The sequence below is a fragment of the Aythya marila genome (assembly GCF_965140915.1).
Source record: "Aythya marila genome assembly, chromosome: 2".
NCBI classification, from domain to species: Eukaryota; Metazoa; Chordata; class Aves; order Anseriformes; family Anatidae; genus Aythya; species Aythya marila.
This window is the reverse complement of record NC_139043.1, coordinates 122,674,901-122,963,258: the sequence shown is the minus strand read 5'-3', so window position 1 is coordinate 122,963,258 and position 288,358 is coordinate 122,674,901. Positions and strand designations below refer to the sequence as shown.

Genomic DNA, 288,358 nt, shown 5'->3' with positions numbered 1-288,358 from the left:
AAGCAAATTCTGAATGTTTTCCAGAAGAATGTTGGAAAATCATTTACGTCCTCAGAGCTCCTAAGTATGGTATACAAGGTAATTCTTGATTAAAAGATTATAGATTAAACTAAAGAAATTGAGGTTATGTTCATAAAATAGTGTGTGACAGCCTAAGTATTTGGGTGAATATCATGGTACCTTTTTAAAAAGAAGAAGAAAAAAGCTTTAAAAGATTTCTGCTTGTTCAAAATGCATGTGACTGCCTTGGATTGGGACTGAGATGATTGTCAAAAATTTCTTCTTTCACTATTTAGATGAGTTTTGTTTCATAGGACCAAACAAAAATACAGTTTTAGTGCTTGGTTTCAAGTGGAAATTACAAGATGACTGTTAATGTTTGATATGTCAAAGTGCGTTTGGACTCTCCTGACAGATTGGTTGGAACGTGTAGTTCCTGATTAATTGGCTTGCGCTTTCACAGAGATGGGTATTGCTCTCAGAAGTCAGGTAGCTTTTGTACGTCATTAGACAGGCATAAAAGTCCTTGTTTGCTACTTCGTTCCTCATGTAACCTCAGTAATTTGAACATATGGTAAGGGGATTGTCCCTTCTAGCAAACAGAGTTCAGAGAGATGCAGCATAAGCTTCAGAAGATGCCATAGTTGACAATGGCTGTGCTGTGTGAAGAGGTCTGTAACAGCTTCACAGCTCATTTTTTCATGGTTCTACAAATTCCTAGATTCCAAAGGAGTGACTACAAGTCACACTGAACATTTTGAAGTGCTGATGTACCATTAACTGTGGCTGTTTATTTAGTTCTTGCAGTTTTCCTGCCTGAAATACTGCAGTTTTTAAGTACGTAGCTGTTCACATGCTTCTGTAAATCAAAAACCATTTTTCCTGTCATTATCAGATAAGAGTGTTTTTTTCAGTACTACTAAAGCTTTAACGTAAAAAATGTCAGAGCTTTTTAAAGATATGCAATTTATTGAGACAGTTTTCTGAGGATTTCTTCTGACAGACTCGTGTTATTCGGTGAAGAACTTTTGTAATTTTCAAAAAGGAGATTTTACTTAGATTATGCTGAATAAAGGAATTTTGAGAAATATTGTTTGTTGTTACTTTCTTAGCACTGATTTTTTTTTAAGATACGCTTTGTCCTCCTGAAACTGTTTGCATACTGATTTACAAATACTAACTGTTAAAGGACATTTAAACTCATGCAAGTAGTATCACGAAATAGAAGTACTATAGGTATCTGGAGAAAGGCCTCTTTAAATTTGTCATTAAAACCTATGGAAAAATGCTCAGCTACACCAACAACCCAGTGCCAACTAAGTTCAGTAGAACACAGTTGAGTTGGCCAAAGTCTGGATAATAGAAGCGCATGATGCAAAACTTAAGAACAGTAAACAAAAATGTGTTATTAGGCTACTAGTTTAAATGGTGCAAAATTGGTTTACGTATTCTATGCTTTTGTCACTATACATGTAAAACTAACTGAATGTTCAACATAGTAATTCAGAAGAGGAAAATCTATGTTAATAAGCCACGATTTCCATATATTGAAAAAAATCATTGGGCAATATTGAAAGGTATTTAAACAAGTACAAAACTCATATTTGTATTCCCCTTAGGACATTCCTGAAAATTTACTGCTAGCAGCAGAAAAAAATCTCCTAGTCCACTTGAAGAAGTTGGAAAAAGAAGGAAAAGTGTGTAAGTTGTGGGTAGTGGGGTGTAAGGACAGTCATTTTCATTTCAATTTTCTGTGTCCAGGGTGGGGGGAGAGGGAAGGGTCAGAGTCTAATAATATAAATAATATATTTTTTTATCATTATATCTTCTGTTTATTTTAATGATAAATCAGGTAGTAGGCTCAGTATTGGTTCAAAAATAGAGATTTTTTAATACTAATAATAATAGTAGCATGATTTTTATTCCAAGAAAATAGATTAGAATCATGCAAGCAGTTATTTTTATCAAAGTTTGGAAAATAATGGTTTTAAGCATAGTTTGTACAGAATGCCATTGAAGCTTACCAACATGATACTGCACCAGCAGTAATTAAATGTGATCTCAGTTGTTGGTTATTGACATACACTATTGAGTCTAGACCTACACGTTTCTCCAACTTGGCTATACAAGATTGCTCCAGGGTATCAGATACTATGGATTAAACTTATCCCTTCCCTTTCACTGCTGGAGTAGTTCAAGCAGCAACATTTTCTGTTTAGATGAAATAGTGGGTAAATTAACTTTCTCTTTACAGGTAGACTTGCAGTCTTTGATACAAAAAACTTAAAAGACTTTAACTTAAACGTTAAGGAATTGATTTGTCTGAGGAAGCTAGTGACTTTCATCTCTTTAAGCCAGTTTTGCTCAGAACTTTTTCATGTTTACTGGGCAAAAATCACTCAGTTTTCCTCAGAAATCACCTTTGAAATTTGAAGAGAGAGCAGATAGGGAGCTTCAGTCAGATACCTGTTCACAAAGTAGCAACTGCTTGAAACAACTATGAAGTAATTGAGGAGATATATATATATAAGGATATATATGAAGTTCTAGAGGATATACTAATCAGAGGAATTATTGTGGTTCTTTTACTCGAGTTGGAGGTCCTTGATTTAGCTGCGTACTCCAGCTTTCCCAGAAGCACAAGAATTGCCTTTTAAAGTTTTTTGGTTTCGTTTCGTTTTTAATCTTCAATTTGTGCTCATAGAGAAGGAAGAAAGCAATCTCATCAGAACACTTGGGAGTTTCTTGTGATTATCTCAACGGTGTGGAAACAGTTGCTAACTTTTTCAATACAATCTTAGACCCAGTTCTGTAATACACACTTAACATCATGTGACCGCTGTTAGTTTTTCAGTTCAAATTAAGGACATCTGTTAAGGAAAATTGATTCTATTGGTTCTGAGCATGTAGCATAGAAATGCTTGCATACTCACTTTACATGCTCATTTGGCTTTGATACAATGTCCTTACAAGCTAGTCTGAGTTGCAGCATTTCAGGTTTTGTTCTCATTATGGAAGACTTGAGCTGCAGTCATAACACTGTTTGCTTAATTTTCACAAAATATTTTCCCAAAGAAACGTGTTGTCAGTGTTGGTAATAAATGTGACAGCCATATTCCACTGTTACTGGAGAGCTACTCCATGCAAATTATGGCCATATGCTGTCTGCTGCAGTCATTAATTCACCACTACATTCTAGGGATTGCAGTTTATGTGGGTACATAACTTTTAAAGCTACAATTAGGAGTGATAACTGCCTTTAATGATTTACTTTTCTCACTTCAAACAGAAAAATAATGCCTTATATACAGGAGCATGGCACAATATGTGCATTTAACTTTCTCCCATATTTGGATGATTGTCATTGTTTTGCATTTTTAAAAGACCGCTGCTGATGAAAAAGAAATAATTTAACTGTTGCTAATTTAGCAGCACCTTTTTTCTCTCAAGTTCATAAATTTCAAAAAATATAGCAAGTGCTACATCAAATTTATTAATAATCTAGAAATGTTAATATCCTGAACTTAAAACAACTGTAGGATTATTAAACCCTTTTTTATTACTCATGCTTTATATCACTAGAAGTTACATTGTGATACAGATAATGTTTATTAGCTTCCATTAAAATTCAGCACTGGCCTGAAGGAAAGTATTTTAATAGACAAGCTGGTAGAGTTTAATTTTTAAAAATGACATAAACAGAAATGTACACATGTACAAGTTAAGGTTTAGGTAGTCTAATGTTTATACATAGCATGTAAGTGTTAATTTGTGAATAATTTGGTCTTTTTTTTCCTTAACAGTACGTGATGCATCTCCCAACTTCAGATGGAGAAACAATTTATAACTTACACAAGATTGCTCAAAAACGTTCTCGATCTGCACAGTTGCTGCATGAAAAAACAGAAAGATGATTGCAGATGACATGTAAAATAAAAATTAATTCTTCTTTCATTTAAAAAAGTACTAACAATTTAAAAACAATGTTACAGTCAGTTAAATGATAATTTTCATATTCTACTTTATGGGACTTTAAAAATGTATAGTTACTGAGGTAAATAAATAGAATGACTGTGAAGAACTGAGTGTTACCTCTGGTATAAAATGCCAAGCTTTATCGTTGGTCACAGAAGACAAATAGCAAAGCCTAAAAACTTAATAAATCAAAGATATAAATCTGTAGTAAAAAGAATAGAAAAGATTTGAAACTAAAGTTGTTTGCATTTGCCTGTGCCTTTGAAAAGTGTCTTTTTAATAATTTACCTGTAAATTCTAAAAAACAACCAATTTTTGTTAACAGGTGGAAATGCTGGGGTTTTTTGTTTGTTTGATTGTTTTTTTTTAATTTATGTGCCTGTGAACATTTTTGCTGGTTACTCACTGAAATATGTTTTAACAAATGCTGAAAGTACTTCCAGACTTCTCTGTTTTCTCAGGCAAACATGATTTCTGTGAAATTAATTCAAGATTCATCATTAATTTTAACCAATTAATGTTAAAAAAAAAGATGCACAAAGTTAGGGCAGACTTAAATTCTATCTTCTAAATTTCTTCTATAAGAAAGGGATTAAAAAGCTGTGTAAATTGACATACCTATTGTGCACCATATGAGGTTAAGTTTTTCTATCACGTTATAACTAACAAGCTTCAAATTTTGCTATTAACTCCATTTAAACTACAAATATTTTAACTAAAGGTTGTATTTGATTGTAAAATACTGTATAGTGTGTTAAAATGCAGTGCTTGAAAATGAATTAAACTTACAGTTCAGTTTTCCATGTAGCTTAAACTTTCAGAATAATGTATAAATATTTGCATTACTTTGTGTATTTAAAATGTATGAGTTTCTTATGATTTATACACTCTTTTAATGCTGGTCCAACTTTAAAAAAAAAACGAGATATGAGATGTTTAAAGGTACCGAAGACAAATACATGTCCTTGAAAACCTTTCAAGTCCAGTCCCTTCATTTGTGCTTGGGTACTTTGAATAGGCATGGCTTAAGAGTTTTCATTATCTTATGAAGTTGATAGCATTTGCGCTGATATCTGAGCCAGATCCAATACAAAAATAAACCCAGGAACAGTGATCCAAAGCTGAAAACATATTCTGAAGTAATAACAAACCACTGAAGAGGGGAAGTGTTAGCTTTCTGCTCTATAAAATGATGCTTTTTGTAAACTTTCTCCATCTGATTTTCAACCGCATCGTGATTTTTGTTTGCGTTCTGTGCCGTGCCATTTTATAGTCTTTTTCAGGTATACTATTCCTAGTTTTTTCTTCCTTATACGTTTTCTGTTTACTTTTCCTACTTTTGTATTTTTCATATTTTATTTATATATACATATATATTATAAACATAAAAATACAAATATATAATTTTGTGTTACTTCTGTATGTTCTATCTTCCAGTACAAACACTTCGTTTTTTCTTCTGCCTCCCACAAACACTGTTTTTTCTCAGTTCTTTTTGGTTTATTTCTCTCTTCATAATTACTCAGAAGCTTTCATGTAGACTTCTTGCCATTAATAATAATTATTTTTCTGTACTTCATGAATGTTTGCTAACCCTTTTCATTGCAAGGAATGAAAAGGTAATTATCATTTCTTTTCTTTTTTAAAAAGCTAATTCACGTGCTCTGAATTATGACATTTTGCACAGAAATATAAGTGGAATGGTATGGTTTTCTGTCATGAGGGGAAGCTTGAGTACCTACAACCAGAGGTTAATAGCCAGAACCTGATATGAAGTGGTGATGTCTCATTACTTTCCCAAGCTAAAAAAGTCTAATGGCAGCCTAAATGTCGCCGAACCATTTTCCTCTGGTTCACTGTGTTTCGTTTTAAATACACGGAAACAACTTCACAACTGAGTTAAAGCATCTTTGGAGTTTGCAGACAGTGAAGAAAGAGATATGATGCAAATCAGAGAACTACATGTTCCATGCTGTGATGCAGCAAACACCTAAAATTCTCAGAAGATGACAGAAATTGCAGTTTAACCAGACTTGACTTGTCATTCATTATCATATATGGTGTCTGAAATTTTAAAAGCAGGGATTGCAGTTACTAAGATGTATATACATACAGTGAAGGATACTTGCAACTGCTATGACATGTTGTAAAAGTCTTAAGACTCCTTGTTGACTGAGATTTTAAGTCAGAAGGAATGTGTATTTAAAAATAGAACAGTAATGTAAGCTATATGCCATGTATGTATAAAAATGGGGATTAGCCTACTTACATCCCTTGCATTTGACTACATTCATCTGTCCAGAATGCACTAAAAGTTAAGAATAAAAATAAGAGAAGGGAAGAAATAATAAGAAATAAAAAGAGAAATAATTCTGTCTGATCAAGATGGAAGGGCAAATGTTGTTCAATGCATTAACTTTATAAACAGCTAGGGACAGACTATTGAAGGAGAACAAATTTGCTTTCCAGCTTTCCTGGCAGCTAGTTTTAAGATACATTCCTGAGAGACAGAATACAAAAAGGTAGGTTTATTAGTTTTAAGAGCTAGAAAAGAATTTCGTTAGAAGTTATACCCCTTTCAGGTTTTCTATTTCTTACTAATTTTATATTTATTGTAAAATGTCATTCTTGGTTATATTTTTAAGCATATTTGATGATGGAAAGGTTTCCAAATAGGAATGGCATTCTTCTGTTTGTATCTGTTACTTCTGGTACAGTAATGTGGTTACTACCAAATCCTCTACAGACTTGCAACCTGCAACAGATCTTGGATTGTCAGGAATTTCCTTCCTAAGTTGTGTGATCATTTTGAAGCCTAGTCTTTCAATATATGGAAATCTGGAAAGAAACGTGGCAAACATAGACAGGCAATCCACTGGCAAGAGGGAGACTAAGGACTGACAGGCAACAGTCTCAAGCATTTTAGATCATCACACTTTTCCTAAGGTGCCATCAGAAACATCATATGGCAGAAGAGGGAACTCCAATAGAAGGAAGGCATGGAAAATATTCAGATGAGGCAACAGGTTTATTTTCTGTTTCAGTAGAGTAATTTATATAAGGATAAACACAAAAATGGATTGAAACCAAGAAGATCTTCATGCCTGTGTGACAGGACTGCAGCCAGATGTTCACAGCATTTGCTGATTACAGCGTGAAAAAAGGATGTCCTACCACAGTCACTTAGTTAAATCTTGTTCCCTAGGTTCTGTGGACATAATTTATTTTCAAGTAGAGTAGAGAAATAGATTCAAGAAAAAAAATAATTTTAATGTTGATACCATCTCAATGTGCTTCACTTCTGCGGTACATTACATCCGTAACTGTACAGTGTGCAATCAAGATCTACTTTCATATCAGCCATTCTTGTTTATGTTCTTCTTGCTTTAGAATTATGAATACTGGTACGGCCAGGAAATGGAGGTATTCCTAAGGTATAAAAACATATTGGTACTGAAATACAAACGCTTGTTCAATTCAGACTTCTTTCTTTCATATATTTAAAAACAAAGTGTCAGAGGGGAGGGGAATGTATGTATTCTGTATTTTTAAATACTCTAGATCATCTCCAGTTAACCAGTATCCCCGTCTCCCTAATTTAATAAATTTATACAGAACCTCTGAGAATCTTCACAGCCAAGTTTTATTCGTTGCAATATACCTCTGGCTGTGAAAATTCTTGATTTAATGCTTGAGCCTGAGCATAAATCTGGCTTTTGTTGACAAGTGTCATTTAAACTCCTAAGCAACAGCGCTGTGTGCCAAGTTAAGAATCATTATTTCTTGCTGTTGCATGTTTTTTGGATTATTTTGGTTTTCCTTTTTCCTACATGAAATATACTGCAGCTGTATATTGTCAATCTAAACAGCTCTCAGAAAATAGATTGAGGGATGTTACAGTTCTCAACCTGAGCTTGGGGCTTAGCAGCAAAAGGTTATTCTATGATACGTTGTCTTACTGTTGTTTTCAGGGATTGCCTTTAACCCTTTTGTCCTCTTTCTGCCCATATTGATCATTTCATTCCCTATTCCCCCTTTATTACTTTGCCTTTTTCTTCCCTTTCCCCAATACTTTGTTTCCTTTATTTGCCTGCTGATTAAAGCAGTTTTGCTAAATACAGAAATTCTGATTGTGGCCCAAGAACTAATTCCAAAACCCCAACCCCCTTGCCACTGAAGTGTCACACTCACTCAGTAGTTGTTTTTTTGTTGTTGTTGTTGTTGTTGTTTCTGTTTTATTTGTTTTTTCTCTTACAGTTAATGGATGCCAAAGAAAGTTACTTCCAGGAGGCTCTGAGGCATTTTTGTCCTACTGTTTCTTCATGCCTATACACCGCCCAACATTTGGTCTAGTGTTCTGATAAAAGCAACACAGGAAGTAGACTGGAGAGATATGAGTCTGATAGCTGGTGTTACGAAGCACTTGAGCTATTCCTTTCTAGGACAACAAACTTATTTTTGTCTCAGGTTTTACTTCTAGGAATTGCAAGGGAACAGCGCTTCTAAAAGTGTTACTGGGGAAATTAATATTACTTTAAAAATAAACACTCTAGTATGTATTTATTTTTTAAGAAAAGACTCTAATAAGAGACTTTTTCTTGCTTGAATTTTGGCACATTGCTTTCAAATACAGTGACTACTGTAGCAAGCCTGGTAAATTTCTGTTTTTTAGTCTACAAAACATGGAACTGTGAAGTAAAATGGAAAACAAACCAACAGAGTATGACAAAACATGATAGACAATATGTTTCAGCTAACTATGTAATTCTTCTCAGTCACGTTGCTAGAAATGGACTATTCAAAACATTTAGAACATTATTTCAGAGTTGCAGTGTTGGAGTATTGTACTTCTAATGTAAACATAATAATACTGACAAGTGGGTGTGTATATTTATATATACACACACATTATTTATATGGGCATTTTTAATGAAGTTTCAGTCTAACTTTCAAGTGAAATAGAATCATGGAATAAAACAATCATTTAGGTTGCAAAAGACCCTTAAGATCATCAAGTCCAACCATCAACTTAACTCTACAAAGTCCACCAGTAAACCGTGTCCCTTAGTGTCACATTCACACATCTCTTAAATACCTCCAGGGGTGGCAACTCCACCACTTGCCTGGGAGCCCATTCCAATGCCTACCCAACCATCCCATGAAGAAATTCTTCCTAATACCCGATATTTCTAAGTAATTATAAAATTTATCACAGGGACAGTTCCCTCTTTTATAGTTAGTTTTTATTCATAAGTTCAGGCATATCAAAAAGTAGATGTGATGCCTGGTCCTACACTAGGCAGCCCGATCTCCAAGTCACTGGTCCACACTGAAAGAAACCAGTTCATAGACATAGACTGTCTGTGGTGCACGCTCTGCTTTCAGCTTTGATGAGGCAAAACCGTTCTGAATAGCTGCATCGTAACATCAGGATTCGTTAGCAGCTGGCAGCAAAACCCCTTCTGACAATGCTTAAATTCAGCCATAAGCTACACCTTTTCTAGAGGTTGATCTCCACGTATCCATTGTGAATATCTGTCAGCTGGAAGCTTTAACAAAACTAGTATGATTTTGTTATACTAGTTATAGGGAGGGTTATTGTGTTTTCTGTATCTGTGCTGACTCTTCTTAGATTTGCCTATATTGGGTCCAAAACAGCTTTCTGCTTTGGGAGTGGGTGGCTTATTTTTTTGTTTTATCCACATCTTACCTGTCTTACCTCCCTTTTAATGTCTTTCCCTCGTTCCCTATTTCCCGTTTAGCTTTCCTGCCCTTCTGCTCGGACAACTTTTCGGACCACGCTCGTTATCTCGGGCCGTAAGCTGACGGGACGCCGGGAGCCCGCCGCCTGCTCGCGGCACCCGCAGGCTGCGCCTCAGCTACAGCGGTGACAACCCCGGCGAGCCCAGCTTTCCCCCCGCTCCACCCGCAGCTCGGGGAGAGGCCTGACGATAAACACAGCTCGGCGAGAGCCAGGGAGGCGAGAAGCGACCGCAGCCGGGCTCGAAGCAGTACCGGAGCTCGGCCCCGCTCAGGCGGCCTCGCGCCGCCGCCATTTTGTGCGCGGGGCCGGGACCCCACCCCCCCCTCCACCGCCCTCGGGGGGCTCCGGGCACCGCCGGGGCCGCTCGGTGGAGGCTCCCCGCCGGCCGGCAGGGGCGCTGGCGGCGGCTGCTCCCTGCGGCCGGGCAGCGGCGGGGCCGCGGCGGGCGGGGCGGGGTGAAGCGGAGCGGCGGCGGCTGCCATTCCCCCGCCGCGCGGCCGCCTCCTCCTCCTCCTCCTCCTTCCCCCTTCCTCCCCCCCCCCCCCCCGCCTCTTCCTGGCCGCGGCGAGAGGAGCTGCGCTGGCAGCGGGGAGGCGGCGGAGCCCGGCTGCCGGCCCACCATGGCGATCCGCAAGAAGAGCAACAAGAACCCGCCGGTGCTGAGCCACGAGTTCGTCGTGCAGAACCACGCCGACATCGTGTCCTGCATGGCCATGATCTTCCTGCTGGGGCTCATGTTCGAGGTGAGCCGAGGCGAGGCGAGGAGGGGAGGCGCGGGGCAGCGCGGCTGCCGTCTGCCCGCCGAGCGCACGCCCTGCGGGAGCCGCCGGGACACCCCCCGGGGGGGCTGCCTCGCCCCCGGCCCCCGCCGTGTGCGGAGCGCGGAGCCCGGAGCTCGGCCGGGCGCCATCCCCGGGAACGCCCCCCTCCGCCCGCCTCGGCCGTGCCCCGGCTCCGCTCGGTCCCTCCGTGGCGGCGGCGGGGCGACGTGGCACTGGGCCGGGGGAGGGGTGCGCGGCCGCGCTCGGCCCGGGGAGGGAGGGTGGGGGGGGGGGGAAGCGGGAGAAGGGGGTGGAGGGAGCGGGGAGGGGAGGGGAGGGGGGGGTGGGGGGGGCGAGGCCCTGCCGCTGCGGCCCCATCGCGCTCTTTGTGTGCGCTGCCCCAACGGGCCCCGCCGGAACTACAGCTCCCGTGAGGCCTTGCGGCACCCCTCCCGCCAATCCCGCAGGAGCGGTGACGTGTACGTACGGGGCGCGCACACGTGGCTTACCGCCCCCCCACCGAGCCGCGGGGCCGCGCGCCGCCTGACGGGGCCGACCCAGCGCCGAGAGAGGCGGCTGGGGGGGGGGGGGAGCTGGGGCTGGCGGGACGGTGGCCCCGCCTCCACGAAACTTGGTTTAAAATAAATAAATAAATACATCAATAAATGAATAAACCCCCTCGAAATTAGCTTCTGATCCACACCGACTCTTTTTTTAGGCCTTTCTCTCGAGAGACCCCGCAAGGGGATTTGCCTGTGTGGTTGCCCAGATGTTGCCAGGGGTGGCCTGTCACAGGACCACGCGTCCGTTTCTGTTCACTTGATACACCAAAAGCCATTTGTTGAAGGGTTGTGGGTGTTTTTTTTTGCCATGGGGATGGTTTTCAGAGTAATTCTATTCGGCCTTTGATGCTGCTCGGCCCTAAAGTGGAGTTGAGTAAAAATAACAACATATGGAAAAGAAAAAACAAGGCACACCAAGAAAGCCATTATGTTTGGGTTTGCTATCAAAAGTCACCGCAGACAGCCCTTATTTGGTGGTTTGTGGGGTCTGAGGTTAAAGACGTGGACTAACCCAATACCATTCATGTATACTTTTGGGTTACTGTATTTACTGCGTTAATGGTAGCTCTGGAAGTGTTGAGTGGGTTGGATATGCTGAGGTTTTCACTTGAGGATGTTTTCTACCCCAGCATAGCAGAGCCATATGCCTTTGCCGGTACAGCTGTGGTGTGGCTTGAAAAGATTGCTTTAATTTCTGAAATGCTTTGATATAGGTCTTGGAAATCACCTGGTTTGGTTAGTGTTGGTATGGTAAGGTACTTCTAATGATTTGACTAACAGAATTAGGACTTGGAGTGGTTGACAGAGCCTTCAAAGGGCAGTTGAGAATTGACTAATGTTTTGGATTGTCCTCTGGAAGCTCCCTTGATGTATAGGAAGCCCTAGGCAGCTAACGAAGGCAAACTAGTTAGGTTCCCTGAAGTTACACGAAGTGAACGCTCCACAATGTATTAAAGGATTCCCAGAAAATCTACTGCTTGTTTACAAAGTGCTAGTTTAAAAGATGAAAAAAATATATTTTAAATGATGGTAATTGCTGGTAGTAATCTAATGATTATCTTCAGATACCAAGGCATCCTTCCAAGAATCTTAGAGATGTTTTTTATTAATCCTTGAGATGAAGCAGGGATGATGCTACATTTTTATACCAGTGGGAAACAGATCAGATCATGAACATTGTAAAGCATGGTAATATTTCCTGCTCTGTTGTGTTGATTCGTGCTCTTGGTTGGGATTCACCAAAGATGTCAAAAACACAAACATTAATTCACGATTACTGACAGATAAGAACTGCTGCTGTTGTTTTTTTTTTGTTTTGTTTTTGTTCTTTTTTTGTTTGTTTGTTTGTTTTTGTTTTTGTTTTTTTTGTGTGTGTGTGTGTGTTTTTATGATGCCATACCCCTGCCCAAGGAAGACTTCAGAACAAACATATTTCCCCTTCCTCTTCCATTCACTCTGATTTTTCTTGCTGTCCCTCATAAAGGGGTGGTATAACTACTGCTAAATTGTATTTGTTCTTTTTATTTTTCTTTGCCAAGGGATCTCCAGGGTCAAGTGCTAGTTGTAGTGAGTTGGCACGCAGCTAGCACAGTTCTCTTTCCTATATGCCTTTTCTTCATTGTTCACATTTTTCAAATAACTTACATGTTTAGGAATATGATACTAACCCTCAAAATTTGTCAAATTAAAAAGTAATTTTAAATGAAGTTTATTCTCATCCATTGCTGCACACATTGTGGTCTAGGAATTACAGGACATCGTACATGCTGTTAATGTAATAATATGCACTGGATAAAGAATAATATGCACTGGATAAAGAATTGCCATGTGTGCTATAACTTTAAGATAGAAAATACTATTTGTAAGCAGAAATTTTGAAATTATTTCTGTAAACAGATCTGTAGAGATCATGCAGTCTCTTCTATTGTTAGAAAGTCAAATGAAATGGCTTGATAATGTGAGCTGATCATTTTCTTAGGAGGGGACCCCTGGGGAAGGGTACCAAAACCAGTTTTCAGTTTAATATAACTTTAATATAACTTATTTTAATGAGATTTTTACAGCACTTCTGTTTTTTCTTTTTCAGATTACAGCAAAAGCAGCTGTCATTTTTGTTACACTTCAGTATAATGTTACCATTCCTGCCACAGGTATGTGTCTTGCAGGTGTTTATTCACGAGACAGTGTTCTTGTTAGTGTGCTGTATTTTCTAAATTGACAGTAAGATGAATTACTAACTTTGAATAGAGGTTAAGTAAAACTTTTAATGAATCATGTTAGGTAAGATGTATCTTTTCTGTTGGATTCATCCTTAATACTAAAACCCAGTCAGGCTAGTAGATAAGTTCATGTTAATTCTAATTCTGATTTTGCAGATTATAATATTTTTTTTGCTAGTCAATGGAAAGGTGATAGTTTAACAGAACTTTATATTTTGCTTTCAATGCATTTGGGTAAGCTTCCTAAGTGCACTTAAGTTCTCATTTTTATATTGCATTCTTCCAGAATCAGGTTTAGTTTGTGATTTGATGAAGAGAATTGTAAATAGATTCTAGTGACCTAGCTCATGATGGCAGTTTAATCTGAATTGTATTTGTTCAGTTGATGGCAAATGACTTCTGTCTGAAAGGTTTTACTTTAAGAAACAAACTTGGTAGCAATTAAACTGTATCATTGTCTAACAGTTAACTCTGTTTCTGTCTTTTAGAAGAACAATCTTCAGAAACAATCTCTCTGTATCATTATGGTATCAAAGACTTGGCTACAATTTTCTTTTACATGCTTGTAGCAATAATCATACATGCTATTATTCAGGAGTACGTATTGGATGTAAGTACAAAATATTAATTCCTTTCATCAAGATAATTGTCAGGTTTTTAATTAGACTTTATGACTAACTTAAAAGTAAATTTGTGCGTTAAAGCATTAAAGTGGTAAGACAATGCATTGAAACTTTTAGACATTCTAATGCAGTTAACACTTAAATGCTAAGTGCTAGAGCATGTAAATAACAATGGATTTTCATTGCAGAAAATTAACAGGAAAATGCACTTTTCAAAAACAAAGCATAGCAAGTTCAATGAGTCTGGGCAACTTAGTGCATTCTACCTTTTCTCCTGTGTTTGGGGCACAAGTATTCTCGTCTCTGTAAGTATGTTTCATTGTTTGAAATCTCATAACACAAACACAAGTTCACTTTCTTATAATGATAAATAACTTTTCAGCTCATGGTTTTAGCTGGTTTTAATATTAAAGCAGGGACAGGTTTCAGAATTCTGGGGTAGTGGTAGTATAAGTAAAAATTCGGAGAGCTTGACTTCTGCTTAGTCTCAGTTAATTGGATTTACTGTCAAATGAATAAAGGAAAGTATAACTTCTAAAAAAATAATGCTGTCTCATTATTGTAAAATAAATGTTTAAAAAAAGCATCATATATAGTATTTTGGCAGCCTATGGAGTGGGTATATGGACAGGTTGCTGTAGGCTTAAGTGAGCGTGTGCTTTCAGATGACATGCCCTTTGCCTAGCAGTTGCACATGTATGAGCTTATCCCCAGCTGTAGAGCATTTCTTCCCTCAGAAAAAAAAAAAAAAGAGGGGTAAGCCATCTTTTGTTCCCACATGCCTGGACACTTACTGAGAAGTATTTGATTTATTGTAGGCTCCTAAATTATTTTTCCCTGGTAGTAGTAGCCTGTTCTTTAGTGCAGAACTATCTAATGATAATAGAAATTTAAAATTTTTGGAAAAAAAAAATGTAACATAACATGTCTTAAATAAAGTTTACACCCCTTAGTTATGTTCATAGCTTGTCAGCAGTTTATAAGGGAAGACTTGCAGCTGTAATGATGCTGAAATGACCTCTGTCTCATAAGGACTCTTTTCGTCTTCAGTGGGAACTTGATTTGTTTTGTTGCCTTTTTTTTTTTCTTTTAAGGTAATACATTTTTGTGTGTTCTTTTTTTTTTTTTAATTGTTGTTTGTATTTTTTGGGGGTAATACATCAATCTTTTACTTATGTGTAGGTGTCTCAATAATTGTATGTGTACACATTAAGTAAATACGTGTATTTATGTGCAGTCGTTATTTCTGACTAGGAAGTAACAACACTGGGTAACTTCAAGAGTTTTCATTTTGTTTGTTTGTTTTAGGAGAACTATATATCAGATCCAACCTCTCTGTGGAGGGACTACCCACACACTCTGATTCCGTAAGGCTTCTTCCTTAAAGGATTGTTGGGGGGAGGAGAGGGGTGTTGGCATTTTAAACTCAGGGTATGTCATATACAATTTGTGTAGAGTAAATAATCTAAACTAGTAGTTTATAACTCACTGACGTTTTGTTTTTTTTTTGCATTGGTGGAGAAACTTTATTCTCCTTTAATTTATAGAATATAGAGTCATCTTTCTGTATGCTTTAAGGAATTTACGTTTTTGCAAGTAATTTAAGGAATTACATGTTTGTGAGTTTTATTTGTATCATTTTTATTATTTGGTATTTAGAAATGCTGCTGAGAATTGAGTTGGCTGGCAACAAATATTTTTCTTTGTTTTCTTTTTTCTATTTTTCTTTTTTTAGGGACTGATTAAATGTGTTCACAATGAAGTTTCTGAAACATTTTAAGTTCATTAATAAAAAGTAATATTCCTCAATTCTTGCTATATTGTGCAGGTTTCAAATGAAGTTTTTCTACATCTTACAGTTGGCATACTGGTTTCATGCTTTTCCAGAATTGTACTTCCAGAAAACCAAAAAAGTAAGTACAAAATGTAAATGGAAAGAATGCCAAACAAAGCAACTCTGGCAGTGGAATGATGCATTTCTTTTGGACTTCCAGAGCAATGTGCTACATTTCGTACCGTGTTCTTATCAGTGTATTTAAGTTTTTTCTTACTGGCATTTTGGGTGCCCAGATGTTTATGTGAGAATGCTGATGACTTCTCAACTAAATCCTGTATTTCTAAATGCAGTATAATCATATTATATCACACAGTGTATCTGTTGTGTAAATACAAATTACTGGTCTACTTCATCTACTATAAGAGTTTGAATTTTCCTTTGAGGAAAAAAAAATCAGAGGTTTTTGTTTTTTTTTTTCAATCTCTTTTCAAGATTCTTGTAATTAATTGTCTTGAAATACAGAATTGCTTCACGAATCACAATACAGGTGATGAAAATAAGCAGCGAATAATTTGGTAAATCCAAACAACATTAAACACCAGGATTTGTTATAAATACCACTGTCCTCAGCAGAATTTTTAGATAGTTTTGTATTGAGTTTTTTGATGGTGGATTTTTACAGCACCCTTGCCACCTGAGAGTTTTCTCTCTTGGGTTTCTCAGAATTCAACTGTTAACACTGAGTTTCCTGCAGGTTTTTGTAGCACATCTTTTACTTACCTTGACCAATTTAAGTAGTCTCTTTGCATGTTCTTTCCTCAGGCTCATTTTGTATGCACAGTTTCCTTTTTAAACTCTTCTCTTGTTGCTCTGTGACTAGACTGAGTCTCTGCTGTCAGAGTTCTGCTTTTTTTCAAGAAAATGAAACATACGTGTTATATAACTATAGGTCTTTGTTTAAGAGCCTAGAGCAGACTTGGGAAAATAGTAATGAGGTGCTTTTTTTTCATACTGTTCACAAGCAGTATAAACACTGATGTTTTACAGACACTTCAGCTAACGCTCCCCTGTTGTGCTAGTTACAACTGTACAATTTGAATTAATATCCAAATGTTGGTTGCTTTTCTGTTTTTGCTTTTAATGTAACTTTAAGAAAGCTGTCAAAAATGCTGTATATTCCACAGTAGTGTTTTGTTGGGTCACTGCTTAGAATTTTAGCCTATATCATTTAGTTTTAAGAGTAATGGTTGATTTATTTTAAGGGTAATGGTTCATTTATTTTATCAAGTTCATAGTTGATATTTCTTTCATCACACTGTAACCTCACCTATCTTGGCATCTCTGCCGTATTTTTTCTCTTGAAAGAATTGGCTTTTTTTACTTAGGTTAGTCATCTATTAACATAAAAAGCGTGAAAAAAGGGTTCTCAACTCAGCTGTCTGTATGGTAGTGGAGACCCACCTGCATTTTTCCAGTAGGCCATAAGTCTCTTGACAATTGTTTAAGCAGGCAGCATGGGCTATTTAAGTGTTGCCTTGGTTCTGAAAATAGAATGCAAAAGGCTTGTACTAGTAGTGCTTGGAGAACCTGAGTATTTGTACTGACTACTCTTGATTGGCCTGATACAACTTTTTTTTTTTTTTTTTTTTTTTTCCGGATAATTTAAAGGTTTTCATCTGTTTTCTCTGTACCTCTGTACGTGTGTTGTTAGGTGTTGTCACAAGTGAGCATTTCATTCTGAGCTTTTGTTGGTTTTGAGGTGGAGTATTGCAAACATAACACAGATCTTACAAGATTAATTTTGTATTTTTAATTTACATATGTACAAGACAAAACTGAAGCCCCTTACTTGAAGCTTAGGGAATCTTTCAGAAAAATAGGGATTTCTTGAGCACAAATGCATACAACTCTACATACCATTTCAAGAGAAACACTAGGTCACAATAATAGTCCACTGCAGTGATTCTTCTGTTCACAGATGGTACCTTTTGCTTTCCATACACTGCTTGTTTGTGTTTTCTTTCATGTTTCTTCCTCTTTATTACTTCGCTTCTATGAAGCACGTGATTGAATGAGGCTGGCTAAAATCTTGAATTTTTTAAAACAGATGTCAACACCTGTAAACTTCTTCATTTTGGTTCATTTTATTCCTGTAGTGATCTGACAGAATCTGAGCAAAAACACGTAGAACTGAAGAAAGTTTTCTGAAGATACAATAACACATACTAATCAAGTATTGTAATAACTAGTACAAATTCAGATAAGTAATATCAAAGAAAAAATTGCCATTCTAAAAAGCATCTTCTTCATGCATCTTCTCACATAATGTATGTGAGATAGTGCTTACTTACCAATAACACGTGGTAAGTCATGTGTGTAATTAGAAGATCCAGGCTGAGTAATTCAGTGTCAGAACAGGCCACATCAAGGTAGCTGGGAAGACAAAAATAATTTCCAAGACTAGGAAATATTCTGTAGTAACGTATAACATTGTAAAATAATGTATGACATCATGTATAATATATAATTACTTCTTTTCTTGTTAATAGGAGGATATCTTTCGCCAGATTGTATACATTGGACTTTATCTCTTTCATATTGCTGGAGCCTATCTCCTAAAGTAAGTCAGTTGTAGAGTTTTGCAGTCTTCAATCACTGTCTTAAACGTCTAACAAAATGTTTGAATGCTTGTTCTATTTGCTTTTATAGTCTGACCCATCTTGGACTTGTTCTTCTGGTATTGCATTACTTCGTTGAATTTCTTTTCCACATATCCCGTCTTTTCTACTTCAGTGATGAAAGATACCAGAAAGGGTAAGTGGTCATTTCCGTCTCACGAGCCTCATGCATTTAACTTAACCAGAAGCCAAAATTACAAGGAAATTCATTCAGTATTTCCTTAGAAGCCACAGTTCTCCAAACTCATTTTAGTATTCACGTCTTTAAAACACCGTTGTTCTTTATTTTCACTTATTCACCTATACAAGTAAATGTTAGTAGCTGTATAAACAGAAATCAAGTCTCACACTATTTAAAAAAAAAAAAAAAAAAACGTTTTCATGTACAGCTCTCATAGGGAAGGCAACAGCATAAGTTGCTAATGCAATCAGTTTTGTAGGAACATGCTTACATTCTAGTAGCAATGACAGACACTTTCTGTTGAGTTGAAAATAATTTTCAGAACATAGTTCTGGCTCATAGGAAAAAATCGCTAGGCTGGGATTTTCTTTTTGTCTTTGAGTACTGGAAATCAACATTAGTTTAGGGTAAGAACAAAATAATGAATTTAATCAAGTTCTCAGATGAATTCACATAGTTAAGAATAAATATTTGCATTGTTAGTCCTTGTGGTGGTGTGAACAGAGAATTCTAATAGTGTTTGTGATATTTTTCTTTGTAGATTTTCACTGTGGGCAGTTCTTTTTGTTTTGGGAAGGCTTCTCACCTTGATTCTTTCAGTCCTCACTTTTGGCTTTGGACTGGCAAGAGCAGAAGATCAACAGCTGAATTTCAGTACTGGAAACTTTAACATCCTGGCTGTTAGGTACAGTAAACTTGGAATGGTTCTTAAGCATGAGCTATAAACCTGTGTTAAATACACAATATAAACTGTGTGGTATTCATGCTAGTACTGAATGATTAAATGTTTTCTTGCACCTAATGGGATCAATAGTAGCTTCAGTAACAAACTTGTAAAGTAACAATAAAGTGAATAATTTACACTCTACAGGTGAGAAATCTATAAGTATAATCAATCATCTGTCCTTCTAATGAATTAAATACAAATAAAAATTACATTGCCAATGTAAGAACATTTACTTATGCGTAATCCAGAAAGAATCACTCTAATGCATTTGTGGAACCTGAGTAAAATAAGCTGTTTCTGACATCTAAAAAACTGTGTGAGGCACTATTCTACTTTTCTTTCCACTTTGAACAAGATGAACATATTGATAAACTTTTATATCTGGTGTTTTTTGTCTTTTTTTTTTTCCTTCCCCTAGAATCAGTGTGCTGGCCTCCATCTGCATGGCTCAAGCATTTATGATGTGGAAGTTCATTAATTTCCAGCTTCGGAGATGGAGAGAACATTCTTCTTCCCAGCCTCAGACAGTGAAAAAGAAGTTTGTAACGGCTAAAGGAAAGACCTCCAGAAAAGAAAGAGGTTGGTATTTTCAGGTTTCTTGTTGCTTTGACTTCTCAAAAAACAACTTTAAGTAACAGAGAGCCCTTTTTGATATAGTTGCTTAAACTTTTTATGTTTAGCTCTCAGGTGAGACGAGTCAGTTATAAAACAGTATTAGTGAAAATTCTTTTCTATTTAAGAAAATATGAACGTGAGTCATCTGTAATAAAAGGTTTGGTTTTCTCTTCTAATTAACTGAACGAAAGAATTACTATTTCTTCAGTTAATGCAGGATTGGATTTTATAAGATCTAATTTTATTACTTGTGCAAAATGTGTCATGCTTATGTTTTGTTCAGTTATAAAAAGGGAACAGACACATTTTTAGATGTTCTCATTAATCATATACTTCTAAATTTTTCTTGCAATGAGTTTCAAGTAAGTTTTTTAGTGCCACTAAACTCAGGTTTTAGGGGAAGGTGGTTTGATGATCCAGCAAATAAGCTTATGCTTGACCGTCTTTACTAAAAATAAAAATATTATGCCTTTTTTTTAAAAAAAAAAAAAAAAAAAAAAAGGAAGGTAATAACTGCTTACTACTTTAAACCTTTGTATTAATGGCTCTTGGTTTGACCTTTCGATTATGTCAAATTCCTCTTATGAAGAGGGCAAGAAAGACAAATAGTCTGCCTAGTTTCCTCAAAGGAAAATTATGTATTCTCTTTAAGTAAATAAATAAATGTTTCTGTTATGCTGTTAAATTTCTCTTTAGTTAAATGTTAGCTTGAATAGTTTCTGCGCTTTTTTGAAACTGAGTCACCACAAAAACTTTTTACCCATGATCGTTTGTTGCCAACCTGTTCCACTTTTTTGATACGTAGAACTTAGTGTATAAAAACAGTTATACTGAGATTTATGATCATAGGTAAATTTTCAACCTACATGTATAAGTTTTTCTTTATATTAAAATCACGTGCATAATAGCGTATTTCTGGAGGTTTTTTTGATCGTTTTTATTAGCACGACTTGGTGATTGTTGTTGTAGTTTTTTTCCTTTTACTGCCCAATGCTAACATAAAAGTACTTCAGGTGACAGTGATTTTTTTGTTTTTTTTTGTTTGGTCTTGGTTTGGTTGTGTAGATTTTGAAAATGTTTATATGATAGCAGTAGAAAAACATGGTTGGACTTTCCCTTTTTATTGAGTGAGCCTATTTTACTGTGTAGTTGTCACACTGAATCTGAGCTTAATGTTTGTTACGTCTTACTCTTTTTTTTTTGTGGAACTCATTTAAAAAGTTAAATAGAAATATCCATAAAATGTAAACGTAAATAGCATTTTAATCAGTGAGTTAAAAATACAGCTTTTAAACATCTTGAAAATGAAACTTTCATTCATGTAATTTGGCAAATTTGCTGTTTTTCACTCAACTTGAGTAGAGACTTGAAAGAGGTAAATGAATAGAAAAAAAAACATTTAATTTGATTTGTGGTTTAATTCTCAACATAATTGAGCTAAAACTTTCTTAAAGACTGAGGAATTTTTGCAGCTAATTTTAAATGCAAAGAAAAAAAAGAACTTTAAAATCTCAAAGGTGTTTCAGATTCTTCTAATCTGAAGATCCCTGTAACGTTATTTGTTCAGAACACTTGAATAGGATGCAGCAAACTGGTGTTTCTGAGAAGTAATATAGTCAATGAAGGTGTGTTTAAAGCAGTCTTTTTCTCTATCTGGCTGGCTAGATAGATTTTGGGATACAGGGCACAGAGTATCTTGCTTTTGGACTGTGCCAAAATCAAGAAGTGACAGCAGAAAAATTCTGATCATGTATGTGGGATACCCAGGGGAACCCCAAAATAAATATTTTTGTTCTTTATTTTTACTTTACTTTTTACTTATCTCTTTAAAGAAATGCAATATCAGTTGGCTGGCTTGGGTCTAGCTTATCATTTGTAAGCTTTGTAAATCAAGAATAACCCCAACTTTTTGATAGGAATCTGAAGACATAAACTTACAAGGGTGGTGTCATTTACAACCAAATAAAGTTAAGCAGACTTGAACTGTTCCTGTAGGACTAAGTAGACCTGTGACCAGTCTCTTTCTTATATACGTTTCTGATTTTTGTTTTATTTTTCATTACTTCTGTTTAGTTGCTTGTTTGCATAAATGGGAGTATTGGGTGTAGTGAGGGAAGAAGGAACGCCAGCAGTTCTTTTTGTGTTGTGATCTGCAACACACCTGGATATGGAAAATGTGAATTTAACCAGTCATTTGTATGGACAGGTACAGCAATTGCTTGAAATCAGAATGATGCTGAATGATCAGAGCCTGATGTAAGCAGCAGGCAGTAGAGCTGACTGTGCACTTCTGCTCTTCAGATCTGTTCTGTAAATTTGGTTACTGTCAGGCAACAGCTGTGCTTCCATGGGTCGTGGTGACATTAAATAAAGAGGATACTTTAATTCACAGTGGTATCATGTTGCTCTGTTTTACTCTGTTGTGTGTGTGATGTATCTGTAGATGTTGGGTCATTGTTTTAGTGCAAATGTTTGCTATGAAATACTCAACAACATGGTATCTGCACGTACTAAAACTGTTAAGACCTTTTAGGTCGAGAATTTGGATTGAAATATGAGAGCTACCGCTGGTAACAGGTTCTTCCATTGTGTTCTTACATGGGTGTCCAGTCTTGTGCTTGAAGTCTTTCCATACTTCTCTCAAGTCTAACTATTCAAATATTTTCTTCAGAACATAAATGATTTCTATGTTTTTTAAAGTATAGGATTAATTAAACTCTTATTTATACATATATACACATACACAGTTTTCCTACATATAAAAAAAGCTTGTAAAGGTAAGTTAAACAGTGCAGTTTTATCAAATATTAATAAAACAGGTGGGAAAATGGTTGAGACTTATACCTGGGAACTGTATATACTGTATGATCCCAAAACTACATAGGATCGTCTCATCTACAGGTTGAATATTTCTCTTTGTAAGAAAATACCTTCTAAAATACTACAGCTAATCTTGATTTTCAGTTTAGATGTAATATAATGCAAACATTTCAATATTTGTCATGTCAGGAAACTGGACCTTCAGTTTTCATAGTAAACTTTAAATTCTGAACTTCGTAAAAGCTTCATTGTACTATTGCATCATAAAAGTTGAGATGTAACAAATAAGACGCATCAGAAAAGAAGTTAACATTGTTTGTGTAGGGCCTACTAAAATGTAATAATAAAGTGTCTTATTCTACTTGAAAAATACATATTATATTTTTATTATTTTTTAGAAAATGGAATAAATGGAACAGTGACCTCAAATGGAGCAGACTCGCCTCGCAGCAGGAAGGATAAATCCTCGTAAAACTGGGTTTTATTAAGTTAATTGACTAATGTCCCCAAAGAATCTGCTTTTTACATGGATGGCCCTTCAGCACTAGAGATGTTATAGATTAAAGAAAATACAAATCATGTTTTTTGATTATTGCTATTGTTTTGTGAAACTTTTTTTAAAAGCCATTTTGACTAAGAAAAAAAGGTTTATCTTTATCTGTCTACAAACACTTTGGGGGGGGTGGGGGGGTCACAACACTTTTTAAATAACATTGACACTTTTTTAAACACTTACTGTGATGATAACTTCACTTAATGAGGATCACTGATGCAATGTATTATTTCTTTCCAGTTTTTGTAATATTGGTGATATATACTGTTTACCAACTTCACTTTTTCCAAGTTCTTCAAGAAGTATTGCAAAATCAAGTGAAAACTTAGTGTGCATTTGCAGATATTCTAGCTTTTTGGTTAATTACCTTGATTCAAATTCACAATTCAAATTGGAATTCTAAGACCACATCAGTAAACCTTTTTATTTTGTAGTTATTGGCTACACAATGTCTGCTCTAAGAACTGCCCCATATCATTAAAACAAAACTGAACTAATTGGAAATGTTGCAGAGTCTTATTGCTTGTTGGTTAGAAATATCCTTAAAGGAACAAAAAACCTTTCTGAGATACAGCTTTAGCACTTGAAAATTAGAAGGGAAAGTGCATGTCATTGAAAGTGTTCATTTGAGTAGCACTGTTAACTCCCGTCTGTGCTTTTAAAAGTGTACATATCTTGGAGAATTGGTGTGCGTTGGACCTTCTTTGAAAACTTGTCTTTCTGATTTTAGAGGGTGGAGGTTCTTACAGTGTGTCGTTGTGCTTGTTCTAGGAGGCATTTAATGCTCTGTGAAGAGGGAATTTGTTAGATAAATGGATCAAGTTTTGACAAACATTCCTTTATTCTAACTGCTTTGCTTTGTTTTACCTCTGTTAGGAAATAGTTTGATTTCTCCTATATATATTTTTATGAAAGAATATTTAAAAGCTACAACTTCTTAAAACTGGTTTATTGTGCCCTTTGCTACAGCTGGAAAAATCTTAATTTAAGATTTTTTCCGTTATCTGTCTTTCATAATGGTATTAAATGTGAAGCCTTGTCCAGTTGATTTTCCAGTTTAATATGCAGTTAATGTTTTTCCTCTGTATCCTTTTGTAATGGGAGTAATTCAACTTGGGAACGAGTTAAAGATTTTTATTCAGTCTTAAGAAGTTGCTAAATCAGGCTTTCAAGTTAACCCAAGTATTAGACTGCTTATTGATTGAGTAGGAGTAATTATAAGCAATCAACCTGATAAATAAAATAGTTTAATTAAAACTGTTACTATAGTTTAGTTTATACCCCAAAAAATAATAAATCTGCATTCTGTATCTTATACAGTTTGGTTGCTTACTATACAGAATAAACATTTCTAGTACAAAATCTTGACTACATGTAACTATCCATTCTTCAATCATATAGTGCTATTTAGAGTTATTACAGTATAATTTATTACATGTGTCAGCTAATTTAAGTCACAGTTCTTGAGTGCTTGCTTCACAGCTCCTGAAGTGGACTTGACAGAATTGGACTTGCTTAACTTGAGAGCTCTGGGGCAGCATGCCCTGAAATACACCCAGTCTGCTTCAGTAGAAGTAGTTATATCATGTATTGATCTGCAGAAATAAAACTCAAGTAGCACAACTGTGAGTCTATCCGATCTGACCATGAAACTGGAAAATTGGAATTCAGAAATGTTGGGGGAATGGCATACATTAAATACTGCACAAAATCATGTTTCATGTCTGATATTTCTAACAAAGACCTTCATAGATTCTGTGCCTTGCTCTCTCAAGTTGTACCTTAAGCCAAAAGGGGCAAATATTTAAAGTTCTTGTCTGGTACTTTGACTCTAAATCAGTTTGTTTGTGATAATCTGTTTGTCTTGGTGCTGTCAAAATCATAAGGGGTGGAGGAACAAATTGTGAAGAGAGCTTTTAAGGTACTTCTTGAGCTCTTTGAGACATTGGAGTCTGGTGGTTGTTTCCCTGAGGCAAACTGTTTCCTGTAAAGCTCATTCTTTGCCACAGGAGTCTTGAAATGTAAACTTAAGGTTCTCTTCCAAAAACTTCAGAAGAGTATATTCCTGCCTGTTAATATTGACATTGCTTTTTGTCTCCTGTTGGCCTTATGGATGTTCTTGGCCTTTGAACTTTACAAAAAGAACTTTTATTTCCGTGATGACTTAATCTTCATCCTTGCCTTATAGTAGCTGATGCTTTGTGCCAAGTAATAGAGAATTATTTCTGTTGTTCTTGGGTTTGAACAGAGTATTGAACACCAGTTTCTTTCATCTTTTGTGTCATACCTAAAAATCCCTATTTAGAGTTTGGGAGGAGGCATTCTTGACTTCCTGCAGAAGCAATAATTTTTAAATTTCTTCCTTAGGGTGGAAACCCTCATGAATTTAGAAGATTTTGAGACTTCTATTTCCAATTTGTTATTATCTGCTTTGGCATAAGATCATTCTTGTTTGCCTGGACAACTGCTTTTGAGTTGCTTAAAATTCTGCTTTTCAACTCTTACTGCATTTTGGCTCTTTGTAATCTGGGGTCCAGTAAGCTGGAAGATTAAGTTGTCTAATCATGTTTTCATGATTATGGAATCAGGAAGTTCAGAAGTGGAAATGACTGAAGAACTTATTGTAATATTCTTATGCCTAATAAAAAATTTTGCTTAGGCTGTAGTTATTTATCGTGGTGAATTACTAGATCCCACAGAAAGAAGGCTTTGTCCATGTTAGATGGATTTGAACTGAGTGATTCATAGAGACTGTTGTTAGGGTTTTTATTCTATTTTCTTAAGGCCCCTCTGCCTTGTCAGAATGCTTTCAAGACTTGCAGTAGATGATTTCAAGACTCTTTGGCTCTAAATGTATGTTCAGGTTATGTGCCAGGATTTGTTATCAAAGCCAGGACTTTACTTTTACTAAGTAATTATATACAACTTCCAAGTGCAAACGGAATGCAGAGCAGCTGAAATTAATTTTCAGGTTTTGCTCTTACCTGGACGTTTTCTCCTTGTGGCTAGTTTAAAAATAAATAAATAAATAGATTTCTCATGTAAATTATTCAGGAAGATGGCACTTTACAAATACTGCCTTTTGGGTGATCCCATGCTCAGACTTAGGAACAATCAAGTTTGTTGTGCAGAGAAAATGCATAGGCTATGTTGTTACAATATGCTGAAAGTAAATGATATATGTTGGGATAATGTATTTGGAAATTCGGTAGCTATTAAGCATTTGATATTTTTCCTAAATACTTAGTTTCTTTGAGAATTTTAGTTGTGTTAATAGAATTGCATTATCCAGAATTCTAGTAAGTAGCGTGTACAAAGTAATAAGATACAAGTAATAAGACTTCTGTAAAAAGGGTTAAAGTACATCTCCAGGCCTTTTGTTCCACGCAAGTATCCAAGTAACTGCACCTGAAGCAGTTTTGTCAAGGGCAAAATTTGATGTTGGAGGGAAGGGAGCCATTCTCATGGCTGCACTGAACTGAAAATAGTGTAGGTTGCTGCCAAAATACGGGATCCTGTCTCTTCCCTTTTTCTAGCACAAGCCCTTCTGGTTGCACAGTCGGCTTGATCAGGGAGCTGGTGCAGCTGAAACCTGACATTTTTGCTTGGTTGCTTCTCTGCTGGATTGGTTGCCTGATAGTAATCCTGGAGGTACACGAGTATTTATATATAAGGAAGAAGAAAAGATGCCAGGAATACGTGCATCAAGGCAACTACACCCCTTTCAACTGCGCTTTTGGTGGTTGAAAATGACAGTAGATTACACTATGTGTAAAAGATGGGAGACCTTATTGAAGGCCTTCCAGTTTTCAGTACTAGAAGGAAACTGGGCCATCTGGTAGCTCTGGCATGCCAAACTGTTAAAGTATTTATGGGCTCTTTTGCCAGGTATTGTGGTGAGAGGGAAATAATCAGTATTCTCTATTGAAATGCTTTTTATCTGTCTCAGCTTCTGTTTTTCCAAGCAGCGGAAGGTGGTACTGGTAATGTAGAAATAGGAATTCTGAAAACATAGTTTCTCTTGGATCAAGGACTAAGATTGCTTTCCTTAACAGCCCGGAAGCTGCAGCTTCTGTTTACGTGAACCCTTTATGTATTGAAGTAGGTCTTCCAGAGAGCTTCGCAAGAACTGCATTGTATTTCTATCTAGGTGTGTGGGAGGGAGGGTTATTCAGTTTCTCTGGGTTTATTTTTCTGTTCTCAAAAAGTTGGCTAGCCAATTTTTAGGTCATACTTCAGTTTTGTTCTGTTTGTGACTCAGCCCTTTGGACCTGCATTCTAGAAGGTGGGGATCAGCAGGATCAATAGGCAGTCTTGTCCATGTTGGTCATTGCTGGCCTAATGTTCTGTGTGGAAAATTTCGGTATTGAAGGGACTTGAACACCACCAAGTAGAGACAGTCATGATATTCGTATCATTTACAGGCATGCTGAGAGTTTGCATGCAGGGCACGCTGCATTCCGGTGGATGGTAGTTTAATGCCTGCAGGCTGTAGTACTTACTAGTCATCTTGTTAGGCAAGTGCTTAGATTATTCCTTGGGCTGGGTATAACAATGTCCAACAAAATTAAGGCTTTGGGGGAAAACTTAGGAGAGATCCTTTGGAAAGAATAGGACTCTTTGAAGGACTGACATCTGCTATCGTCTGTTCATTGTATATGACTTTCTCACACTGTTAGACGTGGATTATCTTTAGATCACTAGATTAGCTTGTGCTTGTTTGTTTTGGTTGTTGTTTTTTTTTTGTTTGTTTGTTTGTTTGATTTTTTCCTCTGTAGATTGTTGTGATGGATCTCTGGGAGGGGGTATACCCTCTTCTCATTGCTGTCCCCTTCTTTCACTGCTCCCTGAACTACTCAGTTTAGGATCTGATGAGCCTAGCTCTGTACACGTTAAGGAATTTGGTGTACTTTTCAGAACTAAAATAGAAGCAGTGCCTGAGTGTGTCTGGAGCAAACATGCAAGGAGAAAGCAGCACATCAAAGCAATATATAGGGTGTCATCGGAACCTGTTTAATGGGACCTGAAACTCTTTAAGATGAATACATTTTGATACAACTCATGTTTCAAGTGAGGTGTTTGAATATAGCTCACATTCAGCTAGCAAGTGCCTTTCTGTCAGTGAAACGGAACTGCTATTAGCATCTACAACTGTCGGTTCCCCTTCTGTGAATGATGGATGAGGAGTCCTGGGCTGCAGCTGCAGTAGGCTTCTGTCTGCCTCTTAGAGAAGTTCTTTTGATGTTGACAAGAAGAAAGTCAACAACTCCTTTTTCAGGTTTAAAAAGAAAAAAAAATGTGCTACCTAGTTTTGAATCTAAGGCATTTGCTCTTGATCTCTTGCTATGTGTCCTGTCACTTTTATTTTGGGTACCTGCAAATGCTTTATTTTTATCTGTCTCGAGACTGGCAAACTTGTGATGTGAGTGCCAGAAATGACAACTCCTTTCCTTCTTATGCTTGAAACTTTTTTTTTGCAGAATCAGAGCATCTAAGGTGTAGCTGTATAATTTGATAGCTCATCAGTATTCATTTTTTTCTCCTTATTTATTGTGGTTAATGTTTAAGGTCAGGCACGATCATGCAGCACAATGCAGTTGTCATTTCTTCATTCCCCACACAAGAATGTTATACAATTTGATATACTTGGGGGGCGGGGGTTGCTGAGTCCTGACTGTTCTGGGAGAAATTGGTATTCCTGGATGTTTTCATTAGTCTCAAAGCTTTCCGTATTTCATTCACTATTGTTGCATCTCATGGCACTTAGTATTTCTGAATCTCTGGATTGTAGTTTTGCTGTACACAACAAAGATATTGGGAAATTATGGTCAAGGATGTTGATCTTTGTCTGTGACTTCTTATGTCGATTATAAATGTTGAAGAATGTATCTTGCATTGTAATGGACAGCTTTAAAAAATCAGTCCGTGGTGTTGGGAATACTGTAACAGGGTAGGAATTTCAGCTCTCAAACTTCAGGCAAGAAGCCAAGCCAAAACTATCTTGTGTTCTCACGCAGGTGATTCCTCCTCTTTGTTTCTTAGATTCATCATTACCTTTGTTTTGTTTATTTAGATTGTAAGTTCTTTGTGGCAAGGGTTGTCTTTTGTGTGTGTGTGTGCGTGTGTACCCAGGCCAGTAAGGCCCGGAGCCCCAATCTGTGGAAGCTGTAATAAGCAATCACCTTGTTATCGTTTTCCTGGATATCATAATAAAAAGTATCTAATTAAAACTGTTCTCGAATAGTCTGTTACAGAAGTGGAGGCTTGCTAACAGTCAAGCAGTATCAATACCAGAGAGACTTATGGTCAAAGACAAATACAGTGTTCTTTGTGAGGATATTTACTTTAACCAATGAACCCAACCAGGAAATCATAGACTGAAGAGGAACGTCCCATAGCTCAGGCTGGAGCTTGCACAAAATTTATCAGGAATTCAAGGTTGAGTTTCTCACATTTGTCAACTTGAGAAAGTGCATTGGTCCTCCCTCATAGGGAGGTGCGGCTTGTTTGCTGTAATGCTTGTGCAGTGCTTTGTGTCCTCTGAGTAGCACTTCCAAGCTTGGGAGGGGAACCACAAACTTAGGGAGAGAACACCAAAAGCCCTTCTGGGAAGTTTCCGTTGTGGCCTGGGAGCTTACAAGTCAAATTCAGATGTTTCCACTCTTCTTCAGCTAAGCAGTTTCTAAAGACGGTAGGCTTCAGGTTCACTGATACAGAAGAATAAAATTTCATCCAATCCTATAAATAGCCTCTATGTTCACCCCAGTGGTGGTCTAAGCAAGGTGGTAGGGAACTGATTACCTTAACCAGAGGTAAAGTTGAACAGTTTGTAGAAAATGTGTGCTACAAATGTTACCTTTGAATGGGTTTGATCTTTACATGGTGGAGGGGTTGGCACCAGAGTCAAGGCTCTCTGTAGTCAATTCAAGATAAATCAGAGATTTTCTCCTAAAGAACTGTTTAGCTATTTTTAAATCCTGCATTTGTAACTTGTAAATCCTCTAATTAATTGAAAGAAAATGTTAATTGGAGATTAGTCATCCATGAAGACACATCTGGTTCTTGGGTTCATTACAATTGGGTCAATTACAATTGACACACTTGTAGCTTAAAAAGAAATTGTGTTAGAAAATCAATAGAAAAAGCATAATTTTAAGAACCACAGCTACTTCAGGGGTAGATGTAGCTGTCAGATCACTAATTCAACTGCACCTGGTGGTGAGGACTGGCAGATAACATACATAAATGGCAGCTGGGAAGACTAACAAGTCCTGCCTTTCCCCAGCTGCTCCTCAGTATCGTTGTCTTGCCCTACTGCCCCACTCAAAATAATCTAGCAAAGACTGCCAGGAAGTGGAGCAGATGCAGCCTTATGAGCCAAATCATGTAATGAGTTTGGGATGCTAGGAAAAACAGCCACTAGAGGCCACCACAATCTTTCTGGCAGCTGTGTTTAAACTTGGGTATCCAGCAGCCAGCAAAAAAAAAAAAAAAAAAAAAACTGAAGGCCCATGCTTTTGCTGCCTTTTCAGCAAAAATTACTTTTTTCTTCTTTTAAGTAGTACTCTGAGGTAACTAAGAAAACAGAGCGTTGAACTAAAGTAAACACAACTCCTTGTAGCTCTGGATCTTGCTGCTGATATAATAGTAGCAATAATAATAATAAAATTCTGCAGGTCTTAGAAGATGACCTAATATGGATGGAAGCTATTTCATGGCTTTTGTTTGAGAGAGCAAGGTATAGCGCTTCAGTATTAAAGCTTTATTTCATTCCAAAGCTGCAACATCTTCGATTAAAAACAGCATTGAGAATGAACTACAAACCTTAAGTTAGATCTGCTGGCTGTGTGTAGTTTTGCAGGCAAATACACGATGCTGTGGCAGACGCTGATTCCTTTGCTTAATGCTTGTGTAAAATAAATAACAGAAAACCTATTCTCCAGCAATTTTTGATGCTTCCAACACATTATTGTTAGAGGATTTTATTAAACTTTCTGTTTTTATCTGCTGATAGGAGACCTTTGTTTTGTGAGAGCATTGCTTATGGACATCTCCTTTTAGATGCTGCAGGAGCCATATGAGAACTCTGCCTGCAGCAGTTAAAGTAACTTCAGAGAAAGAAATGCATTAAAAATTGCAGCTTATAGCTTTTGTCTTTGGTCATACAGAAAGGTCTTGTTTCTTTAGCATATGCCCCCTTTCGTGTAGAAGAAAGGAGCTTGGGGTAATATTGGCAAACTGTACACAATATATTCATTTTTGTTAGCACCTTTGGGGTAATTTTACCCTAGTCTGCTTAAATATTAAAAAAAAAAAAAAAAAAAAAAAGTAATAAATAATAATGCACTGGCTTTAGCTGGGCTCTGGTAGGATTGCATTTGCTGCTGGAAACTGTTGCAGAGCAGGATAATTTAGCCCTGGAAGAATAATAAGAAATATGGCTCTCCTTCAGGAATGTCTTGGGATTTTGGTGGAGTCTGGGCAAAACTTTCCTGAACATCTGGATTTGGGTAGTCCTGGTAAGAGATGGCAAACTAGCTGAATCATGTTATTAGCTGCGAGCGTGCTTTGATTTGAAATTCATTAAATTGCCAGCGACAGGTTGAGTGTCTGACCAGCTTGATCCCCAGCTCGGTACTGCTATGCTGCCCTCCAAGACAGAAGTGCAAAAAGTGCATTTGTGTGGCTCTGCTTCAAGGTAAACGCATTGGAAAACGGGTCACAAGACATGCGGTACTTACACAGAGAAGGTAGGATGTCAAGCACTCTCCTTTTACTCTGGCTATTGCTTTTTAGATGAATGGCTGCATTCAGGCTCACAGGAATGAAGCAGGAGCCAGGAGCTGTGGTTGTGCTGGAAACAGTTGATTCCTTCGGGACTTGAACCCCTACCCCACTTCCTAACCCCCAAGCCATCCCCACTTCAAGAGCTGAAAGGATTTGAAATGGAAACATTTTAATTTATAGTGATAAACACAGCTCAGCAGCATGGGGGCTATTATGAGCCTCTAACTGAACAGAGTATGCCCCACCCTGGAGAGAATGATGTAAATCATCCTAATTCTTGGCACTGGTATTTAAATTTTGTTCATAGCATGCCATAAAAATTTAAAAAAAAAAAAAAAAATCAGACACTGTAAACTGTGCTGTCAAGACAACTCTCAGCTTTCTAGAGGAAAATTTTTAGAAGGCAAAGTATAGTTTTTAGATGTAACATGAACAGTGCCATATTCTTCATGACCCTAATTGCTCTTGCTTTCTTGCTCCCCCTCTTCCCCTTCTCTGCCCCGGAAGCCAGCGAAGTCATGAGAAGGAGCTGCTGCGAGGCTGAGAGAAACTACGGTTAACCCTGGAGGTTCCTCTTACAGGGGGGGCCAGCAGACTTCTTGTCTCCACAGCTTTAAAGTTCCTTTGCAGAGAGTCACAGTCCCAAACAAACCCAGAAGCCCTCATGCTCTGGGGTCTTGCCTTCATGGTTCTTTAGGGAAGGAGCGTAATACTGAGAGCACTGTCATCCTGTTTCATCCACCCAGTTTCTGGCAGTCATCAGCTCAGGGACTTCTGAAGCATCCGGTTGCATCAAGACTTCTATTATTTCTTGTTTTTATAGCCACCAATGGAAGAATTCTACATGCATTTGTATAATCCCTCTTGAACCCATTTAAACACTTGGCATCCACAACACTCAATAAGTTACACAATTTAACCATGCCTTGTTTGGAAAATGTATTTCCTTTGGCTTGGTTTTTAAACCTGATGATTTCCTTGTGTGAGTCTCAAGTACTGAATAACCGTTCCCTCTTCATCTCTCTCATACTACGCATGACTTCAGAGACCTCTCTGAAGCCCGAGGGTTCCCAATCTATCGAGTGAGTTGGTGGGGATTTTTTTTGTGTAGAGTCACAACTATTCTGTACATCTGATTATCTAGCTGTGTTACACTTATGTAGGTTTCCTAGATCACCTAAACGCTTCCCCCCTCCCCAGTCCCACCCCTGCTTTTATCTTGTTTTAATATGGGGGGGAAATAACTCCTAACAGTTCATCCACATGTAGATTAACTGCATTTTTATGATAAATATTTTACATTTCTTTGCTGGTTTTGGTACATGTGTTTGCATGTTAGTTGCACAGTTATATTCCTAGACCAATTAGACATTAAGAGTTTTATTTTAGGACACTGATCAGTGATACAATAGTGCATAACAAGGATAAACAGTAACTTGTCATAAACAGTAACTTGTCAACTTTGAAGGAAGACACTTACTCCTGAACACAGCCTGGTCTTCCTTCGCCATGTTCCCTCCCTGCTGGCATGTTGATTTTTTTTGTAGCTTAGTGCCCAGACAGGGGTTGTTCTCTGTTGCTGTTATTGCTGGTACTATTAAAACATGTTTCAAATGATTCAGGAAAATGCTTGTAAACACAGCCTTTGTATGCAAATATGTGATTGGATATTGCATTCCTGACTTATTGCTTATAAATAAGCAAATATCATCAGAGCTGAGTTTCATCCTGCTTTAGGCCAGAAGGAATCAAATCAAAGGTCTGTCATACCTCTTTTTTTTTATTTTAAGTTTGGCTCTCAGAATAGGCCTCTCAACCATGATGTTTTGTGTGTGTTCATCTGGAACCTGACACCAATTGTACAACCTACAAATATTTAAAAGAAAAACATGACCCTCTAAGACAAGAATCCAGAATATGGTGTGTATTCCTGAAAAACTTAGGAACAGATACTTGAGTTACGAACATAAGGAAAGAGTCTTAAGACGGTCACAATACCTTAGTTCTGTAGTATTTCAATAGCAAACAGTGGAAGTCAAAGGTCTGTGATCATGAGTTCTTGAGAAAAGACGGTGGAACAAATTTACCCTACTGGCAGGAATGCTGCTAGCTTGCCCTGGTTGCCAGGGTTGCTTGGGTTTCTTTCAGTATTCTTAAAGAGTCGTAAATAATCACAAGCCATAATTTTAGAATCTTCAAGATAGAGCTACTTTACTAATTGTTATGCCATTGTTGTGGTTTAACCCAGCAGGCAGCTGAGCACCACACAGCTGCCCGTTCACTGTCACCGTGTGGGATGGGGGAGAGAATTAGGAAGGTGAAAGTGCAAGAGCTCATGGGTTGAGATAAAGACAGTTCCCTAGGCAAAGCAAAAGCCATGCACACAAGCAAAGCCAAGGCAGGAATCCATTCGCTGCTTCTCATTGGCAGGCAGGTGTTCAGCCACTTCCAGGAGAGCAGGGCTCAGCACATGCAGTGGTTTCCTGGGGACACAAACACCATCATTCTGAATGTCCCCCCATTCCTTCTTATTTACCCTATTTTTTTTCTTTATTTTTTTTCTTTTCTTTTGCTGAGCACAATGTCACATGGTGTGGGACATCCCTTTGGTCACTGTGGTCAGCTCTCCTGGCTGTGTCCCCTCCCAGCTCCCTGTGCACCCCCAACCTCCTCGCTGGCAGGGCAGCTCAAGGAGCTGAAAAGTCCTTGGCTCTGTGTAAGCACTGCTCTGCAACAACTGAAACATCAGTGTGTTAACACCAACTCACTTGTCAAAAATCCCAAACACAGCGTCATACAAGCATCTGTCCCAGCCAAAGCCATGACAGCCATTTTGTTGCACCTTTTCCCATTTTATTAGTTGCTTATCTTTGTTCATGGTAATTTCATAAGAAGCAAAGTTGTTCTCTTGCAGCGTGGAGCTGTCTCCGGGAGCTCTCAGCAGTATAATTTGATCACCCCTACATCAACTTTCTAATGACTTCAGCTTCTGAGTGTGGCTTATAATTTCATATCAAAGAGTTGCTGCAAGGTTACTAAGTTAACTTGAAAACATTAATGAGTTAACTTCTGTTCCTGAATCTGTCTTTTTTGTGATCCTCTAGGTAGCTATTTTAAACACCTTACCCACTTCTCTTTAAACAGTGGATCACATTTAGCTCACATAGGTACTGGGATGCTGACTCAATCATTTATGTATGCCTTCCATCCAAGGATCTCAGTGACCTACAAATGTGTTTTATCTGCTGTGCCTTGCAGTTGCTGTTTTAAAGAAAAATGGTCATGTCTTGGGTTCTTCATGGCCAGGTGATTCAGCTTCATGGGTAAGGATATTTCCTCATAAAAGATTGTCTGTAACTTCAAAAGCAGATTTGTTTATTTTTCTACTGTAAACACACTGTATGATGATAACAAGCTGCTGTGCCATGGTGCTTTGGATTTTCCATGCTTCCAACTCAAAGTCCTTTGACCTGGATATCTAAAAATAGCTTAAGACAGCATTTATACTCTAGAATAGCTGAAGGCTCAGGCCTCCTAACTAAGCAAGATGTGACAGAAGATGATCCATGTATTAGAGACAGGGAGGGCTGTAGGAAAAATACTGTTCTTTTCTTACAGCAGAAGAACTGGAGTTGATGGTCCAAATGGTTCCGTGGTACCATGAGGAGCCGAACCTGAATTCCAGTTCAATGTGTGAAATTGTTGGACCTTTCCTCCTCCAACCACTGCCTGTGTATGTTGGAAGCAATGCAGTAGATGCATTGCTAAAATTTGTCTGTAGTTAGAAGATATGTTGATATTTATATTCATTAAAAAAAAAAAAAAAATAAGAAGAACTAAAAAGGAGAACTGAAGAAGGCCTGGGGTTTGAGAGGCCTTCTGATAACCAAGCCATTGAGACTGCGGAGTGCCAGCTTTTAGATGAGCTTGCAAGGGACTACAACAGAAAGAAGAACTTTGTTCTGGAGGTCACATGCCTACAAGGGAGCTGCTGACTTTTCAGCTCAGCCTCCGAGGTACAGTATAGCCATTTATACCACTCCAGAAAGTGTCCCCAGAGGAACGAATACTTTTACTTTTTTATTTTTCCCCCCACCCTGGCACACGGTCACTTTTCCATGCCTGCAGCTCTGAGCAATGTTTGTATCTGGGCCTGTAATTTGGTGTGGTTTGGGACTTCCAAGTTCTACAGAAACCCTACAGTTTTTTGGCAGCAGCACAGTTGCCAGGCGGCTAGCTCTTTTGATCTCAGTTCAGACTGCAAATGAAAATTTCATCTAACACCTGAATACCTGCGTTCCTCAGAACAATCAGACTCTTGATTTCCTCTTCCTCCCTCCCAAACATGAGCACAGTTGAGTAACTCCACAATGGATGACTATGCTTCCAGCAGTGTCTGGAGGACTATAAATAGGCTTAAATAAATGCACGCAAGGATCCAGCGTATTGTCTGAAGGATCTAAAATTAGATTCCTCCAATGTTTGTGCATCAGTCTTCCTTTGCTGCAATAAAATGAGTTTCTTTCCAAAGTATCTGAGCTTGAATTATAGTTTCTTAATAATGGGGGAGGGCAGGGAGACAATTTGAAAGGAACTCCTGAAGCGATTGTTCTAGTTTTCTTTTAAGAACATAATGGCTTGAACAAAATCAGCTACAGCCACTACTGAGGAAAAAAAAAAGCAGCTGCAAGTTCCTGGAAAGTATGGACACACATCCTTATAGTTAGTTTCCAAAATATCAACTTTATGCTCTATTTCTTGTTTCAAGGACATTCGCACCTCAAATACAACAAATGTTTTGAAAAAGGTTTACAGAAGGTGGGGTGGAAAAATCCCAGAATGCATGTTTGCTTTTTTTGTCTGTGATTAAATGACATTGTATGTCCTACGTTCAAGGTATTTTTTTTCTTGGTCTCTAACCATTCTTTGCAACAAATATAACAGTAGCTATGTATTCTAGATAAATTTGAATGTTTTCTGATATCAGCTGGAAATATCTGAGTTAGCTGTTAGTCCTGTGAATAACCATATTACTCATTCTATACAATGAAATAATACTCTCTTGTTCAAATAAATTACTGTTGAGTTAAAAGAGAATGTAAATATTAGTAATTCCATAGTCTTCTATTCCCATCTTCATACCATAATATTTTGGGGGGAATTTATTGTACAATAATATTTCATATAGAAATGCTAATATACTTGGTGCTTTATATAAATTTTTATTTGTTAGCAATGGAAGCACAGACAATAATTCATTTTTCTGTTGATGAAATTGCAACTTGAATGAAAAGCAGTACTGCTTATTTTATTCTTGTTTTTGTCCCCTCTGAGGAACCCATTTAATGCAAGTTTATTGTGCACATGTGCTTAAACAAGGGTCCACTGCATTGAAACAAAACAAAAGGCATCCTCTTGTTTGCTATCAAGCTAGAAACCAGGATGGGGGAGTGGGCTTCAAACCGTTATAGTGCATTGGCATGTCGCTCTTAAACAACACTAGTAACACATCCCATCTCTACGTGCACTTTGTAATGACTGTGTCATTCTGTTGTATGTTGGACTTATAATGGCCATTCAAGTGTGATAAAAAATAAGTTGTTGAGTCTATCGAGCAACCAAAGTCCTGAAATGGCCACAGAAAAAGTTTTGTATAGAATTGTGCACAATCTCAGAAAAGTGGTTTATGGGTGTGTGTTTAATGAGTTTTCTTGAAAAGGTCTCAAGTACCCCTAAATTAGAAATAGTTTTAACCACAAGAGGGAGTGATGTTTAGTGACATGGCTTTAACTAGAAGGGGTTAGCATTTATTTACAAGGTTATAGGTCTTCATTTTCAGTTCTTATCGTTATTCTATCTTCATTTTAATGTCTCTTGGCAAAGTGCCTGAAAAAGAGAATGTTAAGTAAAAAGCATGAAATGTAACATAGTTGATGATGAACCTCCAACTATGTCGACTTTCACCTGAAAACTGCAAAGTGTTCTTGAACAGGATGTATCCATTGTACTTTGGTTAATCTGTGCCTAACCTGAAGCCTGCATGACATACCACTTCTGACACAGTATTCCTGCAGCAGAGCTGGAAACTGTAGTCACATCTCCTCATTCTCCAGTGCTATGCTTTTCTTTCCAATTCTCTTCTGCTGTCTTGGAGGCAGCAATTGGAAATATAATTTTATTTCATAATTTACTCAGCAGCAAATGAGTTCAGAAAGGAAATGATTGTTTCTTGCTGCTCCAGGCTTCTGGTGCATTTTTTTCCTTTTTTTTTTTTTTTACCCCTAAAATATTCTAGGTAATCTACTACAAAGTTTAAGTCCTGTACACTGGCCACCTTACTAGGTGTTTCCGGAACTGGGATACAAACACTTGCAGAGGGGCTGAAAGGAGTAATGAAGGTGTCTGCTTACCTACACCAGCTACAAACCAATGAATCCCCATCCAGTTGTAGAAAAAAAAAATAGTTACAAAATAATGCAAAATAGGAGCCTTAGGTCAAAAACAGCTGGTTGCTGTGGAGAGCTGTTGGAGATGTAAGCCTTGGAAAAGAAAAGGCAAGAACAATGGGGAAAGGAGAGAAGAGGAGAATAGAATAGCTAAGGGTTGGAAAGGAGAAGTCTGATGTTCATTTCAAGGTCCCATGGTGAGAACCTGGCTGAGATGTCTCATGTCCCCATCAGACTCGCTGTTGCAGGGAGGAGAAGAGGTGAGCCCTGAGGGCTGGGAAGTGGCTTCAAGCTGGTCCCAAAATCCTCACTTCTTGGAAGTATGACCAAATGACAATGTGAACTTGCAGCCCAGAAAGTCAACTGTATCCTGGGCTGTCTCACAAGAAGCATGACCAGCAGGTTGAGGGAGGCAATTCTCCCCCTCTGCTCTACTCTTGTGAAACCCCATCTGGAGTGCTGCATTCACCTCTGGGGCCCCCAGCACAAGAGGGACATGGACCTATTAGGGCAAGTCCAGAGGAGGGCCACAAGGATGATCAAAATGCTGGGGCACCTCTCCTATAAAGACAGGCTGAGGGAGTTGGCTTTGTTCAGCCTGGAGAAGAGAAGGCTCTGGGAAGACCTTACAGCAGCCTTCTAGTACCTAAAGGGGGCCTACAGGAAAGCTAGGGAGGGACTCTGTGTCAGGTGTAGTGATAGGGCAAGGGGGAATGGCTTTAAACTAAAAAAGGTAGATTTAGATTAGGTGTTAGGAGGAAGTTTTTCACTCAGAAGGTCGTGAGGCACTGACACAGGTTACCCAGAGAAGCTGTGGATGTCCCATTCCTGGAGGTGTTCAAGGCCAGGTTGGATGGGGCTTTGGGCAACCTAGTCTAGTGGGAGGTGTGCCTGTCCATGGCAGGGGGGTTGGAAATGGGTGGTCTTTAAGGTCCCTTCCAACCCAAACCATTCTGTGATTACGACTTTATGACTGTAAATGACTGCTGTTGGTCTGGGTTAGGTGACCACTTGCTAGCTGCTTAATACAAAAATCTATGTGGTTTGGCAGCAGATAGGGATACGGTTTAACAGAAACCTCTTTGTTGTCACTGTGTACCCATCCCAGTTCCACCTAAATGGTTCAATGCTTGACTTATCAAGTGAAAAAGGTTTAAGTGAAGTTTAAAAGCGTGTTACAAATGACTGAGTATGTCATTCTTGTGCTTCATTTTTCTTTCTAGGCCATTTTGTATTTTGTTTTCATGCTATCAGATTTTTGGTTGGTTGGGTTTCATTTGTTTGTTTGTTTTGTTGGATTGTTTCTTCTGCCAAGATCTGGTCTGTAATACTTAAATATTGCTCACTTAATATCATCTTTGTCACTGTTCATGGGTTCTCTTCTCCACTAGAAATGAGAAACATGTTTGCAGTCCTATAGCTGCAGCAGCCGCTGCTGACATGGTGCTGCCTGGGGACACACAGTAGTGTCCTCTTCCTTTGGAGGCACTGGGTCTTTCTTGAGGGATAAAGAGAAGGGCCTGGGGCAGCTTGGCATAGGGCTTTTAGATTTGTGGGTTCTTATGTGTATGCCCAACAGCGTTCTACGCTCCTCCCAAGATTTCAAAGGTTGCACAGGCATATAAGGACAGAAGTTGGCCACAGGTTATTTCTTCATTATGGGGGAAGTGGTGTTTTGTGTTTGGTTGGTTGGTCGGTTGGTTTTTGGGGGAGTGTCTAAAGAAACCATGAGGGTATGTTTGTCTGAAAGTTGGGTTTTAAACTATAACAACATATCTCAATTTGTTTGTGAGCTTGTGGTGTTAAGGCTGCTACTTTCCTGCTATAAAAGATAAATACAATGACTGAATTTTATACTTTAGCCATGTTTGGAATATGAAATGATGAGGAAAAAATGCACCTTTGGCAACATTCTTGGGGTAAGTGAAGCTGTAGATGGTAGATTAGTCTAGAGGATACAGTGGAAGTTTAAGTATTTGCGTATGATAAAATTGGCGGCTGTAGAGAGTTTTATTACAGGGTTTGATCTCTGCTATAATAAGAGTATGAGCCTGGAAACATAAAATGGACCTTTCCCATGAACAAAGCTCTATGTGCATTTTTGACAGCCAACATGACCAAAAATTTGGAACCTACCAATGGGTGTATCCCGGAGAAGTCTCTTTTGTAATACAACCAGAAATGTGCTTTAAATCGGAAGAAGTGTGCAGTTTGGGTCTGTTTGTCTTTACATAGATATGGTAGAGAAACTTGGCATTAGTTTTTAAAAAAAAATCTTTGTACAAAAGCCATTTTTTTATTTCTATTACTAGTTGTTTTGCTGATTATTTATTTTCCCTGCATCATTTCTCATGGAAACGTGGTGGCTTAACAGACATGAGGTTAGTTCTGTTGCTGTTCTCTCTTTTTCAAACCATTTGTAAGAAACTAAATTGTACTGGCAAATTGTCCCATAGATTTTTCTGAAAACACAGATTCCCTCCATCATTGTTAGAGGCATCATATTGTGGCTTTCATTCTCATAACAAAGGCAGTGGTAAGGAGAAAAAAAAGAAGTGAAGCAGCTCTCCTAATTGACTATTATAGTACTGTTTGTTGAATGAATATGCTGGTTTCTACAAAGTTAGCGGCAGGCTAGACCTTAACATTTGTGTTTTTCTCTACAAAATACAAGCTTTGATTCACAAACACACAACTAGAAATTTCATAACAGTGTTATTTGGAGAATGTGGAAAGCTGTTTTAGAAGTGTTTAAGCATTTTAGCAACTATTATAGAAGTGAGGACTCTTTCTAGTATGCTAGTCAAGAAATAGAGCAAGAGGAAATCAATGCTGAGGTGTACAGGTGATGATAACTAGAAGTCTGAATTTGGTTAGGGAAACTAAACATTTCAGGTGCAGCATTTGAGCCCCCCTGGAAAAAGAAATAAAAAATATATTTAAAAAAATAAACAAACAAAACAGTAAGTGACAGGCAATATAGAGCTTCTGTTAGTACTCAGAGGAAATTCTGGTTTGCTTTGGAGATGCTGATTAGCATGATCAGAGCAGTGCCTTCATGGAGGAGGGGATCTTCCAAGCTAAGTTTTGCCAGTCCCGTGACTGTGTTTCTGTTGGGCCTAGACATCCTCTTTTCTTTTGTTTGTGTGAGATGACATAACAAATGCGTTAAAAACTTATTTCATAATATTGCTCATGCTACTAAAATGCTGCTGTGAAGTGCGCAACCTTATTCCTTTTTGTAGTGAAAGATTTTCAGCAGTGCGTGGTTACTTGCTGCTAATGAGACATCACACACATAAAGATAATAACAAACCAATGTTTGCTGAAAAGCTTAGAAAAACAAATTCTTTGTATTTACAATAGCTCTTCTAATTCCAGCAGAGCATGGGGATCTTTAGTCTCAGAAGGGTTATTCCACCACTGACTGAATCACAGCCACTTCTGCTTGAAAGAGCAGTATCAGTTTGACAACTCAGAGCTCTCTTACACAACAGCTTCGAGCAGGAAGCGGAGCCAATAGTCATCTTGGAGGAAGCTGAGCATAGTTACCCAAACTGGAATCTGGCCAGGGATTCAGGCTAGGCTATCTTTCTGAGATGTGTGTGCCAATAACTCCTTTTTTTTTTTTTTTTTTTTTTTTTTTTTCTTTTCCCTTCAACCAAAAGGCATCCTGTATCTCACTTTTTGGTCTCATTCTGTAAATTCTGTTTTTAAAAACACTTTACTTGAAACCATGTTTAAAATACCATTGATCTAAAAGTAGTGCTTGTAATAAATAAAAAAAAATGTGACTTTTTAATTGACTTTTTCTCAGCCAGTAGATACTTCTGGACACTTTAGACATGCTGTTCAAGAGTCAGTTGGATGTTTTGCCCACTCCATTATTTATCTGCTTTAGTACTTTGATGATCCTAACTGATCTCCAGTTGCCGTTCAAAAGCAAATGAAGTTGCCCTCATCTCTGTTCCTAGACTAGGAAAAGCTTTCAGAAATTGTACAAAAGTTTGATATTTTTTCCCGTTTTATTCTTGTTCCAGACTTCCACGTTCTCAAGTATATAATCTTACTCTTTGTGTTTACAACACAAAGCAACAAATAATTGCTGATAAACCTCCTATTGGCTTGGAGATTTAACCTCTTCCACACATGAAGAACCTGTAGTACCTCAAAATGCAACTTACCCAGGACATATCTGGGAATTCAAGAAAGACTTATGTTTTATCACTACAGTAAACTTCCTTCTTGTCCTTCTCTTTTCTTCTATCTTTATTTCTTTCCCTGTTTAGCCTCAGTTTGAGTCCCCATATGAAATCTTAGATTTGATGGGATTCTTTACCTAGGTTTCATTAGGAAATCAGTATAGCTATACTGCTTCAAGATAGTATTTTTCTTCTGGAGTTTTCCAGTTATCTAAAGTTTCCCAGGTCTTCTGAAGTTCAAAATGATGAAACGTTGCCTCTATACAGAATAAAAATTAAAAAAAAAAAAAAAAAAAAAAAAAACAACTCCTTAGCATCTCAAAGCACTTAGTGCAAAGTTGAAACATTTCCATAAATTCTTATACTTGTTCTATTTTTTTTTGAGACCCAGACCCAGCTTTTTAAACCTCCAACTTTTTGCTGCATCCTTCATTTCTGCGGAGACGCCCTACTTAGGTACCTTTCCACTTATACGAAAACAGCCCACGTTTCTGTGCATCAGCCTCTCTCAAGAGGAAATGTTAATAAATAGGGATACAATGGCAAAATATCACTCTCTCTCTTTAACTTTAGAGTCTTTTTAATTTGTGTTGATCACTTTACTTCACAGACTGTTAAGAATATTCAAAAAAGTAGACTAATATGACCTTTCAAACTGTATTAAAATGAATAAAAATGGTTCTGTTTTGTCACAATAAGGAAATTTCATGCTGATGAGTGTTTTAACTTTTGTTAGAGAGGCAGATGAGGGCTTTGTACCTCTTCAGAGTCCGGCCGTCAGCAAGCTGATGGAAAGGCACTTGTCCTCTGCACTGCATCTGACTTGAAGAATGACCTACGGATAAAAATTATTTAATTATACACTCTTATACCTGACAAAGCTGTAGTTGGTAACAGTGATGTCTATTGTTCCTAGCTGCAATCGGGCGTTCTCTGATGCTGAACAATGACATTTCATATCTTAAAGATGCTGGAAATGGGACTCACAGGCCACAGACTTCAGAAACTTGCAGAGAACTCCTGATTGTCTTCATTTTTGTCACAATTCTTGACCAGCTGCCTTTGAGATGCCTGTCTGTTATACTAAATGCCAAGACAGCTTCTTTATTGTTTCTTTTAGGGCTTCAACTTGGATTCACAGAAAAACACGCTCAAAATCAGTAATGATTTTTGAAATGTCTGAATCTTTGCAAAGCATTTGGAGCTCATTAGCAGAAAAGCACTAGAAGCAACTGTGAAAGTATTAGGAAACAGTATTGTGTAAAATACAAAGCATTTGGCTAGGGTAGAGACTCTAGCTGTGCCATTCACTTGGTATATGTTCTCAGTCACCTTTCTTTTTGTTACCTACTGTACAAAATAAGGACTTTTCACCCTTCAAGGTATAAGAAATTGTATTTTATTTCATATTTAACAGGGTCACCCAATGGACTTCAACAACCTTTGACCAACTTATACTTGACTGGAGTCTGGGGGAATCTGTGACCCCAAATGCCACCCACGGTGAGTGGATTGGGTTGCATTCATTATGCCAAAGATGGAAGTTCACACTGTTCACAGAGTCCAGTGTCAGATTTGTTGCATATGGGCGGATATGTTTAGCAGTGTAATTCACTTACATGTATCTAGCCCCTTCCCTACAAAAGCAACCTGTTGTTAATATAGGAAACCTCTACCCTCTATGCTTTTCATGTGCTTCTTTGGTCATGTACTATGAAATCATGTAATATTTGTTATGTCTGGCAGGCCTATTATGGATGACCAGTCTCTTTGAATTGGTGCCTGGGCTCTAGATTCCAATAAACCTTCTCCTTAAGATGGCACTGTAAGGAGCGTACATAGCCATGCTAGGGCTAATTTTCACAGCAGGACTTCTCCATGTCCCTTGCCTCAGTTATGCTGCTAACTGACAAGAACCATAGCTCTTCTACAGTCCTATGTCATGTTTTCATTCAGAAGTGTTGCTTGCTTTTTTGTTTTTATTCTGCTTTCATCCTACATTTTGTAGTGTTTCATTTTGCTTTTCATTTGTGATGGGTCTGTTTTTATATTTTTATATATTACACATTTTATACACAAACACACTCGGGGTATTGTATGGTTCTATATATGTACCCACTGCTTTCTGAATGCTTTTTGGTTACATCCAAGTCAGAGTTATGATGTAATTTTGGGGGTTGGTTTGTTTGCTTGGTTTCTTTATGAAGCTTTTGCATCATAAATGAATAATACTATTTAAAAGGCATTGCAGCTATGAATCAGGAAAGATTTTGTTCAAAATGATGCTGAGAATTTCTCTGAAATGTCTCACTGATAATTTTTTCTATAAAGACATCAGGTTTTGTTTCTTTTTGAAAGAAATGCTCATCAGAACAAAAGCACCATTTTCCCATTAATGATTGTTTACGTTGGATTTTATATACTGCAGGTTTACTATCTTTAGCCTAGTATAAATTTTCTTATAAACAACAAGTGTCTGTAAGTATGTTTAGGTATAAATTTAGGTAAAATATTTAAATACATATACTTTTTTCTTTTAACAAAATAGTTCTGTATTTCTTGAGATAAGGGGCTGCTTTTGCCAAGGGACTGTTTTTTTGCAACTTGTAAAAAAGTCATTACTCTATTGGCTTCAGTCAAGATGGCCAAGTGCAACATGCAGAACTGCTGTTCTGTGGAAATGTATTTATTTTTCCAAGAGGTGATTGTGGCTCCCAAAATAGCTGCAGTATGACCGTGTAGGAAATTTTAGATTCGCCAGTCTTGGCACTATCCTTTAAACAATTTGTTTCCTCCTGCACATTACCTCAATAGTATCTTTAAAAATAATGTATCTTATGCAGTCACAAGGGTGGCTGGAGCCATTCTTGTTTCATGGTTAACATCCAGTTTTCAGTGAAATAAGCTGTTTTGCACTCTGTGTTGTATGTAAGCTTTCACTTGCATTTGTTATCACTTCCCTGGATTAGTCAGTATATATTATAACAGAAAGTAAGAAATGAGGTGTTTATTTTCTCCAGTACTTGGGGGAAAGGAGGAACAACAGGAAATTAAAGCTTAATATGTATTTTTACTTCTGTTTTAGTACTAATATTATTCATATAGTGGGTAGTGCAAATTGGGCTTGGTTGATTTTATACTAATACTTTCAATGTATGTTTTTAGCCAGAAAGACAGTGACAGGTGTAGAGTATTGGTAGAAGTTTTGTCTGAAGATGAGGGGGAAATCTCAAAGCACTTGTTGGTAACTTGGAGAAAAAAAATATGTTACAGGCACATTGCATCACAAATGAAGCATCAGAAATGCAGAGAAGGCAGAAGGAAAGCTAATGCAAACAAGCTGAAGTGCAGAAGGGTGTACCTGAGGCGTGTCTGCAATTAGTGCTGCCCCTCCTCACAGCTCTGATTAAGGTTGTGTTCATGCGTGTGAATCCTGACTAATTCACACTTTTTATTAAAGACGTGTTGTATGGTGGTTGTTTTTTCTCCTTCCCATGGAATGCTCTCATTAAACATTTCCCTCTGTGGGTCTCGTGTGGGCTGTCTCCTGGTAAGATGCTCATCTTCGAAAAGTTATTGCATCCTTCACGCCTCCGGGGACTGAAGCCAAGGTGCCCTCTGAAGATGATGTATCCCTTGTCCTGTCAGGGGACAAAAAGGAAAGATGAAAAATAGAAAAAGATGAAAAATAGAAAGATGAAAAATAGAAAAGGACCAGTGGCTGTCCTCAGGAAGGGCGGTCAGTGGCCCCAGACCAGCTGAGAACAGACAGGACAGGCATTTGGGGAGGGGGCATTTCTCACTGGGGTCCCTTCGAGAGCCCTACTTACCAGGACTTTGCCAAGGGTGAACGTTTCAGGTTGGAGACCAGCGGGGCAGGAGGAGTTGTCTACACAGCTGTCTTCAGGTGCAGCCAGCTCAAGAGGTTTTGGTGCTTTTCTGTTTTATAAGGAATCTGTGAGCTGCTCCTACATGATCACCTGGGACAGGGCAAGGGAGATGCTGTTTGATGCCTTCTGCAAGGTCTTATTTCGGAAAAGCATTCTATCTCACGGTCTGCTTAACCCACCGTTCTCAGAAATAAAGTAATTGGCCTAATGTTACTCTCAGAAAATGACTTCTGGTCCCGAAGGATTACTTCCTTCATTTGGGAAGAAGATTTGTAATTGAGATACCACAAAATTTAAGTTGCTGCTTTATGGATGAGTTGGTGTGTACATTTGTTTGTGGATGGCCTTTGTAATGCCACATAAAGATAGACAGGCCTTCAAGTGTACATAAACCCAAATGCTTTCTACCTTTCTTTCTTTCTTTCCAGTTTTAATGCTGTGTTGTCTAATATAGTGAGTGAGTTATGGTAATTAGAAATAGAAAAACCCTTTAAAAGAATCCTGAAGGCCTGACTTATTTTTATATCAATAAAGCTTCTGTAATTTCTTGGCTGTCTTATAGCTTCAGAGAAAATTCAGAGTACCAGCAGAGTAAGTGTAGTGTGGGAGGGGTTCAGCTGAAGCATAAATTAACTGTATTTCATTTCCCCTTAATAAAGAATTTCAGTTTTTCCACAGCTAACTGTATAATCAATTTGCTCCCCTGCTGGCTTGCTAACTTGCTGTTGGCTTTGCTTCAATAATATCAAGCCTGTAATGAGGGAAATGGGAGGCTCTAATCACACTGAGGAGAAATAAGCTACTGTGATATAACGTGGAGTTTAGCTGTGCAGAATTTTGCTGCCTCTTTTATCACTGAAGAGCTCAAATATGTTTCCCCCCAATCTCGCCTTACTTTGCAGACTAAAAAGCAGTGTACTCCTCCAGACTCATTAATCATATTTCACTGATTGGATGACATTAAATACTTAAATCCTATTCAGTTTTCTGCAGCCTTGAGCTTGCTCATTCTTCTCGGTAAAGTTTTATCTTTAACTCTACTTCGTAGCCGGGGTACATTGCAGCCACGCTTTTCTGCATTAGTAAATGTGACATAATTTTGTTTCTTTCTGCCGTAAAATCCTTACTCAAAGTATACTTTAATTGTATCATTATTGTACCACATGTCTGGGAGAGATTATAGAGGGAAAAAAAATACAGTATAATAACTGCTGAGTTTGTTTTTCCTGCCTTCACCATGCCTAGAAATTATACCCTGTGTTATGGGTTTGTTCAGTTACTCACTTGCAATTCCACATTTTTTTCCAACACTTTGGATATACAAGACACAAGTTAAACATACAAGATAAACAAAGATTATCTTTAGTCACAGTATCGCCAGACAAAAGGCTCTTCTGAGCTCACAGTCCCCACCCCTACATTTCTATTTCTGCTCTTCATTCTAAATGCTCTATTTCCAGTTGCAGATAATATGCCTGGCAGAACTGTGCAAAAAAGAAAAGTCTTTGTGTCAAATTTAATGCATGAGATTTTGTGTTGTTGTTTGGCTTCAGCATTTGGGGGGGAATTACTTGCTTGGGATATTTTTTTAATTATTATTTATTTATATACTTATTTATGCTGTCAGTGCAGGGGGGAAATAGTTGGGGGGAGGAGATGGGGTTAAAGTTCAATTTTAGTTTTCTGCGTCATTTGGTCTCATTTTGAATTGTGGCCATGTGATCAGGCAGCATTCAGTGCAATGAGAGGCAGCGTGGGGGAGGCTGAGCCAGTGTCAGAAAAGCTTAGAAGAGAAGTAAAGATCATGAGTTAAAGTCAGATTTTATTTAGTTTTCTGCTTTCTTTTTCTGATTATGAATATAAAATTACAGTTCATAAACAAGCTCCTGTTGCTTCCCATGATGTTTTGGAATCTCCTGTGTTCAGAATCCTGATGGAAAAAAAAAAAAAAAAAAAGAACTTTTTTATTGCACACCAGCAAAATAAAGGTCAATGTTGCTTGCTGCAGAGATAACTGAGTATTTTCTATGTCATTGAACAGTGCATGATAAAGTCATCATTCCTAAATATGTGCCCGGGTTATGGTAAAAGTTTAAAGAACAAAGTGATGTAAGTGTACACAATTAGGAAAACAATCTTGCTTTGATTTATAAACACAGCAGAGCTTGCCACTGATTCTATTGCTGCAGTGTATATAACAGTGCAAAAAGTGGTCATTTTTTGAGAGAAGGATAGTAGAACTAGTAGAACCCACTTTTGTGTATGTGTGATTTTCAACAAGTGTCATACTTCGTGTACATACATGTAGGTATTTGAATATATGGGTGCATGCTCAGATATCAGGGTGCTGCAAGTAGGTGGAGTGCCTCCCTGCCTTCTTACTGCTTCAGAGTCAGAGGGCCATGCTGTTGCCCATGGTGCCAAAGCTCTGGTTATTCTACTGCTGTTTTGGGGCCATACTCATTAAATAAAGCTCAAAAATACAACACAAAAGGAATTCTGCTGGCTGCAGACTGGCAGAGAGGAGTCCTAGAGGTGTTGTTCAGCAGTGAGCAGCAGCTGAAGGTGCAGTTGTAGGAATGAGCCAAGTAAATGTGCTGATTTTGAATATCACTGACAACAGCCAGAGGAAGAAGTTACAAGGAGTGAATGATGCTGGATGTGTGATGCTGAATCTTCTCTGATACTGCTTTGTGTACAGTCTGGATAGAGCACACCCAGTCACAGCTTTACTTTGTTCTGCAGTTGGAGCCAAAGATTTACAGGGCATGCAAGGCTTTCAGTCTTGGATCAAAAGACAGAGTTGCATTGCCTTTTGATTAATTCTTATGATTCATGGTTTTCAAATCTGAGTGCATAAAATTAAGAATGAGAAGCATGCTGTTTTGTTTTCAGCACTTCAGAAAGAAAAAAGAATCAGTTACTCACGAAGTTTTATGTTTCTTATGTAAAAAGAAGTTCGGTTCATTTTACGTCATGACTATAAAGTTTCAGAGAATAATAGAAACAGCAATCACTTTTGTAAGGAAAAACTGCGTAAAGATCCTACTTTGACTTTCCCAGTTGTTGTTCTAATACGTATTACAAACCAGGCCAGAAATTATCAGTGATCAAGGAAGTTGCCAGTAGCATCCAATACTTTAAGCACTGGTTTAAAGAGAAGAGATGGAAAGCCTTGAAACAGAGATAGGGACAGTGCAATTTAAAGGAAGCTTTTGTGGGATGAGGAAGTACCAAGGTCTACTGGTAGCAATGCTCTATGTTAAATAGTGAAGTTTGTGTCTTTCTACTTCAGATAATTTAACCTGATTTGAGTATCAGCTTTTGGACTGACACATTTTTAAAATGTTGGTCAGAATTCTTGTGAAATATGCAGATAATGAGTTCCTTGGTCCTCATGATGAATACGGTTCATGAAATAATTTGAGAATTATTGAGAGCACATATTTCTGAAAGGAAGCTGCCTGTCTTCTTCTTTTCTGCCTGGACTCTGTTGTTGTGACTGATGAAGATATCATGTGGCAGGAGGCTTTTGCAAAATGAAGCCCTTCTCACTGGGACCAGCACAGAGAACCACAACTCATTTCTAATTTACTACTGTTATTCTACAAGAGGCTTTGAATCGCTTCTGGCCAGAATGAATTGACTCCATCAAGAAATGTCCCCATTGCCAAGCCCCTTCTCCATTTTCCAGCATCGTGTTTTATTTAATGTTTCCAAACATTCACTCTCATAACATTTTTGAAGGGGAAATTCAAAACTTGTTGACATGCTTTCCTTGCAACCTTTTTTTCTTTTTCTACCCTTCATTCCAGTTCATTCCAATCTATGCCAGTGTGCTGCTGTCTTCTGGGAGTGAGAACTGAACCAGATTTAGCTAGGGAAAGTAGCTTTAGCTGCTCTATTAGAAGACAAACTCCACAGCAGCAGCCTGAATTTCACATACTTCTATGTGATGCTACATCAAGGTGTGAAGTCTTCTCCAAATTGCTGCCTACTGTAACCCACAGGGCTGCCCTGGTATGCCTGCCTTCATCAACTTTTAGCCTCCCCTTAATGGACTTTGCCTGTGTTCTCCCTACAATAATTTTCAGAGATTGATATTGTATTTTCTTTCAGTGTTTTCATCCTCTTTCCTTCCTCCCCAACCCCCCCCCCCCCCCCCCCATTATCTCTGTTCCTTATAATATCAAAACCTCCTACTTTAGTATTACCTGATATGATTAACAACATGCTCTGCAGTTTTATTAATGAAGATACTAAAGGAGATTAAACCAATTCCATAAACCTCAAACAGCTTAGAGAGAACTAAATAAACTCAAATAATCACTGCTTACCTTTCTGATTTTACAAGATGGCTTTGAATGACTTTCAAGCCCTGCAAACCAGTTTGAAGTCATTCTTTCTTTAAGGAAGACTGAGAAGATACATTACTGACCTTCATGCAAATCTGCTATTGCAGAAAGACAACTTGTTTGGGCACTACAGATGCTCCTTCAATTTTTGAAGTATTTTAAATGAGATTGTATCATCAGTTTTGTTCAAGTATTTTCTTTTGTGTGTATTAGGCTTCTTGTTATATGTTATTCAGAAAACAAAAACATTTTCTTTTCTGATCTGATACCTTGCAATAAAAATCAAAGTACCTCAGCATTTCCTGTGTGAGGTTACTCATGACAAGTATCACAAAGGTACTTTAAGGGGCAAAAGATCTTCAGAATACACTTCAGTTATTCCTGACTTTTAGTTTAGAAAACAGGCATCCAGAGGACTACAGGGCCAGACCCAAAATAACTTACTTTTTTCTTTCTCTCTCTCTCTCTTTTTTTTTTTTTCCTTCTGGAAAATAGCCTTGAAATTATTTTTTGTTTGTTTGTTTGTTGTTTTGGTTTGATTTTTATATTATTTTATCACCATGCTTGAATTATTTTCTTATTGTGGCTTTCCTATACTACCAGGTACTTTTAAAGCTTCTCAAAGGATTACCTACACTTTTCTGGCTGAAAACTAAAGAGCTTTGTAATGGTGGCAATAAAAGTATAACATTTAGCACATTCTACTTTTATAGTGTTCTAGAGAAATTAAAACACCACTATGCCCTGTGCTATTAGTATGAATAGCACCATGTTATTGTAGTAATGTGGCAAGACAGAATTTCCTCAGTGTTACACAGAGATATGGTTAGATTGTTGGATTTAGATCTGTTGGGCATTTCTGGCTTTTAGTTTGGTACTTTCCTGAAACAGTTAATACTTTTGACACTGTTTGATTTGTCAGTAGTTATTCTGCCAATTGATGCACTGGGGAGGTTGTTTCTCATTTTCATAAATAAGTTGGATATTTTTCTTCAGAACTTTATCAGACAGGATGCTGCATTTTAGTTTTTATTTTGAGGATGTGTGACCTATCTGTTAATAGTCATTTTTGGACATCATGCCGTATACTGTGTTTGCTCAAAATTTTCACTGGAGTCAGCCAGAATTTGTGAGGTTATCTATTTCCTGAAGGTACTTTCAGGCCACAGTTTTATCAGATTGCCAGTTATTCTATGTGCCCCACTTCTTGTGGAAACATTGGAGGGGACCTGATTTTCAGAAGGCATTCAGGACAACAGAACATTAAAGTTTCAACTATCCTGAAATTACCAGCTGTTAAATCTTGGACATTACTAGACTTGTTTTCCTAGATCATACTCTGTATTTTGCATATAATCTATCATAAAAATAGAAAGCATTTTTTCTTGCTATATATTTGCTGTAGAAAGATCTAATTTAAGGAATTTCAACTGATTTATAATTCCTTTGTTTTACTGGACTTATAACAATTTCAACTGCATTAAAAATATGTAGACATCAATTTTAAAACCCTCCCTCAAATGATTTTCTTTTCTGTTTATTGTAATCTATTATTTTCCACGTTGTTTTTATGATTTCCTTGGTATTCCTGTGGAGAAACCGGAGTTGTTATGGTCCTACTATGTTTCCTCTTATATTCACTTGTTCATATCAACTTTTTTTTTTTCATAGGAAATTGAAATACTTTCACTAATCCCCTAAAGAGAATTTGCTACCCTTACTGCTTTCTACACAGTGTCTTTTATTTTATTTTATTTTATTTTATTTTATTTTATTTTATTTTATTTTATTTTATTTTATTTTATTTTATTTATTTTATTTTTAATTAGTGGGGGTAGAGGATGGTTTGCTTTTTGAAAAGTATTTAAAGTAGGTACAATTCTTTCTTTGACTTTCATCCTTGGAGAAATGGTTTCTTGATCAATTTCTACTGAAATGAAATATACATGTCACAAAATTTTTGCTTAGGAAAAACAAAGGTCTGTTTTGTGTCTCCAGATATATTGTAGTATTTTAGTAAAGTGCTTCGAGAACTTTCTTTGTTTCTTGATGGAACTGTAAGTAAACCCATGCTTAGATGTTTTTCATTTTGTGTTGTTGGTTGTGTTTTTTTTTTCCCCTTTTTTTTCTACATCATTTTGTCCATCTTGAAGGATATCTCATATTTCCATGTGAATTTTCTATATTCCTTCCCAGCTAACGTAAGAAAAATATGTTGTTTAGTTTAAAAGATTTCAAAGTCTGGACAAGCTAAGATAGGGAGACACAAATCTGTTTGCATGACAATATTATACTACAGGCTTGTATATTCTTTTCTTCATCAGAAATGGGATTATGGCATGAGTATACAGGATTTCTTATCCATATAATTTGATGGCAGGAAATATTAAAATAAACTATAAACTCAATTTGCAGCTTGTCTTAGGGAGGAAATTGGGATACGACTGAGTAAAATAAAGATTGCAGCCTAGCATCAAAAAATGTGGATTTGCAGAAATAGAATGATTACATAACGTTCTCTGTCATTTTCTTTCAGTAACATTGAATAAAATTACCTTACCATTTATCTTAGTAAATGTTAGGTTCCTGAATAAACCTTCATAGACACAATTTTTTGTACCTCTTAATAAACTGAAGAGACTTAACTAACTATATTCTTAGTGAAACATTTATGTCTTAATCCATGCAATCAAATTAATTAAGGAATTAAAGTTTAGAGAAAACAGCTATTACTTTGTGGAAAACTCACTCCTACAAACAGGATTAGTATTTTCTTAATTTTTTTATTTTTTTTTTAGAACATTGAAGGCCTAATTTTTAAAGGTGCTGAACCTCTTCTAATTAGCTTGTCAGTGAATTAATTGCCTATGGAAGCTATTCTGTGGAGCTATCAGGAAATTACAAATTGGGCTTTGCAGCTGCAGGTCCTGTCCCACTGCCTGGGGCCTGGCAGCCACAGACCTGCTTCCCTCAGGCTCGCTTTGGGCCTGTTCTCCTTTTGTACAAAAACTCAAAATGGGGCCTGTTGGTGCTGACTCCCAGCCTGCTCCTGCTGGGCGCGCTGCCTGTTATCTGAAGCTGTCTGGCTCCCGATAAGCTGTGATGCCTCATGGGAAATAGGTTTTTTGTTCTTTTGTTGCCATCAGCTGGGATTTTTTTATTCCCTTTTTCCTCACACCTGTTTGATGCCCAAGAAAATTTCCATGGAGGAATGTATTTTGCAAAAATATTCAGAGTTTTTGTTATCTGGGGGTTGTTCCTTCACTTTACTGTTGCTTCCAAGCATCAGTAGAGCAAAAGCTATTATTTTGGGGTTGTTTCTTTTTGGAGGCTGTGGGCTGACTCTGGTGCACTCTGCAGCACTGTGCAGTACAGGCTGGGGCTCAGCAGTACCAGAGACCCCCCAGGCCTCCTGTGCTCCCTTCCACAGTTGCCTTGGGAAGCCAACACTTCCTCCAACTCTTGCTCAAGATGGCAGAAAAAGAAACTTCTCTGTGGAAAAGGGAGGCTTTCCTTTTTTTTTTTTTTTTTTTTTTTTTTTTTTTTTTTTAACAATGAAAGAGGAAGCAAAGAACAAGAGAAGATCAGATGGAGGCAAGAAGAGCATCTGGGGCAAAGGGCTATGTGCAGAAGGCACGTGCTGCTAGAAACCACACAGATCTCCTGCTGCAAACCTAGGAGGTGTCAGCTTGTGCCTCTCCTGACCCCCTCACCCCAGTGGTAAATGAGATCTTGCTATTCTGGCTGAGCAGTCCAAAGCAGTCAATTTGCTCTCTGAAAGTCAAGTGTCTGCATTGCTTTTGTTCACCATTAAAATTGCACTGGGAATTATAGTTTACACCACTTGAATATTTGTTTTACATCATATTTTTCTTCACAAATTTAAGAAGTCCTTTTCCTCAGTACCTACAGCTGTGCTTGACTTACACCTGCATCAGGAACCCCCCAGTGTGTGGGTGTTTGGACGTGAGGGCAAGTCTTTTCTGGTGTACAAAATGTACCAAGAAATTTTCAAGTAGTACAGATTTAACAGTTTTTTTAATAAAGTTGAAAACTTAGTTTGTTTACAGAGTTTTAAGCCTTCACTTTGGAGCTGATATATTGCAAGCTGTTTGGTCTCCATTACTTTGCTTGGAGAAGCGTTTTCTCTAGTGTATTATTTATATTTAAAGCCAGCAAAAAGTAGCAGTATCAATAGGAACAGCTTGCAATGCAGAAAGAGGAATGATATCAGCTGGAAAAAGCACAGAGTATAGCCAGGGAAAGGTTGTCTGTGGCCTTGTTTTAACAGTTTATGACTCTTCTTGCTTTATATAATCAATGTTAGTGTTGCAGATCCATCCCTATGAATGAGGAAAGAAGAGGAGAACATAAGGCATCCATATAAAAAGGAGCTGACGTGATGTTTTGATGCAGATTTCTACCCACCTGTGTGTGAACCAGTTACACCAGAACTACAATGTTCTTTTTTTTTTTCTTTTTTTTTTCTTCTAAGTGGTAGCTGTGATTTGAGGTAGGGCGAGGTCCTTTTCTGCTTGCATTTAGAATAATGCTTGTATTTACAAAACACAATATAGAGCTGAATCTTCAGAATATTGTCTCTCCTGGCATCTTTTTTTTTTTTTTTTTTTTTTTTTTACTTTAAATCATGCAATATTTCAATGTAGATTCTATCCTTATTGCAATCTGCACAGCATCTTCTAATGTATTTTGTATTTGAATTATTTGAGCTATGTCAACAAGGTATGTCATTATGGTAGGTCTTGGGGGAACATACAAACTTTGGGATGTCATTGCTGCAGGTAAAGAGATATTTCCAGATATTTCCATGCCTTTACTATTCAGGAACTTCATTTATTTTTAGCAAGAACCCTTTTCAATTGCTCTGAAGTAGCAATTTAGTCATGATTTGGTTGTAGATTAAGGGATATCTAGTATGTACATTTCCGTGTTTAAGAAACAACCTGATTTTCAGTTTCACCTCTATTTGCATTTAATTTCCAGAATTTCTTACTCCATTCACCAAACTGGCATTTTGTATGTAAAGAGGAGAAATTATCTCTTGAAAGTATTCTTGTTTATTAGAATTTTATCTTCACAGAAGTATGCATAGCTTTATCTTTTCCTCATTTAGTTTCTATTGCTTTGACTTCAGCATGTTTAATTCCAATGAGTACAAATAATTACAGCTGGTGATTTTATAGATGACATTTTATGTCTACAATTTGTATATAGGCACATCTCTAGATATAATGCACTATATTGCAACTAATTAAAATTGGTTTTTAAAGCAATTCTGAGTTGTGGCGGTCAGATGAAATTCCAAGTGTTTAAATAGTCTCCTTCTAGAAAATAAACAGTGTTAATTGGGAATTATTCTTGCATTACTTCTTCATTCCACTGTTTGGGGTTTGCAGGCTTACTTGATTTTCTTGTTTGAGTCATGTGAATTAGGAAGGCTTACTTGAAGTAGGCAAGCCTACTACTCCTTGCTCATGCTGTCCGTGGTATCCTCAGTTATCATTGACTTTATTTTTTTCTATTAGAGTAGTGAGAAAGTACTTGGGGAAATAAGCTGAACACTGGAATATAGGAATGGCAAGTACAGGCTGTATCAAGGACTGTTTACATTTGTCTGTTCTCATGTAACAATCAAATTGCAATTTATTTCTAAATAGTTGCGTAGGCTACCTGGTGTTTGAACAGAAATACATGACTTCTCTAACCAACATATTTTTTTGTTCTACAAAAATTTGTGAGTATTTACAAACAAGGTATTAGTGAAGTGCTAAGAAACAGGCACTGAGGAATTTAATACAATTTAAAGTAAGGAATCAAATGGAACTTTCAAATAATATAATGAGCTACTCTTCCATAAAAAAAAAAAAAAAAAAAAAAAAAGGAATATAAATCACTTCATAGGATATATTTTACTCAGTTCTTATAGGTAGTTTATAACCTAAAATGCATTTTGTCATAAAACCACTTGCATGTAAGCCAGTATGGAAAACCGTATGCTCTGTATTTATCAACAAGTATATAAAAAACTAAATGTTATATTTGCAAATACGGATTTAATCAAATCTATACACAAATTATACACAATGCGTTCCCTGAGTAGTACTCATTCAATGTATCACAATACAAGGTTACTTCTTTAACACTGTTCTTAAAGAAAAATGGAAGATTTTATCAAAGCAGCAGGGGATATGATTTAAGGAATTTCTGAAAAAAGCTTTTTCAATTTCAAATACGTTTCCCTCAAAATTAGAAGTATTGTATAAATGCTGAAGTGTTGGATGGATTTGTTTCTTTCATTGATGGCTTTCATTTTAACAACAAAAGAAATATTAAAAGGATCTACAAAAATAAGCATGAAGAAAATGGTCTTTATATATATAGGTAGCAAGTTCAACTGAAGTCACGTTTGCAAGGCATGTTGTATTGTGCATGATTCTCTCTTGTAAAAACTAGCTAGAACCAGGCTCAACAGCTTTACACAAACACATTTCAATTTCTATCTCAAATAGCTTAAATAGACTCCTGATTAGCAAGGTACTTAGGCATGCAAGTAGACTCAGTGAGTATCCCCGGCAAAGCTAAATATATTTGCCAAATCACTTACCTAAGGGTGTCTCCTGAATTTTTTGAATTGTTGCATTGTTTACCCTGCTCTAGTTTCTCCCAAGAGTGACTCAACAACAGTTAAACAGCTGGTAGAGTATGACACCTCTCTATCATACCAAAACCTGTACTTGGCCAAGTTTTCATTGTTCCTTTTAGCTTTGGTTTCTAGGTGTAGGGATGGGGTTTGTTATTATTATTTTTATTATGTTTTTATTATTATTATTACTGTTGCTATAAATGATAATAATATTACTCTTTTTTTCTTCTTTTTTTTTTTTCAATCCACCCATTTCTTATCTTGTATTTAGCTTGTAATGTTTGGTCAGGTAAGAACTGTTTGCAATAAATTTGTACAGCCCTTTTGCAAAAAGGGATCTCATTCAACAGCTAAATCTCCCAATCCCTACAACAGCAGAAGTTTAGTTCCCAGTTTTAACTTATAGTTAATTGAACGTGGCCTGTTAAACTAAAATTAAATACCTGACCAAATGTGACCATCTCAGTTTCATAAATGTAAATAGAAGCTTTCTCCTGTGTTGGAGTTTGTTTGTTTTCTTACAAATCATACTGTTACATAAGGCTATCATAAGACAATACTGAGACTTGTTTGTAGTTAAAAGTAAAGCATGATTCTCTGATATCCATGATGTTGATCCGTAGAAATACTACTAAAGAGAAACGAACACATGTGTACTTGTCTTTGCAAAATTCAGGCAGATTCAGTATGTACAAACCATACCAGTGTTATATGCTTACTATGCTTTGATTTAGAGTTTGGATTTTGCTGAAAAGTACAGATGGTTGTACTCTAAAAGCCTCTGTCAGGTTTTCCTTTAAGATATTTTTTAAATAACTTGATGAGGACTTCATTTGGAGTGCCATTTATCAATATAATCTCCGTAATAATGTATTAAACTACGTTTTTAAATTTGGGGGTTAGGATGATAGGTCTGATCTCTGAACAAGGGTGAGCAATGCCGTGTTCTCAGGGACTGGGACAGAACAAAAGCAACTAGGGATGTTCAAAAAGACATACAGCCTGCATGGCAAATGGAGTATTTCTTCCAGTGCCAGTAAGGTCTCAGACCAAGTGGGATGTTCACTGTCAAGAAATGTGTCTTCTCTCCACCAACTGTAGAAAGTCTGTAGGACTGCAGCTTAAATGCCCAGGGACCCACAGAAATGAGAGCTGGAAGGAACTGGGATTCTCAGTCTAGAAAAAGACTGAGAAAGAAACACAGCCTCAGTTCTGCATACAGGTGAGAACCAGTAAGTAAAGAGACATGGAAAAAAAAAATCTCATCTCCATACCTATGGTAGATATGAGGAGAAGATAAAGGCTTAAAAGACATCAGGAGAAACCAAGTCAAAGCTTTAGAAAAACTAGTTGTGTGGAGCAGAGCAATGCAGTAGCTGGGAGGCTGCGATGCCTTCATCACAGGTCATCAAGAACAGGTTAGACCAACGACTTAGCAGTGAGATAGGTGTTGATAGTCCTGCTTTAAAGGAGGGGGTGGACACAGATGACCTCTCGACCTCTTTCTGCCTCATGCTCTTGTTGTTTCTCTTTTTTTTTTTCTGGATACAGAGTATATATTTAACCCAACAGGCTGCATTTAAACTAAGAGGGAATGTGATAGTTTTCTATATGGAAATAAAATTCCTCCTCATACTTTGGCACTCTCTGATGTTAAAAAAAAAAAAAAAAAAAAAAAAAAAAAACACGAAAACACCTTTGGCTCAGCTCAGTCTGTCTTTTTTTTTTTTTTTTTTTTTTTCTCTCTCTTTGGTAAGCATAAGGCTGAGGCAGTTGGCAGAAGAATGTACTAAGGACAACTGGTTTTGGAAGCCCGCATCCCAGAAAGCACAGCAAATGTAAATGTCTCGTCAAATGTGCTTTAATTCTGCACTGCAGGATCTTTCTTAATTATGAGAATCAAAGTGCAGAGTGGAAAACTTAGGGTGTACCTGGTTTTCTGAATGGGACAGCAAAAGATGGGAGAGAGCTTTATGCCACTTGTCCTCCTAATGTTAGGGCTACAGTGGCTCTTGTGAAACATTTGTTGATTTAAACAGTGCAAGCAGAACTACTGATAGAGCCCATTACCTTAGCTGTCAGATTGGAGTCACTAAACAGTTGTAAGGTTGAGTTGGTTAAGTTACATGTAAGTATGCTCGTTGTTACAAATTGTGCTATTCCATTTATTTTTTTCAGTGCATTTGCATCATCTTTCAAGCGTCTAATCAAGCATGAATTACCTTACTGCAGGTACAAGCAGTAAGTTATTTATCAATTTATCTTAGCTCTTTTTCTCTTTTTAATTCATTTTTATGAAACATTTTTTTTTCATATATTATGATAATTACTAAAATATATTTGAGAACTTAACAGGGAATAATCTTCCACCTTCAGTTTTGCCTTTCCTAACCTTACTGTTTCCTGATGGACCCTATTTAAGAGGAAACTAAAATCCACATGTAATAACAACAAAAGCAGTTACTTTTAACTACAAAAACAAACAGATGTGAGTATGTACTATAGCAGTGTAGCAACTTCAGAAATGTGAACTATCTTATACTGATCAAGAGCTGCCTACTTGAATGTATAGGAAGGCTAGAGCAATAGCTCTGAGACTAGTTTTTGTGACACGTTAATTCTGATGACCAATGATTTTTTAAAAGACAACCCTGTTAACTTTTCTTCCTGATACAAGAAAGCAGAAGGTAAATCATAGAACTGCTTGTTATACTCTGAGTAATGTGTCATCTCCATCCTACAGGTGGAGGAATTATGTGGTAGCAGTATCTGCTCCTGAAGCCCATAAGTGGAGGAAGCCAGTTTAAGGAGACCACCAGAGCTGTCAGGCACACAAAAGTCAGCAAATCTGAAGAGCTGCCTGGGGAAGGAAAGGAAGGATGTCCAAAACCAATCACGGAAATCTTCAACTTGTTGGTCTGCACTCTCTGTCTCACTCTTTAGGAATGACTGTTTCCCATTCCTGATGCCTTCATCTGATGAGTCAGATGAGGCTGATGCTAACCAGCTTTCAAGAGGGCAAGCCATTAGGCTGAAATGGAGGTAGTCTCAGGAAATGGAAAACTTCTGCCTGCTATGTAGTATGAAAAACTCAGGGACATTTTTTCCCCTAATTTTTTGTTAGATTAAAACAACTCCGTGCAAAAACTTATGGTTGGAAATCGAACTAGGAGTCGAGCTAGGGAGTTGCGCCAGGCTCCTTATATTTCCTTCTTTATAGCTTCTGGACTTTATTTCAGTTAAATGTTTTTAAGATCAAACTTCTATGCTATCTGTAAATCAAAATACTATCAGTGACCTCAAGTTTGGAAAGCCATTTAACTGGTTCTGTGACTAAATCACTGTCATCTCCATCTTGATTTAATCTCTTTCATAATGGCATTAAGAACTGCAGTACAGAGAGGCAGATCTTATGTCTGCTTCATGAAATGTGCTACTTGTACAGACATGCTGAGTTTTTGCCAGTTAAAAACATGCTTCACCACCCCTCTGATTTTTTTTTTATGCCTACTGCACTCTAATTACATGAGCTAGTAAGCTTACATGTGTACATATCTCCAGGTTTACACGGTAAGTGACCAATGAAGAACATAGATTGATCAGTGTGTAATCAGCTTAATAGTGAATTTAGAAAGTGCGTTCAACATCAAAGATATAGGGACACTTAGACCCTACATGCACGATCATTATAGTTTGGAAGGAAAACATTATAGTGTGTTTGATCAGTGATGAGAAGTAATTGTTAAATAGGAATTAATAAAGTTACCTTAGAATAAGTTTTCTGAGGACATCCAAAATAGAGCAAACAAAGGGTGTGTCTAGGGGTTTGTTAAAGCATTCATGTCACCTTGTTAATGTTGAGTGTCTTTTAAGAAGTTTTAGTTCTGCCTTTCCTCAGCAGTATATTTTATTATCAAATTCTTGTGAAAGTAGGAAATTGTATATATTAAAGCACAGGAAATCAAGGGAGGAAGACAGTGTTACACAATTCTAAATAAAAGATAAATTAACATGTTCAGCCACATAATTACAAGGGGAAGAGGACCTTGCTCTCTAAGCAGCAAAAACATAATGAAACACTTGTAGCTTTATTTCTTATGTGTAGCTCAGTTATACCCCTTAGTGTGGATGCTTGACAGCTGTTTACTTTCTTGATTAAAGTCTGACTATAGGGGTGAGCTGGGCCTTTTTCATCCTCACTAGAAAGAAAGGCACCATCTTTTGAATAGACTACATGAATATGCAGAATATGTCAGGGTGTTTGTATTGTTGAGCACATGTTGCAGGATGAGAGTATGGGAGAGACTGAGATTAAAGACTAGAAAAAATAAAGATAAAAGGGAAAGTAGGGGCAAAAGGAAAAATATTAGAGAATATTATATGGAAAAGTTAGGAGAGAAGTGTGAAATAAAGCATAGAAGCAGAAGTAATTGTTTCATACTAAAAGTATCACAGTCACAGAATTCCCAAGGCTGGAAGGGACATCTAGGGATGCCTCCCACATGAGCAGGGTCACCCCGAGCTGTGTGTCCAGGAGTGCCCAGCCAACAGAGGAAACAACCCCTTCTTCATGGTTGGGATTTTGTACCAACTGCTCAGCAATCCCATCACAACACACAAGAAATTTAGGGGCAGATTTTGTTTGGTCCATCACTTATTGCGGTCATGATTGCTATCTGTAGCTGAAAGAAAGGGATGCAAACAAATAGGCTAGGTAAATGCAGGTCCAGCAATGTAAAAGTATGAGTTTGTTGATTGTTTTGGTTTTTATATTACAGTACAAGGATGATATATACACTTTCCGTAACAGTTGAGCTTTAGTTATACATGTATATTTCCCTCAGCTGAATATTATTTTGTCTTAGTCAGAACTACTAAAAAAAAAAAAAAAGAAAAAGTAGTATGAATAAAATAAGAGTAATTTATTCTAGTATAAAAATATTTGCATAAATATTGATTAAAATTCTAATACACTACACATTTATTACATAGGTAGTCTAGCTAACCCAGATTTTTTTATAATACCTCTCTGCAGAGTGTTGGCTTAGCAAATTCAGAACATTTTACAAGATAAAATTGATCTTGATTGATTTATTGCTTGAAAAATTTTGAGCTTTTCAAGGTTATCTGATGAAAAAGTATGAATATGAAACAAACTGTTGTATTAATAACACCCCAAAAAGCAAAAAAATGTTTGATTAAGCACTTTGTAAATTTACAGTTTTATTATCTGAGGTGGGAAAATGGTGCCTTAAGTTTTTCTAAGGGAAAAAAAATATTTTTAATTTTAACATATAAGCACTATGTACCTCTGGTATGTTCCTCATGGCAACCTCATAATTAAGCTGGTGTGTCAAATGAAAATAAAGCCTAAGTACCATTAGAGAAACTGAGCCAGATCCTAGATGCTTTAAAAGAACATAGCAGCATTTAAGCCAATGTGTGACTTCGAAAGGGGAGCCTTTGGTAAAGGGATGATGGAAAGAGGATAATCAGAGGTGTTTGGGGGATGGGATGCCAGGTCAGAGGGTCACAGTGACTGTAACCATAAGGTATGAGTACCATGCCAGGTGTGTGTATAGCATACCTTTCCACGGTCATGGTGTCTGGGAAAAGCACTTGGTGACTCAAAAAAGGCAAATGTTGCCTCCATCTACAAGGAGGAATATCTGGGGAACTGTCAGCCAAACTGACCTTAGTCTGTGGGAGGATTAGGCAGGTGATGGGGGACAGGCAGTAAGCCAAAAACTGCCTGACCAACCTGACTGCTTTCTATAACAAAAAGGGATGGACGTTTTATGTGGAGAAAGGGAGAGCAGGGGATGTCATTTACCTTGGCTTCAGTAAGACTTTTGACACAATTATTTGCAGACCTTATTTAACCACACTGGAAAGGTATGAACTAAACAAGAGGAAGATTTGGTGTAAAATTGGCTGGACCCTTAGGCTCAAGGGTTGTGATCCAGTAGCAGACCCAGCTGGTGGCTGGAATCCTGGGGCTGATACTGTGTGACATCATTGTCAGTGACCTCAGTGATGAGATGAAGTGTACCCATGGCAAGTTTGCAGATGATGACAGACTGGGGAGGTGTGGTGAATACACTGGAGGGACATCAGCAGGCTGGAGAAAAGGGCTGGCAGGAACCTCACAAATTCTGACAAATGGTGATACGGCATCCTTGAGCTGGGATGGAATAAGTGTCCACGTTACGAGCTGGGGGACTGAGTAGGTGAAATAGCTTTGCAAAAAGGGATTTGTGGATGAGCAGCAACTCAGCCAGCAGTGTGCGCTTGCAACAGAAGCCAATGGCATCCTGGGCCATAATAACAAGAGCTATATTCCAATCCATGGAGTATGTGTAAGATTGCATCTGGACTACTGCATCCTCATTTGAGCTCCCGAGTACATAAAAGTCAATGATATAAAAAGGCAAATACAGTAAAGTGCTGCCAAGGAGGTGAGGTGGCTGGAGCAAATGGCATGCAAGTAGCAATTGAGAGGGTTGGGTTATTCAGTCTTATGGAGAGAATGCAGATGGAAATTTTGTTGTTCTCTTCAGCTACCTAATGGGTAGGTATAGAGAAGATGGAGCCTTCTTGGAAGGTCACAGTTGCCTTTTAACTGTGAGAGGTAACAGACACAAGCCGGAACATACTTGTTAGATAGAAAGGAAAACAAACAAACAAAAAACCCAGAAACCTCAGAAGTGTGGTCAAACACTGGAACAGGTTGCTCAGAGATGCTGTGCAATCTCCTTCCTTAGAGACAGAAAAACTTGGCTGGATATGACACTGAGAAAGCTGGTATAACTTCAAAATTGTCCCTACTTGGAGCTGAGGGTTCAACCAAAAGATCTTGAAAGGTCCCCTCACCCTAAAGAGGGTGAAGATCGTACAGAAGATTTACCTGATTTAAAATTTCATTTTGATTTCTTTGTGGATTTGAGTTAGGTATATACAGTATCTCTCTATATATAATTGATGTCATAAAGACCATATCTAAGTTGTCTTGGGAATGTTAATGAGTAAGTGGGGACTCAGTTCTCCATAAAGGTGGGCAGAGTGATTATACAGGGTAAATGCAGCTGCTCATGGAAAAAAATGTTGTGCACCAACAGCTGCTCTACATATAGCCCTGATGTCAGCAGGTGCACATAAACCCCTCTTTGTTATGTGTAAAAGCTGGAGATGGAGCTTTACGAGACAGCAGCCATACCTAAGTGGCTTCCCAAGTTCATGAGCATTCAACAAATTGTTAATGGCCTTTCACCTGATGGAAGAATAACTTTCCAGCTTATTTGAAAAGCAGGCAAGAACATTCCTGTGTATGTTAGTTTTATTCACACTACTCTGTGTGCCAAATTTTGTAGAAATTCACTGGGGGGGAAGGGAGGATTTAAAAAGAAAATTAAAACATATGTTTATTCTGATCAGTGAAACATTATTACACTCAGAATCTTCTTTTTTTTTTTCTTCTTCTTCTTATTGATCTGGGGAAAAAAAAAAAAAGTTATGATGAGGAAATTTAAGCAAACTTCACTGAAAATTCAAAGGAATTAAAAGCTTCTGTCTGTGTTAAGTTTCACACCAGGAAAGGTTTGCAGATCACAGTGAATAATCAAGTGACTGTACAATGTGATGCTGTGAACAAAATAGCCAGCAAGGTTAGAAGTCTAAGTGGGAGGAGGATGAACATGGGAGGATGACAGAATGCATATATTGCTCTTGTTTTAAACTGGAGAAGCTTCTTGTGAAAAGTGAAACCCATCTCTACTCAGCTTAATGCAGTGCTGGTGCAATACATTGGAGGGGATTCAAAGAGCCATAAAGCTGAATAAAATCCAGCACTGAAGTGTGTTTAGTGAATCCTTTTCCCTCTGGAAGACGATGCTTTCCCTTTAAAGAACAGCAATTAGGAATAACATAATTCCTGGCCTTTGTACACAGTGATATTTTTGACCAGGGTTTTGTATTCTGGCCCTAGATGACAAAACGTATTTGCTCACGAGTTAGCAGCTTATAACAAATTTCAGAGGATCCAAACATATGTGGAGGTAGTTAAATCCCCTCTCTCACCCAGTTTGCCAAGGACACTCAGCTGCTTCAGACTGAGGGGTTTTCTCAGTGCTGAACCCATAAACTTTGTGGTAGGTGGGCAATCTGTTGTGTTTGTACTGCAGCAAGGTAAAAGGCCTGCCTTGCTCTTCCTGGTGGATTTAGGTAATAATTTAATAAGGAGTTTTGGTTACATTGAAGGATGTGCAGGGTTGGACGAAATCAAGGATTTTTAAATAAGAAATACTGGAATTAAAATTACCTGTGCAATTCTAAATTATACTGCTTATGGTCATAATATCAAAGACACTATTTTTTTCCCGGAGGACCACTGCTTCATTTCGCATAGGGGAATGAATGTGTCATGACCGTGAGGTAAATGAGATTATTGCCTGTATAACAGTTAGCTTATTTGCTACAGAAATTTGCACAGATATAACAAATGAGACCAGAGGAAAAGCTCTATCTCTTTGCCCCAGGTTTCTTTCCACATACAAGCTGCTCTCATTTGCCATGTTATTTCAAGGCAATATTCTGAGTTCTCTGCGCTTCAGCCAGAACAGCCCTTCGATCTCTTTGCTGACTGCCTGTCTATGGGCAAGTTGGAAGAGCTTTCTGCAAACACAAGAGTTTCTCTGCCTGAGCACGACCGATGCGCAGGGACATTCCCAACAGTTGTCCTCTCCAGTTGCAGCAGCCCAGCACTGGAGCATGCCCACTTGGAGTGATGCCAAAAGCATAAAAGGGTGGCATTTGGGGTAGGTAGGATCTCTTGTTAATTTAGCAGCAAAGCTAAGCATATGTAAATTATCCCCTCCATCGCCCCAGCTTCCTAATGTGACAAAATTATACCATACCAAAGTTCCTTCTCCAGAGGAGGGAAATATTAGAAGTTTTCAGTGGACAGAGGAAACAAGCAGGGCAGAAGGTTTGCCTTAAATTTGTTTTGAGAGACAACTGAACTATTATTACTGAGTGAAAGAAAAAAAGCAAAACAAACAAACACAAAAAAAAAATGAGTCAGACGAGCATGGGGAAACACAAGCAGCACTGGTACAACAGCAAAATGTAACTACCAAACAAAGTTTATGATAAAAAACAGTATCAGAGTATCTGCTGAGCCAGCCATACTATCGGTAACTATGTATAATGCCTGGATAACTGCAGAAAAACTTAGGGCTACGTATTAATGTGAGAAAACATTAAAAATAACAATTGTTAGAGCCTGTAGAGTATAACTCGCCATTAGTGATAGTTGTGAAAACGTAAGGCTGATCTTTTAAGACAGCATTTCTGCATCACGGCTTGCCTGCAGAACTAAAGGGCAATGTTTAACAACCATCCTTCGGCCCTCAATAATTTTTAACTCGCATCTCCCCATCCTGCGAGAGAGTCGGTGCTGCTGCACGGTTGTGCGGCGGTGCCACGATTTGCACGCAACGCGTTTTCCTTTTTTTTTATTTTTTATTTTGTTTGGGGGGGGGGGGGGAAATAAGACCACCCCCTTCTTTTTGGTGAAGACGGGCCACTACAAGGGAAGCGCCCCAGTCCCGCAGCGGGCTGCGTTTAAAGTCTCGCCCTGTGAGGGCGAAGGACTTTTTTTTTTTCCTTTTTTTTTTTTTTTTTTCTCTCTCTTTTCCTTTCTTCTCCCCCCTCCCTCCCCTTTTTCCCCTCGGTGGGTGCAGGGCTTGGGGGGAGCGGGGCTGCCATTGTCCCCGGGGGCGGGCAGCGGGACGGCCCCGCGGCCCGGGGGGACATCGGCCGGGGGTGGCGGCGCCTCGGTGCCACCCAGCCCGGCTGGGATCGGCTCGGCTCGGCTCGGCCTCCCCCAGCGCGGGGCCCGGCCGCTGCCGCTGTGCCCGGGGGCAGGGGGGGGGAGTGCCTTGTGCCTCCCCCCGCCTCCTCCCCGTCCAGCCCTCCTCTGGGTAGAAGAAGGAGGGGAGGAGGAGGAGGAGGAGGAGGGCGAGTGGTGGGAGGGTCTCTGCATTGAAATAAACAAGCAGGCAGTTATTAAAACGGGAACATGGCGGCCGCAGCCCCAGCTTCAGCTTCGGCTTACAAAGCGAAGGTCAGCGCCGCCGGCGGCCGCGGGGGACGCCGCTGACCCCGGTACCGGCTCCCGCACGCCCCCCTCGGCCCCGTGCTCGGCGGGGGGGGTGTGCCCCGGGCCCCCCCACGCCTCCCCGACGGGCACCGGGGGCCGCCCGGGGCCGCGGAGGGGCGGCGTTGGCGGGCGGCTGCCCCCGCGCTGACGCCGGCCGAGGGGAGCCGGGGGGGGGGGGGAGGCACCGGGCGGGGGTCGCGGCCCCCTCGGCGGGGAGGTGGAGGGGAAGAGGGGCTGCGGGGCTGCCCCTCGAAGGGGCATCGTGCGCGCACACCCCCCTTTTTTGGGGGGGGAGGGTGGGTACTGCCCCGGGACGCACCCCCCTCCCTGTTGTTGGGGGGGGTGGTCGGGGGGTGCATGCACCGCACCCTGCCGCCGCCGGGCCGGGGGGGGGTCGCTTTGCTGCGGCCAGGCCGGCCGGAGGTGGGGAGCCGCCTCCCCGCGGCTGCCGGGGGGAGAAAGTGGGGGGAAGGCAGGGGGCGCCGCGGGGGGGCGCGGGCATCCGCCGGGGGAGGGCATGGGGCAGAGCGGGGCTCGGAGGGGGGGTTTCGGAGGGGTGTTTAGGATCCCCCCCTCTCCTCGCACGGGAAACTTGCAGGGAGGGTCTCTCCCTCCCCGCTGACAAAAGGGCTGATTTGGGGAGCAGGGCGGTGTTCGCCCCCTCCCCTTCCCCCGGCTGACAACGGCTGGGGGCCGCTCCGTTCCCCTTACGCCCCCTCCCACCCCGCTTCCCTTTTCCCTTCCCATCCCGGCTCGGCTCTGCTCGGCTCCTCCAGGTGCCCTCTGCCCTTCCCGGTGGGCCGGGGCGTGCTGGGGGGAAGGAGGGGGCAAAGCGGGCAACTTCTGCGAACTTTCTGCGCGGGGGTTGCGCCTGCGTGTGCGCGCCGGGCCGGGCGAGCCGAGCCGGGGCCGGGCCGAGCCGAGCCGAGCCGCGGAGGCTCCGCGTTCGCGCAGCCCCGGGGCGGCCGCCGGCGCCTCCCGGGAGGGGTGGGTGGGGTGGGGGCCCGGCCGCCGCAGTGCCGTGTGGCTGCGTGTGTGCGCGGGGCGGGGAGGACGAGGAGGAGGAGGAGGAGGGATGGCAGCCGGCTGGGCGCGGGGTCCCCGTGCGGGCGGGGCGGGCGGCGCCGCGCTCACCGCGGGGCTGCAAGGACGGGGGGGCGGCGGCGCCGGGAGCGGGGCCCCAGGCTTTTGGGGCGAGGGGGGAGAGGTGCCCCAAGCCCTCCTCCCTCCGCGCAGCGCGGGGGCGCTGCGGGCCCCCCGCTGCCGCCGCGCTCCTCGGGGGCCGCCGGGCGCGGAGTAACCGCGGAGTAACCGCGGTGTAACCGGAGCCGCGGGGTCCGAGCTGGTCTCACCCTCGCTACTTGTGCCTGAAGTGTGTGTGTGTGTGCAGCCCGCTGTCTGAATGCACTTGTAATTTAGCCAGGAAGCAGCCTCCTTGTGAAAGGAGGCCGGCTTGCTTGTTGGGCAGTAATCGATTGCTGGGTTTTCTCCTTACGCTTTTATTTTATTTCGGGGTAGTCGGTTCGGTTATAAAGCCTATTCACCTGCTTCCTGCAATATTTTTATGCTGTTTAAGACTAGTTTGAGCTCAGCGTATTGTGTCTGGCTATGACAGTTACAGCAAAGCTCTATTGCCACTGTAAATAAGTAGGCAGTTTAAGGCTGCCACTCTTTTTACTTAAAGCATTTCTTGTTGCTGTTCTTACTTCGCTGCCATTGTGCCTGGCAGCAGTCATTTGTTCTCATCCCTTTGGGTTTTTACCTACTGAAGTATAAAGTCAACTCTGGCCGGTTAATTTCCTCGCTCCTTACAACCTGATAGCAGTGTTGGGCCACCTGGTGGGCTCCTCTCCTGGGGGATCCCTCTGAGAGGCCGCCTGGGCAGGGGGAGCTCCTGATCCACTGTGCTGGGTGCTCGCAGAGAAATGGCAGCGTTGGGCGCCCTCGAGAGCCTCACATTTAAGCTGTTATTCCCCAAAGCGGGGCTCTTGTTCCCTTATGAAAAGTGTAGGACCCCTGTGAATGAAAATTGGCCGTTTTACCACAGATTGTGTAGGTACTGCACCTCCTACGTAGTTTTCAGAACACTTGCTTGTTTACATCAGCAGTGGCGTCATAAATAGGGTACATCAGGCTCATGCAAATTTGCACATACATCTATGTTTGCAGGCATGTGTGGACACCCATGCATTTATGTTCCTTACTTTGACATTTCTAATATAGCCCTCAAGTAGCTGTATTACACTGGAACACAGAAGTTGGCTCCACTGTGTCCCAGGAGATAAAAGATGTAAATTTGCCCCCTTGCCCTCCCCAGGTTCTTCCCTAAGTTTATAAAGGTACTATGATAAGCTTAATGTCCGTTTGTGATCTGGGGTCTTGAGCAAAATAGTCATGGAATCAACCCTCAGAAATACTCAGAACAGTTTTAAAAAGAACAGTTGATCCTAAATGTCATACAAGTATTTGAAGAATCGTGTAATTTTTACAATGTTTGTATCTCATTTTGGTGAGCATTATGCAATAAATGCCTGACAAAGGTGGTGTAATCATGTCTTTTTTTTTTCAGCCAGCAGCTTCTTTCATTTTGCATAAAAGCTGAAGGTTTCTCAACTTCATATTTTCTCAAGCTTGTGGTCTTTACTAGCAAAAGGATCCGTATACTACATTGATACTTCATGAGTATCTCTGTAGTTTCTGAAGATGCTTTTTTGCAAGATGTGTAGCTCTTATGTTCCTCTTTGTGTGTCCTGGTGGTGTCAGTGCTATATTTGAAACTCAAGACATTTGAGGAAGGAATACATTATTTCTATCAAGAATGATACTGTTGGAATAAAACAAATCAGTTTTAAGCTCTTAAACCATAGCTACATCATTTGAGAGTGAAAATGTTCAAAGATTGTTCCCCTTGGACAAAAATGGGAAAATATTAGGGATTTGTTCACATAGGAAGTAGTGTATTGTATTAAACTGGAGCCATGAAGTCAAGATTAATTATTTAAGAATAATTGTGTTTTTATAATCCTTTAGGTTACAGCTTGCTCACTGTAAGTCTGCAAGGCTCTGTCATGAGAATGAAAGTGTTGATGTTCAACACTTCCCTCCATCGTTGAAAGAGAGTAAGAGCTAGTCCATCTGCAGAGAGCACAGGTTTTTTCAGCAGGAAGAACAAAGTCATTGGGAAAGACAGCTGCTACTACAATACCCACAGTCTTCTGGCCCTTCCCTTTGTTGCTGATGTCACTGTCTTATTGGCAAAATCTGGGGATCAACATTGAGCCTGAGTTTTGGTAGCACCTGAAATGGGAATTGTGGAAATTGCAGAGGCTTGTGATACTTAAAGCCTTGAGGATGCTGTCAGCCCATTGAAGAGAAAAAGCTGAGCGTGAGACTGGTGCCAAATTCAAGTATAAATGTAACTCTCTTTGTCTGCTCAGTACTAATAGATTGTGCACTGAAGAAAGGCAATACTGAGCTAATGCTGTTTCTGCCACATTCATTTTTTGTATGTTTGCTGTGCTTAGCCTCTCTAAACAATGCAATTTGTATTCAAGTACGTATAAAGTATTTAATGAATTAATGCGTTTTCTTCAGAATTCTTACCTACATTAAAACGTTCAGTATTCTTTTATTTCTGTGTTTGGCTTCTGGCTTCTGAGGCCAAAGGTGAGATGTGTTGTTGCACGGTATAGACCCTGGTGTGTGACTTAGCATTTTAAGCTAAGGACAGAGTAATGTTGATATTTACTTTGTAGAAGCTATATTACAGCATCCATTCATGCACTCGCTTTCTACTATTAGCTAATTTAGTTACAGATGGCTACTCTGGCAGGATCCCTTATTTTTATTTTTAAATAAGGTGAAGTTCAGTGCACTACTTTATTTGTGTTAGTTGTTAAAACATTCTCATGCTCCTGGTGGCAGATAAAGACAAATCTGTCAATGTAATGCTGAGAGCAAGGGAGGCGGAGAGGGAGAAACAGGGAGGGACTGGGGGGGGGGAACCCTCCTGAGCATATGGAGACATCCAGAAAAAGATGTGCATCGTCAGCTGTGATTCCATTGTGTGCTTGCAGACAGGAGCTGAGCTTTTCTTCTCCTGGGAATTTAAACCTTACAGAAGTATTCTTTGACTTTTACCCGTCAGGGTAATTGAGCTTAGATAACATGCGCTTCACATATTTGTTATAGATAGCATTTTGATAATATTTTTAAGATTTCAGGGGAGACACGAAACACAAGGAATCCTGCTCTGTGTTGGAGTTGCAGTTTGAACAGGCGTGCATATAGGTGAAATGGTAACTTCGAGTAGTTAGAATAATTTGTAATGTTACATCAGTGGTTACATATTACTAAAGCAGCTTACTGGTTCTGAGGCTAATAGTTTGTCAGCAGTATTTGCATTATGCAAACACTCCCTATTTTTAATGATTCAGTAGCTTAGCCTCTTCAAAATATACCAAGTAGAAATGGGACATGGAAAATGACAGCTTGTGTAGTTCAATCAATTTAGGGTGCAGCATTTAAAAATAAAATAAAAATCCAAGCTAAAACAAACAAACAAAAAACAACACCACAAATCATCATGGTGTATTTTTAAATAAGGGCTTAAGCAAACAAACAAAAAATCCAAAACAAACCAATTTTGTCAGTGTAGTGATGTGAGTATTCAGAAATAGTTTTTTTTTTTTTTTTCATTATGTAAATTCATGTTAATACTGAGTGGAAGAAATTCATTTTCTTCTGCTCAGTCCTACATTTACTTATTACCTAGAACAGTGTTTCCTCTCCTGAGCATTTAGAATACTTTTGCTGCTTTATAAAATTACTTTGGGTTGATGAATAGCTCAAAAAATACGTCTTGAATGTGGTGGATTCACTGCATTACATTTTGTTAATATTTATGATTTTTCAATCTTGTTCTATGGAAATAAAATGTTATTCAAGTTAAGTGCAATAGAAATTTTACTTAGTTTTATGGAAATAATACAGGCACAATTCCTACAGAAAGTGTATGGTCACTGGGGTGCTTGGCTTTTTGAAGTTTGAAATTAGTTCATTAATTTAAATGTCTAAAGCTATACAACAACACATTAACAATACACACTTTTTTTTTCTTCTGCAGCTGCATCATTATACCATTCCAAGCCTTGCATTTCCTTAAATGGCTTCCATAACAATCTCCCATTAATACAGTTACTGGCATATATTATTCTTTCTTTGCTCTCATTTTCACAGCTATGACTGATAGTAAATCTCACTCTTTCAGTGAGTGCGCTATGATTAGATTTTTCAGGAGCCTTTTTGTAATATGCCTCTGCTTTTTACAGGTAAGATGCAGTGCCCTCTCTGCAAATCCTAATTTACATTTTTCCTTTTTTTTTTTTTTTTAACCTGAAGTTACTTCTTATTTAGAAAGGATAATATAACATGGACTATTTTAGCAAAATATAAGGGAAGCATTAATGTATTAATGAAAGGGCAGGGACAAATTAAAGATATTTACCAAAAATGTTGATTTATCCATAAATCTCAGGTAGTACAGGTCACGTGAGCTTCTATGGGGGGGGGGGAGGGGGGATCCTTGGATATAGTGAGATCATATATCTGATGTAGTGATGACTGAGTGTTGCTATTTTGATGCTTTTTTAGTGAGCTATGTAAGACATATTGTTGCTCTTTGGTAGGATTTATAGTGGACATATCACAATTGGCTGCTTTATTGGCTGCCTCAGTGGAAAAGTCTGGGATTGAAGAATGGGGATGGAAAGTGAAATAACATTTTACTTGTTAGGTCAGAATTATTATGGAATCCTATTCTGTCCATGTGGTAATTCATCTGTGTGTGAACAGATTTAGTTTTTCATTGCTGTCAGTATTGATCTCTAATGAGCCTTACAAATGGATTTTGAAGAAAATTACTCCAATTAAAAACAATGTAGTTTGTCACTTATTTGTACCTCACAGATTATGTAGGAAGTACTAAATTGCATTTAAAAAGAAAACTTTATGAGGAAGGAGGAAGTTCTGCCTATGAATAAATTTGATAGTGTATACTGACACTTTTATTGCAGGTAGTTTATAAACTTACAAATTCATTGCATATCTGTGTGACAGAATCAAATTAAAAAAAAAAAAAGTCAAGGTCATATGCTTTTCATACCTGTGCAAGTGAGAGTTCAGACATCACCTGGTTTACAGTGCAGATTACTTTCCATTACGCTCCTTCCACCCTGTTTTGAGTTTGCCAGGCAGCTCTTCAGTTTCCATCCTTTACTGTTTCTAAAGTGATGTCAGGGCTTGCAGACCAACCACTGAGGTTATTCCCAGAAATAAATGCAATTATCTTCAACTAATTTCACTTGCTGCCCTTACACAAATTTGTACCTTGGTCTCCAGAGAAACGAGTGATGTCCTCTTCCTTTCCTAGCAATTTCTTAGAAGAGTTTCTTTGAGTAGAAAGATTGTGAGCTTATACAGGTGAATACATTATTTACTTTATCTAATTTAAGTTGCATTATCTAATTTCAATTGCAGTTTCAAGAAGAATACTTCTTCAAGTCAAGTCTGCATACTTATATTTTTTTTTGAAGAAATCTGAATTTAAAACCAGGATTATGTGATTTCGTTTTAGTAGAACTAGGATACTTGTTGCCTTTATTTTATTTATTTATTTATTTATTTTTAAGTCAACCTGTTGATACTTTACTGGCTCTAAAATGCAGCTCTAGTAACATAGTTTAAAGCTTTCCTTTTTAAGGATCACAGCTTTGATACAAAGATACTGCATTACTAGTGAGGCCATGGAATGTTTTGCTACGGTTTTGCATGAAATTAGCGTTAACAGACAATAATGTTACTTTAAAGACCATTCCTTAGCATAGGAGTGAGGGAATCTGAAGACTGTATGTGATCAAAAAAAATATATTCACTAAGCTTGTATGTATTAAATAAAGGTCTATTGCACGTATGTCTGAAAGTGGTTGTCTTGCACTCCCTTATTTTTAGCTAAACCGTAGCTTGTAGTGTTGATATTTTGTTCTCTTCACAATGTAGTCTTTATGGGGCAAGAAGGTAACATATCTTACACTGCTACAGGTAGCTACAATACAGATGTCTGTTTGCACTGTAGAAAATAAATTATTGTGAAAGAATGGAAAATAAATATGTGAAGTGGTTTGAAGTCATGGGATGTTATTTTGGGCCTTATCAGTTGCACTTAGTTATTATGTTTGCCTTTTTAAAGTTTTCTTTCACACTCCATTCTATGGAAGATTGAATGGTGGTGTTGGAAAGCTACAAGTGTGCAGAATAGTTACTATGATATATTCCATGTTTATATCATAATTTAAATCATTTTTATGATTTTTATATCATAAATGTAAGTCATAATTTGTGCACTGTTTAGGGCAGAGGCTCTTTCATCATATAGGCCTCAGAAAAAGGCCTACATATAGGTCTTTGAGCACCACCAATAAAGGTATATTACTGTGAAAGCTGGCTTTGTGCAAGGGTAGTTTCTCTTCAGTTTTCAGGGGCATCCCAAGAACCTTCTGATTCTTGTGGGTGTGATTTGCAGGGGAATAGGTACTAGCAATGCCTTGTTCCAGGGTTGCTTTCACTTTTTATTTCAGAAACTTTTTATTTCCTTGAGAAAGGAAAACAAGGAATAATAGGTAACTTCAGTGTGCAGCGTTTATCAGTTTTCCTCACTGATAATCTAGTTTAATTAGAAGTATAAATCTGGAATATACCATGTGTTTGGATACATGAAGCTTGTCACCGGTTTATGTACAATTTAAGACTTACTTAAAAAGAAAGACTTTATTAGTAGTATTTTAAAGATAGTATTTAACCTATGAAACTGTCATGTATTGTCTTGGTTTTCAGTCAGCCCTATCGTTGTTATTTAAAATGTTATACAAATAGGAAAAAAAAATAAATGGAAATGACAAATTTTGCTGATCTTTCATCATTGTGGCACTGTGCCCAGTGAGCTGTAGAGGAGTCATTGGGAATCATGTTACTCATGTGCAGACTCTGAGCAGTGATATTGGAAGGCCACATAGATCAGGAGATGAGGACCCCAAAATAAACTAGCAGGAGGAAAACACCAGCCATACTCGTGGTTGAGAGACAAGATGGTACTTGAGTAGTGCCCATCCTCCTTTGCTGGTGTGCAGCAGCTGAAAAGATGGTCATTCAGCCCTTCTGGAGTTGGGAGATGAATGGAAAACAATTCTGTCTGCACAGACACTCTTGTTATTATTGCAATCCTATGGCAAAGGGCCATACCACCATGGCTGGAGCTGAAGCCCTTGCTCTCTGCCTTTGGCCTGAAGGGCACCCAGTGGCTATGCCTCATCATCTGCTTGGGTAGTGGCTTCTCCTACTGAATCCCTCTGAACTGCAGGTGTCTGGCAAAATTTGTAATTCCTGCTAAAGTGCCAAATGATCTGGTATTTTACTTATTTTACCCCAAGACATAACCATGTTTTGCATGAATGAGGGCAAACTGCAAAACCAAAATAAAAATTAAAAAAAAAAAAAAAAAGTTTTGTAGACCTTGTATAATTCTTAGGCATTCCTGAGACAGTAATGTTTTCAGATCTTCTGTGTATGTATTTTATACGAAAACACTTCTTTTCTTAGTGGGTCCTCTGAATAACCTGTTACTGTAGCGATATCCTGTCTGAACTAGAAAAAAATCAGCAGATTTTATTTGAAGAAGATTTTTTGTGAGATGGCGATATTGACAGGAATCATATAGTTGTCTAGAAATCCCACTTTTCTTGAGGCATAATTAGTGCTTTTTGTTACTGTTTTGTTGTTGTTATTATTTTGTTATATCATAGCTTATCTTTCATTTTCTTTATGTTCTGCTGAGAAAGACAAGTTAGAAAACTTTTTGGTAGCTTGCTTGGATATATTTGACATAAAGTACTTGTCTGGCTTTTACAAACAGGAGTCCAGGTATAATATTTTTATGGACGGTGTCATGTTACTATTACCTACCTGTTCTTCTTTTCTGAAGAAATGTACATTGCTTTGTGATGCTTGTCTTCTGCTCTTCTGGTATCTTAAGTTCTGTACTAATGAAGAGATATTTGTTGTTGTTTGCTGGTTGGTTGATTTTGGTTGTTTTTTAGTTTGTCCATCAATACTCATCATTCAAGTCAGAGGTCTTGTAAGTGGAGAAGAAACATGCTTCTACACGTACAATTTTTAATAATGTTTGAGAAGCATTTTGTAAAAAACACCAGTTTCTCCTTTTTAGAGATTTGAAACTCATATGTTACAAAGTCAGCCAGCCAAGCAGTCAACCAAAAAAGGAACCAAGCACTTTTGCAGAGAGTTCCCACAGATTCTTTTGTGAAAACAAGGACTACATACCATGTAAATTAATTTAAACATCCTAGTTACTATCACTGCAAATTTGCAGGAGGTAGCAGGTAAAGAGGAAGCTGTGTGCCTGGAGTGATTGTGCGACTATAAGGACATTGTTGTGTCTGGAAAAAGAGATAATGTTCTGCAACACGCATAATGTTTCCCTCATGATGTTATGCTTAAAAGTGAGATGTGCTAGCCATTGTATTTTAATTTTTCTTCGCCTGTCTAAAAAAAAAAAACAAACAACAACAACAAAAAAAAACACAAAAAAAACACTAATCTTTTTCTCAATTTTGTTCACAGCATATCTGAGATGCAGCTGAGTATTGGGGTCCTTCACACACACAGCCTCTAGAACTCCCTGCCTGCCTTGCTGTGTCTTGGTGAGTTCTCCCTCATGTTTAATTAGACCACCTTACAGTTTTATCTCCTTTTCTGAGGAATTTGATGTGAGACATCTTAAAGTGATTGTGTGGATACAGCAGAACAAACCCTGGTTTTAAGTAATGTGTGATATTACAGTCAGAGGAAATACGAACATTTTAGACACTTTCAACAATTATGCTTGAACTGGTTATGAAAGCAGGGACCTTGCTTTAGCTCCAGGACCAGGAACGGGACTCTGTTCTGCTAAGGCTGAAGGGGATAAATATGGGATGCTCCTGCACATGAAGTTTGTTTGATACTTCATTCTTTAATGAAGGAACTGGTGTTTTTCCTATGTGCTGATTATGGTCTGTCTTTCTGTGAAGGTTGAGTATGAAGTAATACAAGCTTTTCCATCCAACTATCTGCACTAATAAATTACTTAAATTGAGGGCTGAAATAGGTATAATGACACTGATGACTTAAACTGCTTGTTGCTCAAGAATTACTGTCTGATGGCTCCATCAGGCAGTGCTGTGCCTGTTTAACTCTGCTCACAAGAAGGGATAATACCACTGAGAATTAGAAAACAGGACCCCTGTGGATTGTTTAAATGCAGACTAATAATAGTTTGGTACTGCAGTGAAAGAAAGTAGAATATAAATGCTGTGTTTTTATTTTAGGTATGTTTAATATATCAATACACTCACTTGGTATAAATCTTTTACAAATACGCATTTGAGATTTTATGTGAGAACCTTTTCAGGGTACTCATGAATAAATGTTGTCTTTTAACACATAGAGTGACTTATTAAGGTCAGAAATATGTATTTTTGAGGCTTGCACACTAAATATAGAGGTGGGGAGTGAGCCAACTAAGAAGGGTTTGGGTTTTTTTGGGGCATAGCTGTTTATACAATGCCAGCCATTTATGGGTAAAATTATGTATGTCTACGTCAAGTATCATTTCCTCTTTTGTTAATTACATTGATTTTTTTTTTTTTCAAAGTAACAATGCTTTTCTTTAAACTGAAATGAGATTTAAGAAGCTTTTCAGTGCTTCTGTTTTTCTGCCTTTTTCCTTGGCTGTTCTAATAATAAGAATTTGCAGTTCATTGCATTCAATAGACTTCATAATACTGGTTGAATAGTTTGTTTATATATTAACTTGAAAATGTTGTGCCATGTAGATGTTATTTATCACTTAGTTACACTTATTGCTTACACTATATTACTTATTTACACTACTTGAGATGCATAATGATCGTACTGTGTACATGCAGATTTTCTCAATAATAAGTTATTTTTGTGATCATTTAAATTAATTTCTTAAACGGAAAGTAAGAATCTCAAAATAAGTTGATTTTTCTTTTTCTAGTGAATAAAAGACTCATAATAGAATGAGTTAGGTATGAATAATGAAGAAAGAAAAATGTCACTGCCAACATTCCCCATAGAGAACATGAAATTTTGTTGTCAATTTGATAGCATGTTTGTTTTCATTTCAGTTGTCTTGATTGCAATTTTCTATCAAACAGAGAATGCATTAGGTTAAGACTGAAAAAGGTAAATATTCAAATAAAAAGCAATTTGCATATAATTGCCTTTTTTCCTAATTAATTAATGTGAGTGGGGAAAAAAAAACTTTCTTTGCTTAGTGCTGCTAAGTTCTGCACTAAAATTCCAAATTCGTTTAGTTGTTACAGAGACAGAAAGTAATATGGTACCTTTGCAGATACTAAATAAAACATAGTTGCTGTTTATGAAAAGCTCAAAGCTTTTAATGTGAGCAACTAAGAGGTAAATATTTATATATGAAGCCTGTGGTTATAACAGTGAGGAAGAAAACAGTTTAAAAAAAAAAAAAATCCATTAGAGGATTTGAAGCCAAGGATGAACCTGGAAATAGAGAGGCAGCTCTCCAAAAATAATATCCTAATGTTCTAAAATGGATAGTTACCCACATGTTCACATGATAGCTAAGGGAAAGGGAATCGCATAAGATACGGAATAGCTTCACACTTTGGTTCCTTTGAATCCTTGGAAGTGTTAACACTGACTTCTGAATTCCTGGGATTTCAGTCCTTTTTTATTTATTCAGAGTTTCACATTCTCCGGTGCAATATCAGAGAAATTATATTAACTATTAATGTCTGAACTTAGAAAATGTTTACAAGTATCTTAAGTGTGGGGGACAGAGGGATTTGGCCAACCTCTTTCCAGTGGCTTGTGGGGACAGGATGAGGGGCAATGGCCAAAAAATGGATCACAGGAGGTTCCACATCAACATGTGAAAGAACTTCATGGTGACGGAGCACTGGAACTGGCTGCCCAGGGAGATTGCAGAGTTTCCTTCTCTGGAGATATTTAAGGCCTGTCTGGACACCTACCTGGGCAGGCTGCTCTAGGGAACCTGCTTTGGCAGGAGGGTTGGACTCAATCTCTTCAGGTCTCTTGCAACCTCTACAACTCTGTGATTCTGTGAAAAGATATACCAGCTTGAATCTCTTAAGAAATTCTGTCCTCAGTTTTTGATATGAGCTGCCTGTGGAATAAATGTTGTGTTTGACTGTGTGTTGTGGGACTGTAAAACGACTGCGTGCATTCAGCCTCTCTGCCACTGCAGTAAGCTTTGCAGCAAGTGAAACTACTGCTCAATACTGGGTGGATATATTCTGAATATAATGTAGCGCATGAGAGTTTGAGACCTGGACTGGTTCAACGGCTTTAGAGTGTATATATACATAAGCATATAGAAATAATGTAAATGCTAGAACTTGTGACTACACCCTTGGAAATCTGGTGGTTAGGGTCATACAAGATAGCTGCTGTGCCCTACCAGAAGGGTGTGCAGTTAGAGATACTCAGACTTCAGTTTTTAAACAAACCACCAAGATAAAAATGCTAACCTTAGTTCCTAATTTAAAGGTTTTCAGTCAGAAAACATCCTCTGTCTCTTTTGCCTTTTCTTTCTGCTTGAAATTATTTCTTTTGCAGTGAATGTTTCACAGGGAAAAAAACAAAAAATGCAGAGTAGAGGAATCTCACTTTTCTGTCACTCTTGATGAGAGTCTGTTTCAATCCAACTTTGTAGTGATTTCATTGGCATTTGTGTTGTAGTTAGTGTCAAGTGTGATGCATAGAAAATATTCATCTGTTTGTTATGAGTTGTAGTACTCGTTGTTGCTCACAGCAGTCATAGATAAAATTCTGACAGATGTCCCATTTTTTGACTGTGTCCTCCTAATATGCCTATGTGTGAAGGGAGTGCTGTCAGAAAACACAGTGTAAGACTGAAAATAAAAGTACCTTATGTTGAAGCCAGTTTTAAGAGTGTTCACTGTTAGTTTGAAGATGCATGTGAGGAAAGATTACAATAGGTTCCATGTTTGAAATATAAATAAAAGTGTATGTGTAGTGTAAATATAAATAAAAAAGATCACTTCTATCAAAATGCAAAGTTGTGCTGGGATGGAGCCCACCAAAAGCTCAGGAGTGAGTTCACTACACCTTAACTCCTATAGAGTCTGTATTTTGGAAATACTTGAAGTAAAACAGTTATTGATCACAAGATGGTCATATTTTTTTTCTGACTTAGGTCATCTCATTTGAAGAGGAATCTGAGGCAGTTTTAACCTAGTTTGAATTGGTTAGTGCTAAATAAAGAGAATGTGGTCACATTTCTTAGACCTCAAAACTGAGGAGCTCTGTTTTGCATGAAATATGATCAGATTTTTCTGTTTTCAGTCACTCCTGTTCAGTAGCGACAGTTAACATGAATTGCCTATAAAGATGCCTATAAAAGTAGATGCTTGATTATAGTGAATTTAATGCAGTCAGGGTTAAAACGATACTGCTAATCTGAGAGCAAACTTTCTGTGTGGGTGGTACAGTGAAAATGTTCCACAGAGGTAGAGAAATGAGCATCTATTAAGATTTATTAAATTGACCCATATATTATTATTATTATTTCCTTCCTTGAATTACAAATGGGAGATTATGGAAATCCTTGGTTTTTATTGTGTGGGAGAGTTGAAATTTACACAAATATACTATATTCCATTTCCTTTAAAATTAATGAAAACAGAGTTAGAGGGAAATCTCATCATCCTTGCAACTAGCAGATCTAGATTTGTTAACAATGAAAGCAGATTAAAACTACTTTAATAGTTTTGAGGCCACAACATCCAAATTCATTGCAGGTCTGGACTGAACTGTCCTTAAATATGTAAAACTCATTAATTACTGTGAATGGACTGAAATGGAGTTCTCTGTCAATGAACTTCTTACTGAACTGATAGAACCAAACTTCATATATCAAAGACTGTTGAAAACACTATCATTCAATTGATTGAAATTTGCCTTTTCTAGCTATATCCAGGAAGATTATTTCTAACATTTCAGTTTCAGTGAGTTATATAAAAAATATTTAGGAAATGAGATTTCTAACTTGATTTTATTCACTTCTTAAATATTGGTTTTGACTTAGTAATGGGCTTTAGTAAGATTTTTTCATTTCTTACCTTGATAGGAACGTTTTTCTGTGGGCAAAGGTATACTATATGTGCATTTGCAGAAGGAATAGCTGTCATTATTGTCTGTGGAAAATCAATATATATTTTAAATATAGATTGATGACATTGTACCAGTGGTATTGGAGCCTGGGAATTCTAAAGGGGTCAAGAACAGGACAACTGAGCACTTGCATCATCAAAGAAGATGAGATGCATTTACTCGGGCAAATTTTCCTCTGGGCCTGCCTTTAGCCCCTGAATTGGGAAGAGTGAAATATTTACCCAGCTCAGCTCTTGACAGCAAATAGTATTAATTAAATACAGGGCTTGAAAATGACACTGGTATTTCGGATTAAGGCCAGTAGATTTTGCCTTGGCTTTCTGGAAATTGAATTCCAGTAGTCTGTTTATTTGACAGCATTATAGTACAATAATTTGAGGTTCATGGATATTTCTGTACATTAAAGTTGATGAGTTTTTATCATGCCACAATGCTGGGATGTTAAAGTCTGAAGACTTATGTGACAAGAATAGTAAGCAAATTTGCAGCTGGTTAATATAAAGTGTGGCACAGTGTTTCTCTCTGATTAATTTACCTTTATATTAACTGGATTGGCAAGAAATTGTAATTTTTAAATAAACTTTGGATGTTGAAAAATACAGTCTCAGATAAGTTAAAGATTTTAAGTTTAATATTAAGTTGGTTTAGAAATATCTCTTAAACTATGCATAGACAAGAAACCTTATCTTAACAATCTGGAAAGAGAAAAGGTATTTGAATATTTTCCTTCCTCAGAAAGGACAGCCATTTGTGGTTACCTGGCTACATAGCGATCAGATTTTAGTATGTGTGTCTAGTAACTTATGATCCAGATTCTTCCTCTTTTTCATTATCTGTGCTTTTGTTCCTTCAGTAGTCCCAGTTCAATAAACTAAAGTGTTCAGTATACACCAAGCTCCATATCTTTCAAAGTGACAGCAATAGGCAATCTAGGAACATTTAAAATTAGAATTGAGAAGAGAGTTAGTTTTATAGTGGGTATCACAAATCAGTTCATCCTTGAGGGAGACTGCAGTAATGTCATACTGAGTTAAAATGTTTCTATTTGTGTACTTCCAGTATATTTTTCTTTTGCTTATATTCTGATATTTTCATGTAAACTTTGAATCATCATTACAAGTAACCCGTTGAACTGAAGATCCATTTTTGCTTTGGGTTCCTTTGTCCTTCAATCTCTAGGCACCTATTTCACAGTCATAAAAGAGTGAGATGTCTTCATTTTTATTTTTTTGTCCAGGATGTAAGCTTGACTCTAACTCTACTGTGTGGTGGCAAAGTTAGTAGTATTTTAAAATGGGATTGAAACATCTATATTTCTCTGAAGGTAGGTGGCCAACATGTATTAAATTTCACTTGGGTTAATTTTTATGGCCTTCCAGTTTTCAGACTTTTTTTTGCTTGGCTTCTCTTGACAAATCCTGCTTAGCTCTATTTGTATTGCACAGTACAGCTGAAGAGAGTCATGAAAAAACTTTTCCTGTCAGGAATTGTGGTATGTAACTTCCTGAATATATCCTACAGGGGAATAAGTTCTGTGTGTGTCTGATGATACATGAAGTTTCATGCATGACTACCAGTGTTTAAAATATTCCTCATCCATGACTGTGATTCTGGTCTTGCATTCTCTATGAGCCTGCTCTTTTGTTGTTATTCAAGTTTGCAGCTCCTGATCTGCAGCAAAATATCTAGGGGATCAATACATGTGAGTCTATTGTATAACACTTATGATTGCCATACTTACAACATACGTGACACAAATACAGAAAAGGGGAGGAAAAAAAACAACACAATAGGCCATTTTATATGAAACAGCCCATGCTATTCTGCTGCTGTCACACACCAAGTGTGCTACCACCACTATTGTACACCACAGGTAATGTGCTACAGCATGAATTGTCAAATGAATTATGTTCTGTTAATTTTCTGCTTTCATTGATTAGTGTCAGATATGCTGTGTGTACAGCAAACCTGTATAGTACTAATTTATTTCTGAATATCAGCCTAGAATCACATATACGGTGCTTTGGTCCTGTTTTAGGTATTGTGGGTACTATTTAAAATACAGAAAGAAAAGAAACATAGCAGCCTGCTGATGATAAACTTGATTCCAGTAACGTCAGTTTACAAACTTGCTTCCTACTTAGTTTTCCTCTTATCTGCTTCTTTAGTCCATTTCTGAGATGTTTCCTTCTGCCCCTGGCTTCCTGGAGAGGTGTTTTGCATGTCATCTTCTGATACAGCATGGTAACACTTTGGGATAGCCCATGCTTGTTTGTCTGGCCAAAGCCCCCAGGCAGCAATGTAGGAGGAGGGATGCCATGGACCACGACCACTTGATCCATGTGACACTCTAATAGGAGTTGGAGTGTTTGTGTGTGTATTTATTGATCTGTCTATCTGACACAGACTGTGTTCTGCTTTGAGGGGAGGCGGATGGTCCATCTGCTTCCCGAGGTCTGGCCCTGTTCCCCAGGTGCTGCTCCCCTGTCCAGTTGCAGCATGCCGGGCTCTGGCCAGCTGCCCATGTTTTGCAGCCATGGGAGATGGCTCCTGGTGCAACCCATGTTATCTGGTGAGGCTGCAGGGGCTGAGAGCCCTGTCCTGTGCCTGTGTGCACACATAGGCACTGACAGGCACGGGTGCAGGGCTGTGCTCATCCTGGGTTGCCGAAGGGGGAGAGGTGGGAGGGCAAACTGCTGCGTGCCTCCTTGTTTTGAGCACACAACAAGATAGAGGCATGATGCTCCTGATTCCCATTTGGGTCTATGGCCTCCTGGGAGATTGCACCCCCTTCGGGCTTCTGAATATTTTATTGGTTGGAGCTTTCTGTCTCTGCCTCTGAAACAATTTTGCTTTTTACTGTTGCTTAAATACATTGTTGAAGAACTGGATTTCAACTTGGAGCACCCTGCCTGCTGTGTATGCCTTGCAGTAAAGGATAGAAGTTTCTTCGCTTTCCCACTTCCATTTATTTAATTTATTTATATGCTACCTATCAGGTTGTCTTCTCAGGCAAGGTACTGCAAAGGAAGCTAAGGTATACATTTACAGATATATTTAGCAATTAAATCCCCCTGTGGTTGCTATTAATGCTTTGAGATGGCTTACCCTACTTTGACATGAAGTAAGCTTTCTGAAACAAGGGCATTTTTACTGATGAATTGAGAATTCGTGCAACTTGAAACAGTTTAAAATGTGTTGTTTTCTTCTTTCATTTTCCTGTTCAGGGGCTAAAATGAGAAATCCATTCTAGGCACAGCTCTGTTCCTCATGTCAGAGAGATATTTGTCCATAAGTAAATGGATACATTTGACTATAAAGATAAAATAGAAAATAAGGACCACAGGAAAATTTATGCCACCTTTTTTTTCCAAATTCTTTGATTAGGTGAGTGTGAAGGATTTTTGCCAGGTAAAACTGATGAATTCTTGAAAACCTGAAAAGATAAAAATGCAACATTTTTATATCTCTTAGCATTAGAGAAAATGAGAAGTGAAAATGTGAACTGTGTACAGCATGTTTCTCAAAGGTAAAAATACAATCTTAAAAATTTAAAAGATTAAGTGATTATTTTGTATTATGGTTGAAGAGACTGTATTCCATCATATGGCATAGTGTTGATGTGACTTTGGGACTGTCTGATGTAGTAACTATAGTGTTTGTGGTAAAATTTTCATAGTCATCTGTGTTCTGTTCTGTTACACTTATGTAAATTATTTCAGTTATATCAAAATAGCTGTGAAAGAAAGGTAGCATCCCTAACCATAGAATTTTCTCATGGAAGGAGGCATGCTTTTTTTTCTCCTCCAATCTAAGAAGGGGAAATAAGGGTGACTTACATAAAGACTGAGCTAACTACTAATACATGGAAGATGAAAATGTAAAATCCAATGTTGGGTAAAACATTGGATTTGGGTAATTGAAAATTTTTCTGAAGAAAAAAGGGGCATGAGCTGAGTGTATAGAAAATATATTTCTGTTTTTTAACTGATTTTGCTTACTGCTGACAGGGAAGGAAGTCAGTAACAGGGAGCTTACTTGTATGGACAACATCTTGTGGAGCAGTGGAGAAAATGAATTAATGCAACATGGTTTTATGTGAGTGCATACCTAGAGCAACACATGTTTTTTTATTAATATTTTAATAGTTGAACATTTGTTTGCATGTTTGTTTCTATATTGTAATTTGTACTGATTGTATTACCAGTTTTTCATTCTGTCTTGCTGCTTTGTTCAGGATATCAGATAACTTTAGCCATCCTCATGCCATACTGGTTATGGGCTCTTTGTGTGAAGCATCTGTTATTCTGTTTATTGCATTGAATAGTTAACTTTTTATTTTATCTTTAATTCAAGTCAAGTATCAGCTATGAAAATGTTTTTGAACTTTGATCAACTCTTTTTTTGGTTAATCAACAGATGTGGATAAGGTAGCTGGAAACATTTGTAGAATATGGGGTCTTCCATTCATCCTTGAATGGGTTCTGTGATGGAAATTTTGTGATACTCATGCCCCTGGGAATTATGGTGTATGGGTAACAGCAGGAATGGCATTATTCCCTGGACACATGCTAGAAAGCTGGGAATTTACTCTTCAGTGTCAGGTTAACGAGATCTTCTCTGAAGAACTCACTGAGCTTGAGGTGAAGTGTCACCTCTTCACTTTCTTATAGTAAAATGGGCTCAATCCATATTATTTTCTCCATATGCAGAATGTGCAAGTTCATTGTGGCCTAAATAAAAATATTTGTTTTTCATTTCCTCATATAAATAAAATGTCTACTATTTACATGTGTTGTGATTTACTATTGAAATTGTAAGAACTGCTGTTGAAGCAATGGCCTTTTGCTATTTTATTAAACAAAATCAACTTAAATTATTTTGAGTTTACAATATTTTTGTCTGCTTATGTTAGGAGATAAAACTGAATATTGACTTAGTTTTTAATTCTTCCTCTGTGAAACATGAAGCTATCTCTGTGAATGGTGATGATGGAGTTACTCTTTGAAATTCTAATTTAACACTTCAGTAATGGGTCAAGCTTTCTCTGAATCCTCTGTGGGATTATTTGATTTGCTGTCTGGTTAACCTCAAGGAAAATGGGATGTCTTTAAATTACAAGAGGTGCTTGCTATCACCTTATAATGGAGCCACATGGGGGAATTGGTTGTTTTAAATTAGGAATGTCACCTGATGACTAAGGAATTATATGAATGGGTCGTATTTTTAAGATCTACCTTAAGGTTGAAAGCTGCAATTTTATTTATCTTTTTAGTTATGATCAAATATATCATTGGGAATTAATATCATTGAGAGATAAGGGGAAAATATCTTATTTACCTAAGAGGGTGATTGGCTTAGGGTTTTAGTGTCTCTTTTGTCTTCAGCATTATTTATGCATGGGCAAGTTTGTCTTTTCAGCTTCTCTTGTTTGCATACATGTTTTATGCCCCCAACAAGAGGAATCGTTATTTTTTTCCATAACAAAATTGATTATTAAATTCACATGACGGGAACACAGGGGAGAAGTTCTGCTTTTTACAAGTAGACAAAGAAGCAGCTTGAATGTTTTGCAAGTTCATGCATGTAATGTTTAGCCTGCCCAAAGCCTTTAAAATAAACTTTCAGAACTCCTATGTTTTGTTCTGTGTCACGTATAAAGGGCATTTTTAGCAGTTAAAACTAACCTGAATTTGAGGGCAGGATTTCAGTTAATAATGGAATCAATATGGAATTTTACTTTTTGATCTGTGTTGGATATTCTGTGTATATTGCTGTTATTTTTTTCAGCAGCAGTTCACCTTTAAAAGCCATATAACATGCCTACTTATATTTTAGCAGGTTATGTATTTTTCTGTCTTACAAATTAAATTGAAGTTTTAAACATGTATGCTTGGTGATGTCATAGGGTATAAATTAATACAATAAAAAGCTCAGTGGAATAAATCATTTTAACCGCACTTAGTATTTCTTCAGGATTATGGAATGGGTACAAGCTGTGCAACACACATTGCATATATTGAGAAATATCAGAGGATTTTTTTGATGTGAATTTTGAGATGAGTCTCATAGACTCAACTCCAGTACTGCTAAGCGCAGCCTCTCCTGCAGAGTTTTCCATTGCCATTCTGTCCCAAACTTTGTTCCTTTATTTCACCCAAGATTTCTGATTTCAGTAAATGTAGCTATACGTTAGTTGACTTGCATGTTTGTTTTGAATTGCTTGAATTGCATATGTGGATTTACCTTATTGTTGCTTCTGAGATTGTATTTTATTTTTTTGAGAACACAGATGATTGGTTCTTATAAAGTTAATTTTATATCAATTTGTAATAATAGGTTGTGGCATGTTTTTGAAGTTGGCATTAGCTATTGAAATGTAAGTTTTGTAAGATTTTGGGGGGGGAAACATTGTGTAGTCTTTTTTTGTACATGTGTGGGGAGGGAAGTTTTTTAGGATATGTAAGTTTTTTCTGTGCTTTCTAGTAGCTGACAGGGAGATATAAGTATCATTAGTTCTATAAGGATTATACAGATAGAAATCACACTTTTATTTTACAATATTTCCATCAAAGACTTGTTTTCAAATGCAAAGCCACCTTCTTCTGTCTTCTGCATTAAAGTGAACGTAATGAAGTGTGAGTTGCATCACAAGCAAGCCAGGTCTGGCTCACCAGCTTCTATTTGAAGAATTGCTAGCATGTACGAACTGGGCTGCTTTGCCACTTCAAGCTGGATATCTTTCTGTTGATAGGAGAGGAACTGCAGTTACCCGTTTGATAGTTACTAAAAATAGTGCTGCTGGAGTAAGGAGAGAACAGCAGCAATCCAACCCCCACACCCCACCCCCATAGAAAACACAACAAACAAAAAACACAACTCCAAAGCCCTAACACCTTAGCAGGTAAACACGTATAAACACACAAAGTGCACTATCTCCCCGCTGTAAGCAGAGCCAGATCATCTCAAGTCCAGCCAAAGGGACAGCCTCTGCAGCATGCCCTGGGGGTCATTAATTTGAGCTGTTTGGAAAGATGCAGGTTGTTTTTGTTTTAAGCTTTTGTGTTTGTAGTGAATGCTTAATTCACTTCTATTCTGTTTTTCCTAGAGGGGAAATATAAACATAAGTATCTTTTCTGACTCCAGTTGCAATAGGGGAGTGTGGGAGTTCACACAGACGAGTTCCAGGCAGAAACCTCAAATACATCACAAACTGGAGCTGTAGAGTACTCTACAGGGATGCCATGAAATTTGGCGCATCAGAGTTGTGAAATAAGGAGAAATCTTCCAATCAGGCCGTGTGTGAAGAGTGATTTTATTGTTGGTAGATGAAGCCCATCTCGATTTTTCATTCCTTTAACCTTGATGTGACCCTTTAAAAGGTGAAAGGTAGTTCAAACTCCTATTCACAGAGATCTGGAGATTTCCTGAGTATAAACTTACTGGTTATGCCAAATTATATGGCCACAAATCATCAGTTTTCTCTAGAACTTCGTCTTGGCCCAAAAGCAAGGGCTCAAATAGTGGGAAGGGGGGAAAAAAGATAACATCTAATAACATAATTTATGCAGACTGTTTTGTGTCACAACATTTTGTCTTCGTTAGCTACTGTGTGCTCCCTCTCACCCTCTCCCTCCTTTTCCCCCTACCCCCTCAACAGAAAATTGGTGATTTAGGCTATCTTTCACATACAACTTCTGTATTTAGGTAGAAAATACTAATAAAAATAAAGGAAAATATGCAAAAAAAAAAAAAAAAAAGCTTGCTTATAGCATATATAAAAAAGGAAGAATATGCTGTAAGTCCTAATGGAAAATGTCATTGTATGGTACAGATTTTTTCTGAGTGCTGGTTTTGAGAGATCATTTACCGTGAAAGAACTAGTCACTTGGCAAATTTTCCACTAGTAGTTTGGGTTGTATTTTGGTAAGTAATGCACAAAACATCTTCTCTTTGTGATCATGTAATTTTCCTCTGATGGCCACAACAACTGCTTTCATGGGAAATGAGTAGTAAGAACGTGGATTGATGTATTCTGAATTTTCTTTACTGCAATTAAACATCTGGAAGTAAGCAGAGTCATCATCATGTGACCAGCCAGCTTTCTACACAATATCAGGAAATACTCTGTAGACCGCTTTTTGTAAATGTCTGCTGCACTTATCTGGTGTCTATTTTTCATTCAAGGCAGTAAATTTAGTGGCCTGTATGCATTGTCAGAGCTGACTTGACATCTGGCCAGTACTTCTTCCTGATTACTATTAAATACTTATTATTGTCTTGGTGCTCTGTATGAAATAATATATATTAAACTTCACCATAATTTTGTAAGATAGGGATTGTACAGAAAAGTCAGTGGCAGAAACATGGGTAAGAGCAAAAACTGTATCTAGATTTTAATGAGGAAATCAGTAGGGTGATGTCTAGTTGCAAATACGATGGTCTAATCTGTAATTATTGATAATAGCTCAGTCTACTAAGTTTCATTTATATAAGTACATTGTATTGCAGAGCGAGTTTGGTGCCTGAATGCTCTCTGTGTATATAAGCTCTGCTGAAGTGAACATTTTGCCTTCAGACATGTGTTATGCTTGTATTTAGCAAGACTTCAAATGCCTTTAAATATGTGAATAAGAAGAGTAGTTCTCTGGCAACAAGTAAGACAAATACTTCATAAGGTGTTTAAGAAAAACAAACTTGATTTTTCCCTCTCTTCCCCCCTTTTCTGTTTCAGTCTCTGCTTTCTGGTCATGTCCAGCTAAGATAATACAGTAAATGTCTAAGCTCTAGCAAGTAAGGCTGTCACATTGATGTTTAACTGACTTTGAAGCAGTGCAGCTGTAAAGGGGAAATGAATTCTGTTCTCTGTCAAAGCCTGTAAAAGAGTGTTTGTTTTAGCAGCTACTGAAGATGGAAGTGTTTATTCCATGACTACATTGGTTGTCAAAGCTGGACATATTTTCCTGTATTAATAATATTTGGAATTTCTCATTAGTTATCATTTCCTGTTGATTTCTTGAAAGGACTATTGAAATTCTGATCACTGTCCCAATCTTTTTAGCTTTTCTTTTCACATTTGAATTGAATCATGGAGTTCCATTTGTGTGTATGTACGCATGAACATGTGTAAGTATGTATTATATAAAATTTTAAGAGTTGTTGCTAATGTCTGATGCTTTTCAGTCCAAAAAAGCAACAGAAGGTCAGCTCTTTCCAATTGTCAGGTGATAGAATAAGGTACCTAATGCACGTGAAACTCAACTCATTGCCGTCGTTTTCTTTTCTCTTGTGATTTCTGTCACAGACTTTTGCTTCTGAAATACTGAACTCTCTCCTGATATAAAAAGATTGATCAGTGTCAGGAATGTATGATATGCTGTATAACTTATTTCAAAAGTGAAGTATCACACTTAACAAATCTTAGGTGTTCAGTATAAACGAAGTCTTTCTAAAGTGTGTCTAGTGCATTGTGGCTGTAGAGAGAAGAAAAGGTGAGGTAATAGGGTTGGAGTATTTTATTTTTTTTTTAGTTTGTTTAGCTCTTTAAGATAGACCATATAGAGCTAAAAGTTAATTAAGTATAAGGGTTTGAAATTGGAAACAATAACCATGCTAAGTAAGCTTGTCACGATCTTGGCATAGTTAGCACAGAGCAAGTGGCGAGGGAAGCTGGATTTTGTGCTGGTGTTACTTACAATTGTATGTAACTTACTAATTACCTTTGCTATAAAATGGTTGGTAGAGAGCCAAAATACGGCTTCCCTTGTTCCCTAGGATCCTTGTTTTGAGAGGATTACACTTCCCAGTGTTTTTACAAGAATTACGTGGATGCCAAAGTGTTTCCCAAGCTTCTCTGTGATGATCAGTGCAATGTAACAAAGAAGGATGACCAGCAATCATCGAGAAAGTGAATGAGAGATTTAAAGTGTGAGAATAAAGGAGTACGATAGCTGCATATTTATGTATCTTCCGTACCCTCCTTGCTTCAGTCTGGTTTCTGAAGGAAATGAAACTCATGTGATGATGACTGAGACAAAACATGTTGATGTGCATTTGTGTGGTTGCATGTGTGCTTGCCACTTCCTTCCTCTGCCCCTGGAGAAATTGTGCTTCTGCAGGTTGCAAGAAAATCCATGGTCAGGTAGATATTTAGTGGCAGAAAGACTGTACCTGTTGACAACCCTTATTCAGTGTCAGAAGGTCATTATTGGTGAGAACCATTATGGATGGGTGAGGTCACCAAGTCGGGCAAGTGCAGAGGTGTTGGTGTGTTTGTCAAACTCAATTTTTATGTGCCTTACTTCTTCTGCTTCTTAACTGGAGATTAAAACATCTTTTGATGCAGAGGAATTGTGAGGTTTAACACAGTCTTATCTTAAAAATCAGAAGATATTTTATATCAAGGCACTGCTTTACATGTTTTAAAATCTGTTGTTAGAAGTCATTACTTGCACGATCCTGATACAGTATTCTGAGATATGTATGGGTCTTTAAAATGTAGAATTCTCTTTATTTAAAGAAAACATGAAAAGCATTACATACATTGAAAAATTCAGCTTGAATATTTAGATTGCAAAAGATCTTTAATTATACTAAAAGTTATTTCTGATAGTTGTAGTTTGCATTTGTTTTACCTGTAGGCTAGCGATAATGCCGCTGTTAACATCCATTATTTCTTTTTATAAGTCTCTGTTGATTTTCAAGGTAGAGGCAGGAGGAAAATATACAGTGCTGTATGGTGGTGGGGCACTACAGGCCTTCATTTATCCTTCCCCGTTTCTAACATAATGATTTTGGCTGTCAGGGCTGCAAGTTGTTTGTTTCAGTCTCAGATAATCAATCTGATTAAGTATCTTGGCAGTATTTGATATTATACAGAAAGCATTTGAAATGGCAGAGATATTTCACTGAGCTACTGCTCATGTGGAAAGCTTCATTTTAATAGTCTTGGTGATAACAAAAGCTTACTGCAAAAAGAGAGAGGAGGCATTATTTATTTATATATCTTTTAGTGCAAGTGATTGTAGATGTAAATCACTGTGAGAACTTTCTTATGTGCCTTGTTCCTATCTGCATGAGAGAAAACAGGGAGATTTATGTGTGTAGCTTACTTAAGTGTTACTTAATAAAAACATTGAGGAAAAAGTTCTCTGAATCGTAACGCGTTATGCACAAGTGCAACAGATTCAAGGTATTACTGTCCAGTTTCATGCTTATCAGAGATTTCTACTAGGTAGAAGAAGCATGTGGTTCAGGTCTGAAACCCCTGATAAGTCCGGTGATACTTCAGGAAAACCTGAAAGTACATCATTATCTTACTTGCCTGGAGACTTTTCAGCACGATTGCAAACCAGCTTTAACCTAGGCTTCTTTAATTCCCAAATGCAGTGGTTGGATGACTTTGCATTGGTGTATCTTGCAAAATGATGCCTAATAATTTATTTATTTTCTGTAATGAGGTTTTCCCAGAGAAGTCAGTCCCCTAGGAGCTTTGATGCTCTGATGGGTGTTTCAGGGAGTTTGTCAGCTCTGAGTCATCAAGTTCAGTGCCTACTGCAGCATCTGTGCTAGCCAGAGGTCTTGGTTTGATCCCTTTCTTTTCACCTGCCCTTTCTCACTGCAGAGTCAGTGTAAGAGAGGCTAAAACTTTTTAACTTCATGATACCAAGTAGAAATTGCTTTACAAAGGGATGAAAGAACCAAAAACAAAACCAAAAAAAAAAAAAAAAAAAACCATCAGTAAACTTGCTTTCCTTTCCAGTGGAAAACTAACTTCATTCACCTTCCTCAGCACTGAAAGTAAAGTGGCAGAGCGGGCCTGCTATGTGAATGAATGCAAGCCTGATTTAGCTTCCTGACTACAGCAGAAAAAACTCAGGCATGCTTTTTAAGGAATAGTTATTTAAAAGTAATGTGTTTTTGTTGCAGCATGGTTATATATTTAACAGGAAACTAGGCTGCAGTCTTTATGAGTAACTCATTGCTATTGCTCCCTTGGTTTCCAGGAGTTGATGACTGTAATACTATATAAAATCTTGAGGTATGTATGTAGCATCATCTCAGTCAATTTTCTTTTCTGTCTCGTAGTATTATTGCTCAATTATTTCATCAAGAAACTTGTTAAGATCAAAAAACTATTAATACAATGGTTTCATTTTCCTTTTAATTCTTTGTTATTGGTCTGAGCAGACTATAGGAGGACCATAATTGGAACATCCTAAGTTGTTTTTTTTTTCCGTTTTTACTGTTTCATATGCACAAGTATAAAGTGTATCTCAAACTTCTGTTCTACATGGGGGAAGCCTTTCACTTATTAAATTAGTGTAACGTACCAAAATAACTGGGGCAGGGAATAAAATCAATTATTAGGAAGATTTATTTTTTTCTTAAAAGGCTTTTTTATTGACAAAGTATGTAATGGATGGCATTGTTCAACCCTATTCCATTTGCTGCCTAGGAACAGTATTTACCTACAATAACTGTATAAAGGATTGTATATGTAATTGCTTAGAATTCAATGTAACTTTTCCAAAAGGGTTTGTGTGGGGAGGAAATAGTTTGGGACCTGTCCTGCAAAGACTTCTGTTTGAGAGTCAAGTGTTAATATTTATCTAAGGACCATGAGCCCTGTTTAGTTAGTTTGGTAGCAATGCAGATATTTTTCTTACAGCTGCATGTATTTTTTGATTGTTCTTTAAAATACTAAGAATGTTGCTGTCAGCATGCCTTTTACCATCGTATATTATCTTGATTTGACAGCTGACAAAACAAGCATGCAAAGGCTGACATTTGTGCCAGATGTCTTTCATTATATATTTTTATAGGCTTAATTTTTCATGTGTGTGCTTTATATTGGCAGCTTTAATATTTTTTGCAGATGAAGCTTAATTGTCTTTCTTTTATGCACATTTATACTTTAGTAGATTAAATTTTTACCACAAATTATAATTTAAATTCCTGTGCAGAAAGTAAAAGCTCACCTAGAAGATAACCTAAAAAGGTCTGACCATTCTTCAGGCTTTATAGTAAAAGGAGTTAAAAGCATCTTATTCTGATAGAGATGCTTTTGAATGCCTGAGGAGCTTACTGCTGTATTTTTATTTCATTGCCTTGTTCTGGTGGCCTATAAGAACCTTTGTGATGCTGCTTTAAGGAGCAGACAGAATCCTGTCTATCCATAATCGAGTGTATAATTTAAATTTTTGCAGAGACTTAGCTAGTTTCTGATGATACACGTTATTTTATGGCAGTCTCTAAATCCTTGACAAACAAGTAAGGTAATACTGAAGCTTGAGTTCTCTCTTGGGATTGGCCCTTGTGCCATTTGGTTTCCTAACGCATCTGGGAAGCATCTCCCAAGGAGAAACTAAACATAATATGTTCCTTCGATGGTCTCTTAACTCCTGGTATGCATTCACACCAGCTGTGAACCCCTTTTCCGAAGTGTATCTGAGTAAATGGGAGTGAATGGTAAGAAAACTTTCTTAAGGCTTTAATCTGTGTCAGAAATTAAGCAGGGTAGGGCAAAGACAGATTTTTATTTTACTTTTTCCCCAAATAGTGAGATATCTGATACGTGCTTGTTATCTATGAGGATGAGAGTAAAGTTTCAGATTTTTTTCACAGACTGTGTGGATGAAAGAGAGGTACAGAAATAATGAATAGCCAATATTATGGCATTTTCTTGTGTTGACAGGGACCTGGATTGCAAAATTGCCAACTTGTCTGATTCAAGTCAGGAATTTAAACATCTGTAGTAAGGAGTAGGACAGTTAAATGGGTTATGTTGGGGTCACGTTCCAGTGTTCACTCAAAGATTCATTTTGAAACTTTTCTAGCAAGATTCTTGCAAAGGAACTGGTTTTGCTTGGTTAGTGGATTTTGAATGCTATATTTTGGAAAATCTGCTTGCTGTTAATCTGGAATTGTGTTATGCAGCTGCAAAAGTGCCCTCCCTTCTCCCTGCTCTGTTATGGTGGGAAAATATGGGGAATGCAACAGAAACTGAATACCATAGTTTTTGCTCTAACATGTTTATGGCTTTCTTACAAATAAGATTGTGTTCATAGAATCACAGAAATGTTTGTGTTGGAAAAGACCTTAAAGATCCTCTAGTTCTTACCCCTGCTATGGGCAGGGACACCTCCCAACAGATCAGGCTGCCCAAAGCCCCATCCAGACTGGCCTTGAACACCTCCAGGGATGGGGCATCCACAGCTTCTCTGAGCAACCTGTGTCAATGCCTCACCACCCTCTGAGTGAAAAAACTTGCTCCTTGCACCTAATCTAAATCTACCTTTTTTTTTTTTTTATTAGTTTAAAGCCATTCCCCCTTGTCCTATCACTCTACCCCCTGACACAGAGTCCCTCCCCAGCTTTCCTGTAGGCCCCCCATTAGTCATGAAGGCTGCTGTAAGGTCTTCCCAGAGCCTTTTCTGCTCCAGGCTGAACAACCCCAACTCCCTGACCCTGTCTTTGTAGGAGAGGTGCTCCAACACTCTGATCTAACTCAGAGGTCCATTTTCTTCTTGTGCTGCAGGCCCCAGAGCTGAATGCAATACTCCAGGTGGGGTGTCACAAAAGCATAGTAGAGAGGAAGAGGCCCTCCCATAGAAGGGAGAGGCCCTTGACCTGTTGGACACACTTCTTTTGATGTAGCCTAGGACACGGTTGGCTTTCTGGTCTGCAAGCATATATTGCTGACTCATGTTGAGATTCTCATTCAAGACCCCCAGGTTCTTCTCCTTAGAGCTGCTCTCAATCCATTGTCCACTCAGCCTGTGCTTGGGATTCCTCCAGCCCAGATGCAGGACCTTGCACTTGGCCTTGTTGAACTTTGTGAGGTTCACACAGGCCCACCTCTCAAGCCTGTCTGGGTCCCTCTGGATGGCATCCCTTCCCTCCAGTGTGTTGACAGCACTGATTATGGAAAAAACAAAATGGTAGGAAAAAAGATTGGTGGTTATAACAAGATAGTGTGGGAATCCACTATAAGCTGCTCAGCATGCTGGAACAAAATTTCATGGGTATTTTTAAAACAATAAATATAATTGTTGACTCATTATGTATTGCCTTTTACATAATGTACCACCCCCACACATATACTTGTTTTTGCTCCACTGTTCTTTTCAAGACTGTGTTTGTGTGTAACATAGTTGCTGTAATCCCATCCTCCTGTCTCTCAACTTCTCCCTTAAGAGCTTTCAAATAATGGTTTGAAATGTTAGCACTTCTCTTTTTCAAAAATATTCATACTCAGTTTTCAACTGAGCACCAATTTGAATTGCACTTCAGATACTTCTCATTTTTATGCATTTAAGAAACCAAATGGAGTGTGCTTATTCTTTGTTTTCCCTCCAGTAACAGAAACCATCAAAAAGAATAGGACCTAATTTCTCTCATATTTACAAATTTGGTGATACTATGTGCATACCTCTTATCATTCAGATTTTTTGTTTTATTAAAATTCTTCTCTCACTTCCATTTACCAAATGCAGAATTGATGTTAATCCTAAAATACCTTCGTCACAGAAATAAGTGAAAAGAAATCTATGGATGTGAAAGGGCAGCAAAATGAGAAATTTGAACTGCAAAAGTATTTTTAAAACTTCAGATACTTGTTTATTCTACTCAAGTGACAGATCTTTGGCAAAGACACTGTTATGGCTTCTTAGTTGTAAATACACGAATTTGTACATTTGGCTGCAAGTACAATAGGTATTTTTATAACAATCCTTTAAGAACATATTTTATATTAAAATATTAATCTCAAAGAAGAGCATAAATACCTGTGGCACAGTTTACATCATTAATAGCAAGAAAATTCTAAAATAAGGTATACTCTTATTTTCATGTGCAAACATATTCTAAGGATTCTGCTCCCAGATTTCTCAAATCAAGATCTAAATTGATGACTTACGTAGCTGTGAATTTCCATGCTTGTGTTAGTATAGACAAACATCTATGGAATTAAGTATAATTATGAGAATTGTTTGTGCTTCCTGTATATCTCAAGATATGGTTAATAGAACAAGTAAAAGTCCAGCCCTCTCTTGACTTAAATAACCAAGTAAATAAATTGCCATAAACTCTGGCAGAAGCGGAAAGATTAGACTTCTGCATTCAGTGCTATTCTACAAATTAAATGAGTGTTTAGCTGTCTCCCAAGTGTAATGTACAAATGGATGTTACTAAAATATGCATCACTATTACTGGGCAAAAGAGTTGTTACTCCAAAGATTTTTTTAAAATATTTTTACTTTTCACAGAAATGTATTTTATTCCTCTCATCTTCATTTTGTTTTCATGTCCATTTTCTATCTACTGGTGTTACATCATTTGCACACTTGGGTTTCAATGCTCTTGTGAAAGTATCACTCTATTACTTCCAGCTGAGTAAGTACTCAGTTGCACCTCATAAGCTTTCCAAGTCACGTCTTACAGCAGTGACAACCCTGTTAGGAAAACAACTGAGTTTTTAAAGCCCAGTTCTTGTTCTTGAACACAACGTTAGTGATGTTTGGAGTTGGTTGTGGGCCTATGGATGAATGATAGTGCAGTAATTTCAATTATTCCATTCAATGGTGATGTAGATGTTGATCAGTTTTCAGATACCAATTCAGTCTCTTAATACAGCAGTTGGCCACATGTGCTAGCTCGCCCCATTAGAGAACAGCCTTCAGAGAAAATGAGTCCTGAAAGAATTGGGTCTGGAGTTTAGACATGTCCTATGTAAATGGAAAGTAGAGAAGAAATGGGTGGGCAATTCCAAAGGTAATGATGAACTGTCACTGGCCTGCACCCATGAAAAGCCAATAAAACATCAAGCTTATATAAGGCAAGGTAGAAGACTTATTTCCTCAAACATGTGTTATGAAATTTGTCTTGTACTTAAACCTTTAAACAAAGTTCTTGGGTCATTCAAGTGTTCTCAATAGTGAAAAAATGTTGGAAGTATATGCAAGACAGTTTTTATTCCAGTGCCAGCTCTACAATTCAACATTAATGTCAACAACTTTTGTCACCAGGAATGCAATATAACCAATAGCAGAAGAAAATCTGTCCAACCATCCGGGGATGATTCCTCTGCTGTTGTAAATTAGCTGGAATTTTTGTGAAAAGCTTTCCACATCATGAATGCTTTGGAGAATATCAGTGCAGGCTTCAGCTGGCTTTAATTTGCTTTACTTAGCTGTATATTATGTCCATGCTTGCTCCTAAAAGTTGTGCGCAAATAATTACTTGTCATCCTACAAATAGTGCAACAGAACTTTGTTAGCAAAGCCAGCCTTGGATGGGCTGGGCACAAAGCGAGAGCTATACAAGTATTTTTCGTGAATGTAGTTTTCTTTGAAGTTACTTTGTGCTGGATTTTTTTTTTGTTGTTGTGCTGTCATCCTTTGGCTCTGTAACTTCACAACACTACCATACGTACGTAAGGTTTAAATACTCATGGTAAACTATTAGGATTCATAAATCCATTTATTTTCATACATTCTAACATTTTCTGCTGAATTATGGATGTTTAGATTAGATACCTTGCTTTAGCCAAACATTTTTGTCTGATACAGCCAATTTAATGATATATAGGGAAGTTATGTTTAATTTAAGATCCAAGGACACTTGTGAAGGGCCTGTGCATGTGTGCTCAAAAGCAGAAACTTTAAAATATATATATCTTTTTTTGACATTTTTCAACTACAAAAATGTGTTTTAATGAGTTTCTTCAATGCTGTGATTTTTAAGCTTTGTTTTCTGTTCTACTTTGTTCTTAACTAGCTTTTCGTTGTACGTTTTAGTTTGGCTCCTATGAAATAGGAGAGTCATATTTCTGATGTACAGCATGTTGGAACAGGTTTTACTACATCTCCTTTCTTTCCATTTGCTGGATTTGGTATGTTCAAATTTGAGAATTGCCTACCTTGTCTTGATGATTAGAACATTTAATTTCTTTGCAGGGTAAAAGACAAGGCCTACTTATGTAAATCAATACAAATTTACCTGTTTTAAGTTTAAGCTATAGTTACACATCTTTGTATTTTTGATGGATATGACCTATTTATTTTCATTCTTGGGTAAAAGTCAGTGACACTGAGAGGGAAAGAGCTCAGCCAAACCAGATGTATATTCAAACTGATGGGGTGGGTAGTACCTGTTTACTGTCAGAAGTACTTCGGAGCTATACTACTTTCTTTTCATATTAAAACTGTGTTTAAGGCTACAGTCCTGAATGCTCACTGTTTTATTTTATTTTCTGAAATCTTCATAATTAGGGGGTACAAGGTGGTGGACTGTACAAATGACTTCCATGTGTGATCAAGCTGCTAGTTTGTTTTGTTGTGTTTTTTATTATTATTTTTACTACCACTATTTCATAAGTTACTATTTTTGTATTTTTCTTTTTCAGAAAACATTAATGAATATTCTAGAGGTGAGAGCTCAGGGTTCTCCTTTTGCAGCTGAATTTTTTTTAACTGCTTTGTATGAATTAGGTATAAAGAGTATTTTCTTCAAGTATAAATTGTAGGTGTGTTAGTGTTTTTTATAAATGTTGATGATTTGATCAGATCTATTGACATGTCTTTTTTTAAAACCATTTTTTATTAAATAAATTTTATAGGATTTTTTTATGGTGTTAAAATCACATACTGTCAGGGGGAGAGGAGGGAGGGAACAACTTATCAGCCAATCAAGAATTTTCCTTCCTGTTGAGATTAACGAGGAAGCTAGAGAAAGTAATCAATTCCAAGAGCACCTTCAATATATGTGCAAGAGCTTTTTAGGCCTGATTTTTCTAAAGTAATCTCTGGTTTTTGTATTCTGAATGACTGCAAGGTGGAATATTCCTAAAATTTGTGTAGTTCTTCCTTCATGTTGCTTATACACGTGTTTCCTAAAAAGTCTCATTAGCTGTACTAAGATAAGGCAGGAAGAAAAATCTGATAATGATCTGTAACTACTTTAATTTTCTTTATGGAATTAGCTGTTTAGAGAACTCAAAAGCATGTTTTCTACTGTGATTTCAGAGGAGCAACAAAGTCATGCCATCTTATTAGAAAGAAAATTAAATCAGACTGCTGTAGCCGCTGGTCCAGTTGTACAGGTTTCTGATGTGTCTCGTGCTATCTCATTTTGTGTGAGCTTTTTATTTATTTTTCCTTACTGATTTGTCTGCTCCCCCCCCCCCCCCATTATCCCCCTTTTCCTTTTGGAGACATGTTCTCTGCTGTGCTAGTAGAAGCACTAGAGAAATGCTTTCTGTTTTGAAATAGTGTTACTTTAAAAAAAAAAAAAAAAAATCTTTACTACAAAGATTCCTAAAAATGGATGCAGCAATGGTTTGTTAGTTTAGAAACTTTCAGGCTCTAGTTCATACATTTCTACACAAAACTTAACAACACTTCTGGAACACGAACCATGCATTAGCAAATAGCATTTTTTTTTTTTTTATTATTATTTAAGAAACCAGGGAAGTGCTTGTTTTTCTGCACCACTATGAAACTGAATGCCGTCTGTATACCAATTCTGCGCTTAGTTTCCTAGGTCATGTTGCTTGTGCAAAGATATTGATTTTGAGTGTTGAGATTTAGCAATCTGCCAGTTGCCCCTGTGTACGTTCCAGGCTTTGCCATGCGTTTGATATGTCGCCCTAGAAGAGGGCTGAATTGCCAGGAGGCTGTGTTCTCTAATTTTGGATTTTTCAGAATGTTGTGAAGCATGATTTAAGTTTTGTAGGAATGCTCAGCCTGTAATCTTGGTCATCTATATTTTATCTATGTTGTATTAATATTTTAACACATAAGATGAACCTGAATGTTTCCAGCTGTTATTTGAAGTCCTAGTTTGCAAGGGCACTTGCTTCAAGAACTGAAATTAATTGCATTTGTGTAACAAATTAAATCACTATACTACCATTATATACTTGTTTACTACTAGTAAAAATTAATAGGAGTGTAATATTTATGTAGAAAAATACCACTTTGGAAGAATGTATGAAAAAACAAATCCATCCTTTAGCAATCATCATTTTTGTGAAATATGATAAGGTAAAGGTATTGCTGACATACCATTTCACTATATTTTGGAGTAGGGAAATCCTGTTCTGCCTTTATTAATTCTGCACAAATCCTGTGACTTTTCTTCCTGGATTATCTTTTAAATCTTTTTTGTTGCACGGAAGGGACACACTGGCTTTGCACTTGCCGTGGTTATAGGAAGCCCAGGAAAAATGATGTGCATGGTGAAGTGTATTCTGTTGTTAACAAAACTGAAAAGCACAGACAGACATCTAGCTTCCAAGCTATAGATGGTGTTTGTAGGACGTATGTGTTACTTGGGGAAGGTGTGCTGGCAGTGGCAGAGTACACAGACCAGCATTCCACAGAACTTGTGACTTTGTACCCTAGAAGCGTTTGGCAACCTGCAGAGATTGTTACAGCAAACATTTTAAGCTAGTTTGAAAAAGTTGCTATTACAGAAAGAAAATAATCTTTTAACCTAAAATAAACACATTCTCAAACTTGCTAGGAAAAAGAATAAAACTTGTTGTGTGTGTTTTTGTTTCAGGGTAGACTGGACATGCACAGGTTTTGCCTCTGTTTTGATATAATTATTGATCGTGTTGGTCATACAGGGCAATGGGCAGCACAGCCACAGCATTTTATATGTAGTAAAACTACGCAGATGATACCCAGGTTATAAAGACCAAAAAAGGTGAGCCTAAAATACAACCAACTTACAAAAGGAAAAATCAGATTTTGACGATATAATGTAAATCTTACTATTCTGGGCAAAACACCATCTGAAATGTATGTACCCACATATTGTCAATTGTATGGGTGTGTCTTGTCAAAACGTGTTGGCCCTTCATCAGACAGAATGAAAAAGTCAATAGGTACTAGGAAGACTGACTAGAAGCTCAGTTCTAGACTAATGAATTATTGCCAGGATATAGTTACTATGAAACTATACTAAGCTCAACAACAAAAACAATAGTGAAGTTGTTAGCTGTTGGAAATCTCCTAAGCCCATCAGGAGTGGGTAAGATTATATGAACGGTGTGCTCTCCTGGTAGCCCCTGAAAGCATCTTTGCAATGGGCTTGCCTTAATGTCTGAGACTATACATCCTGGCTGGGGCCGCACATAGGGCTGCAAGCAGGGCACTTTTGCCCCTCAGTAGTCCTAGGGCATCCTCAGTAGTTTTTACCCCTCAGTCCTAAGACCAATGTACTCTTTGGTCAGAGAATGGCTTGGAGTGGAAGGAACCTTAAAGATTCCTTCACTGCAACCCCCCTGCCATGGGCAGGGACACCTCCCACTAGGCCAGGCTGCCTGAAGCCCTATCCAGCCTGGCCTTGAACACCTCCAGAGATGGGGCTTCTCTGGGCAGCCTGTGCCAGTGCCTCACCACCCTCAGAGTGAAGAATTGCCTCCTAACATCTACTCTAAATCTCCTCTCTTTTAGCTTAAAACCATTATCTCTCATCCTATCAATATCTGCCCATGTAAAAAAAGTTGTTCTCCATCTTTTTAGTAAGCCCCCTTTTAGTATTGAAAACCTGCAGTAAGGTCACCCTGGAGCCTTCTCTTCTCCAGGCTGGAGAACCCCAACTCCCTCAGCCTGTCTTCATAGGAGAGGTGCTCCAGCCCTCTCATCATCTCAAATTCATTGGTGAAGGGGAGGTGACCAATTTCTAGTACCTTCTGGTCTTCTTGTAAAGTTTATTCTTTGGTAAGAAAGGGGCTTCAATTGGCATCATGTCAGAGGTTGTATTCCTGCACCAGCTGAAGATGACCAGCCAACTGGATGGGTGGATTCTGTACAAGCTCTGTTTGTACAGAGCTTGGCCAGAAGGAGCAGCCCTCTCCTCTGTTGAACAGTGCTCAAATCTTGTTAGCAGAAGACTTAGGATTCTCACCACTTTAGCCATCAGTAGATTTTTCAGTGTGAAATATTAGTGGAGAATGCTGTATATTTGGGTATTCTTGTTTTACTGATGCTGTAGTTGGATAATTTAACATGGTGTGATTCAGAAGATCTACGCGTTCCCTAGAGTATAGGTCCATGCCACATCCAAATGAGCATTACGTCTACCTTGGAAGGCTGGTATGCAAGGTGAGCATAAAAATACATGGTGCAGTACAGATTTGGGTGGTTTGTGAATTTCAACAACAGACAACAGTTACTCATGTGCTTTGGGCTTGGTTCAAGCTAAGGGATAAATTCCTGCTTGTGTCCTGTGCTTGTGTGTCACTTGGTAAATAAAGGCCCATTTCTGACAAATTGCTTACTTCACATTCTTACTTCAGTGTAGTTTTCTGAAGAATGAAAAAATACTTTTGATTTTTTTTATTTGTGGTAGTAAGTTCTGGTATAGAATTCCAGTGAGTTGTTGGAACTATAATTTTAAATGTTGATAGAATATTTTTCCTAAAGAGGTATTTAAACAAAATGTTGTCTGGGTGATGATGGTCAAAATGTTTTTTTTTTTTTTGGCTTAAAAGCCCTCTCATTAATTGGGTTTCTAGGTATTGAAAAACCCTACGTTTGTTTCTCAGGTGTAAAAAAGGCTCATATAAATGAATAGTATGAGAAGTGAGACATTCAGACTATAAATAAGTAACATGGCTCCAAAAATGTCCCCTTTGCCAAAATTGTTTGGATATGTTTGAAAACACTGTTAAATAATTACTAGTTTTGAGAGTGATACTGTTTCTGTAGAACCTTTAACAGATATTGAAATAGGTATGAAAGAAAAAGTTAACTGTTTGATTTTTGATAAATATATTTAACTTAAAATGACCTAGGGACTTCCAGATTGTTTTTAGCAATGGAGCAGCTCTTATCCTTCAATCTATTCAAGACCACCATGTGCTTCTAATAGACTTACAGGGAAAATATTGTAAATAGGACCATGTGCCAACCATGGCCTTTTGGACCACCATTTGGAAACTGCTGCCTTTTAATATTTATTTATTAGTCTATCATATAACTCTTGGCCACAGCAGGAACACGCATTTTAAGTGTTAGTGCTATAAAAATCATAATGCTAACTGTCATGATTTTCTTCTTAGATAAATCTTCCACTATTATTGCATTTTCTCTTTTTCCATATTTGATCTGCTGTGTTGGAAAACTTAAGTTATTACGCTTGAGTGCATGTGGAATCATTTAAAAATGATAATAAATACATTTCTACATATTAACTTTTCATGGGCCCTGATATTCAGAACAGTGATTAAATACATGTGCTTTTTTTAAGAAAACATTTACATAGTATTTAACACAGTATCATGTGCTTTGTTAAATAGGTATATTGGTGTATTTCCTGAGTTGGAAATTAATCTTGCTAAAAATTTATTCTTGAGTCAGTCTTCATGAAATGTGAGCAAGTCCAGCTTTTGTAACTGATTTTTATGGATATAGCAGCTTAGTTATTATAAAGGTACAGTCACAAACACTAACTGAAAAAAATGTTAATATTGTAAAATTATTCTCGTGTTCAGGCTGAAAAGTGGTTGAATGAAACTTGAGTTGATTTTAGGTTTTGGTTGATGGTTTCTTACATGTACTTATTTGAAGACTATAAATACTTGAAAATAGCAGCAATGAATAAAAAGATATTTTTGGCCTAACTGCAGTGCTGTTTCTGTGACATTAACAGCCCTCTTGAATCTCGTGGCTTTTGGCTTTGACTTCTGTTGAAGGCAAATTCTTGTTATGTAATGATTTCATCGTGTTTGCATTGCGCTGAAACCTGGTATGCAGGGTGTGCACCCAGGCTGCTCACTGGAGGTGTGCACACAGGATACTAGCACCGTGCAGAGCTGGTGTGTGTGCTTTGCCTTCCTACGAAGGTATAGCAGGTAAAGCAGCATTGTCTGTATCTGTCACAGAGAGCCACGCTTTCCTCATCACCCTGAAGGCAGCGAGGAGTTGTTTTGCTAGGTAAGTTCTAGTTAAGCTCTTCGGTTTTTAACATAAGATATAAATCACTGGGCTTTATTTCAGTTTTGTTTCTTGGTACCCAGGTCTGCGTTTGATGGCAATCAGTAGGTACTTGGGCCTGAGAATGCCCCTAGGTACAGTTTGCCCTGCAGACTCCCCTTTCCTGGCGTACCGCTGTCTTATGAGCTGCCCGCAGTCTGTCTGTCTTGCCATGCCAAGCCAGTGCTAGGCTGCTGAGGTGCCTGAGGTTGTGTGTGTGCTCTCTGGCTGCACCTGATTTCTTATCGTCAACATGGAGAGCAGGCCTGGTCTTGTGTGCAGCCTTGGGGCAGCCCAAAAAAAGTGATAGTTACAACTGACGTGTTTGGTCTTTAAGATGCCTCTTACCGTATGACAGTCAATCGGATAGTCTGTTTTCTAGCATTCCAGCTCTCCTAAAGTCTCGACAGAGTTTGTGGTAAGTCTGTGATGCTTTCTGAGAAGTTTGTGATACCTGCCTAAAAATACTCTTTGTGGAGAGTTTATGAAGAGTTAATGTGACTGAGATGCTGTCTCAGTAGCAGACTCCTGCTTTGAAGTAGACTCTGTCATGTGCTGCAAGAGGCAGCTTCAGGAGACAGGAGCTCTGTTGATTGAAAGAATCTACATGCTATGAAGAAATGCTCTGACCCACTTCATCCATCTGCCTGGGCTGGTGGTTACTCCGTCTCCCTGAAGCATGAAAGATCAAAGATTTCCAGGTGTGGCACAGCATTATTTGCTTTAGCAGAGCTGGCTGAACAGGGGGGATAAGAGATTTCATGAGGATTTCTCTAAGCAGGCACACCTTCTGTGTCAAAATTACATCACTTCTGTGGGGTTGTTAAAGCTGGAGGATTACATACCTTGGAGCCAGTACTGCATCCTTCATCTTTGCTGAGTGAATCAAAGTGTGACTGTTTCTGTGGTGTTAATGTTGATGTATTGGTACTTTGTGGTAAAGATGTCATCTTCTTCTACCAAGGCTGCCTACTGTCCAATGCATGTCTGAAATCTTCTACTAAGGTAGCTTTATTCTTCTTGTATCTCACCAATTTATAATTATTTTTTTTTAAAAAGGGCCTTTTTTTTTCTTAGACTTCTTCACTTAAGCATCCTTTAAAGAAATCTGCTTGTCAAAGATTCTTTACTTTGAGAAGTCTACTCTGCTTTCCTCTGTTATTGCATAAGAAGTGTTGATGGAGCACAGGTCTGAACTGGTTTGCCTCATAGAGCAGTCAGCTGTTCTAGGCTTATTGATTTTTCTTTGGATAGAACTGAACAGACTCCTTTTGAAAAGTCTAGGCAAACTCCAGCATCTTGTTTGTTGAGGCTATGTCTCTGCTGTAGCCAGGACTTCCTCAAGCTTTCTGGAAGTTCTTGTTGAGATGTCACAGATATCATATGGGAAGATCTCACAGTTTTCTTTGATATTCTGCAAGTGATTTACTGAGCTACGCAGTCTTGTTCATCTATTCTTGGTAATGTACATACCATGAAATATAACAGGTCCTCGTTTCCCTTCTAAATTTGCATAGAAGGGCGAATAGCAGTTATCTTCTTTACATCCTTGTTCAAAAGGTGTAAATGTTTCATCTAAACGATACAGAGCCACTAAGCTCTAGCCTGTTGTTAGATTATGTGAGTATAAATAGAGTTGGGAAGAAGGTTTGCTTGAAGGAGAGTCTTGTGACTGTGATCAGGATGCTGTGGAAAGCCTTGTTCCTTTCAAGTGGCTTTGAGGCATGTACAGTCCCAAAGTTGGATGAATCTTTCATGTTGTGAGGAGCAGCAGGGCAGGAATGACCAAATACTGTTTGGCTGGGCTCATCATAGATGAAAAGCTAGATAGAACTGTGGTCATTGCCTTGAAAGTTTGCCCAGAGAGGTTGCGGAGATATTCTTGGAGATAATCAAGATCCATTTGGACATGGTCCTGTGCAGCCATCTCTCTGCCCCTGATTAATTAGGGAGGTTTCACCAGATGACCTCCAGTGATCCCTTCCAGCTATACTCATTGTATGATTCTGTGAGAGTGTCTCAGTGATTTCAGTGTAAAGTTTTACCATTTGGGGGGTGAGGTTGTGATGATTAACTCCATGCTATTAAAAGCAGCAAGAAAAAAGGTTCAGGCAGTATTGCACATTGATCTCTTTGAAATTGCCTTTGTGGTTAGGTAACAACTTGGCTCTGAGACTTCCTGAGCTAGAATCAGTTGAAACCTGCCAGATGTGGATGAGGACCATAGATGATTCCCACCTTATACTCCTTTTACTTCACTAAGCATGATCAACTGTTCTTTTGGGTCTGAAAATAGAACTCTTCTGTCTGAAGAAGAAATAGTTGTCCGTCCTATTGCCAGAAGGGATAGGATAGAGTTTGATAAACTCAGGAATGGTATGGAGAGATTAAAAGAGGGATGCTTGCTACTTGAGTTTTTGTTTTGTTTTGTTTTCCCTCCAATCCAAGAACTAGGGGCACCAAGTAAAATTAGCAAGATGTTCTTCATTCAAAGGGTGAAGCTACGGAAGCTTTGCTTTTGAGGAATAGGAGGGACACATGTTGCATGTCACTCTGGTGTACTGCCATTTTGTAAGCTCTGTAGTGTAAACCTTTGTTTTGTGTTTGTTCTGAAATGGGGTGGTGGTGTGAGGGGAAACAAATCAAAAGAGAATTCAGAATTCAAGGTTCCTTAGACCAAAGCTTCATTTTCTCGTTAATACTGAAAAAGTATTCAACACTTGAGAAAAAAATAACATTACCAGAAGAGAAACCTTTATTTGGCAATGAATGAGAGTATTTTCTTTATTTGAAAGTTGCTATAATGGTCTTGGCCTGCTTGTACTTGTTTGCTTATTTACCTTTTTTTTTTTTTTTTTTGGGGGGGGGGGGGGGGGAGGATATTTGCATATTGTTTTTCCTCATAGTGAAGAAGATAAACTTAATGAAAGAATGGTATTATGTAACTAAAACAAAAAAAAAATCAATCATAATATATTTGCATGATGTGGTAGAATATCCAAAGCAGCACTGATGACTGTCAAGCCACTGTTTCCCATGTTTCAGTGTCTTGAGTGTGTAAACTAAATTGTGTTCTTTCATAACTTGTTCAGGAGCCTTCCTGGGTTTAATTAGTAGGAAACAATAAGCTGTAATTTTGTACTGTGGTACTAATGTCTTGGAGTATTTGACTGACCTACAAAACTGTCAGGGCCGTCAGTTTTTGGTAGGATGGTTAATTTGGTTTTAGGCTTTTAAGTTGTTTGGATGGTCAGGAAAGATTCTGGTCATGACTGGTCGTGCAGTCTTTTCCCTTGTCCAAGACTTGAAAATGATTCTCTTTGTTACCCACTTGTGGAACATTGGCTGCTGTAGCTAGGTATTGAACCTGTTTTTTTAGGATCACAGTGTCACGGTTGGCGGTAAGGGATCTTCTGGCCTGTGTGATGACTTTGGAAGGTAAATGAGAGGACATGGGAGGAAAAAGTTTTCTGCTGACTAGTTAAAGTGATTCTGACGATTCCATTGCTGCTGGTGGTGAAGTGAGCTCGGCTTTATAACCACTGGTTATGACTATGGTAAGCAGCCAAAAATTTTGTAGGAATGCAAGAGAGGAGGAAAATCTGACTTTAACAGCTTATACATCATCCAAAAGTGAAAGGAATTTCATGGGACAAAATGAAAACAGTTATATAGCCCATGGGGATTTCCTCTACTGAATATCAAAGGTATACTATAAACCATTGAGGTGTAAGCACTTCTGCTTGAAAAGGTTTCAAGATCCTTTATGATGAAAGGAGTTAGGCAGTTGAAGTATAAGGGTTACTAACAAGTTTCATTGTAAAATACATAGCAGTGTTATTTGAAATGTCCCATTGACCTCAATAGGTCTTTGTTTTATTTCTTTCTTGTTGTTTCTGTTTGACATTGAGACTGTTGAAAAGATTCTGTGATTTGATGTTTTTGGGTATGCCTGGCAGTTTCATCTCAGTGGCCTGGCTCACACTGGGCCAAATTCAACTTCAGTGATTTCAATACGTTTGTTTGCCAGAAATTGATTTATTTAAATAAATAAATAAAAAAAGCAGGTCTTGAAATCGAGGATTTTGCATTATCACAGTTTCTGTGATGTACACATTGTGTTTAGGCCTATAACATTTGTTCCTACTTAGAGGTATTAATTCTAGTGTAATTAAGTATTATATACTTAAACGTTGATCAAAGAATTATGACATGTATTAGAAAATTGTAGTGTTTTCCAAATCTACAGAAATTCCAACCAGATTCTCACCACCCTGCAGACAGTAATCTTGAGAATAATAAGAAATCCCTGCAGGGTGTGCCTTTAACTTTCCCAGAGGATCAGCATTTATATTGTAAACTTTGCAGGGCAGAGGCTGCCATTTTGTGTGGCTTGCAGTTCTTTAATTTTAAATTAATTATGTTTTAATTCTAAGTAGAGTCTTTATTTCAGTTGTTCTCAAAGTTGTTTAACAAAAATAGCTTGTTCTGTAAACGTTGGAACTAACAAATTGTGATTCTCCCACAAATTTTTGTCCTTTGTTTCTTGTCTTGTGTCTTTCATCATAGTTTCCATCCTTCTTCCCTCTACCCTCTTGTTGGGGGGAAAAGAAGAGATTATTAAAATTGTAAAAGGCAAAAACACTTCAACTTTACAATGGAAGCTGATTTTTTCAGTGTGTGTAGATGTAATCAGGACATGACTAGAACTGTGTTAATCTCGTATAGCAAGCACCTTCAGAGATTTATTGTGGCTGGATTTCTGAGGCTCTTCCTCAGATGTCTAAGAAGCAAACGGTTAAAAAGCAACTTAATGAGAAGAGTCCCATTGAAGACTATAGAACTTCCCAGTTTTTATTTAAAAATGTTTTTTTTTTTTTTAATCAAGTTTTCTGAGAATGGTAACTCAGATAAATGATTCTTCATGTAATTTTTCTATTTCTGTGAAGTTAAATAAGTGGATAAATAAATGTTTGTAACTGATCTTAAACTTCTGAAAAGCTTTTAAAGTATTGTTCCTGAAGGCTGTGGATTTTACAGATGCAGCCATTCATGTGAGTGCAACTGGTAAACAAAACACAGAAGGAACTACAGGTAAAGGAATTAACCAGGGCTGTGTTACTGGTCAAGAACTCTAATTGTCTGGCTGAACTGCTCTCAGGGCTCCACAGTCGAGCAGTGGAATAGCAAGCATTTTTATGTCACCAGCCTGGCCAATATAATCAACATTTATGTGAACAAATTAGAGATAACTACAAGAGGATTATCTATAATATTTAACCTGTGATCTCTACAAGCTCAGTGTACTTGTGTCTCAAAAAATTGATGGCAGTACCACAGCCTGGCGGGGTATGCGAGGAGAAGTGCTGGTTGTCAAAGTGAAGTTGCAAGTGAAGTTCTGTTCCAGGCAAGCTGCCTGTGGGGTTCCTGGAAGACATTTCTTGACTCCCCTAGCTTACATGGCACCCAGCCAGGTGAAACAGGAATGATATTCTTCAACAGCTTTGTGTTGTTGTTGTGTGTTTTGTTGTTTTTTTTTTTTTTTTTAATTTTGTTTTAATACCATATAACTTTTGTGTGTGTTACATAAGAAGCTTAAGGAACTTGCTTGTTTACATATATGTGTCCCTCATCTGTGCACATTGTTCAAGGTATGTACCTTACAAAAAAGGAAATGTAAGGACAAGCTAAAGTAAAAACAACACAACTAGTAGTATTGTTTTAGCAGAACATACTAAGACGGCAAAGGATGTAAGAGCAAGAGGCATAGTTAGAGGGTCTGTATGTAAAGATCTTGGCTTCTGTTGCAAACAGACTGACTGTGGCATAGCAAAATTACATACAGGAATGTAAGGAATTAAAAGTCGTAAGATTACCAAGAGCTGTAAGATTTGACTGAGTCTAAGTATAGAAAAAAATATATTTATTGTTTTAAGAAAAGCCAACAGTCAAAACTTGCAGAAAAAAGATAAGACCTAGAAAAATCATAACTCTTAACCAATGGCACAGATTTTTGAAGCAGCAATATATTAGTAAAATATCTTGAATCTGTGCTTTTAGTAAGAATCCAATGATAGAGTTTTGTAGCAAGGAAAACCTCCTTTGAGACTTTAGTTTAGCAGCTAAATCTTATCAAATTATGCATTACTTGATACATGAATCAAATAAAAACAACAGAAAGTAGTGAATTAGAATAAGCAGACTAAACTAAAGTCAAGAATCGGAATAAAGAGACTAAACTGAACATTTAATACTCATATTAACTTGAGTTCAGCATGGGTTCTCTACATGTAAGGCTTTGTGCTTACTAGTTGAGCTGTCTTGTTTGAAGCTAATGGTTAATAGCTTAGAAGTTGATTAACTTGTCATACCAGTCTCACCATACTTTTGTTTTTCTCAAACTAGATGAAAGGTTCATTTAAGTATGGTTACTGTACTACTGCATTCCTGATGATGCTGCTAGTTAATGACACTCTTTGTTGTAGAAATCAGGAAACGTAGGTTTGAGCCTCTGGGATCTGTACGGCTGGAGTATGAAAATATTATGTCTTAACTGGAAAAGTGTTGCTGGAACAACTTGGCATGCAGCATAGCTGATAGTAGATGTCAGTAGCTTTGTTTTTTAGAAGAATTTATTCACTTGCAGTGCTGCTATGTCTTGTCCACCCATGCAAAAAATACTACTTCTAAAACTATAAATCTCTTTATTAATAAGACCACTCCATATTTGTTAGGGTGCTTGGTAGGGGTGTCTGGCTTCCATCACAAGTACTGTCTGATTGCATTTTTATTCAAAATTGATTGAATCTATCTATTCAGAATCTAGGTTCTGGTTGGTTAAATTGGCTGACATTTAACATGAATTAATTTTGTTATACTGAATAAAACATCCCTTGTGGTATGCAGCCTTATTTCAATTTGAATTTTTAATTTAAATAGAAGGAAATTATTCATGGAAGTTTACATAATGGAATGTTTGTCATAAAATGCATTTAATGTATGCCAAGCTCAAGTGTTCTTACTGTGAGAAGAGACTGTGAGACTTTCTTGCCCATTTGGCTTGTTTTTCGAAGTTTTCAGTGAAGTGTGGGTGGGGCAGAATTGGCACTGGAGGCAAGAGAAAGATTTCTGGATTAGCAATTAATTTCATTGAAATATTAGGATCCTTGTGTTTCTTACAAATTTCATTTTGACTTCAATGATACAAAAAACATTTTTTTTGAAGTGATGTTGTCAGTTTTCCTAAACTAAATACGTGTGTAGTACCTTGGATGTTTATCTATATCTGAAGGAAAAGTCATCTATGGAAATACAACCACTGCCGGTATATCTCTTGGGGCTGCTGTTAGGGATGAAAGCATAACTTAGCTTCCTTCTCAACCTCTGGTCTCTCTACTAAGCAGTGTGCATCATTTGGAAACTTTATTATGTAGTGACCTGTTCTATCTAAGTGCATTAAGGATCAGTTCCTTAACCATAATGGCAGAGGATAAGGCAGATAGTTCAGTGCTGCTGAAAGGAATTTCATCTCATTGAGGACACCATGGTTGTCTGTATGCTAGAGATTGCGGTTAAACTCCTGTCTCCCTGTGTAGACTCTTAAGTAGTTATTATGCAGTTCCATGTTTGAAACCATGTCTTTTGGTGCAAAAATGTAAATGGAAAGATGTCAAAACCTATATGTTTTCAAGCAAGCCTGAACAGAATATCATAATTATGCTGTGCGTACATGGGATACCTATTGTGCATTCCTCACTTCTTCACATTAAAAAAGTTGCTTAATTCTAGCAGGATTAATTTCTTATTGAGAAAGACTGATGGTTTTAATTTTCATGAAGACTCAAATATAAAGCAAATGTACTAAGTATTAGTAATGAGCAATGGCAACTCCTTGTAATGAACTTACCTTCACCTTTCTTCCCAGTGGTGGAAGCTAGTCCTGCAAAGAACTGAGAACAAATCAGAAATATGCATTTTTCTGCTTTTGAGATACGTGGCAAAATTTCTTCGTGTTCTGCAGGCTTACTAGGCAATAGTGAGGTCTGAGGAAATACATAGTGATTCTAAAATTAACTTTCAAATTAACTTTTAATGTGAGAAGGAATCTGGAATTTATTCAAATCCTTCCCCTCCCACCATGCTGGGATACTAAAGAGTGATGGATGCAGTCTAAGGATTTACGGCTCTGCCATTTACATTCACATACAGAGGAGGTGCCATTCCTGAAAACTCTCAGCATCTGAACTTAAACTTCCATCAATAAAAGATATAACAATGTTATACATATAGAAGCAGTGCATTAAATTGTTAAGTAGATTTATTTATTTGGAGAGGCTACAGATGATGAAAGGCTGAATTCACTGCAGATAAGAAATGGAAAAGTGGGTCAATTAGAAGATGACAGTTGGATTTTGGAAGTAGATTGGGAAATGAATATTCCTAATTGTTCTAAAAATGTCAAGATTCCTATCATTTGACTGTTTATTCAGATTTAAGTCTTTTTGTCTAAGTCATCTTTGATATGATCTTTACAAGTGCTTGCTAACATAACTGTGATTCAGTTATTGCCTTAAAAACATAGTATTTTTTGCATCATATGAATACCACGTTGATTTTCCATCTACACTAAACGGTTGACTTGTAATGGTGGCAAGCAAAGTTTGATGATTAAAAATATTGCAAAACTGAAAATACAACAGAATCCTTGTTTTGTTTTCAGTTGACTAAAGCACTTTTTTTTTTTTTTTTTTTTTTAGCATTAAACAATGTGTTTGTGTTCAATAACATGAAGCTATAAGGGTGAGTTATTTCAGCTTGTAGGCAGGAACGGAAAATTGCTTGTGTTTGAGGATTTTGCTTTGAAGGTGTTTTTTTTCCACAACTTTATAGACTAAAGTATTGAACAAATAAACAAAACAAATTCCCCCATCCCCCAAAACAAACAAACAAAGTCACCTAACTGCTAGGTTTTGGATTATATCTCAGAATTGTAAGTGCCTCCTGCTGATGGAATAAAATGATGTTAAATCTGAAAAGTAACAAGATGGTGAATACCGTGTCTTTTAAAACTCGTTTTCCTTTTTTATTACTTTGTTTCATTTCACTATTACTCTAGTTAATGCTTTAAGAATCATGAAATTATAGCCAATGTTAGAAAATCTGGCAATTTTCAAGCATTATCAAATCTAATCTGGGTATTTAAGAGGTTGGAGCTGAAGTTCTATGACTTGCCAAGGCAAGAATTATTCAGGAGATAGAAAAAGTTGAGTATATTGTCTTCAGGAAAGCACTGAAGTCTCTGATAAGACTGGAATTCAGCTGTTGGCTATGCCATCATTCCTTAGGAGCTCCATGCTCCTAAGTGGGTCTCTTGCCTCTTCTCTTTAATCACCCATGAGAAGTCCAGGCTGTAGAAATGAGTTTTTGTTTGTTTTTTTTTTTTTTTTTGGTTGGGGGCTAGAATAGTGCTATATCATTTGTTTAATGAGTTCAATACTGAATGAAACTTGAAGGAAAATTACTGTATATGCTAATTGTCCTTAAATGTAGTTTAGAATTATCAAGATATAATTTTCCTGCACTCTATTGAAAATTCTTCTATAAAATCTGTGAGGTATTTGAACTACTTGTTGCATGAGGGGAAAAAAAAATAGAAAATCACTATTAGAGTATACATCTGTTAATCTCTGCACTAGTTTCTGGGTTCAAACTCAAAAAGACTGTACTGTTGGTTGAAACAGGTTCTGAAATTGGGATGTTCCTTTTTTATTTTTAAAAATAATTTACATCTAGTATTCTCCCTTAGCTTTTGCAAAATAAATAATTGTTCAATAATTTAATTAGGTTGTAGCATGACATTTTTTATATATAATCAGAGCTTTGGGTTGATTTAAACTTGGAAAACTTTGCCCTTATAAGGGAGATGGATGAAAGATGAGCCTAAAATAGGAGACTTGGCACATGCTTAACATCTTCAGAGGGGTATGAATGTAAGGACTGTTTCCAGCAAGATAGCTCTAGAAAAATCCCAGTATTTTAATCTGCTTAAAATTTTGGGCAGGAAGATTTCCCAATTGTGTGATAAACTCAAATAAACATGCTCAGCGTCAGAAAGCTGGAGAACTCTTGGTGCATAAAGTAATCTGGATTTTTATATATATATGAAATGAATAAATCCATCTTCCAATCATCAGTGAAGTAGCCTGTTCATTATGGATTATCTTCTATCCTCCTGTTCTGTAATCTTTGCATCTGAAGCCATAGGAAAAGCAAAATATAGGTTATGTCTGCAGAGCACCTACTCTGCCCCTCTCCAGAACTACTCACTCACATATTTTTAATATGTCCAAGAAATCGCAGCCCTTTTTCCCCTTATGAATTTGTTTTAAAGTTATGCTTAATCCAGAGGAAAAGAGCACGTTCACATGGTATGAGTAAATTGCTGTTCGTCAGCTAAACCTCAGTACCTGTTTTCTGTGTGTGTCACTACCCTGTTGCACGCAGTCCCATTTGCCCCTATGTGTGGTAAGTGTACAATGCAGCTGATCCCTCAGCCAAAAGCCAGGCTGGCTTAAAATTGGCACAAGGTGCAGCACGATGTGCCAGGACTTGCGTGCATGCTGAGCACAGGGACCTTGATCCCTACGGAGCTGTGATCCTGACTTCGGAACCGAAACCACTTTAGGTGATGTCTTGCTAAATACTTCATCTGGAGATATTAGAGCTAGGCTTTTTATTGTTTATGTAACACTGGGAGATGGTAGCCTGTATCCAATTAAAGAAAAAGTGTGTGTTGTGCTTAACCGGTGTCTATTAACTTAGTAAGTGTCCACACTTTTCTTCATTACAGCAAACCTTTAGTCTGTTTATATTGTTTCACCTTATAGGTGCTGATGTTTACAAGCCTACTGGGATATTTGCTTGGCAGTTATGCTAATAAGCAAGCTTATAAATCTATCGACTCCATATATTAGGGTTATGCCTTGCCTAGTCCAGGCTTTTAAGGTGTGATCCTGATTGATTTACCTAGCTCGATCTAATTAACACCTCCAGTTAATGGAGTTAAAGCCTAGGGGGAAGCTTAAGCATTAACTTGTGAGGTTTAGCACTTTTTGAAGAACAATTGCTTTGTCTTGACAAGAGTTTTAGTAAGGAGTTAATTAGGTCAGAGCAGGTAACAGATCCAACATCACTCTTAATTGCCAGGCAAGGCAATGTCCTACCTGTGCAATCCCAGAATTTCAGGCTTGCTGTGATTCAGTGTAATTTCTGTTCTCATCAGTTTATGAGAGTTGTGGGTAGTACAATACAAATGTGATGAAAGGTATTATGCATTCCCTATATACTAAGATATACCCTTCACTTAGAAAGGATTTAATGACCACTTGAAATTCAGAAGTTCACTGTTTAAACTTGTTTTGTGTTAAAAGCAGTACTTGTGATTATGCTGTCTGTCTGTCTTAGGGTTTCATCACTTATTACTTTTGCATTATTAGCTCTTTTCAATAAAAATTGGCAAATGTCTCGAAGGAAGGAGGAGTAAATGTCTCAAAAACCTTTATGACAACAGAAAGCTGAATAAAGGAGAGAGACTTTATTAATACCTCAATTGAGGAAGAAAAGGCATTAGACACAAGGGAATTGGCATTGGTAAGGGTGATCTCATAAATGTCTTAGCTATGGAAAGAGCTTTAATGTGACCAAAATCAATCAACCACATAAGACAGATCTGTAGGAAAGTAAGCTCTGTTACTTTACTCACAGTGGTTGTTTGAATATATATATATATATATATATATATATATATATATATATATATATATATTTTTAGCAAGCATGCATTTATTTTACAAATAGCTATATCTTAAGCAATCTATGCTGAACAAGGTGGCTATTGGCTGTGTGCGTATTGAATTAACTGATAAGTTAACTTTATTTAGATTTCAGAGGTGCATTCAGGATGCATTGCATTGCCATTAGGAAAGCCAAAGCCAAGACAGATGACGGACAAAAATTGAGAATAAAAATTAATTCAGAACATGCTTGCAAATTCATTTATTTATTAATGTTATTTTATGGACTCTTTAAAAGCCATTCTGTAGGATGATGAAACAAATCTTGTTTGAGTTTACTTCTCCATATGAATGGTTTTATCTTTTTTCGAGTCATTTGGTTCAAGATGTCAGATCAGAGAAGTTTTTGTACCAAATAAAACAATGTGAAAATATTTAGGTGTATTTGTAGGGGAAAGATGCTTTAGCTTTCTGGGAAACATCAGTCTGGGATTACAGTTAAGGACAGTGCATGAAACGAAGTGACTAATCCAACTCTTTCGTATCCTTGTTGTTTTACAGAGTGACTTGATTCCTTGATTTTTTTTTTAAATTTTTTTTCCTGTTTGGGAATCTGCATAAGATCTTTCCCTGAGTCTTGACACTGATTATATCATCAACTGTATCTTATCACTCTTCACTGTATTAAAAAAAATAAAAAAATTATTGTGTATATGTACATAAGGGTTGCATAATGACATTAGTAGGCTGGTCACTTTTCCGATGTATGTGAAAGTGCTTAGCAAAGGGCATTTTTTAATGAGGAGTTTGTTTTCTTTTTCCCATAAGAAGACTGCTTCATATTTGAAATGTTATCTGCTTGTTTAGATAATCAGGAAGAAGTGGAATTTTCTTTGCCTGCAAATGTGTTGTCTTTTCTGTTAATTCAGAAAGTCATTTATTGTGTGATGGGATGAAGTCTTTTCCACAAATCTCAGAGCGATCTGATATCTGCTTCTAACGTTGTCAGTGACTCGGAAAAATTTTAATTAAAAGCATTTCTCGTGTCAGTCAGAAATGCAGAAGCAATAAACTGACGTTGATTACGTTTAGTTACAATTTTGTTAAAATTTTAATAAAAAGTATAAAATGTCTTTGAGCTTTACAGTAAACCATCTTCTAAATTTTTTTTTTTAATTTGAGAGCACAGCTTCATTTTTTCTTTTTTTTTTTTTTTTCCCTCCGCTGTGCTTGATTAATGAAAGGGATTAGTATGGTTCCTATTGTTTACATCTCTGTGGGCTGAGATTATTTCATTGTCCTGCTTTGCTGTTTTATTCTTGTTAGTAATATGGAAAATAAAGTTGTTTCTTTTAAAAAGTGATGTGTGTCAGACTTCTCTTGATGTGCATAAAAGGTCTGTCATACATAGAAAGGCATTATTAAATTAGGTTTATAAGCAGTGAGGCAAGCTGACTGGGGTGGGTAAGATGTGCTGTGAACAGAGATGCAGGGTTGCCAGCATCCCAAGCCAAAGCCCTCTTGTTCTTAACTGCAAACTAAAACAGCTGAGTTCTTGTGAAATGTGACTACATTGTGCAGAGAATGTTGACAAAATTTATGGATTTAATGTATCTTCAAAACCAAATAAAATTATTTTGGTGGACTTTAGTGATGCTGGTCTTTATAATTTAAGTAAACTAAGCAGTTCTGTAGTTGTGCTAATTCAAGGATAGCTGTGATTAACTTGTACTGCAACAAAAAAAATGAAGTAGTCCCCAGTTTTGTCTCTTTCTGCTTCTCATTTGAAGATTTTTTTCTTTGTGTTGTGGTTGGGATCTTCCTGTTTCCATTCCTTTCCTTTCACTTTCCATTCCAAAATAATGAAGATGGTGGTGAAGGAAGCAAGCTTTTTTCTCCAAAAGACAGCTAGGTGGAAATGAGCCAACGATCAAGTTAAGGCACCCCTTCAGAAAATCACTGCTAACTTCTTAGAGTACAGATTCCACTGTACAGAACATCTGATCCAGTTTATAAATACATAGCTAAGAAGAAAAACTGTATGTATGCAAACACTGATTAGTTTTATTTTTTTAACAAAAAAAAAAAAAACACATTTATATTCCACAGAAATCCAAAGACAAACTATATCTCGATGAGATTGAGATCAACTTTTTTTTTTTTTTTTTTTTAGATTGACTGACACCCTTATCTCTCCTATATGTGTGGAAACTTCCACAGTTAGAAAAAACATGACCATTAGAAAATTTGTCTTGTTCTTAATTCCTGAGTGAGAGAAGAGTTGAAGATTTTTCTGGTTCCCTCAGTTAGAGGGAAACAGAAGGCATGTGCTAAAGAGGGACAGTGCTGCAGATCCTGTCACCTGAAGGCAATGGCACCCACCATCAATGCATGCAGCTGTGGAGAGCAGTCCGAGATTTTGAGCATCCTTTTAATTGAGGATTTTTTTGTAATGTACCAACCATGGGTAGGAAATCTGAGGGGCCTGCTATCCAGGGGCAGTCGGCTACTTGAGATTATGTCAGCCCTTTAATCTGTGATTGAATTTCCAATCCAAAGGGAAGTGAATAATTTTGCGTGAAAAATGTGAGTGAGAAATGTATATTTTGACCCCAAAATCAATGCTGAGGGACATTCACTTCCATAAGTAAATTTTTCCCCTTGCTTGGGGAAAAACCCACCCCTAGGCTGAACACTACTGCTCAAAACAAGCTAAACAAACAAAACTCCCACCACCTTACTTTGCAGACTTAAGAGCCAGAAACCTGAACCAGAGCTGGACATATTGAGGACATCTGACTTTTCCAGAACCAGCATCATTAACTGTGCTTTTAAAACAGATTTAAATTTCCCCTTATAGCTGTCTGAAAATCCAAGTATGAGATAAAGATTTTCTATATTGCAATCTTTAGAAGAGATTGGTTGGTTGACCGTCCTAGAGCTGAGGAAGAGGAGGAGAGGGAAGGTTATGGAAGACCTCAAGCTGAGTCTAAGTCTTGCTCTCCCTTGGAAGCTCTAGGTGTAGAAATAGCAATGTTCTCACTGAAGATGTTTTGCACCATACTCTGAGAAAAAAGACAAGGCAAATGAAGACAGACCATAAAACTTTAAAATTAAAAATACCTCTCCCAAAACATCCAATAAATTATAATAAAAAAAAAAAAAATCAAGATAATTAAGTCTGATCAGGTTTAAAAAAATAAAAAAAATACCTAAAGGTAGATGCACATAAATTTCTGTATTTCACACTGCAGAAAGCACTTAAGAGCCCTGTGATTTGTGAAATAATCTTTAAAAAAAAAAAAAAAGCCATCAATCTGCAAATGAAAAATGATAGCTTAAAAACGCTCAATATTATGAAGGGGACAAAGGCAGTTTGTGTGTAACAAAGAAATGAAGGAGGAGGAAAAAGAAGGCAGACCTATGATCTGAAGCTTGTGCTTGTAGGAAGTAATAAAAAAAAAAAAGCAGAGGGAACCTAAGAAGACAAGAGTAACTTTGCATTTAAGAATGTGGAAAATGATGAATTTATCTCTTTTGTATTTTGTTGTTATTTAAAAAAAAAAAAAAAAAAAAAAAAAAAACAAAAAGCCTATATTGTGGTGATAAGAGATGATTGTGTGAGTATGAAACTTTCCAGTACTAGCTCAGGAGGCTGTGAAAGAGCAGAGGATTTAGACATACTAGGTAAATCAGCTAACTCCTGTCCAATAACTTCATGGATTATCTGCGGAACTCTTTGTACTGATAATATTCATTATTATTTTCTTTCCTCAATAACTTGTTGCATGTGGAAAATTAAGATTTACTTGGAAGAAGTTCCAGACTTAACAGCCTGACGCCAGTCTTGGATAAGACTAACCCAGGAGTTGATTAACCAAGAATTAAAAGAGGTCAATATAATTAATGCTAGCCAACATAACTTATTTGACAAGATCAGCTCTGATTTTTATCTGGGTAAATGGAAAAAATAGTAGTTTTCATGCAAATATACTAATATATAATTTGTTCCAGAAACGAAGCTCAGATATAGTTTAAATAATTGAATGCTGAGATTTCTGTACAGCTCCTTCCTCTCCCCATCAGTACTGAGTGAGCATGGTACAGTGTTCCAGCTCTTACAATCTTTAAAAATATTTTTTGTTTTGTTTTAGCCCAGAAATACTGGAAAACAAAACAAAGATATCCCGACTCCTACTCTTTGCTCCCAGGACTTTTTTTTTCTGCTTAGAAGAATTCCCTGACTCTAGTCTTGAAAAACAATGTTGGCTGTCACATTTTGCCCATGTTTCTTCCAGTCATTCTGAACAATGAAATACATATAAAAAAGAGCAGATGATGAGAATTTGTATACTGTGGAGACTTAAGATATAATTAGATCTACGACTGCTATTTATCCTGGATAAATCTGTAGATGGTCTGTGGTCCATACGTTCTGACTTGGTGTTGTACAGAGCTGTAAGAAGTTGGAACAAGGAAAGTTCAAAATGCTCTATACCCACTATACCAATTATGGCTAATAAGTTGTAAATGGGGAATCACTGAGTAACTATTTCAGTGGAAAACTGCAAGTGACTTATTTGATCTATATTTACGATATGAAATAGAACCTCATATATGAAAAAAGTTTGCAAATGTTACAAAAGTTTGTGAAATGATGAACAGTGAAGAGAGCAAGCAGCTACTTCAGAACCATATGGACCACTTGGCACGTGGTAGCAAGATGACAAAATGCATTTGAATGCAATTAAATGTGGAGTCCTACATCCAGAAACAAAGGTGGCTGTTAGAAGGATGACGGTGAATAGTCAGCTGAATCCAGGAGTTGCTGATATAATCATGGCAAAAAGGACCAATGCAAATGTGGCTGGGCAAACAGAAAACAGAGCAAAGATATATACAATTAGTCAGGATGTTAAAATTTCTGTGGTAAGCTAATTATTTTGTTTGCTGCTGGCACCCATAAGTGGGGTTAAATTATAAGTGCTCCAAGCCCAATCTTTTGATTAAAGAATCAGAAAACAGCTGAAGAGCCTGGGTCTTGGGTCCCTTCAGAAAGACAAGGTTGAGGCTCAGAGAGATGACCTTTGCCTGCTGCTGTGCTCCTACACAAAGAACTGTTCTGTGATAGCGGGTCTGTAAGTTAAGCAAACAAATCTATAAGCAGATCCAGGGGCAGGAAGACTAGATAAATTTAATTCAAAACTAAAGGTGCAAGTTTTTTTCAGTAAGGATAACAACAGCAGAACACTGCATACCCATATATGGGGTGAATTTCACGGTGAGTTTTAATCAAGATCAGATGTCTGTCCCTACAGAAGAGCATTATTTCAAGTATTAATTCAAATATTAAATTAGCCTTCTGGCCTGCAATACATGAAAAGTAAGGTTATGTGATCACAGTGGATCTTGTGATTTACTAATCTGTGCTCCCTGATATGATCAGGTGCTTCCTGTACACGTTGATAGTCTTCTTTTAAGGGAACCCAAACGGGAAGGTGGAAATATTCATCGTATGAAGCTCAGTTTCCCAGCATGATAACCATCTGGCTCTTCATAGGAGACTTGAATTAATTTATTATTTTTAGTTCACTGGCGTCTTGGAGTAGGGTGGTGTTATTTACACATTACAATTGTAAACAAATATGATGCCAATGAACCAAACTTAGAGTTGCCTTTGCAGTGTATTTCATATTTAGTTGAGTAGTTTTTCATCAAATGTTAATTTTTCCAAAATGGATGCTTTATTCTATCACATTTCATTTACTTCGATTATAACTCTCTCTCTCTCTCATTTATATTGAAATAAAATTTTGGCTATAGTCATATATAAATACATAGAAACTTCTTTTTACATAAAATACTTAAATTATATAAACATATATAAATAAAACTCAATATATCATGTAAATAAAATTCAATACTTGAACATTCGTAGCCTGTAAAGCTGACAGTCCACATAAAAGGGGCAGGGTTGTAGAAAGTAATATTTTTAAACGGTGTTAATATAATAGCTATAACTTATGTTGACAGAACTCAATATGAATAACAAATCTGATTTTCAGTTGCATCCATTTTTACCAGTTTTTCATGGTAGGTATATACTTAGTACTGAATTAATAAATATTTATTCTGTGTTTTTCAATCAAAAATATCTAGCCGTTTTTGTGGGTGAGACAGCTTAAAACATTACCGTGTCCTTTCTTAACAGTTCTGTAGAATGTGTATTTTGGAATGAGAATCTAGATTTTTTTGAGAAAAGGACATATTTCATAATGCATTTTCATCTGTCCCAATGGGAAAAAATAAAAATAAAAAATGAGTGTAAGCTTTAAAATACTATGATTTCAGTAGATGAAACATCAGATATTGTCCTTATTGTGTGCACTTGTATTTTGCTCAGCATCTTTTGCAAAACAAATGCATTATCTATATAGACTCTCTCAGCCCCGTTTACCGTACTTTTCTTATCCCAATGGGGATGTGATGCTTGGCTTGGGGGTCTGGTGGGTGATGTGGGACTGAGCAGGGCCAGAGCGATACTAGGAGAGGTGTTGTGTCCGGCAGACTGTGCGGGAGGCGCTGCTTGCTGTGCTGAAGAGGAAACAGGAGGGCACATCTTTTCAGAAAGCTGTCTATTTAGAAATGAGAATAAAGATTAGAGACTCGCTATTCTTCTGCTCTTCACAGTATCTGTGAAAGTAAGCTAAATTAGATGACTTGCTTGCTGGCTTGCTTGCTGTTGCTGGTCCTGTGATCTCGAAGCACTGGAGACTGCATCGTTCAGTTCCATGCCTGTGTATACATCAGACGACAAACCTTGGCTGGGTCCCTGCATACAATTTAACTACAGTTTTATTTAGCACATATGATGGACCTGTTCTTCATAGGAGTGCTGTTGGATTGCTGCCGTAGTGGTAAGAAAAAATGGATGGTGAGAGTAGAAGAGCTGCCTCTGGGGCAGCTGGAAGGAGCTGGGTTCTGTGCTGGGCTGTGCCACCCATTTGCTGTGTGATGCTTGTGTGTCACTTAGCTTTTTAGGAGGTCGTCACGAAATATGTGCCTTGCTTGCCTCTCTCAGCTCTGGGCTGATTTGCAAAAATGCTGAGTGCTCAGTCTTCTCAAGGAGAAGCTGTACTTTGACTCAGGAGATGATGTGCTTTGAATATTTAAATACATATATTTCCTACTCTGGAAAATAAGGGCCTAAGTTTCCATAATAACCACCTATATTTATATGCTGCCTGTTGCTCATGCTAGAAGCAGGCATAATGCTGACCCTAAATGCTAATGATGCTGTAAGTGAATCACGTCGACTTACTGATGAACTTTGTAGAATATTCTCTCTGGAAAATAATTCTTGCCACCGAACAGCTCTGAAACTTGCAAGAAATGATGCATGGAGTCATGCAATAGGCAGTGGAAGTAAGACAAAATAGTGAATATTGTAGTGAAGTATAGAGGGCAGCACAGTTGGAAAATGGCATGTGTGTGGTTAAATGTTGTGTTATAATTCATCTATGTGAGGAGATTGATTTGCTCAGGCAAGCTAAGTTAGGCGCTAACTCAAGAGATTGATTTTCTATTCCTGTGCTCTATTTGTTTGTGGGTTTTCTTTTTTTTTTTTTTTTTTGGGGGTGGGTGGGTGGGTATAGGGGCAGCTATCAACATGGATGCTGACTAAATGAGATAAACCTTGTTTTACTGTGAAATGAGTTTTCATGTGAAATGAGTATTTGTTGGTACTAAGGGACTTCGTGCTTTTTTTTTTTTCCTTGTCCTTTTCCCTTTTGTGGTTTTATAACTTAACTTGAATACTGAAAAGATTTATATGGATAGGAAGGAAGCGGTGCCTCTTCAAGATACAAAGGTACTAGCAGAAAGAAGTAGCCCTGGGATCACTTAATTCCACTTGCTTTCTGCAGATGGTTTTAATGGCTTTAGAATCCTGCAGATACTCAGTTGCACTCACGCCAAATTAACTATTATCTTGTAACTGGCTATAAATACTAAGGAATAAAACAACTCTGAAGAATGCTAATTTATGGTTGGAACTCCAAATCTTCTGTTGTAGATATTAAATGTTTTGTTTCACTCCCCTGTTAGTATCAGTTCACTGCCTTAAGCGTTTTCTTGGCTCTTTGGGGTAAGGGAACCCAAAACACGTTGCCTGAAACAAAGGGGGGTGGGACATGACTAGGACCCTTAGGGGTACTGCAAATTCAAGTAAGTACAGATCTTGTCGGTACTCAAAAGTGCACGTAATGGGGGATTTTATTCTGTCTGTCTGGGTGATTGGTGCACACAGTGTACATGTGGTGTGAATGCTCATACTTTTAAAATTTGTTGTTCATACTTTGGGAGAAATACTATAAGCTTAGAAAGAAAATTGTTGCATTGGAATGGAAATGAAATTTAAGATATACACGGAGTCATACAGTTTGATTAAAAGCTGATGTACTTCTTCCTTCCCCGTCTAATAAAAAATAAAAAAAAAAACTTTATTAGCTGTAGTACTTGCACACAAACAGAAGTGAATTATCAGATCATCTCAGCTCTATTGGTGTGTATGTTACAGAAAGGAAACAAGTTTGGGACAGATACAGTAGGATATTTTTATGTTCCTCCATGAGAAGAAAAGCTCTGTAATTCTGGAAATCAAATTGCACACATAGTAAATTAAAATTTATGGAATATCCAAACATTTAAATAAGTAAAACAGCAAAGTATTAACCAATGTCATTTTGGATAGTGTTTTTATTTTATTTTATTTTATTTTGGTATATGTTTTTCTTCTTTTGTTGGTTTTTGTGTGGTTTTGTTTTTTTTTTGGGGGGGTGGGGAGGGGGTTGAGTGTTATTGTTATTTCTAGTGTGTTATTACTCAAAAGAAGGCTTAATATCTCTGTGTTTTGCAGTGTGAGAAACAGGGCAAGTGCATTTTCCTTGAAACCAAAAAAACGGTTCCTTCTAATGATATAGAAGTCTGAAGTTAGAAAGCTAGAAGGTGATGAGGGAATAAGCAACAACAGTGACAGGCTGGGAAAGGGAATATGCACACTGGCAGAAGTTCAGTTCTTTGAGTAGCTTACACTGTCATACATTGAGATCATATAATGTAATTTTAATATTTAAATTTTGCTGTTCCATTGTCAAAACAGTCTATTAAAAACACCATGTTGGTTTGACAAATAAAATAATTTTGCTCTGAAGAACTTCAGTAAACAGGCAATTAACCAGCAGTATTGGCAGAGCTAGGCAATTTTTTGCATATATTTTTGATGGTGACAGCCCCAAAAAGCCCAAGTAAACAGATGGGGACAGTTGATTTGAGATTAATTGATATATGGATACTTTACTCTATGCAGAAAAATATGCCTCTTCTATCTTGAAAGCTTGTTTTTGAAGCATTTGCTTGGTTTGTAATTTTAGGTAGCATTATGTGATTTGATTCTAAATATATTAAGAGGTAGCGCTGAAAAAAAATACAGTTGTTAGGTTCCTGCCTAAGAGAATGACAGTCAGGCAGTATCAGTATCCAGGAATGTGCCATGAGATACCAGTATACTCTTTCTTGGTCTCAGCCTTTTGGTAATGCTCCATGCCTCTGATCCTGTGTTCTCTTGAGCATCCTGCTGAATCTTTTGAGATGATTTACATAGACCTAGATGTGTTTATTTCTGTATTTTGAAAGAGAAATAGATAAAGGCTCACAAGAGCCTTTTTGGCACTGGTTGCAGATGCTTCTTGCAGAGAAAGTAGTATTGAGAAAACTCAGGGTCAGCTCTCCGGACCTTATTTGTTGATGTTGCTGCTGTCAAGTGAACTCTGTGCAGCCTTGCACTCTGGTTGTGAACTTGCTGCTGTTGCCTTTGCTACTTGAGCTTTCTCTTTCAGCTCCAAGTGGTTAGCACATAACTGAATAAGGACTCCAAGTTGCTGCTTTTCTAAGTGACAGATTATGAGCAAGTATTTTTTCTCTCTTCTGAACTGGTTTAAAGACTGGTTTTAGAAACTGCATGTTGCTGCATCTCGGTCAGAATATAGCCTTCTCTTGGTCCAGGTCCATTGCCAACTTTAAAATTAAAATGAAAGTGGACATTTCTAGTCAGTTTAAATATCTTGTGGTTTTTTTAATGTTATATTTAAACATATATGTAATGACTGTTTAGTTTTGCCTCCCCTTTTTTCCTATTCCAAGGAAGCTCATATGGTCAGGTATTTAAAAATAACCCTCTGAGAAAAACTCCTAGAGCCCGATTTACTCACACAAAACCCCAGCTGAGATTGGGCTGATGTTAAAACATGAAAAGCGTTTTGTTGCCACTTCCTCCTCTCCCGGATCTGGCCTGCAAAGCTGCATTGATGCCTTTTAGTGGTTTGCTGCCTTGTCAGCCAACCTGGGGCTCCTTAACACAGCCTGCTTTTCCCAAGACGAGCATGATAAGTTGACTGTCTTTGCTTGTTTGTTTGTTGGTAGCACCCTAAGCTTTCAAATAACTCCTCTTCTGCCTCCCGTCTGGGAAGCTGCTCTGCAGCAGCCTTTCCTCTGTGTGCTAACAGCCAAATTGCAGGCAGAGTCTTTCCCTCCAGATCCCTACCTGCTCTTCTTCATGGAAATGAACGTAGTCGTCTTAGGATTTTAACACTTATGGGCTGTATTTCTTATACATTTAGCATTGAGAATGCTTAAGTTAGCACTTTAATTATGATTTTTGGATAATTTGTCATCTTTCAGGGCAGCGGGTTGCATTATGGTTGTTTCTCATTGATACAGAGCTGGGGTGTGTGGATGCCTTGTAGGATGGTGCTTGGGCAGGATTCATTCTTGGGTTTAGTTACTGTGATAGTCTTGTATTTGCATACAGATTTCCTTTGTTTTTTTCCACGAATCTGCTCTGACTAATCCTTTGGCCTGTATTTCATTAAAAGTGTTGACTACACAATGATGGTTTTGGTAACAGATGAAACAAAACTTTTCCTTTTTTTCCTTTGCATGTAGAGAATAAGTACAGGATGACTCTTTTTATTTGATAATTGAGAATGTGCCTGACTTTGTTAGGAAAGCCATAGTCTAAGAATACAATTTGCTAGTCTTTTTATAAATTAATGCCAGTATGGTGTATCAGTTCTCACTCCCACTTATCCTCTTATCCCACCCCCTTCCCATCCCCCTGCTCCCATCCTATTTTTAGAGGCAACACAAAGCTGTTTTGCTTCAAGCAAGGGACAAAGATTAGGAGAGTTTTAATGCTTTGCAGCAGATTTCTAAAAAAGTACCTGAGCCACAGATGTGTATTCCACTTCCCAAATGACAGTAAATTGTTTCTGTGTTGTATTCGGGAATGCTGTTTTTGTTTACTTAAAATAAATAAATAAATAAATTGCTCCTTACCTCAAAGCTCTGAGCAAATTGTGGCTGAAGGTTGAATTCTGGTGAATCTGTGTGTGAGGAGGGCAGATTCTCTCCTCCTCCATATGAGCACTGGTGTTGTGTAACGTTTCCTGTGCTCTTGTGCAAATAAAACTCAGTTCAGAGTCTTCATGTTCCCGTGATCTGCAAACGGCATGGCAAGGAGAGGAGCCTTGAAGAGGCCTGTTTATGTGCTGGTGGTAAAAGTCACACGTACTTTCAGGAGCCCTAAAGACCGTGCGGATTTTATTAAAGTTTAAAGAAAGCACGTGTGTTTGTGTGTGTATCTGTACTGATAAATCCATATAATTTGCTCAAAAGGGTGGGGGTAAGAATGCTTGGGCTCACTTTTGTGTCAGATGCAGGTTTGCACCATTGCAGCCCGTTGGTACTGAATGAGGAGCTGGGCTTTTAGCTTATGCAAAGCACGCTGAATGCTTAATAACAATTGCTTGGTCTAATGGTAAAATAGTTGTTTACAATATTTAATAATGTGGGAAACATTTCTGGTTTAGTTTGCAGTTCTTTTATCTTAAAGAATGAACAGAATTCATTGCTAAACAAAAAATGGGACAATTCAAGCACTTTTTTATCAGTATGGATAGATACAGAGAAATCTTATAATGGAAATAATATATTTTTAAACAATTATTCCATTCAGTTTTAAAGTCTGAAATTAAAAAGTATTGTGGGTGCTGTTATTCATAACTTCAGCTATAGAAAATGTACATTAATATACTGTGATATTGGGTGCATTTACTGGAAATTGAAGTTTAATATTTTCCCCTGGATTTAATATGTTGTGTACTTGATTCAATGTGATAAGTACAATTTTAACAGGGCAGCACATCAGTCATCAAAGCCATCTAGGAATCTATCCTCATTCTAGTTAAAAGCAAGTCACTCTTTCCATTCTGGAAGGTTTTTTTTTTTTTTTTTCCTTTCTGAAAGCCCCATCCTTCTAAAAATAAATAAATAAATAAGCAGTCATCTTTCTATCTGAGGTTGCCATCAGTGCTCATTCAGCTTAAGGCCTTGCCCTGTCTGTCCCCATGACAATTTCTGCATGCCCTGCAATCACGAGTGAGGTGGTGAAACCAGCACGTTAAGTATCATAGCTGCATACGGTGTGGCTTGGAGCAGTCAGTGTTATTAAAGTCTAAATAGTTATCCAGGATGCTCATCTGCTATTGTATGAGATCTCATTTTATGTCTTTATGCAAAACTCACCCAGCAAAACATGAATGAGATCGCAGGATTTTAATGTAATTTGGCACTTCCGTTAGGGTTATGGGTGGTGGTGTTTTTTTTTTCTTTTTTTCTTTTTTTTTCTTTTTTTTCTTTTGTGTTGAATTGTCAGTTCAATTTTTTGCTCACCTTTATAGAGTTGCAGTAACACTTGTTGGAAGACACCAAAGGTTCATATTCTGTTAAGCTGATACTGATAACAGGTTGTAAAAACTGTGGAATATCTGTGCATGGCTGAATGAATTTGGGCTTTTACAAAGCAGGTTTGACACCCGGCCAGTTTTGGTCTCTGTAGACCTAATAAATGAAAGAGATTTTTCCACTGCCCTCTCACAGAAAACAAAAATGCAGCTTACTGAATTGGCTGTTCACTGCCAGTTGAGGAAAAAAGTTGTCATTTTCTTGCTCCATCTAAAGAAATCACTACTAATTAGTAGAAAGCACTAAAACAATGCCATATGCTTTTTATCTTGTATTTGAAAGCACTTTTTTTTGCCTTGCTTTTTTTTTTTCTTAAAAAAAAAAAAAAAAGTTAGTGGTAAGAACTTCTGAAAATAAGTTTTGTTAAACCTCAGCAATTGAATTGCATATGAGACTCAGACAGCTCTTAAGCATACAGGGATTGTGACAAAGGAGTCCCTTTCCAAATTAAGCTGTTAGTTTGCAAACTCTTTCTGACATCTCCCTCTGTGAAAGCAAAATAGACCTTTTCTTTTTAAATAAATAAAACCATAATTGTTTTATAGGGCCTTGCACTAAAGTTGATGGCATTTCTGTGCGTCTGTACTGCAGAAATGGGGGAAAGAAGGAGCCCTTGCATCTGTTGAGCAGGCCCAGCTCCATAATTGTCTGCAGATCAAAGAGCCATTTGATGGTAGCCGTTAACACCTTCCAGCAGAATATCCCCAGCTCACTTGCCCATCCTCCTAGCATGGCTGGCATTCTGAAAGGCCTGAATAGGCTGGGAATGAGTATTTGAGGTGCATGGGAAGTGAGGTGAAAGGCGAGGTAGAGGGAATGTGACACAGGAATCCGTAGTGTTATCAAATAGTGATGTACAAAACCTCTTTTTTTGGGGTGAAATGGCAGACTGATGGTACTGCTGACATGCAAGAGGAGAAAAATAGAAGGTTAGGCTTGCCAGCCGGTCAGTTATTTAAAAAAAAAAAATATACGTAATATGCATCCAAAGATGCTTGGTGTGTGTGTCAAGATGCCCTGGCATGAGCAGGGCTACAAGTCATGCCAAAGGGACAGCCCAGATGTGGTGCAAAAGCCAGGAGCACGCACAGCCATGGCCAGACCTGTACACAGGCATTTCGACACATCCTGCTGTGGAGTGTCTACTCATAAAACTGGAAAATTCAGTTGTCTCATCCACAGTCATTAAGACAACAGTAAAAACTGGCCTGCCTGGTTAGAAACCAGTCAGGTAGCAAACATATAAAAGGCCCTTAGCTTCCAAAAAAAAGTGGATGAAGGGAGGAGTTGTGCTCATGTGAGCCAAGGGAGTTGATGCGGTGGGTAAATAGTCTGTGAAATGGACCAGGACGGAAACATGGCATGGGCTCTCCAAAGAGGTGCGACGAGTGTGACCAAGTGTCATAGACAAGAGTGAAGCTCTCTGTAGTTGCTTTAACTTATAAGTAGTCCAAATTTCTTCGTACTCTGCCTTGCCTGACAACATGAATAACTTGGTGAAAGCTATGGCCTGCACTGAGCTGTGGCTATGGCAGCTTTTCCATTTGCTTCCACTTGCACTTGGGGAACACTAGAAATGAAGTATTTTCTCTCTTGTGATAGATGCAGCCTATTCCATTTGTGTTCCACGGGAGCAAAAGCAGTTTCCCCATTTCTTTTGGGTGTCTGCAGAAAGATCCTGGAACCAAAAAAGAAAATTAGTCCTAACATTCAGTCATAAAATTGAAGCTGTTTTTTTTTTTTTTTTTTTTTAGGAGAATTGAATAGCAGTGGTTTTTGTTTGTGTTTTATGGAAGATTTTTTTAACCTGCATTAGAAAGTACATGTATATAAATACATATGTTTTATGTACACATGCGTGTATATCTCTACATGCATATGCATAACATCTGCTCCCTGTTTTTTTAGTAAACAGGGAAGAATGACAATTATCTCATTTTACATTTTTATTTTAATATTATACATTCATTTTTGCTCAGAAATTCATGGGATTAATATGTAATAATTGTTTGTTCCTGTGCTGTAGCTGCCACTGGAGGTAGGTATTAAAATCATTTCACATTTGGGAATGTTATGTGGTAAAGTAACATTTTTTGTAGTTGGTTGGTTGGTTTTTTGTTTGTTTTCTTTTTGTCTTTGTTTAATAAATCTAGGTTCCATAGTAAGTTGCGGGTGAGTTGGTTTAAAGAAGAAAAAAAAAAAAAAGACTTGGAAACAAATCAAAAAAATAATAGAAACCAGGCAGCTCAATTTGAACCAAAATGCTTAGTGTTGTTGTTTTTTCCTTTTTGCTGAAGGTCTTACAAAAAACTTCCATAACTGCTGCACTGCCCAGTTTGAGTTGTATGAAGTACATGGTGTCCATGGAGCATCTACTGACTAGAGATGACAGAGGTACCTGAGACGCTACAGGTTCAGGATGGGGCTTTCTCTGGCCACTGGCTGAATGGGGGGCTTTCTTTGTTCTTTCCACAATGACCCATGCCAAACAAGTTCCATCACTAGGTCATTCCCTAAGTTTTGGGGTTGTTAATACTAAACTGTTACTTCTCAATTTTCTCACTGGCTATTGGTATAACCCAGTGAAATGTAGGCATTTATATTTATGGTGTATGATACAGTTCTGGCAGACTACCACGATTGCTTATGTTGTTAGAAGATACTTTCTGCTTCTACTCGTATCTTTCAGGCTCAAAACTTAAAATTTCTGGAGCTAAGCACACTATAAAAAAAACTGACATTTCAATTGCAAAGTCTCACAAATTAGGCACAAATATTGTAATAGAGTTTAATGGGCAGTTTCATTAAGAAACCTATACGTGACGTGCATTTTTATGTGGTTAGGAGCAATAAAACTTCACGGTTCTCCTTTTTTATTTTTTAATTCTCTGTCCTTTGGAGGATTTTCTTGTGTCTTTCTCGATTTCTGAAAATTACCTAGGTGAAAACAAAAGCATAGTTTAAAAATTATAACAAGTCCCTATAGCAGTAAAAGGCATGACAAAAAGAAAAAAAGTCACACAGAGCATTCTTGTTGCAAGACACTGCAATAGGAGGGGGAAAACTTTAAAAGGTTTGCTTTGGTACAGAACTGCAAAATATATGCCAGGAGTCATCTTCACTCTGAGAGATATTGTAAGAGCCAGTAAATATTACAGGTGTGTCTGCATCTGTTCTAAGCACTTTCTGTTGAGTTTTCTATGCAAGATATACTTGTATCTGTGCTGTTACTCAGTCTTGTTAATATGACTCTGATTTAATTTAAAAAATGTTGAATCACACGTAAGTATATAACTTAAATTTGTCACAGATCTGAAACTCAAATGCATTCTTTTGGAAACTTAACAGGCTATAAGTAGATTGATTGTAGTTGATACCATATGGATAACATACTACTATATACCCTTTACTATTTGCTCTGTAGACATTTTTGGCACTGTAATTCATGGCGTAAGAAAAACAAATCGTCTTGTAGAGTACATAAAGTGAGGTGAGCTTAATTAAATATTGGTCTAAAAGAAGCGTTTATGAAATGATGACCAACTAACACCCTTAGACAGCAAGAGCAGTGCCTGCAATTGCTGTAAATCCTAAGAAAATCAATGGGGGATATAAGTTGATGTCCATAAAGCAATGATACTTTGTCTCATTTTGCACCCTGTGTTTCCCTAGATGCTTGGTAAGGAATGGAAGAAGCGAGTGACATTAGAAATTTTTAACTGAAGCTAAATTGCCTCAAAATCACTGTGATGGTGCATGAGATGCAGGTAGCAGCAGAGGATTGGTGGTGTGGGTGCTTCCTGTGTCAGATGAGGCTTGCAAGACACTTGCTTCCTCTCATATGACGCTGAGCCATGAAATTATGGACAGTGTGCCACATTAGTAGGAAGTTTTAGCTGCTGTTATTAGTATTGGTGACTTACGTTTCTTCAGATATTATTAATATTATTATTAAACTAATATGAGCTAAGTCAATAAAATCAATGGTATACAGGTATAATGTTGCTGTTCCATTTTAATCTACTTTTCAGTGTGAGGACAAGCTGTGAGCAGTTGCATGCAACGTATTGTGGAGTAGCAACCTTAATCTGGGAGCCTGCTTATTTGCATAAGAACCAGAATTTTTTATACTGAACGTATAGTGTCATGTTATTTGAACAGATTGAAATAAAATTTAAACTATAGCATACTTGTTGATCAATGCATGAAGCAGTTTTTGTGCTGAGGCTAATGCAGCAGTATTTATTTAGGATATGACAATTTTTGTTTGTAAATTTGTTTTAGATACCTCCTGAAATTAAAAGGGAAAATGTAATTTGGAGATTTTTGTTGAATGAAAGTTCTAACGCTGTAGGATACTGTTTCTTAAGATTTGAAGAACAGTTTTCCTGAACAAACTTAATATAATTCATTCTGCCACATGGAGAATAATCCCTCATCAAATGATGCCAGTAAGTTGATCGTAACAAATACACTATTTGCATTGCAATGTGGCTTTTGTGGTAATTGGTAAGAGAGAACTTATGAAGGTTTTCAGGAAATAACTTGTACTTTAAATTCTGAAAGAAAAGGAAGAAAAAAAAGGTTTTTTTTAAAAAATAGTTTTACCTTAAAATGAATGAATGGTCTTGGATAAATCTTGGCTCCAGGGCTAGATGTTCACTACTATACTTTAGCCAGCTGGCTAAGGAAGATCAGTCTTCTTGATGATTAGTTCACTGCACTGAGCTTCACCTTTTTCTTGACGTATATAGCCAAGTGTTTATATATTCACAAATCTTATATAAATACCTGCAGTTCTAGAGCCTTTTCAAGCATTTCCTTTATCAGTGTTTTATGATTTGTTTTACATTAAAGCTTTCCTACTTGATTTACTGTTTTAGCCCATAAATATTGATTTCAATGACAAAATAATTAGGTTGGTTTATGTTAAACAAACAGATACCATTTTTTTGGAGGTCTGCTGGATTTCAGAGGAGTGTTTAGGAACACTCTATAGTGGTCTGTAGGATCTAAGTCAGCTTTGATTGCTTACAGCAGAGAGACAACTACCAGTGCCTGATACTTCTAATCAGTTGAGCAGGGTTGTATGAATGGAAGTGCTTTCTTTTCCTTTCTCTTCAGTGAAAAAAGTCCTTTACTGACAAGCAATATGTTCTGCCAAATGAAACAGTGCACAAAATTCTGATTTCTTTTCTAGGAAGAAGTTTATGTAGTTTCCATGATTGTACTTTGAAGCACTGCAATTTAATTCAACCTAATTATATTTTTCATCTTAACTATAACTAGTGATCAGATAATTATTTTGTCCTTTAAAGAAAAACCTAGCTATTATGGATGCTCAATAGCCAGTTGCATTACTTAAATTAAACTTAAGATATAATAAAAGTATTTATTAATCATTTATCCAAATGAAAACAAGCGTTTAATGCTTCATTATGATTTTACACACTGATGTTTAATGCATGTAGGTCACTTTTTTTTTTTTTTCCTTTCCTTTCTTTTTTTTTTTTTTTTTTTTTTTTCCAGAGTTAGAAAGTGCTTTTTGAAAATTAGGTACATCAGATGTCTCTAGACTAAATACAATCTCACAGGAATAGTCATTCATTCCTTGGAAATAATTATTTCTTATTGAAAAATAACTGTTGTGGTGCATTTAGTCTGTGGTATAATTTGCATGCAGCTGTGAACATGTGACACTTTGTTTCTCTGTTTTCTTGTTCTGCTCTTCTGGATCATGTTTATACAGACGTATTTACAAGAACCGTCATGAAAATGTTGTCTTGTTTGCTCATAAGAGCTCAGTAAAAAAAAAAAAAAGAGTCCGTAAATTGGATTTCACTGTAAAAGAAATGTGTTGTCCATTTTGAGGTTTTTCCCTTTCTGTATTTTTCTTAACCATACATGTAATGACATTGAGTTCTGTATTGTTTTTCTCTTATGTTAACATAAATAACTGCTAAATAGAGAAAAGGAAAGAAAAAGTTAACCCAAGTTTCATACAAGATTATTTCCCCTCCAGGCAGGGGCAGATGATCACAAGCAATAGCACTGCCCTTCCACATCTGAGACTTTGCAGCTGATACCTGGCTGCTCTGATTCAGTGCAAATGGGAAGCAAAATGGGTTGGCTTAAATTATCTTTATTAGATCTGTGTGCCCCTCGTCATGATTTGAGCTATGCCATTTTACTTCAGGTCTTTGTGGCCTAGAAGTGTTTGTTGTGCAGTTATAGCTTTTCAGCTAAGCATTGGTAACTGGAATAGAAATGCTCACAGCTAAGAAACACTGGCTTGATTGCTTGTGGCCGCCTGCCCGTACTGTGCTTGCACATTGCTTGTAGGCATGCAACAGGACTGGTGGTGAAGACAAGTGAGGCTTCCGTGGTGTTCTCCTAGGCACTGCCCGAGCTCAGCAGCTCGTTTGCAACTTGACCACTGATCTCAGATTTTCATATTCATGTAGCTCTTGGTTTAGTGAGCTGAATGACCTGTGCTACTAAGGGCTGAAAGGGAAGTGCCAGGAATTGCAATAAGGAAAGCTGCCTGATGTTTTCCTTTATAGGATGCTGGATTCAGTTATTTATTTATTAGAACGTCGCAAAACATTAGCTTTTGGGGTTGAAATGTTTGAAGCTGGGTAGCTGCCTCTAACTTATTTTTTTTTCTTTTTTTTTTCCCCCCACCAAAATTATTTAGCTATTTATAAGAATGCATGGAAAAGTAGCTATTTCTTACGTGTTTTTCCTTAAAAATAACCTTTTTGTTTTGCAAATGCTCACGTCCCTCCCTTTGAAGCAGAAACTAGAAATTGCATGGTAGTGCAGAAAATGCTGGTGATAGGCTTTGGGGGAAGAAGAGTGGCTTATGAGTCACAGCTTTGCCTTTGTCAGCACTGTGAGAATCTCAGATCTAACCAAACTATAAGCTTTTAAAGAAATCACAGTTCTCTCGTGCCGTCTTGAGCGCATTAGAGCTGTATGGCTGCAATTGACAGCGTTTTCCTTCTTGCTGAGCAAATTTGCACATCTTCTAATGCTGCAAGGATTGCACATGTCCCATCACTAAGAACTGGCTAAAATACACCTGGGCAAGCTTCTCAGCAGGTGGTAATGAATGCCACTGGCCATTGTAACTGAGAGCAGAAAATCCTGCTTCTCTTATTCTCAATTATTTCTCCTCAAGCAACTTCAGAAGATAAACTGCTTGATTTGGAGACATGAAAGCTCAGCTGGGGGGTGGAAGATTGATAAAACTGGGGTAAGGGAGAGCAAGCTGTGCAGGCTGGGCAGGGAGGTTGGAAGCTGAACAGAGGCTGGGCTGGAGGACAAACCTGGTACCACAGTGCCCAAGAGCCAGGAGCAGAGCTACACTGTGGTCCCAGCCCCAAAATAACCCCATCAGTGAACAGGGAGACAGGCCCAGGGTGTGAGGGCCCTGTCTTTTCCTTATCCTTGCTCTGTCTTCCCCCGGGGAGGCTCTCCTCTGCCACTGTGGTCCCCCGTAGTGTTTTTATGGGCAGCAGGTTTGGAACTTTGGCTAAAATGGTTAAATCTGAGCTGAAAGAAAGAAGCAGACTGTCAAAGGGGAGTGGGACATAATAAGACACAGGGTCACAAGAACTGATGAGCAGAGGGACTGAGAAACTGAATCCAGGAGGCAGTGGGAGACCTGATGGAAAAGTGGGTGATGGGGTGGAAAAGAGAGCTGTGGGCAAGGGTACAAGTCAGTATGACTGTCTGTCAGGGAGTGGAGGAGGGACAAAGCACGGGTAGGCAAGGGCAGAGCATGGCACTGCCAGCCACCTCTGGGAATGACAGAGCAAGGAGGGGTGAAAAGTATGAGGGACTGGGGGTTTGAAGAGACCCAGACCCTGAAGGTAGGACTGAAGACAGGCTGGGACTTGAATCAACACGGGCCAAAGGAAATGGGCTTGAGGAAAAGAGGCAGAGGAGCTCTGAAAATGCCTTTTCTGTAAAAATTTTGGAATATCTATAAATACTTTTGGTTTCTGTAGAAGCTCCTTGGGAATATGCCGACCACCATTGCTAGTCCCCTGAGGGAAGATTGCTTTGCCTATGCTAACCATTGCTCATTTACTCCTTTACCACAAGAGCTGCACGGTACACATAAAGATTGCAACTCCTCTGCTACCTTGTGCCACCTTGATACCTTGCGCCTTGTATCTGTGTGCCACCCTCACACTGACAATTTCTGCTGTCTTAGTTTGGTTTTGCCAGAAGTGGTGAAAGTAGTGTCCAAGTCAAAATATGCTGTGAGCGTGTCTTTGCAAAGCTCCTTAGTTTGGCCCCTTGTGAGCATTACAACTGGATGTTTTTGCCCATGTGGTGACATCCTGTTTTTTTCCACAGGATCCCTGCTTCGTTGCATGCACAGGATGGACCTGCTCTGGGAATGAACCTGCTGCATGCAGTGGCAAAGGCAGTTCTCCATAGTAGCCCTGCCTCAGTGACAACAGAAGCTGGGACTCGTGCGGCGAGCAGGGGCTGTGCTGATGCTCTGCGCAGCTGCACGCTGCCCTGGGGAACGGGACTCTCTTCCTGGCTGTGATGCTAGGTAAGTTGCTTAATCCGGCCTTTTCTCCTGTCTTTGTGTGTCTGGCTTTCTTGTGGGTGACTTGAGATCTTCGGATCTGATCTGGAAAAGCGCTGAGCACTGATAGCTGCGAGTGAGGCAGCGGGGGCTGAGGTTCGAAAGTGCTATATAAAGCACACTGTAATGCTAAGTACTGCGAAAAAATGAGGTCTGAGTTGTGCCAAGCTGGAGACAAAGTTGTCTTCGGAGTTGGTGAATCATTTTGACCTTAAAGTTGTCTCTGCTCTGGTTAGGAAGTTAGGACTAACAGCGTTATTCTAAGTTAGGAGTGACGGAGTAACAGTAAGAGTAACCATTATGTTTGTCGAGTGCCTGGTTGCACCACTGAATTCACAAAGAAATTACTTGTTCCGTCTTCCGAAAAAAAGTTTGAATAGCTTGCAGTAAATATGGAATCAGACCGTACGGCAAACACCAAGAGGAAAACAGATCGCTGTTTTGATTCGCGGTACTTCTGTACACTGAGCAAAAAGCAGAGATGCTGTGGGAATTGGGTGACACGACCGCGGTGTGTGCCATGCCACATAAGCAAACAAAGGCAAAGCTCAAGTTTCTCTGAAACTTACTTGTGACATTTCCTCCTGTCAGTGCTTGCCTTTACAGACGGATTTTAGTCTGGATGTTCATATCATGTAGTATGATTTGGGGTATAAGAAGCAGGGCATTTTTTGATGCTGTCAGCTCCAATAATGTGTGTGCACAAAGCTGAAATGACAAGTAAATTCATCGTTCATCCCAGGCACATGCCTCTTGTGCCTGGTTATTGTATCAGATACAAAGTACACAGTGTTTGTAATACCCACTATCAGAATGGCTTGAGGTCAGAATTTCAGCTGCATTTCTTCAGCCTCAGGATTTGTATTTTCCCAGTGTGATGTCCATAGCCAGCTACAATAATGTTGTAATCACTAGATAGCAGTGAATTTTTGGCCAAGGCATGGTTAGGCTAAATATTGTTTTAACTTAGCTAACCTGAATGCAAAATATCTAACATTAGATCAGATTTTATGAATTAACCAAGAGCGTGTCTTTGGTGCCTAGAAACATAGTGAGCATGCTTGCCAGATAAGCTGTTACTCTCTATTACAGAAGAGGGAGACAGTAAAAGCCATGAAGCTTTAATAGTAGCTAAATATTACATTAAATACACAGAGTTAGAATGTGCATTCCCCTTCTAGCCTGCTCATGGGGGATCCACTGCATCTGGCTCTGTGGAAGGCTGCAGCAGTGCTTCAGGCACAGAGCAGGATTTCCAAGTGCTGCTTTCTAAGAAAACCTGAGATATTTTTGTCTCACTGCTGCCCTGCAGTGCAAGCGTTTCTGTAAATCCCAGCATTTAAAACATAAACAACAAAAAAAGGAGGGGGAGAGGTTGAAGCGATCCGCGTTTTACAAGCAGAAGCTGAAAATGAAATTATTTGCCTTACCTAGAGCATTGGGAATGATGTTGCAATTAGACTGATGCAACAGTGCCTATTACAAAACGCTCGCCCAGCGCACGGCGGCTGCTGGAGGAAGGCAGGGGGCCGGAGCAGCAGGGGAGCCGCGGGGCACCACGTTGGCACGGCTATGTGGGGAGGATTATCGGCTAACGCGGAGAGAGGAATGCCAAGCAAAATAAAAACTGTACCGTTCCTGTGTGTGCCATGAAATGGGGTGGGAGGGGAAGCTGCGTTATCAATGCGCCTACTTTATTTCAGTGACACGTCTCGGCCGGCATGGAAAATGTTCTCTGTTTAGGTGGAGGAAATAATGGGGATGGAAGCTGATTTTGAGCTAATATATTTTGAAAGCTGCTAATAACAGTGGAATTTTATTCACGGCTCTTTATTTCTACAAGAGAAAAGTAAAAATTCCTTTGGGTTAACTGAAACATCTGTTGAACAAATTGGTTCAGTTTCATGAGTCTGTTCCTAATTCTGAGAAGTAGATGGTGCCTTATAAAGCTGGTAGAGGTTGGGGTTTAGTGGCCATATTCTTTCATTTTTTTTTTATTATTATTAAAGTAGGTCATTTTGAAGTGATATGTTTTCATGAATATAGTAATTCCACAGTTAGTATTTCTAGTATTTCAAGTTTTACCTTTGTTTTAATGAGTTTTCTTCACTGTTGTTTTTAATCAACATTACTAATACTCTTTATAAGACCATGGGTTTCTAACTTTTTATCAAGTTCTTAGAAACAAAGTAATCGAGCTATTAAAAAAAAACAGTAAATTTGTGTCCATGTTTCCTTGTTTCTGTAGATTTTTCTGCTCTGTTTTACTTAGAAAGTTTGTATGTTAACAGTATTCTAGTTGCTCCTACTATTTTGTCATTTATATTAATTTTTTGAATGTGACTTCACAGTTGTAGGAAGAAATGACAAATCAGTTTATGACCTCGTGTGATAGAAGCTGAGAGGGTCTTAAATGTCAAAGAGCTGACATGCTATGAATTAATAAAATAAGAAAAAGGCAACATTTTAATATAGTTTCTAAGATTCTGTTCATATGCATCAGAAATGCATTAATTTAATGTCATGCACATGCACACATCTTAAAGTAGTTTTCTTAGGTATGTTTCCTACCAATGTAATCAATGAAATGAAATCACAACTAAGTATAATGTTAATACAAAATTAAATTGTTTGTGCTTTACTGTTAAATATAAAAAAATCAATGCTGGTTCTTTTTGGGTAGTAATGTTTTGACACATTTTTTGTTCAGGATTTAAAAATAAAAGCTGAAGTTGGAATTTAGACAATGAATATACAATTTCTTTGTGGTGCTTACGTGTTGTAGAAAATGCAAGACTTGCATTAAACAAACATTCAACGTGATTGTAAGCTGTTATAGTCAGCTGCATGGTCTGGGTCCTTGTTGGTTCAGAGTAGCTCAGTGTATAGGTAATGAAGAATGTGAACTGAAACTGATAGCACTTTCTAATTTTACTTCAATGGATAATTAAAATATATGTATTTTGGCTATTTTTTGAAGATTTAATATATGTGGTTGTCATCCCTGAAGTAGAAGGTAATGCAAGTATAAATAAGAGATACAGCAGTCTGCCGTACCATTAATGTTGTGTTGTGTTTTGTTTTGGTTTTCTTTTTTCTTCTTTTTCTCTTCTTTTTCATAACAGATTGCTAAATTGAGAAGGAATGGAGCAGTATAGCTGAGTTTTGTGAAGGTGCATTTGAGTATTGGCAGTGCAAGGAACTGCCCTACTGATAAGATGTTCTAAACTCCCCTTGTGTTAGCTTTGTCCTTGGTGCAGCTTGCTGTAGTTTCAGATGACATGCATGAAATGAAGCGAGGGGGAAGTTTTGTGGCTGAAGTCCTGTGCCAAGTCTTTTTGAAGTTGTTTGTAGCAGCTGTGCTGTAGCTAAAGAAAGTCTTTCTTTGCCTCCATCATAACATCTGCATAATCTTTAACAGTAGAATTGTTCCACTATGATGTATCGTTTAGCTAATCTGGGCTGCTTTCATGAAGTTTTTTTTCTTCTTTTCTTTCTTTCTTTTTTTTTCCTTTTTTTTCCGTGTTAGAAATACACACAGTATTTGGGGGGATAAGATTGTGAAGCTTTGGACATGAGTGCTTCCATGTAGAAACAGTAAGTTCCAGTCCAAGAAAAAAAAAAAGTAAGAAAGTTTTTTTTTTTTTTTTTAAAAAAAAAAAAAAAAAAAAAAAAGAAGATTTGAGGCATTGAGTTTGAGTCTTTAGTTCAGTGATGCTCTTAAGGTAATTGGAGACCTTAGACTGCACCCTGAGAACTGGATTTGTCTTTGTCCTCCCTTGTTTGGAGGGTAGAGGCTCAACACAGGGTCAGTTCCTGTGAGGATGTCACTGCTGTGGTGTCCTAGAAGCTAACCTTGGTCTAATGGCTTCCCAAAGAGTGGTTGCAGCCTTCCAGCTGACGTATTGCCCCATCTTCCTCGTGCCAGTGCTGCTGCCGCCGCAGCTCATGAGTGAGTTGGCTCAGGGACCTGAAATAGCGGTCAGCTAACCACATGTTTGGTTGGGTTAGTTGGCTGGCTTGTCGGTCCTTGAACTTGCTAACCATAGGGCTGGACCAGTGTCTGTGCTGAAGATTGCTTGGGAGAGGGGGCAGTGGGACCAGCCTCTTGGTGGCAAATGGGCTTGTGGGCCCTTTCAAAGCCATGCCTACAACCGAGGCAGGAAGGAGATGACCGAGAGAAGTGTTTTCAAAGAAGTGCACAAGTTAAACCTTTCACCATGTTTACTTTGAAAGCTAAGTAAAGAGAATTTATTACATCAGGTGTAACAGAATTTGAAGTTTTAGCTTCAGTGTTTCTTTTGGTTGGAGTTTTTTTTGCATAAGAACTTCTCAATTGAACCTTTATTTAATCTTCTTACAGTCTGAGATGTAGAGGTCTGCAATAGTTCACTCTCTGTTAGCACTGCAAAACTTTAGTTACAGGATTGGATCCAATGGTCAGATGTAACAGGCTGTGATCTTGGACAGCAAAGCATTTAAAGGTAATAGAAATGCTGGCTTTCTCTGTATTAAGGCTTTTGGTGATCTACACTGTAAATACATTTATAGAAGATGCTTGAATCTCAAGCTTTATGTCAGGAAATAAACCTGAAGCAATATATTGTAAACTAAATCCCCCTCTGTAACCTCCCTCCCCTCTTTTTTTTTGTAAGTAAAGATTGTCATCGCAGCTTATCATCAGGAATTTATCAATATGCATTTGATTTTTAATTGATCTGTCTATAGATGCCTTCCCGCTATAATCTGTTAGGAAAATACTTGTCAGTGGAAAAGCAGAATGCTGATTTATCTAACTGCGTTCATTGCAGAAGTTTGGTTTGTGAGATCCATTTAAATAATCTGAGTAAAAGAAAAGACATAGGAAACATCCTGTTGCTTATTAAGGTTATTAAATGGTGCTTTCAAAATTACCTTCTGGTGAAATAATGATTTTTTTTTATTATTATTTATGCTGTAAGGACTGTGTTATTCCGCATGCTCAGTGTTTATAAAACTGAACATATCCTTGCCACAATTAAGAATTAATACTGTACCGTTCAGAATAACAAAGCTGCTATTCCAAATTACTTGAGATATTCCACGTTGAGTGGAAAAAGGTAGGTCTGCCAGTGGGTGTAAATCAGAGCGCAGGCTGCCTGCTTGGTGGAAGGCAAAGTGCCCGAGAGGGACTGTGACCACGTCACCGGGAACTGAGCATGCCCTGGGTGACAGCTGGGCGTTTCGGGCTCACACGTGGAAAGCATATGTGCTTCCTGATGCCCAAGGAATATGCTTAGGTCCTAGAAATAGAGATGCTTGACAGCAGCAGTCCAATATATGCATTTTAATCTACGCATTTAAAAATAGGAAACTAAGATCTTAAGACCGGTCTTCAAAAGTGCACACATTTGCTACATTCCAGTTCCAGAAACATTACCATGAGCTAAGTAATAGTAGTGGAGTACTCGTTTCAAAAACAGGAAGTGCCCACATTATATAAATTGCATAGTTTCAGCTGTCATAAATGTGGTTTCAATGCAGTTGCCGGAGTAAAGCCCAAAGTAGTTATAACCAGCTTACTTCCTCTTCCAGTCAAAGTGCAAATAGCCATATAATTAACAATCTGTGGCTCATTTTCTCTAGCTGGGTTAAGTATTCTATTTCACATGTTCAGTCTCTGTATAAACAGAGGGAACTCGACTTACTTAAGAACATTTTTAAAACCCAAATATTCTTGGCCATAACCAGGCCTGCAGATTCACAAAGCGGGAGCTTCGATCGCCCCTCGAGCTTGGCAGCGGCGCCGAGACCTGCGAGTGTGCCTGGCGTGCGTCCAGGCTCCGTGTGGAAGGGAGCACCCTGCCAAGTTGGCTCCTCGCCACGCTAAACTGCATGGGGCAGCAAAACCTGCTGCAGAGCTGGTAGACAGTTTCTCTCTTCAGGGACTTCCCTTCTTACATTCCATTACAAATTGGCTTTATTCAAAGTCTTTTATCATTAATTTTTTGAGGACTGATTGCTCAGCTTTTTTGGACAGCTTTTTTTTTTCTGAGTTAATTCACCCATCCTGCCTTTGACTCTGCTCGTGCACTGGGTATGGCAGAAAAGCACAGCAAGTACAGAGAGTAAGAAAGAGTTCTTCTGCTGCTCCTGTACACACACAGGTCATTTCAAATATGTTTTAGGCTGTTTGGGGCCTTTGAAGAGAGCTCTAACTTCTCATCCAGAAAGGGCCTGTCATCACTTCTCTGCCTCTGCTGATATCAGGCACTTCAGCAGCAAATACCTCCTGAATTTTCCCTGCTTACTCTGCTCACTGGGAAAACTGGCAAGGAGCCTGTCCAGGAACAGGCAGCTCTCTCCAGGAGAGCTTCTTTGAGGAAGCTCTGTTTGGTTGCTGAAGGTGAGGTTCCCACCACATACAAAGATCACCAGTGGACATTTTTTGTTCTGACAGTCTTGGAGAGGCTTTTCTTCATGTGAGAGGTGGCACAACATTTTACATAGCCCTGTAAGAAACCCTCAGGCAGAGCTCAACAAGTATTACTCTGTCCTAAACATAATACGATGGCAAAGAAACCTTCCCTTTCCCCTTCTCATTAGATAAATAGTGGAGAGTGCTCTCTCAAGGCCTTGTGAAGTATCATACATTTATAGTGACCATCTTTGACTTGATTTAAGGACTGTTTCATACAGCACTACCCAAGGTTTTCCATTCTTCGGGAGAGGATGGCTAACCCATTTTGTTGTCGCTGGAACAACCAGACGTGATGCATCGATGGAAGAGGGCCTTGATTTATCTCTCTGAATGGAATTTTAAAAGCGAAAGAAGTCTTGACAGCCTCTGCATAAAATGGAAGGTTACATCTAACAATTGTGAAGGAAACAGAAATCAGGACAGAGTTCTGCTTGAAGCTTCCCAGAATCTTTGGCTGTAATTTAATGGGGGAGACAAGGGAAGACCAAGGGAAGTAAGAACTGCATTGTGTCCTGTGGGAAAAAAAAAAAAAAAAGCAGTTGTGTGATATATTGAGGTGTTCCTTTCATTCTAAACACAAATTGGAATCTTTTAGACACAGTAAGGGTTATAACATATTTAATTGTGTAAAGGATTCCTTCCTATTCTTGTCTTCCAATATTTTAAGAGAACATATAGCTCCTGCTCTGAAGGGGAATGGTTGCACAGCTTAAACTTGAGCTTCTCCATACTCAGTATCTGTGTGTAGGTAATAATTTATTATAACATTAATATAACATTATCATCATTCATTCAGAAGAGCCTTATCTTAGGCACTTGCAAGAGTTACTCATGTTTCTTTGCTTAGCATGACATGGCTGTAGTTTCCTCAATGGCTCAGTTCCCAACCCAAGCCCAGGTGATGAAATGTGCTCACGTTGTGCTGTGTTTTATCATTGAATTAAGGGATTGGAATGGGTTGTGTTGTAAAAGAAGACAGTAGGGCTGGTCAGGTTGATTAAATGAATGGGTTGCTCTAATTTTGTAGAGTAGTAGGGTCCAAAGGGTGGTCTGTGGGCCAAAACCAGCCTACAGGGAGTTTGCATCTCTGCTTTTTGCCAAAGGAGATAGTGAGCAGCTCTGAAGGAGCAGGTGCTGCCCAGCAGCTGGACATTATTCAGGACTTGCCACAGTCCAGGTTAGAGGGCTGCCACCAGGGGAATGGAGAAGGTGAAGTGGAAGGATCCCACTAGAAGATCTTTCCTCCTCTTGTGGTTCAGTCTCATTTCGTTGATGACATCTTGGCAATATTTCTAGGACAGGTGCTTGTGGCATGTACAGGTTGGTCTGCTATGTACTGCTGCGAGGGCTTGGAGGAGAGGTCAGTGAGAATTAGGTGGTGGGAGGATCTGTATCCAACCACCAATATATAATTGCAAAGCCCTCATGAAAAATGACTTCTTTTAATAAAAAAAAAAACAACACATCCTTCAACACTGTTCATTAAAAACACTATAATGGTATATAAAAAGTCTCTTTTTTGCATATGAAGTAATTCAGTTTCAAACTTCTGATTGTCATTTGAGAAGTCAAATAGTACTTCCTGAGGAGGCTTTGATACTATGGTTTTATATTGGCTTTTAGGAGAATTTCAAAATTGATTTCAGACAGTAACTATTAAACCTGAAAAGATCATAAGAAGCTGGAAAGCTCTGTATATATATATATATGTATATGAAATAATAATGATAAAAATATATTATTGCATATGTGCTCTTAATTGGTATGCTGTCATAGCCTATAAAGATTTTATTATTCTGAGATAATACACATAGTCATTACATGAGAGCACTGAATACTTACTTAATATAAGCAGGTCAACCCAAACAAGATCCTCGCTAACAATTATCTCCATGCTTGGGTGTGTAATCTGATTATCGTAAGATTAAATACTAAATGAAGATTTCAGATTTTATATTATTTATATTTTCTTTAAATTCTTCATTTTTCATATTGACTTTTAAGAATTTTCACACTTAGTAGGGAACCTTTAGGGTCTTATAGTAATGAAGATGATTTAAGTAAAAATGAAATAACAGGAAAGTCACGTACAAAGAAGACACTAGTTTTGCTGCGTTTATCTCTTTCATCTGATGGTAGAAAAATCTTTAAGTTACTGCTGTGTATGTCTATTTAAATAATCTATATTGCTTAATTCAAAAACAGACAGAGAGTCATATGCACTGCTTTAGAGAGTTATTGCAATTCCTCTAGCCTCTAGTATTCTTTGCAGAATTGTTCTTTAATTAACTTGAATAGAAACACCAATTCTCCAGCATTGCAATTCCCCCTTGTTGGTGCTCTGTGGACCCACGTGAAATCCAGGTACTTGTAAATCCCGTTGAGCCTCATCAGGCTCCTGTATGGTTTCTGTCATGAAGGATCTGTTTCCTGGGGATAGGCTGTTTCTCCTTGACAAGAATGGGGCCTATGCAGGTCAGCTAACCAAACTGTGAAGATTAGTATTGAACTCTTCACATTTCCCCAGTAATTCAAAGACTAGTATAAACTCATGCTCTCTTGCTGTGAACTTTCTAAAATTGCTTTTTAATTGTAGAAAAATTAGAAATGGTGTGCAAACTCAGATGAAATGGCTACACAGCATTTCCATGCTACTGGATCATCTTGGGGTTGAACTCAGATTTCTCATCTTATCAGCTTCTCTCCTTTGTTCTTGTCTTCTGTTGCAGTTATTTGAGTTTTGCTCCTGATCAGACTTTTCTGCCAGGGTGAAAAATTGCCATTTGTTCAGACATGTATGTACCTTTGAGTACCTTCAGCCTTCACGTTTCTGTTCTTAGTAATTAGTTCTGTCATCTGGCTTTCTTTGTACCAGGGTTTTTCCCGTTGTTCTTTGCCCATTCTGCTGATAAGTTGAGTGGATTTCCTCTAAACATCAGCTATCTTGCTGTTCTCAGATTTTTGCTTCTGGATGAAAGACTATTTGCTTGTTCCTAGCCTGGGTCATAGGTGACACCAACCCATAGCATATGACAGAGTGCTATATGTGCATGTGTGCATATTTTATTTATTCTTTCATATTTAGGTATATAATATATAAAATCACATATATTTTTGTATAGTGTCTAATAGATTATAGATTATGTCTAATGTAATCTAATGTTGATTATTTTATAATTTATTATTTTTATATAAAATAACATCTGCCGGCATTTTTCCAGTTGGGTATCTCTGTTTCATTGCCTTAAAACATTGATTTTTATTGTACTTTTTTTTTTTTTTTTGGGGGGGGGGGGTGGAGGGGAAAGGGGGAAAGGAGGATAGGTGGTCTAGGAGAAATGCAACAATGCCAGTAGCTTTTTCTGTGTCCTGTTGAACAGAGAAACATTGTCAGCTGTTGACTGAGAATACTCAGCTCATGAAAATAGCGTATAACGTGATGGATAGTATTTTACAGTGAAGAGATGTCCCTTTTGAAAGGATGTGTAACTACTTGGGTTCAGATCTTGTGTATTTTTACTCTGGTGAGACTCCTACCTAGCAATATTCTTGTATATTTTTTACTGCAATGTTTTAGTTCTTCTCTTCAGTAATTAAGTTGTGTTCTCAGGGCTTCTCCCAACTTTTGATCATAAGAGCTTTCCATTTTTCTTTCAATTCTCTTTTCTATTTTAGATAGAGTTCTTTCATCTTCCTACAGTAAGAAAAATTACAGAGTTCGGTAGAAGTAGTGAAACTTTAAAATTCTGTTTATGCAAAATTTTAAATTAATATTCTGTCATTCTTGTTAATAAGGGACAAAAAATGACAAAAATCTCAGCAAACTTTTGAGGACATGGAGATTTATTTAAGTATTAAGTACACAAATAGATTAAAGATCTACCTTGTCTAGAAGTTAAAGATTTTAGATGGGAATGATGATTGTTGAGAATTGAACAACTTTTTTCTGAGTGTATTTGCAGTACGGAGCCATGTAAGTATCTCCAAGTGCAGACACTGATTTAGAAGCACATACTTAGTGAATTTTGCTTTTGATCCTATGTATATGTCCAGACGTGGTCATTTCTGAATTGAGTAGATTGTTGGTAACAAAGCACAAAAGCAGTAAAATTAGCTGATGGATGCCAGCATATCAGCCTTGCTTTAGGAGTTGCTATGTAAAATCCTGTGGTCTTTGCTATACAAGAGGTAAGATAGACCATTTTGGCCTTAGATTCTATTTTGGCTTATTTATATGGGGTAATTTTTATTCTTTTGTTTGTTTGGTTTTGTTCTGTTTTATTTTAAGTAAGTGATTGTGATTTCATAACAATTTGAACTTTGAATGTGAACATATTTTAGCTTATGGACTGAAATGGACTTAGAAATGATTTAATGTTATTGATTATTTACTGTTATATATTAATTGATATTTTCAGTGGCAAGGGCTTGCTTTTGTTCTCTGTTACATTTACGAAGGGTTTATCATGTAAGAGTTAAACATGACACAGCTATTCATGAGTGTTGACTTTAGTTTGTCCTTGGAGGTAGAATGCACTTGCATAAATACTCAATTACAAGAAAAAATTAAAGGATCACAAATCTATCACAATTCATAGGCTACAGTTAAATAAATGTCCTTGAAAATGTATCTCTATGTTTATCTCCTATTAGAATATATATGCGCTCTGTCTGTTTTCCTTTGAAAACTGTCTAGAAAAATCCACTATAGGTGCATTTAAATATTGTGATGCTTCTTTTAGGCAATTAAAGGCTAGTTATTATAACTAGCTGTCTGGTTTGGGCCATCTAAATTAGCTTTCTGTGAAATTATAATAAGGTCACATATTTATTTTTAGCCTCATTTCCTATGGAAACAAGACTCATAAGGTCATACCATGCACTTGTGTGCATGCATACATGTTGATCCTTCGTCTCCCCTCAGTGGCTTTTGAAGCCATTGGTGATTTTGGTTACATCTTTTGGCAAAGTGTAGAGGTCTCTAAATGCAGAACCCACAGGCTCTGTGAAAACAGGTAGCTGAATATAGGTGGGAGCACCTAAAGGTGTCCTGACAGAGGGAAATAGCATGAAATACTCTTGTTAGTAGCCTCCTAGGAATCCTAGGAATGGGTAAATACAGTCTTTTCATAAATGTCCCAGCTGCGGGAAAAAGTTTCTTTCAAAGCTTTCACTGTTCCAGACACCAAAATCAACCAACGAAGAGCTGTAAATCTGTGGGAGATGAGACTTCATTAATTCTGTTGCTCGTGGGACTACTTATGTAAATATTTTAATAATGATAATATCACCAACATAAATATCTTCATGCAATCTATTTTTGCATATTCAATTTTTAAGTTAAATACATGGGAATCCTCTTGTGAAAATCTTAATTTTCAAAGACAGATTTTGTTTTCACTGTGATTATTAGTTGAAATGTCCACAGAGCTTCTTCTCCTCATAAGGACAAACTGAGCAGTTGCTTTGCCCTCCTTTTAAAACTACAGGTACAGTAAATGCTTTCCGGCCACATTTTGCATGTGGTTCCGAATTGCAAATAGCCAGAAATGCTGGAGTGTTTTACAGTACAGTTGCTGTGCTCCAAGGGAGTTCACTGGGAAGAACAATATCTATACAATATGCTTACTGAATATGGAAATAATAATAATAATTATTAAGCAAACCAACAAGAGGTGTATTCTTAATAAAACGTGTGGGTTGTTTTTTTCTTTTGTGTAATCATATGACTGTACAACACAAAAATTGCTTTGAGAGTGGGTCAAAGATTACACATAGCAAAGACTCTTGTGATTGGTTATGAACAAGTGAAAATACTGTAAACTTTTGACCTGCAGCAGCAAATGGAACTGTGTAAAGCACCTACAGATGGCAGGATTTAACATATAGTCAGTCTCTCGCCCTTTCACAGCAATTACGATCATATTACACCGGGCACAGAGGGGAAGTCGCTTTGTAACTGTAACACAGTGCGTCTTTGAAAGTTTTGCATATGCAGTTGCATGTTTCATTTTGGTACAGCCATCAATTAGCTTAGCAAAAAGAATTCAACTTTTGTTGTTCTTGTTTGGCTTAATTTCCTGACTACTGTGCCAAGTTGGTTTTGAACAAAAAAATCATTTGACCGTTCTGAATAATTTTGATAATTCAGACTGCAGGGTATTTATTGCTAAGCCTTAAAGACGTGGTGAAAGTTTTATGTCATTCTGCTGCTGACTTGGGGATGAAGGGATGAGGAAGTGCGACTTCAGAGAGAGATCTGGGAAACAGCACTACCAATAAACTCATTCAGTTCTCCTGTTGTTCTCAATGCAGGCATTTTCTCGTTTGAGTTTTGAGTTTACAAAACTTAAACAGCAAGAAGACCAATGGATAAACTGTTTATTCATCTGACAAAAAAAGTAAGGCATTTAGACCATTTGGCAGGTTTGTGTTTCTTCTGTGTCCATGAAATCACAGATTAGATAAAGTGAAAGAGTCTTGTGAATTAGAGACTAACAATTGCCATTTTCCTGTGAACTTTGTCAGTTAACAAAATCAGAAGTCCGGTTGCACTTTTGGCACAGAGAACTGGTTATGAAGTCATCCAAGCATATTTCGTGTAACCCAGTGCCTTTCAGGGAACTGATCAAAGAGGGGGGTTGTTTGCCTGTCTGTGTGCAGACTTCTCCCGTGTTTGGTTTTATTTGTCACACTTCAACACATCAGCAGTCAGAAAAAAAAGTCTGACTTGTAGAAGGCACGCTTCTATATTTGTGATGCAGCCACTATCTTCCCTTCCGTCTCTTCGATTTGCCTCCTGGCCTGTAATCCGATGCGTGTGCCAGATGTGGGGAGGTGGAGCAGGAGCACTCCAAGCTTTTAGACCATTTCATGGAAGGGGTTATTTTATTGTAACTGTGGTTCACAAAAAATTTGCCTTTGGTTTTTCAGGATGACTTTTACAGAGAGTGGAAATTGCAAGCATATGGTAATAAGATAAATAAGATACTGAAATATGCTTTTTGGATGAAGGAAGAAATTTTAAATACAGATAAAATAAAGGTGTTTCTTTTTCTTCTTCATTTTTTTTTCTTCATGTTGAAGCTTGCACTGTACATTGACTGCTGGGTTTAATTCCATCTCTTTTTGGAGACAAACGTATTCACTTCAGCCATGCCTGTACCTGCAGCAAAGAGCTGCTGCTGAAAGCTTTAAGGCACTTAAATGGCTCAGGGACTGCTACCACATGAGTTTGATTGATTTGGTCACACAAGATTTTGAAACTTTCCAGTTTGTTAAAATACAGTGTAACAAATCCTACTCTTCTCAAATGCCAAGCAGCATACCTTATTGTAGACTAATTTTTCTACAGATTTTTAATAACCCCTCCAAACCTCTCCCTCCTCACCACCCCACCCCACTCACCCCCCAAAAAAAAAAAAAAAAAAAAAAAAAGAAAAGAAAAAAAACTTGGGCATTTAAAAATCCCACCCATATATTTTCATATTATGCCAGTGGGCAGATACCCAGGTTTGAGCCACACTCAAAATTTCCCCAGAGCCATTGAGGCAGCAACCTCTTAGAGGAGGCTGGAGCACATCGGTGCTGCCTCATGCTCCCTGCACAGCCTAGGGTCTGTTGGGTCCCACCAGACCTCAACGAAAAGTTCAGTGAGTAATCTTGATCTTAAAGGTAGTAGCATAATTTGTAATTCTTCAATGTGTGTTTCTGTTGTGTTAATGACTTGGATGAATTTGTTGTTTGCATGGAAGCTATTCCACCCCAAAATAGGGATTATTATTGCCAGATTTCTATCTAATAAATCCCATTTTCAGGTAGGTATTCTGGATTTGTTCTGCTTTGGAGATGCAAAATCAAAATGTAACTTGATAGGGAAAAATGTTCTTAATGTATGGAGTAGAAAGGAAAATTAATTAAGAAGATGGGTTTCATACTTGAGAAAGGAAGCTATTTTATCTACTTATGTTCTTTCATCTTCTTTTTGAAGCACAAGAAGGTATTGAAACATTATTACTGAAATTGTGCTATTGAAACTTTATAGAATTATTGTGGGATTATTTCCATAGTTTCACTGATTAAAATAGAAATCTAAATGAAGGACACTTACACAACTATTTTGTAAATAATTGACAAACCAGTTTTATATTGCAGTAACTGAAACATATCCAACAATTACATCTACTTAATAAATATGTTGTATGCTTCTATAAAATGTAAAACATGTTAGCACGTTGACCAATGCAAGGGGTATATTAAACCTTCAACAAGTGACACACGCTTTATAGTGCCAGCTTTTTTTTTATTATTATTTATTTCTGATCATTATTTCCACAGTATAACAGGGGTGCTTACATTTCTTAATCATTGATGGAAATAAAATAGTTAAAATGACTCTTCCAGTATCACTCAAGTCTGAGTACGAAGGTTTCCATTATAAGTTGAACAAAAAGTTCTTATCTTCACTTTGGTAAGTAGGTGAAACTCCTGTGTACCATATTAGTAAGCATAGTTTCCTTTCAATGTTATCTAAATATCTAATTTAGTTTTCCTTTATACGCACTCTGAAAAAAATAACTGACAAAAGCAATCATTTCTTTGACTGCATCTTGCGTACGGAGACCATAAAGCATGATGTGTTTTACTCCTTTTCTCTTCCCAAAAGATAAATTTCCCAACCTGGTGGAATACTTCCTTTATTGTCCTGTACTGAAGCATAGCTTACCTGCATCAGTACTTACCTGGTCTAATTCAGATTTTAAAGTTGTGCTGCAAAAGAGCACTATCACTGCTGTATCAGTAATGTTTACGTCACCACAAGAGAATTATTGTCAAAAGAATATTCTGGATATTGAAATGGTTTTAAACTGTCATTTAACCATTGAAAAATCTTTACAAATAAATTAGCACATAGATGCTATTTGTGCGCTGCACACCAAGCTAAGCGCTGGCTGAATAACTTCAGGATAATAGTAGTAATTTGCCCATTTAAATCTAGCTAAAAGAGCTTTTGTTCCTGATAGATTTAGTTTATTAGTGGAATAGTAAGTAGACAAAGTGCAGATTTAGATCGTTTTTGTTTTCTTCCACATAAAGCACCAAAAATAAGATGAGATGCTTGTTACAAGGAAGAAACTGCTGAATTTGGCTCCCTTCATTTGTAAACCAGGTAGGAACGCAGAAGATGTTGAGTCATGAAGGTGTGGGATCTGATATTTTCTCTTCAACCAACTGCTCACGTAAGCTGGAGAGGTCACCACCTTTGGGCAACGTTTGTGATACAACAAACATCTCAAAAATGAAAAAAATGACGATTTGACACTTATTTTCCATGTAGGTGGGAGTTAGCTCGATGCTAATTTAGCAGAAGAGGGGAAATAGGAATGTGATTCTTGGGGTCCATGTTAGCTCAGGTGACAGTTTTGACCTCGTGACAGTCAATCCCGAGGCACAGCAAGAGCAATATTAGTGTGCAGATTAGTGAAAGCTGATTGGCAAAAGCAGTGCCCATGTTTGCAGACGTGACCACTTAAAGTTAATAAGATTATAATAATTTACATAGTATCTACTTAAGCACAGGTGGTGAAAGTAGTAGCAAGGAAAAAAAAAAAAGGTAAGGAGCTTAAATGCAGAGAAGGTATGGAGAGAATTGTGGTGAAACATGCTGCGTGTGGTAGTGGTAATTGCCTGGCACGTTCACACAGGGGCTTGTTTGTGTTCATCTCTGTCCTTGATGCTGATATTCCTGCTTACACTTCACTTGTATGGCAATCAAAGACCCAATTCCACTGAGAAGCATTACTTACCTCTTCATTACATTCAACTGTTTTTGCAGCCGGGAGTGAATATCAAGGCTTTTGACAGCTTCTTGTAAAACCTATGCAGGAATTTTTTGATGACATACACACGTTTCATTTTACTGTCTGGAGGACTCGATTTGCACAGAAGAATATATATATATATCATTCGGTCTCCAGAACAATTTTATGTTTTGAAAGCTTTAAAAATTCTCTAAAACAGCATCAGATTGCTTTGTGGATGACTTGATTGGAAAATAGCACATACCTCCCTGCCTACTTTGCATTTGTTACCTAAATGGAATAAGTTTAGCTTGGAGAGGCTTGGAGAAAAGAGAAGGATTTAAAATGATTCTTAATTAATCCCAGGAAAATTCTGGCAAATCTCATCTTTTCTTAATGCATGGTGTATATATCTTTCAGCTTCATTTCATTCTAATAGCACAGACAAAAAAAAAAAATAAATCATTTCACAATGATACTTTGGTTTGTCAATAGCCAGACTTTGGGCTTACCTCATTTTAGCACATGCTGAATAAGGAGTGTGTGTGGTTTGTGATTTTTTATTTATTTTTTTTCCCTTTTTTATTTTCTTTTCTGTTAAGGAAGCATTCCAATGTCATGTTAGTTAAATCTAGCTTTGAAGTGCTTTTATGAAATAGTGTTTTACTACCAATTGTTATATGCCAGTGGTGATAACAGTGGTGATAATTATTTTTTTCCCTGTAAAATATAAATCTTTGTCTTGTTTAAATATCATGCTATTTGAACAGATTAAGCTGTCCTCTGTGGCAGAATATTATATGTTCTTTCTTCAGGTAAAGAAAAAGAAACAAACAAAAGCAAAACAAAAACCCAGCCCAAGGCTTACTTCTTTGTTATCTTTCTTGGCTAACACATATGGACCTGGGGTCGTACTGCTTCTGCACTTCAGAGGGCAGCTGAACAGATTCATTTGTGCATGTTATATGCTTTTAAGTCCTCAGCAGTCTTACAAAACATACAGACTCCATCCTGAAAAGTCAGGAGTAGGCTGATCGGAAGCCAACAAAGCATTTACACATAATCTTTACAGTTAAGGACATGAATGGAGCCTTGGATTTAACATTAGGTAAGACAATTCAGAGAACTGCAAGATTAAGTGTTTAATCTGAACCATCACTGCTGTGGTGTTAACAAATAAATAAACCATCTTCCCATGGTGGTATAGTCTTGTAAATATTCTCATATTTATGGATTAGTTTGGGGTTGCACTTATACAGTTTTATAAAGAGCACTTCTTGTTTGGTTGGTTGCTTTTTTTTTTTTCCATTTAAAATACTTTTTTTTTTTTTCATGAGTTAGAGAGGAATATTAACACTACAAAAACTACCAATTTTTTATAGCTCATGAAAATATAAAATAATATCTTAGGTTTTCTAGAATATTTAATGGCCCTCAGTTCTGTTTGAAATAAGTTTGGTCCTAGTAGAATACCTTCTTCCAGTAAGCTTTTGGTAGGTAGAATCAATCTTTCTGAAATAAATTTTTTTCAGGCTGGGCTGTTCACAAGGTGTGATAAAATCTATATCAGAAAATAATATGCTGAAATACTTCTGTGCAATTCATGTATTAGTATACTACTATTACTTTTTCCAAGTGCAGACGAGTATCTGATGTGGTCTCCAAGAAATTCATGGTATGGAATAGAGAGAGCATTGTGGATCCCTGTTCAGGAGATGCCGACAACGTTGCTTATGGAGCTTGTGCCCTTTCCCAGTATCATGTTCCTAGGATCAGTAATTGTTTCTCCTTTTTCCCCATGAGTATGTTTAGTTTTATAAATTTGTGAAAGGGCTAACATCCATTGTGCTTTCTCATGGGTATTGTTCAAGTTCAAGGTGGTATGTGGCTGTTTTCATAATGTTGCTGTAAGCTGCAACCTAAGTAAAAAGGCAGCATGCCTGATATTACCCACCTAAATACACCTGGCTCGCTGAATGACCTTGAATAGGTCATTTTATTTCTTTGTTCATTCTGCGATCTATAAACTGAAGATAATAAAACATATATCCACCTTTGCAAAAGCTCTTTGAAAATCCATGGGTAAAAGGTATCCCATAAGGTCAAAATATGAATTATTTATTGCTACATGACATGCACAGCATGCAGACTGTAAGGTTATAGAAATTCTGTCTGTTCCTTTTTCCCTGGAGAATAGAAGTCATACCTTCAGAACTCTACTTAGAGAAGAAGTATTCGTTATATGAAATCTAATATAATCTTTGTGTGTATGAGTATGTGATAATATTGAAACTTTGGGATCTCAAAGGAATTGGTTCAAGCTTTAGTCCCCAGCTTACTCTTATGGAAAACTGCAAATGCAGTTTTCAAAATAATAAACACCTTCAAAACTAAAGAACAAATGAAAAGAGATTAGCAAAAATAGTTGGGGTTTGAACTTACCACAGGGTGAAGGATCACTTGACTTCCAGCTGATTACTAATACTAGTAGCCATTATCCATTTTCTGATATTTGAAATGCCAGCTGAATGGTTTGAAAGCAACTAATATTTTTAGGATGATTCCTAGGGTTTGTTGTAGGCCCTACTTGTCACCAAAATGCAGAGGGAGAAAAATGTTGTAGTCAGTGCTTACTGTGTATATTATTTTATTCAACTGGATAAGTGTTATTCAAGATTTTATACTTTTATATATATACATATTTCTACACACACATATATAAGATACTGAAAGCAAGAATAGTCATGTCCAAGTTATTCTGGGCTTTGTATTCCAGTGTGAACACCTCCAACTCTACCTGGAAATCAGTAGGCAACTGATGCAGGTTTAGAAGGATTGGTGTATGTGTTCCTGCTGAGATATGCTACTTTATAATTGTGTTTCTCTCCTGTGTATCAGTTTTGGCTTCTGGATGGGTTTATGGAATGGTCTTCAGCAGAACACACTGATTGGTTATCTACCCTTCAGATTCATAACATTAGCATGAATTTAAAGTGCTTGGCCTTTAATCCAAGTCCAAATATTAGGTCAGAATTATATCCAGCTAAATCCAAATAAGCCTTTAACTATTTGGGAAAGGCCCAGGCTTTCTAATACTGACAACAGAGGCAAGAAGGTTCTTGCACAAATTTTAAATCTTGCCTGGGGATAACAAACTTCTGGATCACTTTTTTTGTTTTTTTTTTTTTTTTTTGTTTTTTTTTTTTTTTTTTGTTTTTTTTTTTTTTTGTTTTTTTGTTTTTTTGTTTTTTTTCTGCTGCACTATCGGATGAAGTGCAACTTTACACCTGAAGTCACATTCAGTTACAAAGATCATGGGGAGATGTTACTAGGAAGAAAATTGTGATAGAGAAGAGAATGCCCATGTAAGAGATTTTTCAGTTTAAAAAAAAAAAAAAATCAAAGAAAAATTACTTCTACGTGTCTTAATACATTTGGTTTAGAAGACTGTATATTTAGGCCATAGTAAATTGTCTGATTAAAAGCTGTCATCTGCTCTGAAATATTTCTCTTCATGTTGCCTTCCATCTTGGTCCTCTTCCATTATGCTTTAGGCATCATTTGGTTTGTTCTTTGCATTTATTTGATAATTTCATCTAGCACTCTTCTCATCTGTAGAGCTTGAGGACTTTGCTGGTCTGATTTTTATGTATCTGCCCACTGCTCTGGTTCTGAGAGTGATGGAGATGTTGCAGGATATATAGTAATAAAGGTAATACATCTATATGAATTTACATATAACATAGATATTAAGTGAGTGCAATGTATTAAAGATTGCAGGGATCCTATGTCATGGAAGCTTTCTAAATACCTAAAACATATAAATGGGTACTTTATCACTTCCTCTTCTTTCCCCCATATTTCTTAATAATCTGTATTGTAAATACAAATGTTAGTGCAAGTATTATGTAGGGGTACCCAGCTTGACCTTCCCTTTGCTGTTTTTCCACCTTGTATTATGAAATATTTAAACTCATAAAATGATATTGCGACCACAGAAGGTTTAAAACCCCGCTTTTGTAGGAGAGAAGGAAAACATTGCAGCCAGGAGCTGTAATCTCATGTTGCCTGGTTTTCTAAAATTGAAGTACTTTAACTGACTTTAACGGACCCTATTAATTCCCAGTGCGCTGCTCGTTGCTTCCACTGGAGGCTCTCCCTTCTTGCTGCTGTCAAAAATTGTTCTCACATTTACCCCTCCTCAGTGCCACTAGCTTCTATATAGTATGTACAGTTAGCATATTCAGAATCATGTTGAATCCAAAGACTCCAGGCAGCAGGTGATTTCAGAAATTGCCACTACCTTAGCTAATAGGGACATAGATTCAACATCTAGTAGCTACTTTCCAAAGTAGGTGTTGTTGGTTTGCTTGTTTGTGTGTGTGTTTTGTTTTGTTTTATATTAATATGGATATCTTTGCTTACTGATTTTTGAGGGTTTACATTTCTGGAAAGTCATCACTGTATGTTGCACACACTGTCATATAAAATCTTTAAAAAGAAAAAAAGGCTTTGTAAAGAGGCCTATTTCAAGAAAAAAAAACAACCAACCAAACAAAAACCCTTCAGCTGCCCCTTAATAATTTAACTTTCTTTGAACTTGCTTCCACTGTTAACATCAGCAGTGAGTGTCAAATACGTTTATCAAGAGAATTACTCCTGTTTGAGAGTAAAACTCCCTTTATTTTATCAACAATAATAATATATTAATAGTCTTAATTCACTTAAACTATATTCAATCTACCTATTAGGCTTTTGTCTGGGAGAACAAGTGACTGTTCCTGAACCTTAGTTCTGCCAAGCTAAGTTTGAAGCCATTTCTGAAATGTGAGCATCCCAAATCCACAACTCCCATCATATGCAATAAAGGGAAAACCAATCCTTCCAGCACAGAGGATCATAAATGGTGTTATCTGTAACAATTAGCATCACAGCATCATATGTAAATGAGTTGATCCAAATGCATGTCGTGGAACAAAGCTGCAAGATGTTCTCCTTTGGCAATGCAACTCAGGGAGTGAGGCTGAATTGCACTTGGGCAAGGGTAGCGGTGTTCACTTGGTGTTGGAGGTGGTCCTCCATGGCATCCTGCTTCTCAGGTGGAAATGTAGTGTGCAAGCACAGAGCACATCAGCTCTCTGGCAGTTGCTTTGGTTGTCTGATGGCTTGTGGTTGAAATTTTGTCTTTTGAAAGCCATAAATGACTTTACATACTGATTATTTGAGAGATCTCTATCCTCCTTTGTTATACTGCTTTTAAAACTGCCAGTGAAATCTACTCTGTGAGGCTTTTTTTGTCCTGAAATATCGCATATTCCACCTATTTTCTTGGTAGTATTAGGCAGGATGTTGAACAAGAGAAAGGACAGTTCATTCCAGGGGCTCGGCTGATCTCTTTTTGAAGGGAAGGCCTGCTAATGGCAAATGACCTATACCATAGTATTTATTATTACACTGTTAACTTGAAGCTTTGAAAGTAAGAGATATTAAAAACTTGGGACAGACTATTTGTAAACATCTAAATAACTCATAAATCTCATTATTAAGGGCGACTTGTGAAGTTTTAAGAAATTGTTCCTTGAACTGTGAAGTACTACAGTTTGAAGATGAGAGTCATGACAACCATATGTTTGGAAGAAAAAGATGGCAGTCTGTCAAAATAAAATAAACAAAATAACAGTGTATTCTTCCAAACGTGAATTTTCTTCCTGTTTAACTGACCTTGTTTCATCTTGTTCCTCAGTACAACATGATCAAGCGCAGTCTTCAAGAAAATGAAAAGCACAGTCTATGTTGTTGATAGCTTTGTTATATTAGTGTAAAGTAATGTTTTCGAGATTGCACCATGGAAAATTTTTAAAGTGTAAACATGGTCAGGGCTACTAATTTTACTTTGAAGAAAGACCCATCAGCCCTGTGATACACAGTTGTAATGTGCCTGCCATCAATTCTCAAAACTTGTGTCTGACTTTAGCTTTTGATATTGCTGTACACTATAACACTGATGTGTTCTCGTGATGTCACGGTATTTTCTGTATGTTCTAAATCCTTCAGATGAAAAGACTGAGCTGTATGCTGTTTCTGAGCCTTTTTCTTCTGCCATACATATGCACATACTCTGCAGTTCATTTTAGGGAAAACGCAGAACAAACAAGTCGAGAACTATATTTCTGTTTTGGAGTTCAGCATGTTGAACTTTTCTCCTAGAGTTAGCAGTAGACTCAAGCCCTGACATGCTTCCTCTCTTATCGTCGAGTTAAATATTCAACTCTAAACACTGGAGGTTATTTGAGATTGTGTAGCATTTTTGTTTAAAATTAGGCTTCTGTTAGACTGTTGTGTCTCATTTCGACTGCAAATAATTACCTGCATACCTAAATTTTGCTCTTGCTTTATTCAGATAAAACGACTATTATCTTCTGTGATTTAGAGCTGCCATTTGTTAACACTGGAGCTGGTAGAAAACCTGCACTGTTTTGAGAGGAGAAGTAAGCAAGTCCTGTTTCTGTTGAACACATAAATGTTATTGTTTTAAATATTCCTGAATATCCTACATGCAGTGATTGCTGTTGTATTAGCACTTTTTTCCCCCTCTTTTATTCTCACCATGTAAAATTTGAAGATTTGAATTTTCACAATATTTGAGTTAAATTTCAATTTTGCCACTTTAGCCTCATTAAAAAAAGCAACAGTTTAGGAAGTGGCCTAATGTTGATTTTATTTCATATTAGATTATTTAACTATTTGACTGCAAATAAGATGAATTCCGACTGCTGATACTTTTCCTTTCACTTTTGGTTTACTTAGGAGGCTGTAGTCTTCAGCTCTTGGTTTTGTCATCAGATACAATTTTCTGTGACAGGAGTTTTCAGGAGTGTTTGTGTTCAGGTTCAGTTAAACTGGTGGATTTTGTGTTTGTTTGTTTGTTTGTTTGTTTTTCCCATGATTCTGTCTGATGCTGATTGAAATTATTACCAGAACATTTAAAACTTTTAATAGAAAACTATTTTTCTTTAGTTTTTGTTCTGTATTTTTCAACATCCACTGATGTTCTAGATACTTAATAGTCAAGCTTTATACCAAAATTTGGCATGGTCCTGCTCTAGCAACACAACGTTACTGTGCATGAAATTCCTAATGGTTAAGGCAAGAGGTCAGTCCTCAATGTTTACTGTTCTCCTCTGTTTGTTGTTCATCATTTATACTGACTTAGTGCTTTCTGATGTGTTCATAAGGTTTAGCTCAAGTAGATGATGTAGCATTAAATTAGCTTCTTATTTATTCTCAGATTTGCAATGAGCAGCTGTCCCTGTCTCTCGGTTTCTCACATGTGAGCCCAGTTATACCAGTAGAATCTGCCTTCTTCAGTGAGGTCACGTGAGGAAGGACGTGAAAGCCCAGAATTTGGGGGTCTGCAAGATACAGTTCCTCTGTGTACCCTTCTCACTAATTACAGGAACTGGCTGTTAAAATGCACAGCAATGTTTGCAGGACAAGGGAATTAAAAAAAAGACTACTGAGTGCAGACAGGACACCAGACTTTCATAACTTAGTGGGAAATGTTAACTTTCTGTTTGGAGAGAGGTCTGGGCACAGAGACCCACATATTCTTCACTAGGTATGGTAGAGTAATTTGCTGTATCCTGAACTAAAGGTAGAGGTCCCACTTGCATTAAACACAACAGCAACTTTCTATTTCAAGAAAAACCACAGGCAATGTATCAAATCTTGCTGAGTTCACACAGTGTTGCTTTTATGGCCAGGTGGAGCATTACACTCTGCTGCCTTGCCTGGTTATCGAGACCATAACATCTCACCTAATGATTTCTCCCTTAATCCTCTACCTTGATTGAACCATAGGATGTCATTTATAGATGTGTTTGTCTCCAGCTGAGACTGCATCAAAGAAAACCTACATTATCCTTAGGTGAATTAGAATGTTTTTGTCCCACTATCAAAAGTAATCATTCTTAGTCTGTCTTTTGTGTAATTTAAACTTTTATCTAACTTAAAATTTCAGCCAATGAATCTTGCCATCTGATGGTCTGCAGGTTTAAAGATCCTTTTATGATCAGGAGTCTTTCCCCCTACCAGTACTTCTGTTCTGTGATGAGGTGATTTCTGAGTTCTCAAAAAAAAAAAAAAAAAAAAAAAAAAAAAAAAAAAAAGATATCTAGCCGTTTTAAAAAATATACTCCCTGGTAAGAATCACACTTACTAGAGTTAATAGTCATTTCTTTAATGAAATTATTCTGGACTTCATAATGTAAATGCATTATCTGTAAGAAGGGATAGTAGAGGTTACTACATTCATATACTATATCATGTTAGCACAACCTATTTACTTCTATTCTGTAGTATTTCCATTCTCGTTCTGGTTTTCTCCGCTTGCTCAACTTCCTGTGTTTAGTTCCTCTTGTGTGTTTTCAGTGTCAGTGGAAGTACTCTGCTGTCGTGAGATTGTCTTTCTGTGGGCTGAGGCCTAGCTCCACCAGAGAGCAGTTCTCTGTGGGTAACCCACAGAGAGCCCTGGCAAGTACCCTGGTGCAGGGGATCTGGCCCTTTATTAGTTCAGAATACAAGTCCTTTGCAGGATATGACCATTCTCTCATATGTCTTCTAAATTAAAGGTAAGGTGTTGAAGAAGCAGAGATTAAAAAAAAAATATGTAATTATAATCCCAACCATTACTCAAAAAGCTCAGTAAACTGGAGTCATCAAACTTGTATTTAAAAAAAAAAAAAAAAAAGGCACAATTGCCAATGGACATGGCTATACACAACTTATTTGCTATATATAGCACACAACACAATATTGAGTTCTCCAGTCAGATACTGCAGAAACTTGCACACTGAATACTCTGTGTGGGTGGCAGTGTGCACAGTTATGAATTTACGAGAGCCTTGGTAAGCCATGTTTAAGAAGCATGGGCATTTTCATACTGTAAAGAGAAGTTAACAGGAATATCTGAGATGTTAAGAGAGGAGGAGGTTCCTGTCTTTTCGTTGTCATGTTATGGACAGAAGTCACAAGGTACTTAGCAGCATGTTACTGTCAGAAATGCCAAGTGCTAAAATTGCAGTGGAAGTGAATTCAGTTTGATTCCAGCAGGAGTTTGTGGTGTTCACTGGCCCTTAGGAGAAGGTGCAAAGGTCAGAAAAAATAGATTTTATCTCTAGTACTTTTTAATATTTTTTTTTCCAGCTGGTAAAAGGATAAATCTACTTCATGTTCAAATAGTGGTGGATTAGGAGTTCCTGAACTGGAGAAACATTAATGTCATTGACATGTAAGTGAACAGGTTTCCAGTTTTGACTTGAAAATCCTAACATTTATGTTAGTGTTCACACAGGAATTTTATGACCTAACATTTGAAAGCTGTATGTTTGCTTCTACATTTATGGAAACTTAACACGTGAAAAATCATTGCACCGTCTTTATTCCTGATCTGAGCTGTAATATGCTTGTTGTGCTTCCTGGAAGTCAGTCCTAGTCATTTCTGCTTCTCATTTTCTGTGCTGGTGAAGGTCTTTGCCCTTCCAGTCTTTCTCACAAACAGCACTTGACACAAGCTAGTCAGCTTTCCTAAAAGTCAGTGGCCTCCTGTCTTGAATAAAGCCTGGAGAGTCAGCTTTGTAATCTTTCCAACACATTTTCAAGTGTCTTACTACTCTGCAGTGTAAACAGCTGCCATTGCTGTAACTGGCAATCTTTGCACCCCATTTGCTACGCTGAATTGAGAGGACTGAAGGGCTGATGAAGCTTGAACTGGATTCTCCAGGATGTGGAGAGCAGGCAGTTAGAGAACAGACTAAAAGAAACGTGAGAGCTTTTGGGACTGCTTGGCCAGTCTGTGCCTGAGATGCAAGTGTGTTGGAAGAAGGGCAAGCAACAGGTCAGACCTTGTTATGGTCTGTCCTCATCTCTGACCAATTCACTCTTTCTTCTGCAGTGAAAAGAGAAAGAAAGGGGAAAAAAAAAACACACACACACACTACAAACTCAATAGAACTTTTATAAAATGCCTGTAATGAAATCAGTTTTCTCTTATCAATTTCAATTATTTTATCATGTTAAATATAATCTGTAAATGTTTTAGTGAAGGGACAGCTTTCCTGAGAAACCACTTATATTTGAGCAAACAAAACAAAGTATTAATGAAATATATCTCTAAGGGAAAACTTTAAGTGAAACTCTTCTGCTGTGTAAGATGTTTGTCTTATCCTCATAGGAAAAATCTGTATTACCAGAATTTGTTTTAAAGGTCACCTGCTCATCTCCATATTATTTGTAGGACTTGTTTGTGTGAAACTGTATTGAAAAGCAGACACAGACTCTGTGGTTTCCACTGGAAGCATTTATTCACTGGTTGATAAAACCAAAGAGCCTCTCCTCCTTCTCAGGTGCATGTTTCCTTATTTACATGCAGACTGGTGTTTTCTAATAGAAGTATTTTTGCTTGTTTCTTCTTTATCTTTTTGTCTGGAATCAGTCAGAATACTGCAGTGCTTTACTCCCTCTTCTCCATTCATTTTATCTGTTCTCTGTTCTTCACTAAGCAATCTTTTTAATAACATCTGTATACTTCAACTTCTTTTGGTCTTTAATTCACACTTTATGGCTGTAACAATCCTCTTCTGTTCTCTCCTTTTTATTTACATGTAATTCCTTCCCTAACACATCCATTATTGTGTTTGTGCTCACCATATTGTGTTGTCTTTCAATTTTTATCTCATGTTTCCTGCAAATATCAGCAGTACAGTTCTAGTTATGGTGTGTGACTGGCGTGCTCCCAGTTTTTGCGTTTTTCTTAGGCTGTAGTTCACAGCTGCAGTAGTTTGTGTATATTCTTGGGAAAGCTGATTTTACTTATAAAATTTGTTTATTAATATGTTTAATTGATTATCAAATAGCTGTCAGTAATTTTCAGAGTTTTTCCCACATTTGTGTCATTTGCTAATTTAGACAATATTTTTGGTGCTCCTTCTTTCAGTTAATTAATATGGAAAATGCTGGTGACGATTTGCTTTGAGAAAAGAAAGTAGAGATTTCAAAGCAGTTCTTATTCTATTGGTGTATGTAGCTTAAAATAATGTTCATTTTAATTACCCTATACAGTGTGGCACTTTGGGATAGAAGGACATACTAGGAGAAAACTTATTATGAAAATATTAATATTCGGTTTAGCATGTATGTTTACGTTTGGTGAATGTAGGGTGATATGTAGTCTCCTTATTGAATCAGGTTTTTTACTTCTGGACTTTGGGTCTTTCTCACAGATCATCTCTAAAACATATAAAAAAGAAAAAAGGATTTGAAAAATTGGAAAAAGGGATTCATTCTGCTGCAGAGAGGGGTCTTTGTTCCCATTCCTGTTCAATTTCTATCTCCTGTGCCCCAGAAAGGTCATCCCATTACTTGGTCATGGCCTGGGAGAGGGGTTTCCCCAGAGCCTTGAACAGGGCCTGCTACTGAATAAGCTTGTCCCTAGGGAGAGGAGTGAAGAGAAAAGGTGATGGGGCAAAGCTGGATTGTGTGGGATAGTCATTAGTTCCTCACAATTTCCACCTTATTCCCCTATGACTACAACAAGTCTCTTAACACTTACCTTCTCAGTGTCTGGAGAAGCCATAAGTTTATGATCAGTCTTGTCTTTAAGGAAAATAATGTGGGATAATGGGAGGTGATGGAAATAGAAAGAGAAAAGAAAATAATTGTTTCCTCATTAAGATCCGAACAGAGTAGATACAAAGCTGCAAAAGTTGTTTTGTGGGCTTGAAAATTACTTTAAGATGCTTCATCCAAAGCTTTCTTAAAGAGTTTGCAAATCCCAATGCTGAAATAGAAGGTGAAAGATTGCTGATCTGTGATGTCAGAGGTGTTTGTGCATATACTTTGCCTTTTGTGTATATGCTTTGCCTTTTACAAGTAGAAAACCCCTGAACAGTTGCAATTCCAGGTGCAAACCCACCTGGGATCTGGCGCTGTGTAAACAGGAGGGATGGGAACTCAGAAGCTGAAGCTTAGGTGTGTTTCCCTCGTGTTCCCTGCTGGGCAGTGCTTAAGATGCTTGTCAGGGTACTGAGTTAAAGCAACGTCATTTATCTTGCCTAAAAAAAAAAAAAAAAAAAAAAAAAAAAAAAAAAAAAAAAAAAAGGAAGCACTTGGGCTGGAGGTTCTAGCAAAAAAAATTGTTATTTGTGCTTTTTTTTTTTTTTTTTTTTTTTGTATTTGCATCAGAGTTCAGTGCCTGGAGGAGTTAAGCCATAGGATGTTGCTGAGAGAAGAGTATTTATTGCAGCAGAAATAAAATTACAGAAAAAAAAAGTACTCTAGGGGAAAAAGAGTAAATCTAGCATGCCAGATATTTGGTATTAAGCATGCTTAATATTCAGTTTAGTCCCATATGATGTGTTTATGACCAGTGTGTGTGCCCCAGCAAAGGCAGTGCCTAAAAACGTATCTGTTAATTAGTTTTGATGCAAGAAGTGGAGAGGGCGCGTGCATTCGTCCTCTGCATCAGCAGCCCGATTTGCTTGTCAATGGAGGAAGATGCAGAAAGGATCTCGAGTGTTGTGGGTTCAGGTTTCTTCAGGAGTCGGACCCTGAAAAATCGGAAGATCGGAGGGAGGGGAGTTGCTCTGACGATTATCATAAAGCGCTGCTAATGTAGCCCGGGCACCACGTGACTGCAGAAAAAGCTATTATCTCAATGAAAAGGAAACTGCTTTTTAGAGCAGCAACAGAACAGAAGCAGGAGGAATTTTCGAGTACTCCACCATGCTGGATTGTCAAAGGGAGCTCTCTCTGATCAGCAGTTAGGGAAGGATTAGTGCGGCCAGTTTGTCAGCTGTCATTAGAAGCAGATGACAGAGATGATAAGCTGCTGTGTGCGCACGTCCTCACTCAGCATGTGCTTTGGTTTACATCGAGACATAACACTGGTTTGGGATAATGCAGAGCTGATATTTTTAAGGCTGTAAATTTACTGGTAATTGCTTTTTTTTTTTTTTTTTTGCCTTTTTTTTTTTTTTCTCCTGTTTTTAATAAAAAGCAAGTGTGATGGATGGGGGATTTATCTACATCTTGATCTGAAGACGCAGGAAAACTAGTAGGATCTGCCTTGAACTGCAAAGGCTGGAAGACAACAAGGTGTGTTTCTGAAGTGCTGTGACTTCATTGTCCTTACTGCTCTCTTTCTGCACGTCTCTGTGCCCCTGTGTGTGCATTGGAGGTTTCTGGATTTTGCTAAGGGTGGGAGGTTGCTTTTGGGGAGCGGGAGGAACAGCTAATTTCTTTTTGAGCAAGGGAGTTTAAAGCTATTGTTTCTAAGTAACAAATATAAAGAAATAATGTAAAATTGGTTCTCCAGTTTCAGTAGTTTTCCCCCTTTTTAATGGCTACAGGTGTACTTGTGGTTGCCTGTGACAGTTTTATGGGTTTATGTGGCTAAATATATCTTAGTCAGTGTGCAGGAAATACTTTTGTAAGCAAGTTTTCTGGCGTCCAGAATAATACACAAACCCATCTATATTTTCCCACTGTCAAGAGGAGGTGGAGCCCACGAGTGCCTTTTTCATTGCAGTAATTACCATTCAGTATTCAGTAATTTCTATGCACATGAAAAAGTACAGAGGAAGTCAGACTGAGACGTTTTTGCTCTAAAGCTTTCTCTTTCTGACCAAGAGCTTAAGTAGACAAAACACATGGAAACATTTGCAGTTATATAACTTTCTCTATTTTCTAATCTTAATAGTTTTCTTTGCAAGCCTGTGACCCCGCAAACAGAATGACATTCAGTTAATCTTCAGACCTCGTATTTATCTCATGGTTATGCGTGCTGATGTCACTGAATACCTTGGCAGTATTTACTTTTCTGTTAACCTTGGGAGGGTAACATTTAAATTTGCAGATGAATTTAATAATAATATCCCCTGAAAAAATGTTACTTGCAGCAAGGGAAGACAGTGTGCTGTCTGCCCTGCCTGGGAAGTTCTTGAAAGCTTGTTTGTTTTATTTTCCTGTCATACCCGGCATTAAGCCCAGCATTGTGCTTTACCTCATAGCAATAACAGTGATCCTGCGCTACAAAAAAATGATAAAATGAGATGTTGGGATTTGCGTGGGAGCACTGATTGTAACTTCTCTACAGTGTTGCCTCCCAAGTTAACGGCAGGCTTGCAAGGATAGGTATAACAGGTCATTACTGCAGTGCACTGGCAGCTTACTCAACGTGTGCTTTCCCGGATCCCTATTGCAATAGCGGTGGTGACTATCACGCGTCAGATCCCTTTAATAATTAATTAAATGCACACAGGAAATGCCGTAGTTTATTTTCTTCAGGACTTTGAAAAACTCGTGCTGCTTTGAGATAGGAGGGGGAAGGAAAATATTATGGTTCCCAGATTAACGGAGCGTGCGTTTGAAGCTACTTTACTTCATACTGTGAGGACAGAGACAGAAACGCAAACAAGCCGGCGCTATTTATTTGCTTGCCCTCTTTTGTCTCCGCCGGGCTGCTGGAAACGCGGCCCTGCTGCAGGCCGGAGCGTGGGCCTGGGCCTGGGCCCAGCATGCGGCACCACTGGCCAGCACCCGGCGAGCCCCTTGCCTTCCTGGCAGCAAACGGAGAAGCCACCAGAACAATGAAACTTCCTCTCCCTGCTGCCTGGGGTTCCTTTCTTTCGCTGCGGAAGACCTCACAAGAGAGCAGGGGCTGAGCAGCACTAGCTGCAAGGGTGGCAGCTATGTTTTGGGGGAAAATAGAACTTTACCGCTGGTGCAATCATTCGTATTTGCCTGTATTTGACATACTAAGGGAAAAAAACTTCAAACAATATCAGCCTTTTGGATAGACTGCTTTTTAAATGGCTCTGGGTTCTCACAAAGCTCAAAAGTCCAATATTTCCTTTATAACTAATTCTATAACTATGGTATGTAGCCCATCGAAAACTTCAAGTGCTATCTTTGACCAGAGGAATATTATTTTGCCTTTTACCCACACTTTAAAATTCATGTATGCTAACAGGCAAAAAGGTTGCGTTGGTAACAATCAAAAGATGCGGCTGTCTTCTTTCGTTCCTTTAGTTAGTTTGATTGTTCGTTTGCCATCTCTGTAAGGGAACATTCTTGTATAAGGTGGGAGGGAATGCATTAGTGCATTGCAAAATATACTGTGCTATAAGAAAACAAACAAACAAAAATACTTCTTGGAAAATCTGAGCTGGGCGACTACTTTGAAAATGGCTTTTCACTCCAGAGGTCTAACCACGATACTTAATAACAAATGCTATGCTGAAGTCAGCTGGCTGGTTATTTTTTGCAGCACCGTATTATTTATGTTGTGTTAGTAACCAGGACGGGGGGGAAATGAGGACAGGTGTGAAGACAGCCTTGATGATCAAAACCTCCTTCATTAATAAATTGAATACATTTGTTAGTGCACTATGGTAAAATAGCCCCATAATTATTATGACAAAGCTGAGCTAAGGACTGGGGAATGGGTGTATGAGCCAAGCTCGCTGAGCAGAGTGCAGGGGAACACCATCCATAAGCTGATGATCGCTGTACCTCTGAGGGCATCCTGCTGGATTCCTGGTTGCCATTCCTGACTCGTACCCACTTGGCTCTGGCAGGCCTAGAAGAGAGTCTGAATTGGACTAAAAAATTATTCATAGCAGATAAAGCTTGAGGTCTTCAAATCTTATTCCTCACATTCATTATCTACTATACATGCTGTCCCCAAACAAACCATAAGATATTGTGTTGCTCTTTTTTTCTTATTTCTGATATCAGAAGACTCAGGAATGAGAAATGATGATTCCTCATTTTTTAATCACAGTCATGTTGTGATTAAGCAACCGTCTAATACTAGATGTCAATAAGAAATGTCTGTTAAAACTCCATGGTAATAATTTATTTTTTTTTTTCCAGTTCAGCCAGCTTTAAATGCATGCTATTTTGCACTTTGGGGCAGTATATTGCAGCCTTCTGATCAACCACTTTTATGAATGCAGTGAATATTTATTCTCCACTTTTGTAACTATATTTAATTATATTCCAAAATTAAAAATACACAGAATATACACTCATTCTTTCTTACGAGTGTTATTCTTCTTTACCATAAATGGTTTAATTGTTAATGCAGATTAGTTTCAGTTTATTTTTATGAAGAGAGTAAAATGAGTGGTAGCAGTCAGCTTTAGTTGTAGAGCAGCCTTGTTTTCCTTGGGCTGCAGGATTCCAGCATAGTTGTGACAGGCCCATGGAGTGATTTATGTTATACAAAAGAGCGAAATAACAGTTTGACATCTTCCTCTCATAGGCTAGGAGGAAAATCCAAGCTTCAGTGAAGTTGGTGATAAAATTCTGATTTATTTCAATTGAGTCATAATATACCCCCATTTTTTTCCAAAATGCCATTTCTGCTGTTAACAGAGCTATAGCAAGCTTATAGGGTTTTGCCTGGAAGTGGTGGGGAAACCAAAGTTATGCATATGGATTAAAGAATAAATTAGGCACAAATGAAGACAAGTTCGGAGGAAAGAAGAGGTGCAGAATACCAGAGCCAAGATGGCTCATGAACCTCCAATTGCAGTTGTCTTGCAGTTTTTCTCAACACATCTTCTATTAATTTCCATGTCAGACAAACCACTACGTAAATTTTAGTCTCTAACTTGATGCGTTGAGCCATATGTTGTATTTGGTCATAGGCTGCATTCCTCTCCATATGCTTGTGGATATGAAGTTTGTGCCCACAAGGTTATATTCCCTGACAGCTGACTAACTAAAGCAAATAGGTTTTTATGAGTTATGTTTTCTTTTTAGATGGTTAAAGATGACAATTAAACTTTCCTCTTCTGCTATTGATAGTTGCTGTATTTCACTGAGGCAAATAGAAGAGTATGAATGAAGACTGATATAAACATGGAATTTGAAGTCATTAATAATTGTTTTTTGTGTTCACAGATCAGTTTTTGAACTTATGGTTCTATTAAGAACATATCTGGTTATGGTGTACAGACTGCTGTAGACAGTTATATTTCTATCCAGTTATTTTTTTACCTAGAACATCATATGTGTTTGCAACAAACTTTTGTGTGGCTCTGACATCATTTATTTTGAGTTTGTATCTCTGAGCTTAATCACAACTTGTATAGTTAATGCGGTCAATATCTTTGACAAGACTTTAATATACATCTATATTAAGATTAAAAATACATATTTCTGCATGTTGGCAGTTGATACAAGTGTATGCACTCACATAGTGCATATGCCATCAAGGTAGTATGCACTCAAGAGTGCATATTAACTGGATTGTTCTTCAAGCTTTAAATAATAAGAGTTGTTTGTTTTAATTTCAAAAATTTAAAAAGTTGTTTGTTTTTAATTTCAAACTCTTATGCTGCTGCTCCAGTGTAAGTGGAGGATACTGCTATGGGTATGATTCAGAAAGCACCAGCTGAGGGGAGCTAGCTACTCCTCTCACACAGATATGGGGTCAGACATGGGGCCAAAGCTAGGACTGCTGTCTCCCATGGCAGTGCCACCCAGGACTGCATCCCTGTCATCAGGACACTTCCCAGGACCAGGGCTGAGCAAGCCGAGCCACCTTCAGCTGAGGAGGGCACTGAATTTTCCTGCTCTAAATTCATTTCAGAGGCAGAGGCAATGGCCAATCCAGTCATTGTACAGAAGAGGATGACCTGGGTGTATAATTTCAATAAGTGGTGCAGAGCTCTGAACCTCATATGGGCACCAGTTTGACTCCTGACTGACGGAAGGCACCATAAAACCACAGAACGGCTGAGGTTGGTAGGGACCTCTGGGGGCCACCTGGTCCAACCCCCTGCTCAGGCAGAGTCACCCAGAGCAGGCTGCCCAGGACCATGTCCAGATGTGAAGCTGAATTTACCTCTCAAGCAGCTGTAAAAATCCCTATGCCCATGGTTATTTGTGAAGCTGAGTACGAGGATATATTTAAATTGAATATAGATGCATTTGACTGGTCCACTGTTAAGTTCTAATATATTCTTACAAACTGTTAAACTACATGCATGCATATGAGCTTATCAATAACTATTTGGGAAAGTGTGTTAGTATACAGGTGTATCTTGTAGGTATATGTAAGGTAAGTTATTGTTTCACCATGATAACAACACCAAAATATGTAGAACTACTTTAGGTAATGTTTTAGCTACACTTCCTTCAAATCACAGTTTTAATTAAGTGCTTGGTATTTAGCATCTTGGCATTCAGAAGAATGACCTGAAGTTTCAGTGTGCTTCATACAAATAGGTAATTGGGTAGAAGACAAAAACAAATAACTTAGTGCTGCAGCTGAGTGCAAGTTTGAGCCATGAGTTTGATTCTTGATTAGGTACAAGAGATGATATATAGAACTAGCTTCTGAACTGCAGCTAAAATTTCAGTAAGATTACGTGTTTTCAATACCAGTACCTAATCTGAGACTGGAGGAACATGATTTTGATGACCCGGTTAGAGCTGTGAAAGGTGGCATGCAGAACAAGCATCTCTTACTGAGGCTCAGTGCAAGCTTGGGTTATACTTAGCTCAGTAGCTGGGAGTTAGCTCTTGAGTCATACAGCCATGTAGAGATGCTAAGCTGATCCTAGTGACCAGGAGGACCACTGTGTGAAGTCATTGAAACTGGGGTTGATAAATGATAGAACTCAAATTCAAATATGATCTGTTGGATAATTTTGTCCATTATTACATGCAACTGATACAGAAAAGTCATGCTGTTTTCTCTGGTTCACCCTCTGCTTTTCGCTTTTTACATGTAAGGGACCCCGTTTCCTGAGCTTTTTATTAATGGAATATATTTTATCTAATATTTGACAAGCAGCTAACTTGAGTTAAAACCTACTTTATGATATGCACATGACACAGAGATGCGTAAATGCCTTTGTCTATTGTGGTCTGTCAACTTTTTCTCACTATTAAGATAGGCATCTTGAAAATCACACTGAACTGTGTAAGCTTACTGGTATTGTAAGTAGTGTATACTTTCATATCAGTAATATTTATGAAATTGCAAAACGTTCCTGGATTTGTGTTTTCACACAGTGCCTTAAACTTGTGAGAGCAGTTGTCTGCTTTTGCACTTGCTACTTTCTGCTTTTTGGGGAACATTGACGTGGGAATTTAAGTGGAAAAATAGCAGTTTTGAAACTGAGATTGGCAAAGAAGATTCAGTAGGAGTCAAAATTTGCTTAATTCACTGTTAAAAATAGTGCCTTCAAGTTGAAATGAAGGCTATTTAAACACTGGGTTTCCTATAATATTATTGTTCTATGCTGTTACATTTGCTTCATTTGTCAGCTTCTTTTGATATTCACAAATATTTAGTTCAAATTGGAGTAGATTTGAAATACTGTTTCCAAATCAGTTTGCTAGGTAAAATTATTAATAGATGTGAAATACAAGAAAAACTTTAGCTTAAATAAACATCTTATGTAAGAATTTTAATTCTTCCTTTTTCAGTGAACATGCAGTATTTTTATAGACATTGTTTAAGAAGTATCAAATGCAACCTAGAATGTTAAATGGTTTTATTAAAAAATGTTTTGTTTTGTTTTGTTTTGTTGGCTTGTGTTTTGTTTTCCTTATTTACCCACCACAAACAAAAGAATACAAGAGTGACTAGCATATATTAAAAAACATTTTGGCATTGTGTTTTTGTTGTTGTTTAATGCAATGTTTTAATGGAAACTTTGGTGCTATTTAGCTGTATTTATTTTGTTGTCAAATATTAAGAATTGGAAATAATTCTTGATAATGAGAGAGAAGTAAAATCCCTGATCTGAAATTACAATGCAGAGTCTTGAGCAATTAATTTTTCTTCAGTAGTAGCACATGGTACTCTTGGTGAAAAAGGTGAAAACAGACCTTTTTGAAAGTGGAACTGGAGTAAAACTCTGGTACATAAGGTAAAAAGGGTACTTTCTTCCTATGATATTTTTCTCTGTTGTCTTATTAAATCCTAGTCTTGCTATTTCTGGGCATATTAGAGGTGGCTGATGCAGGCTAATCTGTAAGGAGCTCAGTGACTGGCTATATTAAGAGACTTCGCCTATGGGAATACAGAAGGTAGGAGCCATCTTACACTGCTGATGTCAGCTGGGAGTGTTTTTGGGTAACATCTAAAGTAGAGCTGTGGGTTTCTCAAACCTGTGGTTTTGAGTATCTGAGAAAAAAAAAAAAAAAAAAGTTTTTGTTTTTTAAGACTTAGGTGGATTTTAAAGAAAGACCTATGAAATACCAGCCTAACACTGAACGTTAATGTTAGCCATTTATTTGATTGTTATAGCATGTGTTAAAGAGCTGCTGCTGCCCATTTGCAGCCTAATGTGTTTATTAGACGGTCTTCCCAGTGGCATCTTGAAGTGTCTTTTAGCTAAAAAATTCATGAGCATTATTGGCTTTCAGTCTGCAAATGGAATATGTCTTCTTGTTACTGTCTAACACACCACTCTAAAGCCATTACACAGAAGTAAGAGAAAAGATATTGTTGAGGAAGGAGCCTTCAGTTTAAACATTTGTTTATAGTCTATTAGGTCTTTTTGTAGGTAGAGCAAAAATACAAGCGGGAGGTAGGTGTTGGAGCCAGTGTTCGATTCTCTTATAGTAATGTTTTCTAATAAATGATGTATCTTTTCTTAGTTCTAGTTTGTGGAGTTCAAGCATGAAGTAGAATTTAGTAAAAATTACCATAAATCTTGTTTTGATGTTACCTCTAATAGTCTCACTTTCAAATTAAATTGTATCTTTGTGTTATTTTCAGACTGAAAAGGCTACTGCCAGATGAACCACGGGTGCACATCAGATTTCAATACAAGCACTTAATAAAGATGACTTTAGAGATTTTTTAACTTATTACTACTACCTTCCTCATAGAAACTTTGTCTGTTTTCTGTGTGACCGTTGCAGAGTGACAAAGATTTAGGCAGTTTCATCTGCAGTGAAAGTATAGTGGTGGATTTAAGGAAAACAAAAGACTATACCCTTGAATAAAATTTGGATTTTTAATATGAGGTTAACTTTGCCAACTTAGGTGCTGAACATCTTAACTTGGTTTGACAGAATGATTTTGTTTCTTTTGGGGTATGTCCCAGCCCCGTGCGGTGGGTGATTTTAGATGGGTATAAGAAGATGTTTGTAGAACACTTGCTTACTTACACCAAGGTGTGTATACAGGAAGATGGTTTAATATTGCTTTATTTTTTTCCCCAATCTGACTTTTTAGTGGTGTCTTTATCTTGCCTCAGTTTAATATTAGCAGACAGTGCAATCGCTTTTCTTTTGCTCCTGAATTTTCTACTCTACTCATTTGCAAACCCGTATCCATGTGTCCCTTGATTTGTCTGAACACCAGTGCAAGGGAAAGCCAGTTCCCAAGGAACTTGAGCATCCCCAGCCACATAGGGAGCTGCACAGGCACAAGCCAGATCCCTTAGCTTCTGGGAATTCTGACACTTTCTCAATGACAAATGCTGGCAATTGAAGTGTATTTCAAACCATCTCCATGAACTGGTGCTGGTCACGACTAACAGATTGTCCTTAGGCTACAGTGGCCACGGTCTCTGGGATAGGATCTTATCCTGTCTCTGACAGTGATTTCCTTTTCAGGCCTGGGAAAGTTGCTATCAAGTGCTTGCCATTATTGCCTTCTTCAAAGGAGCTGTGGATTATAGCATATACCACTGTTAAATATTTTCAGATACAAAAATGCACCCAATGAAAAAGAGTTCATAAGCAAGAAAAAACATGAAGAATCACAAGTTACATGTGACTTCCAACTTCACTCTGGCTTGTACCAGAATTAGTGTTACACAGGGTGCCTCAGTAATTTTGAAACTGAGACTGAAAGCTTCTAATCATAAGAACTTCACAGGAAAAAAAATGAATTATAATGGATGTATGTTTGACTTTGTAATTAACCACAGAAATATGAGCTGTTTATATTGGTAAACTGAGCTGTTAGAGAAAATTTTAGCCAAAATTTTCATTAAATTGTAATTATTATTATTATTTATTTTTTTTTTCAAGGAAACTGGGTATTTCTTTGCTGTTTATTACTCACCAAAACAGTAACTTGAACAAATTGCTTCTATACTTAGCACTGGTACCTACACTACCTACGTGTGTGCTGGAAGGGTAGCAGTATGGTACTGCTACCTGATTCTCTGCTATATGGTACGTTACCCTTTGTTTGCTATTTTTCAGACTGAAATAGCAGCTTTGAAGGTGTAATCCTCATTTATTCTTTAACTGCATTTGTTGGGCTTATAATAAATCTGACAGTTTAACAGGCCTTGTTTGGAAGATGGCCTGCACTGATAAGAGATAAAATGCACATTATCTTATTCTGCATTAACTCTGGATGATTAACTGGATTCATTGATGCTGAGGATCAGTGCTGGAAGGTTTACTCCAATACACCATGTTCCTTGGTGGCATTTGAAAAGTGGAGGAGACGTTACAAATTCATGCAACTGATTTGTGCTAGATTTCTTTGTCTTATCCTTCATGAGGCCTCTACTTATTTTATTGCCTCACATGTTTTATTTCAGGGTTAACATTGTTTTATTTCTTTCCCCTTGAAAGACAACTGTCTTGTAAAATACCATGTTTGCTATTGCTTTATAATTAGGTTAAAAATTCTCTCTGTGTTTCTAACTTAGAGCAGTTGCTGGTGGGGGTTGTGAAGGCGGATGTGCTGTCACAATGAGAGCAGAAATTTTTGTTTTGTTACTGATAACACGAAAAAAATGAATTGAAACCTCTTTCAGGCTCTGTCTTTTCAATCTCCCAACATCTGGTAGTAACTGAGTAGGTCTCAATGACTGTCATTACTAACGTGCACTGTCCAAGAGATTATTCATTTAATTTTCTGAATTGTGATTTACATTTAACAGTTGGAAAAAAAAAATAGGCAGAAACACACAGGTATTTTGGATGCTTAGTGAAACAGAGAGAACAGAAAAATACATCTTTATTTTTTAATACAAATGCAAAGTAAGAAATTAATTACCTGAGATGTCCTGTTTGCACAGGGCTTCTGTTGGAGCCTAGAATTAGTTCTCTAGCTATTTTTAGTAATAACAGTACCATTTCTCTAATTGTCTCCTTCCTTCTATAAAAATGCTGCAGTGAATGCAATCTTTCCATTGCTCAGTTGATGCCCAGTGGAACTGAACCTTGAGTGGCATCTGAGCTGGTGTTAGAAGTTGAGCTCTTACTTATTCTTGCAGTCTTTTTTTGATAGCACAAATGGAAAACTGTATACATATTTTTCAACTATATGTATATAGTTGCTACCACCATTAAAGGCAAAATAATAATCCCACAGTGGGATATTATGTTTGCATCTTGGAGTACAGTACAACTCCCAGATAACTTACAAAATAAAAGAAAGGAATGTGTGATCTTGCATGACAGTTCATTCTGCAAGACATTCACTTTAATTCACCTTTGTAAGACATTTTGTTTCAAGTAAACATCATTTTAGTTCATTATCTGACCTACCTTCCTATCATTTTTTTCCTTAACAAAAGGATTTCTCTATCTCTCTCTCCTCAATTCAGTGATTACTGTTGGTTTTATTATTACTCATCTGGTTTGATTAATTATTTTCCTAGTCTATACCAAGCTAAATAAGCCTTACCAACTTTTTCTTAATTTTTGCTGCAAATTGTTTCTGAAAACATATGAAAGAGATGATATTTCATTTCAGTTTCTTTAAAACACTAGATGAACTGAACTGTTCAATTTCTTTACTTCTTTCTGGAAATTCCTGCAGAGATGTATAAAAAAATCAGAGAAGCATGATCAATGTTGCTTTCCAATCCAAGGTAGTTCCCTATAGGGGAGGCATATTGGAATAAAACTTTGTGCCTTTAACTTGTCATTCTACTCTCAGCAGCTTCAGTTTTGAATTGTGACGTTTCCTGGAAAAGGTTAGATTTCAAGTTTGGGAGTTTGTTTTCCTGTCTGAGAAACTTTCCATATGGTTCAGGAAACTAAGAATGTTTAGAACAACCTTAAAAGTTACTAAATCATCCTGTTAAAGTCTGAATTTATGTAATGTTATGATTTTTTTCAGTATTACAATACTATTACTAATAACAAGTAACCAGGAAAGTTCAGGATGGGTAAATTAATGTGTGTGGAGAGAGAGCAGCATCTAAAAAACACTATAGGCAATCTAGCTGTTCCTGATCCACGGATATTTTTTGTACATTGACATCCTTAATACAGTCCTTAATTCATTAGACTTTTTCCCTTTTCACATGAAAAAAATTCCTAGATGCCTTCTCTTCTGCTTCTACATATGCCCAGAAGTAACCTCTACCAGAAAATGTGGGTTGAGTTCCTTGCTTACACTTCATTGAAGTCATGGAGATACCTAGACCGTCCAGAGATCTTCATCTAGTAGTATGCATATATCTGGAATGCAAATTAGCTCATGAAGAGAAAACTGAGATAGCTACTTTCTTTTCAAAACAATGAGGAATCTCTTTGGCTCTACTTGACTTGTTAGCATCATTTCTTGAGAAGGGAGACGGGATGGCCACCCTCCTCAGCCCAAGTGATTCAAACCTGAGTCCCTTGCTTCTTAAGACAAATTTTTTACTACTTACCTGTGAATTTAGTTGAATACATGTCTAAAGATTCCAAAGAGTTAATTAACGTCTTTGCTTCCAGCTTCAGCAAGCAGTCAACGTACCACCTCTGAAGCTGTTCTGCATGATTAAACATACAGGCTTGAAACCCCTCTGCAAAGAGGGAACTGAATCTCCATTTCTGTTCTAGTCAGTACAAACTATTATGGACGAGCAGGGCAGCAGATTATCTATCCACAGCTTTTAAAAGATGATTCTTTTACATTTGTTCTAACTCAAGAGAGGATTTAGATTTTTGAATACCAAGAAAGCAGCAGAAATATGTGTATCCCAGTCAGACCCTAATCTCCCTTGAAATGTATGTTTTGTGTGCATATCCTTTTGATTTTAATACTGGATAGTGCTAAGTGACTCTTGTTTTGCCTTACGAGATATTTTTTTAGACTGCCCAGTATCATTAGTATCTAGCTCTCCACTTTCCAAGGTACATAACTCTTGATTTTGCACACTACTCCAGAGCACAGGCATCTAAAATAAAGGAGTTGTAGAGCCTGTCTTTGAGGTATTGAATGTGATTTTTAATGTAGACATCAGGAGAACAGAAAACAAATATTGTAGTAGGTGGTAGATTTCCAGAAAAAAAACTTTTTGGTGAGTACAAAGGAAAAGATAATTCATTCTAAGAGCAAACTGACAGTGCTGCTGAGAAAAAGATGTTATGGCCTGTAAATGCAAATAAAAATAATAAAATAATAAAATAAAAAATAATAAAAATCTGCTTGGAACCATTTACTGTGTTTAATATGGGGAGAAGAAGATACTAATTTCATAATAATGGTACCAATTTTGTTCCCTTTAAACACAGAAAGATGGAGTTTAGATGTTTATGGTGGCAGATTAGTTTTAATGTATCCTCTGAAGGCTAATAGTAAGCATCCTAGGGGAATATCTACAGAACAGCATCAGTGTGAATGGAAGGAGAATTGAGCTATGCCTTGGTGGATCTACCAGTGAAACTTTGGTTCCTGCAAAAATAAAGTTTGCTTTGAAGTAAGCCCAAATGATTAGGTAGAAAAAATGAATATATATTCCTGTGCCCTTTCCTAGGGAGGAAGAGTGGAGGGAGATGTTTCCCCTAAATGTGGTTGAATGCTTGATAGGTTTTCATGGATCTCTGTGCTTGCTTTTCTCTAGAAAAACACCCAACTGATCTACATTTCTCAGGTATTACTTGGGAAGCATAAGAAAGGAAGGGATTCCCCAGCCTAATTTTCTTCTGAACTTTAGGCTGCCATCTGAGTCTTGCTCAGAGATGATCTCTGGAATGTACAGCTTTCATCACGCTGATGATTTTTTTTTATTTTTTTTTTACCGGTCAGTGAACAATTTAGTCTTTGAAGCATGGCCTGAAGCTCCCCAGCTCTCCACTGCCAGACATGTGGGACTGCGGTCTCCTCGTAACTTCTCTGTAATCGTTGTCACAATTTTCTTAAGAGTGTATTTCCTCTTCCTTGACTCTCTACTGTTGCATACTTGTGAAACTGCACAGTTTCAAGAAAGTGCTTAGCTTTTAGCCATTTAGACAAATGTGTATGTCTACTTTTATATTTACATAAGTAGGATGATGTCTACCATCCGTTAAGACATGTCGTTGTCAAGGAACAGACAGTATGCCACAGGACACATTGGAGGCTGCAGCAGATGTTTCACACTCTGCAGCAAGGTCAGCATTGGTGTGGCATTGGGAATGCCCTGAGTACAGTCCCTGGGAGTCCCCCAGGCAATGCAAGGTGACAGATTGTGGTCAACAGGTTGATAGTATACGCATACATGGATGTATACTTATGCATGTATAGACATTATAGAGACAATCTAAATCCAAATACTTTTTTTCAAACAGAATCTGGTACCATCCATGTATAAGACTGTGAGCTTGTTTAAGATTGGGAGCTATACAATTCATATACCTAGAAAAAGGAAAATTGCTCTGCTTTCTTCTCACTGTCATCTTGTGTGTTTGTTTGTATTTTTCCACTACAGATAAAGGATTTTATTTTTTTTTTTTTAACTCAGAAGAAGTGTTTAGATGATGTTCAGTGGTGAATCTGAGATGGCTCTGTGTTTTCATTTGCTTGCTCAAGTTTAAGCAAGTGGCCTTTCCCAGAATCTCTGCAGAACTGCCTGGATCTCAGTCTCCAGACTGTTTGCACGAGTATATTCAGTCAGCCAGCTCATTGGGAAAACTAAGATTTATAGTATGAGCCAACACATTTATTACCAACACAGTCTGGTTGCTAGATTTTAAAAAGATAAAATGAAAAGGAGGAGACTGCAGTTTTAACCCACACGAGCTCCCTCAGTAAGTTTTGTGTGTGGTCACCAAAGGGAAGGGAGTTGGCAAAAATGTGGGGCTTAGAGGAGGTGGTAGACCCACGGTTTTGATACCTGACCAAGTTCATGCCAGTATGAAGTGGCACTAGCCTCCAGCACTCAATTTAACAAGGTTTGAATCACCTCCTGGAGGTGCTCACCTCCTCTATTATGGCCCTCCTGTTGATTTTTCTGCTCATCCCAAACAGTGCAGAAGCAATCTGAAATGTCTGGAAGTGTCTCACTGCCATCTTACTGACAAAGCTGGCAGCAACAGAACAGATGGTGAGTGAGGACTGTCCTGCATTACATGGTCTTTTTGATCACCTCCACATGCCCTTTTTATAGTGTTTTCTGTCTCTGGAATATTGCTATTTATTGAGGAGTGTTTAAGATGACTTCCATGCGTGTTCATAAGGTGTACAGGACAATAGGGGCCAGGAGCAGGGCAGGATTTCCCTGGCCTGTTTATCACACAAATTGTAATAAGCCTGTTTTGTTTTAACACGTGATAGCTTGACAAGTTATTTTCCTTATGAGGTAGATTAAACATACAAAATATTTATCAGCTCCTCAGTGATCTCTAGTGTTGACAGATGTTCTGTTTCTACTATGTTGTGCATGCACTTGTGCAAACATCATGTTTTGATTTTAAAGTAAAGCTGTATGTGCTACCTTTTTGTGTAGCTGGGATACTTTTCATCTCACATATTTCAGTTCAGTTGTGTTTTTCTTGTTGTGTGGCATTATGGATTTTCCTTTGTCTTTCCGCATTCAACCTTGCAAGATTGCCATGAAAATTCAGCAACCCAGGCACAAAATGTACTTATCTGTTCTTGCATAACTGGTAACAATGAAAGAGATGAGAATGCTTGGCTTGCCCATCACAGATTTTGTTCCGGAGGAGTTTTGTATAGCATTTTGTGGGGTCATAAACATGGTATTTTTATCATAGCCTTTCAAACAATCTCTATTTCTAATGATGGATTTGCACAGTAAAAACTGAATTGAGTATGGAACAAGAAGCTTAGAAATACAAACAGAAGAATTCATAACTTTTCCACCATAACCCTTTCCCTGCTCTTTCTTCCTTTCAGTTGCTGATATGTCTTCAAGATGAGTGGAATGGGAGAAAATACCTCTGACCCATCCAGGGCAGAGTCAAGAAAGCGCAAGGATCCTGATCAGCTTGGACCCAGGTTAGACCACTTAAGTCTGAGGATGTCAAAAGACAAAGACTTGGAAAATATGTTAAATGTTCATGTGTTTTTCATGAATCTTAGAAAATGACAAACATGACATTCTAGCTAGAAGTCAGTACTAAGCTGATTTGGTAATTCTGTGTTGTTGTGGATAGAGAGTAGGGATTGAGATTTATTTATTTGCTTGGTGTTTTTGTTTGTTTGTTTGTTTGTTTGTTTGTTTTAATCCTCTGTAGTGCAAAATACACAATTTGGGTGACAGAATGGGAGCTGTGTAAAAATCTTCTTTGGCCAATCACTTCAAAGAGTCTTCAGACACTCCTACTGGCAATCTACAAGTTGTTTTGTTTGTTTGTTTGTTTGTTTTACCACCTCTCTTGTACATTATTATCAAAGAATTGAAAAATATTTTACCGTTTTATAACATTTGCATGACCAACACTGAAATAATTCTTAAAATGCAACAGCTGATTCAGCATTTTTTTCTTATGACCGTCTTGCACAATTTCAGAAGGCAGCACGAGGAGTGTGGATTGTTTGGTTTAGCTTTCTAAGCTGTTTTATTTCCCTGTACACTACTTGATAGTCCTTGGATTCACAACGTGAGGAAGCAGACTTGTAAATGTTCAGATGTCCCAACCACCCCAGTTAATCCTCTATTTTGAACTTAATTTCCCAAATCTCCTTTGAAACAAAACATGACTACTGGAAAAAATAATGTCTTTTTTTTTTTTTTTTCTTTTAATGACACTTTTCTTGTTCAGGAAGAAACCTTTCTGCTTGAGAAATTTGTAGTATATCTTTGTAGTGAGAGAGGGCAGTTCTCTCAAAGCATTTAAACATCAAAGCATTTAAGCATCTTTGACCAGATGGCAAACAAACTGGCATTAAATACAGCATTTTTTTAAACTCCTCTTTCAGCCCTAAACGAAGCACTGAGAAACGCAATCGTGAGCAAGAGAATAAATACATAGAGGAACTTGCAGAGCTGATTTTTGCAAATTTTAATGATATTGACAACTTTAACTTTAAACCTGACAAATGTGCAATCTTGAAAGAAACTGTGAAGCAAATTCGTCAGATAAAAGAACAAGGTAAGAAGACTAATTAATTGACTTTGAATATTTTGAAGGTTTATTATTACTTTGGCAAACCCAAATAGTCTCTTCAACTTTTCTTTAGCAAATTTCCAGAATTTTTTTTTAATCAATAATGAAAAATGTTGTAATGCAATGTGTATGGAGTGTGTTAATTATCAGGTTCAGCATTTTTAAAATAACCTTCAAAAAAATTCAGAAATTGCCTAGAGTGAGGGAAAGTCGATCAGCCTGATGTGTGCATCTAACAGAATTGTAATCAGTTGCATCTTTACAAAAGTTAAACTAGCAGGATGGTTCTGGGAGAAAAAAAAAGAAAAAAGAGTACTTATATACTCTTCCATGGATGATGATGACTCCACGTAAAACATGAATAATCCAGGAGAGCATGGGGTATGAAAGTATTCTTCATTCCCCCTCTTGCTTTCTTTTGTTCATATGAATAGATATTGTGGCCTAAATGATCTGTGTCCCCTAAATTCTGACATCACATCCTGAACTACAATAGATTTGGAGCTATTCTAATCTCCAGATAGGGTCCTGTTATAAATGTAAACCAGAGAACGTGACAGTTTTCTTCCTGTTCTTTGTCTAGAAGATTACTTTTTTTTTTTTCTTTTGATATATTTCTTATTTAAAGCTAAAATCTTTTTAGAACTTAAAAATTTTAGAAGGCTTTTTTTTTTTTTTTTTTTTTTTTTTTTTGATGTTATGGATCTATCTGGACTGGCCTGGCCTGAGTGGCACTGAAGGTGTCTGGGGTAGATTCAAATTCTTAAAGTGTGTATGCTTTAGTTTTCATTTAGAAGAACAGAATTTCTTTATAAACTGTGTTTAGAGTAATTCCTTTATTTTTCAAAGTAATGCTACTTTTTCCTTATTGTATAAGTGAATTTATAAAACTAGAGCTTATCTATTGCATCCTTTAGACATTTTTAAAACAAATAGATAAGTAGTGTAGTTCCAGACTGTTCAAAACTAAATGGAAAGTGCAAAGTGTCAAATTATTTCAAATGTCTCCAAAGTGTCTAGTTTTGGTTAATCATTAGGGATGTTTCTACGACTTAGTTCTCTTCTTAATGCTATTATGTTTCCATAATTTTTTAACTGATAATGATGGTCAAGTTGCCATGCTTCATGATAAAAGTATACTTCTTATGCTGGCACAGTGTCTATCAACTTTGCACCTTTCTGAATTGGGATTTAGATTTTCCCTTACCTTTTTTGCTCTTCCTTTTCTCACTTTCAATTTTGCATTTATTTCTGTCATCAGGAGACACATTCCCCTTATCTTTATGGATATGGCATAAGGAAGGAGCTTTTCCTAATGACAACAAAACTGTGTTTTCTTGGGAAGTGAGTGCACAGAGAGAAATCTGTTAGTCCCCTTGATAATTCTCTAAAAAGCTCTAGAAAATCTAGTGTGAAAATTTGGCTCTAATGCACGCTCACTCTGGCAAAGGCAGGGTTTTGTTGTTCAACAAGTCAAGTACCTTAAGAGCAGTTTTCATATTGTTATAAAATGTTTACACTCATCAGACCAGGTTACATTTACATTATTGAAGTCATCATGGGCTAACAATAATGCTAGAATTTTACCAAAGCTGAATGTGTGCTTCATTTTCTAAACTCATAAAATTTTACTGCAAAAACAATTGAAAGTAAAATTCAAAAGGTAAGCTAAAAAAGCTATGAATGCAGTTTATTTCAGCAAGTAGAAGTAGTTTGCAACCCTTGAGCAATAAAGATATTAAATTACTTTTTATGATGTTGATCTGTTATACAAGGTTCTTCAGCTGAGAACAATTAGACTGTCTTTGGATCTTTACATATAAGTTATAGCTGGTACAGACTGGACTTTAATCCTCTCTAAGGAGCGTTGCAAAACATTCAGACTTTCAAGGTGGTCATTATAACAGCATCTTAGAGTCTACAAACAAAGATTGTGAAGCTTCAAGTTAATCCCTTAAATTAATTGATAGTTTGATGCCAATTTCTATATAGAAGCTACATCTGTTTGCTGTTACAGCAAATGTCAGGTGATTTTCCTTTTAATAAAAATTCAAATGACAGCATATTCAGAAATGCAATGTTGTTCTCAAACAGGTTCTTGTTAACACATTTTGTTAACAAATATGACTCACATATAATAAACATTCAAATGGCATTAACAATAGAGTGTACCTATACTTCTCTTGTGCCTGACCTAATCAAGGAAAACATATCGAAGAGATAATGAAAATGTTACTATTACTTTCTCATATTTTGCAGAGGTTTTATCACCTCACATTTGAAATCCTTCTCTTAATGTATTTAAATTAGGAATATAAATACATGTTTTATGTTGTTTCAAATCAGTTTGATGATATTTTCTGCATGCTGTACCTTTACAATGGTGAAACACTCCCATTATCTTAATAGTACCTATTTCTAAAACAAAATAATAAATATAATACTATACTTATACAAAGTGCCATGAGACTCAGGTTAAAAATCATATTTTGTTACAGTTATTTTGTTGCTTTTGTTTTTAAATTTATTGCTTTTGGGGTCACACCAAATACCTGTAGCAGGAAGCTCAGGAACTGGAGGTTCTGAGTGATTCTACACTAATCTGGACAAATAAAGGTGGCTCAGTTTTTGCACAGCGTGTCTATTGTGCATTTGTTCAAAGACTGATTAGATTTGTGAAAACATATTTTACTGAAGTTTTAGTAAAGAGTTTGGATTTTTTTTTAATAAATACTAAAAATTCTTCAACACAAATTTTCTTCTCTGTCTATGAATAGAATAATACGTTAAGGTCTAATTAATTACAAAGCACAGTCATTTATAAATACCTTGTAAAGCCACTGAAAGCAACAAGTTTTATAGCTGCAGCTGAGATTTGACAAGGAGACTTTATTCTAAGTTCTGGGAATGAAAATGAGGAAGGAAAGAGTACAGACCGATATTCATTTCCTATGTCAAGCTTGCTGGGTTGGTAACGGAAAAAAAAATGTAATAGATTATTTTTTTTTTCCACAGTTATACTATATAATTTAATACATTATTATCCTGATATATGCAAATATATGTTTGCAATACTTCACCTGTTATCATTATATCATTTCTCACAGTATAGACTCAAAGATTCTTTAGTTGTGGTATGTTAGAAATTCATTTTATTACAATTTGGAAGCAAGTTAAGAATACGTGTTTGTAACTGAATTCATTAGATGAATTAAAGATATTTGGGAGATATAACCATTGAATGCAGTTTTTAGTCTGGGTTTTGAAATGTTTCCAGTACTTGGGAGAATGAAGTCTCTTTAGAAAGCTTAATTTCCTTCAGGGGACTCTTTCTATATTGTCTTACAGTGATCTCATAGAGATTTGTGTTTGTCCAGTGCAGATTAAAACTTGTGATTCTAGTATAAGGATAAAACAGAAGCTGTATTAATGTAAATCTTAGGTGGATATTTCTACTAGAGATTTGAGGCTTTTGCTTGGAAAAAAAATATATATCATTTTGTCTTTTATAGCATAAAATTGTTATGCAAAGGTATTATACTTGTGTTACATGATAATGAAAGTGTAATTTCTCCTGCTATATGCAATCTATGCTACATTACTTCGAAAGAATAGTAGTCATATGTGTTGCAGATATGTGTACATATATGTGTACAAGCACATTAAGTTCAGATTTGCACATACTTAATTTAAGAAGCTTGTTTTAGGTAAGAGTAAAGACCACTGGGGATAAATGTTCCTTTATATGCCAGACAGCCTAGAAGCTATAATTAGCATTCATTAGTTTATAATCAGTTGAACTGTTTCACATCAATCTTATTAAATTTCATACCTATAGCAGGCCTTTTCCTTGAATTGTATCCTCTGACTCTCTTATTTTTCCTTCTCATTTTTGTTTTTGGTTGCTACATCCTCCTCTAGCTATTCTTTCCCTATTGAACAGGCTATCAAAATTAAAACTTTGTTCTTAGTTTAAAGCTCTATTTTGTCCATCCTGCTAACCTCCATCTCAGGAGGTAAATAGCTCACATTTCCAAGTAGAGTCATTTCACTGCTTGAGCATCTCCTGGTTCAGTCTTTGAAACCTTCTTGTCTTCATTGTCTAGTTGTGCTTTTACCCTCTCCTCTGGGTATCTGAAGTGCACTAGGTACCAGAGGATACTGAAGACCACCTCAAGCTTCTTCAGTGGTTTCTCTAGCTAAGTAGTCTTCTCTGCCCCCTTCAGTGGGATTGCTGGAGATTGTGTCCTGACATCGAGTACAACGTATGTTTTGTTTTGCTTTGTGTTTTTTTTTTTTTTTCTCAATTCCCCTTTGTAGCTTTTATTAAATTCCAGGTCTACATCTCTTATTTTTCTCCCTCTACTCTTCATGCCTTTCTGTTTTCAGCAGCCTTTTTTTTTTTTTTAGGATGACATCCACTTGTGTTTTTTAGATTCATGTGCAGTGGGATATAACCTACTGTACTGCAGTATCCCCCAATGTAATTTGATATGTCAACTCCATTTCCTCGCATAGCCCAGCTTTCATGTTTCCCTATTTTCTGAAGAGGTTTTGTGTTCTGTGTATCAGAATTTCAGTAGTACAGTGAAGGGGCATCAGGGTTCTGGTTATCAGTCTAGCTGTTAATGTGTACTTTTGAGTTGTCAAATCTTATTTTCAGAATAGCCTTACAAGACAGACCTTGGACCAAATGAATCACTATGTGAAAGCTGAACAACACTGGGAGAAGGAATAGTAGTTAATGAAAAGAGACATGCAAGAGCTATGGGATCTGTATGGTATATAAAAAAGAAAAAGAAAAAAAGGCTTGTTGTTAATCACATATCTTCTTTTTCTGGTTTCACATTTGATAGCAAAAACAGTTTTAACTTCCCTATGGCTGTACTACTTTGTAATCACAGGTTCACTCCAGCAGATATTCTCTCGTTGCCTCCAGCACCAGTATGCAAGTAAAATTTCTTGCTAAAGGAAAACAGCATGATCTTAAAGGTGTAATGAGGTGTTACTTTGGCTGCTGCTACTTTGAATTTATCAGATCTGAATTTAGATTCATATTTCACAATGTATTTAAGCAACTGCCTAACTTTAAGCACATGAGTAATCCTTGTAAAGTCAGTGGAACTGCTTGTATGTTTAAAGTTATGTGCATAAATATCTTACCATATCAGGCCATTATGAGAGTATATACAGACAGTATATAGAGGGTTTTGTTTGCTGTTATTTGTTTGTTTGTTCAAATATTTCAGCTGGTCAATTTTACTGTAATTCTAAATTATTGTAAGTTAATTGCATTTGAGATGTCAGGAGATTTAAAACTGATGCCATCATATACATTAATTTGTAGTTTTTGAATCTTTTTTTGAAGGAGTTCTGTATAGCTATTATTATTTACATATGCTCTATTTCCAGCTTGATAGGGTTTTAATCTGTGTTAAGTGTCAGATGAATTTGTACTGTGAAGTTGAGCAATTTATGCAGAACATTTACAAAAAAATCTAGTACAGAATTTGTTTTGCTGTCTGTGCTTCCTACGGCTGAAACTGATGCACTAAAAATGGCTTTGATCTTCCTCTGTAGATTGTAAAGCGTTTTGGCTAAATATCCAGTTATGTTGACTTTAATACTTGCACGCCTCCAGAGAACTGCTGATTCAGTGAAGAATTTAGGTAATGCAGATCTTTAGGTAATACAGAAAGTCAGTTTCTTTTCTGTCTCTGATGAAAAGTAGTCATTAGACAGCAGATTCACCAAGTGTGAAATTTCCTGGGGTTTGCTTATTTTAACAGAGTTGCATGTCATGCAGACCAGTTGATATAGGCCTTATCTAAACACAAGTTGTGACATTGTAACTGATGGTTTTCTGTGGAAGTGGTGTTGTAATTTCCCTAGTATGACTTATGTTAGAGTAGCTGAAAACACCTTTGTGAGATATAGCTTGTTGACAGTGGGCCCAAACTATTGCTTCAGGAAAAATAATCACCACACTTAATAAAAATAGTGAAGTTGCGTGATACCTACGCATGTAACGGGATTTTAGTGTCGTTTGTTGTTGGGTTTTCCTCCCTTAGTCATGACTAAAGTTGTTGTATCTGCTGATTTAGAATAAATATAGCCTTGTTCCCTCAAGCTCATGAGACTGTTTACTTGTTACCTGATTAGGAGATTTAGGTCAATTTTTATTTATTTATTTGTTTGTTTATTTATTTTACTAAGAGCAATAATAGAGTGGTCCTAAGGATGCTGATGTGCTGGCTGGAGACCAGTCCACGGGAAATGAGGTGGCTGTTGGAAGTGCATTTTCCACCTGTGTCAGCCCTTATCTTTGCCACAAGTTCCTATTCCCTCCATTACCTTGGCATTAGCATTTATGCAGTTGTGTGGTGAGTTTGAGCAGTATTTTTGATTTGGCTGGTCTGCTGAGGGAGGCGAGGAGCTGTTTCCCCACAGGACCTTGATGGGACCCCATCCAGCACAGGTGCAAGCCTGCTAACAGACCAAGAACCTGCAGTGACTGAGCCATGGTCTGTCTACAGCTGTCTTTGAAGTGCTGGGCATTGCAGGGTGTCAGCAATGTCTTTCGCTTAACAAACTGTCCTTACCGTAGACTTCAACTTCATTGGTGATGGATGGCTTTGGTTCTAGGGATAATATTCTGGAAGTTTTAGACCGGAAATCTCAGCTTTGACTTTGAGCTGTGGAGGAGTGTGACTCAAAGTTGAAGAGGAACTGCGTTATCAATCCTAACAGGTCTCTTTTCAAGTAGGAATATTAATCATTGGCAGGTGTTACAGGAAAACTTGTTTGTTTTGCATCCTACTTGAATGTGGCTTTTCTTTTATCTTTGCCTTTTTTCATAACTTTTAATTGACCAAGGTAGAAAATCATTCAAAACTAGTGAAGCATTGTTAATTTTATATTCTGTATCTGCAGAGATGGTTGCAGGTCTACAGTACCAATGTTGTGTACTGCTATTGAGGATTTGTGGTTCTGCTATATTTCACATGCTTTGGGAGATATGGCTAAAGTGTTCCCTCTTTGTTTCTCACAGGAGTATTTTCATTAAAGTTTTGGTTTTGTTACTTTAAATGTAAATAGTCAATGAGCAGTTTAAAGTTCAAAACTTTACAATTTTCCATTTACAGTTTTCCATTTTACAGTTTTTCTTGCAATCTCTTGTGAACTGAATACACAACATAAATGTATTTTAGCATTTTAAATTTGGGAAAGAATACAGAAATTTAGACTCATATCCAGAACTCCGTATTTGAACTAAGTTTTTGCGCCTACAGTTGCCCACCAGCTGCATCATCTTCAAAGCTGCCTGGTCAATAAGAAACTCGAATTTTAGGTGGTAAAGAAGAATTAGGAGCTGCTGATTAAGATTTTAGTGTTTGTAGTCTCTGTTATTGCTGCAATATACAGTGTAACAGGTACTGACTCTAGGCCACCAGGGTTTGCTGCGTGCTTTAGATTAGTGTGTGCAAGGTTCTAATCTCAGCAACATGTAAAGCAAGTAAGTGAAGGAGGAGGCTTCATGTTACATTGATTTTTCTCTGTGGAGCTTAATTTAAGGAATAGCAAATTAATTTACTGAGAGTAATGATGATACTTCAGTCAAAATAAAATCGTCTGTTATAAAGAACCTAGCTTTTGTTACACAGCTTTTATCTTTTATTTTTAAGGAATGCAGACTGAAAAGTGATAATATAATATTTACTCACAATAGGTTGCAATGACTTTCATACAGAGTTTGAATCCTGTGGATTTGCAGCACATTAAAGACATATTGATCAAAGGCTCTGTGTTCAAACTGGAACCAAGATAATTGCATCTGTTCTAAGTCATGCCTTTTCATATTGCTGCAAAGATTCTGTATGTGGACAACTGCACGGTTAGTTAGAAATAAGGGTCCATGCAAATGAAATGACTGAAGATATGAAAAACAGATAACACTTCAGGTTTCGGTTTCTTTTATGAAAACCCACAGTGTGCAATGGGGGAAAAATATAGAAAGACTGAAATTTGAAAGATGACATGGCAAATGATCATTTACTTGTTCTGTGATATACACCATTGAGCTCCTAGTGAATGTCCTTAGACAGATGGTTAGAGAGCCAAGACACACATGCCTTCTGTTTCCTTTTATCATTAAAGTGTGTTGGCACATCTGTATGTATTTTACAAGGCAACAGGTGCTCTAGTGTGTGCACTACACACTTGCACACACACGCTCTCTCTCTTTCCTCTGAAAGCAATCCACTCTTGACAACTCTGGTAAGTTGAGAGCAAATATAAGGAGGTGGAGAAAGGAGAGTACATAAATGAATTTAAGTTCTGCTGAAGTTGAAAAATTTCAGAGTAGAAATAATTGAAGATACTCTAAAACTGGGTATGTTACAGATATTGCTGTATTATCTGAAACAGTATCCATGTGTCCCTTTAGAACAAGCAACAGTATGGTACCTCTGTTGATTTAGGCTCCCTTCATCTTGAAGCAGAAAGGCATTTCCCTACAAACCTTGCCTTGGTACTGACACAAGGCAAAATGGAGCTATGCACTCTGCCTGCCACAGAGGACTCTTTAACAGGCAAGAGGCAGTATACTGCCTAATAGCTGGAATCTGTGGCCAAAGTCAACTCGTACAAGAGGCACAGATTCTGAGTAAAAAGTTACTTGAAATTTGAAGCAACATAATGGACGATTTGGTGAGTTTCATCAGTCCTCCCAATCAGATTTGCATATCTTTTGAAATACGTACTGTAACAAAGGGAAGTTCTTGGCATGATGCAATAATCGCGTGGTGAAACATTTTGGGTTGCATTAGGGAGATTTGGCTAGGCAGGTATAGTGGTCCCTTGTCATTTGAAGTTGTGTGAGTATGAAGAGAACTATCCTTTTACTGGTTATTTTTTCTTCTGAGGCACAATTTCCTAGAAAGACTTGGAACAACCTGCAGTTCCCATGATCCTTCTGAGAGAGACATCTTCCAGAGATGGGTTATTTTATGTCAGATTAGGTCTGGGCCTACGTTCAACATGGAAGAGGAAGTGTGCTTAAATATAACAATTGATTCACTTGGAAATGTAAAAAGAGGAGGAAGAGATGTCAAGGTTGTAAATTCTAATTATAGATTGGAAAACTCAGAGGGACCCTCATTTAGATTTCTCTTGTTTTGTTTGTTTTGGTGTTGCACGGAAAAATATAAAGCTATTTTGTGCCAATAACACAATATTTTTCCTGTCTTCCTTCACTTCTACAAAACCTTTTACCTCCTCAGCTTGGAGGAAATATTTGAATGTTATTTTTCTATCTTTAGTTATGTTTTTTAATATATATCTTACATGACTTTCCTGAATGCAATGCTCTCAGTGACTAGCTGTCAAAATCAGTATTTTTGTTGAATGGATTTTCTTCATCTGTCCTTGTTTCTCCCTTTTGCTCTTAAAAGGCTTTATTTTTCAGCTTTTGTTGCTTTATTTCCTCTCATCTTTAGTAATTCTGCATTTTATTTTTAATTTCTTCCCTGGTTACACTGATTCATGCCTTCACTGCAGTTTTAATTTGGGGTCCAGCATTACCATACCTGTGATGGATTTATTCCTTTCACTTTTGTCTCTCTGACACTGTTTTTGTTTGTTTGTTTTTGTTTTGTTGTTGTTGTTTTTTCTCTTAGTGCTGCAGTAAGAAATATAAATAGTTTAAGAAATGTGACAAATTTTACTAACAAGTTGTTGAGTGTTACAGTGATCAATATCAAGGATTACTGTAATTGCTATTAAGCTTCTAAGTGGACACCATCTGTCTAACTGCTGGAGATGCTGATTTTAACTGGACATTTATAAAACAGCTTGTTGGGCTGTTATTCTTAATGTTCAAAATATAATTATGTGTTTGCAGTTGGCAATCTAAACTGTAAAGATGCCCAGTAAGCTTTTTTCTTGCTTGCTGTGTATCAGTGATACGGGTTGAGAAGTCAGTCCATAAAACCTTTATTCATTATAACTGAGGGAGTATATTGGCTTTCTCAGGTTAATTGTGAGTTGCAGTGTGAGAAAACTTTACCTGAGTTCTGTAATGGTCAGGGGCATTGTCATTTTTTCTTTCTTTGAAGCTCAGACAAGGGGCATATATCCCTTATTTTAAGAGCTTAAAACCAAAGATTCGTGGTGTTGTTGTTTTTTATAAGGACTTTAGCTCAGGTCTAAAAAAGGGTTTAGAATTTAGATTTACAGATCAAAAAACATCATCCTTAAATGTTTAAACTGAGGCAGACCCAGTGTCCTATGGAAATAATAAATTTAAAAAGGCTCGCCTGTTAGAGCTTACATGGGTGAAGTGAGGAGTGGCTACCTAAGTTTCCTTTTGCATGACAGTAAATGAATTGCTGACTTGAGGAGAAGTTTCAGGATTATGACATCTGATCTGATTCATACATGGGCTTTGCTGTAGGCCAGCATTACCAGCCTTGGTATAAAGGAGGGTTGTGACTGGAGTCAGACCTTACGGTTCAACATTTCTGGTCTGATGCCACGTTTTGTTCAGCATGCTGTCACCAAATGGAGGCACCTCCCTCCCAGCCTGGTGAAGTAGCATCCATATCCATGACACGGAGCATACTTTTCCCTGAGCTTCTGGTTATCCATGGCTAAGGGAACCATTTGGTTTTAAGGCAGGTCAAAATTTATTCTCAGAGGAGAGTTGACAAAGCTCGCTAAGAAAATTGAGAAAGCAATACTACTTGGTTTTAATTATTTTTCTGTTTATGAATTAATATACTGGATTATAGTGCCAGTTAAGACTGGGTGCAGATCCTTACTTCATGACTGTGAAATAGAGAGCAAGAAATGATAACGTCTAATTAATTATGTTGTAAGAATGGTTCCGTCTATTGGAGGGAGCCCATTTGTAACTATCAGTTCTATTAGCAGGCATTTTAAAATCTGACAGAACAAATTAATGTAAATTGAACATTCATTGAGATTAAAAGTGACTTTGTCTGGATGTAAATCTTAGCAACAAGATAAGCCAAACTTTTCTAGGATGATGGAAAAAAAAATCATTTTAGAGAATATCTTACATGATACTGTGTTCAGACACTCCCAGGAGAGCAGGGCTCATCACGTGTAATGGTTTCTCGGGAAGACAAATACGATCACTCTGAACGTCCCCCTGCTTCCTCTTTCTTTACCCTAGCTTTTATTGCTGAGCAAGCATGATGCTACATGGTGTGGGACATCCCTTTGGCCACTGGCATCACCTGTCCTAGTTCTGTCCCCTCCCAGCCCCTGGTGCACCCCTAGCCTCCTCACTAGCAGGGCAGCACAAGAAGTGGAAAAGTCCTTGGCTCTGTGTCTGCACTGCTCTGCAGCAACAAAAACATCAGTGTGTTATCACCTCTAGTCTCATAAAAAATCCAAACCACAGCATCATACGATCCTCTCTGAAGAAAATTAACGCTATCCTGGCCATAACCATGCCACTGACATACCTGAAGCGGTGTAGTCTATGTTGAAATATATGAAATGAATCTTACACACAGTTTCATAACAGATTTGGATTTTAAATTTTGTTTAAGTAACTATCATGCAGAAGAAAATAGGCTCTTTTAGGAAGCTTTTGTTTTTCTTTATACTTTCCTTGCATTTATAGGAACACTGCTGTCTAAATTCACTTAAACATTTGGCTTGGGCCTGTGATGATGGGTAAGACAAGCAAGAGAAGGGGCCCAAGTGTCTATTTCTGAACACTGAGCTATTATAGGAAGAAAACTTTACTTGTCCTTAATGATTTAGAGCTTTTTCATAAAAGATTTATCTCCTATAATCTGTACTATTAGAAGCAGTAGGAGCCTTGTTCTCCATGTTAGCATGGGCACATTAAATTAAACTTGTTTCTGTTCTTCCTTAGCTGTCTTCAATTATCTGTGCTCCATTTTGGCCTACACTTCATTACGGAAACTTTTTCCTTCACAAAGATCACAGGGAGCCCTAGATCCTTCACATTTTTTTTCGGTGCGCCATATTGGGTCTCTTGAAAACTTTTGCAGTCATCTATGGCAATTTATAAAAGCAAAAAGCTCTTTGCATGTCACTGTGAATGATCTGGTATGTCACAAAGATTTATCATCAGCATCCTAAAATAAAGAAGATATTTTGTAATCATGGTGATGTGGCATTCAAAGAAAGGGAGTCATCTGTTTCCTTTTAACAGTTGGTTGAGTACGTAAGAATAAGGCTTCGAGAAATGGAGCCTGGCTAGATTAGTATTCCTTAGCAGTATGCTATTTTGGCCTAAGTTTTGGAAACCTATAGGTTTAATTAGCTTGGCAATTATATCTGCATGTTCTAGTCTAAAGAGTGTTAACCCATGAATATCTGTTTTCAAAATCCTGCCTGTGGTTTTTATGTTTTGAATAACTAAGTGGAGGGCTGTTAACTTTTGTGAAAGCAATACATTGTTTCTGAGACAGCAATGGAGCCCTGTTTTGAACTAAATTTGCAGATCCTGCCATATTTCTTATCTTTCAAAACATCAGTGCAGCCAAAATGTTAAAGAACATTGGGCTCCCACCATTTAGATATTTCATATTAATACTGCTTTTAGAGATGAATTATCAAAACAAGATGAAGTTATTCATTAAGTAAATAACTAGCCTTACAAAAATTTTAATGCCAAAAAGTACAGTAACATTTTCTGTCCTAATTCAGTATATACCAAAGAAAATAAGTACTCTGTTAAACTGGTGATGCCAAATATTTGTATCCAATATTTCAGCGCAAAGGTCATTTGGCTAGGCCTTTTCTTTTGAAATTAATCCATATTAATGTAACAGATTATAAAGCAACATTGATGGATGTATAGCATTTGTTAGTATGTACAGGAGAGTAGTTTAGATGAGTGTTTTGAAGTAGCTAAATACCAAGAAACAAAAGTGTTTCCTGAACATATGTGCTTGTCTATGTACACAACTACAGCTACTTGAATGTGCTTATATGATTCTGGAATTTATCAGTGAGTGATTAAAGTGAGGGTACTTTTGTGTAAGGCATTGATGGCCACTGTATTTTAACTAAAACGAGTACTCTTTAGTTGTTTAAGTGCTGTATTGTAGGCATTTCTAAAATATTGAAAAGTTGCATCACAAATAATCAGGGATCCAAGCCTACACCAGTTACGTCATGTTTCCTAGGGGAAGAAAAAAAAAAACAACAACAACAAAAAAACAGCATTTTAAACCAGTAAAAATTATAATCTTCAGCACTATCTTGGATTTTGGCCTTTTGATAGGCAAGTCTCCTGGGCAGGCAACACCTTTGATGATTAATTTATTTATGCTCTTTCTCTGGATACACAGTACATGCTGGAAGGTTAGTGTTAGTGGTCTTTTTGGAGAAAAGAGAAAGAATGTTGATTAAAAACATAGGAATACAGACACACACACATTTGATTTGTCAGTTTGCGAGTGAAGCACACCCTTTTGATGTTATTTAAAAGCATATATTGAAAATATACAAATATTTTAATAAGCTAAGAACTGTCTGAAAATTCTGCAGAGTAAATCTGCATCCTGTTGCATTCCCCCGTTACCCCCCCCCCCCTTTTTTTTTTTTTTTTTGAAAACTTAGTGGAAAAGGTCAATGTTGCAGCAGATTCAGACAAAGGTTGTGATGGAAGCTTAATTCCACATTCAAGAGATCTTTATGAAAAACAAAACAACTTTGCACTCATCGTGTGGTAGTTTGAAACATCATCACAGTTTAAAATGAGGTGTTGGGTGAGAAGTAGTTTCTGAATCCAGGGCTACTTTAAGGCTTTGTTTTAGATTTCACTGAAAGAGCAGGATGACTCTTGTCTTCCTGCATCTTTTCTGATAAATAAGCTTACTAGAAATAATTTCAGCAGGGAAATTGTTTTACTTGCTGTGTTGTTTTGTATTTTTATTGTGTGTTGGGGATGGAGCAAATCATTAGGGATTTGGGGTCCTGCCTGTGACTATTTATTCTTCAACTCTGCTTTTAGCAGCAGCAAGTGGGTTGTAATTCTGGGTTTTAGTTCAGTTCCCAATCCTAGAAGCACTTAACTGAAACTAGTGACCTCCTGGTCATCCCAGATTTTTAATAATCCTTGCTGCTGCATTAAACAGTGGATAAATATGGGAATAGTAGGTGCATATTTCTACAAATAATGCTATTTCTCTAAAAAAAGTCAAAGTGTTTGCTGTTAAATCAAATAGTTAGTGATCTTCAGAGAAGGTATTTAAATATATTTATAGAGGGTGAGACTCAGGCTCAGTGCTCTGAATAGAGCAAGCACTGTGCTGGGAGTGTGGCACTGTGGCATCCCAACCACAGCAGCCGGCTGCAGGGCTGGGGGACTCTGCCACTGCTGCCCCAGCAAAGGACACCTGCCTGCATGGGTGGACAGGGGACCAAGTTACTCTTCCAAGGTAATGCCTGGAATTGCAGAAAAGCTTTTTTGCTTTTTTTTTTTTTTTTTTTTTTTGTTCAAATTGCAAGTAGTAGTCCATTAAGTTTTGTAATAATGAGAGAATAAAAGGGATCCTAAGTGTGATGGCAGAAAATAAATGAGACATTGAGAATAATGATAAGAAGAAAAAAGCAATTGTAAAATGCATGTTAAAGTATTCAGCAAAAATACATACAGAGATACTTGTTTTTTTTCTGTCCAGTAGTTAAATACTGTTCTTGGTGAGTTGAATTTCATGATTTTTGTCCTTGATGTCCTGAATACCTCCAAATTTAACTGAGCTGAGGGGGATTATTTCACAGACATCCCTTCCAATGGAAGTTGTACAGGGTGAAAAAAATGATGATTTGAACAAAAAAGAATGATAGAGAATGGTCAAAATTATTAGCAGAATGGAAATTACTGACTTTGTGTTATTAGTTCAGTTTGTTTCTGTTCCTAAATCCATCGTGCTTTTTCAGTCATTAATTTACTTTTGGTGTTGTGGCACTGGCTGCTGTTTCTAAATTTTCTAAGATCAGACTTCACTCAAAGCTTAAAAAGCTCCAGGAAATGTTGTCATGTATTTGGTGTTTTTGAGGTAACACAAAGCTTTCCTCACAGCCAGTGATGCTTCTTTGCCACAGGAACACAGGGCAGGTGTCTGCAGCAAATCCTGCAAAGAGGAAGGCACGGAGCTGTAAGTGCTATTACTCCTGAGCGAGTAATTGAGCTTACAGCTTCCCAGCCTCTTCCAGCTTAATCCACAGAGTCATTTGCCATGTAAGCCTGCTTCCACCAGCGGTAGGAACCGTGAGGCTCAACCCCATGGGCTGGACCTGTCCACACGAAGGGGAGCTGAGCCCCGCTGTAACAAGAGGGCTGTGTGTCGGGGATCTGGGCAAAGCTCTGCTCTTAGATGGCTCGCACTGAATAAACGTGCTGAGAAAAAGTGCAGCTGTGCTTTTTTAATATGCACTGCAGGAGATTTCAGCAGCCTGATGATATATCGTGCATTAATGTTGAAAAGATAAACACATTTGGAGAGCACAGGAAGGCCTTGTGTTTTTATGTTAGCAGAATGCTTCCTAATGAATAAGAACGTGCTGCTGGCTTCACAGAGCCATATGGCAGCTTTTCTAATTTTAGTTCGGTGCAGATGCATAATTCTCCCTTGTTTTACCTCCTAAAACCTTCCTGAGATGTTGCATAGTTTTTCCTGTAAGACTTGAACTATAGTTTCTGTGTGAAAAATGTATTTGGGAGTCTAATGGCGGCTTTGCTCTGGACAGATGTGTGCTGTGTGATGAAAGAGCAACCTCACTGCATAATCACTTCCCTAAAATAGTAGCTAACTTTATTCATAGGCATAGGATAAGCTGGTCTTAAAATTGATTACTGAAATAGTTGCTTTTTCTTAGACAGTGGTCTTTTGAAAAATGGCTTGGTTTCAGGAAGAAAAAACAACTTGTGTTGAGGCAATGGGAACCAGCTAAGAAATGTGCACGCAGATATTGAGTGCCTTGTGAGCCATGGGCTGCAGCAGCATGAATTGCACAGCTATGAGGCAGAGCTGCTTTCCCTGTGGTTAACCAAGCATCAGAATAACTTACATGTCCTCCACTGCTTTGCTTCATCACGTGTCATGATCCAAAACCACTCACGTTACCAAATACAAGCTTGCTTTTCTTCATTTGTTTTTTTGTTTTTGTTCTTTGTGTGTGTGTTTTTGTGTTTTTTTTTTTTTTTTTTTTTTTCACGTTTGTGCAGCCGTATTCCTGTGGAAAACCTACAGTCCACAACCACCATCAATACTATTACTTAGCAAATCAGGTTAGATGTTAGGAAGAACTTCTTTACCGAAAGGGTTGTTAGACGTTGGAACAGGCTGCCCAGGGAAGTGGTGGAGTCACCGTCCCTGGAAGTCTTTAAAAGACGTTTAGATGTAGAGCTTAGGGATATGGTTTAGTGGGGACTGTTAGCGTTAGGTCAGAGGTTGGACTCGATGATCTTGGGGTCTCTTCCAACCTAGAAATTCTGTGAAATTCTGTGAAATCATCATAGACATTATCAAATCTAATATTTAAAAAGTTAATGTCAACTGAAACTTAGCAGCTTGCCCAAGCATTATTCTTTCTGGTTTATGTTAGCATTACTTTTTAATACTGTATCTAACATTGTCTTTGGCCACTTGTATACTTTTACTCTTTCCATGATTGTTTGTTTGCATTTTGTTTTTGCCAGCAGCTCAGGAGAGGTCAGGAGGATCACACAGCCTAAGCCTGTTCACAAACATGAATGAGGCCAGGCAAAAGTAGTTAGCTAATGCATAGAAAAAATGGAGAAGATGAGTTGTTTTCAAGAGAGTCGCACTGTAAATTTAATTGCATGTTTAAGCATATACAGTCACTTTCAAGTGATGCTGCTGTTACCGTTGTAAATTATAAGGGTCTTTTTTCATTCATGTGATTTTCTAATGTGCAGAACTGAACTTTATAGTACCCCTTATAATAAATCTCTTTGCTTATATTTTTTACCTATTACTATAAAGGGAGAGTATATAATTTTAGATGAGTATGACATTTCAATAGTAATTCCAGAAAATTATGAAGAACATGAATTATACGAGGCATCTGAGAAAACCTGTTTTAAACAGTATTGGATAATAAATTTGCTTCTGCCCGCTCCATTTTTTTTCTCTTCACCTCTTTCCTCGGCAGTTTGTAGAACATGGGTCCTGCCCTCTGCAATGCTTCACTGACATTTCTCTTTTGCTCCTCTTGCTCTGTGAAGAACCTGAGGTGTTTCTCCTCTGACAAATGTGTGTAGATGCAAATTCTCTCTTTCAGAGTATGCTTCATCTTTTCACAGTACCTAAAGGGGCTACAGTTTTGTTCTTACTTTGAAAATGCGTTTTGGTTTTGCAGTGTCAAGGGGGAAATATTTCTGTAGCTGGTTTCATTAAGGAAGTTGGAGTAGGGCATGGATAAAGACAAAGAGAGCTTTTTGGGTAGTTCTGCCATGCCTGATTACCCACCTGTAGAAAGGGAGTGTTTGAAACACAACCAGGAGAAGGTGATGCCCATCAGTAGCACTTCAGAGTCTGCTGTCAGAAATGCAGACAGAGCTGAGAGAACCTGAGCTGGGAGGCAAGCAAACAATAGTAAATGAGGAAGGCTTCTTAAGTTTACATGTAGCAGGAGATTTCACACTATTGCTTTTGGCTTCTCTTTTACTAGTTTAGGAATTTCTGTTAAACTAATGTGATTTCACAAAGGTTTGCTTCAGAATCTGGATGGAGCTTCAAATAAGGCTTCAGGCATTCCCGCTGATAAATTTGCCAGAAAATGTTTGTAAAGGTTTTGGATTTTTTTTTCCATCTTCCTTCTCTGTAATAATACAGAAAAAAAAAAACTAGGAAAATATCCAACTGAAAATATTAATATGCGTTTCAGTATATTACTACTTACACAATTGTAAACGTATTCACAGTTTAAAGTCTAAATTACACACATCACTAAAATGCTACATAATTGAATGTATATACTCTTTGTAGTATCTCTCTCAAGGGTACTTCCATTTTATTTAAATTTCTTTTGCTCTCTAGGCTAAATTCTTAACTGAGCGGAGCTAATAATTATTTCATGTGCGTGAAGTTTATTCTGCTGTAATTTAGATAAAACACACTTGATCCCTGGTAGTGGTTTTCATAAGGATGGATCCTGTTTCTAATTTACACTTCCTCTCCGCTGAAACCCTTGGGGTGGGTGCTGCAGCTCAACCTCCAGCAGAGAAGTCCCTTTGCAGAGGAGCCCCTTGCTGCCCCTCTCTCTTCCTCTACCAACATTAAGGCTATATTTCTTTCCATACTGAATCTCCACTCTGTTAGTGCTGCCTCGCTCCTGGGATGCCTGGTAATATTTTCCTGGTGTTTTACAACAGGGGCAGAGCTGGTGCAGCAGGCAGCATGGCCAGATGGTGCCAGACCAGGGAACCAGCTCCCACTCTCTACGTTATGTGGCTGCAGTGGAAAAATAGAGGCCAGGGCTAGTCGCAGAGTAATGCCACCAATCCCCGTGGAGCAGGAAAAAGTGTTTCCAAGAGGCTTTGCAAGGTTGGGCCTATACAGCTATTTTCCTAACTCCTAGTATTCAAAAATAATTCATCTAGTGCAGAAATAATAAACTTTCTGCACTTTCAATTTGTTTGCAAGGCCCCCAGTGAACCTAGAAAAGATAGAAGTAAAAATAGGAAAAGCAAACATTACATTTTTACACTGCTACTTAACTCCAGAAGCTAGAACTGTTGAGAAAAGCAAAAAATACAAACTTGGGACTAAATACATGAGTGTATTCAGCACTAGAAATTCGTGCATCATTTATTTTTTTCCAAAGTTCCTGCAATAAATTTTTGTTCTGAATTAGCCCCACGTGCTGTATTGCTGAAGAAAATATTTGCATTTGAAGTTCTTCCTTGTGCTTGCCACCAGGGCCACACTGCTGACAGTCCTTGCACACACTGTTCCTGTATGTGCTGATGAAGTCTTCAAGAGGGGCTTTGTACTTCAGTCAAAATTGGCTAATTTATTGCACCGCTGAACATTATCAGGAGCTGCAGATTATAACATCAACATAAGTTACCTCTGAACCTGCTTTTATGAGGCTGTCTGTGGCCATGGTTTCCTATACAACTGCTGCTTAAATAAATGTACAGGAACCAGTGGCCTGAACATGAAGGCTATTCTAAGCTCTCTGGCCTCTTAACTTCTTACGCAATTAAGTTACAGATCCAATTATAAAGTCCATCATTTGGGGGCACTTGTGATTTATGATGCTTTTTGTAATGCCTAAACAAATGTTGTAATGTAGTATGTGTTGTCACTGTAACTGGTAGATAATACCTAAATAGCATTTTCATATTTTTACATTTGTTATAGCATTTCCTATAGCAAGTGGTGTGTTTGTTGATCATTTAGGGTTGGGACTTCTGTGGAAAAGGCTGGCTAAGGTAAAGGTAAATGGGGAAGTCAAATGGTTTTGAGGCACAGCTGATGATACAACAGAAGTGGTCAGGGATCAAAGGGTCAAAACAAAGAAATGGGGAACCAGAGGGCAGCTGCCAGCTGCTTTCAGAGACTGGGTATGAGGCTTGGTGGATCCTTGGTCTGACCTGGTCTTGGAAGTTTCTATGTTAATTATAGTCATTAAAACCTGTTTCATTTTTCTATGAGTAAAGCCTTGCCTCTCTGTGCATAAAAGAGAGCAGCTGACATATTTTTTTATTTTTTTTTTTAGAGAGAGAGTGTTTTTTGATACATAGATGTGTTGTTGGTGATTTGTCTGAACTCTGTGGCTGTAGCAGTTGAAAAAAAAAATCTTCAGCAAATCTTCTGTATTATGTGAGAAATAATCAGAAAAAGTCGCCCTTGTCAATCCATAAAACCAGGACGTCATGTGGTGAACATACTTGCACGCCATCGCTGTAGCACATCTGCTGTCCCTGCAGCTCTGGTGCACGGAGTATAATCCCACGTTCCCTGATAGTCAAGATGCTATCACTGGCTACAGCAGTGAGGGGATGAAAGCAGGAAGATGGTATCCGTACCCATTATAGTAGTTTGCAGTGTGAAACCAGGGATCACTTTATGATACCAGGAACAGATGGGAAACGAGTATCGTTGCTGACTTTATTAAAAGCTCAACCCTATTTTTAGAATTCATTTACAATTTTTAGACTATGTTTTCAGTACTGTATCATCATGTGGTACCATCTCTGCTACACTGTAATATGTGAAGGACTGTTTTTTACTTTTTTTTTTTTTTTCTCCCTTACACCTAATCACTGCCATTTGCCAAAAGAAAAAAAGAAGGTGGGGGTGGAATAGAGTGGGGAGGGGAGGCCTACTGCAGTTCTCAGAAATACAGATTCTGGTGAGTTTAAGTGGCAGAGGAAAGTGGGTTATCAATATTTCTAGTGCATTTATTTCTATCAGATTATTTTAATCTAAATGATTTGAGCTATCCAATACTCTTAACAATCCCTTTCCAGAACAGTTTTGTTTCATTGTTATTCACAATTGTGTCATATCATGTATGAACATGCTATAAGAAGGCACCTGAGATTTTCCTGACTCTTTTCTCATGAAAGCAAGAAATGCCAGAAATCCAGGATGAGACAGTCCAAGTGACCAAAGGCTCATTGCCAGCGGGTGGCCACAGATAGGAAAACACGCAGGGGTTGTCAGAAGCAGTTCCTTTGCTTTATGTCTAAGCACTGTATAATATCATTGACCTTATAACCTCTACCAAGGAAAGAGTTCAGAGGAAATTTGACTGCAGAATTGCAGATCTGCAGACAGTGGAAGATCCTATACATTTGGGTACATTTTAATTTGTACAACTGATACTTTAATTTTCACTAATGGTGAATTTGCAAGAGCACATTGGTCTACCTGCACGTGGTACTTTAATTCCTACAATGAGTCATCTTCTGATTTATCATTGTAGAAGGAACAAATTCTTGTTATAATAATTGAAATGAGATTTCATGTTTATTAAAATAATCTATTGTGTAATATTCAAAGTTTAAAAAAAAGATTGCAGTATAGACCTAACGTTTGCATACTTGCTCAAAAAATAATGTTGTTCTGTGTATAGAACTTGTAACAAAAAATTGTTTGTTTCATTAAGTTAAAATGTGGAATATTTTATATAGTGTTATTATTATTTTTATTATTTCTTCCTTAAACATGAATTCACTGAATAGAAAAAAAATAATATAGTCCATTACCTGACAGGAATTGTAAACCCTCTTGATTTGAAAGTTTCCGTATGTATGAATGCCCCTTACCTTTGGATTTGTGTATACTATGATACTCTATGTTATAATACATTGCAATGTGTGTCTTCGTACTCCAGAAACCTTAAATCATTCTTGCCTGTAATTTTCAAACACAGCACTTGAAACTGTATGTACTTTTAATTTACTCATATTGAAGTGGCAGGGGAAGGGGTTATCAGTATTTCTACTGTATTTATTTCTATCAAATTACTTTAATCTGTATGATCTTATTTACTGATAAATAACACAGTACAAAAATCATGTGATAATAAAAATGTGCTCCCAGAGGCCTTGGAGCAGAAACGAGCCCACTGTTTCTCAGTACTGTTCCAAGCAGATTGCAGACTTGTGTTTTTTCTTCTAAATACAGTGATCGTGGAAAAGTTGTGTAGCTATGAGCTTTGCATGCTCTGGTAACTCAGTCTCTTTACACGCCTTCATCCTGGCCATTACACACCGCACCTTCGTAAGGAGTCTCTTGTCTTTGCCCAGAGATGCATTTTGTAGTTTAGTAAAGCGTCTAGCAGAGAAAAAGCAGAAATGATTTCATTTGTGTCTTCAAACTTCACAGCTGAGAAGCAAATACACTAGTTATGTTTCTATTGAGTCATTAAGGGAGATTTTTTCGATCTCATTTCCAGTATTGTTGCACTGTAACTGTTTCATAGCTAGTCTCAATACTCCGTGATCTCTTACTGTGTCACTTAATGAGCACTGCTCTGTCATTTAATACATAGTTTTCTTTACTGCAGAAAAAGCAGCAGCAGCTAATGAAGATGAAGTGCAAAAGGCAGATGTATCATCTACGGGTCAGAGTGTCATCGACAAGGACGCACTTGGACCAATGATGCTTGAGGTGAAGAGCACAAAATTCCTTTATTTAAGCCAGTTCTCTGCCCCCATGGATGAAATGAAGTGAAAAAGTGCAGTTGGAGGTTTCTGTAAAAGAATGGTCAAGCAATACAAGCCACCCTGGCAATTTAGGATTAAGGCATTTATGAATGGGCAGCATATTTCTGTTGGGTTTGGTGTTGAAACTCTCTTTATCTTTGAGGGGGGATGAAGAGGGAAACAGAGAGGCAGAGAAAGAGAATTCAGCTGCTTTATTACACAGTCTGCTGTGTCTGTATGTGCATGTTGTATTTGTGATGACAGATTTGGAAGAGCTGCTGTATCTTACAATTAACTGACAGATGCAGTAGTGCACACATGAATAATACTTCCTTTAAAATTGTATGTCATTGCTATACAGTTTTAATGATTTATTATTTCAGCATTTCCAGCTTTACTCTTTTCCCTCTAGAATATGTAAGAAATCTAGCAGGGCTTTTCGAGATACATATTTCAGTTTGTTCAGTTAAGGTTTCTGCCTGATTCTAGCTGTTATTTTGATATCCAAAAAGGCTGCATGGTTAAAACCTGACTTCTAAATGCAGTAGTAGTAATGTTGTGTAGGTATTTTATCTGGGATCCTGATATCGTATGCTACTGTCCTTTGGTGCTACTGCTCTAGCTGCATAAGTTCACTTGCAAATTGTTTATTCCTGTTCTGGCAGTGGGCTTTACCTGTAAGGAAGAATAAATGTTGCTTCAGACAAAATAAAACACAATCCCTAAATCTAGCTAAAGGAACTAACTTTGGCTGAAGCATAACTATTCTGTCATTTCTGAATGCTGCAGTAACAAGATGCGTGTTGTATCAGTTTTAAGTATCAACGAAAACACAGTTTTCAGTACCATATATGAAATAAAGGTTCCAAAGGCATATTACTAAACATAAGGAAGATTAGACAGGTTGGAGTGAAAACATTCTGCTTTGAAAAGCTGGGGTAACAAATTAATTGATTTAATTTAATTTTTATTATACATGCTCACTGAATTGAATGTTGTTGTTTTTGCTATCAAAGTTAAATATCCACCCCTTTCGCAGCTATGTTAAAACTTATCTTTAAGTTCCTATTAATTTAATTGTAAGGACCTATTTTAGTCACAGGGAAAATAAGGATAAGATTTTTTATTCCTAGCTTGTCTTAGATGATTAGCCACCACAGCAAACACGACATGTAAAATCATCTGTCTGTTCCGTTATTCCATTTAGTTTATTTTTCCTTCACGGTATGCAAAAACTGAATAGCATTGCATATTAACAACGAAAGATTGTGGAACTAAATTAATAAACTGTGGTCTTCTTGCAACAAGAAACTTAAAAGGACTGAAAGTTGTTACAAATGTACTGTGAAAAGACTACAGATACTTTCTTTGTGTCTTTATCTCTTTAAGGAAATGCAATTAAGTTATTTCATCTTTACAAAACCCCTTTATACAACCTCTTAAAAAATCTACTCTTTTTACATTGCCATAAAAATGGCAATGCTGATGAACACTTTCTGACTTGATTTGGTTTAGAAACGTAATTGTCTGTTTTTATTAAAGAATAAAACTGAAGAATCCTCAAACTAGCAAGTGTTTCCAGCTGAAGAAAGTGAGTAAAATTCATCATGCAGCTGCCTCTGAGGAATATTTTAACATATTTCTTGGTTAAAGCAGAAAAGTAGATATAGAGGGAGCGTAAAAAATAGTTGAGAGAGCTGGCAAGAGCTCAGAGTGAACACAGATTTGTTTTCTATTCCAATATATCATCACAAATAATATCTGTTCTTGTTTTCTCTTTCAGCTTGTTGCCCATTATTTGTTCCCCCATTGTACCAATAGCACTGAAGAAAAGTGTGCAGGCCCTCATTATTGTTCTAGTTGTTTATTGTGGTGGAATACGTCTGGGAACAGAATTAAGAAATCATTGCAAAAGTGGAAGCTTCTAAGAGATTTAAGTGGCTTGGTGCATTAACTTGCTCAAAAGCCTTCTGCTTACCTAAAATACTATTTTATTATGGCTTTTGCCTCAGAATAGAAAGAAATGGGAAACCGGCCTATAAGGCATGTTCTGCCTGTATTACTCTAAGCTCAGATGACCATTTCTGTGGTCAACCCAAGAAGCAGCTGTGAGGAAGCAGCCCAGAGCTATTCCTTGCCAAATTAAGTTGCTGTAGTAGGAAACAGTAGGGAAAACTGAAGATTATTGTGGGATGCCAGTAACGCTAATAATCTCTTGCCTGCCCTCTCTGCCTTTGAAAGTCTTCTTAGGACTGCGATAAACATCTGCTATGGCTTTGGTTTTGCAATCCCTTTGAATTGATGTAAGCGTGGACTGTGGCCAAACAGAACGGTTCAGCCAAACCCACACCCTTCTGCCAGCTTTAAAAGCCCTGTGGTTCCACAGCAGGCCAGTTTGGGTGACTGATGTGGCTAGCATCTCATTTTTTTTCTTACATTAGTTTTTGTTTAGCTCATCTCCCTGGTCTAGCTCTGTCTGTCCTCAGAAATGCTGCTGAGAGGAGGGAGTTGTTGTGGTGTGGAGGGGACTAAACCAAAGAGGCTGTGCTTATGTTGGCTTCGAGCAGTGGTGAAATGTAGTTTTAAGACAGCAATCCCTAGCAGAGATGCTGATAGAAATTAACTTCAGAGCCTCAATTAATTGAATTTTGTAAATCTTTATCAGTTAAACTAAATACTAGTCACCAGGAAAATGGCATGGATGTCCTGAAAGCACGTGAGTAGAAGAGAGCTTGCTACAGTAATGGAATTAGCGGGAGGAACCAAGAATGATCAGAAACAAAAAGAAGGTAGTGATATAAAAAGAAAGAAAAGAAAGAAGGAAGAAAGAAAGAGAAGGAAAAGAAAATCAGAGATTAGAATTTGTGACAGTTAACAGGAGAAAAAAAACCTAGATTATCTTTAAAGGCAGTCAGGAAAAGTAAAGTATGTTCTTGTGCATTTATTTTTGCTTTTATTATTTTGTAATTTAAAAGCAGCGCACACAGAGCATTTGGCAAGCATTACCTCAGGCACTCTGCTCTTATGATGTGTGTCCACCACTGCTCCCTGGAACAGATCTGGTACCTGATTTAGCCTGGGGAGGACTCCTGGGGATTGTGGGGTCCCACCTCCCACGCAGAGCAGGTCCCGAGCAGGTGGTCTGGGGTAGAGGCCAGCCCTGTTTTGAATGTCTCCAGGGAAGGAGATTTCACAGCTTCTTTGGACAGCCCCTTCCCACATGTGACCACCTTCATGGTGATTTTTTTTTTTTTTTTAAATATAGATCTCCATGAAGTTTCCTGAGTTGCAGCCTGTGTCTGTTGTGTCTTGTCTTTTCCCTGTGAACCTCTCTTTATGCCCCTGGTAGGTGGCTGAGGAGAGAAATACCATTTCTGCTTGGCCTCCTCTTTTGCACCGTCTGGGTCTGCTAAGTGCTCAGTCGTGTGCAGCATTTTTAATATGTATATGTAGCCTGAGTCCTTGACAACTGCCTGTTAACACCAACACGTAAGTTGCGTTGAATGCAAGTTTGGTCATATCAAAAAATGCCACGTGCCTGTATACACTTGTTGTGGCAGCTTCTCCTTGTTAAGCTGTTTTACAGGGAGCCAAGTTCAGGCTTAGTATGGATCCATTCGCTTTTAAATCTGTTAAATCACGGGTTACCAGGTTTTCTGATTTGCCTCTGTCCCTGGAGGCACAATATAGTAGTTTCTGGTTTTAGACTGAAATGCAAACTAACAATTGTTTCAGTGATTTCCCACCACCCTTTGGAGAGAGGTGAATAAATCAGGCAAAGCTGCAGAAGTCTGCAGGGGTTAATTCTTAATTGAATGCTTAGATCAAAAGCTTTGGTGCTTTAAGTTTAAATCCTCCTTATCTGCTCATATGACATATAGTCAGAGGGATGTACTCTGAAATATTTCTAGCTTGCACAATCATGCTTGCATCTTAAGAAAAAAGAAAGTTTACATGAGAAGTTTTACTGATACTCAGATTTTTACTTTATGCTGATCACGTAGAAGCAATGTAATATTTGGCTTAGGTTTGAGATGGCATACAGCAGGTATCTGGAAGAATCCTTTAGCCGTGTTGTCTCCGTCACGAAATAATAGGGGAAACCATCAGCATAATTTAAGAAACGCCTAATTTAAATACTTCCTTGCAGAAGTTTTAAGTCCTTTTGAATATCGTGGAGCTGAGATGAAAAGGTGAAATTAAACTGGTGTCAAACAAGGAAATGAAAACAGCGCTGTGAGCAGGGACTAAAGCTGCAGGATCCTCTGCACACCTCACTGCTGCCCTGATCGCTGCCTGCCCTCAGCCTTAGGGCAGGTTGGGCTTCCTTTCCCTTCTCTCCTTTATAACCCTGAGGTTCTTGCATTCCTGGCTCCATGGGACCAAGATGCATTGCTGGGGATGCAGAGAGAGCCATTCTTGTAGCAAATCTTATAATGTTTTCCTGGGCTCCAGGATCAGTCTCCCTGTGGTGAAAGGAGGAGTGAACAGGCTCTGTGTTTAGCAGAACTGCCTTCTAGTCCAGGTTTCCTGCTTCATAGGCAGGCAGATAGGTAGCAGCCTCTTCCCTTTTCAAAATTTATTGTTGTTATTGTTGTTGGTGTTGGATTTTTATGTTTGTTTCCATCTATGGATTTCATCATTTTGGAAGGTGTGCATCCATCTTTCTGTGCTTTTAAACTGGTTTGATATAAGTAAGATAATATGTTCAATATGAATTGTGGACTTTGCTATGACAAGAATATAAGAACTGGAATGGACACCGAAAGCTTCATAAAGAACTTCTGAAGTGTGAATTTATTTATCGGATATCTTTTTGTTTCTCCCCCCACCCCCTCGCCTTTTTGTTTTTCCCCTCAGGCCCTGGATGGGTTCTTTTTCGTAGTGAACCCAGAAGGCAATGTTATGTTTGTTTCTGAGAATGTGACGCAGTACCTAAGGTACAACCAAGAAGAGCTGATGAACACAAGCATATATAGCATCCTGCATGTAGGGGACCACAATGAATTTGTCAAAATCCTGCTGCCAAAATCTTTAGGTATATATGTTTTCCTCTTACACGTTTATTTATTTAACTTTGGTTTCATAAATCAGCATTTCCATAACTTTAGTTAAAGCCCTTCCACTGCTTATGGTTTCATCATATTCTATTTATTTTTAATGCATTATATCAGCTGTATGAATGATTTATATTTTTCTGAAAAGCATTCTCCACTTTTCGGTCTTGCCTTATTTGTTAACTGATATTTTAAATGGATCTTTAGAGTGAATCACTAAAAGACAGCATTTAACTCTGTTAGCTGTCAGTCTTCTAGGCTGGTTATTCTAAAAGCGTCTAAAAAAGAGGGGGATATCTTATGCAAAATGAGAAAGCTCCTTTTGCTATTTTTTTTTACAGTGTTTTTTGTCTTACCAATATTTACCCTTCCCTTTCAGAAAACATTTTAGTTGCAGCCATTTTTGCATTCATACTAATATTGGTTTTATCGTCATCATATTTTAGAAGTAGTGCAAAGAAAAAGAAAGTCAATACAGAACTCCTCATTTATTCACAGCACTTTAAAAATTATTATGTAATTCACTTTAGCATTTTATGACTTTGTGTACAAACCCCTGAAGAATTGAAAATGTAACACTTTTAATGGCTAAGCCCCATAAATTACTGCCTTTATTGCATTTTATGGCTGAAGAGGGCAAGTGAAGAGTATTTTAAATATGACCCTTCTATTTCTCTATGTGGTGTTACATTAATTTGCTCTGACTGATGTCCACTACCTATATTTGTGCATGGCAGGATTTTGTTTCCTTTTTTACTTATCTTAAGCACTGTGTTAGGGTTTAGTTTTATCCACCCAGGTCGTTGTCATCCCTTCAGTCTTTTCCATTGCAGCTGGGACTCTGTTTTTCAATACGTTCCTGCTTGCATTACTTTTTGTTTTTATAAAATCCATATCAGTTTATTATCTTTCTATTTCTAATCTGGACACAGACTTTTTTATACACTGTTGTTGTCTCCTTTGCACTGATCAGTTTTTAATTCAATGGGCAGATCCTACATACTGCCTTTTTAATTCTAGGCCCATAAGTTATCTCTACCCAATAGGGTAGAGATAAGCCTATCTCTACCCAATAGGGTTTTCACTGTACTCTATCACCTTTACGTAAACCAATATTTAGAGTTTTACTCTGCTTTTCTACTGCTGTCATTATAAGATGCTTAAAAAAGACACAGTGGCTGAACAAATTAGACATCAATGTTTTTTAAATACAGAATGTTAAAAATTACCTTGTTACTTGCTGGTTTGGACTCTAATATTAAAAATGGATTGTTGATATTAAATTAGCTTGATTTCTGACCAGTTTGCAAAGCACCTTGATTAATTTCCCATGGATAAGCTGTAGAAATGATTGCTATCAGGTTTATCTCACTGTATGATCTTTGCTTTGTTCAGTGAATGGGGGATCTTGGTCTGGTGACACTCCTAGGCGTAATAGCCATACCTTTAATTGTCGGATGCTGGTAAAACCTCTTGCTGATTCTGAAGAAGGCCATGATAACCAGGAAGCACATCAGAAATATGAAACTATGCAGTGCTTTGCTGTTTCTCAACCAAATTCCTTCAAGGAGGACGGTGAAGGTAACTGCCACTTTCCATTTGTGTTATTACATTCTCTTTCCATGCTATCTCAAATAGTTACAGGATAGCAGTTCTGGTATGGTTGATAAAATGGCCTCTGAATTCTGAAAAAATAAAAAGGTGTAAGGAGCAAGTTTCCCCTTTTTCAGTTAACTGTAGAAGTTTGTTTCCGTGTTGGATTATGAGTATATTCACTAACATGTACCCAATTTGTTCTGTTATAATGGTTTGAGAGTAACACCATTTACATTAATGAGATTTTATACCCCTGTAATTGTAAGAAGAATATCAGAGACTGGGAGAAAAGTTTAAATTGGCAATCTTTTGAGTTCTCAGAATGCAAAGACAATTGTGATTCACCATTTCCTTTACCATTTTACTACTTCAGCAGGTAAATTTCCTTAGATTGTATTTCAAGCATTCAGATAAGTAAAAATGGTTTATTATGAAGCTGCTTCCTCAGGGACAGCAAGCATTTGGGTCATGTTTAAGAAATGTGTCTTAGAAGGTACAAAGCAGAGAGTGTTGAAGAAACTTGATCTCTGTGCATGTATCGTATTCCTTTTTATTATTTATCTTTCAAGAGGTAGAGCTACCACAAGTATATGCATAAACACATGCCAATAGCTGTGGGTCATGGTGGAGTCCTTGAATAATTTTTCTTCTTTGAAAGAAAACAAACACACTTCTCCTGTGATGTTATAGGAAACAGTGAAGATGTAAAACCACTGAGTTCTATGTATCCTTTTATTGGTATGAAATATTATTTTAGTCCAAAAAGAATTAAAGTGTACTAAAAATACTTCTGAATTATTTTTGGAAACAAAACCTTTCTTATCTATACAAATTACTAAAGTAACATTTTTGTTTAAGATTTGCAGTCTTGCTTGATTTGTGTTGCAAGAAGAGCTCCAATGAAGGAAAGACCACTTCTTCCTTCATCAGAGAGCTTTACTACTCGCCAGGATCTACAAGGTATTGTGAAATACTTTTTTTTTTTTTTTATATATATCACAGAATCACAGAATTTCTAGGTTGGAAGAGACCTCAAGATCATCGAGTCCAACCTCTGACCTATATATATATATATACCTTTGTTGGGTTTTGTTTGTTTGCTTGTTTCCCCAAGGGGGAAATTCCTGTAACAACTGTTTTATCTAATCTCAGGCAAAATAACTTCACTGGACACAAGTAGCATGCGAGCAGCTATGAAACCTGGCTGGGAGGATTTGGTAAGAAGATGTATTCAGAGGTTCCATTCGCAGCATGAGGGAGAAATATCTTTTGCCAAGAGGCATCACCAGGAAGGTTAGGTTTCATATTTTTAGCACTTTCTATATTTAAATTGTTTGTCGTTTGTATCTATTGGTTGTGTTCTCTTTGTTATGTCTACATGGGACACTTATAAACTACCGACAATCACTTTTTTAAGCTTATTTCCCTAATGCACTGATGGGTCTCTCTAGAGAGGTTTTACACCATTCTCCCTGTTTGTTTTAGCCTTCTTGTTATAACTGTGCTATACAGGAGGTTGCTTTAAATCCTGAAATTACTGCAGTTATTTTAGAAAGCAAGACCTTTGCATGTTGTCTCCCCATATGTTCATTACGCAGTATTCTTCAGAATCTCAGCTTACACATTGAGTTCATTGACCTGCATTCTATTTCTCTGCAAAAAGAATGGACTTTTACAGTCACATTTCCTGTGAGAAACACTCTCTGTGAATTATCAAAGATGCAGCACTCATGCTATCAGGCACGCTACATTGTTGTACCGTATCTAGCAGATAAGTTTTATAGGATTCACCACAAGCACTTCTACTCAGTAAAGATTATGGAAGGTAAGCTGTAGGAAACTACTGCATTGTGAAAGGTTCCCCATGAGGTTTTTGTGGTAGTGACTGGGTGGGGATTTTTCTTTTCATTAACCCCTGTTACTGTTAATTCTAATAAAACAGGTCCAAATTACTAAAAACAAATAACCCCTTATAAACCACTGGAAAGTACTTTCAAAATCAATTGAGAATAACCAGAACATTTCCAGTGAAGGAGCATCAGTCTTTGGTTCATATTTGTAGAACAGGATTTATAGGTAGTTGTAACAGCCATTAAACAACTGACATGCTGTCTGCAATACTAAATTGTAGTTGGAGTCTCAAAGGATTCCACCAAATATACATACAAGCACACACACCCCTTTAATCATGCAGTTTTCATTCAATATTTTTAATATGTTTTTAATATATCTTGCCTTCATGAAACCTTCATTTTGGGAATTTGTGGGCACAAAATTACTGTGGTATTTAATATAACAGCTTTTGGGGTATATACAGGAGGAGTGCTAAAAGCTCACAACCTTATGCTGTGATTTCAGACAGATGAAGGAGGGTAGTATGCAATTCAAGTTGCAGTAGGGATTTAGAGAGAGAGCAGTTTCAGGTAAGGATCATTCTGCACAGGTATGATTTAGGTGTTTCTGTTGTGGCATCCAGCCATGTGTTACTTCAGTCCTCTTCAAAGGATTCCTGACCAAATTAGCAGCTCTTACACTCAGTGCTGAGGTTTGAGTGCCTATTCTCTCAGCTATGTGTGAAATGATAAAAATATACATGTTTGGGGGTTTTAACTGTATCATTTTGCAGGAGAGGCTTAGGATAGTCATATAAACTGTGAAGTTGGTTGAAATGAGGGGGCTCTTCTTGTGGAAGTGAAGAGAGTAAGTGATAAGAGGAGGAGGAAAAACCTGTGGAATTGCTTTGGATCCAGTACTAGAGATGAATAATGGCTGAAATGTTCCCATCCTGTAGTATAGAGAAGAAAAACAAGGCATATCGTGGACACTAGCATCTTTGCATTCAACAGAGGAACCCCTTGCATTTTTTAAGTCGCTTAGGTTTTTATTATGGTTTGGGAATAGAAGCAAATTAAGTAGCAGTCTCCTACATGTAATTCGGTGATACAGTGGGAAAAAAATCGGCATTAGCTTGACAAACAAAAAACAACAACAAAAAAATCTTTTGAATTAACTCTCCTTATAAAGTGCAGAATATATGGCAAGTTTTTATTGGCCGCAGTCAGAAAAATAGCATTTCCTCAAGAGGAATACGGAAACATTCTTGTTTGCTTAAAGAATTAGTTTGGAAAATGATTTAAGTAGAGATTTCACTTGTATCCTGTTGGCATTGAGTATTGGAATTTCCTGATGTGGTATACGCTAAAGTTAAGAGCTTTGGACCTTCTGGTGCCCAAAGGTTAAACTGAAACAATGACATACCTAACAGTGAAATTTCGCTTTGTATTGTTTCACAGTTGTAGGTTTTTGTTTTTCTTTACATTTTTACTCTGAAAACCCCCTCTGGTTGTTTAAATTGTGCTTCCTGTTTTCTCACTGCCTAAATAATACTTTAAAACCTTGCAGAACAATATATAACAGTGGGGGGACAGGGAAGGAAAGCAATCACAGCCAGTCCTGCAAGTTGAAAAATCTGGTAGCTCAGTAGTGAAGGCTGTTTAATAAAGCCATGCTTGGAAAACACTCTTTTCATTATCACAGGAAAAAATAACAAAAACAAACAAGAAAAGGCAACGAAATGAAGATCAGATGATAATATTAATTCAAAAACAAAACAAAACAGAAAATATGCATACCTAAAAAATAACAGTATTTGTAGTGTTTTATTTCTGTTTTTTCCCCTAAACAATTATATGGACATTCTGACATGAAGTATTTGCCTCCTGCCATAACTTTGGTCCTAATGTAATAGCCTTTGGACTTTTAAAATGTTCAGGCTTGTTTCACTGATGGCAAGGTTTCAACAGTAGAATCAATGTTTGAAGATTAGCTTTTTCCCAACATGATTTTCCATTTTAATGAAAGAAATGTTGCTGGAGGTTACAGGAGTTAAATAACTCGATTTGGTGAAGTTCAGATTTATACTGAAAACTTAAGTGTTGCAGAGTATGTGCAGTGAAATAAGCCCCAAACCTGACATGCAGTCACATCTAATACTGGAAGAAGGTAGCATAGACACAGTTTTAGTTTAGGTAATTTGTTTGAGCTGTACATTTTTGTATTTGTTCTTAAAAAAGTAGTAATTTATTATTACAGCTGTTCTTATTTCTAATTGTTTCTGTGTAAGAGATTTATGTACTTCTTAAATTAAAGTATTATTGAGAGTAACTGTTATAAGATAATTTAAGCAAGCAATAGGGAGTAGAAAGTAGACACTAATGGAAAAAGATGATCTAGAAACTAAAGGCATTTATATTAATAATCTTGATGTAGGTGATACAGATGAAAAATGTATGAGCAACAAAAGGAGTTAGATGAAAAGTGATATGGACATCAAGGGCTTCTTGACCCACTCCTGAAATAATTTGTATTTCATAATATCTGCCCTATTATTGCTGTCACTCCTCATAAGTTTTCTTTTGATCACCCTACAATATATGAGTTCCTTTATTTTATATGCATCATCACCTCTATTTATTTCCAAAATTATTCTTCTGTTTTTCTGAAAAATTACGCTGTGGCTGCGGTATCAGTGCTGATGGATTTAGAACATCAGACACTAAGTGACTAAGCTATCTGTAATAGAGTTTCTCATTAATTCTGTTGTTTTCTTGCTTGCAGTGCTGAGGCAGGGACTAGCGTTCAGTCCCGTTTATCGGTTTTCCTTGTCTGATGGCACTATAGTTTCTGCCCAAACAAAGAGCAAGCTCATCCGTTCCCAGACTACTAGTGAACCTCAGCTTGTCATCTCCCTGCATATGCTTCACAGGTAATTCTCACCAGCTCTTTCTCCCCCTGCAGAGTGTGGGTGGAACAAAAGTACAAAGTTGCCAAAGCAAATGGATTGTTTTAGGCTGATGGACATTTCAGTTGACCTAAAACAGATAGCATGAAAACAATTTTTTTTTTTTTAATCAACGCTTACCACAGGAAAAGACTTATTTCAGTACTAGAGCAGGAAAATATTTCAGTATTACAAGCAGCATGCTGGATTTTTACATCGAGATCTTCCATTAAATATACAAAATTTTCTTTAATCTCATGTTCTTAATTTCAGTATTTTAATTTCCTGTACTTTTCATAGTAGGCACGAGAAATTTTCTGGATGTAATTAAATCTCAAAAACTTTGGTGGATTAAATTCCTAATGTTCAGAATCAGTTAGATATTGGGCTTGGGTCTCTTTAATGAATATATTATGACTATTAAAATCACATTTTAGACAAACTGCATATTTTAACTCCGTGTCTCTCTTCATTCCTTCTGTTTTCTGGTACACACATACAATTCTGTGAAATGGCACCACTATCAGTTAAAATAAATAAGAAAAAATAAAAACAAAAAGCACAGGCAATAATATCTTAAAGTCAAGGATAAGTAATCACAGACTTCAAAATTTCAATGTAGAATTAGGTTATTGCATGTACCAGTACACTTGTGTCAGATTGTATTTCAAATTTTATTTGCTGATTATAATTGCAATGCTGTTTTCCTATATACACACTATCAATTTTTTTTAAAGGAAGAAAACATTTCTAAACATAATTAAAACTGAAACCATTTTACAGAGGTTGTATATTTGGAAAACCAAAAGCTGCCTAAAATTTGTTTAGTCTGGACTAGTGAAAATATATGATATTTCATGAAGTGTTAAATTTGAAGTTTAAAAATGCACTATTAAATTAAAACTTATACTTACAAATAAAATAGACTTGCTTGTGCTTTTTTTTTTTAAGCAGAGCTTTTTTTTTTTTCTTTTCTTTTTTTTAAGATACTGGTAGTATCTAAACTGTAGTAAGGTTTTAAAAATCCACCTCTCTATTTACTGTTAACATTGTTCATCTTTGCTTTTACACCTAAGCTAACAAATACGGAGTAACAAGCTCCACTACTTTGTGTGCTTCAGTTCTTCCACTTGTCATGCTTTAGCAAAATGGGAAGCTTTATCTGCACTTATCTTGTGCAAGTAGGAATGTTTTTAATCTAATCGAAAATATATATTAGGAATGTTCCATTAGCATTTGTTTTTGGAAGTCCAGAGTTGATTTGATTTTTCTCAGGATCTATTTTTTTTCTTCCTAATCTACTTGACTATGGCTCTTTTATAGCTTTTAGCATTTGGGAATATGCCTTATTTTTCTGATTTAAGTTTTAGCACAGAAGTAAAAACTATATTGCATCCTTCCATAAACTGATTAAAATCTACTGAGGAAAAGAGAAGTGATCTCTAGCTGCTCTTGCAAGATTTTCTTCTGTGCATATGTCTCTTTGTTTCTGCTATCTTACAGCCTTCAACTCTAAGATCTGAGTTTCAGCTTGTGTATATATGGTGGTTTTCTTCTCTTTTTCTAACTGCCTGTGCAGGACTGGATTGCTAACAGATTATTCCCATTCTGGAGTAGTATCCAGTAGTTCTTTGGCTCAAATACTTTTTGGAGCATCATCAAAATACTCTGGCAGTATAGGAATGTGACTTTTTAAACTTTCTTTTGGCTATGAGCTTGGTGGACAAATAGCCCAATCCACTCTTGTGGTGGGGCTTGCTCATAAACTTTCAAAGCTCCATTGAACAGCTGTCTGCAGCTGTCTTGTAAAACACACATTTTTGGGGGTTTAAGATGTTTAAGATGAGATTTCTCTGTTATGAAAGTTAGCTCTTGCTGAATTGTAGAAGAAAGATATACATTAAAGGGAGAGAGTCTGAAATTATAACCTATCTGCATTTCTAATGGCTGTCATTTAGATGAGGTCTAATTTTGTTTTTCCTCTATTCTACTGATTTGTTAATGAGCTACAGAAAAACCATACTGTTAATGCTCAGCCATGTTGGTAGTTGCATATCACTTTTGTCAAATTGTCAATTTGTTCTTAATCGTAGGTTTGTTGTGTTATTTTGAAGTGAGGTTTGGGGTTTTGCTTCTTTTTCTGTAATGTAATTGCAAGTTGGCCACTGTCATTTTAGCTAATGGGTTGTTTTTCTTCCCCTTGCCACATAGAGAGCAGAATGTCTGTGGAATGAATCAGGATTTGACTGGACAAGGAATGGGAAAGATATTGAACCCCATTAGCTCCAGCAGCCCTGCCCATCAGGCCATGTGCAGTGGGAACCCAGGTCAGGATATGACCATCAGTAGCAATATAAATTTTGCCATAAATGGCCCAAAGGAACAAATGGGCATGCCAGCAGGCAGGTTTGGTGGTTCAGGGGGAATGAACCATGTGTCAAGCATACAAGCATCCACTCCTCAGGGTAGTAACTATGCACTAAAAATGAATAGCCCCTCACAAAGCAGCCCTGGCATGAACCCAGGGCAGCCAAACTCAATGCTTTCCCCAAGGCATCGTGTGAGCCCTGGAGTGGCAGGCAGTCCTCGAATCCCACCTAGTCAGTTCTCCCCTGCAGGAAGCTTGCATTCGCCTGTGGGAGTTTGCAGCAGCACAGGAAATAGCCATAACTACACCAACAGTTCCCTGAATGCGCTTCAGGCCCTCAGTGAGGGCCATGGAGTTTCTCTAGGATCATCGTTGGCTTCACCTGACCTAAAAATGGGAAATTTACAAAATTCCCCTGTGAATATGAATCCTCCCCAGCTAAGCAAGATGGGAAGCCTGGACTCTAAAGACTGCTTTGGACTCTATGGGGAGCAATCGGAAGGTACAACTGGACAAGCAGAGAGCAGCTGCCATTCAGGAGAACAGAAAGATACCAGTGAGAGCAGCATGCCACCGGTTGTCAGTGGCGAGAGACCTGATGGACAGAATAAGCTGCATGACGGGAAAAGCCAGACAAAGCTCTTACAGTTGCTGACCACCAAATCGGATCAGATGGAGCCTTCGCCCTTGTCCAGTACCATGGGAGATGTCAGCAAGGACTCCACGGGAGGGTTGCCTGGGTCTGGTTCGGCACATGGAACCTCGCTCAAGGAGAAGCATAAAATTTTGCACAGACTATTGCAGGACAGTAGTTCTCCTGTAGATTTGGCCAAGCTCACAGCAGAGGCCACAGGAAAAGAACTGAACCAGGAGTCCAGTAGCACAGCTCCTGGTTCAGAGGTGACTGTTAAACAGGAGCCAGCGAGTCCTAAGAAGAATAATAATGCACTACTTCGCTACTTGCTAGATAAAGATGATACTAAAGATATTGGTTTACCAGACATACCCCCAAAACTGGAGAGGTTGGACAGTAAGACGGACCCTTCAGGTAGCACAAAGTTGATAGCTATGAGGACGGAAAAAGAAGAGATAAGCTTTGAGCCTAATGAACAGGTAAGCAAATCTTTGCATTGTGTGTAAATCAGGTGTTCATGGTCTGTGTTCCTTCTATCTTAATTTTTTCCAGACTTCCTTTGGCAGTACTTTCTTGACATTCAAGGCTGTTGATAAGCAAACTGCTACCTGTCTTTTGAAATCTGATCTTCATTCCATTTTCCAATTTATGTTAATAAGTTGTGGTCATCACTCTGTCTAAAAGAGCAGACCAGTTGTGTGATTGACAGACCATGCCTGGGAGGAGATGGATGACACAGGGACTGAAAACTGGGCAACTTTTCCTAGCTGGTAGTCATATGAAGAGAAAATACTGGCAGTTGTTGGTTGATGCTAAATTATTGACAGCTTTTCCCACAGGCTGTTGTTGAACAACTAGATGCACTCGTGGCCAAGCCCAGAGTAATAAGTGCACATCTCCCATGCAAAGCAGGGAGCTGTTTGAAAGGACTGATACCACTTATTACTGGTCCTTGTGCTATACTTGACCTGCAAATTAAAATCAAGGCAAATAGGCTTCCCTTATTTCTATGCCAATTTTTTGTGGTGATGGTGTGTTTTGTTTACTCTAAAAAGTTTTATATTCAACCCCAGCCACTGTGGATGGTTAGTTTTTCAGTGCCAGGATCATGTCTCTCAGTATATTTTATTTTGCTTCCAGAATTTCTTAGGGTTCTGTGCAAGATTTCTTGCTGCAGTGCCACCCAACATACTAATAAAATGTATGTCATTAGGGCCTGTTCTAAAATGTGTCATCTCATAGGCTGTGCAGACGTCACTTTCAAAAAGCACCATGTTCACGTCACCAGGAATGCTCCCATTTCAGAGTTTTACAGGGAAAAGTGATGCTGCAGAAGCAATTTGCCACTTCAGTATTGCTGTTTCATTTATAAAATGGGTAATTACAATACTAATTTTAGTATAAGACATTTTCTGGGGAGTTTATAACTAGCTAGAATTAATGTTCCTTAGCTTTGTCCTACACTATCAACTCCCAGCTGGTCATTAATCCCTAGGCAGTGCCCTGTACATGAAACCTTCGTTCTTAAATCATGATCAGATCACACACTGTGCAAACATTTCATGACTCTCATTTGTGGACACATCCTTCACTTTTAAAATATTACATATTTTTAATGTGCAGAATAGGCTTGGGCTTGGATATTTTTTGTGAATATATTGTGGTTATATTGTTTGTGTATATAAATATATATTTTTAATATTTTCTATATTGCATCTTGAGGCTGAGGAGGGGTAGACAAAACTTTCTTAGCCCTACAGCATAGCATTGGATTTTCTGGGGTGTTTTTGTTTGCTTGTTTGGTTGGTTTTGTTTGTTTTTATTTTTCCCTTGCAGCAGTCTCTAACCATTGGGCAGTTCTTTCAACAATGGTCATAATCACAAAACATAAAGGCCAAACATGCTACTGCAGTGTGGACGAAGCATTGTTAAAATTTTAGTTATCCAAGCATTCTCTAAGGTTGCTTTAATTCTTCCGTTCTTATAGAATTTAACAACTATTGCCATTATGTAGGCGCAATTGTGGTTTTTAAATTCTTCCTATGTTTTAGGGGGAAACTGAGTCAAATTACAGTAATTTCTGCAGGGATTAATCCTCAAGCCTAGATATTACTATAGTTCTGAATACAGCTAGTATTTTGTTGCTACCTGCAGAGGGAGGGCACAGGTTTTCAGTGAGAATTTATACTTTGCTAGGGTAGAAAAACATCAAGAAATTCACAGCTAAACTGGCTAGAATAAGCTTTTGAGACAGTCCTGAGTGTCTGATACTGCACAAGAATGTAGAATTTAGTAGTCACCAAAAAAATTACTTCTATGTAAGTAATTGAGAAGATCAAAATCATGGCCTTCAGAAGGTTTACGCTCCAAAACCAACAATTTTTATAGAATTACAATCTTCTCTTTCATAATCTCTGTAGAATAGACAAAAAATAGCTTAGCTGTGAACCCATTCATAAGGGGCAGGTTTTATCCCTTCTGGAAAGTAGCTATCTACAGTTTAGTTTAAGCTAGTCCTACAAGCTTCTCTTATGGCTGGTGAAAAAGTACATAAATACTTGGTGGGGCATTATGTTTTCCTGATAGGCGTTTAAAACAGTGAAGGTAAGCTGCTGTCTAGTGATGTCTGTATTGACTACTGGTAGCCTAGACAGCTTGTTTAAATGAGCTGCCTTACTTTTCTGTGACCAAAGACAGGCAGATTGTGTTTCACCCTAAATGTAAATAGGTAGCTATAAAGACTAACTTTACAGAAAGAGGCTTCAGTTTCTTCAAGTATTGCTGACCTCAAACATTTGAAAAACGGGTCCCCAACATTATGAACTTTTAAAAATGAATAGTCTGTTCATTTTTTATTTTTAGACTTCATGTTTCTGAGGTTGAGGGAGGGATTTGAGGAGGCTAGAGTATGGACTGTAGATGCATTGCCTTTTCTTAAAGTCTGAAGACCAAGGTTTTCTCCCAAGAGAGAAGGGACTGGAGGTGCAGGAAGGGCCAGGAGCTGATAAGGAAAACACGAAGGAGCAGGAGCCATGATGGAGTGATGAGGGCTGGAGAGCTGGGGCTTCCCCAGTGTTGAAGCAAGGCGAAGCCAGTTCCACAGCTGCCTTGTAAGGCTGCTGGATAATGACAGAGGGGCTTTTGTTGTTCCTGTTGGTTTTAAATAGAGTTTTAAAACCTACTTAAAATGCTGTGAAACCTGGAGCTGAATAAACAAGAGAAATCCAACATGGAGTAGGAGAGGAAATGGTGGGGAATATAAAATAATGTAAGCATTTATCTAGCTGAAGGCCAGGCCTTTAAACAAATAACCACTTTACTCCAATTATAAAATCACTGAAAATATTTAGCATCAAAACCTCTTCAGCTTTGGAAGACGGTCTCCCACAGGAAGTGCTCATTGCCTAAATTTAGATCAAAGCTGGAACTATTTAGTACAAGACTAGAACACAGATTCTTGTGCTAAATTCTTCCATCCTCCTGTGTCCTTTTCCCTGCCCCCCTTCTTCCTCCCATATGTAAAAATTAGCTGTGTGCTTGTGTTACCTATTTTGCAGGTTTATTTAAGACTTCTTCTCCCTGAGGAATGTTGTATTTTTAAGTAATTAGTCACTTGAATGTTCAGTTTCTCTGGAAACTGCTGTGGAACGGCACTGGGATGGCCTCTGCAAGGGCCGTTCGGGGGCAGAAGAGCCTTTACGTTTTCTCCTTTTACTTTTGGTGTGACTTTCTGAACAGGAAATGCTTTGAAGTGCACCACCGACCTAAAAATAGCAGCCTTCTAGGTAGCGTGTTTAAACATACACTTCTGCAGAGACCAGCAACTGACAGGAAGCCTTTCTCAAATGGCAGAGAATATTTCCAGTGCCTCTGCACCTTTTTCCCTTCCTCGGCATGGTGATGGTTATTGAGCTCTATCAGGCTGATTGTTATTCCAGTTCAGACCGCTGTGGAGGAGAGAGGACGAGAGAGAGACCTGCCGGGGAGGCACTGGCAGGAGCAGGACTGCTGCTATCTTTGTCCCTTACCTTAGCAGTGACAATAACTGGATCTCTTTCATCTACTCCATCACAGACTTAGGAAACACTTGAGAAACCTGGTTTATCTGAGGCTGCTGTTCTTTGTCAGATCTGTTGGGACTGGCTAACAGCTCAGAGGGTAGGAAAGTGAAAGCACTGGGGAGCATCACAGAAATACCATGTACTGGACAGTGTCGTGTGTTGCCTTACAAAAGAAACATTCTGTTTTGCTGTATTTTTTTTTGTGCTGCAAAACTCATTTGTAAAATTGAGTGTGCATTTACGTTCATATTTCAGATAAAGAAACCAAGATGTAGAAACTTGACATGACTTACTCTCCGAGAAAGCACTTGGCATAGCATGAAATTAAATTCTTATCTCAAAATGTATTTGCTGCTCATTTAGCCAGCAGACGATATAGACAACCTGTTTGTCTGACAGGAACTTTGTAACACTTCTGTCTCCACTGGTGCTATTCCAGAAATCTTCATAAGCACGTACCTTTTTCTCCCCAGATTCAGAAATGGTTCTGGTGTTCTTCACACTTCTTGTCTACACTGCAGTCCTCTTGTTTTATATGGAAACTAGTATCTTCCCGATACTGAAATATTTTCTTTACACACATCCTTATCATCCAAAAAGCTATTTCTTAATGTCCAGAATCCATTGGATTAATGATGGACATGTGTTTCTTCTTGAAATTATATCAAAACCCTAGAATGGGGCTTTCATTTTCTGAATAGCTTCTAATTAGAGATCTAGAAAACAATTTCCATAAGTTAGATTATAAGTAGTAGATTATCCTTATAATAAAACAGGATATCTAGCCAAATGTGTGTTTACTGCAGTCGGGGACTATATTGATTACACTTCTGACTTAGATTTCCCTCTTTTTAATCCTTTAATTTGTGGCCAGTTTGGAGCAGAGATTAGGTTTTTGTTTATCTTTTTATTTTGTTTATCTTTCATGGCCAAATGTTTTGCCCGTGCTGAGGAGGTAGCTAATGAGCTAATTTGAAACTATATTTGCCTTATATAATCCCCAGTTTGTGTCCCCACCAAAAGTCATCCTGTTGTAAGGAAAAAGTCCAAGGTGCCTCTGTCATGTGTGGTTGTAAGGGAAGTGTATATGTGTGTGAAGTTTGGAATAAAGCCTCAGTGCAAGTCGTGGGCATTGCCCATGGTGGAAAAGAGTTCTCCAGAGGGTGCAGGGTTTAGGACACATCCAGGCCTAAATCCACGGGAAGATCCCCCCAGTGGAATCTAGGCATGGCAACGTTTGGAAGCCAAACTTCATGCTTAGGTGTAACTGTACGTCAGTAGTGCTGAAAGAATTTTATTAATATTTGATTCCACCTCCTCTCTATGATGGTGATAAGCACTTCAAAAGTCGGTAATTTTTCAAATAGAAAAATATTTCCAAGCAGAACTTGTCTAATGTATTCTACGACTTAGTTTCTCAGTTCTACTGAGATTGTAATAATTGTGTGGCTTAGAGTTAGTTAGCACAAGAACTTTTTTGTGCTCCTTTGCACTTTATCAGAAATATATATATATATATTAATTCACGACAAATAATAGTTTTAGAGGGAGTTTAGGGTGTGCCTTTTATTTACATAAAGTTCAATTTAGGCCATTAGCAAAATAAATACAGTATATAAATAAAAGAAAAATCCCATCAAACTAACCAAGTACAGATTTTAACACTAGTTTCTGCAGATATGGTGCCATCTGAGGGTGGGTCTGGAAAGTCTTAGGCTAACATCATAGCTAAAACTAACTTGGAGCTTTTGCAACTGTTGAGAACCCTCATCTCATCAAAAAAATAAGAAATAATACTCTATATTGATTGCGTTAAAGTTAAAATTAAAAAAAAAAAAAGTTGTCTTTTTATTGTTAAAATTGTTAAAATACATCTGTTTTATTTGGCCTTTCTTTGGCACTTCCTGAGAGGAATTAAAAGCATCTTGGGGATTGCAGTTTTCTGACACATTTGGATCAATATGTTCTTCTCTGTTTGTTTGGTTTTTATTTTTTTAATGTCTGATGTTTAAAGAAATAAAAGCAGTAGCCAGAATATTTAAAAAAAAAAAAAAAAAAAAAAAAAGACACAAAGTCCCGCACATAACAAAAGGAAAAAACCCTGCAATGTATAAAAACTTCCCTCGCTGTTTTCTAAAATATGTTTAATGAAGGCCATATGTCTTAATTCCCCCAAAGAGTATTGAATCATCCTTTTATAATTCATGATACTCTACATCAGTCTCCTCTACTGGCTCTTGCAGGCTTCTTTTACCAGCTCTCCCAGTGCTCAAAATGCAGCTTCTGTAAACATCTCTCAACTGTCTCTTGGAGTGCCTTTTTGAATCTGCTTATCACCTGTCTGCTTAATGATTTAGGCTTCTTCTAATGACATTCAATTTCTCCTGGCTCGACCTTTTCTGTTGGTGTGCTGTGTCAACCAAACTGCTTGTGCAAGCCTGGAAGGTAGCAAGGCATCAGAGGGATTTGTCAAGAGCAGGCAATGTCAGACCCATTTATTTTCCATCTGCAACAGGGTAACAGGCTTTTTGGCTGAAGCAGTATATGCTGTGTGTCTTGATTTTAGCAAAGCTTTTTGGCACTGTTACACGTGGTGTTCTCGTAAGCAGATCAGAGATGCATGGTCAAGATGAAACTACTGTGAGTGGGTAGGAAGCTGCCTGGAAATCCTTACACACAAAGTAGTTATTTAAGGATTCATTGTCATAATGGAGGTACTGCAGAAGTTTGTGCAGTGTCTGGAGATATTCAGTATTTTTGTTAACCTAAATGACCTGATGCAAGAATACCTGATGCACTTAGTAAGGCTGCAGGTGATACTCGCATGTCTGCAAATACTTTGGAGGACAACTTTATTTTGAGGAATTCAACTTGATTTGCAACTAGGAGATATGTTGGAAAATTATTAGGAGAATATTCAGGATGAACAAATGCGATAATGATAAATGAGAATCAGTAATGTCATGTGATGAAAAAAAATCACAGGCTTTTCTGCAACATTCCATCAAATGTGTAAACTTTCCGCTTTACTCAGCAGTTGCAAGGCTTCGTCTGGAAGTATTGTTCTGGACACTGCACTGCAACAAGAGTGTGGACGAACTGAAGGCAGGCTACAGGAGCATCGCGAATGATAAGAGGTCTTGAAAATATGCTATACGATGAAGAAAATTTGAAAAGCTGAAATTACTTAATTTTAGCCTGAAACCCCAAAACACAAGTACAAAGCAGCTTTCAAATACAGAAAAGATTAGAAGAAGAAAGGGGAACACAATTTGTTCTCCAGATTCCAAATACGACAGGAAGGAAAGGACTAAATTCCAGTGGGGGATGTTTTGTGTTGACACTGAGGGAAAAAAAAAAAAAAAACTTGAACAGTAGGGATGGCAGAGTGCTGAAAGAAATTCCCTTGGGAAGCTGTGGATTTTCTGTCACTGCCTGTCTTTAGCAAGAGGTTATATCAACTTCTGTTGGAAATGGCAGACACTGGTTTTCTGCCTTGAGGCTTTACATTTCTTCCAGTCCTCTTGGTTCTGTGATTTCCTACCACTTTGCCACTAACACCAGCCTCCAAATCACCCACGTGCTGTTTTTTAACGGAGTAAACTCTTCCCTCTCTGCACTATATAGCTTGATCTATAGGTGTACGAGGTCATGTGGAAGGAGTAAAGTGTAATACCATGTTTATTTGCAGCAAATCATCCCAAAAAGGTATGTAGAGATGTAACCTAGGGACATCTTAGCTATGTCTGCAGATTATCAGTGGCAGCAGCAGTTTAATACAGCACTAGCACACTGTGTCTTAACTAGACTGAGTGCCTTGGTAGATAGTTTGAAGGTATTTCATCTCAGGTATTTCTATATTGCCTGGTGACTGCAATGCAAGCATGCTGTGAATAAGTGATCATGTTCATGATGTGGTGGTGGGACAAAAAAGAACAGGAAGAATGGTATCACAGCGTGTGCATGTTTGTATTGTTGTTTCTCTGGTACCCATCTGTTGAGTCTGTCTGCTCGCTCACTGCTTCTCTTCTATGTTTGTAGTTTGTTTTTTTTTTTTTAAAGGTACTGATTTGAGGTTGATTTTTGTTATAAATACTGTCAAAAAATGTTTCCTTTAAAACTTAGTGGTAACTGAGGCAGTACTGCTTATTTGTATCTATTACACAAAAAAGTTGGTAATGCCTTGCCTATTTAGTTTTAGAATTGGAGAGTATACGCTTGTAATAATTTCCAACTCTGAGTGAGCAAAAGATTTTAATTCTCAGTGTTTATAGACAAATAAGGCAAAAACATTACCGGTGAAAATCAACATTTTTAAGAAATATATGCGGGTCAATATTTGTGTTAGTATAGGATGAATTTAATCTTTTTGCCATCTTCATTTCATGTTAAATTTCTGTTGAGGGGTACATAACTAGATTTCTCTTTTTTCTTGCTGTAGACAGGTTACTTTCACAGATTTGAAAAGTTGTGATCAAAATAAGTTCTTAAATCTACTAACTAGTTGACAGTTGTTAATTTACACAGCATCATTGAAACGTGCATTTCTTGCCAGTTAACTTCTATACAGTTCTTCATTGTTATGGTTTTTAATGTAACAAAGAAAATACATGAGGGGAATTGTCTTAGCCATGAAGTAACTTTTTCATCATATGCTTTTAATCAAGTCATAAAGAGACTAGAAATACGACTGTGCTGAAAGAAATATTTGCTTTACCTACATAAATCCCCATCTTCATCACTGTGGGATTTCTTTCACTGCCAAATTACATGTACTGCCTGCACTGATCATGACAAGAAGCCTCCTGGTTCCCTTTGGCGTGAGGTACGTATCATGTGGCTCTTTGTATGTACCCATGCCAAGGTCTTGAAGGGGTGCCAGTAATGCCTGCAATGCCAGGGCTCTCCAAGAGCAAGCTAGATGAGCCCAGGGAAGGCTGCACTGTCCCTTTTTGACAACTTTGTGAGCTTTGCACTGGGCTTCTTGGAGGGAACGTCTGAAGCCAGTGCAGGTGCAACAGGGCATGAGCAGGACACCGACAGCAGGCAAGCAGCAACGTGTGCCATGTTTTCTTTGCTTGCAGCCAGGCAGTGAGCTGGATAACTTGGAGGAGATTCTGGATGACCTACAGAACAGCCAGTTACCGCAGCTTTTCCCAGATAGCCGCCCAGGCGCGCCAGCAGGCTCGGTCGACAAGCAAGCCATCATCAATGACCTCATGCAGCTCACCAGTGACGGCAGCCCCGGAGCGGCTGTGGCCACCCAGAAACCAGCAATGAGGATTTCACAGAGCAGTGAGTCCGGCTTGCGCGCGTGTAGGAAAAGCTTGTGAAGTCCCAAAGCGGGGGCTGTGGTGTCTGTTCCTCCCCTGTCAAGGCAGGCGAGGAACCAAGGCAGTTTCTCAGCCTTTCCTTAGTCTTGTGTGATGACCTAGCGCCATCTGCGGTCGTCTCATTTTGAAACACGTTTGGAGATTACATCTAATTCACACGGTGCGCTGCAAATTGGTGCCCTTTTGAGGAGATATAAGGAAAGATTTCAAAATAAATTAAATGTTTCTGTCAGAACGGAATTCCCCTTCCACAGTTATGGGATGCTGCTATTGCAGTGTTCTTGGCATCATGAGCATTTGCATTTTGTGTTGACGTAGATTGCTCTTTTTCAGCAGATCTTTCAGTAAAAGGGATAAGTGAGGCTTTCCAAAGGATGAAAGAAAATATTCTTCTAAAACCACAGGATAAATAGAAAGAAATATGATTAAGATGAATGCATAAATCTAATTTGAAATTGTGGCTTTTAATTGAGTCACTTCCAGCTGACCGTGTTCCTTAACTTTATCAATTAACTTGAAAACAGGGATTGAAATGTTAGTATGCCACCATAAAATAGTGGCAAGCAAGCAAAGTAAGAGTGTTATCAGCTATGAATGTTGAAGAAAATAGCATACAAGGTCACTGCTTCATTGTTTTTTCCCCTGTAGGCTAGGATAGCAGCATCTGTTCACTTCCTTAAATGTGTAGTGCTGGTGTGATTTTTTTTGTTGGCTTTTTGTTTTTAATAAAAGTGTTTAGAGCACATTTTTAATAAGAATTTATTATATGAAAGTATTTTTGATTATATGATACAGTATATGATTATATAATATAGTATATGATTATATGAAAATATTTTTTCTTTAAAGAATAACACCAGTTCACTTGAAACGAACTCAAATTATTTCTTAGAAATGTTTAAGTAGATATTAATGTTTAAATTTACATTAAAGCCATTTCACAACCTTAAATTATTATTTGTTGAAACTGAATGCAAGTATAGGAGTACTAACAGCAGCAGCACATAAGTCATCTGAAATCTTTAGTATATTCTTTCTGAAGCAAGGTCTGTTGGTTCTTTTTGGCTTTCCAGAGTTAAGCCTTTCCTTTAGCTGATAAGTGTTCAATGCCAGGTTAGTTGGGACTTGGAGCAACCTTGTCCAGTGAAAGAGGTGCCCCTGTCCATGGCAGAGGGATTGGAACCAGGTGATCTTTAGAGGTCATTTCCAACCAAAGCCATTCTGTGATATTCCTTTCTCTTATCCACATCCTTTTTAAATGGGATGTAAACTGCTCATTTCCTAAAGTTTCTTCGAGGAAAATGTTAACATCTTCATTGCTAGACAATGAATTTTTGATGACTCGGTCTGTCATTTATTTATTTATATTTCTCTATATATATTTAGGTATTTTGTAGTAAGATTTATGACCAATGATGGTCTTTTTTCATGTTGTATCAGGCTTTATTACCACAATGTAAAAGAACTGTTTTGCCATCTTACTTTTGTCAGAGGGTTTGCTGGGCTAAATCTTTAAATTTTGATGAGTCATTTAGATGATGCATAGTACCAAAACATTTAATGTGCAGTACTGTCAAACAGGATATTGGTTTTAATTGTAAATTAATGTAATTGTGTAAACACAGTATTATTGACTCTATATCTGTGTATAACATAGCACAAAGGAACTTTTTCACATCTTTGGCTTTAAATGTGCTTTCAAAGCTACTGACAATACAGTAACAGTATGACAATAAATGAGAACATCTTGGTGGGTAGCAGCAGTTTTAAAAAGGAGGCATCTTGTTTCCCTTGTAAATTAAAATCCTTAAATTTTTCCCCTAGCTTCCATAGTCTTGTGTCTGTGCCTAATTCCCCTAGGAATTTTCTGCCTTGTCTTCAGTAGAAGAGCGTACACAAAACAGGTGCATAGAAATAGTGAGTGGCTTTTTGTATGCTCACAGAAAAGCGATGTAGAATGAATGTCAAATCATATACAATTTCATTCTTTTTTTTTTTTCTTCCCAAAGAAATAACTACCTTTCATTTTGTAAAGGTTTTTTTGTAAAGGTTTTACATTAAAATACTTTAAATGCTTCAACCCATTAATTTTTATTTTTTTTAATTGTTGAAAGCTAGATTCTTTTTTTTTTGGTTTGCTAGATTCTTAGATTTTGATGCCTGGGGGACAGAGACCTTCCTTCAGTCCTATCCTGACCAACAGTAGAGCACAGTCATGTCTCATCATCCGTGTTGTTATTTTGTGCTGCACTTCCAGCTTTCCTTTTTGTAGTGTCCATGATTGCTTTCAAAGCTGTCCCTATAACAATAAGTTACTCATCTATGTGATTTTTCAAACTACAGGGGAAAACTGTTCTGAAATTATCAATAGTGATAAACTTTGGATAAATCCAAACTTTAGTGTGCCCCTAAACTTGGGAAAGTCATTTTTGTCTCCTAAGTAAGTTTTGCTTGCTTGTCTAAACAGACAGTGAAGACAAAATTTTGATCTCATGGTTAGGAGTTAGGTGTATGTGATGTAATTTATTCCTTCTACATACATACAAGCAAATTCACCTAACAGAAAATTTATATATGTAGAGAGAATTCCTATAATCTGGTTTCACAGAATAAGAAAAAAAAAAAAAAAAAAAAAAAACAGAGACCTTTGTAAAAAGATGTTTCCATACTTATAAACAAGATAGATAAAGCTTGTCTAAGTTCTCAAATTCAGAAGTATCACTATTGCTTTGATCTAAAATAAGAAAGAAATTCTTTGAATCCTTTCTAATGTGGTGAACTTAAAAATGCAGAAGTCATCTTGCTGTTCAGTCAGAAACTCTCCTAGTGGAAGCTATCATAAATTATTGCAAATAACAATTTTACAAAAATGTGTATATATGTATTTTTTTATATAAATGGAAATGGAGTCATATAGGCACATGGTCAGTGTTCAGCTGACATTTGAGAACTGCTTGTGAATGTCGGAGACAGTTTCATGCATTTGAACATTTTCCAAAGACCAGCTGAAACAGATGTTTGCCAATCAAGTTCTGAAGTTCATTTTTCTAAGACAATCTTCAGTTTTCTTTACAGAAACTGATTTTAAGAACACAGAACATCTCAACGGAAGAAAATAGTTATATAAAGATGACAGTAATCATCAAGCACAGTTCTGTTTACCAGAACATTATGGTGTTATAGATCTAAATCTGGACCATTTATTCTTTGTTGCCGAATCATGAAAGTATTTATTTTCATTAATAACAAAAATATATTTAAAAAAAATAGGAATGAGATGTAGAAACAGTGCTACAAGATCCAATATAGTCTCAATCTGTGTTTAATTTTGGTAACTTCTTCAAGGACACAGCTTATGCTAGATAACTTTCAAGACTGAGATAATTCCTTACAATCTGCCTCAGGATGACATCTGTACACAGTTACAGTTCTACTAGGTATGAGATTAACTGGCAGTAGTATGCACATCACACAGTGGTATGTTTTCCTGAAGTGTCTCTTCTGTAAGTTAAATTGCATCATTTAAGTTTTTAAAAACATATCTAATAGCTGTTTCAGTGTCAGAAAGTTCCATTTTGAAAGTTACATGAAAATGTCAAGAAGGGATGTTTCTCAGACTGATATAGAATGGAGCATTAAATAAATAGCTCAACCCAAGAGCTTAAAGTGTGTTTGGGTTCCTTTTTTTTTTTTTTTTTTTAACGAGTGAAGTTTCCATTCTTGTAACTTTGCTTTTTGTTTGCTCCTCCTGTCTAGCTTTTAATAACCCACGAGCAGGGCAACTGGGCAGGTTATTACCAAACCAGAATTTACCACTTGACATCACACTGCAGAACCCAACAGGTGCAGGAGCTTTTCCACCCATAAGGACGAGTAGCCCATATTCAGTAATACCTCAGCCGGGACTGATGGGCCGGAATGAAGGGATGATAGGAAGTCAAGGAACTTTAGGAAACAGTAGCGCAGGTAAGAAGTCTTTCTGTTTGTTTTAATGTGCTTGATTAACAGACTACATCACAAATAACTTAATGTTGGGGTTATTAACAAGTACAGAACATATGTGTACAAACAGTTTGGAAAAAAAATGTGTAGTGTGCTGTTACTTATTGGCATATCTACTTTGAACTTTCTACATGTTTTTAGGCATGCTCTTTTTGCACTACTTCTCACTTCCCTTAATATTTCTAGACACACACATTGTATTGGCAGTTAGAGTCTGTTCACATCAATGTTCAAGATTCAGCTGAGGCTTAGGTAAAAATCAAATCTTTCTGCCTCAATAAAGTAAATAAATGAAGCATTCCACTTCTTTGTGCAGGTCCTTTCAAAAACAAAATTGTGGACACTACTGTTGCCCTTATGATGTGTATCTGACCCTGCTGTTGCCCTCAGTTATCCTTTACTTAGTAGCCTTAATTCTCATTTTAACGTAAAGAAAATCTAATGCTTTCATCATTTGCTGAAACAAACTTTTCAGGAACCGTCAGATCTTGTAATGGTATTGCCCCTTGTCCTGGATTGTGTCTGGTCTGCAGTGCATTGATTTCTTCATGTTGTCTTAATACTGTATGAAGATACTGGTACATAGTCCAAGACTGTTCAAGTATGAAACAACTGCTAAGAAAGCTGAATAAATGGGTATATTAAGTCCTTTCAGCTAGCTACTCACTCCCAAAATTTTACATTTAGTTTGCATCAGTTTAAAAAAAAAAAAAAAAAAAAAAAAAGATGCAGTGACAGACTCTGAAATATCTTATTTGAGTCGTTTAGAGGTCAACTTGCAGTCTTTCAAGTGCCCTATTACTTTCATCTTCTGTATACATATTTGAGGATGTTATTCATCTTATGTATACAAGTTAGCAAGTATTATCTGTGTTCCTGCCATTTGCTCTAGCACACCACATATTTCAGCTGATAGAATATGTACACAAACAGAACAAACCTGAGGATGTAATATTGAAGCAAATTTTGCACAGCAGATGAAGCAGTTACTCTCTTCAGAGGGTTTTTCTCCTTGGTTGTATATTGAATAATTGAACTAATGAATAATAATTATTTAGCTGGCTTTTAACATTCATTTAAGGATGTTGCAAAATGCAACTAGAATGAGCAGTAATCCAATCTGAAAATCACGTTTTATCTGCTCTCTAGACTGTATAAAATCAAAATGTATAAATGGTATGAATATATGTCTGCGGGTGTGTGCATTGTTTTATGTTTTTTTACATGTGTGTTTGTTTGTTGTTTGTTTCTTTTAATACTGTCAGAGTGTAGTGTTGTGTATATTCCAAATGTAAATAAACTGTATCAGTTGTTTACAGTAGATGTAGGAGGACTTCCCCTAAAATAACGGTAATGAACTTCAGCATCTATCGGAAAGTTCCTGTGAGTAATTTCCCTGCACTGTATATTGGTTCAAGATTATCTTGGGTAAGCCTTGAAGCCAAGAAGGCTCTAGGCTATGAATGAAAGGACTTACAAAAAGATGTTTGCAGAATGAGAATTTAAATTTAATCCTTCTAGCTTGTAAGCATGTGTAGTGATAACATGTTGGTACTCAAGTCTTCATTCTCACTTAGCACTTGGAAAGTAAAGCACTGACATACACATCAGCAAACGTGATTCATTTCCTGAGGAAGGAAGTTAGGGCTATCCACACACCCTCAGCACCTGTTGCAGACTACACGTGGGAACACTTACTCTCAACAATGTTTCAGAAATGATAAAAGGATCTTCCTCATGCAAAATATATAATAATCTCCACTCCCTTGACTAAGCAGTGTAAGGCATCTTTCTGTAGCCTTGCACATCTGGACAAACAGTTGTGATACAATATGCTTTGAGTGAAACTGCTGCATTTTCATCTCTAAAAATTCAGCTCATCAGCCCACTGCAATGCTAAAGAAGCTCTAAGTTCCCGCACCTGAATCTGTCTGGCTTTTGTGCAGGAATGATCAGCGGCAGTGCCCCACGACCTGCCATGACATCTGGAGACTGGGGAAGCCAGGCTTCTGCTGTGAGGGTAACTTGTGCACCCACCGCTAGTGCCATGAACAGGCCGGTGCAAGCAGGCATGATCCGCAACCCCACAGCTAGCATCCCCTTGAGACCCAGCAACCAGCCTGGCCCAAGGCAGATGCTTCCATCTCAGGTCATGAATATGGGTAAGTCTGCACGTATGTGGAGTTTGTGGAGTTGGGACTTTTTGTATGCACTGCATTGTCAAAGATAAAAGCAGGAGAAAAAACAAATCACTTCAATTCACTTCAGTTATAGATTTGATGAGAACTCTATTCCACAGTGAAAGCTTCCTGTGGGACTAGGAAGGAAGGTGTGTGAAATGTTAATTTTAATGCATGTGTTGATAGGAACAGTTCCTGATACACTTGAACTCCATAGTGGTATGGATTTCCTAAGAAAGAGGATATGAAGTTGCTCTTGCTCATTAAAGACTGTGGATTTTTTAAAGAGGAAATGTTGTGAATATTGTCGTTGTACTTGACCAGCTCCAAAGCAAGTACATTCCTGTTATGATACTGACCCTATCTACTGCCTTTATTTAATGCTTTTCTTACTTTTTTTTTTGCATCTGTGATGTCATGTTCGCTGCTTTATGGTTTTGAATCCTTTCACAGTTCTTACATTACTTGTTCTAATTTTAAAACTGATATTTAACCCCCAAAAAATCACAGTGCTTTTAAGTGTAATGTTACTCAACTCTTAATGTTTTGATGGTTTTATTGTAACATAGATAATTCAACTGAAAGGATTAACATGAAAGCAGAAAAAAATATGCAGTTATTTTTCCTTGATTAGGGCCATCTGAATTGGAGATGAACATAGGAGGACCTCAGTACAGCCAACAACAGGCCCCTCCAAATCAGACTGCACCATGGCCAGACAGCATCTTGCCTATAGACCAGGCAACTTTTGGTGGTCAGAACAGGTAAGTCCTAGTGATGCATCAAAACTTGGAGAGATATTATAGGCTTGTATATATACCTCATGGAAGTAAAGTCCTGTGTAAATATTCACCAAATGCATATCAATTTAACACTTGTAGTATTTTATGCTCATGAGATGTGTATGTGTTCTTGTAACACTTACAAATGCTCTTCTTGCTGTGTAATGTGTTGGAGGAATTGAAGGTTATGTGTAACTGTGAATGCTGCCAGTGCTGCAGATAGTTTCATCAATTTCACTTCTCATACATGAATATGGGCATGATTCTGTCTGGTTTGTGTGGTGTTCTTGTTAGTGCATAGTGCTGTTAAGTACATAGAAAGTATTTAAAACTCAGTGTGGAAAAATGCCAGAGCCTTTGTATTTACTAGCTGTCTTTTCCTGCCTTAGGTTAGTGTTTTTAGTAGTGCAGGACTTCAGCAACACCTCTCTTATTTGGGGTTTTTTAATTGACCTAAATTCTGTAAAAGGTGAGGGAAGAAAAATGAAGTGAAATGGAGGCTGTCTCTTCCACGAGGTTAATTCTTTCTCAGGTAACCAGAACCACCACTGTTTAATCACAGTTTATTTTAGCCAACATGTGAAATGCTAACTTTGTTTATTATTACGCCTTTTAAATAATGTCACACCTATGAGAAGCAGTGCATGCTTGTCTAAAAAGACACATATGTCTTCAAAAAGTTTGCAGCTTAAATCAGATAAATACGTGTCTTCAAAAAGTTTGCAGCTTAAATTAGATAAATACGTACTGTATATGTGATACAAAATGGACAGACAAATAAAGAAGAAATGTTGAGATGTTTTGAATTTGTGAGTTGGAATATCTTTTCCAGTAGCAGATAGGAGTGTTGAAAAGGAAGTGAGGAGGAAGCAGACAGAAGAAGTTTGTTTGAAGGAAGTTTAACCTTCTGACTACGTTATCTTAATTTTCTTTCCAAGAGGATGTTCTAAAATATTATAAATTAGTTTAACTATTTAACTATTAACTATTTAACTATAAATAAATTTAACTATGTGGCATATTCTCTGTTACTTTTCTATTTTTTTCCAGTTTTTCAAAATGTTTTTTGCTAATTTTCTCTCTGGTAGGGTGTCCATATGCCAAAAGCACTGTTGACATAACTTACTCACTTTTATAATGATACTCTAAGATAAAATACAGGACCACATATTGTGATCAGCAAGTGTGGCAGTTTTACCCTGCTGGGCTGCTGAGCTCCACAACCGCTCTCTCACTCCCCCTCCTCAAAGGCAAAGAGGGAGAAAATAAAATGTAAAAGGCTCAAGGGTTGTGATAAGGACATGGAGATCACTCAACAATTACTGTGACAAGCAAAACAGATTCAGCATAGGAAGATTAATAAAATTTATGACCTATTACTAACAACAAGCTAGAGCAGTGATAAACAAACAACAACAACAAAAAACTACCAACACTTTCCACCCATCCACCCCCCAACCACCTCCTTCCCCCAAGCATTGATTGTACGTGGGCTGCCCACAGGCAGCAGTTCTCCAAGAACTGCTCCCACACAGTTCCGTATCATGGGGTCCATCCCCCAGGAGCAAACTGCTCCAGCACGGGTCCCCCACAGGTGGGTGGCAGCTCCCCCCAGACCTTCTGCTTCTGTGTGGGCTCTTCTCTCTGGTCCTGTCCTGCTCCTTTCCGTGGGCTGCAGGGGGACAGCCTGCTCCACCAGAGGCCTCTCCACAGGCCACAGGGGAATGTCTGCTGCATGCCTGGAGCACCTCCTGCCCTCCTGCTGCACTGTCTGCAGGTCTGGTTCTCACTCCTCACTCCCAGCTCCTGTTGCACAGCATTTTTCCCCCCCCTTCCTTCAATCTGCTCTCCCAGAGGCCCAACCAGCATCACTCCCTGGCTCAGCTCTGGCCAGCAGTAGGTCCCTTTTTTTAGCTAACTGAAGCTGGCTCTGGTCTGACATGGGTCAGCTGCTGGGCTCTGCGCATAGAGGCCACCCCTGTAGTCCACCTGCTACCAAAACCTTGCCACATAAACCCAGTGCAACAAGCCAGGCAGGTAATTCTCCAGTTTTGTTGTTTCTGCATTTCTCACAGTTTCCTTAGAGGTGGTGGAAAGAAAAAAATCCCATTGCACTGCATCTGATAACCCCCAAGTAGAGGTGATGAATTGTTTGGTGCTTCTTATTGGATTAATGCCTGGTATCTAATTGTTTCCTTGAGTGTTATATAATGTAACTTGTTACAAAGTCAAAACGTGAGTTAAAATTTGTTTAGACAAAAATTAAACATTATCATTCCAGTATGTAAAAGAAATTGAAAAGAAAGAAAAGAAAGTAATTGTCATTAGCTAACTCTGTCCTAACTGAAACCAGGACATGTACAGAACTTGACAAATGCTTTAAACATTTTTTTTTTTATATCTATTCATGCCCATTTACAATTTTGGGAAGTTGTTGTTCTTGGCTTCTGTTTGTTTGTCATTTGATTTTGTTTTGTATTGCTAGCCCCATTAATTGTCTGTGTTCCCAGATCATATTTATAAGTCATCTTTAAAGTTTCTAAGCAATTTGACTGAAGAATTGTTTTTGCTCTTCCACCTTGCTGATTTATAATACTGTTTGTGAGAGTTGTAGAAACTTTTCTATATAGGAGACAGGTTAACAGTTTTGCAGTGTCTTGAAGGAACATTGTATATACACATATTTTACTGTCTGGGATCTAGTTAAAAATAATATAATTTTATTAGTTTTCTTGTTTACTGTCTTTTGGTTTTTTTTTAGGTGTATAACCTAATGATGCATCTCTTCCCTTCTGCTAAGCTTTGGCATAGAGATTTTACTTCCATGGCAACCATATATCTCATTATGGAAACTAACTACACGAACGTGTTTTTTTGTTTTTCCAAACAGGCATATAAAAAGGATTCACATATAGAGCTTTTTCCTCCTTCCATGTGTGACAGCCTTTGTTTTCCCTGAGTAATTATCTGGAAAGGAATTCTACCATGATGTGCACATAGTAGCTGCCCTTGCTTGCAGAATGCTTTGCTCTATATTTTCTCTTGTAGTCTTGTAGTATTGTATGTGAAGTAGGGCTTGTGTGTGAACTGTGCAAAACAAAACGATGTTGTTTGGCTGTTGATAAGGTGTCACTTCAGTTTTAGTTTATTTCTCAGAAAGTTTTGTCCTTCGGGTTTGGCATAAACCTTTATTCTGCCTGTGCAAGTAAGCATGGTTTGCATACAAATTCAAGGGTGAGGTACGCAGGATTACTAGGGCAGCACACTCGGCCTGGCAGTATCCAAATTCTTGCTGATGCTTTTCTGAGGCATATAACCAAGTACATAAACTGGTACCCAAGTGTACAATTCCATCAGATGTGCTGAGTTGATAAAGTGTTTTGCTGAAAACCAAAAGGGGAACGTCCTTTTCTTCCTGCTCTTTCATGCTTCTGGATAGCTCTTCCAGATGTTCAGCCTGTGTTAGCTCAGGCAGTCCTTGGACCCCAATATGACCCTTTAAGCTTTCTTAGCTTACTAGACAACCAGTTAAGAGTATCTATGGAAATGAATGCCATCTCTACTTTTGACATTATACTAAGTCTAACAGTTACAAGTCAAAGGTACAGTTAGCTTTAAAAAAAAATGTTTAATCTTCCGTGTTCAATGAATATATTCTACATGTATACTGACTTCCATGCTGATATGCTCCTCTCTGTAATATGAAATCAGTACTCAGGCATGTCTTCAGTATATTTGCTTGCTTGTCAGATACACAGTGCTTGAAGGGTCTTGACAGGCATTAATCATGCTATTTAACTATTTCTTTGGGAAGCAAACTTTCATCCAAAATAGGTTTCTAAACAAAATTGACAGCTATTAAAGTAATTTCTGTCTCCACTTGTTAGTTCAATTTGACTACTAATCCTCTGATATTATTTCTTGCTTTCCAACAGCTGTTTACCATCGCTGTATTCATGTTTTCACAGGCAACCATTTGGCAGCTCACCAGATGATCTCTTGTGTAATCATCCTTCATCAGAGTCACCAACTGATGAGGGTGCTCTCCTGGATCAGCTTTATATGGCACTAAGGAATTTTGATGGTTTAGAAGAAATCGACAGAGCTCTAGGAATACCAGAACTGGTTAGCCAGGTATAGTGGACATTACGTTGTATATATTAGGTGTTGTGGTTAAAGGACATATTGTCAAAGTGGAGGTTATGTGGACAGTGGAGGGAATGCATGTTGAAGAAGAGAATTATAATACACTTCTTACAAGCTAAGATGGAGTTATATATTTTAGTGGGAGTCATTCTAACAGCTCGATGTCACCTGAAAATCTTGCTTCAGCCCCAGCTTTATACTTCCTTCCCTGCCACCCTCGTCTAGCTCTGCTTCTTCTGACCTTTGCTGAGCCAGTTTGCTTTATACAACTAAACTGACCAAACCTGAAAAATGAACAGGCTTCTCCTTATCTGGTGATCAGAGGAACAGCTTTGTGTGGGAGAAAGGTAAGATCTTGGCCAGAAATAAGGCATAGGAAAGAAGAAAAAAAGAATATGTAGACCTAGGAACAGAGGAGCAAGATTTTGTACAAGACCTTTGTTTTATGGTGGCAGCAAGCTTTCAAATGAGTAAAACTGTAATTTCACCCACAGTTCATTGTCTTCGTTGACTAATGTGAGATAAAGAATGAATTTCATTCCAAGCACTCAAAACTATATATATATATATATTAAATAGGAACATGTTTTCTATATTTAGCAGCATTAATTTGTTTGATTTTTTTTCTACCACCATTCTTTTTTATTAGCTTTCCTTTGGTTCTGGTCCATTTCGGTCCTTTATGGTGCAAAAATGTATTTAAAAAAATAAAAAAGGTTTTGGAGAAAAGCTAGTGCTTGATGTTTCTGACATCAGAATTGTATTTCCAAAACGGCTGTATGCACCTATATGATGATTTAATATTCTCAGACAAGCCTAGAATACTCATTTCATTTCCTGGCACTCATCAGCATCCTGGGGATAACTTCTGAACTAGCTCTGCATTTTAGATACTACTTTTATCTCTTCACATCCATGCACCATCTGTAACTATGAAATAGGACCAATGAAATACTGGACATATGAAAACTATCCCCAAGACTATTTGGTACAACACAAAGCTCAGTGAAGTGTTATTATGGAGATACAATTTATTGGTGAACTTCAATTTTGCAGAGTGAAACTTCTGTGCACTATTATATAGCTTTTGGAACACCATCCCCCAATGAATAATGCTTTATTTCACACCTAGTGTTAAATATATTTCTACCTAATTAATATCTCAGTGGGAACATTTAGAGGGTTTTGCAAATAAGAGAACTGTCACATTTTAGAACATGTTCTAAAAATACCCATCAAACATTTTACAGGAGCTTAAATTCTTTCTTTCATGAGGGCACTAAAATTTAGATTAAATTGATTTCCAAGATCAGTGTGGAATAAGCTATAAAGTTATTCTGGCTAGAGCAAATATTAGGAGGCATCTAGAATAGAGTTTAGAATTTTGTTAGCTTTTTTATGCTAGCAATAATCAGTTTGTGCAAAAGTGCCCTGAAAGAACTAGGCACTTTATTCACATTAGCTTCTGTGATGGTTTTAGGCATCTTTATTTCAAGTCATTATTTTGTTTAAAGAAACTGATAAAAATTTACTTTCATATCCTGATTCAATTCTAATGTCTTTGAATTTGTCTCTGATTCAATGGCAAAAATATCCTGGCAAAACTTTCTTTATAGATTTTATTACAGAATTTTTCATTTCAGGTTTGTATTCATTAACAGAATGATAAAAAGGCTATGTTAACAACATGACAAAGAATGTGGATCTGGGAAGGGAAGGGGAATTTGTCTTCATGAATGTTTTATTACTCCAAAATATTTTTTTTTTTTTTAAGAATACAGAAATGTAATAATATAAAGAAAAAATAATAGAGAAAATTTACATAATTTGCTATGTAAAATGTTCATATTCTGAAACAATGTTTTTGTAGGGTGGCAGTAGTCTCATATAATCCTATGAAACATCATGTCCCACCAACCACTCGTATTGTTCCTGTATTTCTGCAGAGCCAGGCTGTCGATCCAGAGACTTTCCCTGGCCAGGAGTCAAGCATCCTGATGGAGCAGAAGGCTCCGGTATTCTCCCAGCAGTACGCAGCTCAGGCTCAGATGGCACAGGGCAGCTACGCACCCATGCAGGACCCCAGCTTCCACCCCATGGGGCAGCGCCCCAGCTATGCTGCCCTGCGCATGCAGCCCCGTCCCGGCCTCCGTCCTGCCAGCATCGTCCAGAGCCAGCCCAACCAGCTGCGGCTCCAGCTGCAGCACAGGCTCCAGGCACAGCAGGTACATCGCCACCCCAGCATGGCTAAATGTGTTTGAGGGCACCTTGCTCAGGCCACACATCAGCTTGCTCAGAATAGTCCAAGTGTGTACTCCTTCATTAGAGTCTAATTCTACTTTTAAACTAAAAACACTAGCCATAATGAAGTTTGATGAGGCAATACCTTTCACATTATCTTTTTTTGATCTTTTTTGCCACTTTTCTTTACTCTGTCTATAATATTGTACAAGATCGTGCCCGGTATTTAAGCCTGTCTGACACTATTTCTTTGAGCAAGGCTACAGTGAAGCCTTTTGTTGCATAGGTCTTTCTCTGTTTATTATATCTTGACTCTTCCAGTAATCTACATTCATTATCTATTGCATCCTATATTGGTAAGATATTACATATGTTCTTTCTTTTTATCATTCTCTCTCTTTTTTTTTTTTGCCTTGATCTACTTTTGAAGATCATTTTTCTTGTTTCATTTTTAAATATATAGGTTTGTAGTGTTATAAAAAGATACTATTGCTTTTACTGGAAGAAAAAAAATCATCGGTGCTCTTCAATTTTTAAATTCTACCTCCTAAGGGTGCATGAACAAGCAATTCCAAAATGTCATAAGTTAAGCAGGTGGGGCAAAAAGTCAGCTTGACTGAGCAGGGGTCTTTTAGAGCTTAGGTGGAAAAACAAAGTGTGGAATTTGCTGCTCCACCTGGATGCATATAAGTCTATGGGGCCCAATGAAATTCATCCCAGGGTACAAAGAGAGCTAGCTGATGTCATCATGAGACCTCTCTCAATTATTTTTCAATGGTATTGAGAATCCAGAGGTACCCCAGTTGACTGGAAGCTGGCAAATGTTCCAATTTTCCGGAAGGGCAAGAAAGAAGACTCTGGTAATTATAGGCCTGACAGTCTCACTTCAGTGCCTGGTAAACTTATGGAGAAAAATATTCTAGGAATTATAGAAAAATACCTGAAGGACAATGCAGTCACTGGTCATAGCCAACATGGGTTTATGTGAGGGGAAGTCCTTCTTAATTTTCATTTATGATAAGGTCACCCATTTAGTTGACCAAGGGAAGCCAGTTGATGTAATCTTTTTGGATTTCAGTAAAGCTTTCAGTACTGTTTCTCACAGTATCCTTCAGGACAAAATGTCCAACATATACCTAGATGAAAACATAATACAATGGGTGAACAATTGGCCGATAGGTCAGACTCAAAGTCTTACTATAAAGGAGATTACATCAGGCTGGTGAGTGAGAGAGCTTCCAAAAAAAGGCTATAAAAGTAGTGAAGGCTTTAGAGGGAAAGATGTGTGAGGAGCAGCTGGTCCCTTGGTTTGCTCAGCCCCGAGCAGAGCAGGCTGAGGGGAGGCCTCATGGCGGCCTGCAGCTCCCTCACGAGGGGAGCGGAGGGGCAGGCGCTGAGCTCTGCTCTCTAGGAACAGCGACAGGACCCGAGGGAACAGCATGGAGCTGAGACAGGGGAGTGTCAGGCTGGGGGGTTAGGGAAAGGTTCTTCACTGAAAGCATGGTCAGGCACTGAGACAGGCTCCCAGGGGAAGTGGTTACAGCACCAAGCCTGCTGAAGTTCAAGAAGCATTTGGACAATACTCTCAGATACATGGTCTGTTTTTTGGGTGGTCCTGTGTGGAGCCAGGAGTTGGACTTGACGATCCTTGTGGGACCCTTCCAACTTGGGATATTCTGTGCTTCTATGATTTCTGCCCTAAACAGACCTCTGATAAGGTCTATCAGAGTCTGATCTCAAGAGTCCAGTCCCAAACTGAAAAAGGGTAGGAATCATAAAGACAGTGTTTGGAAAATGGCTTAGTGTTTGTGTTGTTATTTGTGTATCACGTACTGCCTCATTCTGAAGTAGGATTCTATGAATGACAACAGGACCAGCTAGGTCCTCAAACCTACTTATTGGAAAGATGTTTATGCTTCTTTATATAAAATTTCCCTTTTCTGTTTTTCCTTCTAAGAACTCTCTCTTTTTTTTTTTTTTTTTTTTTTAATCTCTTTAGAATCGGCAGCCACTGATAAATCAGATCAGTAGTGTCTCCAACATGAATCTGTCATTGAGACCTGGAGTGCCAACACAGGTGGGGAAAACAGTACTTTAAAAAAAAAAAAAAAAACTAACTTTATTTTCCTGTTTCTCCCTCAAATCCTCAAATTAGTCTATGCTACAGTAGTAATGTGATATTGTTAATACATACAACAAATTTTAAAGCTTGAATACTAATAACGCAGTCTAAATGATAAGTATTTTGCTGTTTTATTTCTGAGAGTCTCATATTTACATAAGGTGGGTAGTTATTTACTAGAAATAGATATAACTGCATTTTTAACCAGGCTTCTTATTTACTAAAGATGCATTTTTTTAAACGAGCTACTCTATTTGCAATTACAAATTGCTGCAATATTAAATGCAGTTATTATTTCTGTTAGTGACACTTTCACTGTTGGAAATTTTCCCCAGCAGAATTATTAACAGGATTCTTTTCCCCCGTTTAATGTTATTGTTAGGTGTGTGGTGGGGAAGATTAAAAAAAAAAAAAAAAAAAAATCTGTGATCTTCCTCACTGCTCTGCAGGTCAGGTTGCCTTTGCAGGAGTTATTGATAGGTGGCGGTGGTTTTCCCTCCAGGGCCCCATCAATGCGCAGATGCTGGCACAGAGGCAGCGGGAGATCCTGAGCCAGCACTTGCGGCAGCGGCAGATGCAGCAGCAGCAGCAGCAGCAGGTGCAGCAGCGGACACTGATGATGCGAGGGCAGGGCTTGAGCATGACCCCGAGCATGGTGGCCGCCGGTGGCATACCAGCAACCATGAGCAATCCGCGGATCCCGCAGGCAAACGCACAGCAGTTTCCGTTTCCTCCAAACTACGGTACTGGTTCTACCTCCCCCAGTTATTTTTCAATCCCACAGCCACTTGTCTGGCTCCCCAGAGGAGATGGGAAGTGTGGAGATTTTGGCCTCTTGGGAGTCCTTAACTGTGACACGTTACTTTCCACTTTCATAGCTCAAGTACCACAGATTCTCTGAGGACTGGTCCTTTCTTGAGCAATAGCAGAAATGTTAAACATGTGTGTTTGTTTATATGCATAGATATGTGCACGTATAGATGTATGCACACATGTACACATATACATGTGTACTAGCTTGATAGACCCTGAATTTTGATTAAATAAATCAATATATAAGTAAAAGTGCAAATGAAGAAAAAAATGTGAATTGATATTGGCAAACCACATAAAGTGATCAGAAGCCAAGCTGATCCTTTTAAATCATTCTTATGTTGGTAGGGATTTTTTTTACATTTTGGTAATAAAATATTGCTTAAATATATTCTTGCCAATTCTTGCCAGTCCTTTGTGTGTGCATTTTAGTGTAAAATTAATGAGTAACTGTTAAGCTTAAATAATAAAAATTAGTTTCTGATAAGGCATTCCCTTCACCATCCTTAAACCTATTTGTAATATGATAGCTAATACCATTTTGTTTGTATGCTTTACAAAGCTGCATACTGCTTTGTAAGTTAGACCTCCACACAGTTATTTTTAAAGACCTTCTTGATTTTATTTAGAAGAATTGTAAAAGCTATGTTACATTATACTGAATAATATGAAATGAGTAAGTGAAATTTTGAATATGAAACGTACTGATAAAACCAAAACAAATTATTTCCACTCAATTCAAGTTTGCTATCTATTCTGGTCTGGTATCCTTTACACAATATTCCAATTTGTAACAGCGCTTTCCCTCCACATATTTGTAATTGCTTTATGAAAACAAAGAGACATTAAATTATTCTCCTTTTATGACATAGACTGAAATACAGAGAAGTTAAGTCATGCAGACAGCAAATATAGGAATTGATTTCATACCACCTGATTCATACCACCAGCATTAAGAGTGGATTGTTTCTGTAGAGTATGCTGTTGTTGATAAACTTAAGACCAAAATGACTTGGTTTAAAACAAAATTTCTTCATGTAATTGGTATTTTACAGTTTAAATTGTTTTCTGTGTATCTAGATATTTTTTTATGTTACAAAATGATTAAATCCTTGCACAAAATAGCATTGTCTGTTTTGACATGGACATGGAAATCAAGATATTAAGGCTCTAGTAACTTTAGGAAAACTTGAAAATTATAGCCTGAGTGTTAAAAGGTGGTAACTTCTTCTGCAAAAATGGAATTATAGACAGAAGCAAACTGTCTGCTTGTTTGTTGCTTTGAATGCACTTTCTGTGGAATATATATATATACAAAACACTGCTAAGTCATATATGTATATATGTCACTTAACAGTGTTTCTCTTTGTGATCTCTAATGGGAAGAGACTGCTTGTACAGTTATGACAAACAATTAGCCAACATACTTAAGTTAAAAAACATGTTAAGGTTATATGTGTAGTATTTAGTTTATGATGTCTTGCTTTTAATCTAGGTCCTACGTTAAGACACAAGGTTATATAGGTTCCAGGTGGTATAAGCAGAACTGTGCAGAAATGTCTGCACATTTGAGCTATTGTTTGTTTATTTTTTAACTTTTTATGTACAGTGGCTAAATTTCTCTTTTTGTTCTTTAGGTATTAGTCAGCAGCCCGATCCAGGCTTCACAGGGGCCACCACTCCTCAGAGTCCACTGATGTCCCCAAGACTGGCTCATACTCAGAGCCCCATGATTCAGCAGTCTCAGGCTAATCCTGCCTATCAGTCCTCTACAGAGATGAACGGGTGGGCACAAGGGAATATGGGTGGAAACAGGTAAATCCAGAACAAAACAAAAATGAGCGCACAGACTAGTGGGTCTATGTGCTCATATGGTCTACATTTATTTATGGGGTTGTTTATATGTATTTCTTTGCTGTTAACTGTCTATCCTAAGAGAGAGTTCTTTTCAGTTTGGCTTGACAAATTTATTTAAATACCATCTTCATACAAGGCCAAGTGAGTGCATAGCTAAAAGAGGTGCATCCACACAATGCATTGTTTTGACTGTGATAACTGATAAAACATGGTATGTCCTTAAGAAGTAACTGTATTGCACAGTGAACTCCAGCTCCTAACGTTTGTGTGGATGCATTTCTTCTGCATACGATTTAAATGTTGTGCTCCCATGCTGCTTTCCACGTGGCTGGATCAGCTGAGCTGTAGCCTGTGCATTCTGTACTGCTCTGGAATTGCAGTGACTGGATAAAACCTCCTGCCTCAAATGCTGGAGCACAACCAGGTTCGATCCATTAGTGCTTGCATATATATGGGGGGCAGCATATAACTATAATTCTCTGAGAGCATTGTAGAATGCCTCATGCATGCAGTCACCTTTTCAGCTGAAACCTGTGCCCCAGTCAGTGTAACTCTAATAATCAGTCTGTCAACATTGAATGGGTTGGATGTTGAACACAATCTGTAGGCAGCAACAAGCTTCCAGATGGCAATGATCTACGCTTTTCAATGCAGCACAGATAGATCTATCGGGCTGATGTATAACCAAGCTGTATCAATTGCACACAGGTCACTAGCACAGTGTTTTTATTGTCCTAATGCTCTCAGGTTGCTTTTATTATCCTAGCCCAACAGCAAATCATCTTCCTGCTGAAGAGATATATTCATAATCTATCGATCTTCCATAGATTTAGTAAACCCAGAAAAACAGTACTTCTGTGATGAGGTTGATACAAGTAAAGTTCCCCTTAAGGCAACCAATTACTCCCTCATCCTAGTCCTTGTCCATGCCTCTTATTCACTGCCTTAGTGAAGCATCTACAGGAGACATAGCTACTGCTGCCACAGCGTCTACTGAAACCACAGCAGGGGCAGCTTGGTAGACTAATGGTTGGCTTGCTAAACTGCAGCTCTACAGTGGAGAACATGTCAAATGTGTTTACACAAGCCACTGAGTATTCACAATGATCTGTAGTGTACTGTTTCAGCCAACCAGATAACAACCTAAAAATGGGGTTAGGTGGCCTGAAAAGAGATGGAATGGAAGGAAGAGGATTGTGAGATTTTCAGAGTTTGGTCCTGAGCCCGGAATGCAGTTGCATTCCTCTGTAAAGAAAGTCTCACAATGGGCAGTGCACAGCAATAACATAATGGATTACCCAAGTGCATGGCTGAGTGTTAACCTTGAAAAGGTTCCCTCATCTGGGGGAGCAGTGCTTCACAGAAGAGTAAAAGTCAGCTGCTGATTTAGAGGCGGCTGCTGTGTACCATCTGACATGCAACAGTCCTTCTACAGTATTTCAGTCTCTAATGAAAATCCTCTAAACAGATACATCTTCAGTAATAATTCCTTCATTGACTGTTGAGGTATGTTTAAAAAGTGGAAAAGACTGACATGTAAATAATGGAGTGTGTTTTAGGAAATATAAAACCTCTGTCATATGACTTTTAATATAACTTGAAGGAAGATGCTATCCAGAAAGCACTTGACTTTGAATAAAATCTGGGATGAGATTTTCCAGTTTTTTTTTCTTATGCTGTTCTGAAATGGCCTTAAAGGAGCATAGAGGGCAATTGTCTTAGACTTTATGTTGTTTCTTACAGTGTCACATTTTCAAAACCTGATGCTAAGATTTAGTAAAAAAAATTTCTGCACAGCTGCATGTCTATATCTGTGAGCCCACTTGCCATAATTGTAAGTGCAAATCTGGTATTCAGATGTACAAATGGCCTCTTTTGCAAAAAGAAAGCTTATTAGGTTAGATCCAATACCAACCTAACCGATACTGATGAGGGGAAAAAAGGTGTTTTCCCTCTAAAAATTACTTTCCCAAACATATTTAAAATATAAATGAAGACATATTTAGACAGCTCGTTGGCTGTTATTGCACACGCATAACAGATTTGTACTCTGCCATAGTTTCACACGCAAAGGCATGCATTTTTGTGCACAGACATGGGACCTGAAATTTTGAAAATCTATTCCTTAGACATTGATGTAGCTAAAAACTAGTCTTTCCTTTGGAGTTGGCATAAACAACAGTATGTACAAGTTGCAGCTTAAAATATATTAAAAAGAGAGTAGTTTCCTAGTGGCTTCAGCATTCTGAGTCTGACACATTGCTTTTTCCATTCCTTGCTATAGCATGTTTTCACAACAGTCCCCACCACATTTTGGGCAGCAAGCAAGCACCAGCATGTACAATAATAACATGAACATCAGTGTATCCATGGCAACCAACACAAGTGGTATGAACAACATGAACCAGATGACAGGGCAGATCAGCATGACCTCAGCGACCTCTGTGCCTACATCAGGGTTGTCCTCCATGGGTCCTGAGCAGGTGAGAATTTAAGGACTTGAGATGACAGCTAGAGGATTTTCTTTGACTTTCAGTAGTTTTTCAGGTCCGCTGTGTTGGGCTGTAACTGCTGTAAGCCATTATGTTTCTTCTATTAGTTTTCTTAAGAAATGTTTATGTTAAAAAGGCTTTGTTTTTGGCTCCGCACTCAGATAACCAGTGATTAATTAGGTAGAGAACACCATTTGCAACTACATTTCCAATTTTGACCTAGCACCACTATAGCTAGCAGGTGTAGTTGCTTCTGGACTTCGGTGGAAAACACGTGCCGATCTAGCTCCTGTTCTCAGTAGGTAAGTTTCCACAACACAGCTGGGGGTCACCAGTATCTGTGGTAGTGTTCTCAGCAGTGGAGGCTAGGACTGAATGGCAGGCAGCCATTTCCTAGAGGTAAAAGTGACACATGCTGGCATGGGCAGTGTGGAAAATGCTTCAACTGCCACTGTCCTTGTAGTACCACAGGCAGTCAACTTCAAGAACTGTCAGACTGGCACCTTTGCGAGCCCCAGGTCCACGAGGGGGTTTCATAAAGTGGTGCGTATAATGTAGATTGCTAAATCAATAAGTAAGTAACCTGTTCTCTTCTGCTGTGAGGAGGTTTACACACTTGTTTGAATTTGAGACTGCCAATTAGAGCATCCGATAAAGGAAAATAACATTTCCAATTATTGGCTCATCATTAAAATCACTCAGTGCATTAAGATATCTAACAAACAGATTCTCTTAATTAACAGGTTTGTATGTTTGAGAGCTGAACTTTGGTACATTTAAAGCACAGACTTCAAATTATGGACCTTTCTAAGAAATATTGGCAGGAAAGTACTGCTTGTGTCTTCAGGCAGTTTCTACTGCTATGGTTGACAATATTGTAAATCTTTTTTTTTTTTTTTTTTTTTTTTTTTTTTGAGACTATAAAATTAGAGTTTAAAGACAGACATATGATTTACTTGTTAATAAATGTCTTTTTCCAGCCTAAATGTGGTAGCAGGCTATTTACTTTTCCAATGTAGTCCTTTAAATATTTTTTCCTTTCCTCTTTTTCTGTATTTTAAATAGAGCCATTCTATCAACATGATTTTTTGTTGCTGTTTTATCATAGAATCATAGAATGGCTCTGGTTGGAAGCGACCTTTAAGATCATCTAGTTCCAACCCCACTACTATAGGCAGGGATTTAGTTTTGTTTCATTTTGCTTTCTGTTGGGTTCCTTTGTTTGTTTTTTTTTCTTGTTGTTTTGTTTTCTGATAAGTTAAACAAGCTGTTTCAGTCTTTTCTAGTAGTCTTTACATTCCTTTTCCTTTCCTGCACCTGTTCCTGTTTGAATCACTGTTTCCTAAACACCAGTGCCATGTGCATAACACTAGTTCTTCCCCATTTCTCTTGGAATACACTGACAGATATAGCCCCAGATCACATTTGTCTTTTACAGCTGCTGCATACTGGTGACCTGAAGTAATTCTGATACTGCCAAATCTGTCACCTTCTCTGATATTTCCAGTTGCTAAGCTCCCAGCTACAGCAAACTTTTTTAGTAGTAGTAGCAGTTTCCAAGTACATACTGTTAAACATTTTAATGTAGCAAAACAATAGTAAAAAAAAAAAAAAAAAAAAAAAAAAGAGGGAGAGAGAGTAGGGATTTGAAGATGACAGCCCAGTCTGATTTCTCAGCTTGCACATACTAAAACAGTTTCCCCCAGGAACCTGAACTAAAACACATACATTATAGAAAGAGATCTGATTTTATCTCAGACTTCCATGCAGACTACTGTTTCCACTGGCACAGTTGTTGCACTGCTTTTTCTTCCTGTTAAACTAATAGATCTTGTTTCAAGATAGCATTTATCTAACTTCCAGTAAACCGAATAGGTTGAATTTCTTTATTCATCTCAATATTTGTTTTTCAGCCCTTTGGTCCCTGTTGTGAATCTACTCTAAACTCCATTATTGTTCTAGAAGTACGCACAGAGTAACTGGGCACAGTGATTTCGCAAAAGCTGTCTAGAGACTTAAATTTTGCTTCTAATTTCTCTTTCAAGAGGATTTGCCTTGGCTCTATTTGTGACACTGTCATACTGGTGAGCTTATACTGAAACCTCTAGGGTGATACCCATATCCTTCTCAGTGCTACACGAATAAAACCTGCATTCTTTGTACCCAAACGTATTTCTCTCCTTTTGCCTACATTCAAATGCATTTGTTAAATTGAGTCTATTTAACCAAGGTACAGTGGCTCATTTTGTAAGAGTAACCTGTTTTCCTCCTGATTTACCACCCCAGCACTGTGTCATCTGCAAACTGCTAGCAAATGTTTTAATGTTTTTGTTTCATCTAGGTCAGATTTGGCCAGCTGGCAGCTGAGGGGCCATTTCTGGGCCACAAGACACTACTTTTTAGTCCCCAGGAATGTTTGCTGTGCTGCTTCACATTTTCCTTTCCGAGAGATGGGAATAAATAAATATATTAACAATTTATCTTTTTTTTATTATTTTTTTTTTCCTATTTTAAGGACATAGTGTTATACAATTTGGCATCTTTATTTAGCAATTCGCCTAGGCTGTGCTAAACTTTGCTTGTAACTGGTGATTTTCAGAATGACTGTATTTTCTTTAATTCTGCTGACTGATTTACTGGGCTGTCAGAGAATCAATTTGAAGTCTGTGCAAGAGAGGAAACTTTCAGAATATGAAATAAACCACTCAGAAATAATGCCCATTCAGAAGAGATGTTTATTAATCTGCATAGGTTCAGTAAAGCTGAGGTCAAAATTATCATAGCATTTACTGAGAGTTAGCTTGAAACAATATTTTGATTTTGTTCAGCATAGTGGATGAAGGGAGCTGTAGAGGGGAATAAAACTTCTAATTCAGCTTGTTAATAATCATGCTTCATTGGCAGGCAGCCGTAGTAATGTCTTTAAATTCAAAGGGGTTGTAAAACATGTCCTGCCTTCTTTTAGTCAAATTTCATATATAATAACACTGCTCGCCCATGGAAAATTATAAAAACTCATCCATTTCTTTGTCCTTTTTTCTTATTTTTCTGATTGAATTGTTATTGCCTACAGAAGAGTTCATGTGGGATATTTTATGTTTCAAGGACTTCCAAAGCAAATGTCTCCATGTGACAAAACAGGAGATTTTCTTTGTATCTGTTACCGTGCAAGTCAGGATTCTTGCATCATCACTGCAAAGAGATTCTGTGATTGGAACTTCACTGATGCCTTTATTGCTCTTGTGGTGTGCAGCCGGGAGCCATTTTCCTTTTCCGTGACTCTCCTAACTCTGCCATGATGCAAATCAAGCATTCTTCTTTTTGTTCCCAGACTGCTTTTGATTCACTGAAATACAATTCTGTATTTTTGCCTTTTTTTTTTCTCTCTTTATTTACTGAACAAATAGAAAAGGCACTTGGGCCTCTGCATTCCAATGAATATTGATCAGTAGCAGAATATACTTTTAAAATATGGATTCTTTTGCTTCATCAAATGCATGTAGATAAAGCTGTGACATTGTTTGATTTCTTTCTTTCACATCAAAATAGTGTGGTTCTCATCCTTTCTGATCTAAATTTTCAGATTCTTTTTTTAAAAAAAAAAAAAAAAAAAAAAAAAAGTCTCCATTTGCTTTAAGTGGAAAGAATCACTAGGAGACTTGCAGTGCTTCAGCAATCAATGTCTTTAGAGTTGAAATTTCCATGGCAAAAATATTTAAGTTTTTAACCTTTCCTGTTGAACCGCAGTCTTGTCTCTGGTGACATGCTGAAACCGTCTTTGTAGCGATGCTATTGCATTTAACTTTGCAACTCTGCAAAATCAGGGAGTAGCAACAGAAAAAACAGTCAGGAGGACCTGAAACAGGAGGACTATGATGTGGTAAATTTAAGGCAGTCTTCTCCCCCTGCTGCAGCAGGTTGCTGTAGCTGAAGCGAGGTAGTGCAGTGGCAGAACCTCCTCTCCTTGGCAACCAAGATCTCCTAAAGGGCAGGTGACACAAAACAGCTTTTTCCTTCTAGCAAATTCTAGAGGGGACTATCTTCACTGTTATCACATACACCTAGTCTGAGGGAAATAAGAAATAAGAAGAGTTAGCCAAAACTCTCTAGGGAGATGTTTTTTTTCTCTGTAAAACTTCAAAGGGAAAGATTTTATAATACTTCAGTCTCTTGCTGAAGGGCTGCGTTTTGTGTTTTACACCAGTTCCTACATGGTGAGATTAATCCTTTGATTAAGGCAGCAATGTTGTAAATTTGGCAAGCCACTCTTTCCACATAACTAAGCATGACAGACCATTTGGTTGTGCGGATACTTTCCTATGGCTGCATTCGGAAAAATTTTGAGACCGTCCATGTAGAAAAGCATGGATCTTCCTCCCATTGCTTATGAGGAAAAAAAAAAAAGAGTCATTAACACTAAATCAATAGTCAATACAGTTCAGCCTGCATATTATCTCATCAGCCTTTGGAAAGTTGCATAGTGGTTTGCAAAAGCAGAAAAGCTGTGTGTCATTGAGGTTAGGAAATTATTTACATGTCTCTGCTTTCAGGACTTTCATAGCAGGCAAGTCCTCTTACAATAATACTGACCTAATTTATGGAGCCTGTTTTGTTAAATATGCACAGGGGTCATAGTATCAGGAATTAAATCTCCGTTTGTTGACTGTAAAGCAGAATAATATGAATCAAACATGCTGCCCAAGAAGGGTGCTCAACCATATAGCTGCTTTCCTGATGACTGTGTCATTTCAAATGTGGTATATGCAAGTAGCTTAGTGGTTTCTAATACTTTAATTTCCACTACTTTTTCCAACATCATTTTTAATTCATTCTCTTTAATATCTTGTTACCAATAGGTTAATGATCCTGCTATGAGGGGAGGCAATCTATTTCCAAACCAGCTGCCTGGAATGGATATGATAAAGCAGGATGGAGATGCAACACGGGTAAGAGATGACATATGGAGGCATAAAGAGGCTACTGATCTATGAATATACCCTGGTCAGAATGGATACAGTATCTTTTTACTTAGAAAGTTAAAAGTACTCAGGGTGCTAGTAATAAAGTATTTTGCAATTAATTTTTTGAATTTATCTTTACGTAGCATCCATACCAAGTTCCTTGTTTAGATCCCCTAGCATAATTAAAGTGAATAATACAGAAAATATTTACACTAACAGAATACTTTATTGAATTAACAGACAGTCACGTTCAGTAGACTTTTATTTATAGCTATATTTGCTTTTTACAGAGCAATTACATGACTATTTGCTGATGATGGGAGAGACTTACTGTTGATTTATATTTGCACTGCTGCATGCTTAACCCATTTCATGTTTCATCCTGCCTAAGTATTTTTCCACTTCTCGTTGCTTTATACTTACGGCAAAAATCATATGAATTATTTCATTTATTACTTTCTATACACTGCTTGTTCTGAGAAGAGTGGCGATACTGAACTAATTTTCACACAAATCTCCAGCTAATAGTGTAACTAGCTTTTGCTTAGGTCAAAAGTGTTTCTTATTCCAGACAGTAAGAGTATTAAAGGGCAGACCTTGTAGAGTTCTTGGCATGTGGCCAAGTAAACGAGGTGTTTTTTATGTGCCCCTCCTCAGTCGAAGTTTTTTGTTTTGTTTGTTTGTTTAATGGAAATAACCTTCACTGATTTTGATTCTTTTTTTTTTTTGCAAAAAACACAATATTTTGAGACCTGAAAAGATTTGAAACTAGAGTACAATATTTTTCCTGCATGATCCAAGCATTGCAGCTGTGCAAACCCATCCAAATGTAAGAAGCTGACCTTTCTATACAGTGAGGCAGCCTCACATAGAAACCTGTGCACTGGAAAATAATATACATATCATTCTTGGGATGAAGAGCCTGTGCCAGCAAAGCCGACGGCTGAGCGCTGGCCGGATTTGGGGCTGAGCAGCATGGGCATGGGGGAAGCACCATCTAGTGGCTGCTGCTCCCTTGCTGCTGCCTCTTGCTCCTGCTCCTCTTGCCCAGCTGCTCCTTCATTTCAGAGATGTGATAGTAAGACTTTACAACAAACTGATTTCAATGTGTCCATTTCCTGAAATCCTTGGTGCACAGTGCTGTGCAAATATTTAATCTGGGAGCACTGATCTATTTATTCTCTCCTTTTATTCCTGTTGGAAAACTTCTATTCAAAGTTGATTCAGATGGGATAATATAAGGGAAATGACTAGAGCATAATAGCCAGTTAGCAGCAGCAGGAAGCAAAGAACTGAACAAGAACCATAAGGAAAATTGCTTTTGTTTTTTATATTGATATCTGCCACATTCTATGCAAAATGTTATCCTCAAAAACAATGTGGGAGATCTACCCTATTATTTCTACAGAAGTCATTTTAAAACCTGCTGTAAGTCCATCATTTCTTGTCACCTTCTAGTAAGCTGTGCTGGAATCAGAAAGAAGGAATTAAGTAAACAATTTTTCCCCTTATGTTGAATACCAAAGCAAAAATTAAGGTTTCCAACCTTAATTTAGGGGTAAAAAATGAATAATAGAGTAAAGCAAAACAATCATTCATTAACTGCAAATATGTTAAGATTAATGAAAATGAAGGAAGTCAAAGTACTGAGTAAGAAGTAGCCATTTGTAGTGTATTTGATCATATCCATCTCTTTTTGCACATGTGTTTAAAACTTCCCAGAGGCCGATTCTTGATTCACCTTGGTTCACGTGAGAAGGGACTGTCTCTGGGATGGAGGATCTGTACACAGAGAAACCTTTCTGCAGCAATTTCAGGGTGACTTTGGTGATTGACAAAAAATGTAATGTGTTCTGCCTTAGCAGAAGCTATCATATACTGAGGAGTTATGTTCTTAATTTCCCTAACTAGTACATTGCCTAACCAGTACATTGCCTAATGTTAAATTTCATGCATTAAGAGAAGACAGGCTGTCAGAGAACAAAATTCAGGGTACCACCGAGGAAACAAAGGAGAAGACAATTGTTGAGGGGGAAGAAAGCTAAAGCGGAAACGTGAAGCAAATTCTAAAGAATGTTTTAAAAGAGACTGAAGAGAGAGTGGATGTGACAGAAAATATCTGGAGAGGTACAAAAGAGGGTGGAAAAAGTCAGGGAAGATGGTTTGAAGTGCAGGTGGAAGGAAACAAGTGACAGGACATCAGACAAGACACTGATGGGCTTAAAATAACAGAGTCAGCGCCTTGACAGTGAAATGGACAGTGGCCACACATGACAGTAGTTTTGTCTCATCTGGAGAAAATCAACTTCTTAAATTATTTTGTAAGGGTACATCTGATGGCACTCCTGAGTTTTATTCTACTAACATAGTTCTGACTGTCAAGAAAAATATAAATGAATAATGTTTCATATGCACTATAAATATCTTTTGCAGAACTTTGAATTTAGAGGTCAAGTAGAGACTACTTTTGTGCATCTGTGCTATAAATTGCTCCTATGTAAGATACTTAAGAAAAAAAAAAGCACAAGCTGTGTAATTAGAAAGCTGAAAGGATGATTAATGTGCTTCATTCCTTGGCAGTTGTAGTATAAACATATAAAAAATGACAAATTCATTTGAAAAATGAGAAAATTATCACACAAATTTGGGAGATTTTTTTTCATTGTTTCATAAATTTCATATCAGCAACTGTAATATTTTAAAGGAATTGGCTCTGTTTAGAGCTGAGTAAATAGGAACTAACATGCTATTGCTGAGGTCCATGCAACTATAGTTGTCAAATCTCTACATTTACTATTCTAACTTGTTTGCCTCATACTATTTCAGTTTGTTTTAACATGTTACAGATAAAATTTGTAAAGCTTTTAGGATATACAAAGATGATACTAATATTAAACAGAGAATATGTTTTTAATGTAACTGGAAGACAGAATTTCCTGTCTCTTTCAAAGCACAAAGTACACTTTATGTATAAAGCTGACTATAGTTGCAACTGGAACATTTAAGATGTTATTATTACATGATTATTGAAATAAACTTTTTAAAATAATTTAATGTGGTAAAAGAAAAATTTGAACCTGTTCCTATTTAGAAGTGAATATCTGGAGAATACTGTTTGTATCTGAAGTTTGTGAGAGATTTTCAGATTGCTTCTTTATAAAGTTTTACAAGCAGTTGTTTTATCTTTTTTTCTTTTTTCTTTTTTTCTTTTTTTTTAATGGTTAAAGTTACATAAATCAGTCATGGAAGTTATTCTGAGCATTTTTTCCTCTATTCTTTATCCACCTGGAAATAATAATTTGACAAAATTATTTCAAGTCCTCTTTGCTTTTGTTATATGTAAATAAAAAGGAAAAAAAGTTTTTCCTAGAGGCATATTTGTGCATTCTTTGTATTATTCCTTCCTTTTATATATCTTATCACCTACAAAATAGAACTTTAAAAAATTTACAGAGCACAAATTTTATTCAGATCACTGTATAGTGGAAACATTTATTTAGAATCTGTATAGAGATAATATTTGCTTAATGTGCACTCTGGAAATAAGGACATCTCCTTTTGATTTTTCTCTTCTGTTCTGCACTTTGTGATCAGAAGGCACTAGTAGGGTCCCCAAACTGCCTCTCAACATATCAAAAAGAGGAGCCAAAGTCTGACTTATACACATTAACCAGAGTTTGAGGGGAGGAAGTGTGGTGTCTGTGTCCCCTGACGAAGTTAGGAGGAGCAGGAGCAGGACTCGTGTTAGCTGGCAGATCGTGCTCAGGGCTGGCCACCCCAGAGAGCTCCGGCTGTTCCAAGCGGGCTGAGAGGAGTAAATGTACAAAACCTAGCACCTTGCTTTCCTGAATGGTGGGATGTTTTCCAACACTGGCTTAATTTGACAGTGAAGGCACATTTCTAGACTTTCTGTGATTGCAAAGAAAAAGGTGATAAAATCCAAAGGATTGCCTGGACAGCTTCCAGAAGATTGGGCTAGTGGCATGCACATGGAGTGGTGAGGAAGCTGCCAGTGCCATGCCTGAGCAGCAAGTCCATCCTCCTACACAGCAGGAGCCTCTGAATACAAGTGAAAAACAGCCCCTGGGAGAAAAAGAAGTGGTTTCCAGTTGGATTGGCTCTCTGACCTGACTGACCACAAAGCCACATGGGAGCAGGAGTTTGCAGAGAGGCACGGGCTGCAGTCACTAGAAGGAACAGTCTTAAAACAACTGTGAAAACCACATCCTGAGGCTTTTTTTTTTTTTTTTTTTTAAATAAGAAAGTACAAGATAATCAACTCAACTGAAAACAGCTTAAACTCTATTTGTGTACAGACACTGTAATAAATGTGAAGTAAAGAGCATCTCTAGGGATTGGTAGTTGAAGGTTTGTTTTTTTAAACTTCCTTATTCCTTTTTTTTTTACGATGTTTTTTTGGAGTGGAAAGTGAAGCAAGACAGTTGTTTCCTTTGAGAGTGTACAGCAGTAACACAGAGAAATTTTGTAGACACGCCAGGTATGAGACTTCTCTAAAACCATATTGCTATGCCTTTACCTAGAGTCTACAAGTAGTAGATGGCCCTGAGTTGCTACTGTATCTGCAAAAATTTGAAAGAAATAAGTAATTAAGAAATGGTGAAGAAAAGTGTCCATGTTGCAGCCTGTCCTGCACGTTGTGGAGGGAGGTTGTGTGCCGCAGAGCAGCACCCGACTCTCCTTCACCTGTTTCTTCACTAACCAGGAAGGAAAAACTCATTCATCTTTCTCCACTCTCTGTTTTTGGCAGAAATATTGCTGACCCTGAGGGCGCTGTGGTTGCTCCTTTCTTCAGCTGACCGGGCGTACGGCCCTGACCCCTTCCCGGTTGGAAGAGCTGCATCTGTTTGTCATGACCCAGCGAAGCCACCATCTTCTTGGCTCCCCACTGCCGGTGGGCCGCAGCCCTGCCTCGCCGTGGGGCCTTGGGCGGTCGTCGCCGGAGGAGCAGCCTCTTTCTTCTTCGACAGTCTGAAGCTAGCATACAGACACTCGCTCAGTCTGTTCACTGCATTCACCTTAGTGCAACTTAGATCTCTCCTGCGAAGTAAATGTTGACAGGCAATTTTCATAAACCATGTCAGATTGAATGTATTTAAATGTATGTATTTAAGGAAAAAAAGAAAAAAAAAAAACAACCATGCTCTTGTTCTGTTTCTGTTTAGTTCTAGACCTTGGTTTTTGGCTTTGTTTTCCCTGGCTTACTACTCAGTCTGGTGCAAAGGATTCATTTCCGTCTGAAAACTGGTGTTTTAGACTAAGGCCTGCATTTTGGGGCGACAAGTATGCGTGAGGAGGGTTTAGAAGCGGCGTCTGGTACACGTAGACCTCTAACGAGCCCGTTCCACTCCGGCAAGTCAGAGAAGATGAACCGATGTAGAAAACTACACAGACCAATTTTGAATGGGATTAACGTTGTAAAAGAGATGAGAACTATCCCCTGAGAGGATAGTTTCCCTGTTTATAAGGGGTGCTTTGGTAGGTGGTTTTGTTTTTTGTTTTTCTTTTGGTAACATTTGTAATGCAAAGTCATGAATCCAAAAAAAAAAAAAAAAAATCAAGTTTGTTACGTTCTTATTTAATTTAATTCCTAACAGTCAGTTAATCCTGTTTTTTATCTGACTCTCCTTCTGTCATCTTCCTCTTTGTTCTAACAGAATAAAAAAATGCGTTACCCCTTTACTTCCCTAGGTGTGTTTCCAGCAATCTGGACATCAAGTTATGGTTGCTGAACAGCAATGTTCAATGATAATGCATGTACTGATTATGGTAGTGGCAGAATTGGTGCATAATATCAAAGAGCTAAAGATACCTGCTTTAAGGCATGATAATTACTGGTTCCCATCCCATTAGCTGGGAGAATAACGATTCATGTAATACCAATAGCAGATATCACTACAGACTTCACCACTATCGTGTGTTTCTGATTATTTTAAAGCAGTGTGGACTATAAGGATGTTTTGTAAGGTACATAAAATCCAGTTTATATGTAAACAAGCAATAATTTAAGTTGAAAACTTAAGTGTTTTACTTGTATAATTTTTGTGAGATATACATGTTGTGAAGTTGATTCCAAATGAGGTACTTCAGTATTAAATTAGATATCTTCTTAGCCGTGTGTGTCTCCTGGAAAAGTGTTTTGTAAAGAATCACAATGCCTTGATTAGACCTAATTTGTAGGCTTGAGACTTCTCATTTTCTAAACCTTGTGATTCTGCTCATAATGTCATTTATCTAACATATATTATATGCAGCCACTGTAGGAACCAATTCTTGATTTTTGTATGTTTATATTCTTTCGTAACAAGTCTTAGAAAAACTAACTGTTACTAAGCAGGCCACTGTTAGGGTGCGTTTTTTTTCTTGCCCACTGTGGTTGGAATAATCTTTTACTAAGTAGACATCAGTTTCTGAGGACTTGAAATATTAAGAAATTGATGTTTTTGACCTCTGTTTTCTTTCCTCTAACCCCTAATTCAGAAACTTTCTAACCTGAACACAAATTTTTTGATGTCATGTAAAATGCAATGCATTTTATAATGTCTCATCAGCCATGCCTTTGGGGAGTGTAAGGTTTGTTCTGTTGCCATTTAATTTGTTTTGTTTTTCAGGTGGGAGTGAAAATACCAATTATTCTATATTAAGGCTGGGGGAAATACGATAAAGGTGGTATGAAATAAGTTGTTTCTATGAAAGGCATCTGTTTCCTTGATGAAAGTCAAGGAAATGCCTGGTGCTGTTGGTTTCTAAGGAGGGCAGAGCCATGATTCTGGGGAAACAACACTTCTCAGCGATCACTGTTTTGCTATTGAACTTGGAAAGACTATTTAGTCAGCTGAGCCATCCTTTTATGTGCTGATGGAAAACAACAACAAAAAGCTATCAGCCCAGGGCTCCACAGCCTCATTATTACAGTGACATTTGCATTAAACTTATATATCTGACAAAAAAAAATTTATATAAGAAATGTATAAATTTGAAGGAATTAACTTCATGCAACGCAAATTGTAAATGAGTTTTAAAATAGTTCTGTTTGTATAATTTCCTTTTTCTGTTCTTGACCATAACCTCTTCAAATAGATTATTCTTTTTCACAGTGGACAAGTCTAAATTTGTCCTGGTTCATGACAGACCTGCAAACCCTTATCATCCACAGTGATTATGATATTCCATCATCCATTGCCATTTTGGAAGAAAGGAGATTGTACCTATCACTTTGGCTCAGTTTAGGTTCATTGTGACTTCAGTTGTCGTCTGACTAATGAAAAAGAAATGTGAGTGAAGGAATCTTCTGATCATATTGATCACTATAGAAACAAAAAGCCAAATCAATTCCCTTCATTATCAGTATTTTTCATCCTGTATACAGTAAATTTGTCGGAGAAAGTACTCGGATTATGTTTAACAGAACAAGTAATCAGTGTTCGACTTACATTACTAAATGTGAAAGGCGCATAATGTGAAAAATAAGCATATATACATGGTCATATGACCTGGTTAAGTGTTCATGTAATGTGGTAAGTTGAAAAAGTGAAGTGAGCTGTTTTGCTACAATGAATTAATTTGTACTCAATCTTTAAAATATTGTCCCACACTGGTATCCTTTTGGGCCTGTATTAATTAGAAGCAATGTTTTTGCAGTTTATACAATACATTTTTTAATCTTTGTTTAAAAAATGAAATTCATATGGGCTTAACAGATGAAATGGGTGGCACAGCTCCACTTGCAGAACCCAAAGATACACAATCAGTTTTGAAATGCAACTTAAGCCATTAATTGTTGGTGTGAATTTAAAAGTTTTCTAGTATTTGTATGGTAGTATGCTGCCTAAGAGCAAAAGCATTCTCTGCACAAAAGAAAATTTACTGTAGTGGCTTTGATTTTAATTAGAATTTTCTCCCTGGTGTTTCTTTGTAGACTAAAACAAAATCTTTTAAGTTTCTTACTACAGGTAAAAGCTATGTGCAAGAACCTCAAAATGCTAAAATCTAGCATAATGCCTTAGATCTGTTTTTAAGTCTTGTATATTCCTACATAGCTGTCTGATGTATTATATTTGTATAGTGAATTGTGTACAATTTTGGAATAAGTGCATCATCACTTAATCTTTATGTTGTTCAGTAGAGATGATGGACACGTTTCTTCAAACATTTACTGTCATTTAATTTTTCCCTTTATGTCATTTGTGGGTTTTATTTGTACAGTTCATCATGAAGTTGCATCTGAGATGTGTGTATATGAAAAGATTATACAAGGGTAAAATTAAGCAATATATAAACTATGGTTCTTCAGGAGAAAGCTTACAGTGTTTCAGGTTGTGATTTATTTTCAAAATGGAGTTGACTCTGAACATCACTTTGTTCACCTGCATTGATGTTTGTATTTCTAGTGTGAGCAGTTTATGCAAAGGTAGATATATTCAGAGAAATTTTAAATACATTTATGCAAGTTAATATTGCTTTGCTGATGCTATTTGCTTATTTGATGTTAAATAATGCTATTGTAAATAAAGAATTCTGTTGTTATTGCATCATTTAATAAATTTTAATGCCTTCGGGTTTTACATGGCTTTAGAGATTTCAACGTGTTTCTGTTGTGTCTTCTTTTATTCATATAAGTGTGTAGGAAGTAATGCAGAAGTACTAGAAGATGGATGAACCTGCTGTTTTTAAAAAGACAGGAAGCTTTCTCTATTTAATGTTATATATTCCAACTAGTTGTAAGTCAGAAACCTTTTTTAATAGTTCTATATTTGTTGAAAATGTTTATCATGTAGCTAAATGTGAAAACAGTTCATGATGAGTACTTTTTTTTTATATCACAGCACTAAGTGGGTGTCTTTCATGATGGTTTCAGCCAAGGCTAATCTTGAATGACACAAAGCAGGACTGAGTATTGGTAAGAGCTAGTTCCCCTTGTTCTGCCACATGGTTTATTTAAGACAGATGGAAACGTATGGTTGGTTGTTTTAAAAAGTATTAAAGCAGCTATAGGAATGGCTGTTTACAAAAGTTATCTGCTGTTCTCTAGGAAATGACTGAGACAAGCTATTTACGTTAAAAAATGTAGAAACTATTTTTTTTTTTTTTCAAGACCTCCAAATACAGTCATCCTTTCACCATTCTACCAAAATAACGGCCTATCCTGCAATTCTCTTGGCTTGGCTTCAGCAAAATGATGGTGATCTTTGGACATGACAAACATATTGACACGCTAAGGAAAGAGGATGTTTCTTCCCAAAGTAAAATTAGAAACAAGTGCTAGAGAAAACACTTGTAAATAGGAAGAAGAAAAATGTTTCCTATTAGAACTTTGCCTTTGCAAAGATAGGCATGATTTAACCCTATGATTTATTGATTTTTATAATTTATTAACATTAAAAAGAAATGAGGATTTTGACAAAACTTATAGCTACAATTCCTGGCATCAGATTAAATGTATAGTGAGCTAACAAGAACCTCATAAATTACTCTATCCTGGCATAACAACAAAAGAGAGAAGTGACATTGCCTTTTCCTTATCTAGATGAACTGTATGATTCTTGCATCTCATCCTGCTCTACCTGGCAGGACCACAGGCTACTCCCTGACAAATCTGCTTGGTGCTGCTCAGAAAGGTATGGGACAATTTGAAGTCCTACTGGAGCTTTGTCCAAGGGCTGTCTGCAGGATCCTGTGGTGTGTGTGGACTGCTGGATACCAGCTTCTGATAAAAGTCAGTCCAGAGACCAACTGCTGGCTAAAAGAGGGAAGAGTGATCACAATTTGATGAAGTCGTTATGGTAGAGCTAGGACAGGGAAAGGTCAGGGTTGGAATTATGGTATGAATGAACCTGTATGAATGGTGGTCCTTGGGACAGACTGTTGGGGCATCTGTCAGCTGCCCACTGCCAAGGGCAACCAAGGGCAATGGCAGTGTGAGCTCTTGGTATGCCTGACCCCATGTTTCCTCTCTTTGATTCCCACGTGAGCCTCCTCTTTTAGCTCCTTTGTCAATGTTAATGACTGCAGCCTCAACCAGCATGATGGACTGCTCATGACCCTTCGTGTGTCTTCTCTCCTTCCCTTTGTTTTCTGGTTATGGGTAGTCACCTTGGGAGTGGGGAAAAAAAAAAAAATAGTCGATTACTTTGAGGAGAATAAGTCTTGTTCCTTTGTCATGAATACACCTTAGGTTCATACTCCCTCACTGAGGGTCCCAGTGGTGTAGACTCCCTTAGACTTGTATTTGCTGCCCCCGAAGGAATAAAAATGGGCACTGTGCAATCAAAGGAAGTTGCCCTACCCTCAAAGGGAACTGCAGAGTATTATATATAGATGCAGTACTCTAAAATCTCAAAGTATTTAAATAATTTAAATTTCTGGACAAAAAAAAAAAAAAAAAAAAAAAAAAAATGGCCCTTCTAAACAATTCACTCTAAAAAAGTACCTTTAATCTCTATGAACTAAAGTACTTCAGGAATGCCTCTGAGTCCAGAGGAGATATAGGGAACCCCAATTTCAGTGGGATGTATTTTTTGCTTTATATGAACAGGTCTTCAAAAGAAAAATGGAATTCCAAACCAGAATTTTGAGAGAGTTGCAAGAAAAAAAAATGGAAAGGTCAAGTAAACCATCTTAAGAGAAGGTTACAAAAACACTTGGCAGTGACTGAAACAGACTATCTTGCCTTCTGCCTGAAACCTTGCAATTGTACATTGGAGTATGACTGAAACACGGAGTGTCTGTGGAATGAGTGTGAGTGCTGTATGTTTTGTGCACTGGGCTGCACCAGCATCCCTCCACCAGGACAGAGACCACATGGCATGGCGTTGGGCTCCAGTGGCTGGGCAGGAGGGGTCCTGGGCCAGATCTGCTAGAGGAAGTGGCCACTCCTAACAGCTTCGAGGTTTTGTAGCCAGCAGGAGTTAGTCAAGTTGTGAGTATTCCTGAAATTATATGTACATAGTCTATACATGATGGACGACTGGTTCTTTGCTCGTGTGATGAGTTTATAACCAAACCATAACTTCATACAGAACGTGCTTTAGATTTGTGACCCAACCACCACCGACTGAGATATTTAAAGATGAAGAAGGTAAGGTCAATCAATTGGAATAGGGAGAGCCCCTAACTGAGAGTAGGGTTGGCTACTCAGGGTCTGTGGATTTCTCCACGGGCAATATCCTGAGAAGGCAGTAAAGAAGAAGCAGGGACACTCTACCATTGCTCAAAAAGCCTCTCCCTTAGTTTCAGACTAAGGTTTACTTCATCACTGCATATAATTACCCAGGAGGCAGGGAGCACCTGCAGTGAACCTGGCTGAAGTAATTTACTCAGCTTCCTGCAAATTACAGGAAAAAAAATGTTTTCCTTCCAATCTCTCCCAAAAAAAAAAAAAATTTTGCTTGGGGACCACAGCAAAAAGAGTAACAGATATACCTGCTTTCATCATCTGGCCATTCAGTGGCCTGTAAAAGCAACAGAGAGATGATTGAAAGTATACAACAGAATTGACTTGCTCTACATTTTTCTTCTGTGTGTATTTTTCAGATGTTTGTCTGTTCTTAGCATTATTTTGGAGTGGGATGAGGGCAAGGGCTTTAGAGAAGTCACCAAGCTAGAGACTGCATCATTAAAATGCTGCTATATCTGAAGATGCAGCTAATACTGGAGACCGAAAGTTAAAGCACTTTAATTTAGGATTTGTATAACTTACATACATTTTTAATTAATTGGATTATATTATTGGACTATAGCTTGACCAGAAGGAGGCTCATTTTATTTATTTATTTATTTATTTATTTATTTATTTATTTATTTATTGGTCAGGGATTAAGGTGCAATAGATAGAAGCCTGCAAGTAAAGTACTGCTCTAGTTCGTGAATCTTCATATCATTAGGATACCCTTTCAACAACCACCAACTTGTGGGTCTCAATTTATAGGGAATTGAGCTGTAATGCAACTACATGGACAGAGAAAGATGTAAATCAAATATAAAACCAACTACACAGTTTACATAAGGCAGCTGGAGGGAAAAAAAAAAATTAATTGGTGGGGTTGGTTACCAAACATTGGAGGGTGGTTTAGAAATATTTTAAGCCAATAGTAAAAAGGGTTGTTATTTTCTTAATAATTAAGGTAGTTGTCTATGTAATAGTAAAATTGCTTTTGTGCTGTTTAAAACTAAGCTTTAAGAAATTAGAAACTGGAATTGAAAGAATAACTGTCAGTGAAGTAAAGCAAATGCCCTTAGAATTGGAGTTAGAGAAGGGACACAGTGAAGAGATCAGGAGGCCTGCTATGATAAATTAATTATTGCTCAGTTACTGAAGCCAGTAAAGAATTACTAAAGCATGTCAAAATCATCATCAAGTAAAAACACAAGGGGCAAGAGTGGATGAAGGAATAGCTGTGATCTGTGTTCAGTCAGGCAGCTAGGGTCCTTCTGCCACATCCTTGAATTAAAAATTAATGGTGAGGCAGAAGGTCTCAAATGTGGAAGTCAAGAAACACTGTCTAAAGTCTTGATCTGTCCAGGGCATCTTGTCTGCAGCCTCACCCGGTCTCCTGAAGCAATAGCCATGGTGAAACCCCAAAGGTGAATTAGTTCTTGCGCTGAAGAAAGCAGAATTCAGACTGGCCTCAAGTGGCTGCCTGACCATATGCATGTAGCAGGTACCCACAACTCACACCCTGCTAGCTGTCTTTGGTGTAGCAACACCAAGTGTATACAAACCCTGCATGCACTTTGCAGTTCACATCAGCAGAGGCTGTCACTTTGCTGCTCTGTGTCCTCTCCTGTAACTACAGTGATACGCTACTGCTGCTCTGACCTGATCTAAATTGCAGTTCCCATTATTCCACATCAGAAGGCATCATGATAAACACATCCCTGCAGTATCCCTCTCTTGCCTCTTTGCCTCCAGGAGCAGAAATGAGCAGCCTTTTCCACCTGCAGAAAGCCATAGCTAGCATAGCTAGTGGTCTAAATCACAGATGACACAAGGTGTTCTTTCTGGCACGTAGCCCAGTGAAGCAGGAGAGTAGGTGAGATAAGAAATAGGTGATATAGCATCAAGCCACTTTCACGTTGCAGTGGTTGTTGGTGTAAGCACTGGGGCACAGGGAGCCCACTGGTACCAAGCTGGGCACTAGGGGCTGCTGCAGAACTGCAGGTGGGTGGCTTCTGGGATGCTGTGGCATTTGGAAGGCTGGGGATCTGCTTGCAAGTGTAACCTGTGTGGGAGGCACAGAATGCCTTGGGTTAGAAGGGACCTTAAATATCATCTAATTATTTCAACCCCTTTGCCATGGGCAGGGAAACCTCCCACCAGACCAGGCTGCCCAAAGCCCCATCTAGCCTGGCCTTGAACATCTCCAGGGATGGGGCATCCACAGCTTCTCTGGGTAACTTGTGCCAGTGCCTCACCACTCTCTGAGTGAATAATTTCTTCCTAATGTCTAATCTAAATCTATTTTCTTGTAGCTTTAAGCCATTCCCCCTTGTCCTATCATTATCTACCCGAATAAAGAGTCCCTCTCTTTAAGTATTGAAAGGCCATAATGAATTCTCCCCAGAGCCTTCTCTTCTCCAGGCTGAACATCCCCAGCTCTCTCAGCCTTTCTTCATAGGAGAGGTGTTACAGCCTTCTGATCATCTTTATAGTCCTCCTCTGGACCCACTCTAACAGCCCCAGATCCTTCTTGTGCTGGGGGCCCCAGACCTGGATGCAGCACTCCAGATAGGGCCTCACAAGAGCAGAGCAGAGGGGGACAATCACCTCCCGCACCCTGCTGGCCACCCCTCTGTTGATGCAGTTGGCCTTCTGGGCTGCAAGCACACACTGCTGGCTCACATTAAGCCTTTTGTCCACCAGAACCCCCCAAGTCCTTCTCTGCAGGGCTTTTCTCAATGATTTATTCTCCCAGTCTGTGCTCATGTCTGGGATTACCCTGAGCCAGGTGCAGCACCCTGCACTTGGACTTGTGCAAAAGAGCTTGTGTCCTTGTCTGGGGAGCAGAGAGGGGAATGAGAGTGCTGGGGATGACATTTTATATAACGAATTCTTGATCAGTCCCAGGAAATCACTTCTGTATTAGGCCACTTATGCTGAGTGCTGTGCAGGCAAGCCTGCAGGGCTGTCCCTTGGTACTTGTCTTTACTACACATCCCTGCATCAGCATGGAAAAGGAATACTTCTCACATCTTTAAGCAGAGGGAGGCAGAAAGCCTGCTGATAATACTTTCTGGACCACACCAGTCCCAAATGAAAACCTGTGCAGCACTTTAGTAACCAAAAAGACGCCGCAGACACACATGGGTTGCAGGTCACTGCTGTTGACTCTTATGCGTGGGTGAAGGCAGGAGGCTGAAGGGAGCTGCAGGCTCTGGGTGGGTGGCTCTGGCATGGGGGACACCCGTGAGGTGCTTCTGAGCCAGGTGCTAAGGGCCAGCAGCCATGGGAGCTGTTCCCAGCAGGGCACAGTATGCCCCAGCCTCATGGTTGTGCATTTACCCTCTTTGGGAATGGAAGTCACCAGCAATTAACTGCAAAATAGCCCTAACGTTGGTGCAAACCCTTCCCTTCTATGCTCTGTGTCTACAAAAAGAAATATTTTAATTTCTCTCTGGGCAGGCCTACAAGAGCAGAAATTGGGGTGGGGGGTGGGGTGGGGGTTGGGGGGGAAAGTTCAACTGATAATGAGAATTTAAAGTTTTCATATTTTGTTTGTCTTTATTTCTATGAATCTTTGGTGCAAGCAAACTCCCTCCTTCCCCTCCAAGCCCATTTTCTTCCCATGCTGTGACATCTGGGTACAAGGGAAGCAGGGGAGTCCAGACTACCTGACAGCACTTTGTTTCTAAAGGAAATCAAACTTTTTCTCTGCTATCAGAGCTCACAGGCTTCATCCTGTAAACCTGATTAAATATGGCACTTCTTTTATACCACTGGTGCTGCATCAATAAAAACAGGATAAATTGCCTGCCCAAAACTACATTGTAAAGCAACACAGCATCAGTTCTGCCTTACAAATAGACCTCTGGAACAACAGAGAGAAAGTAGAAAAGATGGACAACAAAAAAAATCAGGCTGAGAGACTATCTCAAGTAAGCTTCAGGAGGCTGCATTCTTACCTCCTCCCTAAGCCTAGCATGCGTATTGGCTGCCCCTGGTGTATTTGGTTACTTTTGTCTTGCAAAATGGAAAGTTAGGATGGGGAATGTGATTGTAGGTGGGAGAATTAGCCCCATGCATTTAATGCAAAGCACAGCAGTGTTCAGGCTCATGTTCAGGGACAAAGCTGGGCTGGGCTGACTGCGGAAAGGGACTTGGGAGCTGGATGGAGCAGTGCTGGGTCTCCTCAGCTGGGCTGTGTGGTTGTGTTTGCTTGCTTAGTGCTTATGTGCTAAGGGAAAAATTAAGGGGCGCTTCAAAACCAACAGTTTTGGTAGGTAGGAATCGTTGTTTTTGGTAGGTAGGAACTACAGTGCCCACAATCCTGTTCTCTGGATGCCCTCATTCCCGTGGGCAGTTGGTTATTCTTTCTCAAACTCTATTTCAGAGCATCTCACCCAGACAAGAAATTAGGACTTAGAGGATGGCTTCACCTTCTGTTAGCACAGTCAGTGACTGCCACGGTCTCTGTGTCAGTGGCTGCTTCAGGTGATTCCTGATCTATCCCTTCTTTGGGATGAAGGCAGTGTTTTACACGGGAATGCATAGTTATGGGGTGTTTTTATTAATTAATTAGTTTATTTATTTATTTTTGCACACTGTAACCACTCAAACGGCATTTAAACGTGCTGCTTTGCTCTGAGCCAGACCTGTGGCTGCAAGCCCCCCCCCCCCCCCGAGCTCTGCAGCACACCCCACGCAGCATCCCCCAGGCTGGACGTGGTGAGGACCTTCCCGGGGTGGGAGGGGACCCGTTTTCGGAGGTGTTTCCTGACCTCCCACACCAAACCCACTCCTCCACGCCCCAACCCACTCCGCTGGGGCTGCAGGGCCGGGAGGGAACCGAGGGGGCTTTTTTGGGCTGCACCAAAGCCAGCATCGCCCCCACCGTGTCCGACGGCTCTAGCTCGGGGGTGCTGAGGGCAGAGGAGGGCCCGGCAGCCCGGGGGTCCCCCCCTCCGCCCCTTGTGCCCCCGCCCGGAGCAGCGGCGGCTCCTCCCCGGGTTGGGGGCGCCCGTCGGGGCAGCCTCCCCCGCCCACCCCCGGGGCTCCGCGACCCCCGGGGCGGGCCGCCCCCCACCCTCCCGCCCTCCCTCCCCTGCCCGGGCCCATATAGCCGCGGGGGGCCGGCGGCTGCCAGCCCCCTCGCCCCGACGGCGCCGGGCGGCGGCTCCCTCGCCTCCATCCCGCTCCCGGCCCTGCCCCGCAGCACCCAGGGGGCTCCCCCTGAACCCACCCCACCCCGGCAGCCGCAGCCCCTCCGGCATGGCGCTGTCCCTGGCCGGCGAGCCTGGCCCCACGACGGCCGGAGACCCGCTGGGGATGAGCCCCGCCGGGCTGGCCGCCTACTACCCACCTTTTCTGCCCCCCGCGCAGTACTTCGAGGCCACCCCCGACTATTTGGAGCCCCTCAAGCCGCTGGGCAGGCTGCTCCCCTCCTCGCCGCCCTTACCCCCCTTCAGCATCCCCGCTTTCCTCAGCCAGCCGGCCGCGCTGCCCTGCGAGCCCATCCCCGGCCTTTCCCTACCCCCCTACGCCAAACCTCCGCCCTCTTCGGTCCCCTCTGTCCCTTCGGAGGGGTCCCCCTCGGGGCCGGGCACCCCTCGCCGGGCAGCCCGGCCGCCGGGGGGCGGCGAGGCGGCGGGGCAGAGCCGCAGCTACTGCTTCACCGAGGAGGAGCTGAATGCCGTGCTGTACGGGGCGCTCCGCAGCAGCCAGCTGGCCGGCAGCCTGCACGCCATCTCGGGGCTCAGGGTGCCCCCCGGCAGCCCGGGTAAGGGTGGCCCCCCTGGGCGGCGGGGACCGCCCGTCCCCTCGGTGGGGAAGGGACGGGGGTCGGGGGGCAGCCGCTGAAGAAGAAGGGGTCCCTCTGCTCTCCGCAGGTGCTGCCCACTCCTCGTCGGCCCCGCCGCCGCCCGACAGGGACTCGCTGCAGCTGCCCGAAGGTAGGGGAAGCCCCCCCCCCGAGCCCCTCGCTGAGCCGCGGCTCAGCCCCTCTCAGCCCGGCCTGTCCCGTCCCGTCCCCCCCCGCAGGGTTGGCGGTGCTGAGGGTGGCCTACGGGGACCTTGCCCACCTCGGAGTCTTCTGCACGGACCCCATCCCCAAAGGAGTTCGCTTCGGCCCTTTCCAAGGCAAAGTGGTCAACACCACCGAGATCAAGACCTACGACGACAACTCGCTGATGTGGGAGGTAGAGCCGGGGAGGGTTGGGGGGCTCCCCCTCCGCCCAGAGCCTCGGCCCTGGCTGGGTGGTGGGGTCAGAGCATGCAGTACGCCCCTTGGCAGCTGATCCGCTTCTTCTCTGCCCTGCAGATCTTCGAGTACGGGCAGCTGAGCCACTTCATAGACGGCAAGGGCGCCTCTGGCAACTGGATGTCCCTGGTGAACTGCGCCAGGTTCCCCGAGGAGCAGAACTTGACGGCGATCCAGTGCCAGGGGCAGATCTTCTACGAGAGCTGCAAGGAAATCTCTCCCAAGGAGGAGCTCCTGGTGTGGTACGGAGACTGCTACGTGCAGTTCCTGGGCATCCCCATCAGCCTGAAGGGCATGCCGGAGGGGATGAGACCCCCGCCGCACCCCGAAGGTGAGCCGGGAGCAGCCCTTCAAGGGGCACAGCCCTTTATTCCGATGGACCGTGTCTGGCCACCATTGGACCCCTGTTAGGGGAGGTAAAGGACCTCTGGCATCTCCTTTTTGTTGTTGTTTTTTGTTTTGTTTTGTTTTTTCACCTGCCTCTTGCTCTGAACACCTCTCCAGCCCCGTGCTGGTGGGGCAAACCCCCGACCCGGGGATGCTGTGGGGCGGCAGTGCTGGTCCCTCGCAGCCTCCAGCATCCCAAAACAGCAGCTTCCCCAGCACCAGCGAGCCTGGGGCTTTACACCCACTGCTGCTGCCCGCTCGGAGCAAAAGGCAGGCAGGCACCCCTTTCTGCCCCGGCAGCTTGCTCACGGTTTGTTTTCCCTGGGAGCAAAAAGTGTGTATGTGGCGATTGTAAAACATCTGGTGCTTTTTGGGGAGCGGCAAAGAGCGAGGGGCTGAGCTTCCCTTGGTGCCCCAGCAGCCCTGCTATTGAGGGGGACAGTATTTTTGGAGGACAGGGTCTCTTTCGGCTATTCCTGTTTGGGTCCTCTTTTAATCCTACGATTGTGCACTCTTAACTTGATGACATTTCAACGCGATTAACACTGCTGGTAAATGGCGGGGTGAAGCCGTTCCGATCTGATAATGCTGCTATTGCTTGTAAAAGAAATGCCAAATGTACTTATTCGGGGAGAAATGTCCTTGCAATGTGCAGAAAGTGTGACGCTCTTCTAAGCAAAACTTAGGTTTGAAAAAAGATTTGTGCAAATACAGCAAAACTGGAGCCGGGTGGGAGGATGGTGGGGCACCCAGCAGAGAAAGGGAGAGACATTTGGCACATTGGCATGGAAAAGGGCATGGACATTTCTATAGCTGTTTTCTTAGGTTCCTGGTCCTGATAGTTGGTAGATCCCTGTTTTTTGGTTTGTTTTTGTTTGCTTTTTTTTAAGGTTTAAGTTACTTTGCTACCTTTAATTAAAGGCAGAGAAGGATGTGTTAAACGATTGAAATTTTTTCTGCATTGTTCCTAAATTCGGCTGTTAAGAACAATTCAAAATACAAAAGAAAACCAAATAAACACGGTTCTGTTTGATAGCATTTTGAAACCGACAGAGAAGGTGGGCAGATTTATTATTCTTTTGGGGACGGGAAGCGCAATGGGATGGTGGACAGTATCGCTAAGCACCTGGCAATGTTTCCCCGCGGAGGCAGCTGTTTACGTGCAGAAATCTGCATTGCTTTTCCGTATAATCTTCTTTCTGCTTAGGGAGACAAGGATGAAGTCGTGTCTTTGCTGAAGTCAGTAGGTAAACAAAATAATTTCACAGGGCTCGGGGCTCTTGTTTGCTCCCTTCCGTTAGAAAGGAAATAGATGGGCAAGGGTAGCGTTGAGTTTGCTTGAGACGCAACTTGCATTTTGTTAATTATAATGTTAAAAGCGTTCTGGCGGTATTACCCTTCTGGGCACTTTCAGTTGTCAGTCGGGCACCAGCTCTGAAAAGGCAGCAGATTAGAAATTCATCCCCTTTGCTGCGGTGTAACGAGGCACTGGCACTCTCCCTTCAGACGCCGGGGAGAGCTTCAAGTGTGAGCGGTGCGGGAAGGTCTTCGCCTACAAGTACTACCGGGACAAGCACCTCAAGTACACCCGCTGTGTGGACCAGGGGGACAGGAAATTTCCTTGCCACCTTTGTAGCCGATCCTTTGAAAAAAGGGACAGGCTGAGGATCCATATTCTCCACGTTCACGAGAAGCACAGACCTCACAAGGTGAGCCTGCTCCCGGCTGTCTGCAGCTCCCAGCTCTGCTGGGGTGAATAATTAAGGAGCTTTTTTGGCCGAGGTAAGACACTTCTTTTCTCCCACTCTTGGCAGTTCTGCCTATGAAGGACAGAGGCTGTTGGACACAGCAGGAGTTAAAAGTTTCACGCTCACTGTGGAACAGATTTTCAATTGACAGAAGCAAGTCCGTACTGAAATACTTGCCTCAGCCCCTCCAAACAACTCTCTGTAGCACTGGTTTCCTCCAGGAGCACTGGGAAGGGAAAACCAGGCTTTCCTAGAGGCTTGGGAAGGGCAAGTCACAGTGCTTGAAATGACACAGTTAAATTAGTCTTGAAAACCTTCCAAATACCTATTTTATAGAACATCTTGGAATAAAGTGGATTTTTCAGGAAAAGTTTTTACAACTAAACTAGCAATATTCAATAATAAACTAGCAATGTCAGAATATGGTATTGATTTAGTAGCAGGTTTAAAATATGTTTCTATTCAATTTTAGGTATAATGATTATAGAAAATGTGATATTTGAAATACCATATATTTTTTCCTTTCCCTTCCCATAGGAAAGAACTATTTTAGAACAGCAGGAAGATAAACTTGTTCTGAATAGATATTGCATTTAAATGGGAACAGAGCAACTTAAAAAGCAGGGATTGAAACTGTCAGTTAAAAATTTCCTTTAAGACTGGCCATCATAGTTTATTTTCACCCTAAGAATGATTATGTCTTTCAAAATAATTTTAAGAGGAAATTATTTATGGTTTCATACAAATTCCACTAGAGTCCATGTAAGTCTCTCAGTCGGTTTCAGCATCCTCAGAACTGGGCTTTATTCTGCTCCTGGCAGTACCCGACAGAGGCAGCAGCAGCTCATCCCATCACAAGTGCTGTTTGTTTTACTGCTCTAAGGAGAGGCACTTCTGAAAGATCAGGCTGGAGGCTAAGTGCTGCCACTGACCTGCCATTCCTCAACGATTATTCTAAGGGGTCCCCTTAAAGCATCTTCTGGGAAGTAGTTTGTCTATCTTACTTGTTGAGTTTTAAAAAAAAAAAAAAGGCAACCGAAGATTTAATTACATTTTTAAGGTAAATGGGAACATTACAGACATTTTGGGGTTTTAATTACTGATGTGTAGTATGTTGATGTTCTGAAGTAAGACAATTTTTGATGGAGCACTTTTAACGATATACAGAAGAAAAGCTTTGAAATTTTGCATGATTTCTCCTCTTTAAAAGAATCCTTCTTAAAAATATGTTAATTCTGACTACATTTCAGATTTGATCCTTAAATTACTGATAAGCTTGTATGTAAATATATGTAGCAAAATATACAGACATATCCCCTATAGCTAACAGTTCCTTACAGCTGTGCTGTTGTGTGCTTCCTTTTAATTCTCTCACTTGTTTTTCAGTGCTCAGTATGCGGGAAGAGCTTCTCTCAGTCCTCCAGCCTGAACAAGCACATGAGGGTTCACTCCGGGGAGCGCCCCTACAAATGCGTCTACTGCAACAAGGTCAGGCAACTCCCCAGTTCACCCTGGGTCCCAGCCTGTCCCTCTGCCTGTCCTCTGCTGCACTCAGCAGCACGCCGGGTGGTGTCTCTTGTCATGCTTCATCATCTTTTTCTATCTAAGAAGTCAGGAAATGCCTTCTTTTTCGGTTGATATTCACGTGAGGGGGTGCATATTTAGGCGCAGTTGTGAGTTGTGGTGAGAGGAAGGGATGAAGTGAGAGGGTTGTGTCAGATGGAAATGGTCTCCAGTTGCATCAGGGGAGGCTTAGATTGGACATCAGGAAGAATTTCTTAATGGAATGAGTGGTTAGGCATTGGGACAGGCTGCCCAGGGAACTGGTGGTCACCACCCCTGAAGGCATTTAAGAGGCTTGCAGTCATGGCACTAAGGGACATGATTTAGCAGTGGACTTGGTAGTGCTACATTGATGGATGGACTTGATCATCTTACAGGTCTTTTCCAACTAAAATGATTCTATGAAAGTCCCAATTCTGGAATCATGTTCTTTATACAAAAATGTTTTTAATTCATGCAAATGGCTGGGACTGAAGAAACAGGATCAGGTCTCTGTGCTTCTGCTTTTCCATCTGATGCAGAATTTGTTAATTCCCAGCTTGGAGAGCTGCTGCAAGGTTAAAGTCTAGGAATGCTTAAGAGAATTTCAGTTTCCATCCTAGGCACTCAGCTGGTAACCTATTACACTTTTTCATCAGTTAGTTTTTGATCTTACTGACATTGCTTCTGCAGTGTGGATGGCAGGTTTGGCCCAAGAGCTAGATCTTCACAATATGACTTTGTGTGTGCTTACCTTGATGTAACAGGGCAATTTATGGAAACAGTACTGCAGCAGGGTACAGAGGCTTCATTTCAAAAAGAAAGTGAGCAAAGCCATATGGGTTTGATTAAAAATTTGTTGATCTGCTTCTGCTCACACCAGGGATGATTCAGGTGATCCTGAGCAGACAGTAGACATGCATACTGATTTTGGATGGTTGATGGGATGGCTCTGGGTGCTATGTGCTGCCCTGGTGTCAATGCTATGCAGAAGCACTCTTAAGTGTGTAGCAAGGTGCTACCGATTTTGTAGAGAGAAATGGCTTGTTTATGGCAACACTAACACATAGCTGAAGTGTCTTATAGTAAGGAACCTTAGAAGTTTCTTTTCTTTCTTTTTTTCTTTTTTTTTTTTTTTTTTTTTTTTTAATTGATTAAAAAAAAATCCTAGACATCCTGAACAGTCCTAGGCAAAGTTTAGGATGAAGTATCATCCTTTAATGATCTGATCACAGGAACAGATGTGAGAGTTTTACAGGTCGCCGTGTGACCAGATCCCTCTGGGACATGTGGTACCTGAGATGTGTTGCTCTTTATTATGAAAATTTGTGATGGTTCAACCACATAATGGCACTAAAGAGGCTCTATGGGTGACAGCTTGACCTACCTGCCTACAACACCAGTTCACAGCATTTCAGCTTACAGCGTAGCATTTTTTTCTCATGTTGCTGGTAGTAGCAGGAGTAACAGTCAGTGATTTTGTGTGGTCTGCAAAGAGTAAAGGGCTTGAAAATGCCTCTATTGGGGGAAAAAAAAAAAAAAAAAGAAAAGAAAAAAAAATCTTTTGATTATTTTGCAACATATATCTGCTAAAGTCTTAGGGATTGGATTTTCTCCACAAATGCATAAATTTTTGAAGGGGATAAAGTCAAATGAGAGGGAAAAAATGGGCTGGAGATGAAAGCACAAGAAAATGGATTCTGGATCACATGTGAATTCTGGCAGCTGAATTCTAAGCAGTATATGTGAACATGAAAGGGTTTAACTTTGAAAATAAACACTAAAGGGAAAAATGCACTATCTTTTCCCTGCACAAAGGAACTGCAAAGCTAATTAGGACAGTATTGACTTGACTTCTCATCCTTCAACACGTAGAAGATATTTACTGGTGTCTGTGGTGAGAAATCTTTCTCTGAACTTCATCTAACTCCATGGACTCAACTATATCTGTATAGCTGGATGTGATAGCTGTTACTTGTTCCTTGCTGCTGGGAGCTTCTTTTTCTTTTTCTTTTTCTTTTTCTTTTTCTTTTTCTTTTTCTTTTTCTTTTTCTTTTTCTTTTTCTTTTTCTTTTTCTTTTTCTTTTTCTTTTTCTTTTTCTTTTTCTTTTTCTTTTTCTTTTTCTTTTTCTTTTTCTTATGATGTCAGCTATCTGAGGACTTCTTTTCAGGCTTTGCAGTGCTTCTGACGGGCTCTGGGTTACCTGAAAATGTGAAGTAGGTATGAGAAAATAGAGCCCTCTAAATTTCTCCTGCTTTCCTACCCCACCCTACTGTGTTTCAGGCATTCACAGCCTCCAGCATCCTGCGCACGCACATCCGCCAGCACTCTGGAGAGAAGCCCTTCAAGTGCAAGCACTGCGGCAAAGCCTTTGCCTCACACGCCGCCCACGACAGCCACATGCGGCGCACGCACAGCAGGGACAAGGGTTGTACTTGCTCGCTGTGCGGCCAGCACTTCCCCGAGCAGGAGGATTACCACTTCCACATGAAGAGTCACGCTGCTCATTAGTCAAAGGTGGACAGGTCCTGGACCAGCTTCGTGTGTGTATTTGTGTATGTGCATGTGTGTTGGGTGTGTGGACACCGCAGGAGGTGACTGCCATTTACCCTCGCAGTGTGGGTCCCAAGCTCCTTTCTAAACACCGGGCACTGGCTTATTTCAGCTGGGGTGAACTCCGACATGCACTAACCCTTTCTCCCCTTCCTCTCTTCCTGCGCTCTCATTTTCACAGCCAGGAGTGAATGTCACCCCCCACAAGCCTTTCGTGTGTGAATATCACTGTGATGGATGTTACCATACCTCTAATGCACCAATCTATGGACTGCCTGCTGCTGTCCACGCCAAAGCTTGTTTAGGGGATTTTTTTAGCAAGCGTGTTTACCAAAGCCAATTTAGCCAATTTGTTTTGTTTCAGCACATAAACAAGTGTAGGGCCTATTTCCCCATATTGTGGAAGTTCCTTAATGACTCCCTAATTAAATGCAAATGTGGTAGGAGCAGCGCAGGGATATTTAGATCTGTTTGGCCACAGGGACAGGTGAGCTGACCACAGGGAACTCTAGGACAGTGACATTGCTCTGGGGGTAGTGATACCACTCCAGGACAGTGACACCAACTCTTCCTCAGCCTGTCCTGGCTGCAGCAGCAATATGGGGAAGACCAAACCTGAAGCTGTTCCCAAGCACCAGTGAGCTCCTAAGCGGGTCACTAGCATTCCAGTAGTCTCAGAGAGACTTTGCGCTGGGCTCAGCACAGGCCAGGTGTAAACATGATCCCATCCATGGGCTCTTCTGTCCAAGTCTCAAGGCACAAAGGTTTTTAAACCAACTCTGTGGTACCTCCACTTGGGAACTAGGAAAACTTTCCCCTCATCTTAAATTTAAGGCATGATATGTCTGATGGACAGTCCCAGGACTTCTAAACTCCAAAAGCTCTCTGCATGTGAAATTCCTTCTCCAGACCATGGGATTGTCTTCTCCTTTGTGAGAAGGCTGAAAGGCTTCACCCTCCTTTTTCTCACTGACAAGGCAATATGCAAGCAGGTTAGAAGTGATTTGTGTGGGCTTTCTATTGATTTCTTTTTCATAAAAGGGAAGTCTTTGCTTATGAAAATGGCATTTGCTTTCTATTTAAAAACTACTCATTTAGCTATGGATAAATATTTAGCCTGAACCTTTAAGCAGCCTAAAACTGGTTTTCTTTTACACTGACTTGGAGACTTGGAATTGTTATTGCAAGTTAGGCATCCTGTCCTTTCATACCAACAAACTGACCCAGATGAAGCAATCTTGGTACATATTAAAATGGATAAATAATAATAATAATAATTTTCAGTGTAAAATCTTAGGTGATTAGACTCCAATTTTGGCGAAATGTTTCCTTAATCTTTAAGAGTCTTTAACCACGTGTCTTTCCCTGGCAATGTGAAAGCTCACATGAAGGTCTGTGCTGATGGACCAGCATGCATAGGGAGTGTCATGACTGGTGCAGGGGCCTCTGTCTGTCACTGCATGACTAGTGTGATGGGCAGGGGTCTGCATCTGTGAGGGGCTCCTTTGTGAGTGGGAGTGTTTTGTTGCATCCAGGAGGAGTAATAGAAGCCCTTGCTGGAGCTGATTCATTAATGCAGATGGTTTGATGTCATTGGGATGATAAAGTTCTCTTTTAATATCCTAAATCAGCTAGGATTAACGAGGCCATGGAGCATAAGTACAGAAGATAAAAATGTATTTTGTGCCTAACTACTTTAATATCTCCTTAAATACAGTATAGAACTGGAAAAATGTTACTTGCACATTTAATTATATCTTGCAGATACTGTATAAATATATATATTGATTTGCACTAATTTTTACATGGTTTATTGTAAAGTTTTTTTGTCAAGTTTCTTTGTCCTCATTATTTTCATGGTGTAAATATAAAAAAAAAAAATACAGAGAACCACTTACTTGTAAGCAAAATACCAAGACCCAGCACTAGGCAACATATGAATAAGCAGCAAGTATAGCTAGGGGACCTGAATCTTAATTACAGCTGCATGCCTACAAGGAGGTGTTTTTTTCCCATGCATACAGAACCCCAGCCAACAGAAAAGTGAATTCTGTGTGTGAAGCCGTTGCTGGTTCAGACCCATAAATAATCCTGGATTTGGTGAAATCATCGACTGCTTAATCATCAGCTTGCTTGTAATGAGGCAAGTTATGACTAGGAATGAGTTAGGAATGCCATGACATGCAGTTAGCTTCACATATAGGTAATCTTGTTGTTTCTTGTGAATGAGGGTTATTTACTGAAGTGGTGCATCTTCTGTAGTGCGTTTAGCTGTGTGCATTTTCTTCTGCATAAAGAAGCCCCAAATATCTCATCCTAAAATATTAGGACTCTTCTACAGTATTGTGTTATGAATTGTCTGTAAAGGAGCATGAGAAAGGTTTCACTTGTACTTGTGGCTGAACGTACTGGTTGTCTTGCACATTAAACTTATATGTGTGAATGTTTTATTCTAATTGTTGAGGCTATTACGTTGAGATTCACAGAAAGGATGAAAATAAATTATTTCACAGAATCATGGAATCATTTGAGGCTATGGTATACATGAATGGGGTGCAAACTGTTTTCTGCTTAGTGCATTAGAGTTGTATATTTGAGGTTCTAACAAATAGATAAAGGGTGTTTCCCATGTTATTTGTAAGTCATTACTGCATCAAACTGCCTCTCACCGGGAATTAACAGTCCTCCCTGCTGGGTAGCAGCTGACTGCTTAAGGAGCCAAACACAGCCAGTGGCTTGATGGATCGGGCCATAAGTGCCCTCATAGCTGATGAGCACTGAGGCCATTCACTTTTGGACCGAGTTCACTCCCACTTGGAAGTGATGTGACGAATCTAGATGGAGCAACAACAAAAAAAAAGCATTTAACTACCCCACGTCATCCTGGTCTGAATAGAGAGCCCCAGCTGCGTCTGCTGCTCCCCTCAGGTGGCACAGGGCTGCGGATAGCGGGGGTGCACTTGTTCAGCACTCTTCACAGCCCTGTGGGGAAACATCAAACAGGGGGATCGAAGGTGTATTCTGCAAGGAAAACACAGTGACTGTCAGTGCAAACACACTTATGTTCTTGCCAGACAGGGTTTAAGAGATCAGATTTAGATTAGGGGATGCCTCTGTACATGCATCCAGTTGGCATCCCATGAGTTGGTGTTTTCCTCCCCAGGGATTTCAGCAATAGAAACACATTTAATTGCACCTTCGGTAGTAACGCTGCCAGCAGCCTGGTGAATGAACAGCCTTGGCTGGCTCAGGCAGGATTTCAGATATTTATACCCTTGCACAAGAAAGAGGAGGCAGAAAGGAGGGGATGTGTGTATGCCTGCGCACAGTGTGCTTTTTGCCTGGCAGCTGCCCAGGATGGATGCAGCACACAGCTGCTTGCACAGGGTTGGTTTGAAGAAGGGAGCACACCCTGAGCCAAGGCAAAGGAGAGCAGGAGCTGTGTCTGATACTGCATCCTGCCTCCTCTTTCTCTTGGCTATGATTAAAAATGGTCTCGCCAAGGGGAGCAGCAAGCGAGTCATTGGGGTGAATCAGACACAAGCTGGTTCTAAGTGCTTTGCATTAACTTTCGGGGTCTTTTAAATGTTAAACAGAAAGTGTTCTAAATAGAAACCAGGGGATGAGGGCAATTTCACCTATTTTGTTGGGCTGGTGGGAGAGAGATGAGCGTGTGTGAGGATAACTCCTGAAAAGCCGCCCGGTGAATGACAATAGTGGGACCAAAACAAAAAGGTGGTCCCACAGCTCAGGCTGGCAAGTGCAAAGGAACAAAGGCCTGTCCAGTGACATCTGCTGCCCCCAGCACCTCCCCAGTGTTCAAACACCTCAGCCCCATCCCCCTGCCTCTCTCCTGCTGCCCCTCCAAGGAAGCTGGGAAGAGGGAGGTGGTTACCCACCGGGGGCAGGCAAGAAGCAGCCAGCAGCTCAGTGCATTGACAAGAATGGCAGAAGCAAATAGCAGTTAGTCCATTAAATGAGGGAGATCATTCACTAGGGAAGCTCTGACTGGCAGCTCTATCCTCCAGGAAGGGGTGTCTCAGTGTACTTAAAGAAGTGTCTACAGTGCCTAAAAGGCACCTACACGAAAGCTGTGGGGGGATTCTGTGTCACGGGGTGTGGAGATAGAACAAGGGGAAATGGTTTTAAACTAAAAGAGGGAAGATTTAGAGTAGATATAAGGAAGAAAATCTTCACTCAGAGGGTGGTGAGGCACTGGCACAGGTTGCCCAGAGAACCTGTGGATGTCCCATCCCTGGAGGTGTTCAAGGCCAGGCTGGATGGGGCAACCTGGTCTGGTGGGAGGTGTCCCTGCCTATGGCAGGGGTTTGGAACTGGGTAGTCTTTAGGGTCCCTTCCAACCCAAGCCATTCCATGATTCTAGGGTCCCCAGCCTCACATGTGCCACCACAGGGTGTGCTGGGGTCTGGTTTACACTTATGGACACAATCACTGTCACTTCTTTTCCTCTCTCCCCACACCTATGTATCCCCTTACAGTGTCTCTAAATGCACATTCTGTAGGGTGTCAGGCTCTCTGCTTTCCTTCTTCTTTGACCCCAAGTGAAATGCTTATGTCTATGTTTTCAGAGTGTTTGACTAAAGCTTTAGAAAGGACAGACCTCTGTAGGTTAATGCCTTTTCTGAAAAGCTGATCTATTCAATGTGTTGGCACCTGGAAGTACTGGGCAGCACTGTAGAAGAGTACCAGGGCACCTCTTCCTGTCTTACAGCCTCAGTCTCAGCCACTCACTGCACCGGGCAGCTTGTGCTGTAGTGGCTGCCTGGAAGCCCAGCCTGGCTGCATATCAGCAGTGCAAAACCCAGCTTCAGTTCACGGGGCTAACCTCTGGCTAGCCAAGCAATTTGGTGAAGATCACTGCTGTGTGCCTTAGCATGAAAATGTGGTCATATGGTACCACATGGTCATACCAACTGTGGTACTAGTAACCTGTAAAGCAACAGTGAGATGATCTAATTTTTCCTCCTTTGGCTTCAGGAACTTGAGCAGAGCCTGTAGGAGATGCCTTGATCCTTGATAGAATTTCAGTAGCAAGTAGTGGGTGAAATCATGCTGTGGAGACCCTGCTCCCTAGACAGGAAGGTTCAGACTCATCCTTTGGCTTAGTCTGAGTGAAGTCATTGGAGTCCCGTCCAGTGCTGCAGCAAGCAGTGGCTGTGGTTTGGAGAACACTGGTGTGGTGTGGTGGTAGGGATGAGGATGTGGTGGCAGGCTGCTGGGGTTCACACACTCCCCAGGGAGGTTTCACTTTCCCACAAGTGACCCGCAGGCTCTCAAAGTGGCCACTGCGGTGGCCAGGGCAGCCCCCCAGCTGGCCGGGGCTGACCGCCAGCTGAGGGATTACCTGTATTGATCCCTTAATAGCTGTCAAGGTGGAGAGAAAGACTACTCTGCCACAGGCCCTGAGCTCTTAGTGGAGTGGGATCATAAGCACCCCATTAAAAAGGTTTCATTCAATAGCAATCTTTACCAAAGTAAATGGACAACAGCAGCTCCCCCGCCTCCCGTCCCTAATGCAAGAGCCATTACAGTGCAGGAAGGCAGCACGCAGGAACATCTCTTTCTGCAGTATCAGTTTCAACAACATCCTCAAACGACTCTTTTAATGAAAAGTGGATTTTTTTTTCCAGGGCCATGAAAACCCCAAGGAACAACCGATGGGGAATTCACAAACCTCCCCCCAGCTGCCAAAGTCTGTAGTGTGGCTGCTTCTCACTCAGGCACCCATCAGTGAACAGTGCAGGGTGGGGGGATGGAGGGGGGGAGGAAGCAGGCTGGCAGCACATTATTTGCCCAGGGATATGAGTTCTTTACCTGTTCCCCAGACCCTTACCCAAGGGTACTGTCAGCCAAGTATTTTGGAGGTTTGAGGAAGGAGACTGAGCTTAAGTCAGTGTGGGAAAGGCTGCCTGGACTTAAGGGCTTTTAAATTGGTTTTGTGTTTTTATCCTGCTGTCACACCATAATCACAATGCTAACATAGCTTTTTTTTTTTTTTTTTCCCTGTATGTTTTGTTTTGTTTTAATTGTGCAATATCCAAATTGAAAAGTATGTTGATTTTGGTAGGAATAACTTAAGAGTAACTGGCCAGATGTCTTCATCTTCAGATGTTCTGTTCAATCCAGTTCTGCTGCTGTCAGTTCTGTAACTGTAAGCCATGAGCAGTAGGACCTGGCATGACAAAAACATTCCTCTTTTATGGCTTTGATTGATTTCATCCCACGGGAGCTGTTTGGGCTGGAATGTTATTATGACAAAAAGGTTCTATGGAAAGGTTAAAGGAGAGCAGTTGTTCTTTCAAATAATAAAAAATCATTTAATTTTGGAGAAATTCAAAAGAGAAGAGAAACTGAAGTGACTGGTAGCATTTAAAACTTCCACAAAAATTCCTGGAACTTTTTGCTCAGTGACTTTTGTTGCCGTTGTTTTAATTGTATTTATCTGGTAGATGGATCACTTACGTTTCTGACAGCAGTAACAAAATAATAATCTTTTTTTTTTTTTTTTTATCTTTACTATTTCTTTAGTCTATGTCTTTAGGACACACCCTGCTACCAGCAGAATTATATGTGTTTAGAACAAATTACATCTCTCTATGATGTATACCAATAACCAAAGATGATGCATGTTGTGTATGTACAGGTTTGTGCTTTTAGTTATTGTCATATGAAAAAAAAAATCCATAGTACTCACGACACAAGGTATGAATCTTGTATGTAATAATAAAGTTATACTAGGTGGGTTAAAAGTGAAGTATTTTGGATTATATGATTCCTATTTACTTTTGTTTTTATAACCATATATTTTATAACCATATAACCCTGTCCTCTACAGTATATTCATATTTTCCAAACATATCTACCATTCTTAACAGAGTATAAGTGATTTTTTTGTTTTGTATTCATGTGTGTATGTATATGCACACATTTGTGCATTTGTGTACACATAGGTATTCCTGTGCATACGCATAATGTCTATCGAAAACGTCCCTTTGACAAATCAAGCAATACTGGATATTCTAGTACACTATAGAACTTAAGAACGTCTACTGTCATTTAAGATGAAGATTTATTTCTTATTTGGATGCTATTATCACGGAAAAAAATACTGAGTACACTAGAGCTTCTTTTCAAGAAATGCTGTGACTAAAACTAGGTACTCAACTTCATCAGTTTATTTCCCAGCTCAGTCTAGAAGGAGGGTTAGCTGACGACTTTACAGCAATAGCAGATGGCAGTCTCTCTTGTTGTACTGATGATTATGGCCGTGTGTCCCTTGGGCCCCTATGGTTCTTACCCCTTTCAGTTTCTGTGTTGAGTTGGTATTTTGCATTCCTTGTATTATTTTGCATTTCCAAGACCCTTCTGTAACAATGAGAGAGGTGCCCAGCTGAAGGTGCAAGTCCTCTGAAGGAGCTGCGCTGGGAATATATTGTAGTATTTGCTTTTGCTGAGCTATTCCACTTCATAGTGTTACTGTATTGGTACTGAGGATCAATAGATCTGGACTATGCAGGTCTGTATTTGTCAATTTTTCAAGTCATATTTTCAAAGATTTCTACGTGCAAGAGTAATCAAAGGATCAACCTCATATATAGTTGAAGACCAAAGGGAAACTATTATAGAGATTAGAAACTCCTGTGAAGTTTAACTTGCAAAGTCCAAAAAGAAGCAGTTGTCTGCCTCTCCTGGAGAGCAAGACAACATCCCTTGTCCCTTCCTCGGCTGGCAATTCAGCATTATCCAGAAGCATTACACGTTGCTTATATACATGTCAATTCCCGGGGGCCCTTAAAAAAAGAACTTTTAACCTGCTATTGTAACCATTCTCATGGGAGGCTGCTGCCTCCCACCTTTCGCCTTGCAGGGGACGGGGCATACTTATTTGAATTCAGCATCGGCATCTTCACTGCTCTCTTTTCTCTTCGATGTCACCTACAGGGTGTGGAATCAAAACAAAAAATAAAGTAAAGCTAAATAATAATATTTTTTTTAAAATGACAAGATTTAGTGGAATAATGTATGTCTGGAGAAAAAGAGAAAATGCATGTATGTAATGTATGTCTGGAGAAAAAGACTTTACAAATTCAATCCATTTTTGCCTTGCTAAACACGGCAT

General features: G+C 38.3%; 4 protein-coding genes across 9 annotated transcripts in view; all 4 read left to right on the top strand.

The window, feature by feature from the left end:
• LACTB2 (lactamase beta 2) overlaps positions 1–4,949 on the top strand; it is a 14,715-nt gene extending 9,766 nt beyond the window's left edge. Inside the window, exons 5-7 of the mRNA XM_082754865.1 lie at positions 1–78; positions 1,620–1,701; positions 3,804–4,949. The exon at positions 1–78 is cut by the window's left edge and continues 71 nt beyond it. Coding sequence (XP_082610991.1) covers positions 1–78; positions 1,620–1,701; positions 3,804–3,847 — 204 coding nt within the window. The 3' untranslated portion in view covers positions 3,848–4,949. The remainder of the gene's footprint in view (positions 79–1,619; positions 1,702–3,803) is intronic.
• Positions 4,950–10,280: 5,331 nt separating this feature from the next.
• On the top strand, positions 10,281–29,499 carry TRAM1 (translocation associated membrane protein 1). The gene is made up of 11 exons (XM_082752998.1): positions 10,281–10,482; positions 13,150–13,213; positions 13,771–13,892; positions 14,094–14,210; positions 15,214–15,272; positions 15,734–15,818; positions 18,232–18,302; positions 18,392–18,496; positions 19,083–19,226; positions 19,687–19,847; positions 23,102–29,499. The coding sequence occupies exons 1-11, from the start codon at positions 10,360–10,362 to the stop codon at positions 23,173–23,175; spliced, it is 1,125 nt and encodes a 374-aa protein (XP_082609124.1). The 5' UTR covers positions 10,281–10,359; the 3' UTR covers positions 23,176–29,499.
• A 38,158-nt stretch (positions 29,500–67,657) lies between these two features.
• Positions 67,658–265,142, top strand: NCOA2 (nuclear receptor coactivator 2). Of its 6 annotated transcripts, none has more exons than XM_082753631.1 (25): positions 67,658–67,723; positions 77,453–77,532; positions 86,101–86,188; positions 139,101–139,305; positions 183,716–183,817; positions 184,742–184,914; positions 206,992–207,095; positions 211,991–212,168; positions 213,583–213,768; positions 214,642–214,743; positions 214,936–215,076; positions 218,401–218,548; positions 220,775–222,044; positions 230,711–230,921; positions 234,716–234,925; positions 236,908–237,123; positions 237,776–237,905; positions 241,892–242,057; positions 244,016–244,294; positions 246,310–246,387; positions 246,935–247,175; positions 248,883–249,060; positions 251,387–251,585; positions 256,451–256,540; positions 261,324–265,142. In XM_082753631.1, the coding sequence occupies exons 5-25, from the start codon at positions 183,735–183,737 to the stop codon at positions 261,333–261,335; spliced, it is 4,395 nt and encodes a 1,464-aa protein (XP_082609757.1). In that variant the 5' UTR covers positions 67,658–67,723; positions 77,453–77,532; positions 86,101–86,188; positions 139,101–139,305; positions 183,716–183,734; the 3' UTR covers positions 261,336–265,142. The 6 variants fall into 6 exon arrangements, with proteins under 6 accessions (XP_082609757.1, XP_082609755.1, XP_082609759.1 ...); XM_082753632.1 differs by lacking the exon at positions 86,101–86,188 and adding an exon at positions 133,028–133,124 and having other exon boundaries at positions 67,669–67,723; XM_082753629.1 differs by lacking the exon at positions 86,101–86,188.
• A 7,857-nt stretch (positions 265,143–272,999) lies between these two features.
• PRDM14 (PR/SET domain 14) lies at positions 273,000–280,176 on the top strand (the record flags this gene model as incomplete). Its single annotated transcript, XM_082752758.1, has 7 exons — positions 273,000–273,507; positions 273,617–273,679; positions 273,768–273,925; positions 274,048–274,318; positions 275,881–276,083; positions 277,509–277,610; positions 279,949–280,176. The coding sequence occupies 7 exons, from the start codon at positions 273,000–273,002 to the stop codon at positions 280,174–280,176; spliced, it is 1,533 nt and encodes a 510-aa protein (XP_082608884.1).
• Between the last annotated feature and the right edge of the window lie 8,182 nt (positions 280,177–288,358).

Excerpts from the sequence above, each read along its gene's own strand:
- NCOA2 (XM_082753629.1), top strand. The coding sequence starts at position 183,735 with ATGAGTGGAATGGGAGAAAATACCTCTGACCCATCCAGGGCAGAGTCA. Across the intron at positions 244,295-246,309 it reads ACAGGCTCCAGGCACAGCAG|AATCGGCAGCCACTGATAAA; the intron begins GTACATCGCCAC and ends TAATCTCTTTAG. Across the intron at positions 251,586-256,450 it reads CCTCCATGGGTCCTGAGCAG|GTTAATGATCCTGCTATGAG; the intron begins GTGAGAATTTAA and ends TGTTACCAATAG.
- TRAM1 (XM_082752998.1), top strand. The coding sequence starts at position 10,360 with ATGGCGATCCGCAAGAAGAGCAACAAGAACCCGCCGGTGCTGAGCCAC. Across the intron at positions 15,819-18,231 it reads ACTTCCAGAAAACCAAAAAA|GAGGATATCTTTCGCCAGAT; the intron begins GTAAGTACAAAA and ends TCTTGTTAATAG. Across the intron at positions 19,227-19,686 it reads TTTAACATCCTGGCTGTTAG|AATCAGTGTGCTGGCCTCCA; the intron begins GTACAGTAAACT and ends TCCTTCCCCTAG.